At 40.7% G+C, this 288,358-nt stretch overlaps 1 protein-coding gene across 13 annotated transcripts; it reads left to right on the top strand.

Annotated features, from left to right (window-relative positions):
- Positions 1-68,985: 68,985 nt before the first annotated feature.
- On the top strand, positions 68,986-234,261 carry SMARCA2 (SWI/SNF related BAF chromatin remodeling complex subunit ATPase 2). 13 transcript variants are annotated; one of them, XM_075208824.1, is made up of 36 exons: positions 68,987-69,248; positions 96,708-96,946; positions 97,664-97,796; positions 106,089-106,469; positions 107,338-107,439; positions 108,352-108,601; positions 117,745-117,871; positions 120,224-120,397; positions 121,425-121,598; positions 122,317-122,484; positions 128,146-128,199; positions 129,473-129,603; positions 129,757-129,814; positions 130,720-130,820; positions 131,426-131,573; positions 139,483-139,646; positions 140,051-140,117; positions 141,145-141,255; positions 142,421-142,663; positions 145,482-145,595; positions 146,102-146,209; positions 147,463-147,549; positions 148,425-148,471; positions 156,524-156,690; positions 159,166-159,329; positions 161,351-161,578; positions 173,533-173,586; positions 175,718-175,855; positions 185,350-185,427; positions 190,809-191,027; positions 200,146-200,366; positions 220,157-220,262; positions 222,223-222,324; positions 227,810-227,948; positions 231,270-231,412; positions 233,253-234,261. In XM_075208824.1, the coding sequence occupies exons 2-36, from the start codon at positions 96,722-96,724 to the stop codon at positions 233,286-233,288; spliced, it is 4,962 nt and encodes a 1,653-aa protein (XP_075064925.1). In that variant the 5' UTR covers positions 68,987-69,248; positions 96,708-96,721; the 3' UTR covers positions 233,289-234,261. The 13 variants fall into 13 exon arrangements, with proteins under 13 accessions (XP_075065011.1, XP_075064925.1, XP_075064937.1 ...); XM_075208836.1 differs by having other exon boundaries at positions 97,667-97,796; XM_075208828.1 differs by lacking the exon at positions 68,987-69,248 and adding an exon at positions 72,424-72,607.
- Positions 234,262-288,358: the final 54,097 nt, after the last annotated feature.

The following is a 288,358-nucleotide window of genomic DNA, read 5'->3' on the forward strand; positions in this document are numbered from 1 at the left end:
GCTTACATCCTAAAGGGAGGGCAAACAGACAGCTGGCACAAAGGGAGTCAGAAGAGGGGAGCAAGCGCTCCCCTCTTCTGAGGAGGAGCAAGGTGATGAGAGCGAGCATGGAGAGAGTGCCCGTTTGAAGGAGCACAAGTTAGGGGACAAATGGATGGAGTATGGGAGGTCATTCTAGTGCAGGGGGGCAGCTTGGGAGAAGTCTTGAATTCTGGAGTGGGAAGAGGTGATCAGAGTAGAGGAGAGGCAATGGTCATTGGCCGATCACAGGGGTTGGGTGGGAATGTGGATGGAGATATAAGGGGCAGTAGAGTGGGAGAGAGCCTTGTAGGTGAGGCTAAGAAGTTTAAAAAGGATTCTGTAGTGGATGGGGAGCCAGTGTAGGGCAAGGCAGAGAGGGGAGGCAGAAGAGGAGCGGCGAGAAAGGAAGATAAGCCTCGCAGTCACATTGAGTATAGAACGAAAGGGGGCGAGATGAGAGCGGGGGAGGCCGGTGAGGAGAAGGTTACAGTAGTCAAGCTGGAAAATTATAAGCGTGTGTATAATAGTTTTGGTTGCTTCCTGAGATAGGAAGGGCCAGATGCGGGCAATGTTGCATAGTTGGAAGCGACAGGATTGGGCAAGTGATTGGATGTGGGGGTCAAAAGAGAGGGAGGAGTGGAAAGTGACGCCCAGGCATCGGAGTTGGGGGACAGAAGAGAGGGTGGAATTGCTAACAGTGATGGAGAGATCCAGGTGAAATAAGGACTTAGACTGAGGGAAAACAATGAGTTTGGTTTTTGCAATGTTAATTTTGAGAAAGCTTGAAGACATACAAGAGGAGATGGTAGAGAGGCAGTCAGATACACGAGAGAGGATACAGATACAGAGAAAGAGCGGTTGACGAGGTATGAGGTGAACCATGTGAGGACAGAACCATTCTGTTCAGATTTACCAACATCCTGCATAGCCTGGCTTGACCAGTCTGTCTCCATTAGCTACAAACCTGTAGTGATCTGCCCACCATGCTAAGTGCCAGTTTGGTGGACCTCGGCATGGTTGCTACACAGCCCAATCCATCCTGCTTTGTGGTGGGCTTTGGTGAATACCGGCAGTAACTTTGACACTCTGGCTGTGTTGGTCTTAGCTATTGTTGTGTCCATAACCCTGAGCCTGATACATGAAGATACATTTTAGGCTCAAGAGGTGCAATCTGTACAGTAGCAGTGCTCTTAACTTGTTCTGTGGTCAGTGGATGTTATTAAGGAAGCTGGAATTCAGGATGAGATCGCTTTTACCTACTGCATATTAGCCTGCCATGGGAGGCCAGGGAGTGTTGCAAGGGTATTTGCCCTGGCATTGTAACATGGTTTGTACCGGAGAACATTTACTCCTTTTTTTGCTTTACTGTCCTTTACTCAGGCCCTGTGTCTGTGGCAATATAGGAATATAACAGTTTCTGTGGGAATACATAAATATAACACAGTTTTTGTGGTAATGCCGGAATATAACTCTTTATGCCGATGCAGGAATATAACACAGTTTTTACTGTGAATGCACTGCAGAGTGAGCAATGATAATTACCATAGTCTACCTGGGGATAATTTTCTGAGCTATATAAATAGTATGCAGAAGCAAGGCCTGATATCAGGAATCAGCAGATTATAGGTTCCAAAGCCAGGTATCAGGAACCCAGAGACAATAAGTGGCAAACCCAGGAGACTACTTGATGCAAGGTCAGAAGCACACAGAACACAGATGCAGGAACCAGGAAATTTGTGTGTGACACTGGCAATGAGTGCAGGACAGGTGAGAGCTTATAAAGTACGTCCCTCAAAATATTAGAAGGAACAACACCTTAGTTGTGGATGGTTGGATACTTCAACAATGGATAACACATTCACAACTATGGACACTAAGGTATACAACAGAGTGGATTGGGCATTGTCCCACGTTCATGGTAGGCATTAAATATTTAATAGATAAATAGAATGAGCATTCAGGGCTATTGCAGTCCTGTTTTCTGATGATGTGTGGTATGGGTTTATGTAGGTAGCAGGATTGTCCATAGGCAGACTTATGTGCTAGCTGGGGACACCCAGTACCCCTCTGGGTTCTAAATCCCATAGGCAAAACAACTGGAAACATACAAATGTACCTTTATTTTATATATTTGTATTTGCAAAATCATGGAGGAAAAGGATACAGTTAATAACAGTCAAGGGGTTAAATGCACAAAGAGCCTACTGTACAACCCTACACTAAAGTGCTATAAATACCATTCCTCTGGAGCACTTGCAGCAAGCCACAGTGTTCACTCCTCTGCTGCAAAGCAGTGACCAAGACCGATATCTTCCTTTTTTCGCTTGGTACACAAGGTAACAAAGTCCCTGGAGGCTTAGAAGAACCAGTACTCAGCACGTTTTTGGAAAAGTCTAAAAGAGTCCTGACACTAAGTCTGCCTGTCCTTAATAGAATGTAGAGAAGGGACCAGACAATCTGGTTTTTACTGTGGTGTGGCATCGGTGGAGCTGTTTCCAAATAACAATTCATCAAAGAAGGTGCCTACTGTGCCTCCCTGGGTCCTTGGATTGCAGCAGGCACCCTGCAGAGAAAGGCTCTGGGAAGTATTGCTAAAGCTGGAAAAGAACAATGGGCACTCATTTGTTGAGCCATTAAAGATAACGCACTTAAGCCCATGTCCAATCCCTGAGTTACGCCATGACTGTATTTTTGAGCAAAATTGGTTCTCCAGCTGACCTGCACACTGACTGCTAGTGGAGTATGTCTTTAGTCTGAGCTCGGCACAACTTCTCTATGTGGCTCCAGGGGACATAGTAAGCCAAGGTGAACATAGCTCATTTAGGAAACATGTTAAAGAACCAAGCAATACCTAAGGAACCCACCTGGCAGAATTTAAAAATATACAGACCCCACACTTCAAAATATCTATACAATAAATTGAATATAATACAATATTGGGTAAGAGGGGAAGAGGGTATGTCAGACAGGCTTAACCTTTATATTCAGTATGCCTGGCACCCTGCTCTAGCCACATGTGGTCAGACAATAGGTATGACAGAACCTAGTGTTAGCTCATTCTTTAGGACAGATATCTACAATGGGAGGTTTTACCTTTGTTAGTTCAGTCTTTTAGTCACTCTTTGTGATAGTCTCAAAAGGTGGAGGTTTTAGTAGAGAAAATAAATCAAGGAATAGGAAAAGACAATATATGAAAATAAATTGCTTCTAGTTTTAGATTCTGCTAAAAGTATTACTTATGCATATTTTGAGGTTACGGCTCACCTGAAATAAGATAAAAACAAAATTAAAGTAGAATGCTTAAGTTTATTTAACAAAAATCACCAACAGAGCTATAACACTTATGAAAGGGTTAAATCAATCACTCTATAACACTTGTAACATAACACACAGGGAATACAGTACAATATGAAATTAGTCTCCTTTTAGCTTACTCTGGGGTAGTCACATCAGGCTCAATGTATTGTTAGGACTCAGCTTTTCTCCTATCACTGCAGGCATGGCAGTGGTGTTGTGCCTATGTCACCCCGCTCGCTTTGGACATCAGATTCACAAGACTCACAGGTAAGGAGGATGATGGAAGAAGATCGCAGGTCCTTGCAGTCCTTCCATGCAATCTCTGTTATTTGATCCGCAGCAGCTTTAACCCCTTGTCAGTCCTGACATCCTGCTTCCACAATTTCACCACTGAATCTCCATACTGGTCTCCGGGCATGGTCTTTTATTTTGTCTCTGGTTCCACGCTTGAGGCTTCTGGGTACAGGGAGGGAGCTAGCACTGCTAGCTACCTGATTGACAGCTCTTATTTCACAGGGGCCTGACAGGGACTGAAAGCTGCCCATCTCACTTCCAGGGGTAAATGTATCAAACAGCGATTTTTGCAAAGATTTCAAATCATCGTAAATAGCTAGAGAACATCAGTGATTTGAGCCTCCAAGTCGCCATATGTAGTAACAATCGATTTGTAGTCTCAAATAAGAAATCGCTATTTTCAAACCAAAGCTCACTTCTGATTGGTTGCAAGTTTTACATGCAAAACTCGCACAATTTTGACCTCACTAACATTATAAAAGGCAGGTTACCTCCTTATTCAAGTTGATAGGGGTTTCAGGTGCATAAAGGTAGCAGGTGACAGTGCAGGAAAGTGGTGATTTCGTGTAAAGGAGTGTGGAAAGAGAGCTTTGTGGGGGGGGGGGTCTTTTTTGCTTTAGCTGTCCTTGTTTGTCTCATTGTTTGTGTGTTTATTATTATTTTATTTTTTGGGTGATGGTTGTTTTTCTGTGTTTTCTGTATTTACCCTATGTTTTCTTTGTGAGTCTGTTTGTTGATTTGTCTTTCCCCTATGTTTTCTTTTTGCGCCTATTTGTTTTTCGGTTTGTCTTTCCCCTGTGTGTTATTTGTTTGTCAGGATGGTGAGAGGAGGGAGAGGTGGGGAGGAGAAAGAGGATCTAGGAGGTGTGAAGCAGCAAGAGGAAAAAGGAGAGCCTTCCGTTGGGAAGACAAAGTCTGGTGCAATGTGCGCTTCAGTCACGCTTGCCCATAAAAAGCAGTTGTGGTCACAATTAAGATCTAATCCACAGCTGTCTCCAACTCTTGGAGAAGAATGTGCTCTTGGGTCTTTGCTCAGAGGAGAAAGAACTCAGGTCGAACTAGGGGCCTTTCCCGATTCAGAGATTCTCTGCACCCCGATCCCCCCTGAATGTGGTCACAATTAAGTGAACAATGGTTCTTAAGGAAGCAGCCTGATCACTGACGATTTAGGTAAGGGGCACATTACAGTGTTTTCAATCGCTTATCAGGCCAAGTAAACGATAAACAACCATTCGGACCGATATCCCATTAGTGTGTACACTGAAATGGTGAACAGTTATCATTCCAAAGCACATCATATCTTTTTCATTTTTTATACCCGACTAAAAATGTTCAAGGATGGACTGATGTCGTTCCAATTTTATAGTGTGTATGCATGCACGACTGGCTGGCTGGGGGTCAAGGGGGCATTTACCTCCCGGGCTGGTCCCATAGTGGGCTACTTTGGGCTGGGTCACTGGGCCTCCTGCATTTTTTTCCCTTTAAAATGTTCCTAATTGGCTGCTGAGTCAAGTCTTGCCCGAGTTCACTAGGAAGTGGGTTGATGCCGGAGGATATACTACTCTCCCCGGAGACCTACCTGGAGTTCAGAAGTCTCCCGGACATTCCGGTGGAGTAGGCAAGTATAAATTAGCGCCTTCCAGGTTTTTTTTTTTTAGAGAGAACCAAAAGATCCAAAATTAATAGCAATGCTAATGAATGCTTGTTTAATCTTGCTACCAGCAGCTGTAAGAGCCAGAGCTTAGCTCACCTATGGAGTCAGCAGAACAATGTTTGCAAGATCACTCTTTCCCCAGGGTGGCTACAGATCTTTTATAGACACAGTTTAAGTATACATTTTATATAACATCATACACAAGGGGCCGTTATAAAATACAGGTCAAGAATCGCTACTTTCACAGTTCTGTAAGCTGCAGTGTCTGCAGTTCAATTGTCTAGTACTGTGGATGCAAAGCTGGCTCCCATATCTATCAATCCTATATACACCTATATTTTCTGTAATGAATTGCAATGCATATAGTTATTTAATGCAATTATAATTTGAATATGTTTTATGAAGCAAACACAATAAACAATGGGTACTGACATGCTGATTATTATTGGAAATATTTTTTCAGTTTGACTGCTCAGATGTTTATGATCCCTTATACTGCGGTTATGCTCTGCAAGGGGTTGAATCATTTGTGCATGTACAGCCCAGACTTTTTTTGCTTGTATGGAGGCCCCATGGGGTTTTATGATGTCAGCCCTGAGTGTAGTCATCTAATCCAGAAAACAGCAAACTTGCTATAATTGAAATAATACCAGTATGGATGCAGCGGCGCACGGAGGATTGTCGGGGGGGGGTTTCTCCCCGCCGACCCAAAAAAAAAATGCGCATGCGCAGCAGCTCCGTTTCGCCAGCGATGTCCTATACAGCAGCCGCAGCGCTGTCTAAGAAGCGTCTGCGGCGGTGCTGTATACAATACAGCACTGCCGCGGACGCTTCTTTGACAGCGCCGCGGCTGCTGTATAGGACAGTGGCCACTTAGTTAGCGCAGGGGGGGTTTCTAGAGACTCAGAAACCCCCCCTGCGTGCGCCACTGGGATGGGCAAACTAATGTCTACTATCTGTAGTGAAAAAAAATGTAGTTAGCAATGGAATATTCTTTATAATAATTATGGTTTCAAAAGTTATAGTTCACTTTTAGTGGAACCACTATACACAGAGAGGATTAACTCTGCAAGAAGATTGACAGCACTTTATCTTCCATGACATCCAGATTAAATATTGATATGCATAGCAATAGGATATGAAGTGCCTTGCTGTAAATAAGAAAGATCCTTGTACAAAATATACATTTTATCTATGCAATATATTTTTTACGATATAAATAGAACTTTTTGGGGGATCCGTGTAATTATTGGTACTTTAATGTCTGCATATTATCAGAATTTCTTTTTCTTCATTATTTTTCTGACTCTAGTGTTCGGTCCCTTGCATTCTAATGTAGATGTTATTGTTTTTACACATTGTCCACACACACAAACATTGTGTAAATCATGGAAGCATAAAATCTTCAGTTATGAATATTTCATTGTAGTGTAGTTTATATTCCTATCTCTTGTGCATTTCCCAAATATACTTGCTTTATTTATGTGGTCAGTCCAGTTAATATATCAAAGATACCTTAAATGTGAATTCACATTTCCTTTGTGAGGAATAATACTTAAAATTACTCACTAATGTAATTATTTTATTTTTGGGAAATTATCAATGCCCATATTTTTTTCTCCTTTTTAATTAAGGGTGTGCACCGGCCACTTTTAGCGTTTTGTGTTTTGAGTTTTGGGTTCTGATTAGCTTGAGGTTTTGGGTTATGATTTGTTTTGCCAAAACACTTGACGAAAGGTTTTGGTTCTGATTTAGGGTTTTGGGTTCTGATTTATTTTTAAAAAAGCATAAAAAGTGCTAAAATCCAGTTTTTTTGGTTTTTTTTTCACTTCTATGTTATTATTAACCTCAATAACATTCAATAACAATCATTTCCACTAATTTCCAGTCTATTCAGAACACCTCACAATATTGTTTTTAGTCCAAAACGTTGCACCGAGGTAGCTGGATGTCTAAGCTAAGCGACACAAGTGGGCGGCACAAACACGTGGCCCATCGTAGGTGGCTGTGTAGGCTTGAATGGCCTTTTTCTGCTCCTCAATCCTCTGCAGCATATAGAGGGGGGAGTTCTAGCGCGTCACTACCTCTTGTTTTCATTGATGACAGGGCATTTTCATTCTTTTTTTATTTGGTAGGAACAGTGAACGTAGTTTAATATCTGACACAAAGCTTTCTGGACTGCGTAGTGGAGTGGCCCCGATACCCAATTTGGTATTGGGGCCACAATACCTCCTCCAACTTGTCTGAATTCCACTGCACAGATGGCTGCTTCTACATCCTCTGCAGCATATAGAGGGTGGAGTTCTAGCGCGTCACTATCTCTTGTTTTCGTTGATGACAGGGCATTTTCATTCTTTTTTTATTTGGCAGGAACAGTGAACGTAGATTAATATCTGATACAAAGCTTTCTGGACTGCGTAGTGGAGTGGCCCCGGTACACAATACCTCCTTCAAATTGTCTGAATTCCACTGCACAGATGGCGGACACCGGATGCACGTCTAACACCAACATAGCTGTTACAGCCGCAGTTATCCGCTTTGCAATAGGGTGACTGCTGTCGTACTTTGTGCTCATGGCAAACGACTGTTGAACGGTCAACTGTTTGGTGAAAGACGTAGCGTTCTTACGACTTCCCCTCTGGGAAGATGACCGACTACCAGCAGCAACAGCAACAGTGGCAGTAGTAGGCGTACCGCTGCAGGATTCCTCAGATGAATCCCAGATTGAAGAGGACTCAGTCTGGCTGGTGACATGGCCTGCAGGACTAAATCTGATGGAGATCGTGGAGGAAGTTGACGAGGAGGGTGTTGGTGGTGTGTATACAACAGGACCAAGGGATTTAGGTGTCCCTGGACTGATGAAGGTCCTAGCCCCAGTTCCTGAACTATACACTGAACTATGAAGGTTATTCAGGTGACGTATAAGGGAGGATGTCCCTAGGTGGCCAAGATTCTTACCCCTGCTTATTTAAGCTTTACATAAGCTACATATGGCCATACATTTGTTGACCGGATTGGGATAAAAATAACTCCAGACCGAAGAGGTGGATTTTTTGGTCTTCTGACCAGGCATGACGATGGGCTTTTTCATCCTATGGACATCAACTTTTTCCCCCCCTGGTGCCTCATTTAAAACAACCACATCAGCATCCTCCTCGTCAAGTTCCTCCTCAGCGCCAGCTACATCAATAGCCTCCTCCCGGTGTACAACATTGACACCTTCATTAGCCAAATCTGTAACTGCACTGTGGGTGATCCTTCCAGCATATGCAGAGGGTATGCTGCAAATGGTGGAATGGAGCCACCTCTTCCCGTACAGTGATGGGAAGGTCAGGCTTCGCATCCACCAACACCCCTGGACTCGCCTTGGGGATTTATGATGATCTGTTTAGAAGGCAGAGTTGTTTGCTGTGTTGTTGCTGACAGCATAACTCTTTTAAATTTTTTTGAGGGGGGGGGAGGAGAAGGGCTTAGATCCTTGGGTGAAGCTGAACCACAAGTCCTGAACACGGGCCAGGGCCTAAGCCGTTCCTTGCCACTCCGTGTCGTAAATGGCATATTGGCAAGTTTACGTTTCTCCTCAGATGTTTTGAATTTCCATTTTTTGGTAATTTTAGTGAACTTTGGGTTTTTGGATTTTACATGCCCTGTACTAGGAGATTGAGCATCGGCCTTGGCCGATGCCGTTGATGGCATTTCATCATCTATGTCATGAATAGTGGCAGCAGCTTCAACATTAGGAGGAAGTGGGTCTTGATCTTTCCCTACTTTATCCTCCAAATTTTTGTACTCCATTATATGCAGCACAAGAGAGTGTACCCCTGAACACACACACTTTGGGACTGCAGAAACAGTGAACGTAGTAATTGCAGTACCTATTTTTTGGGACTGCAATAATATATTGCTCTATAATATTTTTTTATAATTTTTAAATAATTTTTTTATATTTTTTTAAAATTATTACTTTTTTTATTTTTTTTTTTATTTTTTTTTAAGATTTTGGGATAATTATCAAATTACTATGGACTTAGCAGAAAAAAATACAGGACAAAAGCACCACTGGACTCAGCAGGACAGACACTGGCCAAAGCACCACTGGAATCAGCAGGACAGAGCACTGGCCAAAGTACTACTGGACTCAGCAGGACAGAGCACCACTTGACTAAACTAATCAGCAGGACAGAGCACTGGCCAAAGTACTACTGGACTCAGCAGGACAAAGCACCACTTTACTAAAATAATCAGCAGGACAGAGCACACTTTACTAAAATAATCAGCAGGACAGAGCACACTTTACTAAAATAATCAGCAGGACAGAGCACACTTTACTAAAATAATCAGCAGGACAGAGCACACTTTACTAAAATAATCAGCAGGACAGAGCACAGTATCACTATCTCTCAACAACCTCCCTCTACACTACCCACAGGGAGAATGAAGATGGCGGCCGCGAGCGGGGCATTTATGACATCCGAGTCTCGTGAGAGCCTCGTTTTGGATTCTTTGGGCGGCCGGAAGTACCCGAACAGTGCTCGGATCCCATCAGATCCGCACTGTTCGGGTGGGCTCGGATTAGCGAAATCCGAGCCCGCTCATCTTTATTTTTAATACAGAGATAAATACTCAAATACATGTTTTCTATGCAGAGCAGATGTGAACAGAGATAGCTCCTAAAGTTCCCTCACACTGGACAAACATGTCCACGGGTGGGACAACGGGACAGAGCCTTAAAATGTGGACTGTTCCACCAAAATCAGAATAGGTGCAAATTAGGGTAAATATAATGAAATGATGTCTCATATCCCACTGCTGTAGCCAATTAATGTTTTTTAGTATTGTGATCATGTAATGACTAGACTATTAGCTTGTCTTCTTCAGTGAGCACCACCCCTTGCCCAGTTTGAATCATTGCATACCTCCCAACTGTCCCTATTTTGGCGGGACATCCCAAGAGACGACACACAATTCTGGAGGCCATTTCTCCAGAAGAATATAAATACATAAGAGACTGTACAAAGAAGGGCAACTAAAATGGTACAGGGCCTACAGCACAAAGCTTACCCGGAAAGACTAAAAGATTTTAATATCTATAGTTTGATGAAGGGAAAGGAGGAACATGGCAGAAAATTTCAAATATATCAAAGGTTTGAACCAGGTATAGGAGGGAAACATTCTTCAAAGGAAGAGAAGTATTAGAGCAATCAGGGGTGGTCAGGTAACAGGCAGAGGTCAAAATTGAGTATCAAACAGGAGCAGACAATTCACAGAAACAGGAGCACGGAAAAGCAAGCATTTAAATGCTGTAACCAGCAGAGGTTCAGTGAAGCTGACAGGTATTTAAAGAAGGAGTAGCCAATCAGAGCAGGTGCCAGATTGAGCTGCAGGTGAGAGGAGTTCAAATGATCACAATCAGGCTGAAAACAACACTGACAGAATGAAAACAGCAATTACATGCTGTTCCTAACATTATCCCCCCCCCCCCTTGACGCGGGGTTAAGGAACACCTTAATCTAGGCTTATCAGGAAACTACTGATGAAAAGCTTTCCTTAAGTCATTGACATGGAAGTCCCTAGCAGGAGTCCAAAATCTTTCTTCAAACTATAGCCTTTTCAGTGGAGCAAGTAGTGGAGTTGGCGTTGTACCCATTTGAAATCAATAATTTTCTCGATCACATAATCCGTGTGACCTTCCACTATCACTGGAGTAGGTTTACTTGACTGTGCCCTGGGAAACCTCCGGGATCTATGAGCCAACTTTAAATAAGGATGCTTGGAATATAAGGGTTATCCTCAATGAGTTGGGCAGTTCCAACTGAAAGGCAACTGGATTAATTTTCTTGATGATTTTAAATGGACCATGTATCTGGGTCCGCACTTAAAAGAAGGCTGACAGATCTTGATGGTCTTAGTGGAGAGCCATACTCTGTCCCCTTTCTTGAACCTACAAGGACTTCTGAAACGATCCTTAAATAACTTGGCTCAAGATGTTTGCTTCAATAAGAAGTTTATTTTTTTCCATATTCTCTTCAGAGAATGAGCAATTTATCCAATCTCAGGGTGGGTGGGTTATTACTTTTGGTGGTTGAATGGGTCCCCCTGCTCTCAAAAGGAAGGGTGGCAGAAGTCATCATGCAGAGGAGAAAAATTAATCTTAGCATCATGTATTATGTATACCCTGTTTATGCTCCTTCATTGCATCTCTTGTCAATCATATTTAACATTTTCAATGTCCTTTGTTGTTATTACCTGCTGTTATAAATAAAAAGTTTTTTAAAAAATAAGGACATAGAAAATGTATTTATTTATAGAATTCAAAATATATTGCAGTTTCTAGCCAAGTCTGTCTCTAACTTCTGATAGCAGGTCCCTGGCACACATCCAAGGATACGATCAGTCGGGTGGCTTAGCAGCCATCTCAGATGGCCATGATTTACTCTTGCTCCTCGGTGGAACCCGTCATTATCCCATTACCTAAGGTTTTTTATTTTTATCTAACTCGTGCTGGCAGCCACATATTCCCTGCCAGTACATCGCCAGGGTCTGCAACTTGATATCGGGTGGCTGTTCTTGTTGTGGAGCAAATTCTTTCTGTGGCTCCTGCCTGCGCTCTTCCAGTTTACCTCATCATCCAAATCTCTACTGCTTCCAACCAAGCCCATACACCCTATACCTGGTCCCAAAGCCTACCTTTTCCTTGGTCCATAGCAGAGTGTTCCATCTGATGGTGGGTGCACAGCCCTGCAGATTAACTCTCAACCTCATGTACATCTTCCCTGGAGCTGTACCCTCTCCTGAAGTAGGGTGAGTTATCCGACACATCAGCATGTTGATTACCTCCACTTCCTGCAAAGTGACAGTGGCTGCCCTAACACCTGCAGCGGCAAGCAGACAGTCACCTCAATGTGAAGGGGCTGGCTGGCTATACTTGCGTGAGTCATACCCTGGATCTCTCTGTTTCAAAACCTGCATCCCTGAGTAGTCTCATGGTCCTCTCACCCCTATCTCATGCTACAACCACAACATTTGAGAGGCGACAAACCTATGTGCCCCTGACAGGATGCGGAGCATCTATATATCCTACTAACTTGTTGCCAGGCCTAACATTATTTTACAGGAACTGGGCCAGAGTACTTCTTCATAGTGCACACTTCCTGCCAGTCCTGTGTGCTCCGATCAGAGGCCCCTGAGTTTCACTTTATATATTCAATCTATGCAACCAAACTCTTGGCAGTATGTGATGCTGTAGTGACACTGCCTGACAATGTCAGTGCTGATTTGCCATTTTGGATATGTTTGAACCTTCCAGTCATGTCTGGTCACCTGTTTATGACATGCAGTACTGCATCTGGTTAACTTTGACTATGTTTTGATATTATTATTTTTCTTTGCAACCTTTACAACCTTGAACATCCAGCTTTCCTGAACATCCTTCCAACCACTACCAGCATCTCCCTCATATCAGCAATCATGTTTAAAAAGCTTAAACCTAACAAATCTGTGCCTTCTGTCCAAGTTTTCAAACCACAAGTGGCTGTTCAAGATACTGGCACTACCAAGAATACTTAAACCTCAAAGGACGCATCTGTTTCTAATGCTGTGGACAAACCTACCTCTGTGCCACGCTAGGACCCTATTGTCCACGTGGAGCCTGATGGTCCTCTCACCATTAAGACTATACAATTAATGCTTGCTGCTTTCAAATCTGACCTATTGTTCTACATGAGCTCATCACTAAGAGAGGTTAAACTCTACACCATGACATCTGCAGTTAAAGATGGTGTTGCTTTACAGAAATCCTGGGGCATTGGGATCCAAGAGATGGCCCCTATATCCAGGGTGTGTGTCCGAAGAGATTGGTCGAAATCGGATAAAGACTAACATTGTCCTGGTGTATCTTCCTGATGTGTCTTTGGTACATTTCTCTCCTAACCTCTTGTTTAATCCAAACTAATTTTAAGTGATACTCCTCCTCTGACTGCCCGTCACTGTGGGGAGGCACAGTTCTCATAAGTGTAGGCCCATCACCGACATATTTTACTTTCAGTGATATCTCATTCGAGAGCCCTCTATTACTCCGACGTACTTCATCTTGGACTGTTTAAAGCTGTCCTCAAGTCTTGCCCTCCAGGTGTTTTGATATACTCCTTCATATATTTGTGGTTGTGTAATTCTGTTTTCTCATTTCTCTCAGGATTTTTCAGGTATTTTCCTTCTCAATGTTCAATGTTCACTTTTTTTGTTTTTCTCTTTCGCTTTTCTCCAAAAGCTCTTTTGCATTCAAAAGATTTGTAGATTTTGCAATCCTTACAGGATCGCTAGAAAATAAATTGATGACTATTGTTTTCATTTATGCTTCAAATTCTCGCCAGATACCTTTTTTTAAGAGATGCATTTTACGAAATCGATAAACACAAGAAAGGTAGCCTGATATCATAGGCCCCTTGACAGCGTTTGCAAACCTCTAGCGGAGTATGGTCTGTACGATATCTGGAGAGTCAATGCCCCAGAGCAGAGAGATTATACATATTTCTCATCCATCCATACATAATACTTATTCACATATTAATCTTATCCTTTTCCACAAACGGACATTACAAGGTACTACTCAGATCAAAATTCTCAAAGGTCTGACCATGCTCCTGGCAGTTAGCACACAATTGTCTATCCCCTAGCCCTTATTGTTTGCCAAGTATACGATCTATATGTGTTTTGTATTGTTTTTTTTAATCAAATTATACGGCTAAACCTGATTTGGTTGTTATGGACACTGTAAACATGCTGCTAAGGGGTCCAGTAATGTCTAGTTACACCACATCCTATTATGATAGGTCTGCTACCTACACTTTACACCTAGTTTTTCCTTACATGTAAGACTGTTTTGAGTTCTGTTTTTTTCAGTAAGTACTATAGGAATTTTTCTCAGTTGATGCATAATTCCTCAGGCTGCAAACAGCCAAAACATTTTATAATGTCTGCATATTGCGTCTGAATGTTCTCCATTCTCAGGTGTGATTCAACCGCCCAATGTTTTTTATTCCTTTTATCAGGTTGAGGTTCTTGCAAGCTGTAAGACCAAGATTTGCTTGGGTTGTTGTTTCTAAGACATAGAAATTCTGCTTGTTTTTCGATTCTTTTTATCATCATTTTGATATACAGCAACCTATTACTTCTCTCCCCACCTAATAGCCCTGAATGTTCTGTTTAACAAGCACATATTCTTTTTGTTTGTAAGTGTACAGAAGTATGCAATTTACTTATAAGCCAATGTCAAGTTTCACATATAGTGGAATTTACTGTATACCTACTTTTACTACACCATAATCTCAATCCTTGTTGTTTAGAATATTTTCAATTGCCCCAATTTATGTAAATTCCTAATTTTTCCCTGCATCACTCTCAGTAAATGTCTCCTCCAAATACAGCATATATTCAATGTTTCAGTTGTTTCTGTAGTTAAACTCTCACTTCTGCCCATCCTAGCAAAATGTCACTGCTTGAGTTATTCCATGTATTGTCCTTGCTTGACTATGTGACTACATTTGAACTCGGCCTGCCCTGACTTTCTGCTGTATAACTCTTCATGGTACTTGTCACCTGCATTTGTCTCCTTCTCCTCCTTACTTGTACTAGTAACCTGTACGATGAACATAAAACATAATGGTGCTAAATTCCTGGGGCTGTGATATTGTGTGGATAACGCTGCTCATGGTACAATGTTTCATTCTGTGAATACTCACAGACTGTAACTTGTCTCTTTGCATTGAACAACTTTTATTCTATCTTCATTACATTGCTGCTACCATGTCAGACATTGATAACACAACAGCAACCACAGGCAAACAAAGCAGAAAAAAGGTTAATACTAGAGTCTCAAGTGCCAAATTAGGGTTTACAGGAACAAAACAATGAAAGTGAGCTATATTTAAATATAATACAACCAGGGTCCATCACAATAAGGATGACTTAATCAAATGTCTCCCAAGTATGATATGGTTTTGCTTTTGGTTCAAATCACGGCCATGTTTGCTTATTAACTTCCACAGTGGAGGTAAAGAAAAGGAGTGTTCACACAGAGATGTTCCTTACACCTGGGTTCATAGTGATGTGGGTAGCAAAAACAATTAAACATTGGTGGTTCTATGCAAGCAATGTACATGGCTCTATTGGGGTGTATTTAAGTTTTTTTCCACAAATATAAATTTACAACTCCCATACATGAAATGCACAGCTAGCAAAAGAACATAGCAACTATATCTAGCAATGACCATGATATATTGTGCCCATAATGTCCAGTAAAGTATACATGCACTGGTAGATTTTCAGGGAAGAGTAACTGATATAAACTCTACTCAGAGAGTAGGGTGGTTGAAAACTTTAAATAATTAGAGAGTGGTAGGAAAATCCATTGAGTTTTCCCTCATCCCATCACATGTATCTATTTTTTAGTTTAATTTAAAAGTAGCTTTAACCACTATCAGTTTTACGGTCACTTGTCACAATGCTTGTAGTGATCAAAAATGACTTTAGATGTTTGTGAACAGTGTTTTCATTAAATGTTATTTTCCCTGTTTTTCTTTATTGAAATACTCTTTTGGAATAATATATTGTAATTCATGTTTGTGAATGTTTGAGATAACAATGTTGTATTGTAACTTAGCATTGAGTCATCTTTACATTTCTGAGTTTTAGGACATTATATTTCATATTCCTATTGAAACAAGCATTATTACTGTTCACTAACACCTTAAATTTCCAGTACTGTTTAAAGTGTTAACGCTTTAAATAAATGTAATAATTCTAACACTGTATTATTCTTGTACAAATATATGTTTTATCTAAACAGAATATTTAAATTGGATTCTAAAAATCAACAAGCTTATTTGCAAGATGCATACAAATAGTGGAAGAGCTCTTCAATTTTCAAAATAAACCGGACTTCAAGTGCCAAAATTCAACAAAAATAGAAAAATAGAAAAAGTGTAGATCTTTGTTATAGAATGCTCTATACCAGTTTCTGAATATCCATGATAATTGCAGAAGCTGTTGTCCACAGCAAAGATGACAGTATCAGCTTTTGACAGCAAAGTCAAGGATTGTGATATGTCTACTGTTTGAATATGAAAGATGCTTAATAGGAAACTTAGACATAGAAAGCAATTGTAGGGTTTTATCCCCATTATAAAACTATTCCTACTTGAACTTATCTTTTAAAGTGACATTGATGGAACATTTTGCAAAAGTGCTGTCACCAAAAAATAGTCCACATAGTAAGATTATATCATGATCAAGACCACAGCATGGTTGTCAATGCTTCTAAGCACAAAAATAAAGGAAAATACTTTACAAATATACCTGGACGTGCAGACATTTGACAATTATTCTGAAAGCACTGATTGTTTTATAGTTGGCACTGTCATTTTCAAATACACCACTTACCATTTGACAAAATTTATACGCGTCCCAAACTAGAAACTTTAAGCAAAAATACTGTGTATTAAAAACCATAAGCACCCATTTAAATAGGATAGGAACGCATTTCACAATGAAAATAATGTGTCCAAACGCTAATAAAAGTTATGAAATATGTTCAGAACTGTTTAGATAGCAGTTGTTATGTTCTGATATATAAGCTTGGAAATGTCAGAGAACTCCAGTCAATACCAGCATTGCAGCATTTACATAAATGTACGTAGGGTTACCAGCCTGGACCCAAATGTATCACATGATTTCAGTACGCTACATAGCAAACTGCAATCGGACCCGCAAGCAGCAGTCCGACTCGTTCGCGAGACTGCAGTGCAGGGATTTACTGGCAGTATTGATCTAAACTGCGTCTCTGGCTGGGTACAGTGAAATAAACTCTCTAATAGACTTCCTGCTAGGCGGATAGTATGAGATAAAGCAGCGTTATCCCTCGATATAAACTGAAACTCTAAGCACTAATGGAGTATGTGTCTGTATGATAAGCGCAGCTTTTTGGAACAGAAAATAAACACACAAATTGTCCTGGCGCAATGGAACAGATCTCCAACAACCAACCAATTGTCACTTGATAGAGAAAAGGCCAAAACACACCCGCTGCTGAAAAGACCCGTGGAGTCTCAAAGGATTAGATGCAGAAAGAAATAAATAAATCAGCGCTGAGTGTGATTCGGCAATCCCTCACCAATATCACATGGATTAATGATTAAAATAACATTTATTAGGCATGTACACAAAACAGACAACACATTAACCCTAAAATGACCAGCTGGTAACAATAATAACAATTAACTCTAATGAGTCAGCGTTCGGTGATAGTCCAACACGGAGTGGATAAAAAGTATATTGGCCAATATATCACTCCTAGAGAGACTCTGTGTCGAAAATGTCTCAGATGCTCAAACTCGAGCTGATAATAATCAAACGCAACCTCATGAGGTCTATGAAGCAGGTGTGCCTGTTAGATCAAAGGTAATTCTTCATAAACGAATCAACCGGATATCTATACGAGCCAATGATGGTGTAGTCAGTCAAAGCAACTGACTGAAGTTGCTCACCAAGATAGATACTGGTGATATTCAATACATGGAAATGTTGTTACAATTCATCCGATATTAAATAAACAAGTAGAATCAATATATTCTCCACTCCATCAAACCCAATCATGGGATTCCTGGAAAAGCGAATCAATCACTAAGAGTGAAAATAGCGTGACAACTTTATCCGGTAATTAGCAAACATGCAGCACGATACCATATTAAGATGAATCCCCAAGATTGATCCTGTTGGGTTGTGTAGTTACTTCACCGCCAGACAATGGAAGGTCAGATGTCTCAGTCAGTGCCGTAACTAGACATTTTAGTGCCCTGGGCGAGACAGGGCATGGGCGCCCCCCATCTAAGTGGGAGTGTCAATAGTCGTGTGGGCGTGGTCAACCTACTGTGGGGGCGTAGCTAGCACTTTATAAGTTCTAAACCGCACTGAAACCCCTCCCTCCCCATTCTTCATGGTCTGGCTTTGTAAGGATCTTTATGTAATAAGCCTCAATAGAATCAAAGTACTTTAAATACAGCTGTCACATGCTAGCTGTATAAAAAAATGAATTGTTTTTTTAAATAAAACTCACTGAAACAAATTAAAACATAATTGTAACGGTACCATCTGTATCACACTGCTACTTCAGCCCACTGTGTCCTCCATCACAGTTTTTCCTTTATCACACCGTGCCATGGAGCCATCTTTATCACATTGTGCCCCCTTATCACCATCACACTAAATTATTATATATATATATATATATACACACACACACACATACAATATAAAGAGCCTCCTAGTGTCCGCCATACTATACAGAGAGCATTCCTATGACCGCCATACAATACAGAGAGCATTCCTGTGACCTCCATTCTATACAGAGAGCATTCCTGTGACCACCATACTATACAGAGAGCATTCCTATGACCGCCATACAATACAGAGAGCATTCCTGTGACCTCCATACTATACAGAGGGCATTCCTGTGACCTCCATACTATACAGAGAGCATTCCTGTGACTGCCATACTATACAGAGAGCATTCCTATGACCACCATACTATACAGAGAGCATTCCTGTGACCTCCATACCATACAGAGAGCATTCCTGTGACCTCCATACCATACAGAGAGCATTCCTGTGACCTCCATACCATACAGAGGGCATTCCTGTGACCTCCATACTATACAGAGAGCATTCCTGTGACCGCCATACTATACAGAGAGCATTCCTATGACCACCATACTATACAGAGAGCATTCCTGTGACCTCCATACCATACAGAGAGCATTCCTGTGACCTCCATACTATACAGAGAGCATTCCTGTGACCGCCACACCATACAGAGAGCATTCCTGTGACCGCCATACCATACAGAGAGCATTTCTATGACCACCATTCTATACAGAGAGCATTTCTATGACCACCATACTATACAGAGAGCATTCCTGTGACCTCCATACCATACAGAGAGCATTCCTGTGACCTCTGTACCATACAGAGAGCATTCCTGTGACCGCCATACTATATAGAGAGCATTCCTGTGATGGAGAGGGTGCAGAGGTTACAGCTGTATTTCGGGGGTCCAGGAGTCAGAATTGACAGGTGTCAGGGATCAGAAGGAAGGGAAACATATCTGGATAGAAACAGAGGGAACTGATATGCAGAGCAAGGAAAGGTCAATGATGGGGGCTCTGTACTGTACCGAGAGTTGGGAGGAGCACTGGAGTCATAGTTATCAGGAGCAGAGGTGAGAGTGTTGGTGGAACGCAGGGCTGTCAGGAGGAGCTGGGGATGCTTGGAGGGGCAGTCCTGGAAGCAGAGAGCTGCTAACACACAGCATGTGATTTAATAGACCAGTGCTTAGGGAGAGAACAACTAATGGAGCTGACAGATCCCCCTCCCCCTCACTTACTTAAGGTCTGTTCTCAGCTCCCCGCAGTGTTGGCTCTTCTGCACTGACAGCATGGTGACATCATCAGTGATGCTGCAGTGACAGGGAGCCGGCATTTTTTTTCATAGTCCTTTCATCGACCAGTCACCACACTAGCTCCTCCCCCCTCTCACGGCATCCCCCTCCCCCGACTCGCGGCACCCGCACCCCCCCACTCCCCCGACTCGCAGGGGCGGGTGCCGCGAGTCAGGGGAGGGCCCACACGTTTTTTTTTTGTTTGTTTTTATTTATTTATTTATTTTTACTATGTAACACAGAGGGGAAAGTAGCGGGCGGCTGCTGCGCCCCCTTCGGGCTTGCGCCCGGGGCGACAGCACCGCCCGCACCACCCTAGTTACGGTTCTGGTCTCAGTAGCAGACCTCCTTGGAAGTGGAATGTTGGTCCCGATCTGTAAATGTTGGTATTATGACACATCCAAGAAAATAGCAAATTGGAGGTACCTCTGATGAAATCACCACCTGGTGATGAAACGCATCAGGTCACGTGACCAGCTGAATTGACTCACTCGAGAAGTGGCTATCGAGCGGTGTGCTGTTAGTAACGAGAGATTGGGGCATCTCCAATTTGCTATTTTCTTGGATGTGTCATAATACCAACATTTACAGATCGGGACCAACATTCCACTTCCAAGGAGGTCTGCTACTGAGACATCTGACCTTCCATTGTCTGGCGGTGAAGTAACTACACAACCCAACAGGATCAATCTTGGGGATTCATCTTAATACGGTATCGTACTGCATGTTTGCTAATTACCAGATAAAGTTGTCACGCTATTTTCACTCTTAGTGATTTATTCGCTTTTCCAGGAATCCCATGTTTGGGTTTGATGGAGTGGAGAATATATTGATTCTACTTGTTTATTTAATATCGGACGAATTGTAACAACATTTCCATGTATTGAATATCACCAGTATCTATCTTGGTGAGCAACTTCAGTCAGTTGCTTTGACTGACTACCATCATTGGCTCGTATAGATATCCGGTTGATTCGTTTATGAAGAATTACCTTTGATCTAACAGGCACACCTGCTTCATAGACCTCATGAGGTTGCGTTTGATTATTATCAGCTCGAGTTTGAGCATCTGAGACATTTTCGACACAGAGTCTCTCTAGGAGTGATATATTGGCCAATATACTTTTCATCCACTCCGTGTTGGACTATCACCTGACTTAGAGTTAATTGTTATTATTGTTACAGTCGCGTTACTGACTGTCTTTCTGCCATTTCATCTTGGATGTCTTCTCAACAACTCAAACTCAATCTTTCAAAAACTGAATTAATAATATTCCCATCCAAGAACAGAAGCGTCCTGCCTGACATTTCTATTTCTGTCGATAACATGACCATAAATCTCACCCCGCAAGCTCGTTGCCTAGGTGTAATCCTTGATTCACAACTGTCGTTTATTCCCCACATCAACTCTATATCTAAATCATGTTACATACACCTAAAGAACATTTCCAGAATACGCACATATCTGACACAAGACACCGCAAAAACATTAATTCATGCACTCATCATCTCCTGCATCGACTATTGCAATTCCCTCCTTACTGGTCTTCCCAAAGTCAGACTTGAACCTTTACAATCTATTTTGCACGCAGCGGCTAGACTGATTTTCCTTACAAACCGTTATTCCTCTGTTGAGCCACTCTGTCAGTCTCTACATTAGCTGCCTGTATTTCAACGAATCCAATATAAAATTCTTCTACTAACATACAAGGCCATCAACAAAATTGCACCGACATACATTTCCTCACTTGTCTCGAAATATCTCCCTACTCGACACCTCCGTTCTGCACAATATCTACGTCTCTCCTCCACTCTCATCACATCCTCCCATTCTCGGTTACAGGATTTTTTCCGGGCTGCACCTACTTTGTGGAATTCCCTCCCTCGCACAGTAAGACTTTCCTCTAGTCTTCAAACCTTCAAGCGTTCACTGAAAACCCACCTCTTCAGACAAGGTTATGATATTCCTCAACCATCATCTTAATTTCCCTAATTAATTTCCTTACTCTATTGCCATCCTCTACACTGCTAACGCAAGACAACAACCTTCTGACCAACATTGCAAAACACATAGCCCACTCAGTACTTTTACCTTTGCAGTCTGGCTGGTCCATTGTGCAATATGATGTAGCACATGCCCTTGTGTTTCTAACTCCCATTGTCCTATAGATTGTAAGCTTTCAAGCAGGGTTCTCTTACCTCTCTGTCTGTATGTATTACGCAGTATTGTCTTATTAATGTTTGTTCCCAATTGTAAAGCGCTACGGAATTTGCTGGCGCTATATAAATAAATGTTGTTGATGATGATGATGATGATTGTTACCAGCTGGTCATTTTAGGGTTAATGTGTTATCTGTTTTATGCACATGCCTAATAAATGTTATTTTAATCATTAACCCATGTGATATTGGTGAGGGATTGCCGAATCACACTCAGCGCTGATTTATTTATTTATTTCTGCAGCTTTTTGGGATCACCGCTGCTGGGTCTCCCTCTGAGAGAATGACGTCACAGGGGATGTCCTATGCCCCAACGTAAGTTTCACCTAACAAAAAGGCTTATATAAAAATATAAATAGAATTCAATTTGCTTTATTTCACACAGTTTGCACCAAGCACATGTGTTTTCCTTTATATTTCACCTCTTTTACCTAGATGGGTATCCATTTAATAATCCAACAAATAACCTTTTAATTGATAAAATAATAAAAGTTACGTTTTAACAATGGACTGGAGTCCTCTGACATTTCAACACTTTTTACTTTTTTTGTCGTTTAATATACTTATTGTAATGAGCATCCCCACATTGACAATGGAGTGATATTGATAGTATGTAGTGTGGATGGTCCACTCCCTGGTGCGGGATCCTTTCCTGTCTAAGTCCTGAGATAACATCAAAGTTGTAATGAATTAGGCTGAGGTAGACCACCAAGCTTTTTTGTTGCACGGACACTCCTACTGCACATGCCAAGGAACCCCTATTAAAGTAATTCTATCATTTTAAAATAAGCATTGCCCAATCAATTGTATGTGTGTCCAAAGCACATGGTGGTTTATTTTAGCAGATGTAAATAGTCAACAATTCAATACATTATTATATTATGATACAGTACAGTACAGCACAGCCAATACCAAAAGATAAGTACATACCAAATGCAATCGCTTGCGCACGCTGCGCACCCACCGGACCCGATGGACAATATTCTGTATAGAATATTGTGTCAGAGTTGACTGAGGCCCCAGTGAGATGCAACTAATATATATACAGTCAGTGTTTCATTGTGAACAATAGAGATGACGTAGATTGTTTCTATAGGTCCAGACGTTGGGTGGGTCCAGGCCAGACAGGTAATAGGTTGATTCAATCTAAGGAATCCAAAGGTGGGGGTCTTCTCTCCAGGGGGTCTGCTCCTTTTCATAGCCAGTATCATACAAAGGTTTTACTCTCTAATATCAATAACTAAAGTATGCAATGTGCGATCTCTTCGCCGACTGCACCGGACAGCTGCTGATGATTAGGGCTTCAATATGATATCAGGCATGACACCTTTCCTATTACCTAAACCTTTAATAACACTACAATGTACATATAATCAACATATACATATATATACATATATATATATATATATATATAGACTAATAATAAACCGAATACTATCTGCTCCTGAATTACAGTGTAACAGAACCAATATGAAATTATATAAATAACTAACTGTTGTAATGCGAGTGTGTGCGTGCGTATTTTACCGTGCGAACGCACCACGTCACGTAACACGTAGCGTACGCTTCGCAATATGCACGGCAAACCAATATTAAACCAATATACTTTCGTTCATCCAATTATACGACTTCAACAGTCCACCCTTTGATAGTACAATAAACTATCACCTTAAAGATGTTATAAGCAGGATCTCAGTACCACGTTTCATTGTTATGTAATACAAATCCCCCTTGGTGTATGTCCACGCTGTTTGTAGATCTAAACAAGTTATCATAAGAGAGAGTCTTAATCCTCTAAACGACATGTTCTTTTACTATAAACCGTACACTTCTGGAGCTTGGAGATAACTTTTTGTATGCCCTTCGAGGGTGCAATAAAACACTTAATACATTATTTGGAAAGGTACATGGTACAGTAGAACGTGTATCAGCTATACAGAATTCTCTACTACAGTTCTTCAAGTTTAACAGGTTCTTCTGTCCAACGCATGTCTTTAAGCTCAGAATACATTTAAACACTTCATGTTCATCAATAGCATCATCCTATGTCTATCAATAATGTCATATGCAATCTCCTTCAGCTTGCGTTAATATACACACATCTAATAATGTCACCAGTTCTTTTCATCAACACTTGTGGGCGGGCTATTGTCTGTTCGTTCTTCCCAGTCTCCCAATACCCAGATTTAACAGTGATCGGCTTGTAAAGCATTGGGAGACTTCAGACTAAGGGACCTAGGTGTCCTACTTTTTCCCCTAGTGACCTTCCACCCATAGTTCGGGTACCTCAAGAATATTTAGTGGAAAGAGAACTAATCCTACTTGATATAATCACTGAGGCATGCGTGAGCACGCCCAGCACTTTGTTTGGTCTAAAACCTTACCCTCCCAGGAATGATAATCATTCTCAAGGATGCCTGCTCGAGTCCGGATATTACTGGACTGGCATCGCTGGGTGTATCTCTTTTTTTTTTAACTATGGGGTCGCCGTACTTACGGACGTAATGCTACTTCAGACAATAGCCCCTCGCACTTTCTCCAAGCTCCAAGGTTTCCAAATTTTCCTTTACCCCTGAATTGAATAGAGTAATTGACTGGACTGATTATGCTACTAACTTCTTTCTCCCCAATACCTCCTTATCATTACCCGAACCAGTCTCTGTCACCTGCTAATAATCGAAAGAATTAACCGCCCTGAGAAGAAAATGCAATGAGAGAACACAAAACAGGAAAAACTACAACTTCATGCTGGACAACAGTCTTAGCCTTTGGCTCAGGTGCTACTAACTGCATTCGAGGCCTTCCAGTACAGACTCATGAGTGCCCTTGGACCCTTCTCTGAGTGTTGGCCCCTCTGCAGTGGGTGGTATGGGCACCAGTGTGTCTCTGCTACCCTTAAAGCCGTGAGGCTGGTAGCCTACACCTGGTACCTGTCTGGCAAATAACCTAAGCTTAAGAAATTACTGCTCCACAACTTACTCTCCTGATCCAACATCCTGACAGTTAGTGTGACCTTTCAGGAAACAGTGTTTTGGACGTTCTTGGTTACTGTCTCGCTATTTACCTTCTCTCAGGGTCTAACCTAGCCTCCCAGTTACAATCTCATCTCACGAGGGGTCAAGAACATTTCAAAAACTGACAGGTTAGGAGTCTGCCCAGGGGTGATCTCTTGGTAGCGGGAAAGGACTAGTGGCACTTCAATCAAGTTCCAACTCTTATTCTATTCAATTCATTCTACCGAGTACCACTACTTTATGTTCACACTGGTTTATGGCTAATTGAAAGTATGTGATTTGTTACCACTACTCATACATTATACATCTATTATCAATAACATGAATACCCCTATCATCTATTATAACTCTAGGACTATCAAATTGAATAACAAAAGCTTTGAGTATGATACAGTAATACATTAGACACATTTCAATACACCTCTACCCAGACATTTTTCATTGGTACACCTGTGTATACTTGAGGATCCTGCATGGTGGTAATTGGATGACGTGTATTTGTTTTACCTGGGGGAAAAACCATCAGCAGGAGGGATATGGGATGGCTCTATTGGTCTACCTTGTCCATCTCTCCAGAGTCCACCAGACTCCTCACCACATCTCTTCACCTTCCAGACAGTTTATCCCTCGGGTAACACAAATCTTCCTATATTAACCAATATGTGTATGCGTGCATGTGTGTTCATCTTTTTAAAACTAAAACAATACAACGAGAAACAAACAAAACATAGATTTGTTAGCTGTCACATAAAACCCTGCTGTCTATTTGACAGCTATGTTCTCCCTGGTGTGACAGCCCTGTATGGTTGTGCGTGTAAGTGTGGACCTTACTAGCAGCTACTTCAGTTGGTAACTGTGTCACTGTATAAAGTCCTCTATGTAGTGTCCTAATCATGTGCTGGTATTGCTATAAAACGATTTCTCAGTCACCTCAACATCGCCCTCTAGACTAGAAAAATGCTAAAGACCAATGTATATCAATCGATTTTCCCTCTGCCAACTCACATGTCATTCTCAGTACCTCATATTCAGCTACTTGACTAAGTGGGAAAGGCAAAGAGGTCTCTTTCTATAACACTTTCTTCAAATATAACAGTATCCAGTACATGCCTGTCTAACAGTGAAAATTATAAAACATGAAAATTCTACATTTTCTAGGGTTTCACATTATGTCGTATCTTGTGGTAAAAATCCTACTCCAATGTTCCACACAGAGATGCATATCTGTATGCCTATCCTCTAGCAATCTCCTGTCTCCACCCTTTGTGCATCCATAAAAAGGCACATTTTTGTACAGGAGGCACGAGCCAAAACAAAAAAACAAAACAGATATGCAATCTATAACACATGAATCGTATTTCCACAACAGAACCTTTCTGCTTAAAATCAGCAGTTTATATACACATGAAAACAAAACCCCTGACTGTTTCTGTAACTTATGTCAATCTAGTGTGTGTATCTCTGAATTTGTCTTATGTAAGATCATAAAATATGTTTTAGCCCCATTGTTGAGACTGTGTCTGATTTTATCTCTACCAGAGCAGAGAGAGAGAGAGAGAGAGAGAAAGGTGGAGAGGTAGAGAGAGAGAGAGAGAGAGAGAGAGAAAGGTGGAGAGGTAGAGAGAGAGAGACTAGCGTTTGTGTAAAGAATGAGAAATAGGAAAGCAATGAATGATGGGAATACAAAGGTTTGAATAGAAACATACATGTAGAAAGGGAGATTTTTACAACAAAATGACAGCTGGATTGGACTCTGACTCTATGGGGAAATGGCTGTATTCATTCCACTGTTCCCCTTAGTTATTTGCTAACTATGACCCCTCCCCATACTTGACTAGGGGTTCTTAACAGTGCAATCCAGTGTCGTCCGTCATTTGTTCATTAAGAACTCGGTATCTCATTGACTACATACCTTTTCAACGGACTTTTCTAACTTATAATAGAGAAATGTAAAAATGTACTCTTAGTGACTCATATTTTCTCTGAAATACATAAAACGATATTTTGCAGCAAAGTATGTACATACTTCATTGTTGGATAATGATTCTCAGCCAAACAAATTATCATGAGTCACTGCAGCCTAAAACAAAAGAGTGTTCCAATTGTCTATTGTTAATTAGTCTTTCAAGAGTAATTCTTCTATTTCTCTATCTCACCCCTTTTAAACACTTGTCTATACTTCTTTTGTGTCCCCTCTATCTGTGAAAAGAAAAACAAGATAGTTATCTTAAAACAGCAAACACAACAAACATTTCTATTCTTTGCCGTCGGCTAGTGATTTAGGAAAACAAACATGTGACAACATAAAACGAACAAACAAAATCAACAAAGATTACTTTTAAAAAAAATAAGTTTCTTTCTACATTTTGCACCTTAATGCTCACCACAGATTAACTCTAGAGTCGGCTATATTTCTCCCCCAGGGCATTGGCTGCTATGAGGTGCACAGGAAACTGTTGAGAAGTCTCCGAGACTTGTGTGCGCCGTCTCTGTGGGTGTCTATGTGATTCCCCCTTAGGTGGGCTAAGTCTCTTTTCTTCGTGTCCCATTTTCTTAGCCTTGGCTCTAATATTTTCTTTGCAATCTTTCCTCAAATGTCCCTTTTTAAGACAGTTAAAACACTTCAAAGATTTCTGTTTCTTTCGTCCCTTATAGTGGTTTTTATAATTCTGAGGTTGTGGATGTAGGTTTTCTAATGCCTGGATACTCAACATCATTAACCTATCACTCTGTGCTTTTTCCTTTTTACATATATTTTTATCATGTTCTATAGCATGCTCTCTAATATCAGTTACCGTGAGACCTCTCCAATTAGGAAAAGAGGTTTGTATCCAAGTCCTTAGATCCTCCCGGAGGTCGGCCATTAATACTGCAACAGTTACCTCCCTGTAATGTGGATTTACCATTATATCCCATATTCCTGTGTACTTAATAATGCCCGCTAGCGCCCTTGAAAAATAATCAGTTGTATTCTCATTACCTTTTTGTTTGATGTTGTATATTTTGCCCCATTCCACAGTCACTGGAAAATATACGGCCAACTCTTTGATTATACTTCTAATATTATGCTGATTGTTATCCTCAGTTAAGGGTTTATCCTTTTCCAAGCTACAACCCTCAATGAACTTCTGTATATCAGTATCGAGAGGCAGACAAGCTCTAAACAGCACTCGCCAATCTTTATTAGTAGGTTCATGTGCATTACCTAAATGTCTAATAAATTTCTGACACTTGGCCAAATCTTTTCTAGGATCAGGGAAATCAGACATAATTGTAAATAGTTCCGTCTTAGTCCATGGAGAATACACTGCTACCTGTTTCATGGGAACTACACCATCTCTGTCCGCTTTCCCATTGGGAACTGCTGTTCTGCGGATAGGATATAAGCCTACTAAATCACTCTGTTCTGACCTAGTTGCTGGAATTGCTGTTGCAGTACAATGAATGTCTTCCCCTGTGTTAACCTTTTCATTATTCTCACCACTTTCAGCAGCTGCCCCTGCTGGTGGGACCGTTCCTCTTCTTTGTCCTGAAACATTACTTTTAACATTACTTAAAACACCATACAAGTTACTAGTTACCATTTTTACATTTTTGGTATTGGCTGTACTTCCATCCCCAACCGAATTTATCGGGGGCGTGTTTGCGCTCAGTTCGCCACGCTTTGCAACGCACACTTCCGGAATGCTTGTTTCTGGTACGCTTACTTCCGCTGAACACGTGTTTTTCCTTACACTCACTTCCGCTGTGCGTTCGCTGCTCTGCCACGTGTTACCTTCCATTTGCCACAATTTTAAACAGCCATCATGTTTAATTCTCGTTTTTGTTGATTTAATCAACCTCACTTTATTTCTAACATTATTTAACACCTCTGAGTCAAGACTACCTATGTTTGGGAAAGGTTTCACACACTCCCGGGTCATCTTGACCCATTTGTCGCAGTACGCCGTAGCATACGCACCGTATTTATTATACATAACATATTTTACCGAACCAACCGGCCATTCATTAGGTAGCACAACATGAACTATCTCTAGCGTTTGCTTCGTATCCATTGTGAAAACAACCTATTTCTCAACGCTACACAAAAAGACTTTTACCTGTTCTCCTTTCAAACAGAACTTACTAGAGATTTTTTCTATTCATGGACGTTTTCAACAGGCACGTCCCCTTAAGATATCAATGCCCTTCCTAGTGTGAGTACTTTACCACTGTCAGCACCAGATATCAATTAAGAATATCAGTGGTTGCAGCGTATTTCCTCCCACATCTCCTAAGTCGCAATCACGGCTGCACTAAATCAACCATGCGGTCCGATCGCACGGCTTACGGATACTAACTATCGGTAAGCTTTGCGATTAATATTTGGGAATGCCGCGAAAACCTGTTATTTTCGCTTTGAGTATGCCATGCATACTCTGTGGTGTCTCTTTATCACCTGCTCTTATTAGAACAGAACACCACTCACACAAAGGTTTCTTTATATCCTGCTCAGCCCTAGAACAGAACCTTTGTTGTCAGGTCACCTTTTTTAACATGCCCCGTCAGACACACCTGAACTACAGCGCTATGAATTTTTAAATAGTACCACACTGCCCTCCCAATACTCAATCACGGCCTTGCCATGCGGTCGATTTGCACAGCTCAATGATTCATTATGCGGACCACAGATAACACCGCAATGCTCTGTCCCTTCTAGCAAACAATACCCTTTATCAGTGAATGTCGTGATTAGTATTGGGTGCACGTGCGAAAACCTATAGTTGCCTATTAGTTACCAGTATACTTTTGCCTTTATGTATTTATTCACATACACACACATAACCTTAGTTTTCTGTACAGAAAATAAGTTTCCCAAACAATGGCACGATCTTTTCAGAGACTTTACCAAGTGCTTACAGTATGCATATAACAACTATCAAAACTATTGTTCAACCACGTGGCAAATCTACCGGAAGTTCGCGTACGCACAGCAGGAACTACACATACGCACAGCAATGTAATACACTTTTAAAACATAAAACGACAATAAAAAGAAACATTTTTCTTTCTTGTCCCTAGATTCTAATTAGCGTTCCTTCAGTCTATGCAACAACGGACATTCGGTTTCGCAACACACAGTGAACCACAGGTATTAGACGTATTACGTACTTTCCTGCTTTATACGACGCGTCCGTCCATCCACCCTTTGTTGAGGAACCGAATATCGTAAGCGTTGCATACCTGCCGGTAACGTAATTCCTAACTCACGAGCCCCCAAATTATTAAAGTAATACTATCGTTTTAAAATAAGCATTGCCCAATCAATTGTATGTGTGTCCAAAGCACATGGTGGTTTATTTTAGCAGATGTAAATAGTCAACAATTCAATACATTATTATATTATGATACAGTACAGTACAGCACAGCCAATACCAAAAGATAAGTACATACCAAATGCAATCGCTTGCGCATGCTGCGCACCCACCGGACCCGATGGACAATATTCTGTATAGAATATTGTGTCAGAGTTGACTGAGGCCCCAGTGAGATGCAACTAATATATATACAGTCAGTGTTTCATTGTGAACAATAGAGATGACGTAGATTGTTTCTATAGGTCCAGACGTTGGGTGGGTCCAGGCCAGACAGGTAATAGGTTGATTCAATCTAAGGAATCCAAAGGTGGGGGTCTTCTCTCCAGGGGGTCTGCTCCTTTTCATAGCCAGTATCATACAAAGGTTTTACTCTCTAATATCAATAACTAAAGTATGCAATGTGCGATCTCTTCGCCGACTGCACCGGACAGCTGCTGATGATTAGGGCTTCAATATGATATCAGGCATGACACCTTTCCTATTACCTAAACCTTTAATAACACTACAATGTACATATAATCAACATATACATATATATACATATATATATATATATATATATATATATATATATAGACTAATAATAAACCGAATACTATCTGCTCCTGAATTACAGTGTAACAGAACCAATATGAAATTATATAAATAACTAACTGTTGTAATGCGAGTGTGTGCGTGCGTATTTTACCGTGCGAACGCACCACGTCACGTAACACGTGGCGTACGCTTCGCAATATGCACAGCAAACCAATATTAAACCAATATACTTTCGTTCATCCAATTATACGACTTCAACACCCCACTGTGTGTACCGACTCAAGTCAGCACGCACACAGTGGGAAAAGAAGCCAGGGGTGATGACATCATCACCCCTGGCCCACACACAGCGTCCACATGTGTGGTGAATCACCACACATGTTGCTGCTGGGGAGGCTGGGAATTTCTGGGTCTGGACTATAAAAGCTAGACCCGTGACTCCACTTGTTCTCTCTGCTGCCTGCCTGCCCCTGGACAACGAACATACACTACACTACAGAAAACATACACCACACTACACTACAGAAAAGGATAGGATATATTATAGGGATACACTACACTACAGAAAAGGATAGGATATATTATAGGGATACATTACACTACAGAAAAGGATAGGATATATTATAGGGATACATTACACTACAGAAAATATATTCTACACTACAAAAAAGGATAGGATATACTATAGGAATATACTGCACTACAGAAAATATACACACGCTACGGAAAAGGATTCTATTCTACAGGAACGTTCCGCACATTGCAGACAAAGAATTGGATCCAGGATACAAGAATTTGATAAGTATCATTGATAATAATATATATCTATAAAGCTATATGTGTTTGCAATGTTGATTTAACTATTTATATACATGTAACTGTGTAGCTATCTGTGATAGTTAAATCAATATTATATATACTAATTCTTATTAAAGATGCATATGTAAAGAAAATAGTGCAAGGATAGCGTTAGGAATAACGGTGGTGAACCTAGGTTAATTTTATATTGATATACTATGTTATGTTGAACAATGTTATGATCTATGTGCAGGGCCGGACTGGCCATCTGGCACTTCTGGCAAATTGACAGCCTGGTGGCTGGCTCCTCCCCAGGAACCAGCCACCAGATCACATGGGCAGCGCTGCGCGCTGCACTGTCGAGTCGGCCGGGCCTGAGGAGCGTGGAACAGAAGAAGAAAGAAGACAGAAACAGGAGGAGAAAAGAAGATGAAAAGGTAAGTACAGTAAAACGGTGGGGGGAGATAGCGGGTGACGGATGCCGGATGCCACACAGAAAGCAGGAAAAGGGGGAAGATAATGGTACACAAAGCAGGAAAAGGGGGAAGATAATGGCACACAAAGCAGGAAAAGAGGGAAGAGAATGGCACACAGAAAGCAGGAAAAGGGGGAAGAGAATGGCACACAGAAAGCAGGAAATGAGGGAAGAGAATGGCACACAGAAAGCAGGAAAAGAGGGAAGAGCATGGCACACAGTAAGCAGGAAAAGAGGGAAGAGAATGGCAGACAGAAGCAGGAAAAGGGGGAAGAGAATGGCACACAGAAAGCAGGAAAAGGGGGAAAAGAATGGCACACAGAAAGCATGAAAAGGGGGAAGAGAATGGCACACAGAAAGCTGGAAAAGGGGGAAGAGAATGGCAGACAGAAAGCAGGAAAAGGGGGAAGAGAATGGCACACAGAAAGCTGGAAAAGGGGGAAGAGAATGGCAGACAGAAAGCAGGAAAAGGGGGAAGAGAATGGCACACAAAGCAGGAAAAGAGGAAAGAGAATGGCACACAGAAAGCAGGAAAAGGGGGAAGAGAATGGCACACAGAAAGCAGGAAAAGGGGGAAGAGAATGGCACACAGAAAGCAGGATAAGGGGGAAGAGAATGGCACACAGAAAACAGGAAAAGGGGGAAGTTAATGGCACACAAAGCAGGAAAAGAGGGAAGAGAATGGCACATAGAAAGCAGGAAAAGGGGGAAGAGAGTGGCACACAGTAAGCTGGAAAAGAGGGAAGAGAATGGCACACAGAAAGCAGAAAAAGGGGGAAGAGAATGGCACACAGAAAGCTGGAAAAGAGGGAAGAGAATGGCACACAGAAAGCAGGAAAAGAGGGAAGAGAATGGCACACAGAAAGCATGAAAAGGGGGAAGAGAATGGCACACAGAAAGCAGGAAAAGGGGGAAGAGAATGGCACACAGAAAGCAGGAAAAGGGGGAAGAGAATGGCACACAGAAAGCAGGAAAAGGGGGAAGAGAATGGCACACAGAAAGCTGGAAAAGGGGGAAGAGAATGGCAGACAAAAAGCAGGAAAAGGGGGAAGAGAATGGCACACAGAAAGCTGGAAAAGGGGGAAGAGAATGGCAGACAGAAAGCAGGAAAAGGGGGAAGAGAATGGCACACAAAGCAGGAAAAGAGGGAAGAGAATGGCACACAGAAAGCAGGAAAAGGGGGAAGAGAATGGCACACAGAAAGCAGGAAAAGGGGGAAGAGAATGGCACACAGAAAGCAGGAAAAGGGGGAAGAGAATGGCACACAGAAAGCAGGAAAAGGGGAAAGATAATGGCACACAAAGCAGGAAAAGAGGGAAGAGAATGGCAGACAGAAGCAGGAAAAGGGGGAAGATAATGGTACACAGAAAGCAGGAAAAGGGGGAAGAGAATGGCACACAGAAAGCAGGAAAAGGGGGAAGAGAATGGCACACAGAAAGCAGGAAAAGAGGGAAGAGAATGGCACACAGAAAGCAGGAAAAGAGGGAAGAGAATGGCACACAGTAAGCAGGAAAAGAGGGAAGAGAATGGCAGACAGAAGCAGAAAAAGGGGGAAGAGAATGGCACACAGAAAGCAGGAAAAGGGGGAAAAGAATGGCACACAGAAAGCATGAAAAGGGGGAAGAGAATGGCACACAGAAAGCTGGAAAAGGGGGAAGAGAATGGCAGACAGAAAGCAGGAAAAGGGGGAAGAGAATGGCACACAGAAAGCTGGAAAAGGGGGAAGAGAATGGCACATAGAAAGCAGGAAAAGGGGGAAGAGAATGGCACACAGTAAGCTGGAAAAGAGGGAAGAGAATGGCACACAGAAAGCAGAAAAAGGGGGAAGAGAATGGCACACAGAAAGCTGGAAAAGAGGGAAGAGAATGGCACACAGAAAGCAGGAAAAGAGGGAAGATAATGGCACACAGAAAGCATGAAAAGGGGGAAGAGAATGGCACACAGAAAGCAGGAAAAGGGGGAAGAGAATGGCACACAGAAAGCAGGAAAAGGGGGAAGAGAATGGCACACAGAAAGCAGGAAAAGGGGGAAGAGAATGGCACACAGAAAGCTGGAAAAGGGGGAAGAGAATGGCAGACAGAAAGCAGGAAAAGGGGGAAGAGAATGGCACACAGAAAGCTGGAAAAGGGGGAAGAGAATGGCAGACAGAAAGCAGGAAAAGGGGGAAGAGAATGGCACACAAAGCAGGAAAAGAGGGAAGAGAATGGCACACAGAAAGCAGGAAAAGGGGGAAGAGAATGGCACACAGAAAGCAGGAAAAGGGGGAAGAGAATGGCACACAGAAAGCAGGAAAAGGGGGAAGAGAATGGCACACAGAAAGCAGGAAAAGGGGAAAGATAATGGCACACAAAGCAGGAAAAGAGGGAAGAGAATGGCAGACAGAAGCAGGAAAAGGGGGAAGATAATGGTACACAGAAAGCAGGAAAAGGGGGAAGAGAATGGCACACAGAAAGCAGGAAAAGGGGGAAGAGAATGGCACACAGAAAGCAGGAAAAGAGGGAAGAGAATGGCACACAGAAAGCAGGAAAAGATGGAAGAGAATGGCACACAGTAAGCAGGAAAAGAGGGAAGAGAATGGCAGACAGAAGCAGGAAAAGGGGGAAGAGAATGGCACACAGAAAGCAGGAAAAGGGGGAAAAGAATGGCACACAGAAAGCATGAAAAGGGGGAAGAGAATGGCACACAGAAAGCTGGAAAAGGGGGAAGAGAATGGCAGACAGAAAGCAGGAAAAGGGGGAAGAGAATGGCACACAGAAAGCTGGAAAAGGGGGAAGAGAATGGCAGACAGAAAGCAGGAAAAGGGGGAAGAGAATGGCACACAAAGCAGGAAAAGAGGAAAGAGAATGGCACACAGAAAGCAGGAAAAGGGGGAAGAGAATGGCACACAGAAAGCAGGAAAAGGGGGAAGAGAATGGCACACAGAAAGCAGGAAAAGGGGGAAGAGAATGGCACACAGAAAGCAGGAAAAGGGGGAAGCTAATGGCACACAAAGCAGGAAAAGAGGGAAGAGAATGGCACATAGAAAGCAGGAAAAGGGGGAAGAGAATGGCACACAGTAAGCTGGAAAAGAGGGAAGAGAATGGCACACAGAAAGCAGAAAAAGGGGGAAGAGAATGGCACACAGAAAGCTGGAAAAGAGGGAAGAGAATGGCACACAGAAAGCAGGAAAAGAGGGAAGAGAATGGCACACTGAAAGCATGAAAAGGGGGAAGAGAATGGCACACAGAAAGCAGGAAAAGGGGGAAGAGAATGGCACACAGAAAGCAGGAAAAGGGGGAAGAGAATGGCACACAGAAAGCAGGAAAAGGGGGAAGAGAATGGCACACAGAAAGCTGGAAAAGGGGGAAGAGAATGGCAGACAGAAAGCAGGAAAAGGGGGAAGAGAATGGCACACAGAAAGCTGGAAAAGGGGGAAGAGAATGGCAGACAGAAAGCAGGAAAAGGGGGAAGAGAATGGCACACAAAGCAGGAAAAGAGGGAAGAGAATGGCACACAGAAAGCAGGAAAAGGGGGAAGAGAATGGCACACAGAAAGCAGAAAAAGAGGGAAGAGAATGGCACACAGAAAGCAGGAAAAGGGGGAAGAGAATGGCACACATAAAGCAGGAAAAGGGGGAAGAGAATGGCACACAGAAAGCAGGAAAAGGGGGAAGAGAATGGCACACAGAAAGCAGGAAAAGGGGAAAGATAATGGCACACAAAGCAGGAAAAGAGGGAAGAGAATGGCAGACAGAAGCAGGAAAAGGGGGAAGATAATGGTACACAGAAAGCAGGAAAAGGGGGAAGAGAATGGCACACAGAAAGCAGGAAAAGGGGGAAGAGAATGGCACACAGAAAGCAGGAAAAGGGGGAAGAGAATGGCACACAGAAAGCATGAAAAGGGGGAAGAGAATGGCACACAGAAAGCAGGGGGGGGAGAAAAGTGAGGATGCCACACAGGAGGGAGGGGGGCTGTATATTCCTACTGGATATTTATATAACCTCACATTTTATGCAAATGTAATTTAGTGTTGTTAATATGTTTACTTTGTGGCATAATATGATTTGGGCCACTACTGTATGGCATAATAAGATTTGGGGCACTACTGTATGGCATAATATGATTTGGGGGCACTACTGTATGGCATAATATGATTTGGGGGCACTATTGAGGTATAATATTAACCGGGGGCAGTATTGTGGTATAAAATAATTTGGGGGCACTATTGTACGAACTGGGGCACTATTGTGGCATAATATGATTTGGGGGCTGTTAATTGAAAGTGGGGCCGTTTGGGTAAAAAATAACGTCTATTTATTAAATGTGAATGGGAATTATTTAATGGCATTGATGGTTGGGGGAAATAGGTATATTTTTTAAACGTAAATGCGATTTAATTTATTGCTGGGGTTGTTTGGAGGGAGGTATATAGGTTTATTTATTAAACGTGAATACTACAATTTTAATGCTGAGGCTGGAGGGAGGCCTAATTATAAAACATGGGTTGCATTGATTAAACACCAGGGCTGGTTGGAGGTTTCTAAATTACATGTACCCATTTTTTTTTTCCAAATAGGGCCTCCAGCATTCGAGGATCCAGACAAGCAGCAACTAAAGACACCAGCAGCCACAGGTGGTGTAAGTGACAAGAACACAGGTGGGGAAGTCCCGAATTTTGATGACTGTCTTGTTTAGTGAGATTTGATCAGACTACAAGGACAGTTGGGAGGTAAGTCCCACTTCACACTGTACTGCTTGTGAAGGCAGAGCTGCGGGCACCTAACAGTATTGCACACAGTATTGCTTGTGTATTTGTCTAACATTGTGTCTAATATGATAACCATGTTACATAATAGGGGCCCCCTGTCTTAAATAACCCAGGCCCCCCGAGCGTTAATCCAGCTCTGGTTAGCAGGAGGAATCTGATAGTTGCTCCCAGTCCCTGGACAGGACACAGCCTGCAGAGCAAGCCGAGGAGCTCTAGGTCTCACAAGATTTGGTAATCTTGTGAGACTAAGAGCTTCCCTGCTCACTCTACAGGAAGTTCCCACCCTGATGGATGTCAGCAGCATAGATAAGTACAGTGGGCTGGGGGTGTCATAATGTGCCTGGGGGGATGGCGTGATGTGGCTGGGAGGGCATGATAAATGTAATGTTTTATTATAATGTATGTATCAATGCCCCATGTTGGCCACGCCCTTTTTGGCGCCGCCGCTGCGCGACGGCTCGCAATTTTTTTCCTTCTGGACCTGAGGTGGGCCTGTGTACTTTAAATGCCAGGGCTGATTTTTAGTCCCAGTCCAGGCCTGTCTATGTGTGAACTGTGAATGCAGGGTTTTCTGTGTTAACAGTAAAGTATTTTGATTTGAATACATACATTGTAAGTATTGGTTATTTATAACGAATATACTGTATAATGTGAAGTATATTGTGAAGTACTGCTGAGATACAGTGGTTATTGGGTAAATAATTCTGTAAAGCTTAAGTTTTATTTGGTGTGGTCAAAAGACTGAGTAAGGCAACATTGTTTAAGGAAAAGTGCATAAAAGTGCGAGTTTTATAACAAGTGTATCTGAGAACAGAATAAGAGGATAGCGTGCACAAAGTAGATGTAAATACAGATCCTTTAACAATAACATTTTAAACATGAGGAAATAGACTTAAATATGAGTAAAATGTATACTGTATATTGTTAGTTCTTTAAATGGTAAAGCTAGAGACTATAGGAGCTACAATAGGCCACTAGCGGATCCAGGGGGGGTGATTGGGGCAATCATTCCTCCTAGCAAGAGCTTGCTGTCTGCGACTGCACATTGTGTGTAGGGATGAGCGCACTCGGATTTATGAAATCCGAGCCCACCCGAACGTTGCGGATCCGAGTCGGATCCGAGACAGATCCGGGTATTGGCGCCAAATTCAAAAGTGAAACTGAGGCTCTGACTCATAATCCCGTTGTCGGATCTCGCGATACTCGGATCCTATAAATTCCCCGCTAGTCGCCGCCATCTTCACTCGGGCATTGATCAGGGTAGAGGGAGGGTGTGTTAGGTGGTCCTCTGTGCTGTTTAGTTCTGTGCTGTTTAGTTCTGTGCTGTTTAGTTCTGTGCTGTTTAGTTCTGTGCTGTTTAGTGCTGTGCTGTGCTGTGCTGTGCTGTGCTGTGCTGTGTTCTGCAGTATCAGTCCAGTGGTGCTGTGTGCTGTGCTCTGTCCTTCTGAGGTCAGTGGTGCTGCTGGGTCCTGTGCTGTGTCCTGTTCAGTCCAGTGGTGCTGTGTCCTGTGCTCTGTGCTTCTAAGGGCATAGTTATTTCCCCAATATTCCCCTGTGTTTAAAAAAATAAAAAAAAGTTTTTTTAAAAAATACCAAAAACTACTTTAATTTTTTTTAATTACCACAAAATTTGCACAACCAATCCTGCAGTATAAGCCCATTGGTACTGCAATATTACCAAGTTCACACATTCAGCAGTAAAAGTCCAGTGGTACTGCAATATTACAAAGTTTACACATTCTGCAGTATCAGTCCAGTGGTGCTGTGTCCTGTGCTCTGTCCTGCTGAGTTCCGTAGTGCTGCTGGGTCCTGTGCCGTGTCCTGTTCAGTCCAGTGGTGCTGTGTCCTGTGCTCTGTGCTTCTAAGGGCATAGTTATTTCCCCATTATTCCCAAGTTTTTAAAAAATAAAAAAAAAGTAAAAAAAAATAAAAAAATTTTTAAAAAAAAAAAATATATAATAATTATAACCAAATTTGCAAAACCAATCCAGCAGTATAAGTCCATTGGTACTGCAATATTACCAAGTTCACACATTCTGCAGTATCAGTCCAGTGGTGCTGTGTCCTGTGCTCTGTCCTGCTGAGTTCCGTAGTGCTGCTGGGTCCTGTGCCGTGTCCTGTTCAGTCCAGTGGTGCTGTGTCCTGTGCTCTGTGCTTCTAAGGGCATAGTTATTTCCCCACTATTCCCAAGTTTTTTAAAAATAAAAAAAAAGTAAAAAAAAATAAAAAATTTAAAAAAAAAAAAATATATAATAATTATAACCAAATTTGCAAAACCAATCCAGCAGTATAAGTCCATTGGTACTGCAATATTACCAAGTTCACACATTCTGCAGTATCTTGTGCTACATATAATGGAGACCAAAAATTTGGAGGATAAAGTAGGGAAAGATCAAGACCCACTTCCTCCTAATGCTGAAGCTGCTGCCACTAGTCATGACATAGACGATGAAATGCCATCAACGTCGTCTTCCAAGCCCGATGCCCAATCTCGTAGTACCGGGCATGTAAAATCCAAAAAGCCCAAGTTAAGAAAAAGTAGCAAAAATCATCTGAGGAGAAACGTAAAGTTGCCAATATGCCATTTACGACACGGAGTGGCAAGGAACGGCTTAGGCCCTGGCCCGTGTTCATGACTAGTGGTTCAGCTTCACCCACGGATCTTAGCCCTCCTCCTCCTCCCCCCCCCTACAAAAAATTGAAGAGAGTTATGCTGTCAGCAACAAAACAGCAAACAACTCTGCCTTCTAAAGAGAAATTATCACAAATCCCCAAGGCGAGTCCAAGGGTGTTGGTGGTTGTCAAGCCTGACCTTCCCATCACTGTACGGGAAGAGGTGGCTCGGGAGGAGGCTATTGATGATGTAGCTGGCGCTGTGGAGGAACTTGATGATGAGGATGGTGATGTGGTTATTGTAAATGAGGCACCAGGGGGGGAAACAGCTGATGTCCATGGGATGAAAAAGCCCATCGTCATGCCTGGTCAGAAGACCAAAAAATGCACCTCTTCGGTCTGGAGTTATTTTTATCCAAATCCAGACAACCAATGTATGGCCATATGTAGCTTATGTAAAGCTCAAATAAGCAGGGGTAAGGATCTTGCCCACCTAGGAACATCCTCCCTTATACGTCACCTGAATAACCTTCATAGTTCAGTGGTTAGTTCAGGAACTGGGGCTAGGACCCTCATCGGTACAGGGACACCTAAATCCCGTGGTCCAGTTGGATACACACCAGCAACACCCTCCTCGTCAACTTCCTCCACAATCTCCATCAGATTCAGTCCTGCAGCCCAAGTCAGCAGCCAGACTGAGTCCTCCTCAATACGGGATTCATCCGAGGAATCCTGCAGCGGTACGCCTACTACTGCCACTGCTGCTGTTGCTGCTGTTAGTCGGTCATCTTCCCAGAGGGGAAGTCGTAAGACCGCTAAGTCTTTCACAAAACAATTGACCGTCCAACAGTCGTTTGCCATGACCACAAAATACGATAGTAGTCACCCTATTGCAAAGCGTATAACTGCGGCTGTAACTGCAATGTTGGTGTTAGACGTGCGCCCGGTGTCCGCCATCAGTGGAGTGGGATTTAGAGGGTTGATGGAGGTATTGTGGCTCCGGCACCAAATTTACTACCGGGGCAACTCCACTGTGCAGTCCATATTTTGGTGTATCAGATATTAAACAACGGTGACAGTTGATGCCCAATTTTTTAATTATATTGTGGCCTCGGTACCAAATTGTGTACCGGGGCCACCACACTACGCAGTCCAGATACTTGTTTGGTGGAATTCAGACCAGTTGAGGGTTTTATTATTATTATATTGTGTGGACCACTCTATCTATACCACACTACAACTCTATATACCACTCTATTTCATACTTTAATTCTATTTCATACTTTAATTCTATTTAATACTTTAATTCTATTTCATACTTTAATTCTATTTCATACTTTAATTCTATTACTAATTACCATAAAGAGGAACAAAATAAACCAATTTTACCAAAAGTATAATATGACTTAGACTTACAAACACTACACTTGAAAGATCGTGCCTTTAAATGAAAAAGTCAGTCTTCATTGCACGACTATGTGCAACAGGGACAGTTTTTTGGGTTTACAAAGTCAAACAATAACACTTTGACCCTGTCTGTCTGGGATCTCAATGACCAATTGTCTGTACCATGTTTGGAGGAGGTATTGTGGCCCCGGTATCAAATTGGGTACCGGGGCCACCCCACTATGCAGTCCAGATACTTGTTTGGTGGAATTCTGACACGTGGAGGGTTTTTTAATTATATTGTGGCCTCGGTACCAAATTGTGTACCGGGGCCACCACACTACGCAGTCAAGATAGATAGATGCGTATTGCGTATCATAGATAAAGTACATTCAGTGGTGTGGGGCAAATTGAAAAATATTTAAAATGCACTGACATTATCAAAAACAAGAGGTTGTCACACGCTAAAACTCCAACATGTATATGATGGAGAGGATGGAGGAGCAGCCGTATGTGTAGTGTAATGCAGATCTGTTGAAGGTTTTTTATATATTTTATTGTGGTGCCCAGTGCCCACTCCTCTACGCAGTCCAGGTACAATTATTGGTGCGAATCATAAAAGTTCAGGGTTTTTAATATATTGTGGTGACCCACTCCTCTACGCAGTCCAGGTACAATTATTGGTGCGAATCATAAAAGTTCAGGGTTTTTAATATATTGTGGTGACCCACTCCTCTACGCAGTCCAGGTACAATTATTGGTGCGAATCATAAAAGTTCAGGGTTTTTAATATATTGTGGTGACCCACTCCTCTACGCAGTCCAGGTACAATTATTGGTGCGAATCATAAAAGTTCAGGGTTTTTAATATATTGTGGTGACCCACTCCTCTACGCAGTCCAGGTACAATTATTGGTGCGAATCATAAAAGTTCAGGGTTTTTAATATATTGTGGTGACCCACTCCTCTACGCAGTCCAGGTACAATTATTGGTGCGAATCATAAAAGTTCAGGGTTTTTAATATATTGTGGTGACCCACTCCTCTACGCAGTCCAGGTACAATTATTGGTGCGAATCATAAAAGTTCAGGGTTTTTAATATATTGTGGTGACCCACTCCTCTACGCAGTCCAGGTACAATTATTGGTGCGAATCATAAAAGTTCAGGGTTTTTAATATATTGTGGTGACCCACTCCTCTACGCAGTCCAGGTACAATTATTGGTGCGAATCATAAAAGTTCAGGGTTTTTAATATATTGTGGTGACCCACTCCTCTACGCAGTCCAGGTACAATTATTGGTGCGAATCATAAAAGTTCAGGGTTTTTAAGATATTGTGGTGACCCACTCCTCTACGCAGTCCAGGTACAATTATTGGTGCGAATCATAAAAGTTCAGGGTTTTTAAGATATTGTGGTGACCCACTCCTCTACGCAGTCCAGGTACAATTATTGGTGCGAATCATAAAAGTTCAGGGTTTTTAATATATTGTGGTGACCCACTCCGCTACGCAGTCCAGGTACATTTATTGGTGCGATTCATAAAAGTTCGGGGTTTTTAAGATATTGTGGTGACCCACTCCTCTACGCAGTCCAGGTACATTTATTGGTGCGAATCATAAAAGTTCAGGGTTTTTAATATATATTGTGGTGACCCACTCCTCTACGCAGTCCAGGTACAATTATTGGTGCGATTCATAAAAGTTCAGGGTTTTTAATATATTGTGGTGACCCACTCCTCTACGCAGTCCAGGTACATTTATTGGTGCGAATCATAAAAGTTCAGGGTTTTTAATATATATTGTGGTGACCCACTCCTCTACGCAGTCCAGGTACATTTATTGGTGCGAATCATAAAAGTTCAGGGTTTTTAATATATATTGTGGTGACCCACTCCTCTACGCAGTCCAGAAAGATACCTTGTTGCAACGTTTTGGACTAATAACTATATTGTGAGGTGTTCAGAATACACTGTAAATTAGTGGAAATGCTTGTTATTGAATGTTATTGAGGTTAATAATAGCCTAGGAGTGAAAATAAGCCCAAAAACTTGATTTTTAAACTTTTTATGTTTTTTTCAAAAAAAATCCAAATCCAATACCTTAAATCCGAACCGAGACCTTTCGTCAAGTGTTTTGCGAGACAAATCTGAACCTCAAAAATAACGAAAATCCGGATCCAAAACACAAAACACGAGACCTCAAAAGTCGCCGGTGCACATCCCTAATTGTGTGCAGGTCCATTCGGCAGAGACAGGCAGATAGAGAGTCCTGCCTAGCTGCTCTGATTGTGTTTAAAAGTGAGAAATGTGATTTTGCTAAGCTGACGCCATCTTGTTGCCTTACAGCCATTTTGTTCTGTTATAGCTTAAAGACAGATTAGATGCACCTGTATTGTAGGAGTAATTCATTATTTGCAAGGCTATGCATATAACCTTGGACATAGCAGACAGGAGATAAGCCAACCCCCCTTCCCCTGGGGAGTATTCCTGTGTGATAATGAGAGAATATAGTAACATCTGTGTAAAGGGAGCATGAGTGGTTAAAACATTTTGGGGCATAGTTTTCTGATATACGTGATTTTTGCTATATAGATATGGACTTGTAACTAATAAAGCAGAGTTTATTGTACACTCAAACCATGCAGTGTATTTAATTCTCTCCAGCTGATGAGCTCATTACTGATAAACTGACAGTTATAGGTGAATAATCTGATTTAGATTTGACAAAAGACAATCAGAGCGGCTAGGCATTATACTGTCCCTACCTGTCTCTATCAAACAGACCTGCACACAGTGTACAGGCTTAGCGGTGAAAAAAGGGGCGGGGACTAAATCGCACCCCATAAATCGCCCCCTGTAAAACACAACTCTAGATCCGTCCCTGCAATAGGCTGTGTTGTAAGCTTTGTTATAGAGTCACAGACCATGTGGTGCAGCGTTTAAGAAGTGTTTTGTTTAGGGTAACACTTTAAGCATAGAAAGTGAAGTTGTACGGGATAGTCATAGAGTTAGATATTACTATTGTAGTAAATGTTAGTGTGCTTAAGAAGTAATGCAGTTTAAGGGTTTGAAATTAGTAATACCTTAGGAGTTTGATTGTGCCATACAATTACAATAGACCTCATGTTCCTGATGTCACGAGCCGCGGCGGTACCCACGGCCGCCGCGGCTCGCTTCCTGCGCCCCCTGGCGTCCCGGCTGTCACCTTGACGACTGGGACGTCACTTCCGCCCAGCACCCGACCGTTGCTAAGGCAACGGCTGGACGCTGCTTCAGCGCCACGTCCCGGCAATGTAGAAAGCCGGGCGCTCACATGCGCTCAGTAGGTTATATTAATTAGTTCCAGCCTGTGGGCTGAATTAGCGTGCATTAGCCTGCGTGTGTGTGTAGTTCAGGGACAAGCCCTGATTGGTCTCTCTGAGTATTTAAGGCAGTGAGGTCTGCAGCCTCACTGCCGGTTATAGCTTCTGTGTTCCAGTCTTGCTGACCTGCTCCTGCTCCCTAGTCCTGTCCTCTGGATATTCTGTTGATTCCCTGTGTATGACCCCCTGCTTGGATTATTGGACTCTGCCTGTTTTTGCTCATGACCCTGACCTTTCTTGCGTGTAACTTGGACCTTGCAACCGTGCCTGTGACCCCGACCTCTAGCATGTTTATCGATTACCCTGCTTCTCTGTGACCCTTGACCTTGGCTGTCGTTTTGACTACTCGCTGCTTTCTACCAGTCTCCTGGCCCGCCGCTGTGGTCCTGCATTACCAACCCACACTACACTTGGAGCTAAGTCCTGGGGGCATCCGAGTACCAGTGAGCGCGTCAAGCTCTAAGGGAAAGGCGGCTGCTCTAGGCGAAGATCTCCGTTATCTAGTTCTGTGGGTTGGTGATCAGGGCCAGCAGCCTAACACCTGCTAGATATGGCAGCAAAAAGATATATAGAATTGTATTAAGCGATATTAGATAGAAGTTAACAAAAATGGATGGATTGAATATCTGAGTTGTAAGAAGAATACAAAAAGTTATTTGTTAAGATAAGTTAGTTTAAGGATATGTTAGCTTAAGTGTATATATTGAAATACATTGCTTTTGACTGTGCTTATAATTGTGCAATCTTTCTTGCTGGGTCTCATCCCCTATGTGTGTAATGGCTACTAGTTACAGGAGTGCACGAAGGATTGTCAGGGGGGGGTTCCACCCCCCCCCGACCCAAAAAAACAACAAAAAAACCCAAAAAACACGAGAGCAGCTTTGACAGCGCCGCGGCTGCTGTATAGGACTGCTGTATAGGACAGTGCCGCTATGGTGGGCACTAAGTTAGCGCAGGGGGGTTTCTGGAGACTCAGAAACCCCCCTGCATGCACCACTGAGTTAAACAGATGTGTGATAAGATGGAAAGACTCCTTTACATGCACATGTACATTGAAATTAGTGAATGTTGCTGGGAAGTTTTTAGATATCCCTTCCCTGTTAGACTAAAGAAATATTAGTGGACATTGTGTGATAACTGCTGAATAAAGAGCTATAGACGGTGAACTGGCTAATACTGGTTGTAATGAGTTAAGGACCTGTTGCTGACTTTGTATTGTTAGTAAATTAGGTCTTTGAGCCAACATGTGCTTGTAACAAAGCATTGTAAGTCAGTCATTTTGGATGGTGACTTTGCAATGTAAGTTTCATTATGGTCTGCGATACATACATACAGTCACATGCACGTACACACACATGCATAATTAGCAAGAAATTAATAAGATATTGTACCTACACACAGAATGCCATCTATTAAATGTACTGTATGTAAGATTATGTTATTGAAATTATCTAGCTAAAAGATGCAATTTTGACAAATCATGTTGCAAAGGGTACAAATGCAATTTTTTGCGCATGCAGAGAAAATATTGATGCTGTTTGCATGTAGCGCACAAATACTGAGCAATTTTAGCACTGTAATTTATACCAGAGCTAGGATGCGTCTCTGTTCCTGCAGCACAACATGGGTTTGCAAAGGTGCAAAATTGCACCTTCCAGCTGAATTTACTTCTAACTTTAGACAAGGCCCTAAGGGCTAGATTTACTAAGCTGCGGGTTTGAAAAAGTGGGGATGTTGCCTATGGCAACCAATCAGATTCTAGCTTTCATTTATTTAGTACCTTCTACAAAATGACAGCTAGAATCTGATTGGTTGCTATAGGCAACATCCCCACTTTTTCAAGCCCGCAGCTTAGTAAATCTAGCCCTAAGTCTTTATTCTCTCCTAGATTGTAAGCAGCAAGTGTTTTCCTACCTCCCAGTTACTGTTCTTCATTTTAGTTGAACTTAAAGATTACAGCAGAATTTTAGGCAGATCAGATTTCAAGATGAGGCCAATTTTTTCAGAGGAGCGAAGTTCTGGGGGTAAATGTATCAAGCTGAGAGTTTTCCGGCGGGTTTGAAAAACCAATCAGATTCTAGCTATCATTTATTTAGTACATTCTACAAAATGATAGCTAGAATCTGATTGGTTTCTATAGGCAACATCTCCACTTTTCAAACCCGCCGGAAAACTCTCAGCTTGATACATTTACCCCCTGATGTCTTTAGATTTCTGGCAACTTGGTCGGATAGCGTAAGCACGCATGAACTTTCTATGTTTTCATTCCATTCAGGTTTTGACCGAACTATTGGTTTACTTTATCTACATGGTGAAAGACAGGCACGTGTATGGATTGAGTTTTTACCTTTATATATCTCTTGGTTTATGATCAAGTTTGTATTTCTTTTTGCCGCATATAATTTTTATGTTGTTTCTTTGTATCCAGTGCACTGGAAATCTTCATTGTATAATTTTTGCAATGCTTAATACAAGATTTTGACACTACATTTACTACTCCATTCTTGATACTTACTTCACATAAGGTCTGACACATAATCCACAGTGTGTCTGACTGTGGCCGACCATTCCCTTCACATTGCGCCTGGGACTCTGTTTTTTTATTCATTTTAAAATGAATCTATGTATATACATTATTGTTATTAATTGAGCTCTACATTGCTTATTAATAGGCATTATTGCTTTTATTTTTTGATGACTAATACTTTTTTTGTCTGCAGTTATATATTTGACTATATTTGGGTAGCTGTGATGAGATCACGGTGCCAGGCATGTTGCAAATAAAAGTTAAATGCTGCTCATTGGTTTCTTAACCAGCTGTTCTAAATCACTAAGCATATGGACAGTATGTAGACCATAACATATTTATATGCATCTTTACAAACAATTAAAAAGATCATTTTATCTCTATTATGATACATACTTGGATGGGTATACTTGGATGGGTGTTTGTTAGTTTCATGGAAAACTTGCTTCTATATGAAAATAACTGAATGTATGGAAATGTCTTACGGCTACCACTTGATCAAAGAATTGGGGGTAAATGTATCAAGCTGCGATTTTGCAACTCCAGCGATTTTCTCGGGAGAGTTGAAACTCGCCGATGTATGAAGCTGAGTTTTCATACAAAATCGCCAGAGTTCTGCTTCTGTCAAAATCTCTACTTGCAAAATCGCCAGAGATCAAACTCACCACTGTTTGCCACTGCAGCTATACAAGTCTCCAATGTATGAAGCTGCGAGTTAGCAAACTCAGAGTTTGCTTCTAAACACGCCAGATACAACACGCTGCTATCAGCACTGGGCTGGTTCTTTCTAGGGGGGGGCCCGCTCGTTATTTTCAGCGGACCCCACTCCCTAGGGAATCCAGCCCAGCGCTGAACAGTCTAGGGTTGGTTAGTCATTATGGCAGGGGGACCCCTGCCGCGCGTCCCCCTGCTATAGTGGGGACCCCACGCAAAATTTTTCCCCGCTTTTCACGGGACCAGCACTAGTCAGGCAGCACTAGGGTTAAGCATGAATAGGGGGGGCCTCACGCTTTTTTTTAAAAAACTTTTATCTGTTCTTTTACTTTTTACCAGGGCAGTGTAACAGTGATGTGTTGACAACTCACTGTTACAACACAGGCGAGTTTGCAAAACACAGGAGAGTTTGCTAAACTCGTCAGTGTTTACATCGCTCAAAATCGCCAGAGATGACCAGCGATTTTGAACATGAGTCTCACAATCGCAGCTTGATACATTTCCAGTTTTTTTTTTTTTTTAAAAATCGCGGGTAAACACCCGCGATTTGCTGCGATTTCAACACGCTGGCAAACTCGCAGTTTGATACATTTACCCCTTGGTATACTTCTTGCCTATGTTAATAATAGTGCTTTATACCTTGACCTCCACTAGGTGTCACCTTTCATTGATTAAGTAAAATTAAAACCGTTTAGTACCAGAAACTGGAGTGAAAGGAAACTAAATATCTGTCATTAAATAAAGGCCTGGGTCTTCTCTTGTCTGAGGCGTAATCACACCAGACAATAAAGCTTTATACAGACTCTCCTCCTTTATTATTGTATTATATGCGGTGAATATATATTATGATGAATGAATATGCAACATCTTTATAAAGACTGACAGATTACAGTTTTCAAACAACCATTGTAGGTTGGCCTGTGTGTAAGGGTGCTGAACTAAAGTGAACATTTCGGAAACATAATAAAAGTAGTATCCCTAGAATCTTATTAATATTCTCCTTTAAGAAACATATTTAAATGAAATTATTGTAAAAAATTGTCTACAAACAGAATGTAAAAAACCCACATGACTGTACAGCGTATTTAACAATAATTACACCAAGTTTGATTAGCACCCTCTGTTTTTTTGACGTGATGAATTACAGCATTGATTTATTTGCATTTGAATAGCAATATGATGTGTAGAGCCATAGATGTAAATTTTAAGAACATTTTTTTAGCATATTGGGCTTGATATACTTAAGCTTAATAGGATCTGGTATACTGGTAAAGAAGCTAAAACAACAGTGTAATATTTCAGCACACTTTCACTCAGTTAACAGTCTTGATTAAGATATTTGTAAGTATTCTTTGGAAAATGATAATGAGTAAAAGCATGGCATAAAATAATCATTTCTGAATCCCCACAGTGATTGGCACTCAAGAATCCTTATTTGTTTATTGGAACAGTAAGAACACACATGTTAGGAGGATACATGGGAAAGTGATTATGTACCACCAAAGATAGTTGATGAAAAACCCATTTAATAAATACATCAAGAAATTGCCAACATTAGGAACCAATAAAGCCAAATATATTCATAAAGTCAGAGCTTCAGAGAATATGCTTTGAGTCAATATTACCACAAACGAATGCATGGAGTTTGTGGGTTACATATAGAAGTCAAGGGGGTTTCTGTGATATATGTAAGAGTCTATGGAATTTGTGAGTTATATATAGGAGTGTTAGGTAATTCCAGACAAGATAGAGGCGGGAGAGAAGTTCAAACAACTATGAGTTTATTTGAATAAGTTGAAAATATCCAGAGAAAACAAGACAGCCACCGACGTAGTAATGGAGTGGACAAAGCGTAATCAATCTGGGTTGGAACCAAAGGGGTGGCAAGGTACAAGGGATGATCCAAAGAATAGTCAGATGCAGGCCAGAAATCAGGAAACCAAACTAGCAGCAAGGTACAAAGTGAAATCCACAGAAAGGTCAAAGAGATAGCCGGGTCAAAACACTTGAACAGGATCAGGAACAAACAGGTGCTGGAGCAGGGTGGAACCAATACTCTGGCACCCTAACCAGAGACTCCTATTTACCCCCAGAGTGTTCCCTGATAGGGGAACGGATCTGTCGGCGGTCAGGGACATGCAGAATAGGATTAATTCTACAATGGCGATCCACAAAGAGTTTGTTTCGATTGGAGGATCGGGACAATTTGTCTTGAACCTGAGACCAGATCCTGGAAAAGTCACGTACCATTCCTTGGACAGCGAGAACGGAGACACTGGAGTCCACAAAAGGTTTGCAAAAGGCTCTTTAGAATTTAGAGATGAATTGTACTCCTCGGTCAGAGATAATGTCTTGGGGACAGCCGTGGAGATGGAAGATGTTGTGGACGAAAAGAAGAGCGAGCTCAGAGGCCGAGAGTAATTTTTTAAGAGGAACGAAGTGTGCCCATTTCGAAAATAAATCCACCACCAACAAGATGGCATTGAAGCCATGACTTGATCTGGTAGATCTGTGACAAAGTCCATATAAATGCTTGTCCATGGAGATTCAGGAGCTGGAAGTGGTAGAAGAAATCGCCTAGGAGTCTTGTCTCGGGCACAAACGTCAAAGGCAACAATATACTTGTGAACATCGGAACTTAAGGAAGGTCACCAATAATTACAAGATAGAAGAGCAATAGTTTTCTTGATCCCTGTGTGGCAGGTAAATTTGGAGTCATGAGCCCATGAAAAAAGTTTGGGGCGAAGATGGATATCCACAAAGGAACGCCGAATAAACAGTGTCTTAGGCGAGGACTTGGTCACAGCTAAAACCTTGAGAGGACTGATAATGGGTTTCAGCACAGGAGGACAGGTGTCAGACGGATCAAAGGACCTTGAAAGAGTGTCGGCCAGCACGAAAGGACAGAATTAGTTGGAATCTGGAAAAGAAGAGTGGCCAATGGGCTTGCCGAGGATTCAGACACTGTGCAGACTGCAAGTAGGTAAGGTTTTTGTGATCCGTAAAAACTGTAATGGGGTGGAGGGCCCCTTTCAGGAGGTACCGCCATTCTTCCAGAGCTACCTTAATTGAGAGGAGTTCCTTATCACCGATGCTGTAATTGGCTTCACAGGGTGAATTTTTTTTTGAGAGGAATCCACAAAGAAAAGGGTGCCAGCGGAATCTTCCTGGGAAAGGACTGTTCCCCACACCAACTTCAAGATAAAAAGGTTTATGCTGGCCTGGTTGTTTCAGAATAGGAGCAATAGAGAAGGCCTCCTTCAGGATTTAAAGGCAAAGATATCCTCCTGAGGCCAGTCCCTCACCTTTTCTCCTTTGCGAGTGAGGGAGTTGATGGGTGCAATTAACGAGGAGAATTTTTTTATAAACTGTCGGTAATAATTACAGAAGCCGATGAACCGTTGAGTGGCTTTAAGCCCAGAGGGTTGAGGCCAATCAAGGATAGCTTCTACTTTCTTCAGATCCATTTGCAACCATGTACCAGAAATAAAGTAGCCAAGAAAGGGTACTTGTAATTGTTCAAATAAGCATTTCTCCAATTTACAATACAGATGGTTTTCTCTGAGAGGAATAAGGACGGTTTTGACATGTTCCCGATGCGAGGCAAGATCTTGTGAAAAGATCAGGATGTCATCAAGGTAGACAACCACGGAGGAATACAGCAGTTCTCTGAAAATTTTGTTGATAAATTCCTGAAAGACTGCCAGGGCATTGCAAAGCCCATAGCCCAAGTACTGATAGTGTCCATCCCTGATATTGAAGACTGTCTTCCATTCACCGCCTTGATGAATCTGGACCAAATTGTAAGCTCCCCTGAGATCGAGTTTCGTGAAAATTTGAGCCCCACGAATGCGATTGAAGAGCTCCGAAATGAGAGGAAGGGTTTAGTGGTTCTTGATAGTAATAGCATTCAGTTTGCGATAATCGATACAAGGTCTAAGCGATCCATCCTTTTTCTGAACAAAAAAGAAACCAGCACCAGTGGGAGACGTAGATTTTCGGATAAATACATGTTGGAGGTTTTTCGGAAATCTAGGCCGCCATAGCCTGAGTCTCAGGTAAGGAAAACAGAAACACTCTGCCTCTAGGAATCCTTTTGCCGGGAATGAGATTGATGGGACAGTCCCAAGGGCGATGAGGCGGTAGAGATTCCGCAGCAACCTTGTTGAAAACATCAAAAAATTCTGAATAGGCCTCAGTGAGGATGGGTTGAGAAGTTGAGGAAAAACAAGAAATGAAGTCCTGGCAGGAAGTACCGGAGTCAGACAACAATGCTTGCATGTGAAAACCCAGGAAATGACCTGAGCATGGTGCCAGTCGATTTGGGGTGAATTTGCCCTGAATCAAAGTAGTCCCAGAATCACCAGGTTGATGGTCTGTGGAAGAATTAGAAACCGTATCCATCCCGAGTGGAGCGCTCCTACCGACAACCTCAATGGACTGGTAATGCGATCTATGGAGCCATAGGTGACGCGGTTGCCATCTATCATGGCCAGGACCAAGGGCTGTGGCAACAGATGAGTGGAGATATGGAGCTTGGAGACCAACTCGGAGGATATGAAACTCTCGGCGGATCCAGAATCCACAAAGGCAGAAAACTGCTTGGGTCCATCCAGCCAGATTCGCCACAATACAGACAGAGACGATTTCTGATGCGTCTGTCACGTTCCTCCTGGCAGAGGTGGGATTGGCCCATCTGCATCGGTTCCTCGGACGTGGATACTGGGCACTGAAACTGAGGAGCCAGATGATTGTCAAGAGCGGTCCCTCTCCTGATTACATTCTCTGTGACGTATAGCCACTTTGATACAGAGAAAAATTAAATTAGGTGGAAGTTAGATGGAAGATCACGGGAAGCTAAATCGTGTTTACTATGTTCATTTAGCCCTTGCCAAAAGGTAGCTACGAGTGCCTCATCATTCCAGTCTAACTCAGAAGCAAGGGTCTGGAACTAAACTGCGTATTGGCCGGCAGTTAGAGATCCTTGATGAAGAGCCAGAAGTCCTGAAGCAGCAGAGAAAAGCTGGCCCGGCTCCTCAAAAACTTTCCGAAAATTTTCGATAAAACGAGAGGAATAGGCTAGGGCTTGCCCTGGTAGGGAGAGAAATTATGTACGCCAACTTGCTGTGATCTGAAACAAAATTCTCAGGAGCTAATTTGACCTGAATGGCACACTGGTTGAGAAACCCCCGGCATTTCTTAGGGTCACCGTCAAACTCTTCAGGCGAGGGAATACGTAGACCTGTAGAGGCCGATGTGCTGACGGTGGAAGCAGTAGTGGAAGAGGAAACTGATTGCTATGGCCGCTTGGCTTGTTGGCATAGACCCCTGGAGGGTGCCTAGACGGGATACAACCCCCTATAGACACTGCAATATCAGAGCTTGATTTCACTGTTGCTGATCCACTCTCTAGGCGAGATGAAGCAGAAGATCTCGAGCGGATGGTTCTCCCTGACCACTCATCTTCTTGGCCAGAGTATACGGTCATGTTCAGAGAGGAATTACTAGCTGGTATTGGTGCAGCTAAACAAGGAGGCGCGGAGTCTGACGCACCCCCAATATTCACCAGGGACCCCCGCAAGGGATTCTGGGCTTTGCTGCAAGAGGGTGCGCAGGTCGTGGTTCTCCGAGACAGCCACCAGCATAGCAACGGAGTGGACAAAGCGTAGTCAATCAATCCGGGTCGGAACCAAACAGGTGGCAAGGTATAAGGGATGATCCAAAGAATAGTTAGGTACAAAGCGAAATCCACAGAAAAGTCAGAGATAGCCGGGTCAAAACACTGGACAGGATCAGGAACAAACAGGTGCTAGAGCAGAGTGGAACCAATACTCTGGCACCGGCACTCCTATTTATCCCCCAGAGTGGTCCCTGATAGGGGAACGGATCTGATTGGTTGCTATAGGCAGCAACATTCTCTAATAGCAGGATGCATGTAAGGGCTGTGAGAGCTGCTTTGAATGTATGGATCCTGTAATTGCAGGCTTGTGGCTCAGATCAGATGGAGGAGGATCAAGTGTGCACACTGAGGGGGGATTCTGTATAGGAGAGGTAACAGTCCAAGTTTCTGGGGGGCCTGAGTCCACTGTCAATTGGTAGCAGCACGGCTTGTGAATACCTTTTCTACAAAATACTGGCTGGGCACAAGTAGGAGTGGGGCTTGGTAACCTGTCCTCCGGTGATTTTGGCGGTCTGCAGTCGATTGGAATAATATATAGTGAGAGGCTTGGACTCACTGCAATGTCAGTTGGTTGCTCCCATCAGGCCCAGCTCTTTAGAGCCACAAGTAGAGGAGGGATATTCTAAGCGGAGCGAGCAGGAAGAATTGCTCTGTGTTTTGGACTAGATGGACCTGGGTGTGGTCACTGCTGGGAGCTTTCTGCAGCCGCCTGGGTCAGACAAAGATGGTAGACCGGACAGGCGGGCTCAGCTTCTACGGGGTACAAGCCACTATCCTGCTCATTGCAGGAATCTGTGGGACCTAGAGTCACCAAATGAAGGTAAGGTTGAAGGTAGATGACTGGTCATGCCCTGTTGTGGCCTCGCTAACTGAAATAGGCCTCAGTTCGCCATGTACCTTGGATTGGACTGGATTCACCAATATAGGTATACCCCGTCAGAGGGGGAGTTCCCAGGTTCTACCAGTGACCGACCCTCCCTGTGCAGTCACTATATCTCTCAATGGAGAGTGATGAATGAAATGTATGAACGGAGCAAAACTGAGATGCTGCTGTCCACTATGGCCTCCAAGTCACACCCCATGCAAAATCGCTCCCTAATCTTTAAACTGCTCCTAATTCAGTGGAATATGCTGAATGGCATAGGCTTCTGTAATGGTTGACTAAAATTACTGGTTGGGAAAAATAAGGAAAAAACTGGCCTGAAAAAAGACAACAAAATAAAACAAAATTCAGACAACAATTTAAAGACTGTGCTGTTATCAGATTGTAAGCAGATAAAACTAATAGCTGTTTTAGGAGTAATTAGCATTTTGGCTATATATGTTAAGTATCAGTGGCAGGCACAGTAATATGTCAAAGGTGCAGAATTGGATCTTACCCAGGAAGAATTTCCCTACCGCATCTTGTCAATCTTCTCCGTCTGCTTGGTGCTGTAATAATTATATTCTGATCGATGGCTTCCCTGTAGTCTATTCAGTCATTCGCTGTGCCATTGGAACACACGTGGAATGTGGAAGATACTGAGGTGCTTACTGAGGCTGATGCTGACCAAAATGAGTGAGAGTTCCCAGCCGTTAATTTCATCTGATCTGATATGGAGTTTTTCAAGAATGTTAATGCGTAAAAGACAGGGCTTTAAATAGCGACTGCTAGTTTAATTTTTTTATTGAAAAAATTAAAATACACTTTCTGCTCAAAATTGCAATTACAAATAAATAATTATCAAGCCACAAAATGAGCCAAAATCTCCTGACTGAGGCCAAATGGATTTATGATTTAAAACACTTTTACCATTAGCTCTACATTTGGATTTCGATCTTGGCTCATTTTGTTACAAAGCCCAAAGGACCTCAATAAATACTCAATGTGTCCGTCATGAATATTAAAATCTGTTTTTCATTTGTCACCCATCCAATCCAGTAGCGGAGAATGAAGTCTGAGCCATGGGAGACCCAAGACCAGAGGATTTATGGCTTTAGGAATCCTCCTATTTGGAGAGAGAGTATCAGTTTGGAATCTAATGGAACCTTCCTCAATCCTACTGCCGTCAACAGCCGTGATGGAATCAAGATGGCGCAGTGAAACCATGGGTAAGGTAATTCACAGCAGTGCCGGAATCGATGAGGGCAGGTAGGGAAACCTGTTGATTGGCATAACGAAAAAGTACACCAATAGAAAAGTTATTGTCATAAGAAGAAAATTCATCCATAGCTAACCGGTCTCTCTGGAGCTGGTTAGGCCTTCCCGGTCTCCTGGGCACTTAGGACAATTTCGAAGGAAGTGACCTGGTTCCCCACAGTACAAGCACAGGTTATTTTTTTTTTAAAAAAGGAATCCATGCAACGACCGAGTTGCATGGATTCCTACTCAGACTTCAGCTTCAGATTTAGACTTCCTATCAGATTCTGGAACCTAGGAGCTAGGCATAGGCTAGTGCAAAGGGAATGTTCTCTCTCTCTTGATTCCTCTCCCTAAAATGGATATAAATTTGGTCGCACAGAGAGATAAGAACATCAAGGGAGATAGGAAGTTCACAACCTCCAAGTTCATACTTAATCCGATTGGATAATTCCTGCCAAAACGTGGCTACAAGTGCTAAATACTACATACAAGCGCATACTGACTGAGAGGGAGTGATGCCTGACGTAAGTGAAAAATACTAGAAGCTGCTCTAGAAATTCGACAAGGTTCATCAAAAATCTTTTTAAAATTTTCCAGGAAGGTGGAACTATTGTGCAACAAAGTGTCGTTGCGCTCCCACAATGGACAGGCCCATGCTAAGGCTTGTTCGGACAAAAGGGAGATAATTTATTCAAATTTGGTCTTTAACAGCAGTTTACATTAAAAGAGACATGAAACTTGGTTCTCCATTTGTGGTGTGTCAGGTCCATTCCTTTCCACATTTTTGTGTTCACTTTATTACTGCCTGGCTATCTCTTTTGGTTTTGAGCGGACACTGTATAACTGTCCTCTCTATACCCTTGACCCTGGTCTGTCATCATCATCATCTATTTATTTGTATAGTGCCACTAATTCCACAGCGTCTATTCTCTTGTTGTGACTCATGCATTTGGTTGCTATATCTGTCTTTGTTATGTCCATTAGTTATAACCCCTGTCTATATAACTTCCCAACCTATGGAATTTGTTCTCCCTTAGTTCCAGATCATTAATCCCCTGATGATCATTACATTTTTCTGTTGTTCATAAATGACCCATAATATATTGCAAATGCATATAGCAGGTGAATGACATTACAATTAGTCGATATAACATTCCAAATTTATGTAGTAGCGTTTCTAAGAAATTATGTAAAATAAAGTGGAATGCACATTGAAGGATTCCTACCCCTCAACTGTCCCATTCTTGGTAGGACAAACCCTGGGCTTTGTCATTCAAAGGCATGATGAATATAAATTAGAAGTGTGGACGGGGGCTGGCTGGGCTGGGGGGCATCTGTTCCAAAGTGGGCTACCTTGGGCTGGGTCACTGGGCCATCTGCATTTTTTTTCCATTAAAATAGGCTGCTGAATTGAGTTTTGCCCTTCGAGCTAAAATCTGCCAGCCCTCCCCCGAGCATGGATAAATGTGTCCTAATTTTTGCATGAACAATGAAGATAATTAGCTATCGGTGTGGAAGAAAGAAGAAAGAAGTGCAATTCATTCTGCAGGGCTGCTCAATTATTTATCATAATTGTGGTCCACTATGAATGGTGTGCCTGGCAAGACCATAATCAAGTGTTAAAGATTGAAATGGTGGTAAAAGAGTTAGTGCAGGATGGAAGTCGAGAGATGCCTTTTCAAGGATGCAATATACACCATAACTCTATCATACTAGCATATGTTAATAACTCAGCAGTCCATTTGGCATCCTGTGGTCTTCAAGCTGGGATAGTGTAGGGCTTTCATGAATAACCTGGAGACTGCATATTGTAGTTATACAATTCTTGCATTACCCTTCAAAAGAGCAGTGTCTGTGTGTTTCCATAGATTACCAATGCAGAACAGGATTCTTGTTTCTCACTTCCAGGAAGGTTTTCAGTGTTGAAACACCTTTGACAAGTGCAATGTGAGCAATGGAAATTGAAGTTTTACAGAGTGACAGAGGAGATTGTTAGGAGATAGAGTACAGGTCAATTATGTAAGGAATTTGACATTTCAAGCTAAAAGCAGCCTAAAGATTTTTTTTGCTGCTGCCAATTTGGATGCCTACTTACATCACTTCTGTCAATAGGTGAATTGGAAACTTCTTCTAGAGGATGAGTTACTGCAGTATGTTTAAAATAAATCCAAATTGCTCTTTTAAAGCTGCTTCTTTTGTCATCTTGACATTAACTTCTATAATTAGTGTCCTGACAGAATATCCAAAATATGGAAATGAAATCTTTTATTCGTAAATAGTAAAATAATGAATGAGCCTATCCGATTGAGTCCAGTATTTTCCTGTGGTCAACATATACCCCTAAGCTATTTGTATGACACTTCACTGTATTCTCTGTATTCATTAGCCAGACACCTGTCAAAGAGGAATTCCTGTTTTGTGATTGAAAAAAAGATATGAACCCTAGACCCCTCATTCAAAGAATAATATTATATGCTAGATTTCATTTAGAGACTAAGATATATGCATTGCAGATAATATTTTAATATTGATTCGGCACTGGGGCTTGGTGCGTCCTATTATGTAATGTAATAACATTTCCAATACAGGGTGTTATACATAGCTGGTACATAGTGTACTACATAAGCAATACACTATACATAGTGTAATACATAGCTAGTACATAGTACACAGCATAGTAAATAGCCAGTACATAGCCTTTACACAACGAAAATGTTTCCTTAGCAGATCCAAATAGTTTATGTCACTGTATAGCAGGAAATTAGCTTATTTCTAGCCAGTATATGATGAAAGTTGCAGCACATCATTGGTGAAGAAGCAATTAAAAATTTATAATGCAACTTATTGTCATTAGTCATTATCTATTTCACATGTTTATAAGATGATTTCATAGACAATTTGATCAAGACATTTAATGAAGTTTAGTGAATAAGACATGTTGAAAGGTACTGAACTTTTGAGTCTTTGGGCTAGATTTACTAAGCTGCGGGTTTGAAAAAGTGGGGATGTTGCCTATAGCAACCAATCAGATTCTAGCTTTCATTTATTTAGTACCTTCTACAAAATGACAGCTAGAATCTGATTGGTTGCTATAGGCAACATCCCCACTTTTTCAAACCCGCAGCTTAGTAAATCTAGCCCTTTGACTCTTTTCCTACTTGTTCAATATTTAATCACTGTTCTGTTATAAAATAGCTTAATGCTATTCTTATCCAGACATACCTAGTAGTAAAATGATGTACAATAATCAACATAAACCTTGGCACGTTAATTTTGTGAGTTGAATAGCAGATAACAATTCTATACAGAAGATATGTATTTCAATAAATCCGCAGGGAATTAATGACTTGTGTTTAGGTTGTACAACAGGGAATTATCAAACTGCAATTCTTTTTGTTGCACAGAGAGTTTAATTTTATCAATGTCAAGTAACAAGTGCAATACAAAATCAGAGCTAGAAGGTTTGTGCTATACAAGACAAAGAAATGTGTTAAGAGAAAATTAGTAATTCATAAGTCAGCCAGTATATATTATTAGCAGAGTGTATGAACCAATTGTGAAATAAAAAATAAACAATAATAAAAAATAATGGAAAAACCTGATTCTTGAAATTAATCTAAATGGGTTTGTGTCATTTTAGATGGCTGATAAATTAATTTATCTTACCACAGACTTCCCAAAATAAGCATAGCAGTATAGTTACTGTATTTAAGTACATTTGTTTCTTAATCTTCTACTCATGTTTCCTTAGCTGGGAAAAGAAAACTGAAGATTTACCTGTGTGAGAACGGATGGCATAGCTTCTGGCCAACTCATTATTTTATCTTTGGTAAGAAAAACCTTTAAACAAGGACTGTTGAGAGTACTTCAGTGGATATAGAGACACCTGTCTAGATGGTAAAAAAATAAAAAGGAAACCCTAACAAAAACAATTTAGTAAAAATATAAGGGGCCTGATTCATTAAGGCACACAAAACGAACGTAGTGATTTTTTTTAACACGTACGCACGCACATAATTCGGGCATTCCAAGCAGATCTTAAGAAACGTCTCTTGTTGAATAAGGGTCTAGGTATGCTCTGCTGTGACAGACACAATACACTGCAGAAAATGTCCAATACATATGTGGACTATAAAGTCAGAGCTGAATGCACAAAAAAATTTGATTATTGTCCCCGTACTCAAGACATTATTTACATATGCCTTCCATATACCTCTTTTCCCTTTCCCTCTCAACATTTCCTACCTCTCCACCTCCTCTGTTCCCTCACTCCTGGTATCCAAAATTTATATAATTTTTTTTTGTGTGCATTCTTTTGCGCATTTATAACTGCAGGACATATCCTGCAGTGTCTTGTGCATTAACGCAGAGCAAATCTATACCCAAATTCATAAGTGCACATATCTTCAGATACATTCGCTCTTTGTTGATTTGAGAGTACGCAGAGATGATTTATGTGCATTTTTACACAATAGGACATTGCGCTCAGAATACGTACTTTAATGAATCAGGTCCCAAGTAACGGACTACACACACACACGTGACAATATCAAGTAGATGGGATTGCCACAACCAAATATACTGGTGCAGTGTTTAAGACCCCCAATGGGGATCCCCGCAAGAGGATATGAACTTCATTTGTCACGGATCAATGTAGAAATACAGCTAAGGAGCCATGGATAGGTGAAAAAACAAACAATGTTTATTGCTAGAGAGTATGAACAGTTGATGACATTTACCAGATATACAGCAGTTGCAGGTAAATGGGAGGTGAGGAAATATTCCAGGCAGCATGCACAGGGAAATGCACAGATAAGTCCCAGGTTCACATAAGTAACAGGTCAGCAGGTTGTATGTTGAAATAGATCTCCAGCAGCATAAATCCAGGAGCACAAACAGGAGGAAGTGACCACAGAGAATAACCTCAGGATGTGACAACAGGATGGGACAACAATAACCAGCAATGACTGCTGAGAGGAACAGGTATATATAAGGGAAAAGAAAACACAACCAGGTGCATGGGATAATTGGAGAAAGTGTTAACCCCTAATGCAAACATGAAAGGCAAGATAGCAGCACCTCTGGTGATCAGAGGTACTGCTGCAAATACACACTAATAAAGTCAAAAGGCAGGAGCTGCCAAACATAGCAGTATGTACTGCAAGGGGCTTGCAGGCAGATCCTGACATCATTGAGGATCCAGATGGCGGCCCAGTGTAGTTGGTCTCTTCTTGAAAGCAGTAGAGCACTTACTGCAAGGGGCTTGCAGGCAGATCCTGACAGTACCCCCCCCCCCCCCCTAGGGCGGATTCCAGACGCCCGATTACCAAAAATGTCTAAATTCGTCGGAATCATAGTCCACAATAGGGGGCCCGGCAGAAAAGTCCTCGTCCATGGGCGGAAAGGCAAAGGAGACCATGCCAGATGGAAGCTGAAGCACTGCAGAACCTCCTTTCTTTTTACGTCCCCCCCTTTTACGGGACTTCCTCGGGATTGAGACCTGAGCCAACTGGGGGGAGCACAATGGTATCTCTTGGCCAGGAGAGATAGGTGGTATTGCTGACAATGCAGAGGCCCCGCAAGATGGCATAGCGGGAGGAGTTACAAACTTGCTGATTACTGCCTCAGAAAAGGATTGTAAGTCCGATAAGATGGGATGATCCATCTCAATAAATGGGTTTGCCCATTCCAAAGCCTCTCCCCTAAAATGGGATATTAGGAATAGTACCTGTCTCTTAGGGCTACTAACAAGGCTTGGTACGGAGGGATCTGTGAAGCAAAAAATCTCAGAAGGGCATTAAATTGGGAAGGATGCCCCTCAAAGAAAGGTGATGGTTCAGACTTGGCACCCTCGGTAACAGATGGTTCGGACTTGGCAGCAGGCCCGGACTGGGCGGCAGGCTTGGCAGCAGGCCCGGACTGGACGGCAGGCTTGGCAGCAGGCCCGGACGGGGCGGCAGGCTTGGCAGCAGGTCCGGACTGGGCGGCAGGCTTGGCAGCAGGCCCGGACTGGGCGGCAGGCTTGGCAGCAGGCCCGGACTGGGCGGCAGGCTTGGCAGCAGGCCCGGACTGGGCGGTAGGCTTGGCAGGGACAGCACTGAGAGAAGCCTCGGGGCAGACAACACTGTGAGAAGCCTCGGGGCAGACAGCACTGTAAGAAGCCTCGTGGAAGACAGCACTGTGAGAAGCCTCGGGGTAGACAGCACTGTGAGAAGCCACGGGGCAGACAGCACTGTGAGAAGACTCGGGGTAGACAGCACTGTGAGAAGCCACGGGGCAGACAGCACTGTGAGAAGCCACCGGGCAGACAGCACTGTGAGAAGCCACAGAGCAGACAGCGCTGTGAGAAGCCTCAAAGCAGACAGCACCAAGTGGTAACTCGGGCTGAACCTCATAGAGTGGCGACTCGGGCTGAACCGCATAGAGTGGCGACTCGGGCTGAACCGCATGGACAGGCAACTCGGGCTGAACCGCATGGACAGGCAACTCGGGCTGAACCGCATGGACAGGCAACTCGGGCTGAACCGCATGGACAGGCAACTCTTCTGGAGCAGACAGGAGGGACAGGACCCCCTCTGGAGCAGGCTTTAAGGGCAGCGCCCCCTCTGGAGCAGGCTTTAAGGGCAGCGCCCCCTCTGGAGCAGACTGTAGCTCAGGAAGAGAGACAGCGGCTGAAGACTCGGAACTGGAGACAGCGGCTGAAGACTTGGAACTGGAGACAGCGGCTAAAGACTCGGAACTGGAGACAGCGGCTGAAGACTCGGAACTGGAGACAGCGGCTGAAGACTCGGAACTGAACACCGTGGCAGCAGAAGCAGACTCAGGACCGGACACCATGGCAGCAGACTCGGGAACGGACACAGTGGCAGCAGACTCGGGACCAGACACAGTGGCAGCAGACTCGGGACCGGACACAGTGGCAGCAGACTCGGGACCGGACACAGTGGCAGCAGACTCGGGACCGGACACAGTGGCAGCAGACTCGGGACCGGACACAGTGGCAGCAGACTCGGGACCGGACACAGTGGCAGCAGACTCGGGACCGGACACAGTGGCACCAGACTCGGGACCGGACACAGTGGCAGGAGACTCGGGACCGGACACGGTAGTAGGAGACTCGGGACCGGACACAGTAGCAGCAGGCTCACGACCGGACACAGTGGCAGCAGGCTCACGACCGGACACAGCGACAGCAGGCTCACGACCGGACACAGTGGCAGCAGGCTCACGACCGGACACAGTGACAGCAGGCTCACGACCGGACACAGTGGCAGCAGGCTCACGACCGGACACAGTGGCAGCAGGCTCACGACCGGACACAGTGGCAGCAGGCTCACGACCGGACACAGTGGTAGCAGGCTCACGACCGGACACAGTGGCAGGAGACTCAGGACCGGACACAGTGGCAGGAGACTCAGGACTGGACACAGTGGCAGGAGACTCAGGACCGGACACAGTGGCAGGAGACTCAGGACCGGACACAGTGGCAGGAGACTCGGAGCAAGAGGCAGATAATGGCACCTCGGAGCAAGAGGCAGATGATGGCACCTCGGCACAGGAGACAGAGGCTGGCACCTCGCAACAGGAGACAGAGGCTGGCACCTCGCAACAGGAAACAGAGGCTGGCACCTCGCAACAGGAGACAGAGGCTAGCACCTCGCAACAGGAGACAGAGGCTGGCACCTCGCAACAGGAGAAAGAGGCTGGCACCTCGCAACAGGAGACAGAGGGAGTTGGTGCCTCAGGACAGGCGGCTGGAGCTGGCGCCTCAGGACAGGCGGCTGGAGCTGGCGCCTCAGGACAGGCGGCTGGAGCTGGCAGATTGGGTCTCTTCCCAGAGAACAGAAATGGTGGAGCATAAACAAATTTGGAATGCCGAGAGGAAACAACAAAGGATGGTTCAGTAAGCTGACATGGTCTACGGATGGGACAGTCCTGCAAGAAATGTGCCTTGCTGGCACAGTAGAGACACAACTTGTATGTTATCCTGCGACGCCGTTCTTCTTCGGTCAGATGGGGGCGTGGACCACCTGTGAACTGGTAATTTGTTACCCCATAGTTCTTAGAAAACAGCAAATTTGTAGAAGCACTTTTAAGAGGTGCTGTTTGCACAGGTTCATCAGCAGAGAAGGTGGATTGAGACAGATCAGCAGCTTCTGAATTAGGAGAGACAGAATCTGACAGTCTTCTGAGTGGGTCCAAAAGCAAAGTAGAAAATTTAGCCAGCTGGGAGCGTAGCAAGATAATGTCCATCTGTAAAGTTTGTAGCAGTGGCAATTCCAAGATTGGTGAAACAGACATGTTGGAGAAAACAAATGAAAAATTGATTGCAGAGAAAAGGTCCCAGAAATAAAACAAAACTTTCACCTGACCCCTAAGCTGTTTTGTGGGCTGGTTATACTGTCACGGATCAATGTAGAAATACAGCTAAGGAGCCATGGATAGGTGAAAAAACAAACAAGGTTTATTGCTGGAAAGTATGAACAGTTGATGACATAATAGCTTGCAGAATTTACCAGATATACAGCAGTTGCAGGTAAATGGGAGGTGAGGAAATATTCCAGGCAGCATGCATAGGGAAATGCACAGATAAGTTCCAGGTTCACATAAGGAACAGGTCAGCAGGTTGTATGTTGAAATAGATCTCCAGAAGCATAAATCCAGGAGCACAAACAGGAGGAAGTGACCACAGAGAATAACCTCAGGATGTGACAACAGGATGGGACAACAATAACCAGCAATGACTGCTGAGAGGAACAGGTATATATAAGGGAAAAGAAAACACAACCAGGTGCATGGGATAATTGGAGAAAGTGTTAACCCCTAATGCAAACATGAAAGGCAAGATAGCAGCACCTCTGGTGATCAGAGGTACTGCTGCAAATACACACTAATAAAGTCAAAAGGCAGGAGCTGCCAAACATAGCAGTATGTACTGCAAGGGGCTTGCAGGCAGATCCTGACATCATTGAGGATCCAGATGGCGGCCCAGTGTAGTTGGTCTCTTCTTGAAAGCAGTAGAGCACTTACTTGGTATGAGGACTGAGGACTTTGCGAAAAAATGGAGCGATGGAAATGTGAGTATAGGTGTGATGCTATCTGGGATACTGGACACAGGAGTTGAAGACACACTAATAGATGCTATACTTCCTAGTATAGTCTTTGAGTGGGAGTATCGATGTTGCACACAATTTATACTCAGGCACAGAGGAGTGCACTGAGCAGGTTCTTATAGTGGCTGGTTGATTGGTAATTCCCCGCATGTGTCATGAGTACTGGAAGTTAGTGGTAACTGAGAGAGCTGTTATGTCATCTCTAGCCTGAGGCTGAGCCCAGCTGGGTTCTGTTAAGGATTCTAATTGGGAAGGCCAGCAATCAGTGGACTGCTGAGTTTTGGAGGCAGGCCAGTGATGTCTAAGACTGCTGGCAGGCTGTTTCTTTTACTCTGCGCGTGCATGCTGCTGTCAGCATTGTCGGAACACGGCGCTGTATCAGAAAGCATCCCGACCATCTCCCTGGCAACGGTTGGGCGAGGAGGAGAAAACGAGCTGTGGCAATCTATGGCCCGTGACAGTACCCCCCCCTTGAGGAGGGGTCAAGGAACCCCGACATCTAGGTTTTTGTGGGAAACTTCCTGAAGAATTCTTTTAAGAGTTTATCAGCGTGGAGATGCCTCTGTGGTACCCAACATCGCTCTTCCAGGCCATAACCCTTCCAATGCACTAGGAATTGGATCTGACCTTGAACCTTTTTTGAGTCGAGAATATTTTCCACGATGAACTCACGATCTCCATTCACAAGAAGAGGCCGAGGCCTATTTAAAGACGGCAGATTGAACTTGGAGAAACGGCTTTTTTCAAGAGAGAGCAATGGAAGGTACTAGGAAATTTAAGGATGGTGGTAGCTTAAGTCTGAATGCCACAGCATTAATTTTCTTCTCAATAGTAAATGGTCCAATAAATCAGGGTCACAGTTTTTTACAAGGTTGCTTCAATTTAATGATCCGTGTAGACAACCAGACTCGATCCCCAACTTTCAATAGACAAGGACCATGATGACGATCAGCGAGAGATTTGGGCTTGCAGGAAGCTTGATGTAATGCAGAGTGTACCTTTTTCCAGATGGACCTTAGCCGAGATGTAAAGGCAGGAGTCCCGGAATCACCAGCAGAAATGACAGAGGAAAAAGAGTTTGCTTTCAGATGGAACCCGAGGTTACAGAAGAAAGGAGAAGTACGGGTTGCAGAATGGCAAGAATTATTATACGCAAACTCCGCCCAAGGTAAAAGAGAGGACCAGTTGTCATGAAACTTGGATAAATATATGCGCAGGAATTGCTACAGAGATTGATTGGTTCTTTCTGTCTGACCATTAGATTGTGGGTGGTAAGCAGAAGGCTGACTTTGATCCCGAGTGAATTGCAAAAGAATCTCCAAAACTGGGCTATAAACTGGGACCCTCAGTTCGAGACGATGACTTCTGGGAGACCATGAAGTTGGAAAATGTGTGAAATGAAAAATGCGACCAAGATTCTAGCATCAGGTAGCTTGGGTAATGGTACAAAGTGGGCAATTTTGCTGAAACGATCAACGACCACCCAGATGGTGTTATGACCAGAGGACCACGGAAGATCGACTATAAAGTCGGCCTGCGCTCGGCCAATGACCGTTGCCTCTCCTCCACTCTAGTCACATCCTCCGACTCCAGAATCCAAGACTTCTCCCGTGCAGCCACCCTTCAATGGAACGACCTCCCTCGCTCCATCCGTCTATCTCCCACTCTAAGCTCCTTCAAACGGGCACTCCCCTCTCTCCTCCCGGTCCTTTTCTATCTCTTATACGTCTACTGGCTCCCTTATACATCAACTGGTTCCCTTTGTACCCGGGTTTTGTTCACCCTCCCTTAGGATGTAAGCTCATTTGAGCAGGGTCCTCTTCCCTCCTGTGTCCATACCTTTTCTTCTTCTCCGTCTTTACTGCATTAGCCTGCTTGGAGCTTCTGAAGTTTTGGTATTTTTGTTTAACTTTCATTGATATTTTACCTGTATAGGCTACTGTTCGTGCAATGTACGGCGCTGCGGAACTCTTGTGGCGCCTAACAAATAAAGGATAATAATAATAATAATAATAAAAGTCCATTGAGCGATGTGTCCAGGTTTACCTGGAGTAGGTAAAGGTACCAATTGACCAGGAGGATGGTTCCTAGAGGATTTATTTTTAGCACATTCCGGGCAGGCGCAGACATAATTCACAATTGAAGACCTAGAAAATCATTCCCATCATAATGATGTTCATATTCAATATATTCCTGAATCGATTGAGATGAGATCTTGACCTATGTGTATCATCAATCACTTTACAACAAATCCTTCCTGGTGCTAGTCCAGAGGACTTTACATTAGACAGGGCACACCGGACCTGTTGCCCATTATCTGATGATCAGCAACCTCCAGGTGACGTCCTTGTCCGCTTTCATTACTGTACAGTGAGATAAACCAATGTTCCCTCTTCAACATGTACATCTTGTACCCTTTCAAGGTGAAAACTTAGAAGTCTTCTCAGATCTAGCTCCCTCCACTCTCCACAAGTGTAGGGAATTGTTCTCTGTTACAAAAGCCCTTTGTAACCACAATATACAGTAGTAAGTGGGCAATGTGGACAAAGGTGTATGTTATAGGTATATAGGTGTGGGTGGATTTTCTGCCTCATATTATAAAACATTTAAAAACATATTTTAGACCCTGTCTAAAATATGTACTTATTTTCCTCTTACATTGTCCAACTTTCAACATTACATGCTGTACAATTGTTGTGATTCATGAAGAGAGCAAAGATCCTGTGCTATGTGCAAATTATAACCTTTCATCTTTACTTAATGTTGGCTACAAATTGATTGCAAAAATCGTATCAGACTATGTAGTATTATAGTTTCCTACATGACATCTTATCATTATCTCAAAATTTCTCTATGTTTCTATTTGTAAATAACTTTATATCTAGTGCTTTTAAGATATCAAATGGTATCAGACAGGTTCGTCCACTTGCACCCTTGATTTTTGCCTTTGCCGTGCAACCTCTCACAGCACAAATCAGAGCTAACCCAGAAATCTTAATTATCCATCTTAGAAAGAACTACTACTCACCCAAAAAACTCTCCCCCAATTTTGCTTGAGGAGATCCATATATTCACCAAGTTATCTAGTTATAAAGTTAATGATTCTAAGACAGAGGTTCCTGATTTCGATCTGACTCCCATAACAAAAATATTTCTAAAATATAAATTTAATTAGCAATCTCCTAAGATAAAATATATAGGTATATATTTAACTAAATGTTATATCTTTTTTGCTAGCTTTCTCCCGCCTTGAGGGGGTTAAAAAGGTCTTACAAAATGGCACTATAGATGGCTTCCAATTTTATCTGAGCAGGAATACATCTTTGTATGAAAATAAAAACTGTATAGTTATGGCCAAAAGTTTTGAGAAAGACACAAATATTGGTTTTCACAAAGTTTGCTGCTTCAGTGTTTTTAGACCTTATTGTCAGATGTCGCTATGATATACTGAAGTAAAATGACAAGCATTTAATAAGTGTCAAAGGCTTTTATTGACAATTACATTAAGCTTTGCAAAGAGTCAACATTTGCAGTGTTGACCCTTCTTTTTGAAGACCTCTGCAATTCGCCCTGGCATGCTGTCAATCACATACTGACTAATGGCCGCCCATTCTTGCCTAATCAATGCTTGGAGTTTATCAGAATTTGTGGGTTTTTCTTTGCCCTTCCACCTCTTCAGGATTGACCACAAGTTCTCAATGGGATTAAGGTCTGGGGAGTTTCCTGGCCATGGACCCAAAATTTCAATGTTTTGATCCCCGAGCCACTTAGTTATCACTTTTGCCTTATGGCAAGGTGCTCCATCATGCTGGAAAATGCATTGTTTGTCACCAGCCTCCAACTCAGCATCAGGACCACAATATGCATCCTAAGCTTTTACATACATGTAGAATTCTCTTGTAGTAATCAACCAAACACCAAAGTAGTTCCATGTAGGTAGTCCTAATTGGTAATATGCATGGGAACAGGTTTAATATGGTCATGCATTAAGATTATCAGCAGCAGCTATGCAGTCATTTAGTATACTACTGAGCTCCTATCTATATTCTGCATGCATCTGACTGTTATCCATCATGCACTAGCCTTTTAATGTGTTATTATACAAGCAGCTGAAAACGTTCAGGTGAAGGAATAAGATATGTGGTGTAAAGTTTAGGTATGCTGCCCTCTTTTAATTATTGCATGGAAATAATGACATAGAATGTCACGAGTTCAGTTCCTCACATCAAAGACAACCTACTGCTTGCCATTCATTTGTATTGTACAAGATAATCATGACAGTGGGTCACAACAAACAAATGGCCACACATTTACAGAACAAAGCCAACCTGACCTATTAAATACTGCAGGGTCAACAGGCAACTGCTTTAACAGTGGATGAGGTATTCAGGGATTTGTCATGAGTTGTCTATAGCCACTGTGTAGTTGTTCACAGCTTCCTTTTTAAACTATGAAGGAGGTGTGGTGCTGGCACCCACTGTACGGGGGAAGTGGCAGAGAGGAGGAAAACTACAGACAGCAGGATTAAAAATAAAACCAAGAAGGAATTGGGAGGAGGAGTTGGCAGAAGGATTGAGCGGGAGGGGAAGAGGCCATGATCCGGATAATGATCTCATGGCCCGGCTGCCAACGAGAGTTGCAGCCCTTCTGAGTGACGGCGTGTCTGCAGCAGTGACAGGCAGACACGGGGTGGTCAAAAGGTGGCACTGACCAGTAACAACAACAGCAGCAACGCTATCACTCCTCCTCTGATAGTGACAGAGCACAGGGACAGTGACACATCTCACTGGAAGGACAGGAGAGAGCAGCTGCAGACTGTGCCTGGCCGGTAATGAAAGGGATTTTATATTTTCCTTTTAATGGTGGTAAACAACGTGTGTAAGGGCATGACTTCTATCACCTTTTGTTGTAATGATCCTCGGCAGTCTCTCTCTCCCACCCACCACTCTTTCTGTTGTAACATCCTCAGCTGGCTTTTTATTCGTGTTGCAGTGTGTGAACCTATTCATTTGCTAGAATCTCCCTGCTTTTTCATAGCCAGTAGGTGTTGAGTGCTGTAGTGCATATTTTTTTTTATAACTTGAGTAATTTAACCCTGTGGGTTTTGCATGCATTCACTTAAGGATTAATAGGGTGGGTGGTTTGTGGATGGCACTGTAAGATCATAAGATGTAGTGCATTGATTTCAACTTTGGTGATTGTATCTCAGATTCCCCCAGTTGCATTTTATGTGATCACGCCGTGTGTTATGTGAGCTGGAGGCAGAGTGTTTTTCAGTGTACATATTGGAGTGTGTGTTTAGGACTGGAGGGCTGTGCAGAGCTGCAGATTGCTCATGCACTCCGGAGCTGGAGAATAGGCTACGCATTATCTGGCAATGAAGTTTTTCAGGGAGGGGACAATGAACTTGGCAGATTACTTAGGCTCATTATTCTTATCTTTTTGATCACACTCAACTTGAGGACCTTTGCTGGTATAGCAAATGCTGGCTAATGTATACCTATAACTTGAATGTCTGAATAGTTACAATGTAACTATATACACAAAGGATGGATGTATTATAAACAAAGCTATACTTTAATCACATTTACATTTGGACAAATGGGCAATGAGAAAAACAAAACCGTATTTAATTTTATGTATGCCTTTTTACTATAGGATATGATTACATATACTATGTGCATATAATTGTGACTATCTATAGCATGGGGACATAAATGAATGTAAATATCCTTGTATGAAATATGAAGTGTTAGGGGGTTAGCATACAACACCACACAGTACTGCAGTCGGTTGTTTAAAAGGAGGAACACACATTTTCAACTGGTTTGGATTTGTAGTTGCTGGGTCAAATAAATGTATTCCAACCCTCTGTGAGTGAGTCATTTTCTATGTGATTTATTTCAGAGTTATCTGGTAGCAGGATGACAACAGACTCAATGCACATTCAGTATTTGATATTTACATGTTATTTGTAGTGGATGAATTACAAAATAGCTTTTTTGCCATTGACTGGAGAAATCTTTGTATTGCTTACAGTACAGTCAGCATGGGTCCAAAATCAGTCCTGACACATCACTGAAGAGCTTATTAGAGAAGTTGTTATTAACATTTTCCTAGATTAATGTACACACTTCTGTGTCATGTGTTCACCTAGCAGAAAATCAATTTTGTTTTACATTGTTTTAAGTAAAGATTATTTAGGATTTTTATGTTACTGTGTTACTGCCTCCTGACTGTAAGAATGTAAGCTAGTGTTCATGAAACACTTGAGGGCTCATCATTAGTGTGTCTTGCTAGGTCAAGGGATTATTGTTTTACCTTCTAAAACATGGTTGCTGCATTTACTGGGTGTGCAGAGAAAAGCCATGTGGATAGTGCATATACTGGCTCTGGTGGGACACAGATTAAGCTAAAAGGATGGATGCTGGGTCAGATAGATTATATTCTGTAAACATTTATAAACAAATAATTAAAATAGACAATATACTATAAATAGTTTGTGATTATAGTATCAATTTCATTATGTGGAATATCAGTGTATGAGTTATCTGTAGTAGGATGGTGACAGCCTATTGCAAGTGTTCCTTTAATATCAAACTATTTCTAATGGATACATGACAACATACTCCTTCCTATTGGCTGCAGAAAGCACAGGCTCAATGAATCACTAGCAGTCAGCATCGGTTCAAATTCTGTACTGCTAGCACATTGGGAGTACCGCTGTAATACTTGTTTTATAAAGTGATGTACCTATAAAAATATTCTGAGTGACATTTTATATAGTTGTCAACCTACCCTATTCCAACCGGGTAGAGCGAGAAGGTCACGATTTACATGTATGCTGTATTAACTTGGGCTCAGTTAATTGATGGAAAAAACTTGTTTTATAACTGTTAGTTAATTGAGTTAAGGCATGAAAGAGGTCAGTGCAAAATTCTGGAACAGAAAAATATCCTATAGACGACAGGGGTCAGATTGTTGGGGTTTCTCAATGTTCATTTTGCACATCTTGGTGCCATGTGTTCTTGTGGTGTAGATTGTTCTAACTAAAAGGGATTATGCAAGATTATATTAGTGTACAGTGTGCAAGCGAGATGTGCTCACGTCCAGATTGTAAACATGTGAACTGTGTTTCATGTTTATGCTTCATGAATATGTCTTGTTTGGCTTTACAGGGACCCATTCAAAACAATACATAGCGGTTTAAAAAGTAAATGCATTAATAATAATCTATTGTATTTACAAACAAGTAATACGACCTTCTGTAGCGTACTACAGTTAGACTTTGAGCTGTGATCCTGTATGCACCGTGTGCCTGTGTATGTGATCCTCTTCTACATGTGTGTGTAGTGTGTCCGGCCGGGCTGTCTATACACGGGGGTAGGCTGCCTGTACACCGGGGGTAGGCTGCGTGTACACCGGGGATAAGCTGCCTGTACACCGGGGATAAGCTGCCTGTACACCGGGGGTAGGCTGCCTGTACACCGGGCGTAGGCTGCATGTACACCGGGGGTAGGCTGCGTGTACACCGGGGGTAGGCTGCGTGTACACCGGGGGTAGGCTGCGTGTACACCGGGGGTAGGCTGCGTGTACACCGGGGGTAGGCTGTCTGTACACCGGGGGTAGGCTGTCTGTACACCTGGGGTAGGCTGTCTGTACACGGGGGGTAGGCTGCGTGTACACGGGGGGTAGGCTGCGTGTACACTGGGGGTAGGCTGTCTGTACACCGGGGGTAGGCTGTCTGTACACGGGGGGTAGGCTGCGTGTACACGGGGGTAGGCTGCGTGTACACTGGGGGTAGGCGGTCTGTACACCGGGGGTAGGCTGTCTGTACACGGGGGGTAGGCTGCGTGTACACGGGGGGTAGGCTGCGTGTACAGGGGGGTAGGCTGCGTGTACACGGGGGGTAGGCTGCGTGTACACGGGGGGTAGGCTGCGTGTACACCGGGGGTAGGCTGCGTGTACACCGGGGGTAGGCTGCCTGTAGGCCTGCACACACAGGCTGAATTTGTCAAGCGGAGCAGAATCAGGAAGTCAAAGGGAAAACACACAGACATGTTTGATCACGATGACATGACGGAGGGGAGGAGGAACAGGAACAGGGCCTGAAGCTCTTACCTCCTCTCACAGAACATATACACCCCCACACCGCTCATCCCCACTACACCCGGCTGTGCCGAGCAGGTAAGTAGCCTGGCTCTCTGTCTAACCACCCTTGGGGGGGTCTTGTCGTACCCTTGGCCCAGCCTCGCAGTTTCCGGATCTAGTCCCGGGCAAAGCTGGCATCGATCGGGTGTAGAAACTTTCCTGAGAGGGAGGGAATAAACATGGCTCCCCCGATTCTATTCCTTAATGTTTCTGTCTTCCTGCAGCACGGCCATGGGTGGTATAACAGGCATTCTGTAGGGGTGTATCCCCCCAGTTGTCTATGATTCTGGTCTGACACCTCCGTCCGACAAGTTTTGCCATTTATGTTGTGTACACATGTTGGAAGGGGCTGTAGGTATTGGGGAGAGGGGTTCTATGGCTGTCAGGGGACGGGCACAGAAATGCCTTAACCCCTGCCACCCCGGAGCTGAGCTAACATGGCAGCACCGCATTCCTCTACTTTCCGGCCTTTGTAGAAAAGTATAATTGACAGCAGCTGTTCATCTTACAAGTGTGTGTCTTGTATTGGTATGTGTGGGCCGAGGTGCACAGTGTAGGAGTTGGGCCCACTGCTGTTGTGGTAATTGTTAGCACATGTGTACTTACAGTTCTGCTTCCCTGGGTATCATAGTCCAACAAGAAGCTCAATAAGAGTAGTGGTCTGACTGCATATCAAGTCACATCCACATTGCTGATCATATTTTAAATATAATGCTAACATATTATGGGCTATATTACATGTAGGCATAATAACTGGTCAGACACCAGAAGCATGTTGACATTTTGGTGAAAAGACTGCTCTGTTCCCAAGAGCTTGCGCTCATAACATTTTCGACTTGCTGTATGAAGCACGATTTGGGTTTGTGACCGCTTTCTTGGTGCTTTGAAAATAATGCTTTTGATTAATACTTGTGGCTAAATGTCTTTGTAGATTAGATTACTTGCAAACTTAATATGTATTTGGGTGTTTGTATTTACAAGTTTAACCTTGTCATACTGTTTGTCTCTAAAGCGAGAAAAACATTGTATAATAGTACTATTAATAGGTTGTGTTGCTAGGTGGTTTACACCGGACAGTGACCATAATGTTATTCCAGCAAAACAAGTGATTGTTGCTGTAGGCAGACATAGAGGTTGTATCTCACAGGAGCTTGCAGTCCATTAGGAATAGAGCATGTTGATAGTGATACAGGCACATGTAACATCATGAAGCATTGTGACATGTGATACACACTTGGGCTTTGGTTGGTCTGTCTTGTTTCTATGGTGCCAGGTCAGGCAGAGCAGATTTAGGCCGGATCACTAATAAGTCCCGAATGGGCAACTGAATTGAGGGCATGTGCCATGTTTGCTTTGTTTACTTTGAAGTTAATGTTTGATTGTAAATGAATTGGTTATGAAGAGTAACTTGAATTGGCTTCTTCCCCAGACTGCATACTGCAAGTCCATACTGTGCAATATTTCAGAACTTTATTGTATTTATGGTTGTGCCACTGCCAGCGTATACGCCACAATTCCTAAACCTTTGGGATGTGTGGCAAGCTGAAGTCAACATTAATTTTTTAGGAATACTACCATATCTGTGTTGTCTGAAAGAAAAGTCCCCATAACTGAGGTAATAAATGTGCATAGCGGTAATGAAAACTAAATATATTGTATACAGTGCTGATAAAATAAGAAATACATACACATTTCAATAACTGGTTACTTACAGGTAGGTGAACATAACTAATATGGATAATTCAGCCAGTTAGAGGAAAGTTGTCCCTTCATGAACAGACCAATGTTTCTGTTTTTTTGCACTTTTTCAGTTTCATCGGGAATAGATATTTCTTTGTCCAAGTAAATGTATTGATTTATTAGAGAGATTTTTTATTTTTTTTTGCATATTGGAATAAAAATGTACATGATGAGCCCCTGTTGTCCCCCCCCCCCCAAAAAAAAAAAAAATAGTATGACATTCACTATTCCAATAAACCTATTTCTGCATAGGTGCTTCCTTGCCCTAACTTTGCTCCTCTTGGTTATTGTAATTTGGAAGCAGGATATCTGTATTGGGAAATACAGCACTTGCTTTTAATGCTGTATTTTGCTTATTGCGTGCTTTGAAACCAACTTAAATGGTTCCTGGTTAGAGCAGGTACTGAAAGCTATTACTGGCATCCTTGCTCCTGCTTGAAGGATTGAGGCTGAGGCAGGTTAGGCCGGCTGACATTTTGCCACAATGTTCATAAGTGTTTTGCCAGGATATACTAAGTCTGACAGAATATTATCAGAAAGTGGTTAAACGATAGCTAAATATCCAAATTAAAGGTAAAAATCACTGTCGCTATTACTACGAATTCAGCTTGCTTCAGAATTAAACCACAGGTCGTAAAAAATGTCTAAAAGGACGGATATTGTATGGCAAAAATCTATAATCGGTAAATACCAGTTATTTCTGTTCAAACTTTTAGTCCAATCACCCTGTGCATGAATCCACTAATATGCACAGAGCTATTTTGTTACGTAAAAAAAGATGTAACAATAAAGGGATAAGACGGGTATCATGCTCATCAGCTTTAGTTAAATGGAAACCTTTCCATCTCAGGTGTTTTATTTAGTTTGGTAATACTGCTATGTTTTAATGTTCATTAGTTGATGTACTTGTAACCCTTTCATCAGCATAGATATTTACATGAAGGCTTGGCCCACATTTAAGAGGCCATCCATGTAAAACCTAACTTGAATGCACTGTCTCTCCCTTGCTGTTTTAAGCTGCTAAGAACTTTTATTAAGCCAGAAATACCATGAAAAATCCCATATGTCCTGAAAAAAACCAATGTAAATAAAGTTATGCCCAGCTAGACCAATGCCGTTCGAAAAACTAGAAAAATGGTGGGGCCTCCTAAAGTGCAAATTTGGCAGGGGGCTCTGGTTACAAAAGGGTTAACAGATACTTTTATTAACAACAGATTTGTGTCCGTATACACCGATCGGCCAGAATATTAAAATGACTGACAAGTAAAGTGAATAACGTTGATTATCTCGTTACAATGTTACATGTCAAGGAGTGGGATATATTATGCAGCAAGTGAACAGTCAGTTCTTGAAGTTGATGTGTTGGAAGCAGGATAAATGGGCCAAATTGTGATGGGTGGACGACTGGGTCAGAGTGTCTCCAAACCGGCAGGTCCTGTAGAGTGTTCTCGATATGCAGTGGTTAGTACCTTCGAAAAGTTGTCCAAGAAAGGACAACCGGTGAACTGGTGACAGGGGTCATGGGTGCCCAAGCTTGATTGATGCGCATGGAGAGTGAAGGCTAACCCATCTAGTCCAATACTGTAGTGCAGAAGTGCTACCGTAGCATAGATTGCTGTCAGAATTAGTGCTGGCTATAATAGAAAGATATCAGAAGACACAGTGCATCGTAGGTTGCAGACCCGTCAGAATGCCAATGCTGACTCCTGTCCACAACTGAAAGCGCCTACAGTTGGCACATGAGCGCCAGAACTGGACCAAGGAACAATTTGTTAGGAACTCCAGCAGCCAATACCACAACACCCGGAGTCTGCTCCGAAAGTCTGGTGTTCATTGTTGCCCCTAGTGGTGGGGACAGACTTGGTTGCAGACAAACGGAGGGTCGTGTGATGGATACCAGCTGCGGAGAACCCAGGAATGAGGCGTAATGGCAGACAGCGAATCCAGTAAACTAGCAGAGGTCAGGGGTCACTTGCAAAGAAGAATAGTCAGAACACGCCAAAGGGTCAGGGTCACGAGCAGGTCAGCAGAATCCGAAGTACAGGCCAAAAGATCAGGGACACAGGCAAGAAGGCGAAATCCAGTAAACAGGCAATGGTCACAACAGCAATCCAGCAGAAACAGAGAGCAGGTAAGCAAGTGTACTACACAGACGCTATAACCGTCAGGGAGGCGAGGCCAATCAGAGCCCAGCTCTGATACAATCACCGCCCATCAGCTACTCCTAAATAATTGTTAATTAGCCCGCAGGCTAGCCAGGGGGGTTTTGCGCATGTGCCCGGCTTCTTCTCATTGCCGGGACGCATCGCTGAGCAGAAGTGTCCGACCGTTGCCTTGGCAACGGTCGGGTCTGGCCAGGAAGTGACGTCCCGGTTGTCAAGGTGAGGGCCGGGACGCAGGGAAGAACAGGAAGTGAGCTGCTGCGTCTGTAAGTACCGCCGCGGCTCGTGACACAATGGAAGAAGGTGGCCTGGTCTAATGAATCGCCTTTTCTTTTACATAATGCGGATGGCTTGGTGTGTGTGCGTCGTTTACCTGGGGAAAAGATGGCAGCAGTATGTGAAGAAGGCAATCCGGTGTAAGCAGTGTTTCGCTCTTAGGATTGTTCTGCTGGGAAACCTTGGGTCCTGCTATTGTATGCTGAAATACTTTAAAGTTTGGTCTAGGTGGGGAAAGTCGACTTTGACCCTGCCTGAGTGTTTCTTCCCACCATGCTAGGTCTCTGGAGCGCCCCTCCCACCTTCTTCCTGCTATGTGTTTCCTGCAAATATGTTTGGCAGACGGTGGTCACTCACCTAGTTATCTCTTATGGTCTACTGCCCCCTCCGCAACATTGAGAGAGAGCAGGTTTGAACCATTTTAGTAGTTTGGTGCATTACACCATTGATGTGTTAACATGCTTAAGGTGGTATGCCTGGTTTATTATGCTGTATTATCTGCTATATATATATATATATTGGAACTATATCTTGTTTCGCTACTTTTTTTCTTTATTGTGTTTGAAACTTTAAATGCAAATATTTGTTTTTTGTTTTTTTTTTTAATTTAAAAAAACAAACAAAAAAAAACTTGATACATTGACAAATACAATTGCAAGCATTTAGAAAGCTTAACAGCTGAAAATATTTTAGCACTTATGTTGTGTGGGCAAAGCGTGTATATGTGTGTATATATATATATATATATATATATATATATATATATATATATATATATATATATATATATATATATATATATATATATTTAAATATTTGTCAGACATCTATAGAGCCAGATGTTTTACTTTAGCCATATTCCCTAATGCCATGTAGGGCCGCACTGTCAAAGTGAAGCAAAGGGGCCTTACAGACCGCTTCTACTTCACCCTCTCTCCTCACCGTAAAATGCTGCTTAATTATTTGATACCGCTGCAGCTCCTCTAAAATAATTTGTTGGTTGTAACCACCTATTATGTCATTTTATTGTCTCTTATTGTTTCCTTTTGGATCTTCACAGAATCAGGATGGGCTTATTCCCGCTAATGTGGAAAGGACCCTAACTCCCGCAGAGAGTGGGGAAAAGTGTAGGAATACTGGCAAAATGCATGGAAGGGGGAAGAGGTGGGAGTTATTGAAAGGAGCCTGGAATACTGGGCATATGCAGTGACTGCTGGGTATAAGCCATGTTTTGGTGATGAGCGGCTGTGCATGGTGTGCATACAGCAGCTACAGGTTGTGTATGGTGGGCATGAGGCAAGTGTACTGGATAGTGGGTATATTTATGAGCGTGGGACAGAGGTGGGCATGAGCTGTTTTAAAGATGTTAATGAAATAAAGAAGATCCATTTAAACTTTTCAACTAAGAGGTTCTTGGACTGCTGGTTTTCTTACTCTTATATTGAGCTGGTGTATAGAGTTTCACAGTTGCATACACATGTGGAAATCCTGGTTATAACTCTAACTTGAATACTCATAGCTGTCTTTATCATGCCCAGCATAACTACTGTGTGCCCATAATAGCAATGCCCAGCATAACTGTCTCATGTCCACCATACTCCTCCTTTTTTTAAACAAAAATTTTGTTTTTATTTTTAACATCCATAGTTTTCATTAGAGTTTTAGAAGTATGGGGGAGAGGGGGGTACAGGAAAAAAAAAAGTGAAGAAAAGGAGGGTACAGAGTGTGGAGCAGACAAAACAGTAAACACCTAGCTACATAACAATTATCTAAGTATTTACCATCAATAGCCAATTAGGGGTCAGGAGTGAGTGTGACATTGAGGACTCAACTAGGAGCCAGGGGTATAGCAACCAGATCAGGAGTGGCGGAGCCAATCATCTCGAAGGAACGTATAAGCCTGGAACCTTCTCCCATCAGTTGTAAATACGCGCCATGATATCCATTTGACAATGGGGGAGGGTGGCGCCATAAATTATGGGGCAACTAATGTCTCCATGCGGAAACCAAAGTGAATCTTTGCAATAACTTACTGAATGGTAGGGGGAGAAGGCTGTTTCCAGAATTGTGCTATTGTCGATCTAGTAGCCACCAGAATATGACCCCAGACATAGCGGTGATATTTACGCAGTTGGTAGGGGTATAGGTTAAGGAGGGCGGTAAGTGGGGTTGTAATAAAGGCTGTGCAGGTTACCTCTGGCTCCACAGTTGTGTTAACAGAACTTGGAATGGTTAGGCCAGATCTTCTGGAGATGTATCGAACCTACCTTACCTCAGCAAAACAATTTAAATAACATTTTCACATGGTTAGTACATTTAGAAATTGTAGACAGAATGCCATATATGATTGCCCATTGGGCCGGAGAGAGAAATGTTAAGATCCGTTTCTCACTTACACTGGGAAATATGTTTGGGAATGTCAGGAAGGCAGGAAAGGTGCTGGTACCAAGAAGTGATGTCGCCTTTGTTATTACCCCTAATTCGTTTTGTATAGAGAAGTGGTGGAGGTGGGTGGATTAGACAATCCTGGCGGCAGAGGTCCATGATCCACTGCCGCAACTGCAGGTATTTAAAAAAAAGTCTTTGTACGAAATGTCAAATATATTGTGCAGCCGCGCAAAGGAGCAGAGATCCCCGTAGCCAAATAAATGCGCAAGGGAAGAGATTTCCGTGCGAGCCCAACCGGAGATATCAAAGTCAGGGAGCAGCATGGACACTGTAAGGAGGGGGATGAAGTCTATAGAAGATACACTGGTCCTGTCCCAAACTTAAGGGCATCAATAACAGGGCACACAGCATAGAGCATGTACCAGAGCATCAATGAGTGTAGTGTGGACATGAACGTCTTTGGGAGAATGTAGGGGATGGGCCTAAATAGGTACAGGAGCTTAGGGAGAAACATTATTTTAAAAGCTGCCACTCATACCCATGAAACCTTGTATGTCATCTAAGAGCTAGATAGCTTGTGGAGTCAGGCTATCAATGGAGGGTAGTTGAGATCCAAAATTGCTGAAATGTTTGAAGGGACATGAAGTATGAAATCAAGTTTTCCTTTAAATGTATTTAAATCTAGATCTCAAACGGGCCAAAGAATCTGGAGGGATGTTAAGTGGAATTGCCTCAGTCTTGGTGGTATTTAACCTGTAGTAAGACGCCTGTCTGTATTTACTCAATATGAGGTGAAGCAGATCAATCAAAGTTTCTGGGTCAGATATAAATAAAAGAACAGTGTCAGTGAATAGGCACAGACTGTGGCTGATTACCCCCCCCCCACCTTCCCCCCCCCCCCCCCTTGCATTTCAGGAGAGCTTTAATAATGTTTATAACCTCACTAGAGGTCCAGGGTGTATTCATAGCTTGAACGGTGTCAGTGTCAAGGGAATGAAGGTGTAAGTGTTGGCGGAAGTCTTGTATGTCAGTCGGGGAGGGTTGAGTGTGTGGATCATCCTTGAGATTATAAAGGCTAGTATAATATTTTACAAATTGGCAATAACCTGGGGGTTCAAGATTTTTAATCCGCCGGTCCAAGAGAGGAGGTGAATACGATCCTGGGCTGTTGTCCACGGAGCTTTCCCACTAATATACGGCCTGCTTTATTCCCCGTAATGTGAAATTTGTGACGACGCGAGAGAGACGCCATTCTCCTCTTTTTGTCATTCATCATTGATTTGCTTTTACACACAGTGATTGAGGACAAGAGGAGTTATTGCATGTAATATTATTTTTTAAATACACAGGTGAAACAGGAAGTTATATAGAAGAGATATAAGACTGATTTAACTCCCCAGCTATGGGTTGTCAAGTCTGGTGCTTGCCTGTTTACTCCATAAACCTCTTAGTTTAACATTTTTTAAATGTATCTTCATTTAATGTACATCTTGGAAAACATAAATAAGCATTGATAATAAACATCTGCTACCAAGGGCTTGTATACACAGTTAATACAAAAAAAACAAGCATAGAGAAAACCTTGTATTTTTCCCACACTTTTAACAGTGTTTAATGTGTGTTCTGAAAGCCTCCTTGCAGCATAGTACACTATGTAAAGCAGTGATGGGCAACTTGGCTTACCTTGAGGGCCGCACATGGGAAGGATGGAGAGCACACTGCACTCCCTCCTCCTCCGAGTATGCCGCGTGATCTCCCTGCATTGTGCAGAGGAAGACATGTGATGCTGAAGTTGACCGCCCCCTCTCTGCCTCATTCTCTGCTTATTACAAAGCAGAGAATAAGTTTGGGAGCAGCTGGCTGCAGAGACTCGGGTGAAGGCTCGACGGGCCGCCTGTTGCCCACCACTGGTGTAATAAAGCAAAGTTAGAGGCTTATCTCATATATGTATCTGTGTGCGTCAGCTTGTAGTCGGAATGTGCTGTAAGCTGTGTGTGGGCTGGTGAGACAGCAGAGGTGTGTTAAATATCCAACAGTGGTTGTAGCGGCACTGCAGACTATAAAAGAATCTGTTTAGGATGTGTGTGGTGCTATCGATGCCAGACTAGTCACACAATGTATAGAGAGGGATGTGTGTGGAGCTAATAGTAAGGATTGCCATTGTGTGTTGTAATAACAAGTGGATTATTTATTGTGATTAATGTAAGTGAAACCTTTTAATAAACAGAAGTATGCTTATAGAGAGTTCCCTGGGAGATCTGTTATTGAAGCACCATCCTACAGTTAATGAGCGTCCCTACAGAATGCCCCTTTTATTGTACTGAGCGCTAATACTTGTGGATGCTGAAGATAACTTGAAATTGTAAAGCAAACGCTTGTCAGAAGGTGTGCATGAGCCCTAAAATATGTAAATTAAATAATAAAGTTACACTTTAACTTTAAGACAACGACTTGTGCATTCTGGTATGCCTTTTTTTTAGCAAACTATTGGGCTACTGAGGGAGGTGAGGGGGGTGTTCAGATAAAACCATGACTATTTTGTGTTTGAAGGCATCAGTAATGTTGCTGTTCCTGCAAAACTATAAAACACCACCACTATACTGCATTAAATGCCAATTATTTATCTGAACCACACACACATGATCTATTTCTACCCCCCCTAAATGCTTTCAATAGCATAATTTACACCACATGTGATATCATTGATTTGAAGGGTCAAACATATTTTTTTGCCAGTTAGGGGTATATTTACTAAACTGCGGGTTTGAAAAAGTGGAGAAGTTGCTTATATCAACCAATTGGATTGTAGTTTTCATTTATTTAGTACAGCTAGAATCTGATTGGTTGCTATAGCAACATCTGCACCTTTTCAAACCCGCAGTTTAATAAATCTACCCCTTAGACTTCAACGTGTATAGTGTCAAATCTTCTTTAGATAGCTAAAGTATCAGTAACACTTTCAAGCTAAATGAAACTTTTGAATTATTCAGTTAAAAGTGCACTTGACAAGTCCCCATTTACCTATGTTTTCTGTTTTGATTTAGGTGGAGAACAGTTTAATTAGAATAAGCCCCAGACTGTAGTCTAATAGGAAACAATGTATTTATATAGTAATACATTAATGCCCCTTTATGTAAGTGCAAAAGTGACTGATAAGTTCTCTTATTTTATCGGGTATTTAACAATTGCGAAATTTGGAATTTGGAGCCATTTCAAAAATGTTAAATACACTAAGTCTTAAAGTGAACAACCCAAATAAAAATACATTGATATGTTTAAAGCATTCAATTAGGATGATGGTATATTAAAAATAGAAAAGGACTGTTAGTCTTAATAATAATTGTTTGGTAATCACTACAGAAAACACTAAGCAGCTCCGGAATGGTGGAGGGGTGTAGCAACACCCTTGATCTCCCCCATCCTGGCTCTTAAAAACTATGGGCTAACAGTATTAACCTACGCGTTTCATGCATTTCACTTACACTAGCCAAAAAATGTGTTATCATTTTCAAGTGCAGATTTTCAAATGAAAACCTGTGTTTAGAATCCTTTTTGTTGGTTTTGGAAAAGTGGAGTGATGCCAAAGCAAGAACCAGAAAGTATTTTTTTTTTATTGTGTTTCTAAAAAAAAAAATGCAAACATTTGCTTTTAGTACACTTTTTTGCAATTTCAATAAAACAAACAAACAAAAAACATTTTTTTTGTCCATTTTGGGTAGATTTTCTTTGTCAGGAGGCATAAGCAAATTAATGGTATTTTCAGTAAATTCAAAGTCTTATGAAAGAAAACAAACAAACAAAAAAACAAGTTATAAATTGTCTGGGTATTGCATAAACAAACTACTGATATTGGTGGTTAAATGTGAAAAGCCCAAAAAGTGCCAAAATAGGCTCAGTACAGCAGTGAGAAAAGCCTTAGCAGTGAAGGGGTTAATATTCATATGGTGTAAGCTCTCAGCAGTGTTTAAGCATCAGATGCATTCAAATGAAACATTAAGCATTCAAAATAATTGCAGCACAACCAAGTACATAAAATGCAAATGTGTATGGTCTCATTTTGTACAATGATTTTTATTTTCATATCCGTTTGCATGCTTTAAAATGTTATTTATACACATAAACCATATAGTAAATATTTTTTGGAGGGTGACTATTCTCTGAATAGTAGTTGTAAGAAACAGTAAGCTACAACGTATGTCAATTCAGTGTTGCATAACACAAATTTAAAAATAAATTTGTTTCCCATGTCCAGTTAGGTTGCTTTAGACCTAAATGGCTCAAAAATAACTGCATATATGGGATCAAAAAAGACAGCAATTTCTGATCAACATCTGAGATTCTTAAGGAATTCTTACACATTTGCCCTGTATTGCTCATGAGAATAATTGGTGTATCATTAAAGCACAAATCTGTATAGTAGATAGACACACTACTAGAGCTAATGTTACGTCTCCCAACTCTCTGTACTGGCCAACAGTCGGTTCAATTTGTTTTTGCAGCAACTTTTTTTTTTCTTCTTTTGCTTCCTCTACAAAGGTGCACTTGCTGACCACTGTAAAAGTAAAACTGTATATATTAATAAATAATATAGAAAATACTTCTATTGTGAATGTGTTCAGTTGTATGTGCACTGAGATATCTTGTTTCCATTTACTGACTTTTCCATCTTGCATACGGTGCCTATTATTCAAATTGTTGTTTAATTTGCATATTTCTGTCGTGACGATGGGTTTTAGAATGCATGCTTAATAGTTAGGTCAGCTATACTTGACATATACCAGCATATGTGGCAACTGAACTGCTGAGGTTTGTCTCCAATACTCTAATATGAATTATGGGCCTCATTTAGAGTTAGGAGCAGATCCAGCTAACATGCAGATTTACTTCCCGACAAATCGTGTTGCAGTACAATATTTTTATTCCTATTTTTGCATGCAGAGAACTTATTGGCTGCTTTTGCGTATAACGCACAAAAACTGAGCTACTTTATTTTTACACATCGATTTACAGTTCAGCTAGGATGCACCTCTCTAACAAAATGCCTTTGCTAATGTGAAAAATTGCACATTCTTCCTGGTAAATCCAGGAAAAATGTGCAATATTACTCTTAACTCTAAACAAGGCCCTATTTTTGTAGTTTTCTTTTTAAACACTTGCACTTTTTTAGCTTAATATTTTAGTTATTGTTTTCTAATAAGCACAGCAGTGCACACTTTGCTTGACAGGCCAGACAGATCCATAATCACAATGGGATTTCTATAAATATGATTAAGTAGTACTGATGTCTAGACACTGTAGGGAAGAAGAGATGTCTTCCCTGTGGACACTCATATTAATAGTTGGTGGAAGAGAAAAGTAATGTAAATGCAGATGCCAATCTACTTGCTATTGTAAGTATATTTGTGCCGTTTGTTGCCGTGGAACAGTGGGTGAACTCACTTGGGTCTGGATGTTTTAGAACGGTATGACCAGAGTGGTGTGGCACAAGACTATGGGAAATGGTGGATGAATGCATGGGCAGGATGGTAATGGTAACATATTAATTACTGATACAATGTTAAATAACATAATTGAAATTAAGTGGAATAAGATACAGAAAAGTCATTCACCCATTGACAGTATCTTTATTTTTCCCCTCACATGTCTCATTGCTCTAGTGTTCACATTGTCCCATTTTTGGAAATCGCTATTACACAACATTCTATGTTGCCCCTTTACTATACCTCATCTATTACCTATACGGTTTTGTCATTCTATTGTCCAGCCTTTAAGTTCACAGGTTTTGTGAATTGTATTTTATTCAATTTTAATTAATTAAATTAAATGTTTTAATCAATTGATTGTATTACACAATTCCTCTTAATGGAGTCCTATGACGAAATGCATTGGGGGTGCTGTCTAGATAAAGTTCTGTCTGTGTACAGGAGCCTGCTCTTCTTGACTGAACTGTATCTATTACAGTAAGGTGGCTATTTTTATGGCCTTATTGCTGTGCTATACTAGTTTTCTAGTGAGTTCTGGTATGTTTGCATTTTTAAATATTTTTATTCTAATAAAGGGTTGGGCACCTTTTGACCAATGACCGAATTACCGACAACACTTACTTGCGATCACTGAAGATCCCATCACGAGTAAATGACGTCATTCTGCGTCGCGACTCTTATGGCTGTTGTTAAAATGGTAATGGAAGCAGGCGACGGCTGCACAATAATATTTGACAAACGCTTGTACATTGTACAGCTGCCACCTGCTTCCATTACCCCCTTAACAACAGCAATAAGAGAGTCGTGTCACAGAGTGACGCCATTTACTCGTGCCGTGATATTCAGTGATCGCAATACTTGGACGTCCGTTTTACAATCTGTAGGCATTACAAGTGAGCCGAGAATGACGGCGGCGCCATTAAGTAGCCGGGGTAAGTGTTGTCTGTGTCCCGGTCATGGGGAAAGTGAGTACCACCACTAATAGAAGGTTGTAAGTCTTGCACCATAGACCCGCTCCCTGTCTTTGTTCTGTTTTATAACATAATATATCTTTATCTTCTATAAGAATACGTTTCAGAAAATGTAACTATACCTTGCAACGCAATAAGTTTAAAGTGCTAATAAAACCTGCAACACAAAGGTTATTTAACTATTATTATTATTTAACTGTTAATGATGTACCCCCTTTTGGTATCTCATTCTTGATATGATTGTTCATGGTGGGCTGAATCTTGAATATGTGATTGACTATTATTTTCACAATGGTTCTATTAGATGGTAAACATAAAACATTGTTTGAATCCCTGCATTTTCTACACTTATATTTGAGGGAGTGATTGTCAACAGCAGCATGAAATGCTGCTGCAATTCACTGTAGAGCTCCCATTAGCAAGTTGACGTAAGTGAGAAGGACCTCTTTGCTTACATTAGGATTCATTCCAAGACTTCTCTTCCCAGCCTGTTTTAGTGTTTCGCACAGTTTGCAGATGCCATCTTTTCAAATAAATGCAATCTGTTAACTGCCTTAATTTTTAGTTCTCTTTGATAAAATATTGTTTAGAAAACATAATGTTAAGTTTTCTTCCTCTTACTATTTGTTTATAGAGTTTCCACATTTTTCCTATGAAGCTATTGTCTTGCACTATGCTGTGAATTTTGTTTTAATTATTATCTACACAGAAACGGGCTAAGGCTGTATACACTACAGTATGTTCGGCCCGATATCACATTAGTGTGTACGATTATTGTTCCAAAGTACACTGTATTGTTTCATTTGATGTTTAAACCGAACTAAAAATCTCGTTCAACAATGGAACGTCGTTCCAATTCTGCAGTGTGTATGCACTCACGACCAGCAGTGTCTAGAGATCTCTATAGAGTGTTTCAGCCGATGGTTAGGACAGATGAAGATCACAGATCTGAAGGTAAAAACGTATTTAGTGTGCTTGTAAAACGTGTTTAGTGTGTACACCTGAATCGGCATGCTGTTTGAGACTTTTTTTCCCCCGTGTTTGTAAAATTGTTAATGATATCGCATCGGGAGAAATTTTCTGTAGTGTGTACCCATCCTAAGATCAGACAAATGTATTATTTATGTGTCCTAATAAGGCTGGTCAAGGGTCCATTACATTTAAATGCATTTTGATCAAATATGCTCTAACAAATGTATAATCAATAGTTGTCATGTCATGAAAACTGTTTGAAATGATATGTAACCCAATTTTCTATATCATTGACAGCTGTAGTCATATGTTATGACCACGTAAGCTGGATAGACTATATTGAAAATTACTTCATATGCTATTTCTGTAATTATTTTATCAACGGCTGAAAGTCCTAATAAGCATGCCGATTCACCCACACAATTTACCTTCAGATCTGTGATTTTTATCTCTCATAACCATCTGCTGACTCTATACACTCTACAGATATGTCTACGCTGCTGGTCGTGATTGCTTACACACTTCCACATTTGCCCGATATTGTTTCATCATTTATCGGGATTTTTAGATAGTTTAGAAAACCAAATCAAACAATACAATGTGTTTTGCATATATCATATTATATAGGGTGGAAATATGTTATATTGAAGGGGATCATCATTAAGACAATGAAAGTGGGGGCAACTTGATCAGTGCAGATTGCTGACACGTGCATGGTCAAATTGCTTACTGATCTGGTTGTTTAGCAGCTGGGCTGAACAGCTAGATTCTAGCACGTGTGGTCAGCATTATTGTGTCATTTTGAGATGTTCATGTTTTTGCTACACTATAGTCCACTCAATCATCACTCAGCTGAATTACAAAAATGCAGGTTGAGAGCGTAGTTTATTAGACCAATCAAGATATAGGGTTGCTGCTTTTCTAGTTTTATGTTGGTAATAACTCTTAATAGTTATCATTTTCCACCTATTGCTTTTGGATTAAAAATCAGGAGAGGGAACCGTATTCAACCCGATGAGTTGAGTGTGCAGTTGAACGTTTGGTTGACCAGTTGAGGATATGCTTTGTGTTGCTTAGGATCATCATCACCATTTATTTATATAGCGCCACTAATTCTGCTGCGCTGTACAGAGAACTCATTCACATCAGTCCCTGCCCCATTGGAGCTTACAGTCTAAATATCCTAACATACACAGAGACAGAGAGAGAGAGACTAGGGTCAATTTGATAGCAGTCAATTAACCTGTTAGTATATTTTTGGAGTGTGGGAGGAAACCAGAGCACCTGGAGTAAACCCACGCAAACACAGGGAGAACATACAAATTCCACACAGATAAGGCCATGGTCGGGTTTTGAACTCATGATCCCAGTGCTGTGAAGCAGAAGTGCTAACCACTTAGCGTGAGATTCTCATGGAAACCCAGCATCAAAAATTGCTAATTTAATTTTGAAAAATAAATAAATAGGTGATTATTCTTCTTAGTAGTGCTCACAAATGACCCATGCCATTCAGGGAGATATCTTTTCTCTTTTGACACTTAGGGGGGAATTCAATTTCCCCTGAAGTACCGCCACGTAAAAACTATTACAGAAATATTAACCCGGCTTTCAGGGAGCTGCGAGCAAAAGGCTGGCATTAAAACTACTGTAATAACGGTATTTACGCGCACTGTTACCGTAATAACAGTAATAGTGCGCAGGCAGTAACGCGGCCAATTGAATTCCCCCCTCAAGCTTTTGGAAGCCCTGAAACTTAGAATGATTCATGACAAAAGCCATGGGGGTGATGAAGTATCTCTCGAATAGCAAAGGACCTGGGCATCAACCCTACTGCTCAGCTTAAGGGAAGTTTGTGTTTATCAATGGTTGTTTAGTATATCTGGAAATACATATTAATGTGCAGTAATGGACTCTAAGTTAAAGCACCTGCTGTTTTCCAGCAAGGCACTGTTACAGTACTATTCTTTTTTGGAAAATCACATGGCAAAGAATAATATAATAAAATGGGTTTGTTTTATTTGTACATTTTTATACAAGGCAATAGCATTAGGGTGATATATCTGTCATATTCACCAATTGAAGAAATGCCATTGACGTCAGTGAGAAATGTCTGTATAATGCATGATGGGTCATGCTGTGATTTGAATAGCTCTGTATGCGATGCACACATGCAGACGTTAGGCCTGGCTCAGCAGAGTAACATTGTCACTGCCTGAAACAGACTGATAGAACACTTCCTCACTTCATGTTTTGTTCCCTACGTGTGGCAAAGAGAATTATATTAAGGCTGTTCTTTATAATAAAATAAACCCAATGCATATTATTTTTTACTTCCATCAATCTTAAGGCGGATACAACATTGTGTAAATGTTGTGATATTTATTATTTAATATTATTGTGAAATATGTGGAAGTGTGGACTTTATGTGTTGCAGCTTATTCTGATAAGATTTTATATAGCCTATAGTATTTTATTTTTTAAAACCTAACGGTTGCTACTCAGAAATGATAGCTAGCTAATTCAATTAGATTTCCACTAGCCAACTGTCGCTATTTCCAATAGCAACCTCGCTGGCAAAATGAGCATGAAGTCTGTTCTCTTTTAAGTGTTTTTTTTGGGGATATTTTGTAGAAAATGTAATTCAATTGACATTCTCTGTTTATTTTGTTACAAATGGTGTATATAGATTCATTTAAAACACATAATGCATTAGAATAATATATTTGCTGTTACATTAAAGAGGTCCTGTCATGTTTCGGCTAAAGAACATTTTACATAGTGCCTTTTTTACTATGTATACCCTAAAATGAACAGAGCGCCCCGATGCTTCCTCTGCCAGGGGAGATCATTATATATTTCTGAACACTATGTAAATGGGTGCGGAGATGGACTCAAGTGTGTTCGCAGGAGGCGAGCCTGAATCTGTCTCCAGAGTTGGCATTTGCATATAGCGCATAAAGAGCATTAGAGCACTCTTTCTTTTTGAGGATATACATCGTGCACAAGGCACAATGTAAAAGTCCATTGGCTGAACATGAAACGGACATGATGGGTCATATATTTTTTTCTTTTAAGTGTTTACCAGAAAAATCCAATAAAATTAAGTTTTTGTAACAGTCTTGTTAATGTTATTTTTTCATGGCACTATGACAAAATCATTTTGCATTTGACTGCAGCTGGCCTTTCCAGAGTCTGCAATTATTTGTGGCTCTACATATGGCAACTTAAGTTGAAATGTGTTTATAAATGCCAAATACTGTTTATATGATAACAAATATTGTACAGTTAAAAATGGAACCTATTGTAACCAATGGACTCATACCCACTTGTGATATTACTTGTGTTCACGGGCGTTGCGGTTTTCTGAATGCTGTTCCATTCATTATGTGCTAAACACATTAATCTTCATTGACCTCCCGAATGCGAGTTCACAACAATGCTTTAACGTTCTGACATGCAGTTTCAGTTGTATTTTCAAATTCCAGTGGATATAGGGCCTAAGAATGCTGACACACTGTGGCCTTTGTTTTTAACTAGTGGTACGTGAACCTCAAGGGGTTACTTTGGATTCATGCTCTGGTCATACACTACTATCCCCATTCCTTACATACAAAGGGAATTGCTACACAGATTACAAGCATGATAATGGCTTTGCTGACATGCCTGTCTAACAGAGCAAGTGGATAGGAATTTCTTAAAAGGGAGAAACACAGTATGTTATTTATATATAATGTACAGAAAAGTTGATAAAGATGTGCTTCGATATTTATTGTTCAGTATTTGAACTCATATACATTATAATAACCATTTACATTTTTTAATGATGTATGCCCTATAAACTTATAATGTTGTACAAATGGGGCCTCATATAGTGTTAGACTTTAGTGTCCATATTTGTGCATAAATCGTCATCATCATAATAACCATTTATTTATATAGCGCCACTGATTCCGCAGCGCTGTACAGAGAACTTATTCACATTAGTCCCTGCCCCATTGGATCTTACAGTCTAAATTCTCGAACATATACTCACATACAGAGAGAGACTAGGGTCAGTTTTTATAGCAGCCAATTAACCTACCAGTATGTTTTTGGAGTGTGGGAGGAAACCGGAGCACCCAGAGGAAACCCACGCAAACACAGGGAGAACATACAAACTCCTCACGGATAAGGCCATATAGTCATGCTTACCAAAATGCATCTGTATCTAGATTTGAGCAAGTCTTGTGACTGCAGAGGCAAAACAGAGGCAGACAAGCATAAGCTGAGAACAGTGAGGGTGTATACATGCAAGTGTTGCACACTTTATCATCATCATCATCAATTTATATAGCGCCACTAATTCCACTACGCTGTACAGAGAGCTCACTCACATCAGTTCTTGCCCCATTGGAGCTCACAGTCGAAATTCCCTAACATAGAGAGAGAGAGAAATTAAGGTAAATTTCATAGCAGCCAGTTAACCTACTAGTATGTTTTAGGCATGTGGGAGGAAACCGGGGCACCCGGAGGATACCCACGCAAACACAGGGAGAACATACAAACTCCACACAGATAAGGCCACGGTCAGGAATCAAACTCATGACACCAGTGCTGTGAGACAGAAGTGCTAACCACTAAGCCACCTGTCTGCCCACACTTCTTACAAACCTTATTTTTTTGTTATTGTAGGCCTGATATAAATATAGGTGATGATAATGATAACACCAGCAGCACTATGTAGCAAGTTCTGATTGGGTTGAACTCTCCAGCTGATACTGGAATACTTCATTCATTATCATTGCGGCCTTATTATGTCAAATCACAGTGGTAATTTGTCATTTTCATTTGAAATACTGCAGGAAATCTGATTTGATTTATAAAGGTGTAATCGACAGATGTGTGTGGGGGTGCTCATATCACAACATTTCATAGAAAAAATGCAATTTTCACATTTATTAATAATCTGGTCAAGACACTATACTCTTGTGTATATGACACTTCATTATATTGTGTACGAATAGGGTAATGCAACTTACTAACAATATCAAGCCGCATCTTTACGCTGTTGTTGAGTGTAAGTATACACATTTGTTCCTCTGATGCAGAAATACTGCTGTGATTTGAGTTAGGTGTATCTTTGGATACATAAGTATGCATTTTATTTTTCAACAAGATTTTTACACTTAAGTTCAGGGAGCAAAATACATCCAACTCTAAGTGAGGCCCACGTTGGCAGCTACATTGTCTTTTTAATAATGTTTTTTTTCCAGCAGTTTCATAGGAAAAGTTATCAGACAGGCATTGTAACGACAGAATCATTATAATCATAATAGTTTGATGCAGCACAGAGGTAATTTCCTTACAGAAGTCAACAATGTTGTGGTTGAGTCGGTGCTTTTCTTATTTCACAAGGTATTCTTTTAGGTTTAGATGTGCTGCAACACAATATGTTGAATATTAGTATTACAAGTTACTACCATGTGACTTAGATTTAAATATTAAGTTAAAAAAATTGGTAGCAAGGCACTTTATGGTTTGTTGTGGGCAGTGAACATATATGTTCTTATTTATAATGGTAAATATGAATTAAAGGGACCATATTGCGCGCTTAGTTAAAGTAACTATGACTTTTCACCATAGATAGCTGTCAGCAGTACCCTTGGCCCTAGTGGCACTTTTAAAATGGAACTTGTCGGGAACAGAGAGAACTTAGTTATTTTATAAGGGTTAACCCATCACATAATTGTAGGGAATAAGACCTAAATCATAGCTGCAGTGTAAATATGGTATAAACAATTAACATGCATCATTGTTTTCGGCAGTGTCAATTGATGCATGTTAATTGTTTAACACATCTAAGCTGTCTCGTTCCGGCCGGAGCGTATTGTGGACCTATCCATATTAAATTGATATATCTTTCCTTTACAAGCGCCCAGAACCTGACTATTTTTATACGTATCTTAAATTCTAACATACACACTCACACAGACAGACAAAGAGGGAGATAGACAGACAGGGAGAGACTAGGGTCAATTTTTGATAGCAGCCAATTAACCTAGCAGTATGTTTTTGGAGTGTGGGAGGAAACCGGAGCACCCGGAAGAAACCCACGCAAACACAGGGAGAACATACAAACTCCACACAGATAAGGCCATGGTTGGGAATCGAACTCATGACCCCAGTGCTGTGAGGCAGAAGTGCTAACCACTAGGCCACTGTGAATCCATTGAAAAGTTGAGCTACTAAAGTGTAAAATGTGAAGCCAGAGAGTCTGTGTGGCAGTGTATTCAGTGGCTCTGCACATCCCAGTGATAGAAGATAGCAGTGTCACCTGTTGCAGCTTGAAAGGGCCCCTGCTGTGAGCTGTATCCTGATACAAGTTAGTTTTTGGACACCTGAATAGACTTTGTGGGGCCGATCACAGCTGGACGTCCTTGCAGCCAAAGGCAGCATTTGAAGGCTGCCTATACAGGTATATAGAAATATGAACTTCAAAGAAAAATGTCTTCATAGTTCATATTTTGGGAAATCTGGGTGCCACTTCATACTGAGGGGCATAATTCACAACATGGTTGTGAATTACATTTACTGACGGTATCTGGGAACAGCTATAATCACGTCTTTGGGAATGGTATGTCACATTGTCATAATTTCATCATGTTTGGTATTTAAATGTGCAGGAGATTATGACTGGTTTATTGAAGGGGAAGTTATGTCTCTGGGATATATCTGTGAACAATTACCCAAAGATCAAAACTTTGGGAATATTTGTGAGCAAACTATAGTGACACCCAGGGGACATTCCTGAACCCCTATTAGCATTAACACTGCCCCTGTGAAGACAGTCCCATTTCATTTTGCTTAAGAAACCTGCTTTGGAAAGGGGCAAATTGTCAGTCTTTTGGGAAATTCAATCCACATTGATAAGGTGATTATCTTCGTAGCCAATTTCCCATGGCACAGATTATACAACTCATGTTAGTGATATTCTGAGTGTAACCCCTTTTATTTTAAACTGCTTTGCTTGTGTATGTTATGTCAATTGTTTATTAATTTGTTTTTTTTATCTGAATGCCCTGTACTATTTGTATATTAAATCTATAAATTTAGTAAGTGGCGTCCTTGATACTCTAATGAATCCATTAGCCTGTTAAGAAGAATATAGCTTGACCAAGTTAACCCTTTGAATGCCCGTGTGTGATTTGCTGTTGCATTTGCCTAACAAGCCTAGTGTATGCTTGCATTTACATCTGTGTAACAGTCTGGAGGTGTGAAGAGTTAACCCTTTGTTTGCTGGTGTGGGCCTTGCTAGCCTGTGGGTAGCCAGAAGCCTTGTGGGACAGTATATTGGGGTCCTATTGCCCGTATTCAAGAGGTGGTGGAAAACCTGAAGTGTGTGGGGGCGTGAGAGCGCTGTTGTGGGGCAATTCAATTATAGGATTAAAAAAACTTTTTTAATCCTATAATACAATATTTATATATAATCAGACAGCTCTGCATACCCTGCAGGCTCACCAGAAATGGAGTCTTTTGTCTACAAATAAAAACACTACATAACATTGCTGGTGGCCAGTATCTGAGGCTATTTTACTATTAAATATTATAAATAGGCTTTACAAGCCCTACCGTGCTCCAGGGAAGCGCGCCATTGAAGTAATGCCGGGAGATATACACAAGGGAGGAGCTGCTGCGACCGCGCGTGCGCAGCAGCTCCATTTCGCCGACGGGGAGATGTTCAGCAGCCGCGGCGCTGTCAAAGAAGCGTCCGCGGCTGCTGTACAGGAAAAAATATTTGGTATGTTTAAAACAGGCAGTTTGACTGAATCGCCTGGCGTGTCAGTCAAACTGCCTCCGCGTGTCACCAGTGACACGCGTGTCATAGGTTAGCCATCACGGCACTAGTCCCTAGAGGAAGGTGTCTGTCTTATATATACTTGTTACAGGAAAATATATTTTATTTTTGTACTCTTGTAGAACTGAGGTTCAATTAGGTGTTGCTTTTCTGTAGCATTAGTTAATATAATGCATTCCTTTGCTAGGAAAACTGAAATCTCTTTATATTCTTCTTTTACACTGTATTTTCCAGCACATAGCAGGCAGTTCAGTTTCTAACCTACAAAGCAACTGTGGGACAGTGCCATAACTGTGTCTAGTACTTAAGCATGCGTATGGTAGACAGTCTTATCTGCTTTTACACTCTGCAAGCAAACCTATTGGGATATGCATCCATTCTGAGCTGCCTAGACCTTAAGTGATGTCATACTACACTGCAATGTCCTGTGACCTCCCTCTTGGCTACGCCTCCAAACTGTTGCATTGAGGGAGGATTATTACACAGATATAACATTGATGAGAGAGCTTTGGGAGGTGGGAAGTGGCTTGTGCAAACTGAGTGCATGATTAGCAGCACCTGTTATAGAAGAAAATGCACCATGATTATGCTTCAATCTCTTAATATTTATATTTAGCAAACACAAGTGAAAAATAAGATTAATGTGTATCTAAATTTAAATTACAGATAATATATGTTACCTGACTAGACAAGTATCTTCTTACAGAGGTTTTCCATGCAAACCTTTTTTTTTTGCTGCCCTAGACCTGACTTACTTGCCGACTCCTATTTCAACCTCCTCCACAGCATTTTATACTGGTTCGCTCCACATCCTCATTGCATTAAGTACGGTACCAGTATAACTTCCATATATATCAAGATATCAAGATAAGGGGTGGTTAAAAAATAAAACAAACCTCTTTCATTGGCTTAATAGGGCAGTGGTGACTATGGAAGGTCAATTTTATATGGAAATATTTGGAGATGGAGCACTCACTGGTCACATTTACAATTGGATAACAGAGATGGAAGGACTACAGTTCGACTGTACCTTCCAGGCCTGTCTGTTTAAGGGACTATTTAGGCATAGTACCCTATTTAACCTGCTCAGGATTCTTTTAATTTATTATTATAATTTTATTTTGTAGTAGAATATTTTTTTTTCTTTCAATTTTTGTACCTGTTGATTATATATACTTGCTTTGAAAAGAGACACAAGCATAATTTCAGGTGGGAAATAAATATTTCCAGCACTTAATCCCACTGTGATATGTGTTTTAGCTATTCCTTCCTATGGGAATCATATACTTTAAGTTAACCACCACGGAACACAAATGGGGAAGCACGTTGGAAATATGTTACTCCAATTGATTTTGTTCATTTGATGCAAATATAAAGAATTTAACGATATGTTACAGAACATCATAGGTAATTCTGAAGGGACATAATGTATACTGTATATTACCCATTCAATGAGACAGACTCTACCTACTTCAACATTTAAACAGTTAAGTTTGTGTGTCTGGATCTCGGGAAGTGAGGATTGGATACACAACATTCATTTACTCAGGGTAAGAGAGAAACAACATTTACAGGAAGGTACTTTGGAGCCATATTTTCTATTTCTGCCCCTACCTTTTTGCAGTGGATCGCAAGTATCCCATACTTGAACCCACAAACAATCTGCTAGTCTGGACCCCTTCATTCCAGTAAATAGAAATCTTAATGCTACAGCATACAGTGACATTCTAGATAATTGTGTCCTTTCAAATTTGTGGCAACAGTTTAGGGAAGGCCCTTTCCTGTTTCAATTTAACAATGTCCACGTGGTGAAAGTGCCGTCCATCAAAAAAATGGATTCCAGAGTTTAGTGTGGAAGAACTTGACAGGCCTAGAGCCCATCGAAAACCTTTGGATAAATTGGAACGCAGTCATGTTCCAAAGTCTAGTGACAAATCTTCCCAGAAGAGTGGAGGCTGTTATAGCGACAGGGGAGACAAACTCCATATTAATGTCCATGGCATTAGAATGAGATGTTCAACAAGCACATATAGATATGATGTTCGGATGTCCACATGCTTTTGGCCTTGTAGTGTCTTTAATATTTTAAAATAACTCAATGGAGTATAGTTCAGGATATTTAGAGTTGTGGTTTATAGAAATTTCACATGGAAATAAATGCTTTTGGTGTAGCTTTACAGTATTGCTTCTAAAAAGGGTACAAATACAAATTCACAACTTTGGACCATACAAAGTGCCAATAACTTAAAAAAACCTAGTTGTGATTTCTAATTTTAATGTATATAGTATTGTTTTATTGCTCTTTCTTAGGCACGGAATATTTGATGTCTACGCCAACGGATCCGGGTGCAATGCCTCACCCGGGGCCTTCCCCAGGTCCTGGGCCTTCGCCAGGGCCTATTCTAGGTCCCAGCCCAGGACCAGGGCCTTCTCCAGGGTCAGTACACAGCATGATGGGTCCAAGCCCTGGACCACCTAGTGTCTCCCACCAGCTGTCTAGCATGGGTCCATCAGATTACCCACCGGAGAATATGCATCAAATGCATAAGGTAAGAGTGGTTACTGCATGCAGAAATAACCCAGTATTAAGAGTAGGATTAAACACTATAGGGATAGACTCGTAGGCTTCCAACATGTACCATGTTTTGCTGCTCTGTAGTAGGTCAATAAATAAAGTTGTGGTTTTTTTTAGATCACCATTTTCAAAGTTCCTTTTTACCAGTAAATGTGTTAACCTCTTCATTAATATAAGTTTGTTATCGTAATAAATATATCAAACATGTTTTCAGTATCTACTCTGAAAAGTTTGTTCTTAGCTCTTAATACTCCTTATAGTTCAAGTTTGCACATTTTAATGAAAGACTTTCCTACTGCAATTACACATTTTGTGACTAATACAGTCTATAACATGCCACTGGACTACACATTTTGTGGTTATTCTAATTGTAGGGCTTTTGGGTGTAAACCTGTTCTGGGTGTCATCTCGGACCAGAAATGGCATGTCAATGTACACGGGATTACGCACCAAAAATGGTCTAGGCTGCATACATTGTCTTAGGCATATGGGCTAACAAAAGGTTAATGTGCGTATTTGCCTGTGGGAAATAGCAGTGTTATCAATTGAAACACATTTTGTCTTTATTACTGTAGTGCAAATTTATATTTATGCAACACAGTATATTAAAAAAGAAAAAAAAAGCATTGTACCTCTGTTAAGATTTTCCAAAATAAAGCTTGCTTTGTGATAAGTAATATTCTCTTTACAGCAGCCCATGGAGAGCATGCATGACAAAGGAATGTCTGAAGACATGCACTGTTCTACTATGAAAAGTTCAAACATGAGACCTCCACATGCTGGTATGGGTCCTCCTCAAAGCCCCATGGATCAGCACAGTCAAGGTATTTGCTTTCACTTGGATTTGTAGTTCTAGCTTTAGCAAATTTGTTTTAATTACATGATACATAAATACACGTTTACCCCAGTGCTTTGATTATAGTGTTTATATTAAATAAATAACTATAGTGCTCTTTATTGCAGCTTGAACCAATTCCTTAATAAAATGACTAAGTAAGAGTGCATTGTAAATCATGGCTGCATTGGCAGAATTTCAAAATGTAAATTCATTGTATCTTAAGCTCTACAATCGCATCATAATGTAATTTTGTTTGGAGAATACCCTCAGTTAAAGTAATTATTTTTACCGGAGCTAAAAAAAATGCTGTAAAAAAACCAAACCTTGGTTGTACATCTGAGTTGTATGTTCCATAACACCAAAAAAGTTATATTTTGCTCCTCTTCTGAGTAAACATATGTCTTGCTTCTCTTTTATCTGTTGGCATTAAAAATAATTTGAGCTCATTAATGAAAACTGCTGCATTGGAAAATTGCTGTAACTCATGGCAACCAATCAGATTCTAACATATTTCTACTGCAGTTTTGAACATAAAAGCAAATTCCTGACTGGCTGCTGTGAGTGACAATACTTTTTCCATGCACACCAGTTTCCCTGATTGTATCCCCCCTATAAATCATTGCAGGAAGAAACTGCTTTGTCTAATTTCCCCAGTAAAATACTCTTTCTTGCCTCTGGAAATCCAAACGCCAAAATGATTTTGTTAATCCATGATAATGACATAATTTGCTAAAATAGGTACAGAGGTGCCCTTATGGGAGGGGGGGTCATCTGTTGCCCAGAAACCCCTCTCTGTGCTGAGAATGAGAATGACTATACAGCCTCTTTGTGAAGTAGACGCTGTGCAGAAGCTCCGGTACTTGCACTCTGCAGAAGGGAAGGTGGGAGGATAAGGCAGGAGAACAGTCCAATCTGATGCTGAGTGTCTCCTCTATGTTATCAGAAAGTTCCCAGCATACAGCTGTGGGAGGAAGTAAATCTCGAGTTGCCTAAACCACAGGGAAAAGAGTGTGTGTGCTGGCAATGTGTCTGTCCTGTCAGTCTCCCATTCCTGCCAATGTGTCTTCTGTGTTAGTCTGCCTGTTGTAAGGGGTTGTTTTGTTCCTGTTGGCGGATGAATACTGATTGGATAAGTAGAGTGGGATATATCTTGTGAGTACACCAATAGAATTCACTAAACTATACTGTGGTTTGTAGAGACAATTCCTTGCAGTTATCCTTTTGATATAATAATGATTCCATAATGTTTAATATACTCCTACATTCCCTTAGGCAGTAATTCTCCTGAATATTAAGTACTACCTTTTATATAGCTTAGTGAATAATGTATGTGAACTTGGAGAAGAAGAGATCAGAAATACACATCAACTTTTTTTTTTATTTCATGCACACTTTCTGTACTAGTAGTGTTTTTATATTTCACTGGGTTTTAACTAATATTTTACTGTAATAAACACATTTTAAAGAAAAATAATAAACTTTATTCTAATATTGGTTTATCTTAAGCAGTGCATAACACAACTAACTTATTTTCTCATCTTGTGCTGAAATATAAAAATTTAGTTCCAATGATGGGAGCTCCCGAAATATTTAATTTAGATGATTATTTCCCTAGAATAGAAGATATATTGTAGGAGGTTTGCTTGGGTGATTACACATGATTTTAGCTGCTGCAGTTATTGCTCTGCATCTTGAAGCTTGTTCTACCAGTCCTGTCAATAAACCCTGCACAAGCTATGTTGCATTTATGATGCAGTGTGGAAGTCCACAACCAATATGTCAGTTATGTGTAAGTTGTAAATAGCAACGAATATTGACGGTGACTGTAAATTTTGTAAGTTTACAGTATTTTCTCTGAGGGCTCAAACACTTTACACTCTTAAGACAATAGCATTTTACCTGTAGTCCAGTCAGCTGCATCAACCACACAGTGATCTCAGCAAGAACTTCTATTTATATGGTAAATGAATCTTACCTAGTGTTCTACTTACTGCAGCACACTAAGTATATAAAAGACACACTGTGGCAGATGCAACAAACTTCACCACGGTTGAAATGCTATTGTAGAGTAAGTAAAATCCATTTTACCCTTTTAAATATAATATTGGTCTCAATCTGGTTATTACATAAGATTATGTGACTAAGCAACACTTTGGGACTCAATTGTACAATTTAACTGCAGAAAAATGTCTGTTTCTGGCTTGTTTCGTCAGTTTTTTCTTTGCTTTGTTCCGAAAGCACGCATTCACCCCCCAATAGGAATCCTGCGTCCACCCAACCGGATGTAAGTGGTGCCAGAGAATATAATGTCAGTGATGTTTTCCTTCTCCTAAAACTGTGTACTCCACAATGTAGAAGGGAAGAGAAGTGTCATTTTAATTGGAGCTATTCATAGTAAATTAGGTTTCACTTTATTTTTTTTCGTCATGTGTTAGAGTGAGCTACTGGCCACCAGTTTCATGTCCTGTGAATGACCATGTTTTATGTGGGAGAGCAAGCTGTCTGATTACCAGATTTATGTCCTGTGTACAGGAATTGTTTATGTAAGGTAGAATGTTGATGGATGATAGTTTTTATGTCATGGTTATGATAGTGTTTTATGTGATGGTTGCTGAGCCAGTGAAATGGTGCTTTTACCACACTGTTACTTAGAGAAATAGTTGATGTCCATACATGTTTATGTATATGTGTGTATATAGGTATGCATGTGTATAATATATAGGTTTATATTTTCATCTCCCAACCGTCATTTTTGCCCTCCTAAAATGTAAATTTTAAGTTTGCTTTTAATTGCAGTTTTCATTTATTGCAATCTTTTTGTAAGCAATGTATTGACACAAGATGTAATATTGTGAAATCAGCACCTTCATCAATACTATGCATCAAACTTTGCTAACTGAATATCTAGAACACTGTAACCCTTCATCTAACCCTTCATCAGTAATTTTATATAACACTATATAACATTGCTTCAGTACAGTTACCTATACACAGAACACAATGCATTCCATTTGGCTCACACAGTATCTAACAGCACACTCACACCACTATTAAGTAAGCAATATATTGCAGGCCATTGTTAGCATGGCTGTAAGCACAGAAAATGCCTAATCACAATCCATTATTGCCAAGCTGTGGACCCTCGCCACACACTTATGACATCAATGCACCATTCTTTCCAGGGTGACAGTGAGTGTCTGTCTTTCTTAGCAGGTGACTGAGCTCCACAGCACACCTACCCTCACAAGCAATGGCCCGCAGAATATCTAGCCAGGAATAATAATTCAGCGCAGGAATTGCATTTTCCACAAGTACAAATTGCCTTACTTGTCAGTGTGTTGGCCTTGTGAGACTATGCAATAACCTTCTGTTTTTGGCTAGCGGTGCCTCCTCCTTCCACCCTCCCAACCTTCCTATGGTCCGGACTACAGCTCCTAAAGTGTTGGGAAGCATGCAGCTTCAGTCAGTGTAGTAGGAAGATGTACTGCCTTGCAAATGAACAGAATTGGCTTGCCATGAGGAGGCAATGGGCTCTTATTTTGCTACCTGTATATATATAAAGAAACAATACCAATCCTACAGGCTACCCAGCACTTACCAATAACATAATATTTTTGTAATACAAATCCCAATGATACAGCGGTTTCACTGTTAAATGTAAATCTTTTACAGACTCAACTTTGGCATTCATGGAATGTTTAGGAAAGTTTTTAATTCAAGGATTGAAAGTTTTAAGAACATAATGTATATGTTCTTAAAACTTTCAATTAAAACTTTCAATTACCCTCAAAACTTTTGAGGGAAATTGCAGATAGGAGGTTGCAGTAGTTGAGGCATGAGAGAATGAATAAGAGTTTGCTTGTGTCTTGGGTAAGAAAACTGTATAGTCTAGCAATATTTACTTAGTGGAGACTGGAGGACTGTGAGTGAGATGTGCGGAAAAAAGCTGATGGCTGAGTAGAGTATAATACCAATGCAGCTTGCTTAGGAGACTGAGGAAATTGTGGCATTGGCGGTGAAGGACATTTTGAGGAGATGAGGTGATACGAGGAGGAGAGAAGGTAAGCTGTGTTTTGGACATGTTAAAATATGGGACATCCATGAGGAGACAGTTGGTTACATGAAAAATAATACAGAAGAGGAGAGGTCAGATGAGGAGAGGTAGATTTGGGTGTCATCAGTGTAGAGGGGGTGTACTGGGGGGCGAATGAGCAAATAATTCACCAAGAGAAGAGGTGTACAGTCAGAAGAGCAGAGGGCCTTGTGGGTCCACAACAGATTGTAGTAGTGGAGGGGAGGAGATAGAGACACAGGAGAAACTGTTGAATAGGTGGGAGATGAAGCAGGATAGTACTTTGTCATTAAGGCCAATGGAGTGAAAATTGTGCTGGAGAAGAGGGAAGTCAACCATGTCAAAGGCAGCAGAGAAGTCCAGAGGAATGAGTATAGGCAAGTGATACTTGTAGCAGAATATGCAATGTATCTTTACTCTACTATTGTTAAAATAATTTACTTTTACACCACACTTGATACAGTCACACCCTAATAAAAATGACTATCATTAAAGCTCCTCAGTACATACATAGATTCTCAGTGTAATTAGCATTGCTGATTAATAAGTACATCTTAACATTGCAAATGACCTAAGGACTGTCCTGTTTCAGGTACAGGGTGCTTCAATGTTTAAAAGCACAATAGAGGATTCTATGCATTCTTTTATAAGCACCACGTGGTAGAGTAATAGTGTAACATGGTAATGTAATTCTACAAGCCCCAGATGTTCTAGGAGAGATGGAGCTGTCAGATTTCTCTTGTTTCTTCCTGCAAGTCGGTGCTGTAACCATTTTTTCTAGGTAGCATAGTGGTTTGCTTTTGTGCATTGTAGTAAGAGTATTTAGTGTACTGAAAGCATAAATTATTGTGGAGAGCCTGATAATCATTTGATGGACCATAAATGTACACAGAGCAAACTGTATGTGTGTTGTGTTGTGTGTGTGTGTGTGTGTGTGTGTGTGTGTGTGTGTGTGTGTGTGTATGTGTGCAAGTATATATGTTTTCTGTGTATGTTAAGGAATTTAGACTAAGCTCCAATGGGGCAAGGACTGATGTGAATGAGTTCTCTGTACAGCGCTGTAGAATCAGTGGCGCTATATAAATAATTGGTGATGATGATGATGATGATGATGTTATTTTACAACAAATGCCTTTTTTTGTTTGTTTTCTTTCCCCCTGTCCTATGTACTTTTTTGTTGTCCTAGGCAATTCTTCAGCAAATACAGACAGCTTTTCTTTCTGAATGTTTGCTTTAATTATATGAGTATAAAAGACTTGGGGTCACTGACGGAATCCTCCCATCTAATCAAGAGAGATTGTGGTTTATATGTTTAGCATACATGTAGCAGAATATATAATGTATATTTCCTCAACTATTGTATATATGTAGGAATTTTATTTCATTTAACACTTGATGCAATCCCATACTAAAATAGAGGACTACCATAAAGGCTTCTCAGTGTATATGCCATTCATCTCGTCAAATGCTGGAAAGAATTCACTTTAGCATATGTAAAATTTAAGAACTACAACTGAGGATTAATATAATTCGGGGCATGTGATTAGAGCAGGCTGCTCTACTGCAAGGACAGGTTGAATGGAGATCAATGAGTCTTCAAGAAAATCTAATTTGGTATATGAGAAACTCCAGTGCAAGCACAAATGAGCATAATCTAGCCCTATTTCCAGACTCTGAGCATTGCGGGTCCCGGGATTTTTAATAGCTTCCCTGGAATTTGGTCCAAAAAATTATGTGCAGGGCAACTTGCTCTGAATTGAATTCCCTCCTGAGAATTTATCTGACTGGGTCTCAAAATGGTCACACAATTGAAGGAGTTTACCTGCTATCATTCTTGACAAGCTCTTCTGCATAGGTTTTAACATCTAAGTTAAATTCTAAAGCTACATACTACACACTCCCTGTATACCCCATCAAGCTTCATACTTGATACTAACTAAAGAGCACCAGAGGCTCATCAAATGCACTCTCCAAACTAGTCCTTTTAAACCCCATAGCTAGCTTTTTTTAAAAAAAAATAATTTTATTGACTTTTTTCAAAGTAAAACGGTACAACATATGTTGCAATAATACAACATATAACAGTGAGACTGAGCTTTTTTTAAATGAGTTTTTATAAATGGGACATTCTGGTAAATGTGGCCATGCTGAGTGTAGAGAACAAAATGAACCTGTCACCTACACACAGTGGAGGCATCCATTTTCTGGGCTGAGCTAACATTTATGATAATGTAACCTACTCACTAAGGACCTCATGAATAGTCAGGCTTTATTTTACTGATGTGTTTGGTTCCTAGCAAAATAAATGTTTGCACTCATGTTTAGCCTATGACATAGATGGCTCTATTGTGTGTAGGTGACATTTCCACTTTAAGAGTACTTACTAACAGCCAACAAAAATGTGAATTATATAAAGACCACCTTTGTGATAACTGCAGTGTTAATAATTGCAGAAAACTGCAGGTCTTACTTAGAACTGACAGCTGATTTATCATACTGTTACAACTTTCGTAAACATTGAGCAGTATGTTCCAGAAAACATTATTGTAAACCGTTGGGAAGTATGTTGGCTCTTTATAAACATTAATAAATAATAAAGTTCTTAAAATCTTTACCCTAAAATACCTAGTAAATATTTACCCAAATATGTAACTCTGTCAGCTACTTCTCTAGAGACCTAGGTCCTGATGCTGAGTTAGCCGCAAATTGGGCATAATTTTACGCTTCAAAAAGATACCCGTAGACACACATTCTGAGTTGTAGGCATCTCAGGATGCGTCCAGCTCTGCTAATCTAATATCTAATATATAAAAGCCTAGCGGCGTGTGTTAGTGTGTGTGTGTGTGTGTGTGTGGAAAAAACTACCGGGTGACAGAGTGCTCAAGCTGCAGCGCCACCTGCTGGGCGGAGTTATATACTACACTGACCTACTAAATTCTTAGCATTATCTAATATATAAAAGCCTAGCGGCGTGTGTGTGTGGCGATGAAGATGATGAAAACCTTTTTAACACCTTAAGTAGCTTGATTTGACTAGAATGCATGAGTATCATGCACGGGTTAACTTGTATAGTATATAGAGCAAGTTTACATTAGGCTTACCATCGGTATACATTCAGACACATACTCATACACACAATACTCATACATAGGCACAAAAAATGTTTAATATTTGTTTTAATAGCCAAAAACACATTCACGATTAGGCTTTATTTGTTACAGTAGATATGATATAATCCTTATCATGTATGAATGAAAGTAGCAAAAAAATAATTTGTAAAATACGCCCACAAAATCCTATAATACACTGTCAATGAAGAGAACACCTTTCAGTTTCAGAGATGAATTTGAATTTGTAATCAGCCAGTCAGAAGCTGCTAGCTACTACAGGTGACCATCATCATAAGTCTGTATTTGCACCCTGCTACATTTGTGTGAACATGTCATTACCTTCCTCGACCTACGATAGAACAACTCTTCCCCTCCCTCATCCAGTCGTGAGGAGATACAATGTGAGATGCATGCAACTCTGCATGCACTCATATGTGTGCGTTGTGTGGTCATATTCAGTGCAAATTTATTTTTAATCTACACTACGTAAATGAGCATACGTCCAACTCAGCATCAGGCCTCTAATGCATTCAGCATCAGTATGTTCCCTGAATGTATCCTATAATTCACCCTGAGTGCAGGTTATATGTTCATTACTGCCTTTATCATAGTTTACTATTACAATTGAGATTGAATTTCTGTAATTCATATTGGGGCAACTATTTTTGTTTTTTTCTCTTCTGTTTTTGTTAATATGTTACGTAAGGGAGTCTTGGTTTATTTTGGTCAATAAAATTATCTACATAGTAATATATATGTTATATAAGTATTTCTTCATATCCATTGCTTAAATATCTGACACATGAGAAATGGTTTTATTCCTGTCATTCATATTGCAGCCACTTATATCAAACAAGTCACAGAATTTCCTAACTTTCGTATACAGCCGTTTATAATAGTCTTGTTGATTAGATGGAATGTGATATTAATCAACACCAAAAATGAAAGTCACACTATTTCTTAAATACAGCATGGAAGTCTTATTGTATCTAGCAGTATATTTTTTGCCGTTTGTTCCTGTAAGAAACTAGTAAAAATAGAATTTCTATTTGTTTAAAGACCACTAAAATTGTGTGTTCCTTCTATGTTGCTTTAGGGTATATGTCTCCTCATCCTTCCCCCTTGGGGGCTCCTGAACATGTAGCTAGTCCAATGTCAGGTGGAGGCCCAACACCTCCACAGCTACCACCAGCTCAACCTGGACTCATGATGCAAAGTGACCAACAAGTTATAAGCCAGCCCAGTCGTGGTCCCTCCGCATTTAGCCAGATTCAGCTTCATCAACTCCGGGCTCAGATATTGGCCTACAAAATGCTAGCGAGAGGACAGCCATTGTCTGAAAATCTGCAACTTGCTGTACAAGGAAAGAGAACACTACCTGCAATCCCGCAACAGCAACAACAGCAGCAGCAACCACCACAAGCACAGCAGCAACCACCTCCACAACAATCCCCTTCTAATTACAGCAGACCGCCAAGTAAGTGAAGAACCTTCACTTTGCTGATAACCACATTAATATATTAGTATGTAAACCTATGCACTCTTCATATGTAGCCATAATCTTGTTATGTAATTTAATGGGTGAATTAGTATAACAGTATTACAATTGTTACATGTTGTGATTGTACAGATAAAGCAACTTTAGGTCACATTATGTTGTACAACAGTGTTTTCATGTCGCAGCTAATCCCTGTTCACTTCAGTGGAAAAGTGTTTTATAGTTCTCTGATTAGTGAACCGAGTTCAATGTTGTAATGCAGCCTGCTTCATCTGTACAAAATTTTTTTAGTTGACGTAAAAAACAGAATGCTATAGTATAGCTTTACTAATATACTCTGTTGTGTGATTACATTACTAATATGTCCCACAGATTGTAAGCTTGTGGGCAGGGCGGTCTTTCCTCTCTGTCTGTATGTATTACCCAGTATTGTTTTATTACTGTTGTAAAGTGCTACGGAATATGCTGGCACTATATAAATAAATAATAATGATGAGTCTCATAACTTATCAAGCCATTTTGCAGTGCTGAGTTACACTTTTCTGTGCAAGGACGTAGTTAAGACACTTCTTAAAGAGAAAATATAGCCTAGGCATGGTCTCAGGTAATTGAGCACAAATCTGCTTATCTGCAAAATATTGTGATACGTAAAGAAGAAGAGCTATTTACCAATTGAAAATAATATTTCACTTGAAAAGTCCCTTTTATATTAAAATAATAAATAACTTTTTTTTTATCACCTGTTCTTTAGAGAGGAACAATATTTTTGTTTTTAGTATTGTGGTAGTTTGGTAAGTAGTTAAATATATTCTTCAGTTTGGTTTACATTCATGTTTCTTGTTTAAAGGTTTGGGAATGCACCCCATGGCTGTTCCTCCTACTGGGACAGGACCAGCACCTGGAATGGCTGGACATGCTGCCAGCATGGCTCTAAAGCCCTGGGCAGAAGGTAGGGCCAAGAGTGACCCATCATAGACTACACAGGACAGAAATTTAGGCGTGCTTTGGGTTATTTCTTTTTACCAACAGCAAAAATCTTTTTTTCAAATATATGAATTATTTGAATATATATTTGCAAATGGCTTCACAGGGTTCGTTCTGTATTATAGATACTTATACCTTCTGCTATTACTGTAAAGTCACCTATCTGCAATTATTCCTGATATTTTACATGTTTTTCTCGGCATAGATCCACATTTGCTGACCCACATCCATATCACTTTAACAGAAGAATATTTTGAGATGGTCCTACATACCCACATATACAGTGTTTGTGTGGTAAACAAATGAAACCTGGAAAAAAAAAGAGAGAGAGAAAAAAAAGTTATGATCAGTATGTCCGATGTTGATTGTGTTTACTACATGAAACATACTGCGAGTGCTTTGTATACTCATGTAAATGTTTTCAACAACTGCCAACAACACAGTGTATAGGTGTGTATGTACCCTGAGATGTTTAAGACCATACCTGACTTAATACTATAGTATATCCTTCTCCATCTTAGGGGGCAACACAATTTTCAGAGATATGAAGCCAATCACATTTCTAGGTACTATGGTATCCAGCATCAGGTATTTTCCTGCACCCCTGTATGGGGTGTGAGGCAAAAGCCACAATGTTCCATTGCTGCGGAGCGCCCTCCGCGACCGTTCTGGAGGCACTCCGCGGCACGCTACAGAGAACTGGATTAGCCTCTAAAAGTGTCTTGCTTTTCTTTCACAGTCTTCGCTTTATGCTTCAAGCTCAAAACAGTCTTCTGCCATTTGAAAATATTTGCAAATTTCATGTCGTTAAAGTCTTTCTATTCTAGTTGATTTGGGCACTCCAACATTTCTTTTTGTTGTTCAATGTTCTTATCAGGGCAAAGTTCAGATCTTAATGTACCAAGTACTCCTCAGAAACTTGCTGTACCGCCCTCAAGTGGAAGGCCGTCCCCTGCACCGCCCACAGCTCCTCCATCAGTTGCTCTGCCAGGTCCATCTGTTCCCCAACCTACCCCTGGACAGCCTACACCGATTGTTCACCTACAGCAGAAACAGAACCGCATCAGCCCTATTCAGAAGCCGCAGGGCTTAGACCCTGTTGAAATACTTCAAGAAAGAGAATATAGGTAAACATTTATTTTATATTTTAATCACTTTACATTGCCAAATGTTTACTACTTAATAGCTAAGCATTGATACACTTCATACACTTTAATGTGGCTCCACAGACATTTAGCATAAGAAATTGCAGGAGTTTTTGACTATTTTTTGCTTGGAGAAATTTAAATACAATTGCATTTGATGATATTGAGAAATGGGAACCTTTATTTGCATAACATAGATTTAAAATTGTCAGGAAGGAGTTCAGTAAATCCATACAAAAGAGTGACCACTTTTGTGTTTCTTTATCATAAGTCACTCTGATCACCTGTAACAAAACACATGGAGTTGTTAGTTTTTCATTAGGTTGGGTTTTGATTTAAGTTGCTTTTAAAGATTTACAGTTGTGACTAGGTATGAGTACCTTGGTAGCCACAGTCACATGACCTGTGTAGTGAACAGAGAGACTTCCAAACTGACTGGCTAAGATTGAGGTTATGTTATACTCCAGGGAATAATCAGAAACTAAATGAGACCCTTTTTGCATTGGCAGCCATGTAAATCTCCTCCTCAGAATGATTTTGAGGGCGCACTGTGTTCTCAGAATCTGCTAGAGAAATCATGTTAAAACTTCTTCATGTTTAAAAAATTGCAAAACTTGTTATTTAGAAAAAAAATAGTAGTATTTGTAGCATAAACAAGACATTAAAGAGTCATTTGACGTTTATTCTCTTAATTTTACACAATATTTTATAAATGTTTTTCATGGGTAAATAATGATTTGCTTACGTTGAGATTTCTGTTAACTTGAAAAAATAAATGATTAAGGGCTTAATAAAAAGTGTTTAGGCTGTTTTGATGGCATACATAATGTCATATATCTGACATATAATATTGTTACTGATAAGGTGACTATGTTTATTTTGGTCAGTTGCTAATTAACAATTCATAGCATGCATGAGTTTTTTTTTTACTGGTATTAATCCTAGCTTGGCTTTAAACATTGTTGAGCAGTATTGTATAATTTTATATTGCTGTTGGAAACTAAGCTAATCAAATATGATCACTTAATCCTTAGTGACCTTTTTAAAGGCCATCATTCATATGCGCTTGGCAGTAAGGGCAGTGCTGAAATCTAAATGTGTCCCCACTTGTCAACCAGCCATTATGGAATCATTTTTCTAGTGGAGAATTAGTGTTTGAAAAGTGAATAACAACGTGTGCTTTGGGGGTTTTCATTTAAAACACTTGCATAATTTTGTATTGCCAACTGGTGTATGAGGAATTGTGTGCTTCTGTATTATAAATTATATAATACAGGCCGAACAGAAATACAGACTTCCAATATGGTGTTCTCTGCATGTCAAATAGATATGATGCCATTGTTAAAAAATCAAATACAATTTTGTAACTTTTCTTAATTATAGTGACATATAGACCAGACAGCTTGGGTAGACATGATTGGCAAGGCTGTCCACACATGATCCATTTTGCTTGTTTGACCTGAATGCGATCATCATGTTCACTTTACAGTTCGGTCACACACTCTCATTCATGGATATGCCAGCTAACCGGATTGCTTTTGATAAGTTTATTATTGGGCATTGCACTGGTTTTTGCTTCATACATGCTGGGAAAACTGTTCAGTAGGTGGACCTTGCCAGCTATGCCCACAGTGACGCCAGCTTAACTGATCTTATCATACAGGATGGAGTATTAAGTAATGATTGTTTCACACGCCTGACGCATAATGTAGTTTTGTTTAATTAGTTTGCCATGTTTTTACAATGTATATACAGTTTCTATTCCCTTAAAAATATTCTATTGGGGGGATTCAGTTAGCAAAATATATGCGCAAAGTGTCTCCAGAACAGACGTGGAGATGCATCGCTCTTATTTTTTTTTTTTAGTGAGATATCCAGGAATTTTTGCTCACGCCCCGTAAACTACCGGTAAAAATGCGCAGCCACAGTGTTCTCAGGATCATTGCAGCGAATCGAATCTCCCCCTATGACTAGTTTTAGTTCTAACCGCTATTTCTGCTGCTGTTATTTAAGTCGTTCATGAACACCGCTTAACCTAACCTAATGCTTGTTATCCAGTGAGGTGATTGGTTTGCATCCAACAGTAGTCTGTTTGTAAGTTAGCATGGCTCTTAATTTGTGTGACAGAACAGAGCGCCATGTATCATACACTTCCAAAATCCAGAAGCAGCAGTGAGGTTTGAAATACTTTGCATTCATTAATAAGAACAGTGCACCCGCGAGTGTAATATATAATTTTCCAGATCTAAATCTTAGGCTCCTTGGCTCATACATCAGATACATTTGCAGGTGAAGGCACCATTAAATCATGCATTCTCCAAATGACACGCAGGGTCTGTGTAGTCTAAGCCCAAGAAATGCAATGTGAGTGCATTCAAATACCAAATAAGTGTGTGTTAAACTTGTGAAAAAGCTAGAAAAGGGATATTGGCTGTTTTATATAGAACAGTAACAATTCTATAAATATAAGCCATTCTGTTTCATTGGCCAAAATAGATTCTACTAATACCAGTCCAAATAAAATAAAAATTGCAGTATAATCATTTGTCTGCATATTTTTTTATTTTTGTTTATTTTATGCTCTCCATAGATATGAGGAAACAAAAATATAACTGTTAAGATCAACTGCGTTTCCTGTAATAGACAGTGAGATATTGTTGGTATATATTTTTTGAATCCTGTTACAAAGACAAATTATTAGACAATCTCAAGACAAACCAACAGTTATTGGTTTTTGGATCAATTCTATTGATATGATATAGTTTCCCAATGCGTACAAATGACATGTTTAAGATACACCTATTTTAGCACTTCTACATAAAAAATAGGGCTTCCGTACGATCGTAGTGTTGGTAAAGTCACTTTGTTTTTATGGAAGCATCTTATATTCAGGAACATAGTTTTCGAAGAGAATTAGTTTGTATGTATGGGGATGTTCTTATTAAGTTAGTGAGAGGTCTTGAGGGCTGCAGAACTTATGATTGATTGAAACACAAGCTTGGTGTTATGTAGGGAGAACTAAACAGATAAGTCTTACTGCCTGGGGGGATATTTCTTTATGGATATTAGATGAAGTGTATTGGTGGGAGGCTGTACACTTTTAAAACGTGCTAGGATACAGTCTACCACTGTAGACAGTCAGGGTGAAGTCTAAGTGCTCAGGAAGAAAAGTTAATATAACCTCTGCAAGGTATCAAGTTAAATATATGACATATTTCTGCACAATTACTGTTTATTTCCTAAATGTAACATTGAAAACATTAATATATTTAATATAGCATGTGCAAAAATGTGAACACCTTGTTCGTCTGTAATGAGAGAGCTGTGATTTCTTACAAAGGAAGTTATATTAATGATATTTGTGGCCAGCTAAGAGTCTTTCTTAAGGAAATGTTCTCACTCTTTGTTATACAACTCTTCTAACTCAGAAATACACTTAGGTCTTCTTGCATTACACTGCATATTTGCAAACTCCTCACATATTTTCAATAATGAGTCTGGGGACTGTCCAGGCCATTCAAAAAATATTTTGTTCCTTTTTCTACTTTATAGCTTATTTTGCGATAAGTTTTGGATCATTGTCTTATGCACATATCCTGTATAGCAAGCCTACTGTAAACCTAATACAGCTAAAACAAATATGCACCGAACTATGGGGCATATTCAATTAGGTGCGGCCATCACGGCTACGCACCAGAACAGCTCGCAAAGGTAATCCACGGTACCGCAACACAGTGGATTTTCGTTCACACCCCATAGAGTTGCGAATGGAAATCTGCAATGTTGCTGTACCGTATTGACACACTTACATGCGTAGCCTGGACCTAATTGAATATGCCCCTATAAGTCAAAATGTCCAATATTTAAGCCCAGATGGTTCAGTTCATATAAGTGATAATTGTGTCTTGCAGTCTGCAGGTCATCCCGCCAAGTCAGCTAAAACGCTGAATCGGCCTGAGACCCATTAATACACTGCCGCATATAGTGAAATGTCAGCACTCACAGTGAAGTTTGCTAAATGGGGAGACAGAAACTCCCAATATATCAAGTACTTTTATGAAGAAAAAAAATAAAAAAAAGAATTCTAAAACAAATATAGTTTATTTTGAGGCAATATTCTTCTTCGCAGCCTTCAGTTTACAAGTGATAAAAATGTGGGTAGATATAAATAGGTCATCTGGTTAACATAATAAATGAACAGATTAAATTGACATGTTAAAACATATAACAATATAAAATACCATTCATACCATATCACTCAGAAAAAAAAGTGGTAGTTATAATTGTCAATACCAAGAGGGATCAAAGTATTAAGATTATAAATCCTAAAAGTCTACTTTTTCATAAGAGGAAATGTCTTTGTCCGCCTCTGTAATTAAGGTGCACCTGTTCCACGGCTAAGCGCTTTAGGAAAGTATGATCACTATTATTTTAAAGGGCCAGTATATTTCATGTGTGTTTTAGATTTGGTATTATTATAATCTTGGCAACCTAATTATTTTACCAACATACTGTACACATCACAGACAAAACAATACATTTACAACATATGTGAATGAGCATGTCTGAGCTCCATAAGTTTTGTTTGTTCTTGTTTTACAAACTCCATTGCCATATTAAGACAAAACGCACACGTCACAATTTTTACACCTATGCCATTTACTGTATTAGAGATATTCTAAATGTTTAGATTGTTATTTGATTATTTGATGTATAGATGTAGCTACCAATTATAGATTATTACTTAATTTCCGCACAAATGAATAAGTGTAGCCGTAATAAATCAACAAGCCACAATATTTTTGTGTCTGCATATGATAGATATGTTAAAGCCCAAAATTCAAATCCGAACCAGAACAAATGAAGGTAGAATACATTGTTCAGTGCTGTACTGCTCTGTTAAAAAACAACAACTATTTTTACCTTCCCACTTCATTACAGACAGTGACATCTCCTCTTACATGTTTAGGACAATGTACTGGTGAGATCTGATACAGAGGAATAGTTGCTGTGACATCACTGGTCCCAATGTAATGACCACATTTCTGTACAGCAAGTCTGCCTGGCGGTTAGTCACTGCCTGTCTAGGGAAGCCCCTCCCTCCTAACATGGCAACCTGCTACAGAGAGAGTAAGAGAGAGCATGGTGAACATATGTATTGTACACTCCAGTTATTTTGTGTGTATCACTCAGATCAGTAATAAACAGCCTTTAAAACGCAAGTAAAGCCACAATTTGGCTTCAATATTTATCAAAGACCTTTTAAAATAACCCCCTTTCCCAAACTGTAAGAGGAATGGAGGATCCCCGAGAAAAACAACTGCACGGAGCTGCTCTGACCGTGAGCACACTAATTTTGTTAATGGCAGCATCAATCGCAACTCAAATGGTCTCTGTAGTGTTTTCCAAATACCTATAATAAATTAAATATTTCATAGTACATTGTACCATATACATACCTCTTTAAAAATGATATCATTCACTCTCAACTCATGTGGCCGAATGTTGGTTCCCAACCTTAAGGCGGTATTCTCAGATAGACATTCATGTTTAACTAAGTTGCTCCTTTTCCTTAAACGCTATTTCAGAGTGCAGTTCCGGCCTCCTAATGTGAAGGGGCTGCTCAGTTAAACATTAATGTTTAACCAGGGATGCTCTTTTAGTTTGGATCCTATGCCAACCCCCGCCACCCCCTTTATTTTCCTAAACCTAGTCTTATTGTTAGATAAAATATCTTAATTTTATTGTCGCTCATTTGTATGGCATTACAAAATGTTAATTCATGGTGATAGAGCATTGACAAGCAGAGAATTAGAGACCGACTCAAATGTGTGGGAGTGAACAATTAAAAAGTTGGATAATAACCAGCAGTTGCTTCCCTGCGGTGAGACGTGTATCATTGTCTTTTGTGTTGGCGGTGGGTCTAATGATAGCACTGACCCCCTAGGGAGTGATTATGTGTAATGATCTTTAAGGGGCACAAGCCCACATAACGGCAACATGCTAATAATTGCTTTGACCAGCTCCCCTGCACAGACAGCATACAGACATCCATTTACTTACGCTGTTTGTACAAACTGAGCTTTCCCTTGATGTTTTCTACCAATCTCTTTGGCACCCAAGGGTATATTTCTTCGATCTTTTACTATTATTGCATTTAATAAAGAGGAAGAAAGCCCCCTCCCTTCTTTGAAGAAGGAAGAAGATAAGAAGCTTGCCTCATCTAAAAAGATTACAATGAGCAGCTCCTGCTGTGCTGTTTGCACTGATGCTGTAGTGCTTCTATGCATGCATCGAAAAATGCTAGCTTACCATTAATGGAAACAAAATGAATGCAAACACAAAAGGCTTGCTGTTGCTGAGTTTTGATGCCTAGCTACAATTGTACAATCCTAATAGACTGTCAGGCAAGTTTTTTTTTTTTGTTTTTTTTTCAATTTTTTTTTTGTGAGAGAGTCTGAAATAATATCTTCAGGCTCTGACCCCCATGTGTGGTTAAAATAAATGATTCCCCACTTAATTGCTAGCATCTCTGTCAGCAGATGGCAAGTGTGCTATGTACATCACACAGAATGTATATGTGTACCGTTTATTAGGATAACCATAATGATGAGCCTCTACATTGCTGCAGTTCACAGAGCCAATTACGATGCTAATTAGTCTGTACTTTTATATGCTGCAGTGGAAAAGGACAAGAACTCAGAATCTGACTTTAATCAATTGATATTTAAATATAGTACATCTATTTTGCCCTTTAGTGAAATGTCATTTCCTTTATCAAAGAGATATAAAGGTAGGTTTGTGGTAATGTCCCCCACTCCAGTGTTATAGTGACATACACATTCCAGTGTCATCTTACCAGTGTGTTCTAATTCCTTACGGAGCACTGTTGTTTTACTTATTGTTTAATTAGAGAGTGTTGACAAACAACAAATATCTAAGAGTAGATTTACTAACAATTCTTTAACAGAAAGTGGAGGTGTTGCTTATAACAGCCAATACATTTCTATCTCTCTTATCCTACTAGATAAATGTTAGCTTGCTATGGGCAACAACTCCACGTTTCCCTTTGGAGGTATTAGTAATTCTATCCCATAATGTGCTTTTGAATATGATGTTCTTCATGCAGGCCAAGATGTTTTTCCTCCTTAAGGCCCAATGCGCATGGGTGTTTAAAAACCAGCGCCTTTTCAAAGCACAATCTTGAATTTTGTCCTTGGTTTTAACAAAGTGTTCAGAGCATGTTCTCAACAACTCTCTAAGGGATAGTATATGATTTGCACACCGTTTGTGCGACAGTGATCATTGTTTTGAGTTTTTCATTAAAAAAATATAAACCAAAACAATGAACAGTTACCATATGTAAGAGCTGCAAAGAGTTCACTTAAGAATTGAAATGAAAGGACTTTACAGGAAATCAAGCATATCATTTTCTGGTTGATTAAAAAAAACCCAATATATAAACTATTGCCAACCAAAGAATTGGGGACGGTTACAACACAGTGGGTTAACATGTTGTGGGGGTGTTAGTTTTCATACATTAAATAAATGTAATGTCCTGTTAAAAGCACTCTAAAGCGAGAATACTGACCTTGTCCACCACTACCGCCAGTGTGCTACCATATCTGCTAGTGACTTACAAGGAGGCTATATTTGGAAGAGCTAGCCCGATCTTATCATGGCTGAGCTGGAGAATGTACAAACAGAGTACAGTTGGCACAGATAAGCGAAGGGGTGAAATCCCTTGCGATGAGCTGCCGAACATCACCTCGATGACCGGCTGCGCTAATTTCTGGGTACTACCCAGACATCACAGACTTTTCTGTGCACCACTATGTGGTGGGCGTAAAAATCTGTGAAGTTACATCGCCACAGAGTGCGTTCCGGATGCCTGCGTGTTGAAAGTAATAAATATACAAAATAATTATTAGCTGTTCGTTAAAGTACAATTTTGCTAGGCTTGTAACATGGTGGCCTTATTATAGCATAAAGATGTGTTCTTGTTGTGTTAGGGCAGGGACTCTGCTGTAGTTCTAGTGTGATCACCTTTTTACCTTTCTCTATAAATACAGCAAAAATAAGATAGACAGATTGTCTCCTAAGGAAATTTGAGGCTTTAAAACACCCCAAATCACAAGGATGTAATTCTGCATCACTGCAGGAGACTCATTTTCTCTCCTCCAGAGTACAAAAAATTGAATTAGAATTAGGTCAGTCAGGTTTTTCACAGAGATTGAACTGTAAATCAAGATGGGTTACTATTGCAGCATGAAACAGACTTACATTACAGGCTGGAAATCTTTTTCAGGTCCTGAGAAGAGGTTTATGAATCCTGCAGGCGATATGAGCCTACAGAGGAAACCAATGCATTGTCATATATGACTCTGCTGATTCATTAATCTGTAATTATTATACTATATTTCTATGTATACATTCAGTAAACAAATGCTTTTTAATTATTCATATGGCATGCCAAGACACATCAGCAGTAAATATGGCTGTAATCGCTAACTACAAAGTGCTGCATTTGCAAATTGCTGTGTAGTTGGTGGTTTGGGATTCTGCCTGTTGGCACATATAATGCTTTTCAAATTAGTTATTTGGGTAGTGAGTTGCTTTTTTTCTCATTTGTCATGCATTTTCGTGTCTCGTTATTATCCTAAAATACAAGTGGAATTAAAGGGACAGTATGGCAAACTAGCAGTTCTTGTTTACAAAAAATTAAAAAAATTAATTGAGCAAAAAAAAAAACAAAAACACCTTGGCCATGTCTTTTGTATGCTCACAAAACTCCTAAATGATTTCGTCAAGGTAATACAAAAAGCTTGATGTACCACTGGTATCATTTTGACTTTCATTTATGTATATGACTATTTAATGCATATTGCTTTATGAAGAAGGATATTTTTTAAAAGCTTAACCATATCAATATGTGAGTGAAACTCCTGTGATATAATAATTTTTTAATAGAAATGTAAAGAGGATAATGTTGTTAATATTGTACATTTGTTCAATTTCATCTTAAAAATGTGCAAGTTTTTGTGGTGCTGAAAGGATGTCTTCTGGTATGTAGTACAAAGAGTCACTCTTTCTATATTGTAATAATTTGGTGTCTGTGCCTTCAGACTTCAGGCCCGTATTGCTCATAGGATACAGGAACTGGAAAACTTGCCTGGCTCCCTACCACCGGATTTGAGAACCAAAGCTACTGTGGAGCTAAAGGCTCTTAGACTTCTAAACTTCCAGCGCCAGGTAACATAAACCTGATTGCTTATGTAGATATTGATTATTTGCTGAACTGTTCTAGGTACCCTAACCCAATTTTTTTATTTTCCATCTGTAATTGACTTATGTAAATATAACTATTTTAATGTTCTATATATTTATAGTAATGGAAGTATCAATACTATGATTTTATTCTTTGTTACCCCTTTGCATATTGTAAATCCTGAAAAGTTGTAATTCTGAAATCCATATAAAGGAAGCCCCTAACTCCTCAAGGCCTGAAGACCGAGCACAAAAGTGTGTCTCTCACATACATTCTTTTGTATTAGGCACATCAAGCAATCTTTGTAATTTGTCCAATGAGTTGAACAGAGTTCCATGGTATCCAAGATTTTAACAACTTAGAAATTTGTTAATTTTATAATGACAATGTGCAACTCAGACTCCCTGACTTTTTAAAATGGCAAATGGTTAATCCAGAGGGATTACTGCAAGCACAAGTGTTTTTTAATCTATTGTCGCTTTGGAGCACCTGATGGTGCCAAGGTGAGCAAAAATGTATCAGGGCGTTACAATCCTTGGACAGCATGGGTTCTGTCTTTGGTAGTTCCAGTAGTCTGGCTATTTTTATCTCACTGACCGTATCACAATGAATGACCAGGGGAGAACCAGTGGTATTTATTATCATAGCTCTCCCACTGTTTTTGTTTTTTCTTTTGGTATTGGACGGCTGTAGAGCAGTTGTGCCAATTGTACAACTTGTTCATTAATGCTTATGTTCATCAAGTTCTATAAGATGAATATTGCTGCTGAGGCTGAGTTAGTTCATAAGGTCTTGCAGATATTGGTAGAATAATCAGACGACTGAGGTAATTGAATATTGAATTTCTGGTTAGTCCACACTTTTGTCCTTTTAGGTCTGTACCCATGGTCACTATCGCCATATGTTGTTTAGGAAGAAAATAAAATATTTTCTATAAATTAGAGGCTCTTTGAATTCTTGGGATCTATGACCCGAGAGACCCCACACAAGTTTTAAACAATGTTATACTGACTTGTTTGGATGAGGAAAAAATGATAATCTCTGCTGTGCTAAATTACATTACATAAAACTAAATGTGTGTGGTCTAAAGTGTAGGATAGTAATCCTACATCTGCTGTGTCTGTGTGGAAATGTGGGCCTTGCATTAGCTGGGAGCATGTCATTTCTTGACGCCCATGAATGAGCCCTTGCCTAAGAATCTGTGCTCTACATGGAAAGCAACTGGGTTTAAACAGGTTTCTTTATGAAAAATGATGCACAGTTGCTATAAATTGTTCTTCTTTTCAGTAGAGATCTAGTGGTCGATTTTTATCAAAGTGCAAATGTTATTTTGAGTAACCCACTCAGGATTAGCTTGATGCTGCATTCACCTATGTATCAAGCACTGTAAAGACCTCTTTCACTTTTTAGTGACAAGCTTTTTTAACCTGTTTGATTTTCGGTCCCAATGCAACAAAATTCATTATAAGACCAATATTAGTTGCCTGGTTACCAATCTTCTAAAACATGTAACAAGCCTTTTAATGCTACTGTAATGTGGTAAAATTTCTTTCAAAGGGCCCTTGCTTTTAATGGGGTTCTTTGACCACTGATTCCGCTTTCAAATTCCAGCTCAATATAAAACTATAATAAATTGGAACCACTATTGCCCCTTCACCTCTAGTTCCGCTCTGATTTCTTTCATGGACTTTTTATTGCTTCTTTCTTTACTCAGTGGTTGCATGTCTGAAGGAGTCCTGTTCAATAATTCAGTGTTCTCTCCATATTATATTTATCTCTGTTATGGTTGAGGTGTAACTCAATTATTAAGATATTAAGTCCTTTATGGAAAGTTTAGGTTCTGCCTTGTCATTAATAAGTGAAATTAAAATCGATGTTTACGTTGTAACACCCAGAGAATCAATTTAAGATAATGGGGACTTTTCCACACTGTTCTAAATAAACCTTATCTTAGTCATATTAGAGGCTATTATGCCTTTATGTAGTATACCTGTGTAATCCTTACTGGGTTTAATATCCTTCTTAAGTCATTTTGCTGTGACTTAAAATCCAGCATGGTGCTTTTCCAACAGGTTGTGCCACTGATTGGAAGGTTATATCCACTCACCACTGACCAATATTGACTGCTGCTTGGGGATTCTGAACATTAAGGTGGTGTCCTGGTATTCTAATGTGGATAGAGAGATAGTGAGATAGTGCAGGTTTTAGCACTCGCAATGTGAATTTAAGATCTAAGCTTGTCCATTTATTTAGGACAATGTAAAATGTGATATTATTGCCCTTTACTTTTTGCAGACTGCAATATTGAAATGTTTTAACTTTTTTTTGTTGCTCAGCTGAGACAGGAAGTCGTGGCATGCATGCGCCGTGACACTACGCTTGAGACTGCCCTGAATTCCAAGGCATACAAGAGAAGCAAAAGACAGACTCTGCGTGAGGCCCGCATGACCGAGAAACTCGAAAAACAGCAGAAAATTGAGCAAGAAAGAAAACGCAGACAAAAGCACCAGGTATAGAAAATATAGCTAATATTTCCCTTGAATTTTAAAAGTTGGTCCTTGGGAAGCTGAATAGTTTATTCACAAAATATAAGGAGAACTACATAGATGCAAAACATTTAAGCTCTGTATGTCAACATTAATACCCACTTTTTGACGACACATTTGGAAGATGGCGGAAACATTAAAATTTGATGACTACAGCCATGTGTATTTATTTTGAGGAAATGGCGTTCTCACATCCTCATTTTGTATATCCTACTCTTCATTGATAACAGAACAGGATAAAAGCTCTTGAAAATGGCCATAGAAAAAATGACTCTACTGTCTACAAGCACGCATGGCTCAATGGATAAGAACAATGAAACTGAGCGATACAATATAAACCTTGGATTGACAACCTGTATTGGCTCTTTGTATGTTTAAGCAAGTCAGTGTTCCTTGGACACTGAAAATTAGACTTTGCCTGGAGCCTCCACCTTTCACGCAATATGCAATTTGTATATAAAATGAACAGAATACAGTGGAGCCAGCTTAAAGAAAACTTTGTTATGGTCACTGTTGGCTCCTTTATTTGTGAGAGCTTGCACCAATGTGGCTATTGTATCATTTATTAGGACCATAGAACTTTAATATGTTCGCTTATGTAAGTTTGTTTTATATACGGGGGTGGTGAGCTGTATTATGTTATGTACTTTAGAATTGGATTACAAAAATTGAAATGTACATTTTAGAACCTTTTTATTTACAATGCCGTTCAATCATTTCAGTTTCCATTTATACTCTTAATACACCTGTACTAGTCATACACATAATTCTGTTTCCCGCAGTTCAGAAGTCATTCAACTAAAGGTTCCTTATTAAGAGCTATTTATAAGATACTACCTACCTGTGCCAATGACATGAAATTTTAATTTTTGAAATATGACCAACAGTGATAGGAATTAATTTAATCTTGAGCTAGTGTACTAAGTAAGTAATGTTCCATCTTCTTCTGTAAATTGGAGAAAAGTAATTTTTTTGTGTGTTTTTACTACAGGAATATCTTAACAGTATATTGCAACATGCTAAAGATTTTAAAGAATACCACCGATCTGTCACTGGCAAAATCCAAAAACTTTCTAAAGCGGTTGCAACATGGCATGCAAACACCGAGCGGGAACAAAAGAAGGAAACTGAGCGCATTGAGAAGGAAAGAATGAGAAGATTGATGGTAAGTGCAGCAAATGTTACACTGTAACAACAGCATAGTGTTGTAAATATAAAACATAAGTCGGTGTACTTCATTTTTATTTTGGTGTTGACAGTGAATGGGGAGCAGTTAAAATATTAACATATCTAAAAGGTTTCTGTTTAATTAATACATATAGCATTGTGTGTAATGTTTATCTTTTAAAACGTAATTAAATTTCATTTTAATTTATTTGGTGATTGTGTTTCCTGAAACTGGCCTCTTCAGCATGACAACAATTTTGCACTGTAGTGAATACCAAGATAGTAATGACCTGAAATACGTTAATAATTACACTGTGCAGCTGATGGTTTACATGCTGTTGTGCTTTTGAGCACCACAAACCTTTTTGACATATCACCAGTCCTTCATATTGCACAAATTAAATAATGTGTGCACTTTTAACCAGCTGAATACTGGTCCTGGGTGGAAGTATAAAAATATAAAAAAAAAGATGAAAATTATTTCAAACTGCACCAATTTTAATACACAGTTGTTCTTTATGCAGGTGCTGGAACACGGAACTAAATATTAATTACACACTTTACTTAAGGTATCCCGATCAAAATAAAAAAATTATTGGTCTCCAAAATGTTTCTAAAACTATATGTACATGTCTGTTCTCTCTCCTAAATGTTGGCTAGATTGACTTTTGTAAGTTTGGTGCATTCATAAAATCTTCACACTTGTCTTCTAACAGGCAGAAGATGAGGAAGGCTACCGTAAACTTATTGACCAGAAAAAAGATCGCCGTCTGGCCTACCTGCTCCAACAAACTGATGAGTATGTTGCTAACCTGACCAGTTTGGTGTGGGAGCACAAGCAAGCACAGGCTGCCAAGGAGAAAAAGAAGAAGAGGAGAAAGAAGGTAAGGAAACATGTAAGAGAGTAAGAAGGTTTTAGAAACCATACATTAATCACCAGGTAATCAATGTCAAAATATCTCCAATTGGAAGTCTTGTGGTGGATGGTTTATCTGAAGTCAGACATTGAGGAAAAAAAAAGGCAAATGACTTTTCTCTCGAGTCGTTTCTTGCAGGTGTATAGAGATAGATTGGTTGATCACTGTAGAGCAAACTAGAAAATTAGCTGCCTTTTTGCTGGACTCTGCCAACCTTTTACTTGTGAACATCTCTCTATGCACCTGCAAGCTGAGACACTACATGCCGCTCCAGAGGACTATTTATTAGCATGAATGTCTGCCACTACTGAGACACTTGCTCATTTTTCCTGTTGAGCTACATACAAGCCGGGAATCTGCAAGACCACAGACTGGACAAATTCGGAGTATGGAAACTACTTTTAACATGTGTCAGTTATGGCTATTTTTTTTACAATTCCTTGATAGTATATACATGCTGTTCTGTTCTATAAATACCATAACTACTTTTAAAGGGCTTTTTCCCAGAGATAAATGTTTTATTTGTGGCTATAGAATGTGTTTATCTACAGTGTTGCAATTGTTAATGTGTGCGTTTCAGTTCTTGCATGGGTCAACTAAAACTACTTTAGTATATAATTGGCTGTAATGTTGGGGTTTCTTTTCCTGTACTTTTATTCATTTATGTGCATTTAGATATATTTTTATAGGTATCTCCAGTTATAGGAGAGTACTGTTTTCAGTACTTTTCTTCCCTATTTTTGCATTTATAGGAATATTAGGGAGGCTGAAAAATAAACCTAGCTAAAACTGATGCTAGACTTTAGATGACCTACACTTGACTACCTACTGCACAGATGAGCCTTGCTAAAATAAAACCATTGGCAAGCTGTTATAGTTATAAAGATAGTTCATGGCTGAGAAGATTCTAGCCATCCATCTATTCTGGTAGTCTGCTCTTTTTTATGTGGTAGAGGGTTTTGTGTTTTGTGTGATGGGAAGGATGTAGATAGAAAGATAGATATATCTATATTCTTTTAATAAAGGACAAATGTAATATTTTGATAAAAGCTTATAATGTATTATTTTCTACACAGTTATTTTCAACTGCTAAGTTTGAGCTATTATTTTAAATATTTCTGAAAAAAATGTTCCTTTATTTACTCTTGTTCTTAAAATCATTTTGTTTACCTCAGTTCTGGTAGGTTGTTTTTCTAGTGCACTTGAAGCCTGAGATCTGAAGTATGTTACAGTCATTTCCCACAAATGTTCCCATTAGTAGCGTTTTAAATGTCCGTATCCATGCAACCACAGCTGCACTCCTTGTTTGCCCTCATCAGCTTTACTTTTTCTTTATTTATTTTTATATTCCTGTCCAAATTACAATCGTACCTCCACTACCTATTTTTCGTCCAGTTTTTGAACATTTATCTATATTTACTGCATTTTTTTTTACATGACAATAACTTTTTCTTTTCCTGTTAAACTATTTTTTAAACATTTTATATTCCCCATCTCTTAAAAGTCAAAGAAATTATTTCCTCTAAAATGAGCATGATAGCCCATTGTAATGCATATTTCTGAGAAGTCTCATTTACTCAAAGCTACCTTAACAACAGTTATTAAGCCAGAGCCCCTTGGGGCTTATAATCAGCGTTTATTAGGTGTCACAGATTCCATAGTGTCGTTCAATCGTCTTACAGATATGACCTACTTGAATACAATAAATATAACAATATACAATTAAGCATAACAACACATACATGGTTGGTCATCATCTGGCTAATACAGATAGGAGGTACAAGTCCATGTGTATGAGTGAACAGGATTCAACTTAAGACCAAATGTCAGGGTCCTACAAGGGAAATAGACTTAAGATAGGGTGGAGAGGACACTGTTCGCGAGAGTTTACATTATAGAGGGAGTGTGCAAATAGTATGTGAGTGCACTTAGGGGACAGAGGAAGTAGAGGGAATGGATAAAGAGGGGGGATAAGGAAGGCAAGCATGAAGACATGAGTTTTAAGGGAGCATTTTAAGGTTGTGGGAGAGTCTGATAGGATGAGGCAAGAGTTACAAAGTGCTGGAGAAGTCTTGGAGATGGGATTGGGAGGAGGTAATGAGCGAAGAAGAGTTAAAGGTCAGAGACAGAGCAGAATGGTTGTGCTGGTATGTATCTGGTGACAAGATCAGAGATGTATGTGGAGGTCTTGAGGGTGAGCAGCATCAGCTTAATTCCAGAAGCAATGGAGAACTAGCAAAGAGATTTCTAGTCATGGCCAAAAGTTTTGCGAATGACACAAATATTATTTTTCACAAAGTCTGCTGGCTCAGTTTTTATAATGCCAATTTGCATATACTCCAGAATGTCATGAAGAGTGATCAGATGAATTGCAATTAATTTCAAAGTCCCTCTTTGCCATGACAATGAACTTTATCCCAAAAACATTTCCACTGCATTTCAGCCCTGCCACAAAAGGACCAGCTGACATCAGGTCAGTGATTCTCTCGTTAACACAGATGAGAGTGTGGATGAGGACAAGGCTAGAGATCACTTTCATGCTGATTGGGTTAGAATAACAGACTGGAAGCTTTAAAAGGAGGGTGGTGCTTCAAATCCTTGTTCTTCTGTTAACCATGGTTACCTGCAAGGAAACACGTGCAGTCATCATTGTTTTACAGAAAAAGGGCTTCACAGGCAAGAATATTGCTGCTGTAAGATTGCACCTAAATCAACCATTTATCGGATTATCAAGAACATCAAGGAGAGAGGTTCAATACTAGTGAAGAAGGCTTCAGGGCGCCCTAGAACATTCAGAAAGCGCCAGGATCGTCTCCTAAGGTTGATTCAGTTGCGGGATCGGGGCACCACCAGTGCAGAACTTGCTCGGGAATGGCAGCAGGCAGGTGTGAGTGCATCTGCACGCATGGTAAGGCGAAGACTTTTAGAGGGTGACCTGGTGTCAAGAAGGCCAGCAAAGAAGCCACTTCTCTCCAGGACAAACATCCGGGACAAACTGATATTCTGCAAAAGGTACAGGGATTGGACTGCTGAGGACTGGGGTAAAGTCCTTTTTTCTGATGAATCCCCTTTCAGATTGTTTGGGGCATCTGGAAAAACGCTTGTCTGGAGAAGGAAAGTTGAGCACTACCATCAGTCTTGTGTCATGCCAACAGTAGAGCATTCTGAGACCATTCATGTGCTTCTCAGCCAAGGGAGTGGGCTCACTCACAATTTTGCCTAAGAAAACAGCCATGAAACAAGAATGGTACCAAAGCATCCAAGAGCAACTTCTCCCAACCATCCAAGAACAGTTTGGTGACGAACAATTCTTTTTCCAGCATGATGGAGCATCTTGCCATAAGGCAAAATTGATACCTAAGTGGCTCGAGGATCAAAACATCGAAATTTTGGGTCCATGACCAGGAAACTCCCCAGACCTTAATCCCATTGAGAACTTGTGGTCAATTCTCAAGAGACGAGTGGACATACAAAAACCTACAAATTCTGACAAACTCCAAGCATTGATTAGGCAAGAATGGGCGGCCATCAGTCAGTATGTGGCCCAGAAGTTGATTGACAGTATGAAAAGAAGGGTCAACACTGCAAGTATTGACTCTTTGCATAAACTTAATGTAATTGTCAATAAAAGCCTTTGACACTTATGAAATGCTTGTGATTTTACTTCAGTATACCATAGCAACATCTGACAAAAAGGTCTAAAAACACTGAAGTAACAAACTTTGTGAAAACCAATACTCGTGTCATTCTCAATTTTTGGCCATGACTGTACAGAGAGGGGCGTGTTTGTAAGGAGGAAAGGTGGGTGAGGGGGAAGGCCAGCGAGGAGGAAGTTACAGTAGTCAGAAAGATAGGCGAGTGGACCAAGATTTTAGTTACTTCCTGGGAGAGGAAGCAGTGTATTTTGGCAATATTGTGGAATAAGAGGAGACCAAAGACTGTGAGAGAGTTTGGGTGTAAATAGTGAAGCTAAAGGCTGAGTCATGGATGACACAGGCAGCAAGAGTGGTGAATGGAAGAGGGTGATGTCTACTGTAAGGGAGATTTGGAGATTGGGACATGTTACGTTTCAGGAAGCGTTGAGTCGTCTAGGTAGAGATTGCAGAGAGGCAGTTGAAGAAATGGGATAGGAAAGCTGAGAGGTAAGTGGAGGGAAGGGAGACTTGGGTGTTGTCTGCGTATAAGGGGTAGTGGAGGCCGAAGGTACGTGTTTGCTGAGAGAGAAGGTGTAAATAGAGAGGAGCAGAGGGCCAAGAACAGAGCATTGGGAAACACTGATAAGACCGAGATGGAGAGGAGGGGACTACTCCAGGCAGCCATTCTCTGTGGTTCATCTCACATCCCAGGGGCTTTGTGACACTATGGAGGGGGGGGGTTAGCAGGAGGACCAGTCAGAAGGTGCAGTCATTGTGGCTGAAACTTTTGATTGGTCCACCCACTTTAAAACCATCATTCAAATCCATTTTAAAGTGGTAAACATAGCTAAAATAATGCTCTGTCACTTATATGGTAATGCAAATTTAAAGGTCATTTAAACCCAAAATTTAAAATTACATTTGAAGCTGAAAGCTAAACTAATGAACTTGTCTTTCTGTACAAGAATATCAGAAAAGCACTGTTTATCATTAGCATGTTGCTTACTGTGCACTGAGAGATCATTCACATGATCATTAGGCTGTGTTTACATTTGCAAATCCCAAAGTGATGTAAGTGTTATTACTGAATTGCCTTGCTGTAATTTTTCTGGCGATGCACTCTGAACTGTGTTTTATTTTGCGGGCAATCTGGAGATGACATTTAGACCAGTTTTTTTTGTTGTCGTTGTTTCTTTTCTATAATTCTATTAAGATCAAATATTGTCCGTTTAAATAAAATGGTTTTGTTACTAATGAATGTAAGGGAAGTATATTTTAAATGGGTTGGGTACTAAAAGCCGACTACAGAAAAGCAGACAACAATATGCCCTACATAAAAACAGCGATAGACTGCTTACCAACAGTCTGTTCCTGGCGACTAGTTGGAAAACAGACTTCAAACAAATGCGGCGCATCAACAGCCCGTCCGCCCAAAATCACATCACTATAGAGAGCAACACTGTCATTGGTCGTATTAAGGTGCTCACTTGCGGAGGCACAGGCTGTACAATGTAGAATGGTTTGTAACAAAAGAAAACATGGTATAGCCGGTGCCTCCTTAAATTGATTTAAATTGCACTCATGGTTTACAATTACACATTTTTAATATAAAAGTTTTAATTACTTTCAGCATGTCCAGCACCTTGGCCTAGCTTTATGTCTCAAATAAGGCAGTCCCCGGTTGGAAAGAGGTTAGCTTGTGGAACTCTTGAAAGTCATTATAAAATACAAATGAACAACCTTCATATGTATGAGCAGATGTTGGATCTTAAAATATCTGCGTTTTCTATTTTTGCTGTGGGAGTGGCTGTGGAAAGTGTTTTGTGTCATTTTATTCCCATTTAAGTGTTACTTTCCATTTAATTGTTTAATAATATTGATGCATAACTACATATATTCTATTTAAGGTCATTTTCTTTGTGTACTGTTCATGCTCATTGTACTTGGGCATTTTAAAATAATCTAATTGCATTTTAATGTTTGTTTGTTACAGAAGTTGGAAGAAACTGTGGAGGCGATGGTATCTGGCCTCGGTCCTGAAGGAGAGGTAAGGTAGTCCTTAACATTACAAGTTACTTCAAAGAAAGAAATTGCAGCCAACAATAGATGTTATTCAGTGTATAATAGTAATTTCATAATAAGTTTAAAACATTTTATTTTCCATTTTATGAACTGAAAAAAATAAATCGGAGAGTTCAGTAAAATAATAGAAAATTGGAATTTTTAAGTGAAGCGTCATTTGTAAGTAATGATAAGAAGAATTGACATAACAATATAGGAGGATTCGGAGAGGTCTAATGCTAATTTAAATAGAATAAATTATGTTTTTCACTTCATGTTACAGTATTTGGAACAGAAAGGACAGTTGTTCCATATAATTGGTGTAATAAGTGTTCGTTGTTAGCATTATTCATCACAAACATGTTTGTAGTTAGTAATAAATCTAAGTATTCTAAATATCAAATTGCAGTGATATACACTATGTTGAGTATTAATGGTTAAAAAGGCCAGTCCCCTGAAGCCGGAGGGGCTCTGTGCCCCTGCTGCTGCCTGAGATGGTAGGGACTGAAAATACACAAGTGGGGTAGGACACACTGTGTGCATAGAGTATGGCACTTTAGAACTGATCACCGTAACATTTCTGGTGACACTATATTTTCTTTACCTTAGCCTTTTGGCCATGGAGAGGACAATTTTTACAAATTCGTCCAAAAGGCTGTAGCCTTATGGCTCCTATTTATTGCACTGAGCAATGGCACTTTTTTGTCACGCCATTTTTGTGCTTTTTCACGTTTGTTGTGATGAAAGATAGTACACTTATGCGCCTCCATTCTCCCCGTATCTGATAGACTGAAGACACTTTCCCCCTGTGAAGCCTTTTTCCTCCAGGGGATGGGGAGCAATGGGCCTAAAGTACCAACCCCTGTGCACTGTGTACTCACTTAGCATTAGGAGATGGAGGCACCACACCTCTGGCTTGAATAATAATAATAATAAAAATAGCTACCACTTGGATATTTTAAAATTCCTTTCCTTTCTACAGCTCCGGCAAAATAAAAATGCATTAAAGAAAGGAAAAAATTGATAATATCTTTTACACTTTCATTATTGAAGGAATCAATTTGGGAAAAAACGCATACAGGATAAATGTTGATGTAGATGTTACTGCAGAACCTTAGTGGGTTCTCTTCACTGCATTCAGTTAATGTGCATGTATGTTGTTCATGTATTTGCACAAATATATTAGTTTGGGGCATATTCTGAATATTGCTTTCATTAAAAAAAGAAATCTCATTTTGATTTATTTTTTCTTCATTTAGCTAATAGATGATAGCAGTCAGATGAGCGATCTACCTGTAAAGGTTATTCATACTGAAACAGGGAAAGTACTGCTTGCTCCAGAGGCACCAAAAGCCAGTCAGCTTGAGACATGGCTGGAGATGAATCCAGGGTGAGTTGCTGTTTTAGAGTCTCTTCATGCATGTTTTCTATTCTTCTTTTCCATTCTTTCCCATTCAGCCTTGTTAGCGTTATAAACGAAATGCAAACATCTAAAAATAGCAATTATTTTAATTATTCTGTGTTTTTTCTCCGCCTTCCTAAGATATGAAGTAGCTCCTAGATCTGACAGTGAAGAAAGTAGCTCGGAGTATGAGGAGGAGGTATGTGTGTCATATAAATTGTGCTTATAGATGGCACCGTTTGAATATTCCTCATGTAGTACAAGAATAAGCATACACTCCACTGTAGATTGTAAGGGATTTTGTAGGTCCATAACCTGCAATAATAAAATCCTGCAAACCTGTTACTTTTAAATTAACACAAAGCTACTCTGTAACCTTGTAAAGTCAATTTTTTTTTAAATGTTTCACCAGGTAATCCTTTATCCCATGTGTTTTATGCACACACCATTTTGAAATATTAGATCACGTGTTGTATATGAGTTGACATGTTTGGGGTTTTCATGACATATTTATCTAACATAAACCCCATGTTTTAATTGATTTATGTGGAATAGTAAGAGTTTCCAATTGTTATGGTTCCCCATTAGGGCTCATACACATTGAAGAAAAACACTAGATATAGTGTAGACAAAACCTTGTGTTATACGTCTGTGTTATATGCATGTTCATTTAATGTGGAAGTGGGCTATGTATTTAGTGCATTGAGTAATCATAATTAACACAAATCAAGTGATTGCCAGAAAGTGTCTGTGTCCATTTGCTTACTTTGTGTTTTCGGGCAGTGGGGTAAGTCTCTAATACCTGGGATTTTGCTTAAACATATGGACAGTTGGCAACTATGTCAATATATTGGCAACTACAGTAGTCAGTGTACATGAAAGGGAATGGGTGGTGTGTGGGGAGGGGGGAGAATCAGTATTTATTTCATGTATAGTTACTATATCTAGTCTAATATATAGTTGTATCTAAGAGTTTTGTGCAGGTGTTTTTTTGTGGTTTTTTTTTTTTTTTTACTATTTGTGTTGCTAACTTTCAAGGGTTAATGTAATAGACCAAAGAATTATACAACATTACTATTTTAACCATGGATTGTTTTTCTATAGGACGACGATGATGAATCTAGCAGATTGGAAGCAGATGAAAAGAAACGCTTGGATCTGAACACTGAGGACCTTGCACAACACAGTGCTAAGCATATCATTGAGTATGCCCCTGGTTATACTTTGGGAATTCTCATCACTTTATCTTTGCCAGCTGTTCCTTTTTCCAGAAAATTACATTGTAGTTAAAGTAATGCACAACAAATTTGCTCCAAAGGAGAACAAGTTACAATGTGTACATTTGCAAAGTTTGTTAGATCCTACAATAATTTTAAAGCTCATGATCTACTATAAAAGCAACAGGAAGAGAAATATCACTTTTTAGGTCTTGTGCACAAACCACTTTTTAACCTATCTGTGACATAGGGCACACCTAGTGAATAAAGGATAAAGAAAAGTAGATATAATTAATAGACCTGCCAAGCCCATGAAGCATGTGTATGTATATATAACTGTGCCTGTAGTTGTGAGAATGTTTTTGTAGCAGAGAACCCTGGTTTATAAAATGGTGCATTAATTTGATCTAATTTGATTAATCTGATCAGCTGAATATTTCATAACAAATTACACTTTAAACCAGGGTAGAGGTTTACGATTTAGACCCTTTGAATCTTGCCTTTTCGGATATAGGTATATATTTATTTATTTATTTTTCTTTTCTTTTGTTTTGCTTTTTTTAAAACACCTGTGAAATCAATTTGTACCTTAGGACAGCAAAGCAGGATGTGGATGATGAGTATGGTATGCAGGCAGATGCCCGCCAGTCTCAGTCCTACTATGGAGTAGCTCATGCAGTCACAGAAAGGGTGGAGAAGCAATCCTCTCTTCTTGTTAACGGTAGCCTTAAACATTACCAGGTACGTTTTTATTCTGTATCTTCTATATGTATGTCCTTTTTTTATTATTTTCATTTATTTATGTGGTAATCATGAATATAGACCAATGATCTTGTTAAGCTGAGCATATATATAAAAAATATAGTTTAAGGGCAGATTGATTAACTAGTAGAAAAATGGAAATGACGTATAGCCCAATTACATCAAATTCACTCCCCTTAAATCCACACCTACTTTCTCACCTTAATCTGTATGTCTCCCACCAAAACTTTTTATCAATTCAAGTTTCTTCCTGGAAGATGTGCATAATGATCTGGACTGTATTGGATAGAGTGGGATCACATGACTTTATGGTTGCTTCGGCCATCCTTTCAAATTCCACAATTCTCTACAGTGCACAGTTTTGAGAACTCGACACACTTTTTAGAAAGAGATGCTGGTTCTGGAAACCTCAATAGAGTGGCAGATTTAGTGACACCATATATTTTTAGATTTTTTTTATTTTATCAGATTAATACCACTTTCATACTGCCGCCCCGGCAATATCCCGGGTTTTTCAAGCCGGGTTTTTGCCGGGGCTCGGAGCGTCCCAGCTCGGAAACACCATTCATACTGCACCTCGGACCCGGGAATTTCCCGGGTTGACCCCATTCATACTACACAAGTCTGTGCCCTGGCAATTTGTGGGAGTCATCACCAGAGCAGTTTTCATTGGCTGAAAAATGGTGATGTCATTGAAAGGTGACTGTTTTTTTTTTCTTCCACGGGCTCCCACCGATGACATCATCCTCCAGAGACAGGCAGACAGCCAATCCGCTTGTTTTCTGTGCAACCCGGGTTGACCCGGGAATTACCCCTCGATAAATCCCGGGTTGAAGACCCGGGTTTTTAGACCTGGGATTTTTTACTTGTACCATTCATACTACACCAAGACCCGGGTCGTTTGAGCTCGCCCCGGCAAAAACCCGGGATTTTGGTGCAGTATGAATGGGGTATTAGTTTTTATGTTTACATTTTTTAATGTAAATATTTATTTAAAATTATATTTAATTTTATATTTACATTTTGCATCTAGCAGGTAATTTCATTAATCTCTTTGCCCACCTACTCAACCAATACTTCTCATACCCATAGAAGTCACCGTTCTATTGGTTATACAACTTTCCAATAACTTAGTTCAACAATTTCTACATTCTTCTATTCTGATCTGACAGTTTCACATCTTACTCATATCCCAGCAACAGCCCATGATCAAGTGGCTCCAGCTACTCCTCCTCAGTGTTGCTCATGACCTCGGCATCTCTTATTAACCCACCCACATCAACTCTTCTGACCACCAAACCCATGATCTTGCCAATAGACAATAAACCCTACCTCTCATGCTCTCTGCCCAAGTTTTATCCTTGGCTCAGAACTGACCTGTTTCCCACATTCTATCTGTATCCAAAACCTATGCTATGCATTTAAGAAACATCTTTAGAATATGCACATATCTCACTCAAACTGCCAAAACATTGAATTCATGTTTTTGTAATCTCTCACTTTGATTTTTGAAATTTCCTTCTTATTGGTCTTTTCCTAATCAGACTTTCACCCCTACCATTAATATTGAACAAATCTGCTAGACAAATTTTCCCATTACAGACTAGATGAACCAATATGCAAGTTGTGGCATTTAACCTCGTGTATCAAGCTACTATTGCCCTATAGATTGTAAGCCTGCAACCAGGCAATTGTACAGTGCTATGGAATATGTTGGCACTATGTAAATAAATGTTAATAATAAAACTGTATTTACGTTTTTGGTAATAAGATTGTACACCTGTGTAAAGTAACTTTTAAAGTATATTTATCCCACATCCATTGGTGGACACCAGGAACTTTGGGATATAGTGTAAGAGATCTAGGTGTTCGGGCACTTTAAGAACTTAACAGTTGTCGATAACTACTTCCACACTATGACCCTCTCCTGTTAGGCCTCAGTTTAGTGCCCCAGCGTGACAGGACATGTTTTTTGGGGCCGCTGGGCAACCATTTTTATTACTTTTGTATTTGTTTTTAGTTTATTTACTTTGAGGCTTTTGCCACATAAGATGGACGGAGCCATATTGTTCAGTTATGCGCTGCTAGGAGGGAGGGATCAGAGTTGCTGAGGGGGTGCTTCCATTGCCGCCCCCACCGCTTCTAGCGCTGGACTCTTCTGGAAGAGGAGCTGGCCACAGTCACCGCAGGCTGTGCTTGGTATTCCTTAACAACAAATGCAGGAATGCAGCCATCGCCTCACCATGCAACAGAAGAGCGGCAGTTGGTAAGTATATTCCCGGCCTCATAAGACCCTCACCTACAGCTCTGGGAGTGGGGGTCTTAGGAAACCAGGAATGGCACCAGGGACGGCTGTCTCAGGTGGGGGATACAATTATAGTGTAAGTCCCTGCTAGTTACTGAAATGGTGGAGGGGACTGTGTTTCTGGACGGCTTCCAATCCTGTGCTGGGCCCCAAGGGGGCGGGCTTGGGAGGTTTTCCTTCCCTGCACTTCCTCGTTAGTGGTCTCTCACTCCTCATGTGCAGATGCCAGAACAGCAGACATTTTAAAGCTCAAACAATCCCCTTCTCTGTCCTTCCATCTGTATTAGCTGTGGGGTTAGTTTTCTCAGTGGTTAGTCCCTCAGATTTGTTGGGCTCTGGGACTGTATTGCAGGCTCACTTTACTGTCCCTGATTATGTGATACTTCTCTTTTTTTCTTGTGTGTTTTTTCTCCTGTCTGAGTCTGTCATGTCCAATACATGGAGATCCTCGAAGGGGGACTTCTATGACGAAGTTTACCTGTGCCGGATGCAACAATAAATTCCAATTCTGCAAAAACCAGGCTTCAACACTTTGTGCGTAGTCTGCCAGTTTGTGGATTGAGGGACATGGTGGACGCAACCCTAGACACGGGTTTGATAATGGCACGGATATCTACCTCTGTGGTCTTGGCCTGTTGGACTCTCTGCCTTAAGTTTGGAGTTTGACAACATTGTTACTCAGATAACAAAATGAAAAAGTGCTTTCCTTCCTGGTAGTGCTCCAAAGCCTAGGGTTTTACTTATTTCGTTCCTCTGGCTGGTCGCAGAGTCAGCACTCCAGAGGACAGTCATCTTCCCCCAGGCCTGGTCTGCTAGGCGTCTAGCAACTAGGTCTGCTGACATGCAGTCCGCTGTGGTGGGAGCCTGGTTTCTCCTCTTCCAGATTCAGTGGTTTCGGACCACCTCGGTTGCCTGGGTGAGGGGAATCATGGACAGAGGGAAACATTCTTCAAAGGAAAAGAAATATTAGAACATGAGAACATGCACTGAAACTATAGGGAAGTAGGTGCAGAAGAAATTTGAGGAAAAACTACTTCACAGAAAGGGTAGTGAATAAGTGGAATAGCCTCCCATCAGAGGTGGCAGAGGTTAATACTGTAGTGCAATTTAAACATGCTTGGGACAGACATAAGGATATCCTTACAAAAATAAAAGACCTAATAGGATTTGAGATTACCATAGGTTAATAGAAAAAAATTGGGCAGACTCGATGGGTCAAGCGGTTCTTATCTGCTGTCAAATTCTATGTTTCTATGTTGTATGTAGATCTACTCAGGTATTCCACCAGACGGTTCTTCTCCATAGGGCACCCCGCAGGTTGCACAGAGCATCGGGCTCTGCGAGAGGCCTTCCCCCTCCCTGATTTCTAAGGGGTGGTTATACTGGTGGTTATACTGGTTTGGAGTTTTATTCCAATCTGTTTCTGGTTCCAAAGCCTGTTGAATCATTAATGCCGATCCTGAACCTTAAATCTTTGATCACCCAGCTGCAGGTGCCCAAATTCAAGATGGAGTCCTTCAATTATGTAATTCACAGCATGGAACAGGGCGAGTTCATGGTGTCTCGGAACAGCAAACCTGAGAAAGGATTGATGACCCTCTCAAACGGGAACATGTAAATACGTGTCCCAGATGTCCAATCGGACCATTATCAGTTCAGGGCTCTTCCTTTTGGTCTCACACGGCCCCAGAGGTCTTCACCAAGATCATGGCAGTCATAGCGGAACTGTTGCGGTCCAAGGGGGTCATTCTCGGCCCCTTACTATTCTCGCTTTACACTTCCTCCCTCGGGGCTCTCATCTCCTCCTACGGTCTTCAGTATCACCTCTATGCTGACGACATTCAGCTCTACGTATCTTCTCCTGATCTCTCTCCCACTCTCCTCTCTCGTGTATCCGACTGCCTCTTTGCCATCTCCTCCTGGATGTCCTCGGGCTTTCTCAAAATTAATATCTCAAAAACTGAACTCATTGTCTTCCCTCCCCCCACAACCTCTCTATCGTTGTTAATAACACAACCATCTCCTCTGTCACCCAGCTCCGTTGCCTGAGTGTCACCCTTGACTCCTCTCTCTCCTTCACCCCCCACGTTCAATCTCTTGCCCAAACCTGCCGCTTCCAGCTGCGCAACATCGCCTGCATCCGGATCCTTCCTCTCACAAGATGCCACCCAAACTATCATCAACGCACTCATCATCTCCCGCCTCGACTACTGTAACCTTCTCACTGGCCTCCCCCTCTCCCACCTCGCCCCCCTTCGTTCTGTTTTCAACGCGGCTGCTCGACTCATCTTTCTCTCACAACGCTCCTCCTCTGCCTCCCCTCTGCCATGCCTTACACTGGCTCCCCTTCCCCTACAGGATCCTTTTCAAACTCCTCACCACCACTTACAAAGCTCTCTCCCAGTCTACTGCCCCCTATATCTCTAACCTCCTCACCATTCACACCCCTGCCCGCTCCCTGCGCTCGGCCAATGACCGTCGCCTCTCCTCCACTCTGATTACCTCTTCCCACTCCAGAATCCAAGACTTCTCCCGAGCTGCTCACCTGCACTGGAACGACCTCCCTCGCTCCATCCGTCTCTCACCCAGTCTGTGCTCCTTCAAACGGGCACTTAAAACTCACCTGTTCCTCAAAGCCTACGAATCATCCACTTAACCCCTAACCTTCTTGCTCCTTCGCCAACCTCCTTCTCTCGTTCTCCCCTCTCTCCCCTAGCCCCGCCTTTCTCTCCCTTACTTTAATGGCTCCCTCTTGTGCCTGTTTGTTCACCCTCCCTTAGGATGTGAGCTCGTATGAGCAGGGCCCCTCTCCCCTCCTGTCTCCATACCTGTTCTTCTGCTCCGTCTTTACCCATATGTCTGCCCGGAGTTTCTGAAGTATTGGTACTTTGTGTTTATTGTTCTGTACTATGTCACCCTGTATAGTCTACTGTTTGTACTGTGTACGGCGCTGCGGAAACCTTGTGGTCGCCTAACAAATAAATGATGATAATAATAATCCCTTACATCTTCTCAAGGTGGATTCACCATTGGGGTTTCTGTCCCTTGTCCAGGTGATGGGGCAGACTCTATTTGAAGAAGGCCATATTGTCTCCATCCCAACGGATGATCTTTTTGTGTCTTTTCTTCGACATCTGCATACAGCGGGTGTTTTTGCCACCGGTCAAGATTCAGGCCTTGTTGAGGATGGTAAGGTCTATAATGACTGTCAGACAGATTTCTGTACATTTCTGCCTGAAGGCTGTGGGCAAGATGGTACAACTGTTGAAGTGGTCCAGTTTGCTCAGTTTAGTGCAAGGTAGTTTCAGCAGGAACTTTTCTCAAAGTGGAACAGATCTCACCTGAACCTTTTCAGTCAGGTGTTTCGTCTTTCCTCTCATATGCGTCAGTCGCTCCTTTGGTGGCTGCAGAAGAACAGTATCTGCAGGGGTCGCCAATTCTCAATCTGGGATTGGACCTTGGTGAGAATGAATGCCAGCGTTTGGGGTTGGGGAGCTGTATGTCTTCACGACTGCTTTCAGTCTTTGGACTCTGGAGGTATCCAAGCCTCCGATCTAGGTAATGGGACTGCGAGCAGTGTTCCACTCTATTGTCAGTGCTGAACATTTCATGCAGGACAGGGTGGTGAAGATACAGTCGGACAATGCCACAGTGGTGGCATATCCCAATAACCAGAGCAGCATCAGGAGTCCTTTAACCATGAAAGAGACACAAATGATCTTTTAATGAGCCAAAAACACGCTCGGACCTTTGTGGCAGTTTTGATCTCAGGGGTTAAAAATTGGGAACCAACTCCCTGAGCTTGCAGACTCTTTGTCCCAGTGAATTGTCTCTTCATTCAGAGGTATTTCGCAAGTTAGCAGTCAGGTTGACATAATGGCTTCTCTGTTGAACCGCAAGGTCGAGCTCTTCTGTTCCAGGGCAAGAGATCATTGGGCAGTCTTAGTAGATGCTCTGTGCGTTTCCACCAGGTTTACCTCCCTCCGGAAGCAATGCGTCCGCGAGGGTCTTGAAGAAGGTGAAGAGCGAAGGCATTCTGGTCATTCTGATGGTACCAGATTGGCCTTAAACCTGTTAAACCAATGATCTCTCCATGGGGTCAGTTGTGCTGCTCCACCCAGACCCATTAAGTCAAGGCTCCGCACGATTTGTCCAAAAATGACCACTGGGTCTGGAGGACGTAAATTGCCTTGTGTGAAAGGACGGGGTTCCTTACCTATTCTTTTCAGTTGTTCAGGTTGCTTATGTTCTTACAGGATGGGTTGAATGCTAGTTTACGCCTTAGCTATCTTGAGGTTCAGGTGTCTGCTCTTTCTGTTTTCTTTTAAAGAAGACTTGCTTTGATGCCTGAAGTGCAGGGGGTGCTTAATGTACAGCCTTCATATTACTCCAGTGGCTATTTTGGATTTAAACTTTGTGCTGAATGCTTTGCAGCATTCCCATTTTGAATCCTTGAACTCTATAGACTTGAAATTCCTTACGTGGAAGACTTCCTTTTGGCCATTTCTACAGCTAGAAGAGTTTTAGAGTTGGCAGCCTTGTCCAGCATGTCTCCTTCTCGTTTTTCATAAGGATAGGGCAGTTCTTCGGACCAAGCCTTTCTTTCTAAAGTGGTGTCCTGGGTTCATGTTAATCAGGATATTGTCACCCTGGCTCTGACCAGGTGTTGGTCTTCAGAGGACGAGGCTTCTCTTCGTTCTCTGGTTGCGGTCAGAGCTCTGCTTACTTTTGTGCATAGGACCCAAGACATGAACAAGACTTTGGATCTTTTGGTCCGTTATAATTCACACAAATGCACTGACCAACCTCTTAACTTACTGTTGCTCGGTGGATTACGGCTGTAATCCGTCAGGCTTATGGCGGGGCAGGACAGCCTGTTCCTGCGAATCTTCAAGCTCATCCCACCAGCAAGGTGTGTGCTTCCTGCAAGGCATGGCATGGTGCCTTGACTGAGCAGCTATATCGGGTATCTACCTGGCCCACTGTTCACACCTTTACCCCGTTATACATGTTCAATGTGTTTGCATCCAGGTATGCCAATTTTGGAAAAAGGTGCTTCTAGCTGCTTCTTCTGAGAAACTCCCGCTTGTGGTGGCAGCTATGGGACGTTTTTTCCCCGGTGTTCCCCAATGGATGCGGGACAAAATAGGATTTTTATACTTGCATAAAATCCATTTTTCTTAGTCCATTGGGAGACATCGGGCGCCCACTCTCCTTTTGTGTAACTTGTTTAGTTTTGTCTTGTTTGGGAGGATATTGTTGTTCCCTCTTTTTTTTTTTTTTTTTTTTTCTCACTCTCTCCCCCTATTTGTCTCCTTTTCTGTGGTGCTTGGTTAAACATAAACTGAGGCCTAACAGGAGAGGGGTATAGAGGGGGAGGACCTATGGACAACTGTAAAGTTCCTGCATGCCTGGATCCCCCTTACACTATACCCCAATGTACCCAGTGTCCCACAATAGACTAAGAGAAATGTAAGTAAGTATAAAAATTCAGTTTTTTTTCTTGCCACACATATCCGTAGAAAGACATTCTTGTCCAATGTGCTTTTGCAGAATTTTATCTGTTTTGCTTTGCAATTTCAGATCCAGGGCTTGGAATGGATGGTTTCTCTATATAACAACAACTTAAATGGAATTCTTGCTGATGAAATGGGGCTTGGAAAGACAATTCAGACTATTGCACTCATAACCTATCTCATGGAGCACAAAAGACTTAATGGCCCCTATCTTATTATTGTTCCACTATCGTAAGTAGAACATTTGTTTCCCTTACTAGAGCTTTCACTACTGCATTGATATATGCTTTTGGCTGCAGTATTTGTTCATATGTTTTATTAAATATTTATTGCAAAAAAAGCAAAAGTTATCTCTAAGAAATATATGTTCTATAGATGTTTACACACATTAGCACATTAGCTCTACTATATTTTTGTTGTAATCAAATAATGAAGCAGATGACAATCTTGTGATGTGTTAAAATTTCAATTGTGATAATTGCAGAGCACCAGCATCTGGTGATCATTTGAACTCCAGGGTCGTATTAGATGTATTTATTTTTTTAAAAAAAATCTTACATTTTCCCTTTTTTTTTTTTTTTTTTTTTTTTTTTTTTTAATTCTGTTTTTAAATAATTTTGTTTGTTGTTCCCTAGGACATTATCCAACTGGCAGTATGAGTTTGATAAATGGGCCCCATCCGTGGTGAAAATCGCTTACAAGGTTTGCTGTGTTTATTTACAGAATTAGAAATCTAGTTGTCTCCATAGCTTTTTCTTTTCATGTTCTCCTCCCAAGACCCTGCAGAACATTACTGTGTGTGCTGCAGCACGAGCTAATCATACTAAAGAGACTGCAATAAAGACTAATTACTTTCAGATGTAAAAAGCTGCACAAAATTGTTCATCATCACATCTAATATATTTGATGAGAGCAATAATAGTTCTTCCTCTTGCATGCCGTTTTGTGTGTTTGGCTGATTGGATCTATATTTGGAAAAGCCAACCTGCTTCCCTGAAATGTCACAGCTAAGCACCTTTGAGAAGGGTGACAACGTTTGTACCATTTTACTACGTTTTATAGCTTATGGCCTGGTTACAAGGCTGTGAGACAGTTGTAGAGCTGCATTTTTGAGTCTGCAAAGAAAAAATCTCCTGCAATTTATGTAAAAGATACAGTGGCCCAAAATGTTGTAAATATTTTTTATCATTTGTTATAAAATGACATTGAAAAATGTGTTTTCAAGCAATTCTTTTTCGGAGGCTCTTTTTTAATGTACATTCATATTTGTTTCTATTTAAATAAAGTTTTGTACATTTCATGCTCGGGACACCCAAAGTATTGACTTTAAGGGAGGTATTCAATTGTTAGCGTTAACGGAAAAAAACGAGCGCTCAAAAAATATTACCGTTTATACGGTAATATTGCGCGAGAAAAGCGTTAATACGGTAGTTTACTCGTGGAATTTCAGCTCGCCGCTCCCTGAGTAATTACCGTATTAACGCTAAGATTTTTTTGAGCGCTCGTTTTTTTACGTTAACGCTAACAATTGAATACCCCCCAAAGAGTTGCCAGGTGAACCATGTTTTCAGAAGTCACAAAAGATGATTGTGTTATTAAACAAAGTATATTTTGCCTCAATTGTTTCCACATACTGTCTTTAAATCATTGTTTAGTAAATCTAGCTGTTGTTACATTGTGTTACCAGATGGTCAATAGTGCTGTCTCCTGCCTTGTCTCATCATTTTAGGGAACGCCTGCTATGAGACGCTCTTTGGTCCCACAGCTCCGCTCTGGAAAATTTAATGTCCTCTTGACAACCTACGAGTACATTATAAAAGACAAGCACATCCTTGCAAAGGTACTTTATCTTGTTCTCCATTTTTATTTATGCCATACTTGTTTAACACATAATTGAGAAGAAGCCATAATATGCTTTTTAGTTAGATTTAGGTTTGTTGTTTTTGCACCATCATTTGGATCATGATCAGATTGTGCTATTGCTTATGATCTTTTATTAATGCCTGTGGTATCAAAAGTCTGCAGTGCAGGCAGTGAAGGCTTACCATTGCAAGCCAGGAATATTTAGTTCTCCTTCATAAATATACTTTCTTCAGCCAGCAGTCTGTTTTCACATAGTCAGATCCGATGTATTTCACATTGGTAATTTCTGGTCTAGTTTATCCCAACATGTGATCAGTGGAAGCTGTTTCTACTCTAAGCAAGAATAGCTGGCAGATGGAAATGAAAGTATTCTGTATCTCCTGACTGCTCTCTTTCCTGATGTCGTTTACAGTTTGCCCACTACCACCTTATTTTTGGTTAGGTCTGCTCTGGGTTATAATCCCATTAAAGTATAAATCAGTGTTCAGGAGGATTTTCTGATGCATTAAAATGATTTTATTTGAAGTTGTTGGCAAGTACGCAGATAGTCTGGCAAACAACTGCCTCCTGGGAAAGCCGTGTGGGTAGCTGTCCAAATTATTCATATGCGAACGCTTCGTGCAACTTGCAGATAAAGTATATTTATTGTTACTAAAGTAAGTCTGTTCTTCTCACACAGTTTGTACATTTTTCTCTCTAGATAATTAAGAACATACAATATAGTGCACTGCTGCTTGAGTCACATTGCTTCTAATACTGACTCACCATTGCTTTATTTGACAAACATTTGGCAAAAAAAACCAGTTTCAGCAGCTGTTTTTGTAAAAAAGAAAACATTTAGTTGTGTGTAATGAATTATTGAAATGTAGTGTGGTAAAAATACTATATAAGTTATTAACTAATATAAATTTCTGGACACTGCTGAATATTTATTATAGATCTTTCACGGGTAACTGTGGAAAAGGACGCATAGCAACCAATACGATTTTGACGGTCACATTTACAGTAGAGATTAGAAAGTGGAAGCAAACATCTGGTTACTATAGGTTGCAACACTATTTTTTCAGTTGCCTGTGGAACAGTTTTCATAAATGTATTAAAATGCAATGGTGTATCTAAATCTACCTGTGCCATGTTTATAGATACGATGGAAGTACATGATTGTGGATGAAGGGCATCGGATGAAAAATCACCATTGCAAGTTAACTCAAGTACTGAACACACATTATGTGGCTCCAAGACGTATACTGCTAACAGGAACTCCGCTCCAGAACAAATTGCCGGAGCTTTGGGCTTTGCTGAATTTTCTTTTGCCTACCATCTTCAAAAGCTGCAGCACATTTGAGCAATGGTTCAATGCTCCATTTGCCATGACTGGAGAGAGGGTAATGCACTTTGTTTTAATGACCCTGGTAGATTATTTGCAGGGAACCAGGAAATAAAAAATGCAATTTACACTATGAAAGCTAGAATTATGCGATTGAGTTAAAATCTTTGCTGTACAAAAACACATTTTTGGAGACTTTAGCATGCATATTAAATTTATCATGATTACATAGACCCAAGATATTATATTACAAAATCAGATGCCATCAGCTCTCACATTGCTGTATGTGGCATATATAGAGTTTTTAGTGATATTAATTCAGAGGATTCCAAAATCATGTTATGTTCCCCTTTTTTACCATTCCTTTAATTGTGAAACCTTTTTTTCTTTATAAACTACACTTAATAGACTTAATGGATATTTTACAATTAGTAGTCTCCATCCAGAAGGCATGTCTTATGCAGTCCTTTTTGCAAGCCGCAGCGGGATTTTGAAGCCGCAGCATGAAAATCTAGTCGTCCTAGGTATTTTGGAACTGCTGATATGGGGCAGATTATATGGTGATGGCTGGTTGTTTTCATAGAATTACATGGAATTGTTCTCCCTTAAGAGAAAATATTCTTCACCTGCAGGTACCATTAGATACACTGGAAGGGAGTTTATCAAACCAGCTAAACAAAAATTGGGACGGACTTTTAAACTAGCTGTGGGGTTCGGGTCTTGGCATTTACATTGCGCAACTTACAGAGCAGACATGTTACGTTATTATCAAATACTAACAATACTTCACTCATTGTTTACCACAGTGCATATTTACAGTGTTAAGTGGTAGTTAATATTCATGTTGCTGGCTGTTCTGAGAATATTTTTTTACCCATAAAACTATTGCTGGTTTCTATTTAGGGTGTTTTATACTTGAAGTATATAGGCATAGTTTGTTGGAAGCTATTTTTTATTTTGTTGTGTTGTTTGATGGCGGCAGAGAGGCAGCACGGTGGCTTAGTGATTAGCACTTCTGCCTCACAGCACTGGGGTCATGAGTTCGATTCCCGACCATGGCCTTATCTGTGTGGAGTTAGTATGTTCTCCCCGTGTTTGCGTGGGTTTCCTCCGGGCTCCGGTTTTCTCCCACAATCTAAGAACATACTAGTAGGTTAATTGGCTGCTATCAAATTCACCCTAGTCTGTCTGTGTGTGTGTTTGTTAGGGGATTTAGACTGTAAGCTCTATTGGGGCAGGGACAGATGTGAGTGCGTTCTCTGGGCAGCGCTGCGGAATTAGTGGCGCTATATAAATAAATGATAATGAGAATAGATTTTACTTAAACTATTGAGATACTTGAAAGAGCTTCATATATGGGCAATTCTGCTTTGCACTTTCTTGCCATAGTTAAGTAGTGGCTATCTTTCATAGATCACATTCACTGCCAAAAATATCTGCATAAAGTAATGTTCTACAATCTGCTCTCCTTGGATTTAAAAAAAAAAAAAAAAAAAAGTCAACTGAACGCATTGGCAAAAACATAAAATGTATTTAAAGATGAAGTACTAAGAGAAAACTTTGATTGATGAGATGGTATGGTACACTTTTCTAAAATATTTTCAGTAATGTGTGGAGCTTCTCTATAAACATGTATGTGAGTTGCTTTGTTTTAAATGGCTTTATCAAGTATTCCTCAAGTATTGCTGTCATATATTACATTTCAAATGTTACTGCTCTCTAAAGACAAACACCTTCTATACTATTTCTAACTAGGTTCAATGTTTCATTGAAGATTATTGGTTATAATTATTTTTTATTTATAAAAAGTGTGTATTGTAAAGGCAGTCCAGATTTATATTTCCTAGTATAATGCACTCTTTGCTGGTAGGTCACGTATTGTATATGTTTACATGTATGCTTTCTTGAAGCCAATGTGTCCTAGAATGTATATATGTTTATCATACAAGTGTGGGGAATATTGAGGTCAAGATTAAGGGGCTCATACAGAATTGGATGTAAGTACAACACGGAAGTGAAAAATGTGCTTTTCCATACTGCGCATTGGCTACATCTGAGTTATGTTTCCCTGATATAGTATCGCTAACCCAGGCAGGCATAACCTAGTGTTGGAATTGGCAATTTCAGGAGGATCCTATACTTTTTTATTCCCCTTACTTTCCCTAGGCTGGTATGGCTTTTTTTTTTTTTTTAAATTTGTCTTAAGGCCTGTAGAATATAATAACAATGTACGCATTTTGTGTACTATGCAGAGTCGCGCGTTCCTTAAGATACTGGTGGCTCTGAATACAGAGTAAAGTACCTATTTTAAAAGTTTAAATTGCGTTCTTTTAAAATACGTACTTTACTCTGTATTCAGAGTAAATTGCATTCAACTCTATATAAGGCCCTAAATGGTAAGTATAGAACACCGGTAGTAAAATAAACACAAGACAGGAATGAAGAAATAAATAATGTATATTACAGGCCATGAATGCACGTCAAGCGACGTATTGACGGGACCACAATAAAACTTGCTTAAATATGTAAACTACATAGAATTTACCATAGGAAAAGAGGAACCTCTTTGCAGCAATACCATATCTAATTAATGCCATACCCCTCAACATTGTTTCAGAAGACCACGGAGAAGAAAGCCGCAATGTCCAAACAAAGCAGATGTGGTCATACCATGTCAGTGGGTGTGGTCTCTTCACATTAGTCCTCTCTACCCCTGTAGTAAAACATTTTTCACACGCCCCCACCCTCAGTTTTAACGCATTTCACCCCTTCTTTTAAGATTTTTACTATAGAATGGGCATGGCAATTTTATTTTATGCAAAAGTAGCCCCTAGATTTTAACCCCAGTAATTGAATAATTTTGTTTGTGCTGCTAGGTGGATTTAAATGAAGAAGAAACTATACTGATTATCCGCCGTTTACATAAAGTGTTGCGTCCCTTCTTGTTGAGACGGTTGAAGAAGGAAGTGGAGTCCCAGTTGCCAGAAAAGGTCTGTGATGCTATTTATGTTACAGCGATTGTGTCTTGTTCTATTCACGGACTATAACAAGCAAGGCTGTAATGGACTTACTAAGGGCCAAGTCTCACAGGGGATTTGTTGCAAAACAAAGGTTTTGATACCATATTAATCAATATGAAATGATACTATCATTGTTTTAATACTTCAAGAACCATTTTGGGGGTTTTTCTTAGCAATTACATAGTCTGGTAAAAAAAAAACTACTACGATCAAAACACATACATACATACATACATACATACATACATACATACATACATGTCTTATTATATTTTCATACTATTTTATCACTGTTGTTGATGTCTTCAGTTTGTAGGGACATTTTATAGTTGCAGCACCACAATGCCAGTTCCATATGTGATCTGTTTGTTTATTATGATTCATGCTAAAAACAACATATAGTTATTTCATATATTTATTTGCGTTCCACTGTTATATTTATTGTTTGCAAACGTTTTCCTTTCAAATTATTTCAGGTTGAATATGTAATTAAATGTGATATGTCAGCACTCCAAAAGGTTCTATACCGCCACATGCAAGCTAAAGGGATTCTCCTTACTGATGGCTCAGAAAAAGATAAGAAGGTTAGTAGTATGCTATATCTGGAATGGTTATGTGAGAAACGCATTTCCAGCAGTTGCACAGCACACATGTATGGGTGTGTTGGGGGCTTTGTACATGCTTGTGTACATTTGTAGTGATGATTTTATTGCAATCATAATTGGTATCCCACTACATTTTAAATACAGTCTCGCAAATCTGAATAAAATAATAAAAATAATATATAATAGTATAATCGGCATCGTACTTTGAGGGGCTTGTGCTAAAAACAAAGGCAAAGATAGCATTGCCCAAACGTGCTTACAATTTAAGAGGTGTGGGATACGCTCGATACATGTTCACGGATACAGCCACTGTACTAATTCTTGGCTCTAGGTAGTTGGAGAACATAAGCACCGCACTCGTTCCTGGCTCTGGGCAGTCGATTGCCAACTGCCAGGAACTGGCGCTTTGCCTGAGGTCATCGTAGACACAGCACCAACCCCAGGCAGCCAGCACCACAATCACAATTCCCCAGTTCTGGACAGTTGGCGACCACATGCACCACTCCTGGTATACATGAATAAATAAAATAACAAGATTTGAAATATAACACATATTAAATCCATTAATGCTACACAATCAGGATGGAAGACAATTATTCATATGTTTTTGTGCTCTTCTATAAATCAACTGAATTAATTCATCCGTTTATGTGACCCAGCAGGGTTCTGGATTCATAAATATACACAAATTTGAAATTGCCTTTATTATGAACATGTAGTGGAAATATTTGGGTAATTATCTGTAGTTCTTTTATCTAGATTCTTGGCATCTACTCTTAATGTTGACAGATGTGGGGATGTATTACTGTCTGACTTCCCCCTCCCCATGCACAAAGTGGGATATGTTTCTAGAAATAGACGCTGGATGAAAACATTGTAAAACATAAAGAATTAATTAGTATTGAGGAGCAAAAGGGCATTTGGTTAAAAATTGGCGTTTGATAAATTTCTAACCATTTTTATAATGTTGCACATCCACTCCATCTGACAGGTCTTGTCTGTTTTATAAATAAGCCCTCTCCCGATACACTTGGTACAGATGTTCTAGGAAACTTTGAACTTCCATTAATCTGTATTTGGGTTTAGAGAATGCAAAGGTAGGTAATCTTGTTATGTATAGTAAGGAGAAATTGGCTTGTTACTTCTCTCAAAGCCTTGATTTATGAACGGTTACAATGGTATAAATTATGCTGGTAAATTATATCAGTACAGTTGTTTGTATTATCTCACAGGGAAAAGGTGGAGCAAAAACACTCATGAATACCATCATGCAGCTAAGAAAGATATGCAACCACCCTTACATATTCCAGCATATCGAGGTAAGTACAGCTGCTGTATTCTGTTACCACTCTTCCAGTTGCCATTCATTTACAAGTAGCTAATCATCACTTGATGCTAGTGAATAAACTGTGGAATTCACTTAAAACAACCAGATAAATGGTTGAGACATATAATGAGATGAGCCCACAAATGCGACAGTATCGCCAGCACTATTATTTGCCCTATAAAAAACATTTTTCTTCTGTGTAAAGTGCTAGAGCTTACTGAAATGCAATGTAAACATTTCAGATTTCAGTGCAGTTGTTTCCAAATGTTCAATTGTGACTGTTCAATCAGCAGTGTTATGTTGAGGATGTCCATGTTCATTTGTCAGTTCATATGTGCACTCCAAATTATAGCCATATGGTTTACTTCTAGGATAAGGGCAATTACATTGGGCCTGAGTCATTAAGGAAAGTAAGGAAAACAAAGGAGTAAATGTTCTGTAGGACAAACCATGTTACAATGCAAGGGGTGCGATGAGTTTATTATTTTGCATGTAAGGAAAATACTGGCTGTTTTTTTTATTTAGCACACAAATACTTAGCTTTAATTTTAAACTGAAAGTTAAAGTTGATCTAGGACATGTCGTATCCCAACTATATACATTTTAAATGTACCTCCCCTCTAATGCAACATGGTTTTGCCCAAGCAGATGGAAAGTTACTCATTTTTTATGCTGTGCTCTCCTTAATGATTTAGGCCCATTATGTTTATGTATATTGCGTTTGATTTGCTTTTAAATTATTTCCCCTGTAAATGCTGTTTAGATTACTAAAGATAAACTTTTGCCCTTCAAACCCTGTATATGCACACAAATAAAACAAGTATTATCAACACATATTGCACACAAAATATTATTATTTTTTTGCAGGAATCATTTGCTGAACATCTGGGATATGCTAATGGAGTCATCAACGGGTAACTCATTTTAACATTTTGCATCTGCTGGCAGATTTATATAATTGAAAGTCTTCCAGGCCTAAGAGTTCTTGTTTTTAAGAGAAAATGACTGACAGAATTTTCTTCTGTATTATTAAAATCATAGTTTTATGAAATATTAAATTTAAAAAAAGTACTCTTAACCAGAATCTTGTCTGATAACTAATGTAAGGATTAATCACATACTTGCATTAATTATTTTAGAATTTAAAGAGAGAGTATTTGTTAATTGTATTTTTAACATTTTTACTATGATATTGGCCTTGATTCACAGATAGTTCCAGACTAGCTAGTGTCATAGGAAAAGTACCTGTCAATTGTTTTGATTTAAATGTAAAAACAGTGTGTTTGCTTCTGAATGTTCTCATAACAATTGTATTAATTTGCTAGGCTGAAGTGTATTCTCTATTTGAGCATGCTTAAAACAACAAATGTTGCAAATATAAGAAAGAGAAAAAGAAGTACTCTGTGTTGAGTAATTTTAAGATAGAGCAAGCCATCTATTTATCTTTTATTCTTTGCTTTCTTTAATACAAGGATTGTTCTGATTACTTACAGTGACACTGGATGGTGGTGTTTTTCCACCATACACTATTCTTTCAATGCCTTGAATGTACTTATGCCCAATTTTCAAACCTTTTTGTGTAAATAACACCAAAATCAACAACATGCACTACATTACTAAAAGCATGTGGACACCTGAACATCAATTCTCATTCCAAATCCAAGGTGCATAGGGACATTTTCATGGTGAAACAGGAAAGGGCCTTCCCCCAACTACTGCCATCAAGTTCAGTTTTCTAGAATGTCACTGTATGTCATTGAATGTATGCATTGTATGTCATTGTATGCTAATATTTCCCTTCAGTGGATTAAAAGGGCCCAGACCAAACCATGAAAACAGCCATCAGCCCATTATTACTCCTCCACTAAACTGGTAGGAAGTTATCTCCTGACATCCGCCAAACCCAGATTCGCCCAGTCAGATTGCCAGATAGTGAAGCGTGATTAATCACTCCAAGGAATGCATTTCTATTGGTCCAGAAACCAATGGCAGTGTGCTTTACACCATTCCAGTTGGCATTTGGCATTGCGCATAGTGATCTGCATCTTGTGTGACTGCTTGACCATGGAAACCCAAACCATGATTCTACCGACAAAAAGTTCTTGTGCTGAGGTTGTTTCCAGAGGCCGTTTGGAACTCGGTAGTGAGTATTGCAACCGAGGACTGACTATTTTTATCCTCTACACGCTTCGGCACTTGTTGGTACCGTTTTGTGAGCTTTTGTGGCCTACCACTTTGTGGCTGAGCTGTTGTTCCTAGATGTTTCACAATAACAACATTTTTGTAATATTACAGTAAAATCCCTTTTTCGAAGTCCATTGGGGAAGACTGCTAGATATAGACACTTTAAATTAAAACTTGCGAGTGTATTTCCACCCCTACTATAGCCCTCCCACAGGAAGGAGTATCCAGTTTATGTATAACAAAGCTCGAAAGAGGGCCGAATATAGTGTAACAAAAGGAGGCATTTAGCTGGCAATATGCAGAGAAAGCAGGGAAGTAGAGTAAAACATTGGCACAGTTATGTACCTAGGTGGAGATTAAACCAGGTAAAAACATATGTGTAGTTTAAAATTTGGTTTACTTACATGATTTAAAGGCTGCTTCCTCTCAGGGTGGGTCTGATAGTCTAAACAGAGCCAGGGATGGGCGTTTCTTTTTAAAGAGAAGGTGGGTGTGTCACCTGTCCATCAAGCTAGGCCTGTGGGAGGAGTGTCGGGTATAAAACCCTGCTTGTTTCATTGTTCAGGGAGATCAACGCTGGGCTAGCTGGCTGATCTGGACAGAGAGCTGGACTATGTATAGTAAGGGTTGAGGGTCTCCATAATTGCTGTGCAAGTATACGGTGTCAAATTATTATTACCATCCTGACAATAAAGAACCATAAAAAGGAAGAAGTGGTACGCGTGTGCTTCTGCAGTAGCGGGCTCTTGCCACAAGTGGTGTCAGGAGTGGGATGCTCTGGGAAGTAAGTTTCCGCTACCCAACCCGCGCAGACGTCAACATGGAGGAAGTACTGAGAATCCTCGTGAATGTGGCCGCTGCGCAGCAACAGCAGCAAGCTCAGATGCTACAAGTCGCCGAAGCACAGGTGGAAAACACAAGGCTCTTAAGAGAAGAGTTTAGCCAGGTGTGGCATGACCAATATGAACCACCTGGTCCTGTTCTCCAGAAAATGTCACCAGCTGATGACATAGAAGCATATCTGGTGTCTTTCGAGAGACTTGCAAAAAGGGCAAAATGGCCTCCTAAAGATTGGGCTGAGAGACTGGCGCCATATCTGATTGGTGAAGATCAGCGAGCTTATATGGATCTAGATAAGGAACGGTCCTCTGATTATCTGTGTCTAAAGTCTGAGATATTTGCTCGAATTGGGGTTTCCAGGCCAGACCGAGCCCAGCGCTATCACCAATGGCGCTATGATAAAGAAAAACCGGTCAGAGCGCAAGTGGCTGAGCTTTCTAAAATTTTAAAGAAATGGCTGCAGCCTGAGAAGAATTCGCCTTCTCGGATTATTGAAGTTCTGGCGATAAATTACTGCATCCGGGGGCTGAACCGCGATTTGCAAAGGTGGGTTCTGCAATCAGACCCACAAACTTATGAAGAGCTTGCCACCGTGGTAGAAAGGTTTTGTGCGCTACAGCAAATGACTAAAGAACCTACATTTGTGCCAAAGCCGCTGCCACGCCAAAAGCCAGGTTTGACAATCCTTGCCACAGGGCTCAATGGCAAAACTGCTTCGGACAGAGGGCCAGGTGCAAAGCTGTCTAATCTGAAGTGTTTTGAATGTGGTGAGCCAGGCCACTTTAAGGCAGAGTGTCCTAAACTACAGGAACCCATGGACTGTTCTGTAGCACATATTGGACCTGCATTTCCAAGCTGTTTTACCATGAGTCCCACATCAGGAAGTCCTTGTTTGTTCCGGGTGACTGTGCTAATCAACCAAAACCTTGTTCTGGCCTTGGTTGACTCGGGGAGTGAACTCTCATTGGTTTCCAGCTCTGCTTTACCCGAAACCATAACTTCTTGGTTGCCCAAAGTGAAAGTTCTTTGCGTACATGGCACAACAGAGGAGTATGAAAGAACAATACTACCAGTCACACTCAAAGACAAAACTGTTATGGTGGTAGCTGCCATAGCACCTAAACTCCCATATCCACTCATTTTGGGGCGAGACTTCCCACTGTTTAATGATGTCCTCGGTGAGCGGATTCGGCCGGACATGCCGGCAACTGATGCAACGGTCGGAAGCCCGGTCTTAAAGGTACCCCCTAAGAATCCACAACATCTGGACATTAATCTTTGGGAACCGCCAAACCGGAATGCCATCCTGGGAGTCACAGCAGGAGTTCCACAAAAGCATCCAACTGTGGGGAAACATGGACAGTCCAAACTAGCATTGGTCGGTGATGTCGCAGATGAGCCCACCCCGTCTGTCAGTGAGGATACGGACTGGTCCGCAATACCAATTTTGTTTCCTTTGCAGGACGTTGCTCGAGACCAACTTAATGATGCCACTTTGGAACATGCCTTTAAAAGTGTGACTGAGGTAAATGGGGTAGCGAAAGCCGCCCAGCCTGCAGAAGGTATACCATATTTTATTGTTAAAAATAATTTCCTGTATAGAGTTGCTAATGTACAGGGGGAAAAAGTAGAACAATTAATGGTTCCTCAGGTCCATGTAACCCTAGTGTTAAAAGCAGCACATACACATGTCTGTGGGGGACACCTAGGGGAGGCTAAAACACGGGAACGAGTTCTGCTTAGGTTTTACTGGCCCGATGTACACATGGCAGTGAAAAAGTATTGCCGGTCCTGTCCCATTTGTCAGAGAACCTGTCCCAAACCCATGAACAGGGCACCTCTCATTCCAATACCAATAGTACAAGTTCCCTTTGAACGGATAGCTATGGACCTTGTGGGGCCCCTGGAAAAATCTGCACGTGGGCACCAACATATACTAGTGGTGCTTGACTATGCAACCAGGTATCCAGAGGCAATTCCCCTACGAAACATAAAGTCCAGCACCATAGCTAAAGAACTTGTATTGATGTTTACACGCTTGGGAATACCCAAAGAAATTCTAAAAGACCAGGGTACTCCATTCATGTCTAAACTAATGAAGGACATGTGCCAGTTGCTTGGGGTTGCGGCGCTTCACACCTCTGTATACCATCCACAAACAGATGGCTTGGTGGAACGCTTTAACCGGACATTAAAGCACATGCTCAGGAAAGCAGTAGCTCAAGAGAAAAAAGATTGGGACACTCTTATTCCCTATTTGATGTTTGCCATCCGTGAGGTACCTCAAGCTTCAACAGGGTTTAGTCCCTTTGAGTTATTGTTTGGGAGACAGCCCAGGGGTATCTTGGATATGTTAAAAGAAGGGTGGGAGCAGCAAGGTCCCAGGGAGCCAAATCTGGTACAATTTGTGTCCCAAATGTAAGAGAGGCTAGGAAAGATAAGGCCCATTGTGCAGCAACATGTAAAAGAGGCTCAGGAACGACAGAAGAAAAGTTATGACAAAAGTGCTGCTGTTCGATCTTTCAAGCCTGGGGACAAGGTCCTAGTCCTGGTTCCTACCCAGGAAAGCAAACTTTTCGCCCATTGGCAGGGTCCATATGAAGTTCTAGAGGCTGTCGGTCCTGTCAATTACAGAGTCCACCAGGTAGGTAGGAGAAGGGAGGAGCAAATATATCATGTGAACCTCCTTAAACCCTGGCATGATGAGGAAACCTCTAATCAGGTAGTGAGTACTGCCATTGAAAAGTCTGAAGTGCCCATAGAGCCAGCCTTGTCCATTCAGCAGAGACAACAGACTGAAGAAATGATTCGCCGGAACAGGGATGTCTTCTCTTCCATTCCTGGGCGCACTACCTTAATCGAACACGACATTGTCACTGCGCCAGGGGTCATTGTCAAGCAGAAGCCATACCGTATTCCAGAGGCCAGACTGGTGGACGTGAGAAAGGAGGTCGAGAAGATGCTCCAGTTTGATGTAATTGAAGAGTCCACTAGTGAATGGAATAGTCCCATTGTGCTTGTCCCGAAACCCAATGGGACAATTAGGTTCTGCAATGACTTTAGGCGCCTAAACAGTATGTCGCAGTTTGATGCCTATCCGATGCCACGTGTGGATGAACTAGTGGAAAATATTGCTGGTAGCAATTATTTACCAAACCTTGATCTAACAAAGGGTTATTGGCAAGTTCCCCTGACGAGTGTTAGAGCTTGGGTTTCTTTCCTGCAGAGAGCCTTTCCTGGTCTTCCATTATGACAAGGCGGTGCTTCGGATTGTCGCTTCCTTTCAACGGAAAGTAGTTTCAGGATTTCACATCAATCAGGAAATAGTGGTTTCAGTGTTCCAGGATGCTTCCGCAGGTTCTTCCTTAGAATATTTAGATGTGGTCAGGGCATTACGTATTTATGTCCAAAGAAGTTCGGATTCCCAAAGAAGAGGCTGGCCAGCTTCCAAGCAAACCATTGCTAGATGGCAGCTCGGTGGCTCAGTGGTTAGCACTTCTGCCTCACAGCGCTGGGGTCATGAGTTCAATTCCCGACCATGGCCTTATCTGTGTGGAGTTTGTATGTTCTCCCTGTGTTTGCGTGGGCTTCCTCCGGGTGCTCCGGTTTCCTCCCACACTCCAAAAACATACTAGTAGGTTAATTGGCTGCTATCAAATTGACTTTAGTGTCTCACTCTGTCTGTCTGTGTGTGAGTGTGTGTCTATGTTAGGGGATTTAGACTGTAAGCCCCAATGGGGCAGGGACTGATGTGAATGAGTTCTCTCTACAGCGCTGCGGAATCAGTGGCGCTATATAAATAAATGGTGTGATGGTGATGATGATGGCTTACCTTTAAAATAAAACAGGCGTTTCTTAAGGCTAACCGGACTGTGCTTTCACACTGCACACTCCACCAGGTCTGTGGGAGGTTCCTGGGCTGTGCGTAAAGGAGCCTCTGCTGATCAGCTATGCCGAGCAGCCACATTGTCCTTGGTCCACACGTTCACCAAATTGTATCAGTTCGCATTCTCTGATGCTAGCTTCAGCAGTAACGTGCAACGAGCTGGGCTTCCAGGACGGTCCCTCCCTTAGGGGGGCTGATTTGGTACGTTCCCATGGTAGCAGTGTCCCCAGATAGGATGAAGGAGAAATGAGGATTTTTATACTTACGATAAATCCATTTCTCTGATTCCATCTGTGGGATACTGCGTTCCCTCCCTTCTGTTCTTCTGCTATTTGCTACTTGGTTTGTTCGACTCCCTTTCCTTGAGGGCTTTAGAATTACACTGACTAGCTACAGGGGGGGGTTGCAGAGGGGAGGAGTCTGTCAGCAGCAACAGTTTAACTAGTTAAGTGCTAACTCCACACTCCCCAGCTACAACCCCATGGTAGCAGTGTCCCCCAGATGGAATCTGAGAAAGGAATTTTAGCGTAAGTATAAAAATCCTCATCCTCATATATATATAGCACGAGACTCTGCCCACAGAAAAATATAGACAAACTTGTCATTTGTGCAGGATATCTTATTCAAAATAACTGTATTTAAGCATCAACAAGGGCCTAGTGATTTATATCTCTCTATAAATTCCAACAGCCTCTGCAAATAACTGTATTTATACAAATCTATTGAAAGATGGATAGAAATGCAATGTTATCTACCAAAATTGCCACAGAGAATGGCAGGCTCACACATGCACTTTCAGGACAAGAAAAACCTGTACTGTAATGGAGGGGCACAGCAGTGTTCCCTTCAGCTACACTGTATGAAAATGGCGTTTCTGCCAATAATGGCGCCAGGAAGCAGGATCCAGAGCCTCCTCTTCCTATGCTTAGTTATGGTGGAACATAAGTCTGTGATCAGGTAGACTCTGTTCCGTTTTGTGCCCTCTTGTGTGTGCCACAGCTGGAATCTCTGGTTCAACGGAGATCTTGCTGTGGCTGCTGAAATATTCCCCTTCTGTCTGGCTGTGCTCGTTGCCTAAGGGGAGGGAACACACCCGCAGCAGCTGTCAGTGTTTGCTGTCGGTCGCGGCTGTCACACTTCTCAGTAAAAAAAACAGAATGAACTGAAGTAGGCAGCTTTGCTGGTGACGAGATAGCTGTCAAGGCTACTCACCACAGCTCACCCGGTGTGGAGAAGGCCGCAGACTTTCCACTCCCTGGGAGGCATCCCTGAACGCAGTCTGATATTCCCCCTTTAAGAAAAATAAAAGAAATTTAATAAATTCAGGTAAGAAATTAAATCTAGGGCAGGAGCCCTGACAAACATGCCCAACTCCTGAGGGCACTAAAACTAAACTGGATACCCCTTCCTGTGGGAGAGGTGTAGTAGGGGTGGAGCTACACTCACAGGTTGTTTTTTTTTTTGTTAAAGTGCCTTGAGTCCTTAAACCACCTACTATACCCCCATGTCTAGCAGTGTCCTCCAATAGGACTTAAGAGTAAACGGCACTCACAGTTGACTGGGGCATCACTAGCAGGGTAGAAATTTGACGAACTGTTTTGTTGGAAATGTGGCATCATATGACCAATTCACACTGAAGGTCATTGAGCTCTTCATTGTACTGCTAATGTTTGATTATGGATATTATATGGCTGTATGCTTGATTTTATGCACCTGTTGGCAATGGATGTGGCTGAAATGGGGTGTCCATACACATTCATATACACATAATTTTTGACATGTAGTGTACTTCTATTGAGGACTGAAGGCAAGAAAAACTACTACCAATTTTACCTTATTTATTTAATTTTAATAATACTGTAAATAAAAATATATTAATTCTGTGCACATAGGAAAGTGGGTGTCAATATACAAACTTAAAAAAGTCACCAAGATCTATCAACCTGTGATATTATAATGTGTATCTGTGTTTTGTTCCTATTCTCATATTTTCTTTACTCTGAAATAGACTGGTTTAACATGCAAAAACTTAAACCACTTTGTTTATGTTTTCCAGGCCTGATCTCTATAGAGCTTCAGGAAAGTTTGAGTTACTGGATCGGATCCTACCAAAGTTACGAGCTACAAATCACAGAGTTCTGCTCTTCTGTCAGATGACCTCACTCATGACCATCATGGAAGACTACTTTGCTTTCCGAAGCTTCCTCTACCTGCGTCTTGATGGTTTGTGTTTTCTTATTGTCATCAGATTAAAGACCATATTGATTCATAGTGTAACCTATTTCAATTGTTTAAATAATCAACAGTCATTTGCCATCAAAAGTCAATTCTTAAACAGAACATATGATAACATTGGAGGTATTAGAAATTGTATATACCCTCAATGTTACCTCTATCCCAGGGGTGGGCAAACCTGTCCTCAAGGGCCATATCCAGTTCATGTTTTTAGGATTTCAGTATACATTTTTCTTTTCTTGTAGCATGGCTTTCAAATGTCATGTGTAACTCCGATAACATGTTATCTTTGAAAGATTTGTATATTTTAATCTGCGAGACATTAATTTTTTTGACATTATATTTAGGCTTTCTTTACTAGATAATTATTTGTTATCAGTCATACAACATATATGATAGTAGCAGAATATAAACTTCAAATTAGATGTGTAACAGTAATGTTTCCAGTCTATATCACCACTTTCTAAGAAGCTTAAAACATATGCAACATCACACAGTATAGCATATGTGCAACATTTCAGGTGTATAACCCCCTCTCCCCATTCCCCGATATTTATGTAGTTATATAGTTCTTATAAAAAATGTTAGATTTGGGATTGGAAACTATGTATAATGTTTTCACTGTTGTTATAAATAAAAGATTAAAAAGCAAAGCCGGAAATGTTAGTTCCACATATTTCGATACTAGTTTTACCTGCACACAGCTTTTAAAGGCCAGTAGTCCCCAGGAAATAGCAGCTTTTAGACGCCTAGGGAATCACCTGACACAAGTTGGATATGGAAATATATATTAGTATATATACAGACAACAGTGACAAATACATAGGCTGATCAGCCAAAAAATAGATGAATACAACTTGTCCCACGTTATAATGTAAAATAAATAAATACAAAAATTCACAAAACAATTGATACAACTCAAAATCTGATGGCAGGATTGGAAAGATCTTTTTGTATAAACAATGTGCAAATTATAAAGTCAGAGCTTGCCAAATAGGACCCTAGGGTGCACCATCATATTTATAAACATACACATAGACTTTTTTTTTAAAATCTATGGTCGCAAAATTACGTTTTTATTTGCGTATCTTAAAATATGTGCAACTCGTAATACAGTATAAGATGCAGCCATGTCAACGCTACGCTCCGTCATACAGATGTATTCTTTTAGTGTAGTAAAAAAAGTCATTTTTTGAAATAAAACAGAAATTCAAAACCGTTTGCCCCAACCACTTAACATACTAAAAGTTAAAGTGCTATAGCCTGGCATGGTTCCTGCTAAAGTAGGGCATGAGGAAGCCCTGCAAAAGGGACATCCGCTGTGTGGTGTCCATTTTCATTATGTGAAACCAACCCCAGCACGAGACTGACATTTCTAGGAAAATAAACATGATTCCCCGCACCCAAGGGGAAACTAAGGAATAAGCATTGGGACTTATCCGGGCACCCCTTGAATAATTACACTATTAGGGAACTAAATGTCCCAGCAAGTATTTGCAGTTGTAGAACTCCAAGTGCAGTATCTCCACGGCTGGCAGGAGCTTGTGGAACTACAAGGAGGCAACAAGCATGAGGTCGCCAGGGCCAGGTGGAACATGCAGTTCCACAATAGTACCTAAGTGGGGAGGAAAAAGGGACACAGATTTTCAAAACTTCTAATTAAAATAGAAAAAACCCTCTGACATGGGCTTACTCTGCCACCCAGTCAGTGAGGGGGGATGGGAATTGGTATTTCAGATTTATCTTGGAGGTTTACTGACCACTTCTAAAGGAGTTACTCGCGCCCGGACTCTCACAGACTATAATTATCACCTGAGCACTACTGCGCGGACTTCAGTTGTAGGAGTGTGTCACTGCTACCACCAGGCCTCTGCGAGGTGTATTGAGAGATGCAGACAAGTCTAAGTAGGCCACATCTCCAGGGTACATTTTACACTTACATCTTCATGCTCAAAATGTTCTGAACGTACATGTGCATGCCCACAATCCATCTCTTGTAACTGCAAGTGAGTTTCAACTCTTAAGTATGCATGAAATTTTATGTACATGTACACTGTAACAAATTTTAATTTTTAAATGGTGTAGTTGAATTAACGTAGAACTCTAAATGAGGCCCAAAGTGTCCTTTGATAGTTAATGGAATTCCTCTTTCGGGATGATGCACCACCGACAATTCTCAGACAATTCTGCTGTACTGTATGATGCTGTACATGTTTTAATAAAGGGTCTACTTAATGATTTTTTGCTGGTGCCAGTAATCAGACTTTCTTGCTAAGTTACTTGGTTGCTGGCAACTCTTGGTGTCTGGATACCTTGGCACAGTGACTCGATTGCTGTGAAAAATTGGAAGCACTCCTTCTTTTTTTTTTTTTTTTATTCCTCCTTAGTTAAGGACGTATGCAAATAGCTGCATGTATTATACATGCATTACAAACACTAATATGGACTTTGCTGTCTTCTAAGGTACAACCAAGTCAGAAGACCGTGCTGCGTTGTTGAAAAAGTTTAATGAAGAAGGATCACCGTACTTTATCTTCTTGCTGAGTACCAGGGCTGGAGGGTTAGGCTTGAACCTCCAAGCTGCAGACACAGTCGTTATTTTTGATAGTGACTGGAATCCTCATCAGGTGATTTTTTTTTAAATTAATTTAAAACTATTGTCTTCAGAAATGGTGTCACATGTACTGATAGAAATAATTTAATCTTAAGTTGGGATATGACATAAAATAACAATAATAATGTATGCATCATTTCTAGCAGAACTTTAATTTGCTGATAAACAGTGGGTATTTCCCATAATTTCTCTTTTACGACAAAAGTCAAACCAGCATCAAGCTGTGTTCTGTGCTGAATTTCCACAATACTTCATCATCATTTATTTATATAGCGCCAACATATTCCGTAACGCTTTACAATTGGGGACAAACATAGTAAGCTAATAAACAAACTGGGTAAAACAGACAAAGGGTAGAGAAGGCCCTGCTCGCAACTTACAATCTATTGGACAATGGGAGTTTGACACATGAGGTTAAGTCTACATTTGCAGTCGGCCCAGCCAGACTGCAACAGTAAAAGTGACTCATACGCTAAATGATCCTGTCACACAACAATGTTGTTCAAGGGGTAGTTGTATAACGGGTGGTAATAGGGTAATGTAGTGAGGTTAAGAGGGTGGTTGAGGCATATTATAAGCTTGTCTGAAGAGGTGGGTTTTCAGAGAACGCTTGAAAGCTTGTAGGCTAGAGGAGAGTCTTATTGTGCGAGGGAGAGAATTCCATAGATTGGGTGCAGCCCGAAAACAGTCCTGTAACTGGGAATGGGAGGATGTAATGAGTGTGGATGAGAGACGCAGATCTTGTGCAGAACGGTGTTTCCATATTGTTATAGTACCGTCTGCCAATTACTTGTGAAAAAAACAAGGATCGTATAAAGTTACTTTATACTCCTGGCTACCAAAATGTTCAAATATAATTGATGTTACGTAGAAGATGAATTCATCATTGAATGATATATTGCATTTTAATACACCTTTCATTTAAAATATCTATTTTAAGAACACTGCTCGAGCCCCCAAGGAGAAAAAGGCTAGTTGACTTGAAAGTCTTTTTATTATTATTATTTAACTTGAGCAACTGTGCTCCTAAAAATAAAATAGTGCAAATGTGCTATAAACATAAGTGTCCAATCAGACCGGCAGTAGTTCTATTATCCCCACTGACTATGCCGACAAACTTTTCAACGACAGAAAAATAGCGATTAGTGTGACAGTGACGAGCTGAAAATATGGACTTGCCTAAATATTACTGACAGCCACGGTTTCAGGCAGCTTTATTTCTCTCCACAGCAAAAATGCGACTTTTACAAACATCTACATTAAGAAGTTATGTCACTTAAAAATGGCCCTACTGAAAACGCCACTTTTAAAACGGAAATGGCTGCGCCCAACGCCTGTATAATTTAATTCAGACGCTGGATCCGGCCATTGCCTCTTTAAAAGTGGCGTTTTCAGTAGGACCATTACAAATGACGTAACTTCTTAGTGTAGATGTTTGCACAAGTCGCATTTTTACTGTGGAGAGAAATAAAGCTGCCGGAAACAATGGCTGTCAGTAATATGGTAAGTCCATATTTTCAGCTCGTCGCTGTCACACTCATCGCTATTTTTTTTTCCATTGAAAACTTTGTCTGCATAGTAAGTGGCGATAAATCCTACCACACCCAATCAAACATTAGTGTTGGTCAGTCTACCTCAGGTTAGATTGATAAATGAAAATATGAGATTACTTACTATGGCTTTCAGCACATCTGTTCTATTTGCACAAAGAGTATTAAATATCCCTGCATAGATGCAGGCAGTTATTAATTAAGAATGTATTTCAATAATGTCAATTATGTCTTGGCTGTCCCTGGTAAGAACACTCTGTATGGACATCACAGAACACCGTATCCCATACCAGAGCCAAATTATTTTTCTATTACAAGAAATAAAATATGCTGTTTTTTCTGAAACTGCAATAACCTCATAGTTAAACTAGTTTATGTTGCATGTGAAATTAATTGGTATGATTACACAGATGACCAAACTTTTTTGTAGATTGGTAATATATTTAAGAAGATTCACACTGTTGATTTTAATTCCTGTGCGCAGGACTTGCAAGCACAAGACAGAGCACACAGGATTGGACAGCAGAACGAAGTACGCGTGTTGCGTCTGTGTACTGTGAATAGTGTGGAGGAGAAGATTCTAGCAGCTGCCAAATACAAGCTGAACGTTGATCAAAAAGTTATTCAGGCCGGCATGTTTGATCAGAAATCTTCAAGCCATGAACGGAGAGCATTTCTGCAGGCTATTCTGGAACACGAAGAGCAAAATGAGGTACTTTTTTCTCCTTAAACCTTTGCAATATAATTAGAAAAGGGAACCATCCATTGAGTTATTTATATAGAACAAGAGAATACTTATTGTACAGCAATAAGAGAAAACTGGAGAAATAGCAAGAGGCAGGGATTCATTGCTCTCTATGCTGAATCTCATATGCTGTCCACACAGACAGCAGATATATACATGTGTCAGAGGTTTATTGCAAGGACATGGGGCAGACACCATTTTCCTGTGGTTACCTCTTGGCACATATTGCATTATCTGTGCGGGCAGAAAATGCTCCATGGCATAGTGATCTATTTCCCTGACTGTTTTGTTGCGTTGAATTCCGTGTTTAATGCAGCAAGAGATAGCACTTGAATGGACTCATTCTAATTTTGTGTATAGTTATATTTTCGGTTTGGTTTGTTTACTTTAAAGAACTTTTAGTCCTTACTTAATCTACAAAGCAGCCTTCCCTAAGAATTACTTGGCTGTAAAGCTTGGTCACATGCCGCTGCCAGCCATTTTCTATTCCCGATGATTGTTCCTGTTTCTAATGTTGTCCTTGATTGCAGTGCCAGTCACCGTTAAGAAAGATCATATATCGCATCATATCATACTGATTGGCAGTGGAAGACCATTACCTTTAATACCATGCTTACTGTCAATCAGTAGTATGAGAGGGATGAGACTGGTCCGTTAAGCACCTTTTAAGGCACAATAAAAGATTACAGCTATAACAGGAGCCACAAAGATTTTAACCAGACTGAGACTTCTTTTGTACATTCAGTTTTATGAAAGAAAACTTGATTGGCTTACAGCAGTTCCTATATAATTCATGTAACACACACACACACAAACATTCATGCTGGGCTCATACTAGTTGAATCTTCTCTGTCTTCTAATAAGGAGTGATTGTGACTCATTGTTGCTGTGGGTTTATATGTTTCCCTAGTATGTAAGGACCTAACCACACTTTAAAAATATTTTAACGCCGCAATCAACTATCGTTGTTGCCAATTTTTTATTTTAATCTAGACATACATCATGTTTATGGTAAGGTTTAATTGAGCAAAAATAAGATCACTGCTCAGTCATTTTGTCTGAGTCATCTGTGTGGATATGGAACATTGCTGTATGTATATGTTCGGGTATGTACTCATGGACAACATGACATTATTCTGCTTTGCGTTGCCCTGCACTATGTTCAGCAGAAAGGGAACCTCAAAATAGTGAAATATTGATCACTATGAGGAATGGTGTGTCTATAATCACTAGACGCACCCTAATGAAAATTGTCAGATTTTTAAGGTTAATTAAGCGTCCCAGTGAGTATCAGCGGAACATTCCTTGGCAATCACTGGAATGTGTAAGCAGTGCAGGGCAGAACACTGCACGCGGATGTGTAACGGCCTGTGAGCATAAATCATTGTTTAACTTTGGGAATAAGAAATATCTGGAAGAAGGAGAATGTGACGTTTGAATGTTGTTTTGCAACATCTATTTCTTATTTTTATTGGGAGATGGTAGCACCATTGAATGATGAGCAGCATTCATTCAGAGAGCTTATCAATATCGCTAATATTTATCATGTTCAATACTTGCGTTATTCAATCTCTTTATTGCAAAAAAAATATCACAGCACAAAATAAATAATTAAAATAATAGCTGAAACGCTACATGCTTGTGTGACAGGGTAGGTTTCCTTTTGTTCCATGTGTCGGTCTTAGCGCTTCTGAACACAGACCTTTTCTGGCTGGAAAAGTTGAGTGTGTGTTGCTGCTGCATAACAACTTAGCACAGCCATGTTTATATGTTCTATTGCAAGAAAAAGATGGATTCATAATTCATGTAACACACACACACACAAACATTCATGCTGGGCTCATACTAGTTGAATCTTCTCTGTCTTCTAATAAGGAGTGATTGTGACTCATTGTTGCTGTGGGTTTATATGTTTCCCTAAATGAGATCACTTAAATGTAAGTTGAACATCCCCTTGAAGCTGCATTGCCACTTAGAATAAGGTGGTAGTACAAGGCCCCCCACCCCAGCCAAAGATTTTTCCTGGGGCTCTGTCAATTCAGTTACAGAACTGGCAAAGTTACTACTTTTAAGTTGTGGAGGAGGCTGAGTGTGATTGGGAAGACCAATGGAGGAGCCCTAGAAAAAAACACTGCACAGAGTTCTGGCTAGGGGTGGCGGGGCCTAGTGCACACCATCATTTACAAGGTGGTAATGCAGCTTTAAATGGCAGGACCTTTGGGGGTAAATGTAGCAATCTGTGAGTTTCCAGCGGGTTTGAAAAGTGGAGATGTTGTCTATAGCAACCAATCAGATTCTGGCTATCATTTTGTAGAATGTGCTAAATAAATGATAACTAGAATCTGGTTGCTATAGGCAACATCTCCACTTTTAAAACCTGCCGGAAATTCACAGGTTGATACATTTACCCCTTGTGCATAAAAAGCAATATATTCTCCATGATCACAACATTACCGATTAAGACCTAGGGGTATATTTATCAATTGGCGTTATGAAAAAATGAAGATTCTCAGCAGCTTGCCGTGATTATTTAAAACTGTAATTGTATTAAAGGCAAAGCCCACTGGGAAATCACAGAAAATTGGAGGTTTTACATAACTGCCAATTGGTTAATTTGCCACCTGGAATCTTTGCATACAGTACTCCTTGTTACCTGTATTTTTAGGTTTAATGGTATTTCAGTATGCTTCTGTTGATACTACTGTCACCTTTTTATGAGAAAACTTATATTTGTAAAGGCAAACAGGAAAATATCTTAAATTCTGATATATTTCTTTAAACGTTACAAATATATGAATGTTAGGCTCTAATACAAAAATAATTTTGAGCAATAAATTAAGAAGCTTTTCTACAGAGCATTTTCAACTACCATTGCAAGCAATATGACATATGTCCCATTGTAGATCTGTATGTCAGCGTGTATCGATTCCAAATATAAACTTTTCTTTTTAGAACTGAAGTTGTCATCTTTAAAACATCAATAAGTGAACTTTTCTAATGAGACTCAATGCACCATTAATATAACCAAGAGATTTAGCATGTTTTTGTAAGGTAATAACAACACATACCTTACTCTATAGACACTGATAGATGAAATCGCATGGACCTGAGACTGAACTGACTCTTTGTGGCTCTTTCTATTTATTCAGTTAGTTTTAGGTATTGTTTTATTTATTTTGTGTGTGATTATGTACCTTTTTATGTATTTGAACACCTTTTGAAAGCAAGGCCTGGAGTGACCAATTTATCTTAAAGTATGCATATTGCAATAAGTCCATTTGTCACATGCTGTACTTTGCCTTGAATTGCTGTAGCTTACTATGAAAGTAGTAATTATTTAATGTAAAACATAAAGTTACCTGTGGGTGATGGATCACCTTTTTCCTTACGTGTGACCTACACATTGTGTCACTAACATACTTCAAAATTGGCCATATATGATAAGGTGATAAGAATAACTAGCCTTTTTTTTATCATAATCTGTATCTGTGGCGTTAAAGGAAAGCAGAAACTTGTCCGTTTAGTTACATGGAGTGGCCTTCGTTCAGAAAAATAGAAACCGTATCATAGTCAAGTGTATTTGTAGTTGGTGAGTACTCATTTCTTCTTTCCCTGGAAGATGCTCAGTAGATCTCACTTTGTAGCTTGAGTTTTGGAGACCTTTGAGACAGTGGCGTGACATGAAAAATTGAGTGTGAAGGGGATGCGCGCTCTCAGAGGTACAAGAGCAGCAAAACCAAGGATATCCCTCCCTAGTATTTGCAATATGGTAGAAGTTGGTATGCGCTCAATTGTACCAATGGAATAAGATGGAAAACCTAATGAATATATTCAAATAGGAAAAGAAGGGGATGTTATGTAGAAGTAATGATATGTAAGTTGATAAAAGAAGGGGAGACTTGCATATCATTATTTCTACATAACAACATCCCCCCTAATTTCCTATTTGAATATATTCATTAGGTTTTCCATCTTATTCAAATGGTACAATTGAGCGCATACCAGCTTCTACCATAGTGGAGTGAAATGATCATTTTCATTGTCGGAGACCAATTTATTAAGTTACTTTTGTTCAAGACAGAATATAAACGTATCAGCAATAGCCATATATAAACCAAATGATGTCTAAATTCAGAAAATAAATGTTAGATAAAAAAATAACTCTTTAAACCTAATGAAAAGAAATGTGTTTTTCCTCCATGATAAATAAAATGCTCTAGAGGACATGATTTCTCATTCACAACCTGACCATTATCAGCATCTACTGGGAGAACGATCATATATTGTTTCAAGGACTGCCTTCATTTCAAGTTACAAATATTGTAAAATGCATTGATTTGCCTCCACATACCTATGTGTATTGTACTTCAACCTGCATTGTGCAACCAACTTTAAGCAAAATCTCATGGAAAGTATTATTTTTCGCCACTTCCAAGATGGTGTAAGCTTCTGATTGTATAGCTCCATTTAATATCATGTAATATCAGGACTGATTGATATATTTCTTTAAATATCTCAAACAACAAAATGGACTTTTAATTTTGCAGGCATTGCCTGCTTATAGGGGCATCCTTGTACCTTTCTCGTAGTTGTGAGAAACGGCCTTGATTTTCCCAGACATACCGAACTTTCTCTACAAACTGATCAATTACATTTCTGCATAATTCAATAGAAATATTTGTACTTTCCGCAAATAGAATTTTTTGGGGGGGCTGTCTTGCTCCATTTGTGGAACAGTTGCATTGCACCTTTTATCCATAAATGATGAAGCAACTATTTTGTTTCCTTTTTAAAGAATTGTCCCTCTAGTAAAAATATTTTATCTGCAAAAAAAATCTTGCACTAGATCAACACTACTTTTGTGTGAAGTTTAGATGTGATAGGTTATTTTATGCATACAGTGAATGTAATCATTATGGTCATATTTTCCTGTAATGGTACATATGATTTTTTTCCTTCTTGGTATAAGATGTAGTGTACCCAGTAGATAATCTTTTATTTTCACTTAACTTGGAAGTATATAGCTCGTTCTATCCAAAGGAGCTCCTGTGTAAGTATGTTTGCATTTATTCATGGTTGGGAACTGCTGTCCTATGCACTACACTGAGAAAACTTTTTAGCATCAGTCATCTACTTCAATGGAGTAGTGTGAGATAAGTTTTGCTAACATGAGACTACCATTATTCTATTCCAGTGACTGCTTCTCAAAGCTTTTTTTCATAAAGCCGCATACATTATCAGCAAAAACCATGTGAGACTGCAGCTCTGAGGTCCTATCCATATATAATACCCTATTTTATTCCAGTGAAAATATATATGGGACAACGATTTATGAATTTATTAATTGATAAACTGTATGTTCTCCTCGACATGGAATTACAGCCCACAATAAACAAGCTATCAATGCATGAATAGGGCTGGGTACACACTACAGTGTTTTCAGCCAGTTAACAGGCCAAACACCCGATAAACAACTGTCCGGCCAGAAATCGCATTAGTGTTTTATACTTGCATGATGAACGATAGTTGTTTCAAAGTTTCAATCGTCTTTTCACTTGATTGGTTGGTAGAAATAAAAATCTCGTTCTAAATACCTTTAGATCCTGCAGTGTCTATGCACTGAAACGACTGTCTGCCAAGAGAGAGAGTAGGAACCTGTCACTGTGTTTGTGTTGTTAAATGTAGAGAGCGCTCCAGGCGGAATAATTTTGTCCTTTCGTTCTGAGACTGAATATTTTGTTTTAGTCACAGAAGATAATGAAATTTATAATGACATTGTGGAAAAGTCAAAGTTTATTTTGTAGAAAAATTGGAAATAACTCCCTAGGTGCAAAAAAGTACATGTATAGTGCTTATATACAGATGACACAGTAGGCTAATATAGAATATATATATATATATATATATATATATATACATACACAAATCAATGCCATGGAATGTATGTGTATGTGTGTATATAATATAATATAATATATATATATATATATATATATATATATATATATATATATATATATATATACATACATATACACAATGTTCTATATTGGCCTACTGTCATCTGTATATTAGCACTATACATGTACTTCCTTGCACCTAGGGAGTTTTTCTATGTTAACTAAGGGTTGAGTTTTCCCTCCCAATTTTTGACTCCCAGTGGCTGTAATCACTACAGTCTTACTATGACTAGGGAGCGCTGATCTCTAACCCCAATTATTTACCTAAAATTTATTATGTGTGTAAATCTGTGACAGGAATGACAGACTATACTGCCTCTTGGACCAGATGAGCACAGATCTGAAGGTAAATTGTGTATACACCAGAATCGTCAGGCTGATTGGAACGTCAGTCGTTTGTAAAATCATTAGTGATAACAAATTGGTTGAAAGTTTTTGTAGTGTGTATCCCACCCTAAACATATAAACTTCTTTCTCTTGCTAATGAGATGAGATCGGTTTAAAGATACCTGAAATACTGTAGTACTAGCGCATTGGTAAAAGTATTTAGTGGGAAAGGCAGGTTATGCTTGAAATATGGCAATAACTAGGCTCAAATTGTCCTGGATCAATATATCCTTTGTCTGCCTAAATATGCAAAATAGAAAAAGTTACAATGCCTTTTAAAACCAGGACAAAATTTAACTTTTAAGAACCAGTTTTATCGTCTTATAACTTCAATAATTATTTTGGCCCTGGATTTTCATTTAGCTATGAAATGGATTTTTAGATACTTGATACAGAAATGGAAAGCAGCTGTAGCTCTGTGGAACTTTTTCTTATGTTTTTTTTTTTTTTTGGCTAAGCAACTGGATGGATGTCCAATGACCCCACATAAGGTAAAATTTTGGTGATTGTCCAACTGCATTTCTGTCAGTCCCAATCAATATTTGAGAAGGTAATCATGGGGGTGAGCTCCTATATATGTCAAAAGGTTTTTTGATTAATGTTAGTAACCTGCCATTATTGACTAGTCCGTACTGGTGCCGTTTGGCCAAACCAGGCAATGAATGACTAATGGTAAATTGCGCACAAACATGATGCCCCCACTTGTAGAATAATAGTCGCTGCTACCACCAGCACCTGGAACCGCTTGTTTCTGAGTGATGGGTGTGACTGCTACTTCAACTCTTTGCTGGTTTCTCTGTCTGCTTTCTCCTTAGTGCTTACTTTGGATCAGGACTGCTAGGTAGCAGATAGAGCATTGACTCAATGCTGGGTTTAACACAGGACAGCCGTTGGGTGGATTCAATTGCTAAGTCTTATCTGTAGGTCACAGTATTACAGCATGTAAGGGCATCTCACAGGAAGAGACCATCTTTAGTAGTAGTGATATTTATTTCTTAGAAATGGCTCTTAAAAGATCTGTTACTCACACACCAACGCTTAAATATAGTGAGTATGTCATACCTGTACACGGTTTGTTTGTTTTTTTTTTTCTTTTTGCTGTACAGCGTTACAAACACATGCTGGCAGGGGATAATCCAGATCCCTGTTTCTTTAATAAAACCATGGTTGGGCAGCACATACTTTTAAATTAAAGACTGGTGGTACAGCTCCTTATGGGTTAAAGCATAGTGTAGCCCAGTGCACATACCTGAAAAGTTTGTGAGCAAAAATTTCCGGCGGGATATCGTCGCATCAAGCGACACTTTGCTTTGAATTGAATCTCCCCCTAAAATTTTAATAGAACACCGCTCAACCTGTTTTTTGTGTGTTATTGGTAAAATTGTAATGTATCATAAGTGCATTGACAAAGCATAACTAAAACATGTTTAGCTTTCATGCATTTTACCCATGGTTCCAGCACATATGTGTAAAAAAGGCCTAATATTCAATTTATTATTGACAGATATAGAGATATATATATATATATATATATATATATATATATATACACACACACACACAGGGCGATTCAAAAGTCCCAGTACACCCTTTTATTTCAAAAACTCTACAGGAAATTGGGAAACCTGAATACTCCAGTAAGGTATGGGTGACGTGGTCTATCTTTTACGGTATGTACCAAACATGGCCATCTTGAAATCGGCCCAATTCCTGTAGAGTTTTTGAAATAAAAGGGTGTACTGCGACTTTTGAATCACCCTGTGTGTGTGTATGTATGTATGTATGTATGTATGTATATATATATATATATATATATATATATATATGTATGTATATATATATATATATATATATATATATATATATATATATATATATGAAATATTTTATCTGGAAGAAATACGTTCAGATAGATATCTATGTGTATTTTGTACACAATAGCAGTGAATTGACATCCGTAGGAATCTATGTATGACACATGTAACTAGTAAGAAAATAGTTAAGCAAGAATGCTACATAACAGTCATCCAGATATTTTCTATAATCAATTAATTCATTTGAAAACTTTTTATCTTCATGATACAAGGAGAACATGAAAAATGTGCCCCCACAAAGTGTCACGCCAACGTATTCAGTCACACCCTTTTCTTAAATCGCACCTGCATCAATAGATTGTTGCGCAGCCCACGGTGACACTCTCAATAGAACTGCACTTGACCAGTATGAAATGCAACACCCATTTGACCATTATACAGCTAAGCACCCATTTAAGTAGTATACAGAGCCGCATAAAGTTTTCCAGTACACACTGCACACCTATAAATTGATTAGTGCTTTTTATTTATTTATCCATTTGCATTGGATGATAATCATTTTCAGATTTACAGTGTATATATAGTAATAATAAGTAGATGTAGTTGCTTACTTAAATATGTATTTGTGTGTGAGTGTTTGTCTTCACAAAGCTGTGTTTATTATGTATAAATTGGTATCTGACAAGTGAAAATATCCGTTCTGATGCCGTACTTGCATTGTCAGTTGTCACCTGCAGTTGCCTTGGTAACCACTTCTAGTATGTTCTGCCATTCTATAGCTGTGAGGGGGTTTAGCCCGCTGATGACCGATAATGTAACAGAAGTGAGATTACAGTGGTTCTGACTGGCACTACCCCAGGTCATTCATTATTGTGGCGAAAGATGTAAATCGAAATCAAGCAAATTCATTATTCCTGGAGCTGTTGATGTGTGTGTGACAGGGGCAAAATATAAAGTGTCAAAACCAGTTTAGACCTCCACTGACATATTAACAAAAATAGTAGCCTAATGACACTTTAATTATGCTATACTTAATGAGCTTAAAATTGCACTGGACTAGTCCGCCATCTAAAATGTATCTATCTTTGTAAAATACAATACAGTGCAGCCAACAATATAACTAGTATTTGGTGCATCTCCCATTTTACAGTACCTGACACAGTACCCATTTGATCAGCGTACAGTATCTACAGTTTAGATGCCCAGTCCTACTTCTCAACCACTCTGGACTCTGGTTAGCTGGCATCAATACTGAGGAGTTTTCTCCTGTGCCCGAACTGTTTTTTTCTTTCTATGCACCATATACATTATTGTTTTATATTTGACTCTGTTCAATAAGGAATGAGGTACAAAATTCATGGGAACACATTGATTTCTTGTTTTTGGTTGGTTTAATTTAATAGATTTATATGGCTTTATTGCAAGACATGAAAACTCATAAGCCTATATTGCTGTGTATACAACATTGGAAACGTTTTGTGGGCAATGCTGTAAACAAGTAAATGCCTGAATGTTTACTTTTTATACACTGCTCCTAAAGCCTAACCATATCCTTTTAATATTTTAATATATATTCATATCCCCCACCATGAACAGAATTCAATGCCACATAATTTGAGGCAAGTTCTGCAGTAGGTTGAGTTGATTTTCTTTGATAGATTAATATTCAGGGATGGTAAAGTACCACAACCAAATGCAAGTATTTGTTACTGCAGAAACAAGACGTGGTTTTCTGTTTTCTTACTGTGCAAAATTTTCTGGATGCTATGCAAGTTTCATCAGTATTCAGCTTGTAGCAGTATAAAACTATTTTCTCCCAAACTGAGAATATTTTGCCTTGTTTATGATTCATAGTAATATCTATATTGCAAGATTAACTTTGGGAGTTATACCCCTCCCTTCATATGTGCTGTATACTTTAAAACAAAGGATCAGAAAGGTTTTACTGTGACACCCTGAGTACACTTCTTACACGGGCCAGGGACTCTGCTACAGGAGATGCCTTGACATTAATAAGTGAGCTTACCCCAAAATAGCTATACTGTGCCCAAAATTCTCCTACTTATGTTGACACATAGGGGGGTATTCAATTGTTGCCGTTAACGCTCTCAAACGAGCGCTCTAAAAATATTAGCGTTAATACGGTAATTACTCGCTAAATTTCATCTCGCAGCTCCCTGAGCTGCGAGATGAAATTCAGCGAGTAAACTACCGTATTAATGGTATTTACGCGCATATTACCGTATAAACTGTAATATTTTTCGAGCGCTCGTTTTTTTTTGTTTTAGCGCGTTAAAAGCAACAATTGAATACCCCCCATAGTGATTTATATATTTGTTTACAGCGCCAGACTATCTTCGCATACACTGTCCTAACAGCAGTTTCTTAAATTCACTTGTACACATATTTCATTAATTTAAAGAAGTACACATTAGTTTCACTAACTTTGTTCATAATAACAAAAAATGAAAGGCCGATATGACCAAAAATGATTAGTATAACAAATATCCTTAAGACATAAAGGACCATACACTATGTTTGTACTATACATTTGTTTAAACATGCAAACACTTTTGAATATTGAATGGAATTTCGTTTTTATAATACTCATGCAGTATTTCCCAACAGCACCATGCTATTGGTGCGGAACACAAACAAATAAGTAGCTCTATATTTACATTTTTAATAATTTAGCAACTTAATTTACTTTTAGGAAAAGTTTGAAATCTTGCATGCTTTTTTTTGTTTTTTACATTACTTAACTTACTTATAACTTGTAACTGAGTCAAATAGCGGGAGAAAACCTGTCTGATCTATGGGTGAAAAATACAATGTATTGTAATACGATACATTGTCACGAGAAGTCTATGCACTATGTAAAATGTGTGCAGTTTAAAGATTTCAGTGCATATAACAATTTAAATATTGACTTTTAAATAAGCTGTTACTTTAAATAGAAAATAATTAATACAAGTTGTTAGTAAACAAGAAACATAGAAGTGGAGATCAATATATTATCAGCTAATTAGACTTATGTGGTAGTTGCTCTTCAAAATTGCCTAGCCGCATAGGTGCCTGAATATTTATTTGTCAAGAAACGCAAAGGAAAGATGAATTGAAATTGCATGTGTTAATCATGGAATTCGTATTGCACATTCTTGTTTAGGCACTAACCTTTTATTAGTTCCACAATTTTTGAAAATGTATAACATATCATTCATTAAAGAAGTACTTCACCTACACTAATATCTCTAACAGTAACTTTTTCCTCCCTTCAACAAGCAGAATCATGCAGTTCCCATGCCTTGGCTCTTGTAGTTCCCAATATGCTCATCACTATCCTTGCGTTAACAGCCACTGCATATGGCACTCTGTGTGGTGAGCCGTCCATTCAAAAGCAGTCTACACTCAGTATAGTGTGTTTAATAGGTGTAAACTACTGACAAATATCAGTGGCTGTTAGCACAAGAAGAGATGGATGGGTATGTGTGGTAACATTATATATGGTTACGGTACTTCTCTGGTAGTTAGAGGGAGTGGGAGTACCTGTTAGTTGGAGTCCTTCTTTAATTTATTGGATTTATTTTTTTTCATGACAACTTTCACCTAATACCAAATATGAGGTCATTAGCAGAAATAAATTTCTGAACTATAAATCGTTGCTTGTTTATGCTCGTATGGATGTATTTAGCAGTGAGGCTATTACATTATGATTCAAACATTACTCATGTCTAATATAGTGTTGTACTGATTGACCTAGAGCCAAAAGAAAGATGAACTTTCAGGAGATAATTCCCAAGAAGGTGCCAGCCAGGTTGGTGGTTTTAATGGCTTGTTTCAGTGGTTGGTCTCTTGCATGTGGTGCTTGTCATCCATACATACTTTGTTCTTTTATTTGCATATTGTGTTATGGGGTGGGGGCAATGCCGGGTAATGTTATACGTCATTTTGCAAAGTGTGCTGACGTAATTAACTCTAGTAGCAGCAGCAGCTTCTTTTTTACGTTTTTTTACTGTTTCATTGTATCGTTTCTGTACATGTTTTCATTTTTAGTATAATTTAGTTTTTCTCTTAGTCATTTTGCTAAAATTGCCTGCTTATTATTTTTCTAAAATATCTGCTGTGATAAATTAATGACATTAAATAATGAAAATGTGTTTTACCTGTTATATACTAAGAGTATATTGTGCTCTTCAGTGTTGGAGAATTAAGAATATGTTTAAATGATATATATATATATAATGTGTGTGTATAGAGTAGGTTGCTGGACTTTTAGGGCTCGCTTAGAACAAGAAATCTAATGCCATTGCTGTGGAAAAAGACATCACTGAAGTTTTGTGCTGCACTGTTGAAGTAGACAGTCGTCTCAAACTTGCCATCAGGCTTTTAGTGTACCATTGCATAGAATGCAGTAAAAAATACTGGCTAATGTCTCACACATTTTATGGTCACAACAATGAAAAGCTTTAAAACACTGGATACATTAGTGTATTTATTTCCTACCCAGAAATGTAATGTAATCGCTTCATTCTTTTTACTGTAATGTAAAGGTAAGTAGTTATTAGCATTCTCATGTCTGAAATGTGTTGTTGCAGAAGTTTTCAGTAAATATTCTCAAGTGGTTCCTGAGAACCAGAGAGTGTTTGTAATATCCAGCATAGAGACCTATAGACATGACACCTTCTAGTCTAGTTTGTGAAGATTCCTGGTCAATGTTTAGCTCTTTTTTTTTTTACATGGCCAGCTGGCTTGTTTGACCGGAGGTAGTCTTGTATGTCAGCCTGGCACACCAGCAAACCTAGTGGGCTCACTTAGGCAAGTTGGTTAAAAGAACAAACATAATTTATTTATAACACTCCGAAATCACAACTCTTCTATGAAAAAATGAACAGGGTGGAGGCTTTATGTCAAACGATCCAATAGGTGAACCACAACAGGAACCATAACCCCCTACTAGAATACGCTTGGTGGTGGGGTGATGTCTTCCTTTTCTGGTTCCCATATTGGTCTGGCTTCAGTAGGTCAGGCTTCAGATAACTTTGGTAGCGGATGACAGTTAGTGTTAGTCGCACATTAGCTCAGCACTGTGCCTTGCCTTCTACTTTTTCTTATTCTCATAAATATAAAGCATAGAATATTTGTGGATACTGTTGGTATATGGAACAGTAGCACTGAGGAATGATTTCACACCTAAAGCAAGGGTGTTTTAGGATCTACCAAACTCTCAGCTCATTTCATCTGCTGGACCCACAGAGCTCAACTGTCATTGCTGGTCCCCTTCACCATCTAAACCGCCACCAGCTAGGTCCTGCACTGCTTACTCCTATACCACCCATACCTCCACCAACTACACTCCACACCATTTAGGCCTCTGCTCCATCTATTGAAAAATTATCATGTGTGTCCCCCATCCCCTCTAGATTGTAAGCTTGCAAAGGCAGGGTCATCTCTACCTTGTGTGTCATGTCTGTTCCTCATTCGTATTGTAATTAATCATGTTCCATAATCTCTAAATGCATAACTTGAGTGCGCCCAAGCTGACAGCCCAATATTTGTCTCACATCTGTCTTGTCCCATTTCATAAGTAAATTACCCCTTATGCTCCTTCGGGCATGACCTGAGTGCCCAAGAAGGCTGTTTTCCCCTATGCTTGCCCTGTACCTAATCTACATTGTTACTATATGTCTTCATCTTATGTTTTCATATCATACGTTCTTATACATTTATTGTATTATGTTTTCTTTATATGTCAAGTGCAAAGTGCTATGAGTCATAATTGTGAGAAAATCGCTATATAAATAAAGTAGTTATTATGATTATTGCTGTTGTTATATCTGTTTGGCTGCTGGGTCCCACTGACTTCAGCTGCCATTGCTGTTGCCATCTCCACTTGGCTTCTGGTCCCACTGAGCTCATCTGTCATTGCTGTTTCCATATCTGTTCAGCTGCCTACTGAGCTCAACTGTGATTGCTGTTGCCATCTCTGTGTGGCTGGTGGATCCACTGAGCACAACTGTCAGCATCCTGGACCACGTGTCAAAGCTGCAGAGACTGCCTGCTCTAATAACCCCAGCCAGGGGGCGGTAAAGTAGCCTCTACCTCCTCCATTGCCCTGCAAAACGTGGATAAATTGTTCCCCCCCCCCCATCCCACCACTCATTTACCTGGCCAAATCACATTCATTCACATCTCCACATCTCTCGCATCACTCCACCATGCACTTACTCAGTTTACCTTCTCTTTTTCTCCTACTCATTTTCACCACACATCTCTTCAAGCTCCTCGACTTTCTCCAGCATCCTATTTCTCCTTCCCGTATTATAATTTTCCCATCGCTACTTCCCTCCTCGATAGTCTGCACCCATTATCTGTTTTGTTTCCTGCACCCACCACACTCGCCAGCCTACATAGTCAGAAACAAACCTCAAACAAACCCACTAATTGTTCTTGCATGTACTCTTTCTCACTCTGCTTCTTCTCATGGCTGCTGACATCTCATTCAACACTGAGCCTCATGCAATCTCCATTATCTGCTCATGGTCCTCGTTCCAACCCAAGACTTTTCATCCACCTTGTATTTCCAATCCCTCCAACCTTGCCCACATGTCTTCACTACTCCTCCCCTTTTCCTGTGCACTTTGAATGATAAATCTGTTTCTAGCAAGCTCACATCTATTCATTTAAAAATCCCTTAACCCTCCTCTGACACTACACTCCCTGCACTCTTTCCCACTGGGGACTCTCCCTCAGCCACACTCCCAGACCTGGAAATAGACAAGGTGGTGAAGTAGGCATTTTACTTTCTCCATACTGCACTGGAACCTTCCCTCTCTTTCCCTTTTTGAAGTCCACACTATCAATTCTCTCCCCTACGTCTTTATATCGCTGTCATTTATCGCCTCCAAGGTCCAGATTCCCAACTCGATAACTACTTTGCTGTCTGACTCACGTATTTCCTATCTTGGGACATGCCTACTCTCATACTTCGTAGTTTTGACATTCCCATTGACAACCCCATTGTACCATTTTGCTGCCACAAAAATTTCCTGTTACAACACTGCCCTTTCACTTGCCAAACAAACATTCTTCACCTCTCTAATATCCAAACAGTCTTCTAACCCCCATCGCTTCTTTGCCACCTTAAACTTGCCTCTGTGCCTACCTGCACCTCCCCCTCCCCTTTCTCCCTCCTGATTTTGTCACCTACTTCAAAGACAAATTTGAATCTGTATTCATCTCATCATCTCATCATCTCACTCTACGTCTTGCACCATAAACCCTACTCCTCTGCTCCCTCTCCCCCACTGCATGTTCACTTCTAGCTCACCTCTTAAACCTATCTCTCTCCACTGACACATTTCAATCTTCCTTTACACAGGTGTCATTAATCCTAAATAACTATATATTAACCCAGCTTCTCTCTCGAGCTAAGACCCTATTTCTCTCCTCCCCTTTGCAATTTGTTAACAACTGCATATCTTATTTTCTCTCCTCTCACTCCATTCTCGCCTCTGCAATCCCGCTCCTACCCCCAACATTCCACTGAGATTGCGCTGGCAAAAGTGATCAATGATCAACGTACAGTAGAGCCTAAGGGTTAATTACTTTTCACTATTCATCCTCCTGGATCTCTCTGCTGATCTTGATTCTGTTAATCACCCTCTTCTCCTACACACCCTTCACTATATTGGCCTTCATGACACAGTTTCCCTGCCTCTGGCACTTATTTCCTCCACTTTTTCCTCCACTGCTCATTAACCTCCAGTACCACTTCTATACTGACAACACCCAAATCTAACACTCTTCCACTGACCTCTCCCATTATGTAGTATCTTGTGTAACCAACTGTCCCAAAGCTATCCTCTACTTTAACACGCCAAAAGAGAGCTTATCTCCATTCCTCCCACCTCCACTTAAGTTTCCGCCATCATCAATAACACCACAATTTCCTCAGTTTCCCCAACCCGCTATGGAGTTGTCATGCTTGACTTCGTTCTCTGCTATATTCCTTACATCCAGGCTCTCTCCAAATCCTGTCACCTCCACCATAAAAATATTGCCCCCTACAATTGCTTGCTGTGTCCTCCAGAATCCAATTCAAATTTACTCTTCTCTCCAAAGCCCTCAACAACTCCATTCCTTCATACATCTCAAATGTCATCTCAAAATACTGTTCATTGATATACTTCTGGCCTGCACTTTGCCTCATCTCTGGTACCACCTCTCCCACTTACAAGACTTCTCACATGTCACTACCCACTTATGGAATTCGCTGCCACGCCCGATCAGACTCTCCCACAGCCTTCAGATGTTTAAACACTATTTGAAAACCCATCTCTTTATTACAGCTTGCCCTACTCCCACCTAAAACACCCACACGACTGTTCCAGTCTCCACTCTGAGCTACACACGTTCCTCTTGTTTCAGCTTTGCCCTCTTCCAATTAGTCCAAGGCCCAACTTCCAAAATGTAAATTTGTCATTCGTATTTTATTTCTGTATAACACAGGTACATACATTGTCTGGGTACTATGAACACATACTGAATTAAGATGTCTCTGAAACTGATAATACAAAATATAGATATAAGACACTTACTTGGTTAGGCTGATGTCAAAGGAACTTGGTAAATGATTTTGGAGATGTGTGTAAAAGATTTAGACAGCTTGTGAGTTCAGAGCAAACCCTCTAGAGAGATTAAATCATTTGTGTTCCCAAATAGATATTTGGTTTTACATAGGTCAAAAGGAGGTATTTTTATTACTGGGATGCTTATTGGGGGATAAGTTGCCAACTTTCATAACAGTATTTTGGGGCTGCTGCCAGGATAGTAGCTGTATTTACATGGTTTAGGGAAAACCACAATGATCGATGGGCAACTTGAAGTGCCAAGTAATACAGGCACCCATTTGAACAGACTAGATCCTCTTTGAATCTCTGAGTCTGCAGTGTTTTCAGGTAAATTCAATTAATTGAGCCTGGCTAAAAAAATTACCACTTTATCCAAAGCATTAAAATAAGTGTCACATAAGATACGGAAGAAAATCTGAGTTTTGGATTTAAGGGGTACCAAGGCCCAAACTTTTAAGTTTGGCTTCCATAATAAGCAGCAAGTGGGACAAAGAAAAGTGGCTTTTAAATTCTCTGTAGGTTTCAATATACCTAGTCACTGGAAGTAGATGACATCATATCCCTATTTGATCACTAATATTGACCAAATCCCCAAACTTATTTTAATAGGCATGCCATGGATGGACGAAAGTTGATAAAATCATCCAAAGTATCACTGACGTAGAGGCAGAGCTCATTTTTAGGAAAGGGTAAAGAGGACTTTTTTTCTTTTTTAACCAGTTCCCCTTACAGTCAGATATGTACTTGGGACAAGGTCCTGCTTTGTTTTTCATAGGATTTGCATTGTGCGGGTGATTTTAACAGATTGTGAGATACTTTTCAGGTGTGTTAAAAAATGCAAATTGTGATTGTTTAGTTCATTAGTTTGACTTGTGTGACGCTACGCATTTCAGAAATATTGTACATTTTAGTGATGGAATGTGTCATATGTACGTTACGTTATCAATGAAGTACAGTATCAATGCCACTGTTGCCTGCATCAGAGCCCTGCTCAGACATGGAATTCAAATTTATGGCTATTTATTCCAGTCGTGTGCATGTTCCATGATAATGATATTTTGCTGAATGTTGGGTTCTAACCAAAACAAACACGTTGGGCCTGATTCATCTTTGGATGTAAGTCCCATTGAGTGCCTTATCTTTGCGAGAAACTGCTCTGCGCATGTTCAAGTGACACTTCGAACTGTCTACGATTTGGAGGGCGGAATAGGGAAGGGGTACACCACATACAATAAGGGCTCACCAAGATCGTCTTATTCTAGCTCTGAGCAAATCTGAGGTACGCGTTTTACAGTTTTTTCATTTTCACCAGATACAGGGCAGGTGTAAGTGTCGATTGATAGGGATGACTGGTGCATAGGCATGTCGGAATATGTGTTTGCAAGTAGCAGAAGCTGTAAAAATGCATTTTATATACAGTACGCATTCAGAACACCCTGATTTATGAATTTCTAGTAAAAATATAAAGTTTTTATAAATGTATTTTTATTAATGATTATAGTATTGAGTTGTTACTTTATTATTATTTTTTATCATGCGTTGTGATAGGACTTTATTGCACATATGCATTGTGCACATCCTATACTGTGTTCTGTCTGTCTGCATTCAGCAAGTACTATATAGCCAGAGTGTACTTCTGCCCATATTCAAATAGAAAGATTTTTGTGTTTTGAATAGGGGCGTACGTGCGTGCAATTTACGTCCGATTTTAAAAAATGCAAATTGCGTTCCAAGATGAATCAGGTCTGTAATCTGCAATTTTATATCAATGGTTCCGGGATGCCTCTCAACTGAGCTATAGTTTTATTCTGAGAGATTCCAGCTGCTTGACTGGGTGGCTTTAAGGCTTAAGAACACAGTTCTCGAACTAAAATATCTCATCCAGTCTTTGTGATTGTGGTGTGTGTGTGTGTGTGTGTGTGTGTGTGTGACATTATCATTGCTTAGCAGAATTAAGAAAGACCTATTCATAGTGTTTTAAAGCATGCCAGGTTGTTCACGTCGGTACAACCAAAGGGTCTGGCACTATAGAATATAAACCCAACTAGTTTTTGACATGGATCGTGCTTTCTTTGTGGTTCAGTTTGTTTTATATAGCTTGTTCAATAAAGCGCATGTTTTATGAATCAATGGCCATAGATTGAACAGATTTTGCCACAGGATTTCTAAATTACCAGTGCTGATATTGGGATTCTCTCAAGAGCCACAGATGGGAGCTTTTTCTTTAGACCAGTTACTAAATTTGGCTCTTGTCAAGTTAAAGTAAATATACAGGATCGTAATGTACTAGTGCTCTCATTGACATATATACTTGTATGTGAGTGCTGCTCTGCTTAAGGCTACCGTGACAGGTGCCTGATTGTGCCACTTGTCTGAAACAGAGATGCTTCATGGTGGAAGAAACATAACGTTTACATCTTGTACTAACAAAGACAAGCCTGCAAATGCATGAAACCATGTTCACTTCTATGGAATGATCCCAGTCCTTTAATCTTCTGAGATCTAGTAAACGAGCAGATACACATTATTTTTATTGAAAGAAGTATAATGGTAATAAAATAATGGTAAATAACAGCATCCAATGTTAGTCCTAACTTTTGGGTTAATCCTTTATCAGCTGAGTAGTGACGGGAACAAAAGTGGACACCGTGGAACTTATATAGTTTGTCTCCTCCTTCCTTTATTGTCTTTTTTATGTCTCTTCAAAGCTGAGTGAAACAGTAGCAAGTGCAGTGAGTTTTTTTTATTATTATTATTATTATTTCTGTGTATGTTTCCGAGTAGATCCAACCGGAATCACTCCTTATGGGTATACCCACAGGGGTAGGGTGGCTCTTTGTATCACTCTTTACTACCATTCGGTACTAAATGAGGGGAAAGCTGGTGCCCTGTCCAAAAGGAAATTTTAAAAAAGGCATGCAGCCACCACATCAACAAGCAACATGATCTGAGTTCCTGGCGTAATTTCTGGGTCAGCGTTTGCACACAGAGCACGGAATTTGAGAAGTATATCACAGAGTACAAGTATACAGCTGCAACATAAATCTGGAAACCAAGCCCATAAAACACCCATTTTAGGTAAAGCCCTAGTTAGGTGTATTTTAATCATGGAAATAAATTAATTCATTTATTTCTTATTCACTCTGAGAGATTGTAGGAAGGAAGAAGACTTCTAAAACATAATCCCATTTGTGGAGTATGTGATAAGGACTTGCCTAATGATTAAGAAGCTTTATGTATGAACTGTGTTACTCACAGAGAAAATGAAATGCAAACCCCAGAATAATATATAAGGATTTGATTAACCAGACCAGGGGGTGAATGTATCAAGCTGAGAGTTTTCCAGCGAGTTTAAAAAGTGGAGATGTTGCCTATAGCAACCAATCAGATTCTAGCTGTCATTTTGTAGAATGTACTAAATAAATGACAACTAGTCTTATTGGTTTTTCAAACCCGCTGGAAAACTCTCAACTTGATACATTTACCCCCAGGTCTCAGATATGTATAGACTTGTATAGTATACGAGAGCTTTCTTCATGTGGGTCTGTAGATGATGGATATTCTTATTAAACATATTAATAAGACTATGCGAATACAGGATATGCCAGTCCCATCTACCTTACATGATGCCATTTTTTTATAGACGGAAAGGTAGAATGTTCATAATACACCGGGTGATTAGTGAACTCCTAGATCATGATTGTTTTAAAAGACTGGATATGTTTGCATGCCCTTCAAGAAACTGAAACCACTAAATGGTACCTAAAGTTGATGCTGCAGTAGCCTGTCTTTTGGCAAAGCTGCTATTCCTTTAGAAGACGATGGTCCATTAAGAGACAAATAGGAAAATGGAGTAATGTTTTAAAAAGCTTCATATCTCATCAGGGACGAGAAGACCAGGGCTTTGGTCTTCTGGATAATCTGTATAGGGATGTTTAAGAAGTAAGTAGACAACACTTGTTGAAGCATTTGGAAATCATGAAAGTAGCAATTGATTATCATTTCCTCTGTGAGACATCATTGGATATGATCGCATTTTCTGCCCGAAGTGTAGCCTCTACAGTGGGTAAGGTAAATTCTTTTTCCAATGGATTGTAGAAGACCATTTTATGCTTCTTCTTCAAGACAACATTTCAATGAGGCCCATACCTATAGTACTGGTAAACAGTATGCTAGACAGTATGTGACAAAAACATCCTGGCAACCCTTTATAGGAAAGGAAGGAAGAAGACAAGAAAATTCACAATTACTAGCCAACATAAACTCCTGCAACTATGGTGGATGGTAGGGTTCCGAGGTATGCGGAGAGTTTCTGCTCAGAGAGGCAACGCCTTTTACTTTTGACCCTCTCTGATAGAAAAGCAACAAGGAGGATTTTGAACAGTTCTCGATCTGAGAAAACTCACTCATTTTGTTATAGAAGGCATTTCCGTATGGAGTCTGTAAACTATTGTCAATGCAATAGAAGAAATACATTTCCTTACATCAATCGATATGTAGCTTGCTTATTTGCACATCCCATTTGTACTACAACACAATCCGAGATCTTATACCAAGGTACTGATGGTTTTTATGGCTGGTCTCAAATTTTAGTTTGGCCTTATCTGAATGATATACTGGTAATGGGGAAATCGGAACGCAGCAAATGGGAAAAAAAAAACACTACAAGACCATGGTTGGAACATAAATACAGTCGAATCACATTTTGACCACTCGGCAGTTGCAATTTTTGGGAATGAAATAAACAAACCGCCTCAATGTCAGAGGAAAGACTTGTGAAGAGTCAATATCTGACTTATTAAAAATTGTTGTTGGCACTCGATTTTGATAAGGTATTGTCGCAGATCATTAGGGTTTTTCCTCAACCATACTCTTCAACTAGGCATTCCCAATCAGTGGGATAACAGTCCAGAATCTCTGGATTACACTGTAAGACGTACACAGAGCACCAAGTAGTCTTTTGACTGATGGCAATACACAGAAAGGGGAGTATCCCTCTTACAATCAGAATGGACTGTGTTAATAAAAGATTCAAGCTCCAAAGGTTAGAGTACTTATCTGGACACAGAAGTAGTACAAGGTTCATGCCTTCAAAAGGAAAAGAAACTGCATGTAAACATTCTGGAAACAAAGGCAGTGTGGCGTGCAATAAAACATTTTTTGTACACTTGTAACACAAACATCTCAATATCTTCATGGCAGTGGCATTTATAAACAGAGAAGGAAGCACCAGAGCAAACCATGATGACAGAGCTGTCAGTATTCATACCATGGGCAGGAAACATTAAGGTCTCTTTCTGTTCTTTATGTAGCAGGCAAGAGCAACAAGCTGGCAGGTTATCTTAGCATCAAATCCACCCAGGGGAGTAGGCATCATTACACAAGGAGTTACAACAGTTTGTGAAGAAGTTTATATAGATCTGATGACGACAAGTCAAAATCCCAAGATTGAACGATTTTACTCCTGTCATAATGACCCCAGAGCAGAATAATTCTATGGTCTGACGAGACCTTGGAAGTAGAAGTAATAGTGGTTCTTCCATTCTGGTCTCTCTGGTCATGGTTCGCAGTATTGTGGGAGATTTTCCTAGAATAACCGAGGCCTCTACCACTTTAGCCAGTTCTTTGGCATCAAGGACCTGTTATTCACCCAAATCCAGGCTCAGGCTTCAGCAAATCTATGCAAAACAGCAGGTTGGATATCGCTTTATACTTTCCAGACATTATCTTCTGAATGTCGTAGCTCGGGCTGTGCTCAGTTTTTGTAAGGAAAATTCTTCAAGCAATTGATCATTAAAACATTTTATATGCATGGATATATCAATGTCGGCTTGTTTTCATTTGGACGCACTCTGTGTTATTGCTAGGGTACATCTTATTTGTTGGGGCAGCCATGGAATCTGCAGAGGAAATAGGTAAATTATACTACACAATAATTTAATTTCCTTAAAGAACTCCATGGCAGCCCACATATTCCCTCCCATGTTATTTGGTTATATGTTTTTCAGAGACGGCTTAAGAAGTTACTCAAAGACAACAAAGGAAGGAGAAGTTACCTATATACCTTCTGTGGTTGTCAACAATTTGTTCCTGTCTCCCATCAGCTTATTAAGGATTAACCCATTCATTAGGGCTTACTATGGAATTCCTCTAGGAAATTAAATTATTGGTGAGTATAATTTTCCTATTTATCAATTTACCCTTTACTGTTTGCAGTCTGCACGTTCTCTTCCAGTCTAGCAGGTCTTCATGTATGGCTTCATAGCTGTACTTGTCACCGGACACTCTTATTACGGACAATTCACATCTTTTTGAACACAGGTTACTTTTGTTTTAAATTGTTTCTCTTTTGGTCCTGTTGAATGGATAAATTACTCATCAAATCCTAGAAGTCTCTTATTGGCTAATACATATAATATAGCAACTACCTTGCATGATTAAGGGCTTCGTAGTGTTTCTAGCTTAGGTGATTAGCTGCTGTAGTCAGTGAAGTTTGATTGTTTACTGGAAGTCGGCAAAAGTGTGTTTTGTAAGAATGAATGAAGAGCCACCACTTTTTAGGACAAGTAGATGTTCCTTTATTTTAAATATTGTTAGATATGCAACCATACGTCAATCTGCTTGCTACCATGCTGTGTACATGATGGATACATTATTGTGGATTATGTTCTGAAGTGGAATAGTTAATACATATATTTTTGTTATCTCATTTCTGGATTTGTTTTTCTTTCTTTTGGCTACATGAGACAAAAGGAATATGCTTATTCTCTTATATACTATGACTTCAATCCATAAACAGTAACACCAGCACCTGATGATCATGAGTATATTGCAATGTTTTATGTAATCCTGTGTCATTAGAAATATATATTTTATATAGTTCGGGGGCAGGTTGACCTGAACTAGTTTCCTTCACCTCACTCTTTTTGTGTGTTATGCCCTGTCAGGAGGAAGACGAAGTCCCCGATGATGAGACCCTGAACCAAATGATTGCACGTCATGAAGAAGAGTTTGACCTTTTTATGGTAAGCTATTTGAAAACTGTACTTCTTTTTTGACCTGTGGTTGTGTGGTGGGCTTTGGTTGTCCCACTTCAATTAGAAATTTTTAAGGTAAAAAAACATCATTCAAATCTTTAAAGCCATTGTGAACCTTGTATCCATTACTGGTTAAGTTGTTGATGTGTTTTCATTTTGTTTGACTTTTTTTTTTTTAATCCACATATAATTAAGGGTTATTTGTGTAAAATTTGCTAATATTTCTGTCACAGAATAAATTACTTTAATTTGTATCCCATATCCCAAATGTAATTTTCCTTTGATTGCTCTGACTTGCTCTGTCCTACTACATAAAACTTGACACTTGATATGAAAAGATAAATTGAGTACTACACACTGGATAAATGGGACATACAGCAACAACATTCAAACAATCAAAGATCAGTAGCAATGGTACACCCAGTTGCCACTTATTTGACAGGTTGCATGGTTCACAAAGAAAATTGATAACATTTTTTAGAGCCTAAAGGACATTAGGTTGTTAGTTTTACACAGTCCTTTTCCAGCAGGTTATAGTCTGACACTAAAAACAAAGTTTTTGTTCCACCAGTACCTGTTACTTCTATAGGTACCGTACCGTTAAAATAGGGAGTTTCTCAAACCTCTCCTCACACGTTCTCCCATGAGGCCATATCTTGTAAAGGTTTTCTTAAATTTGACCAAGTGAATGAATATAATTGACTGAGCCAGTAACCTTCCTATACTATCTTGCTCATGAGTAATTAAAATATGACCCTGTCGGGAGGACTTAGAGAATGTATCCAAATAATCAAAAAAAAGCAGGCATAAAAAGAAGAATGGAAAACCCTGATATAGGAGATATTTGCATTATTCAGGAGAGCTCAGAAGCTTTGCATTAAATTTTATTCTTACATTGCTTTTAATTGCTGCAGTGAGAGATTTGCACAAACCCTCACATGACATGGGGCAATAGCTCGTGGTAAATTGAAATGCAATTGCAGGCCCTCCTTTGCATTGTCCATAGCGAGTCATTCTGCATTTTAATATCTCTATTCAAATTCATTCTCTATTGTAATTTTAAATGCATTCTGATTTACAGAATGTATCAAATTTCCTTTTGCAATACATTATGCATGAATGCAATAAATGTTTATGCTTGTGTGCATTTGTTACATTTTCAAATGATTTCTTATGATAATCCAAGGGAAACCACTGTATAATACATTACATATCATAGTATTTCTAGATCTTTGAAGCAATACAGATGATAATAGAATTCAACTATCTATCTAAATGTTTGCTTGTGCTTTTAATTAAAAGGGTTTGCATTCATCGGCCTTCACATGACTGTAATTTATTGATATACATGTGCCTTCTGCAATTTACACTAAATAAATTTCTTTACACTTCCAACATCCCCAAAGTGCATTTTAGCCCTGTATTTATACCATCCGGTAGCTTTTTAAGTATTTTTTTGTCCTGAGAAATTATGCTTTCTAGATATTGTTGTTTCCAGAGCAGAGCACTCATAATAAGCTACGTAGTTTTTTTTAGAGTAACAACAATGACAAAAAAAGTTAAAATAGAATAAATACTGGCTAGAATGCACAGAAAAAGCATATGGAAAAAAATAATAATTTGATAAACATTTCTGAAGGGCAGGGAGGTCAGGCGTCACACCAGTAGGATGAGGGAGTGCAATGTGCTCTTCCTCCTTCTTCTGTGCAGCCCCTTTGAAGGCTGGACAGTGCACATTACCTATCACTGTCAAAATAAATCATATAATATTGGTGTTGTTACTTACAATTAATACAGGGCATCACCATGATTAAGTGCTTTTTTATCTCTCTAGAATCCAATAAAATTAAAAACTATAAAAGTTTGTTGTTCAATATTATTTATTTAGATATTTGGTCTGGACTGAAGGTTTGCTAACATATGATCTTGTGACCCCATCCCTTGCCATACATTATTATATACAGAATGTAACTGGAATGCTATGTATGGATGAAATAGTGTTGAGTAGGATAATGGAAATGCTTGAAAATGTGGAAAGATGAAAATTCATAGTCTCAGAACAACATACTGCAGAATTCATGCAGTGAGCGACACAGCCAGTCTGTAGTTAAATTTGCATTCATTATGAGCTGTTCAAACCTGAATACCCCCAGAATGCCAGTTCCAGATAATAAATAGCATTTTCAACTGTTAAGTTCTTTGGGTCTTGAGTAGAGTACATGCATTTGATATCACAATAACTGAAGAAAGTAGACATATAAGCAGACATAGACAGAAATATTCAAGCATATTTTTATATTTTCTCTTGCATCCTAGTGGTGGACACTGGAAACACTGGGGTATAGAGTGCGATAACAGGAGCTTGGGCACTTTCAAATTTGCCTCCATAAAATCAAGCTCATCCAGAAGACTGCTATAAACCTCCATATTTCTGGGAGCTAGTTTTTATGACTGCCTATGGCCAATTTTACTTTAATCTGCATCCTGCAGCCACGACTGGGGTTGTCAGTGGGAACTCCCTTGACTCGCATCCCCACACTAGGCATAATATGGTGTTGGGGGACCATTTTATTGCTGGGGAGGGGTTCTATCCCTATGGAGCGCCTCCTCTTTGGTAGGACTTCCTTCTTAGAGGTGCAAGCCCACCAAAAAATGGACAGGCCAGTAGCTCTGGGAGTATTGGGTCAGGTGGCTGTTTGTGACTGGAATTCGTTGTCTCTTTTGCTTTGAATTTCTTATCTGTTATGCAGTCAACTTTAAGCTCATCATTGTGCATTGCAGCTGTCCTCTCCCATCTCCCCTCATCTTTACAATTATAGGGGAGTATGTCCAGGGCCAAGCCTCCAAAGGGGACATTATTTATAGTATTTACCTTTTCCAGATGCAACTCTAGACTGTCTAGTGGCCAGTTGGGTGATGACACTTTAGGAGCAGTGTGAGGTGGAGGTCCAGCAGCCGCTTAAGCTGGCGGGGAGGGGGGGGGGGGGGCATACTTAAATGGTTGAACTTACCTGGGCAAGGTCTTTGGCCTAGTGCAATGCAGAGCTTTTACAACTGTCCACTTTCTCCCAGGGGTTGAGCGGAAACCTGCCCTCCTCAGCCAGCTCAGGGAGAGCTTGGGAACAGATCTCCCTTTTCGATAAAGCACAGCTAGGAGTATTTGGGCTCTGCAACGGAATCATTAGACAAGCCAACTTGAGCAGAAGGCATGAAGAGGTTGGTGAAGGGACTTATTCTCGCCTACTAATTACTCGGCTTCCTTAAAAAGGGTGATGGAATCTGCCTCTGCAGAAAAAAAACACGGAAGCCTCTCTCTCCTGCTGCTATTCAGTCTTGGGAGGTTTCAGACTTTAGGGAGTTCTTCCTAGAAAAAGATGAGTTGACCAAAGACTTTTATCCTGGGATTTTCTTTTGTCCTGACGAGTAATCCAACAGGAAACAATAACTTTTCAGAACAGCAGGGAAACTGGGATTTTAGTAAATTTGAGGTTTCACAGGTAGAAAAAACAGACTGTTTCTTTCCTCTCTTCCTCTCAGTTGGAAGACCTTTTATGCAAAGGGTTGATTGAGTCTGAATGTAGGTTTAGGTTTTCCGCAGGTTGCTTTTTATTGTCTCCATTACTAAGATACTTTGAGATATGAAGCTCTGCCTTAGGTAGATGCTCCCATAACTCGCCTGTCTAGGACCACCACCATTCCAATATGCTACCTTAAGGGATAGCAAGGATATAAAAATAGAGGCTACTCTTCAGTCTGTTTACATGGCAGGAGGGGCTTTCCTTCGACCCATCATAGCTCTGGCTTGGGTCATTCGGACAGTGTAGAGGTGGTCAGAACCATTGGCGGATAGTCTGCAATCTGGCAGACCCTGAGCAGATTTGCTCACTCTGGTGGAGCATAGCAAGGAGGCTTCTGAATATCTGGGAGAAGCCGCTACTGATGCTGGGCTCATTGGGGCATGGATTTCAGCCTCAGCACTCAGTGCCAACTTGCTTTGGGCTTGGGAGGGTAAAGATTTCCTCTCTCCCTGATCATACTCTCTGATCTAGGGGCCCTAGATTTCGCTCTTTCCACTCCTCGGGAAAGACTTGTAGTCAGAGCTCCAGATAACAAACCTCCACTCTTTGTGGAGATCATAAGAGAGGTAAGCAGGCTTAGGCAGCTTCCATTTCGAACTTTTGGATTCTGTGGAGTTAAAACTACTTACCTGGAATACTTCATGTTGGCTATCTCCACAGCTAGGAGAGTTTCAGACCTGGAGGCTATGTCTTAAGTGTCCTTTCCTTATTTTTCATGAAGACTGGACTGTCCTTTGGACTAAGCCTTCTTTTGTGATTCCCATATTCCATATGAATCCAGACATGTGATTCCTACTTTAGATCAGAGTAGGTCCCCAGATGAAGAGTGATCTCTTCACTTTCTGCACATGATCAGGCTTTAAGGACGTGTGAAGTGTGCAGTATAGTAGATCTCTAGGATGCCCATTGGTGAAGCTGGCCAGCCTTTAAGCAGATCATTGCTGGGTGGATTACTTTGGTAATTTGCCAGGCTTACATTGGGGTCAGGCAAGCCGTCTCCAAAAATTAGTTTGCACATTCCACCCACCAGGTTGGTGAATGCTTCCTGGGTGATGCGGCAAGGGGCCTTGGCTGTGCAGCTGTGTCGGGTGGCTATCTGGTCTTCAATACACATTTTCACTAAGTTCTGCCAATGCTACATTTTTGCTTCGAACGATGCTAGCTTTGGCCTAAATGTTTTCCAGAGTGCCCCATTTAGGATGAAAGAGAGAATAGAATTTTTGTTAAATCCTTTATCAGAGTCCAATAGGGAATACAGGATGCCCACCATTTACGCTTTTTTTGTTTTTTTTTTGTTTTTACTATTCTCCTTATTAAGGTTTACGTTCCGGTTGTTTTGTTGGAACCTTGTTCTCTCCACTGCCACTTGTTCTGTACTTCTGGTTCATTCTTTGGGGATTTGTTCTAAAAATACTGAAGTTCTCAGGGAACTTCCGAGATATAGAGATGTAGAAGCTTGGGTTTTTGGAGACAAAAGTACCCAAACTCTTGTCACCTTACTGTATGTCCCAGTATTTCCATAGTGCCCCATTGGGCTTGGAGAAAATGATTTAATGGAAGTACAAAATCTAATTATTGCCAATGTCACCAACCTGAAGGGAACCTTCTAAAATAGATTGGTAGGAATGAATTATAATAAAAAAAAAAAAAAAATTAAATTGTCACTGTTATGTAAGTACCTCTCATCATAATGGCATATCTTGGCTAAAAGTAGACCATTTAAAGTATATTTTTGTAGTATTGCAAAACTCGTTTTATAGATTTACCCACTTACTGTTGTTTGCTCCATAGCGTATGGATCTAGATCGGCGTAGAGAGGATGCTCGAAATCCTAATCGCAAGCCACGTTTGATGGAAGAGGATGATCTTCCTTCCTGGATCATCAAAGATGATGCTGAAGTTGAAAGACTCACTTGTGAAGAGGAAGAGGAGAAAATATTTGGCAGAGGATCACGCCACCGTAGGGATGTGGATTACAGCGATGCTCTTACAGACAAACAGTGGCTAAGAGTAAGTTTGTGTGTATGTCTTTTAATCTACATTGATTATACTGCAGTATGGAGTCTAGGCCTATCAGATCACTGTGGCTTACAAAAAGTATAGAGAATAGTTTTGGTAATGGATGTACTAATATATATTAATTGAATTTGACAGACATAGATGACCTTTTCCTATTTTACTGTATGCATTTTTTCAGCTGTACTATTTTTTTCTAGGTATTTCACTTTCAAAATAAATGCATAAAATTGTGAAGAGGAAATATACACAGTTTAGTACATTTACTGTACAGAAAAGGTACTAGAAAAAATACAGGATTTTATGTCCATCTCATGCTATGGACTACAGCACCTTTTTCATAACATTTATAACTACAGGTTCCTTTACATGAATAGACTATTCAGGAGGTTATGTGGTTGCCAAGGAGTGACCTGTGATATTAGCAATTGAGGACAGGACTGCATGTGATGGTGGCAGTGTTATAGTGGAGAGGGAAATGGAGGTGAACTGAAAGCCACAGACTGAGCATTAAATATAAGAAGGAGTAGGATCCCCAACAGCAAAAAGCAATGATGTGGACTACTGACGTAGAAGATTGTGGCCAAACATTTGCCTACAACTGTATGTTGTGCTTAGTATAAAAAAAACATGAACTTGTCCGTAAATGCAGGGCCTTGCTCTTCCAGAAGCAGGAAGAAGAGCTGTGTTTCTTCTCCATGAATATGCTGATTGCGCATTGTACACTAAAGAAAGTAGTGTAATCGGCATGCTCAAGCAGTGCTGTCCGTTCCTACTGGACATAACTGGCATTTTCATTTTGAATACATGTACATTAGAAATGTTGTACATATCGGAGGCCCCGTCTGATATTTGATGTTCTGTCTAGCAGTGAGTGCCTCTTACTCAGATGTTTAGTTGTGTGCCTTTTGGCCAGTGAGATGTGCCTTCTTTAATCACTGCATGGTGAACACAGGTTAAACAGATGTTAAAATGGGGCTCATTGCGAATTCTGTAAAATGGATCATTGGAGCTTGCTGTCATTTCTTGTTATGGGTTACTGATCACAAATGGAGCCAGTTTATACTGACCGTATGCTGAACACATCAGACTAAAGTCACATAATGTAATACATGTCTGAGTCTCAGAGTACGTCAAGTTGCAAGCTGAAAATGTTGCCCATTTTTGAAGTGTCTGCTGTAATTCAGTGGTGGGGTGTGCCTTAAGCAAACTGGCTTGTAATATTTTCGACATTGCTAAAAGCAATAGATTGTGTACAAATATTATTAAATTTGACTCTCGGTGTTTGTTGCGTGTTTGACAATTTTCAAAGAATGGGAGAGCAGCCCAGACAAATCTGTTAGACAAAATATTGGCTCGGGCGTTTAAAACAATTAAAGAGAAGGAGACGCCAATGAATAGCTTGATGCTAATTGTCATTTTGAAACACTCTTACTAATCACTTCAGTGCATTTTGCAAAAATGTGTATTATTTTAGCATGGTCTTAAAACACTGGAGTATAAATATATGAACAAATCTAGATTACAATTATTGTGTATTTTTAAGTTAAATGTCTTCTAAGTGAATCTGTTATAACCCATTTGATTTTTAAAATAAGTTATTTGAATTAAAATGTATATTCTGTATAAATTGCAATTTGTAATCGTATTTTCCCAAGTAAACTAATTTTCTCCATTAGCATAAGATATTTTGTAAAAACTAGTAATCACCCAAAATTATTTCTAAACAAAGGACCTGTATCATTTGATCAGTGATTCATGCAAAAAATCTTATACATACTTGCCCATTCTACAAGAACATCCGGGAGACTCCAGAATTTCGGATAGGTCTCCTGAACGAGCCGGGAATTCTCCTACACCCTGCCCACTTCCTAGTGGGCAGGATGAAACTCATTTTGCTCCGCCCCCACAGCAAAATGACACTTTTGTGTCTTGGGGCAGGGCCAAAATTATGCAAAACCCCACACCCCTCCAACCTCAGGCATCACCTCCCCTACGGGATCTAATGGAGGGAAGAGCAAAAAAGTTGGCAAGTATGATCTTGCGTATTCCAGTTGTCATATATGTTAAGAGTTGCCAATAACTTTCCCAGGAGCTTATCCAAACCGGAGATGATTGAGTATAGTTGTGCTACTAATTTCTATTAGCAAAATTGAAAAAAATAGTGAACAGCAGCTTTATTAATGCACAATAATATTTTTTTCAATATGGCCATTACTTAATATCTGAATATGAAAAAATAGATTAAACAGAGTTTAATGCTGTCAGACTACTAAAGCCAGTTATGTTGTGTGTCTTAAGGGTAAACTTACTAAAACTTCTAAAAATGAAAAGTGGAGCTATAGTCCATAGCAACCAATGAGATTCGAGTTATCATTTATCTAGAATATTCCGTTTTAGAAGTTTTAGTAAATATAGCCCTTGGTGGTTTTTTTAAAACTCTGTTTAATATATTCTTTGCTTTTCAGATACTAAAAAAAATTACCACAGTGAAATAATATTATTTTGCTGTAATAAAGCTGGCATTAGTGTTTTGTGATAATTGTCCTTTTAAAGCTGCATTACCAGCTATTACTAATATGCTCCTTCCCCTCATGGCTTGTGATTATTCCTCCCGCTCAGCTAGCCCCAGTTTTTGACTGGATTAGGAGAAGAACCGGCGTAGCCCCAGGAAAACCGCTGCATGAAGCAGCCCCTGGGACTATGGCTAGGGTAAGGAGAAGGTTAGTAAAATGTACCTAGTAGAGTGTAGTACAGCTTAAAATAGCAAATGTAGTATTGCTTCACAAAAGGACAAGACCACCATTAATATTCACACTTCGCTTAAATCCTTATCCTTATGTATTTCCTAGCTATTGGCGTTAGAAGTTTATTTGTGTAGAATATTATTATAAACCGATATTTCTGTTTCAATCTCACCAGATATTGAGGGCATTTCCACCCCCAGCATATGTAATCAATCAGATGGCATATTTTTGAGGTACCAATATCAAGTTCATTATTGCTAATCAAAAATATTATGTATCCATAATAAAAAATGTGGCATTTATTTTAAGGCGAATTCAAAGGTTTTAATAATTTACATCAAAATGACCTTTTGATTTGCCTTAGATTTGTCAATCATCTGCTGCCATTTACTGATATCATTATCACAACACGCAAAAACAACACAAAAACTAACTCCTTTGCCCAGTGCACTGGAACGCTCTCTTGAATCAAAATCCCTAGATCATAACGGTCATTTATTACATATGACTGCCATCCTTCATCATCATCATTTATTTATTCCGCAGCGCTGTACAGAGAACATGCTCACATCATTCCCTGCCCCATTGGAGCTTACAATCTAAATCCCCTAACACACACACACACACACACAGACTAGGGTGAATTTGATAGCAATTAAACTACTAGTATTGTGGGAGGAAACCGGAGCACCCGGAGGAAACCCACGCAAACACGGGGAGAATATGCAAATCCCACACATATAAGGCCATGGTGGGGAATTAAACTTATGACCTCAGTGTTGTGAGGCAGAAGTGCTAACCACTAAGCCACCGTGTGACTTGTGACTTGGAAGTGTTATTGTATAGGGTTACACACAATTCCAGAACTCAATCTTCCTCTCACCTATCGCACAGGTTACATATTTAGCTGAATTGCCCCCAAGTAGCTCTCACACAACCACACCCACTTAAATTTGCCACCACCTATTGAATGAGGCCTATAGGACCCCAATATACTGCCTCACACTGGCACACAATGAGCACTGCTTGTTACACACAGTTAGAAAAGCACACACCAGCAACCAAAGGGTTAACACTTATTCCCTCAAGGCTCTATGACACAAATGTACATGCAGGCACACACGCAGCTTGGTATACAGATTTATCCATTCAATTGTTAGACAAACACTCTTAGAGAATGTATCTAATAACAAAGTTTCTCTTCATTATTTACCAAGGTTGTCATAGACAACCATTTCAACTGGTGGGGAACATGATATATTGATGATGTCCTCTGCCACATTGTTTAAAACACTGAGCCATTAGCTATGTCATAGTATAAAGTAAGGAAAGGGACAGAACTACAATTTTGGAATCTACTAATGTCTATGTATGAATTGAAGAAGAACCATCTGTAGGTCAACATGTGCTAAAACCTGTTCCACAGAAACCTCACCCAAATGCCAGCTACTTATTGCACATAGACCCCCCTGACCCATACAAGTTAACAGTCCTCTTGAATCTTCCTGCGCTTTCACATTGCTCTCTTAATTATAAGAGGTCAAAAAATACAGCGGTCAGCTCTGTTGTCAGCAGTTAGCGACCGGTGTGCAGATACTTTGGATGCACGTACAGGGGGCACTGAACCTTAGAGGATGCATTGAAAATTTGGCTGAAGCAAAATTATTTTAAAGAAATGGAAGAATTTTGTCAAACGTTTACAGGACTCTGTATATCCTTACTCCTTATTGTCATTTTTTTATTCAACAAATGACAGTGTCTTCTAATAACACAGCCATATACAGGGGAGGGCTGGCAAATTTTTGCCCGGGCGCGGGCAAGACTCGACTCGGCAGCCTATTGGGAACATTTTAAAGGAAAAAAATTGCAGGTGACCCAGCCCAAGTAGGGGACCAGCCAAGGGGGCAGGTGCCCCCCTGACCCCCAGCTCATCCTGCCCCAGGCCATGTAGTATATTTTTAAACTCTGTTAATTACAATATGGTTAACAAAACTGATTTAAACATACGTTTACCTGATACAGGTGAAAACACCTGTATAGCATTTTGTATGGCTACTATGCTGGTTAGGAGTCTGTGGTGATGTTAATTTTCACTATTACACTCACAAATTCAATCATCCATAGCAGATATGTTATCATGGGATGGAGGTATTCAGTTATGTACCTATACATTTTAAATGTTACCCTCTTAGATGTTGACCTGTTTGGTAGTTTGTCATTGTCCAGGTCAGAATGGATGTTTCAGTGATAAGACTATGACAGATATCTTATGCTGGCTGCCAGAACACTAGAATGCCATGATGCTAAACATCATGGAGGAGATTAACACTATTGATTGTAGTGCTGTGTAAGTGATGTACAATGTGATCACCTCTACCTTTTATGTAACAAACATATCAATGATTAGAAAAGTTGCATACATTGTCCATATCATTGTAAAATTAATATAATAATTTAGCTAAATCTTAATTCTTTTCTGTATTTGCATGAGGACATCATGTTAATTGCCTGCAAAGCAGGCAGATCATTGGAGATATTGGACTTCTAACACCTAAAGATTATATCTATTATGGCTTTCAAACTTACAAGACTATGGGCAGGTAAAGGAAGCTTTGATTTGCGCAATCACACTAGATGATTAATGTCTAGCACATTAATTTTTTTTCATAGATGTCTTATACCTTCAGTAAGAAGAAAAATCTGTATTGCAAGGTTGCTCTTGCTCTTTATGCAGAGGTTAATATGCATGAGTAGACAAGCAGACTGCATTCCATATTTGGTTCAGCTCTCGGGCTGTTATGGGTTAAGCTTTTTTTCCTTTCAGTCCTTGTGCCTCCCTTTCCATTCACCTCACTAAACTGAGAAGCCGATCAGCAGGAGAGGCGTCACCGTGCGGAATAAGGTCTCACTGCAGCACGTCACCAATCAGAAATGTGGGATTTGTCTTTGTGATTTATAATTACCGTGCTGAAGATTTGGACGGGCATTCTCTGTTGTCTTTTTGTTTTGTTTCATGGCACCCTTAATCACTGAAAGTCTAGCCTTGTATAGTAAGTTGTTTTTTGGAGTCCAGTTGTCTGTATTGTATACATAAATTATCTTTAAAAGCATTGTATTATGCAGCGAGGCTGCAGCCGTTTCCATTTTTTCTGATTCTTTAGCGTACAAAGAAAGCTTGCATTTTACTTTAAAGGGACAATATTGTACAACCAGTTAAGTGTCTATTGCACATCCTTAGAGTAATTGATGACAATTACATTTTCTATGGCCCGGTCTGATTTATTTGCAAGATTTTATTTTTTTTAGGCAAGATTGGATACTGAACTAGGTGTATGTGACTGCCTATTACACACCTGGCATTCCTGTTAAATGCTACAAACGCCCCCAAAAAAGAAACAAAAATGCTTACGTGACTAGGTTCTGTTTTTCATATAACTATATTCCTAGCAGAAGTTCTCAGATATATTTAAGCGTTAGTGCGAAAATGGTATATCATTATATATATTATACTTGTATTTTATACACACTTTACATTTCCAAAGATGTATTTAATACAACGGCAACTTTTCTAGCTGAGAACAATTATGTACATTGCGTGTGTACTTCTTTATATGTGCAAAGGTTACGGGAAAAAAATAGATTTTATTGAACAATGTAGAATATGCAAAGTATAACACAATGTCATTTTGCTTGCCACATACATCTTTTAATAGATCTAAATATTTTCCTTGGTTTTTATTTTAAATTGACTTGTCTGGTTTGCTCTCCAGTCCCGTATTTATTTCATCATAAAATTAATAGTCAAAAGGGATGATTGCCCTCAATGATAATCTCATTCTTGTGTCTGGAATAATAAGGGCAAATATGATAAGTAGTTGTCAATATTAAAGCAGGACTGTTGGAAGAAGGCTTTAGGCCCTGTGGTCGGTAGAATGAAACAGCAGATTTGAGTATCACAATCTCCCTCGTATTACATTTTCCGTAAAATAAAATTACTTGTATATGAAAACATAGCCTTTCCCCTGCTCCCTCTTTTTTTTTTTTTTTTTTTCCTGATCAGCTGATGAAGAGACTAGCAGCTCGCTGCTTTGCTGGCTTGTTAATTTTGTCCCCACTAACAGTGATTTCCGATAGCCGGCCTGCTGATAGTGGTAAGGTAAATATCCTTTTTTATTGTCGTCTCGAAGATTCAGTACAACTTATATAACAGGCATGTGTAGGTGTGTTGCACGTCAAAAGCTGGTGTTCATCGTGTTTCTCTGTTCATCTGAGTGCTTAAGGAAAGCGATAGCATTAACTGTTGACTGTCTTGTATGCTGCATTTTAGATGGGAATTTAAAGCTGTCAGACATACATGGATGGCATGCTAGATATTCTGTATCATAATTGTTTGCTAGCTGAAGTATGAAGGGTAATGCTGTTTTAGCCACATATAAATGATAGGCTTTTTTATCGGATTCATTTTCTTTTTTTGCTGTAACTCGTCAGATTTTTGTGCGTCCTTTATGGTTATTGTGTCTGAACGCTACAAGCATGATGGAAATTGGCTTTTGATTATTACGGCCTAGTCTGGAGCTGTCCCTCAGGATTTTCTGCTCATGTTTGTTCTGTGGGTTTAGACATTGTAAGGATCCGTAGGAAACGGATCTGTGAATCCCTTTGGTTTATTCACATGCCAGGTTGAACATTTTTTTTTTTCTTTTCTTTTTTTTTTTTTTCTTTTCTGCTCAGGAATTTTTTATTTTTCTCTATTTTTGTGTCCAATAATTTACAAAGGGATTTGTAAAGGAAATATATATATTGGGCGTGAACTGTGTTTATTCTTTATTCTTTATGCTTGATTCTTGATTGTTCTACTCCCATGATTGTAAATATTGGCTATGTTTGGTACTGTGGAAAATTGAAGGTAATTGCCATTTGATTAGATTTCTTTTCAGCTGCTGTCAAAGACTGATAAACATTTGAATGCAGACAACAATATTTAGATACACAACAAGGCTGTATCTAAATACTGCTATTACAGATGTACTAGTACTTCAGAATTTCTTTTTTTAAACAAAATGATTTTCCTATTGGTTACTGTGTTTTATTATATTCAATAAAATATTCAAAGCAAACTTTTATTTAGAATGACAATTTGAGCTAATTTGGAAATATGTCTAAAATGTAAGTAATGTAAATTATGTGTTTTTGAATTCGGTTATAATTTTCACAAATATCTGTACTTCATTGAGCTAGTTTTGTTTCTATTTGTATAAATATGATACCATATCGCTAGGATATATAATATATAGAATTGTTGCGTACCAGGTGACAAGCCACATTGACTCTGGTATTTGAAGTCCAAGGTTTTGAAAGTTTGTGGCAGGCACATTACTAATCATTCTTTTTTTTTTTATTTATTTAATTGACCCACAGACCATATATTTGTTTTGCTTTTTTTAACTAAATAGTAGGTTGATTGTCTTTGTTATGAATGGTAGCAAGGCTTCCATGTTGTGTGTATAAAACAGGTAGTACATATACTGTATTTCCCTATATCTGACCAGATTGGAAATTTGAATTTCCTAATATTGCATGGAAACACAGGGTTTATAATAGGTTGTTAATAGTGATATGTGACACTAGAAGCAGATATTTTTCTGTGACATCCCATTAACAATCTCTTAAAAATGACCTCTTGATGCATTCGTTTAGTGAATGTAGATCATTAATCCATGCTTTAGCTTGTTGAGTGCAGTAGTATCTTTCAGTGCCCATGAAGAATATTGACCAGTCAGACTTCACGTATTCATTATTTTCTCAAACTGATATTTACTGATATTTTTTTTAACCTGTATCTCAATAGAAATTCACAGAAAAAGTGAGATTAGTTTTCATGTAACTTTTGCTGCTCATGACAATTAAGCATATAATGACTTGTATGGACTTGACTAATTTCATTTAATTAGAGGAGAGCCTGTGTTATTTATTTGTTTTCTTATTCAAATATGGTTATACACTGGACATCGTCTTTCTCTTATTGACATCAGTGCTGCACTTTTTCAAGCCTTTTGTCTCTGTCTGATAAGATTTACTGCAGTCCTTTCAGAAACTCCCAGGCTGTGATGCCTGAAAAACTCACGTTTCTAGTTGTAGGTCTCCCACCTTTCTAGTAGTTGCCAAGGGTTGTCCAGAGGTCCTCTTTCCCTGTGGGCAATTCAACATTTAAAAATTCAATGTGAATAGATGACATTGGAATTATATATTTGAACTGAAAAGTACAGATAAAATGTTTTATTGTGAGTTTTGCAGCTGCAGTGGCATGCATTCTATTGTGGGAACATAGTGCACATTTTTAATAAGGAAAGTATTTCTGCCTCTAGGCTATCGAGGACGGAAATTTGGAGGAAATGGAAGAGGAAGTACGGCTGAAGAAGCGCAAGCGACGAAGAAACGTGGACAAAGATTCTGTAAAAGATGATGGGGAAAAGAGAGAAAAAAAGAGAAGGGGGCGACCTCCAGCTGAAAAATTGTCTCCAAACCCACCAAAGTTGACCAAGCAGATGAATGCTATAGTTGATACTGTAATAAACTATAAAGACAGGTAAGTTTTTATTTTCTCATTTTGTCTTTGTTAATTTCAAATCAACTTTGGGTGCTTATTATTGTTACTACGTACAGTAGCTACTGTTTGTTACACATTGGTGAACATATGTATGCTTTGTTCTTTCCATCTGTATACTTCTGAATGCAGATAAAACCAGCAGCTAGGTTTATCTGAACTTTTAAATGGGTTTTCATAAAATGGACAGAGTAGCTGGTCAGAGTAGCTGTTCAGTGCTAGACCTTTTTCTGGGAAAACCGAGAGCACTGAGAGTTTGAGGTTGAGTTGGGGGAGAGGAGACAAGTGAGAAGACTTCTGCTGGGACGGAGGTTGTCCAATGAATGCAGCACTGGATTACACAGAAGATGTGGCCATTCAGTCAGGTGCTTCAATAACTACACATATCCTGTCCTAATAGTCTGAATTCACGGACAGTTAGTGCTAAAATCAAAATCCCTGACCTGCTCTTATGTAATGGAAAGGATTATTTTTCGTTGACAAGAATTAACAGTTGAACTAAACATTGCTCAGACATAGATATATTATTGTTTTAGTGACCAAAATTCCGCCACTAAATTTGTTTCCCTCTCGCACTCAGAATTTGTTCAGTACACAGTCTATTTAATATAAATGCTCATGCATGTTTGGTTGCAGCTTATCCATACCTCTCGGCATGCAAGTCCCTGTCAGCGGGACAAGAGGCATGACCATGTCGCTATGGGGGTGTGGCCAGACCCCCAAAGGGCTGTTTCGTGCGATTTTATCGCGTGATCTCCATTCCTCCAACATTCCTACATTTAGAACCCTGAAATCGGGACAGTTGGGCGGTATGGCTTATCCTGTAATAAAGTTCCCATAAAAGAGCAACATAAGCAAAATGACATTCACCAGCTAGGCACCTAAGCAATGCTGCAAATTACATTTAACGACATTTCTGAAAAGATTGTGTCATTTTTGCAGTAATGGTCAAATATGTGTTTATACAATGTAACCTACATAAAATACAATACAATGTGCAATATAAATATTGAGCAGTCACAAAGAAACCACACCAGTATAGAGTGATACAAAAACTGCTGGGCAAAAGTTATAGACCACTTTATTCTAAGCTACATCATATGAAGGTTGTTTCAGAGAAAAAAATTAGATCAATTAAAAAATGAGAACTCATCCGGTGTATGCAATAATTGCCATAAAGTAGAGAAGTCAATTCCCCCACGATGAGCCGCCATCATAGTGATGTCCGGCTCGCTCATTTCTGGATGCTGCAGTGCCCGAAGATCACATCTGTTTCTACACACCTCAATGGGGTGCCAAGAAAGGTCTGTGATGTTACATCAACACGGAGTGCCTTCATGACCATTCCAGATGCACGTCACCAGGAATTGAATTACCCTGAATGAATTGATGATGATGCACTTTGTTGAATATTAAATCAGGTATACTGTTATTCTAAAAGAATTCATATGAAATATATATGACTTTCAATTTGTTAAATAGTTATAAAAACCCCATAATTTTAGCAGATTCTTAAACATTAGTACGGTTGTCACATCATTTGTAGACCTTCATAGCTCACAAGTTCCAACAATTACAATTTGGCCAAGCATAATCTTCCACATCACTCTGTAACTGGTTAAAAGTCTAGCACAGGCCTAGACAAAATTACAATCCACAGCCAATTGTCAAGAGAGCCGCAGGTTGTTCAGACCTGTTATAGCAGATAACGCCATATTAATAAAGGTGGAAATTGTAATAAACTCAAACCATATAAAAAAAACTTGATTGGTAAATCCAGACGGCTCTTTAAATACAGGATCCTTTAACATTATAATTAGATGTCAGGAAAATAAAAACATTGAAGTCCATATTTTATCTAGAACATGGCTTATTCAACAGCCCTGGAAGTGTTTGCAGCTTGTATAGATCATGGTATTTTTGGCAAAATTTTCTGCTGAAACATTCAGAGGCAGACACCATGGTAACATTATAAATATAGCGCAGCGCACAGCACAAGAAAAGCAAAACCAGGAAGAATGTAATTAAAAAAAATATTACGCTGCTGCTCTGTGTGATATTTCTCTCTCTTTGTGGGCTTTGCAAACGTCATTAACTCAGGGATTCCAACTTTCAAATGACTTTAGTTTCTTGACCTCCTAGAACTTTTACTAAATGCACTGCATCCTCTCTCTAGTCTGTACATTTTACCCATACATTTATATAATCAGTCAGACTTTATTTACCTGGAACATGGCACATTTGTGCACAACCATGGCTAAACATTTCTGCCTGATGATACAAATAGTAAACTGTTCAAGGGGCACATAAATAAGATTTCTGAAAGAGAAAATCCCTTTTTAAACTTGAGTCAGAATAAATATTGCTATGGCTTACAGAGTAATTTTTCCTGTTTTTATAACTGTCACCACATTAGCTAATGGCCCATCTATTTTACCCATTTAGCTTATTTTATTCTATGCTTTGTACAAATTTCTGTTTTGTAGTAAGTATGTTTGTTTAAATTCTTTTATTAGATCATATCAGATATGTGTAAATTTTATTATTCAGTCTGGTCTTTTTTCTGTCAATATACCATGATTGCAAAAGCCCTTAGCCATGGGATGCCCTGTAGCCAGAGACAGTAGTTGATGGTCAAAAGAATGTGAGATTTTGGTATTATTTACATTTTGACCTAAAATATCATTGTTAGCCATAGCATATACAGTAATGGCAACTATTATTGTAATAATTAACCCCTGCCTCTTAGTTACAGGACCACGGATGTCCGTAGGTCACCCCTCTCAGCATCCATAACGGTCCATTTTTCAGGGTTTGAAATCCTGGAGAAGTTTACTTGAATTTATTGCTTAGTGCATTGCTTTCATAACGGCAACTGTCCACTAAAATTATTTATATAGTAATTGTCTGGGTGGGAGACTTCTGCTGTCACCTGTATATGACTCACAGAGTTTGCTGGTCTACTTAAGACTCCAAGCTACACCTCCTGGACCCCATGCAGAGGGACTAGGATGGGCTTGAAAAGAATGCAGCACCTCATAGGATAGTTTGGCTGTTCAATGATTTCCACTATACATACCTTTTTTAGTTCTTTAGAAAGAAGTGCTTGTTTTTAAAGGAATAGCAGGAAAAGGGTCTACCACAGTAAAATTAAGCCAGCAGAAAAGAATTGAGGAGAGTAGGTAAATGTCCCTGAGTGGACACAAAATTAAACATTCTGCCCATTTTCTCGTATTGCAAAGTAGCAAAGAAGTGTCACAATAACATTAGAGTGAACACAAGCTCTGTAGACCTTAGATTTGGTGTGCTATTTAAGAGGCCATAGAGAAATGTTTTAATTGCTAGAAATAAAATTGAATTGCAGTAAAGGGTATAAAAATAAAAAAATGTGATGGCATAACATAAACCATTTACTCTGTTATTCACTGGACCTAATTTCCAAAGTGCAAAACAGCTTAAGGGCAGTGCAGTAACTTAGTTTTTCGTATGTGTGCTCTAGATTTCCAGTAAAGCACATTTCTGTGTGGAGCAAGCCGGATTTGCAGAGGAGCAGATGTTTGCACCAGCTGATGACAGTAGTTGGGTTGAGTGAGGCGTTCCCTGCTAAATACTGAATATAAAAGTGCTCCTCAATTTGCGAAGCAGTGCAAAAAATCAGAATTAATTTTATGTAACAAGATTTTTGCAGTGAGGTGGATGGAGAAAGCACATTATTAGAGTCCTTGCACTCCATAAAGGCACTTGATTTTTGTGTAGCTGTGAACTGGCAGAGATCTTTTCTGGTTTGGTCTACTCTACTTTTAATGGGACACATTTTGCACCTTTTGATTGCACTTTGGCAGAGAAGAACCTTTTGCCCAATGTGAAACAAAGCTTCAAACACACAAAAGTTCCACGTTATAAAGTCAGAATGATTAATGATTGATTTAAGCTAGACCAAGCAGTATTTTAGAAAAAAAAAAACCAGAACACCATTTATTATGAGTTGTAAATGAAGTGCAGTATGTCTTTGAATGAGGTCTGCAACCTTTTGTATTTTAAAGTCCACCAGACTGCTATTTAACCTCCGTCACAGCAATGTTGGGACCCAAGACTTCCTTCTGGCCCACAAAATGTTTACTGATACTGTGTTTTTTGTGCAGCACGTCATATTTTTGGTGATGTGGCAGTCAGATTATTCCTGACAGAATTTTCAACAGGCAGCAGTCACTTCTATTGGTAAGCTGTGTCATACAAGCATCGTATTTCATGAACAGAGGCACGTAGCTAGACTGGCTGGACCGCAACAATGTCACCCTAGGAACTGGTTAAGTCTCTGCAAGTGCCAAATGGAATTTGAGTGGCAATGTAGTATTGTCCAATGTGATCAATAAAAAAAATGATAAATACAGGAAATCGTGAATTTTGGAGGATGCCAATATGGGGTTCTACTGTGTGCAAATATAGAGAGAGATATAGAGAGATATCGAGACGGAGAGAGATATCGAGAGGGAGAGGGAGAGAGATAGAGATATATGAGCAGCCTGAATTATTTGTGGCATGGATTCAACAAACTGCCTGACAGATTTCTTCGAAATTCTGGTCCATGTTGACGTGATAGCCTCAGATTTGTCAGCTGCACATTCATGCTGCCAATCTCACGTTCCTCACATCTCAGAGGTTCACTATTGGATTCCGATTTGGTGATTGTTGTGGTCATTGGAGTACACTGAACTCATTGTCATGTTTGTGGGACCAGCTTGGGATGACATGTGCTTTGTGACATGGCGCATTCTCCTGCTAGAAGTAGACATTAGAACAGTGTTCCCAAAGCCAGTCCTCAGGTTACCCCTAACAGGGTTTTCCAGGTCACAAGGGAAATAATTATACCACCTGTCTATCTGTTACAATGTGTCAGTCAGTAATGAGTACACCTGTGCTCCAAGAAAGAGATATGGAAAACATGCACTCTTAGCGGTACCTGAGGACTGGGTTTGGGAAAAACTGCATTCGAAGATGAATAGGCTGTGGCCGTAAAGGGATGCACATGGTCAGCAACAATACTTTTGTGTTTGGGATTTAAACAATGCTTAATTGGTATTAAGGGGCCTAATGTATGCCAATAAATCATTCCCCACACCATTACACCACCACAAGCCTGCACAGTTGACACAAGACAAGATGGATCCATGTGTTCATGTTGTTTAAGCCAAACTGTGGCCCCAGTTCTTCAACTGTCCAGTTTTGGTGAGCAAGTGCCTACTGTAGCCCGAGTTTCCTGTTCTTAACTGACAGGATTGGAACCCTGTTTGGTCTTCTGCTGCTGTAGCCATCCGCTTCAAGGTTCATCGTGTTGCATACTCATTTAAGTTACTGGAGCTTTTCTGTCAACTTGAACCAGTCTGGCCATTCTTCTCTAACCTCTCTCATTAAAAAGGTATTTTCATACACATTACTGCTGTTCACTGGATGTCTTTTTGTTTTTCACACCATTCTCTGTAAACTTTAGAGACTCTGTGCCTGATTCATTAAGGAAAGGAAAGAAAGAAAAAAAAAGGAGTAACTTTGCACCTTGGCAAAACCATGCTGCATTGGAGGGGGAGTTCAATTTAAAATGTGGGGACAGATTTATAGTTTGTGTACGGCATGTCCTAGATCAACTTTAAATTTCAGAGTAAAAATAAAGTTGTCAAGTATTTGTGTTCTATATGAAAAAACAGCCAGTATTTTCCTTATGTGTAAAATAATAAACTAATTTGCACCCCTTGCATTGCAATATGGTTTTGTTAAGCAAATTTAATCTTGTTCTTGCTTTGCGCTCCTTAATGAATCGGGTCCTTTGTGTGAAAATCCCAGGACATCAGCAGTTTCTGAGATACTCAAACCAACCTGTCTGATCCCAATAATCCTTCCACGATTGAAGTCACTTAGATAACATGTCTTTCCTATTCTGGTGCGTTGTTTGGTCTGATCAACAGCTGAACTTCTTGACTATATCATCATGGTATATATACACCTGCTTCATGTTTTTGTACATAATTTGTTTGTATTATGATCCTCTCAATGTATAACACTGTGTAATATGTTGTTACTCTATCAATATACAAGTTATAATAATAATAATGGAGCAGGAGAGACTAGACTTCCATCTACTGGTGGTCATGTAAACTGACAACACATGAAAACAAACTTTATATAGGTAGATTGATACATTTGCGAAAGAGTGTAGCAAAAAAACTCTTTGGGGCATTTTCAATTAGGATTCGCACCTGCGATTCCTCATGGGTTCCGGTACCGCAACAAGCACAGGAAATAGATTGAACGGTGGAAGCACAGGTAATTTGTTGAACACTGATTCTAAAGCTTGCTAAATAGAATTCTCTGACATATCTTTGTGGGCTCTTTAGGCATAGACAGGGGATTACTTATTTTAAGCTAGTTTATCTTTTTCATATTGCATCACTTACCTTTGTTAACAACTCATTAAGAGTCTTATTTACAGTTAGTAAATATAGGTGAAGGCTGAAGAATTACACCTAGGTAAACCATGATGTGATGTAAGGAATATACATTTAGTGTATGTTTTTTTTTTGCATGCATGGAAAATACTGTCTGCTTTTGCAAGTAGCACACACACTGGGCAGCTTTATTTTCTACAATTTAGAGTTGAGCTCAGATAACTGTATACCTGTCCGCACATCTTAAATTTGGCCCCCACCCTGCAAACCAACATGGTGCTAAATTGAAAATAGTAGCTGAATTTATTCTTAGCTCTAAACAAGACCCTAAGTGACCTGCTTCCTTCTTCAACTATTTTATTCTAGATCTAGTTCTGTAGTTAGGTTGCACTGTTCCTGTCACAATGACAAATGAAGAAAAACTACCATTATATTCAACATTTAAAACTTGGAGTCTAGCACAGTTTCTGTAACTGTAAAATACTGTGGCAGCCTAATTTTTATATACAGTAGTATATAATTAATCTAAGATATTATTCATTTATTTATATAGAGCTGACCTATTACACAGCCTTGCACAAATGAGCTTACAATCTAATTGTACTGAAAACTATTTTTCTGTGAAGAAGGTCTTGGGAAAAATTGCATAGCAATATAAGAAAGCAGTGCAATCTTTTACAGTACACCCATAGCAACTAAACTATAGACACAAATATGTTAAGTGAATTTAGCATTCGACAATTGCTGCACAGGTATTGTTCATCTATCATCCTCATATTTAAATATAGTCCAGTGCTTTACATGTAATTCTATGACAAAGGCCACATTTCTGATTTAACTACATGTTCGAAGACCTATTGTTATTCAAAATATGTCAGCAGTTAGTTTGGAGCTTTCAAGGAAGCTGGGCTACAAAAAAGCTTGGAAGTCTGTATCTGGCCTACAGAACACCAATTGAACAACCAATAATATGGGCCAGGCTATTTTGATTTTGTTTTAATTTTTAAATATGTTTTATTAAGAACATAGAAACCTGGATATAGTGTGGGAAAGCACAGTAGGTAGTTTGGCAAACGGCTTTGAAACCTAGGGGCGCTTGTGATACCACTTACATGGTTTCCTATATGGTTGAGGGCACATTAATACAGGGTCTAAATATGGTACACAAATAGCTAATAAGTCTTCAAAATATCATGGACCACATTCACAAATGATTTACATTTGTCTTAATTTATTATCTAATTATCAAAAAAATGTAAATATGCTGCACAATTCTTTTGTGAGTTTGGATATAGTAACTCCAGATGTAACGTGAAAACCTTCTAGCAATAATGATATTAAGTTGGTAATAATCCTAGAATGAAATACATGAAGTTTATATCTAAAGACTAATCATCTACTTAACTCCATTTTCACAAATGTTTGGCGTTAAATCTGTTGGTAACGTTAGCCACTCACATTTTGAATGTTTGTATTTATAAGGTTAGGCCATTTATATGAAAACTAATGCTATTACCACATTTTTGAAGTCCCAGTTTTGTCAATTTAGCCATATCATTATTATTATTGTAGATTTGTAAGGTGCAACAGTGCTCCGCAGTGCCGTACAGTTGTGAAAACGGGGATTTCTAGAAAGTTGGTAACATGCATTTTGCTTGCTGTAGGCGGTTTATCATTGTATCTGTAAGCTCCATCTATGTAGTTTTGCCATATGTTATAGTGCAGTCAATCCAAGCAGAAACATTTTCTCAGAAAGCTATTCCTGAGTAGACAAAAATGTGTTCCTTATGTAATGATGATAATTCATATTTGTAATATGTGATAAAGATTGGATACTACTTTATTCATCATGGTCAGCTAGCATCTAGCATACATATGTGGACATACATTTTACTTGTGGTGAGAACTTTGTAAAATTTTAGATGTACCTAATGTGGATATGAAGGCTGGTTTTGAAAATATAAATACAGAATACAGAGCTGAACTCCTCTATACACGTGTTCTGTTACTGGTTGTTCTGCTTTGTGAACTCTCTGGAATTATGAGTGAATATAAAAGTGAACCATAACACAGAAACTTTAGCTATACGTTTTACTGTTGTTTTAACATTGAACTACAACCTACATTCACAAAAAATGAGCTTCTTAGTCTGTACCCAGTGTCGCAGCAATAGGGTTTCTGGGATCTGTCTCGGGACCCCTGGGGCTACCTGTGGCAGGAGTGTAGTGGAAACTGGGAGGCCGAATCTATGAGCCTTGCTCATAGAGCTTGCTCTAATCCCGTATACTGGAAGTTAGGAGGAGCAATGCTGGCCTGGACTCCGTACTGAAATAAATGCCTGGAATCTGGAGCTGATGGACTGGAACCTGTACAAAGGAACAGGGGGGATCTGAACCCACGACCAGAGACTCAGTACCTCCAAGAACTCAGAGACTCAGGCAAATATAGTACCACAACTGGGACTGGGAAGACTCAGAACTCAGGCAGAGGATATACATGGGTGGTAACCTCCTGAACAGACTAAGCTTGGAACTGGCCCTGGACAACTCAGAACCTGGATTAGGCCTGGAACTGGAAGTCTGTACCACGAGACACAGAAATGGCTCGAGAAGGTGGATGACTCAGAACAACCTACTACCCCATATAGCCAGTAGGAGAGACAGTAATAGATTGATGAGAGGAGGATCCACACAGAAGATAACAGCTGGAATCTGTACACTGATAAAATGAAGGTGAATCTACACGAGGAATAAATAACCAAAGTATTTATTTCAACAGGCAGAATGAAGCTAAATTCACACAAGGGGTAATGGTTTGCATCTCATATAACAGCATACACAATGAAGCTGAACTCGCTTAGAGACTTAATGGTAGAAATTCATAGAACAGCAAATAGGGTGAAGCTGAAATCACACAAAGGATGATGGTTGAGATCTGTATAAAGCAGACAGGATTGAAGCAGCAACCAACAGTAACAAAGGGCGTCTGAAACCAGGAACTAGGAAAGTGTTGCAATTTGCTAAATGTAGGAGGAGACTCTTATAGTCTGCAGAGGAAGCCAATTGGTGTATGAGATCGGGGGGTAAATGTATCAATATGCGGGTTCTTCAACACCCGCGTGTTCAGCCTCTTCCGCGATTAAATTTCAAGCGGCGCTGCATTGTAAAGGGTTAACTTCCCTTTACAATGCAGCGCCGCTTGAAATTTAATCGCGGAAGAGGCTGAACACGCGGGTGTTGAAGAACCCACATATTGATACATTTACCCCCAGGTGTTCAGACTCGGCAGAATGTTTAGGAAATGTCTCACCAAAGATGGCAGCCTCCAGTACTGCAGACAGAAGTCACGCTTGTCACCGGATAGAATGCTGCATTCGACCAGGAGGGAGATGTACGGTGATTGGTACTGCCGAGTGGTGTAAACAGGACTAAGACTCTGATTTGTGACTCGCAGAGCTATTAAAACAGTGTATTACTGAACATGTAGCGATACATTTCAGTTATTGACAGCTTCTCATGTACTGACTTATCAATAATCTGTGTTTAAGACACCATAATTATATTACAGACCACAATCTTCTATGCCACTTATCGTTTTGTTGCATGTATATCATATCACTGAGTGCACCATTAATCTGTTTTTGGTTTCACACCACGTTAAACTGAATTGTGGTTAGTAGTCTGACCACTTTTCATTTTATTTATTTATTTTTTTGCCCCAAAAACATATGATGGCCACCAATGTGCTTATGTAGAGTTGGACGTATTTGCAGTTCGACTGTACACAGGAAAAGACAAAGTCATGTTCAGTTGGATGCATGTAGGAGTATATGCATTTGTACATCACTAGCATTGACAACAGGTGTGCTTCAGGAGTAACAAATGTATATTCTTAGACCCCCTCAAGAGTATAGAGAAAGCGGAAGAGATGAGGCATTACCCCCTTTTTATACAACATAATAATGTAATATAATGACGTGTTATATGCACAAGAGAGAATAGTGTCTAGACAGTTAATAAATATGAAAGTTGCAATGCAATGTTCCCCAGTTAAGGGAACTCACAGAAAAGTGACCTTAAGTTTATTTAACAATATGATCTGAAAGCCTATTAAATAAATCTTGAGAACAACAAAAATATAGCTACATATTAAGCTGAAGTTACAATTCATCACAAAGACAACATTGTTATATGTGCACTACATAGGGCTGTATTGAGAGCAGATTTATGTATATAATGAGTAAGTGCATTTCCTTAACCTTTATCTGGAAAAATAAAATTTTCTGAAACCTAAAAATGAATGTAATACAATATAAATTCAGTTTATAAAATGTGTTTCTATATGACCCCATACCATTGTAAAATATAGCAAAATGTTTTCTGAAGGTAAATTGAATTAATACCAGGTCACTAGAGATGCTCAGGCTGAGTTCTCCGAGAACCAAGCCCACCCAAACTTCCATATCCGAGTACAAAACTGAGCTGGCTCAATACTTTCTCGCGCCCTTGGAATTGAAAACAAGGCAAAACGTCATTGTTACTTTGTCGGATCTCGCGAGTTTTGGATTCTATAAGTACCACCTTCCACGGCGATCCAGCACCATTTCACAGAGAGACACAGAAGGGGTAGCACGGTTCTTGGCAGTCTCTAGTGCAGTTGGGCAGTGTCCTAGCTATAAAAGAAAGAGGAGGGGTAGAAGTGTTCTCTAAAGTCTCCAGTGACCTTCTACTAAGTTATAGCTCACACAGAAACATTTCTCCATTGCTAATTGTCATTGCTGAAATAGAAATAATAGTGCTGGCTGTCTTGTTCTAACCCTGCAATCACATTTTACTGTGTTATCAAAATGGATTTACAGTAGTACACAGAAGACTAGGAGCAACAAGCAGCTGCTGGCACCAGTCATGATAGTAATCCCTCTACGTCATCTGCTAAAGCCAATGTTAAAGTGCATAGTGTTTTTAAGTCAAGGAAAAAAAAATGTAAAAAAAACACCTTTTACCTTGGTAAAGAAAAAAAAAAACTAATTACAAAGTAATCTGCAGAAAAAAATAAAATTGGCAACATGCCATTCTACACACGCAGTGGCAAGGAAAGAACAAGGCCTTCGCCTTTCTCTATGAGTGCTAGCTCTGCAACTGTTACTGAGGCATCTTCTTGTAAGCTCAGTCGTGACCAAGCAAGACCATGTCATTCTGACTCCAAAAGTGGTGTCCAAATTCTTTTACGTGTAAAAGCCGAGCTGGAAGAAAGCAGTAAACCATTAGAGGAAAATGTATGTTCAGATTCTGAAATGACACAAATCCCTGAGGAGAAGCTATCCACGAGTGCTATGTGTAAGCCTGACCTTTCTGATAGTGTACCCATAAAGAACGCCCCTTTCAGCATGTCTGTAGATTTACAAATGAGCAGCCCAAGTGTAGCCGGTGATACACAAATTGAGGATGCCACTTTGGAATAGCAACAAGATGAGGGGGATATTTGTGTAGCTGACGAGGGCGCAAATGAGGATGATGTTGTTTCTGTAAGTCCTGCACAAGTGGAAGCAGTTCTTGCACGTGATAAGAAGGCGGCCATTGTCATGCCTGGGCATAAGACCAAAAGATCCACCTCTTATGTGTGGAATTATTTCTACCCAAATCCTGACAACAGTTGTCTAGTCATTTGTAGCGTTTGTAAAGCCACAGTGGGTAGAGGTAGGGACTTTATCCATCTAGGAACCTCATCCATGTTACGCCATTTGAAGCGAGTTCATGGCAAGCTGTTGGGAAAATCGGAAACTTATGCTAAAAATATAACAGCAAGCAGTCCAGCATCAGCTAGGTCCCTACTCTCAGCTAGAACCTGACACCTGCAATCTACACCCACAACACGTTCCTCATCAATTTCCTCCTTAGCGATCAGAGTTAGTCATGCATCCAGGTTGCTAAGGCTAGATGACTCCTCCACTATCCTGGATTCCTCAGAAGAATTCTTGAGCTTTGGTCCCGCTGCTGCTGCTGCTGCTGGGGGTTGGATCTTCATCCCAGAAGCAGACAAAGAAGAAGACTACTAGTAATTTACAACAATTAACTTTTAAACAATCATTTGCAAGAAGAAGAAGCACTTATGAAAGCTGTCACGCAGTCGCAAAGTGGATCACAGACGCCATGGCGACTATGCTAGTATTGGATCTGTGTCCAATATCCACTATTAATGCAGCTCATTTGAGACAGTTACTTGAGGTGTTGTGTCCCTGTTACCAAATTCCATCATGACACCATTTTACTAGAAAAACTATTCCTCACCTCTACCAGAAGGTTTGTAAAAATGTAATTATTGGGCTGCAAAATGCCATTCTACCCACTGTACACTTAACCACAGATATGTGGACAAGTGGAAGTGGCCAAACCAAAGATTATATGATTGTGACAGCCCACTGGGTTGGTGATTCGCCTTCACCAGCAGGAACAGCAGCAGCATGTACCCAAGTACGTCACATTTGTCAGAGGCAGGCTACTACGCCTTCACTAATAGGCATACAGTTGACAATCTGTTGCAGAAACTAAGGGATTTCATTGCAACATGGCTTGGACTATCCTCAGGATATGTCATTTCTGATAGTGCAACCAATATTGTGAGAGCATTACAGCTGGGTAAATTCAATCACATTCTCTGTTTTGCTCTCACAATAAACTTGGTGGTGCAGATCTTTTTAAAAAATGACAGGGATGTGCAGGAGATGCAGTCTGTGGACTGTAAAATATCTGGACATTTCCGGCATTCGGCAACAGCATGTAGGAGGTTACAGCAGCTACAAGAGCAATTTAATTTGGCCTGCCACCAACTGAAGCAAGAGGTGGTGACAAGGTGGAATTCCACCCTGTATATGCTTCGGAGGATGGAGGAACAGCGAAAAGCTATCCACGCTTACTCCACAAGCCATGACATTAAGAAAAGGGGGGGGGGGATATTTTAGTCAAGCGCAGTAGAGAATACTTTCCGTGTTGTGCAAGGTGCTGAAACCATTCGAAGTAGTCACCTGTTGAGTGAGTTCAGACTCTGATAGCTTGAGTCAAGTGATTCCCTTAATCAGACTTTTGGAAAAGCAGCTTGAGAAACTGAAGGAGGAGATCTAAACAAAGCAATTTTGCTAAGTATATCGGACTTGTAGATCAAGTACTTTATTCGCTTCACTAGGATCCAAGAGCCATCAAGATCTGGAAATCGGATCATTACATTTTGGCGACTGTGCTTAATCCTAGGTTTAACAGCTATGTTAACAGCTCTTTGTTTCCAACTGACCCAGATCTCAAGAGATGCAAGGAGTTCCTGTTGAGCAAGATGAAAGCTCAAGTGTTACCTGACAGGACATTGTCTCCTCCTTCAGTTTCTCAATCAACTGCTGCTTGGAAAAAACTTAGCTTTCCCAAGAGACCCAGGGATGATGCAGATGACTCAGCACAACATTTTTTTTACTCCTTTTTTTTTTGCTGTGCATGCCTTAACGAATCAGGCTACTATGTTTATAGGCAGCTTTTCACTTTATACAATGTAAACCAGCTGAAGTCTGTTCGAAGACAGATTTGATGGTACATGCTTGCTTATGTTAATAGTACAGTATCCTTTTTGTGTCTTTTTTTTTTTTTTCTTCATTTCCCCTCTACTACATTGCTTCCATTAATGCAAATCTGAAACCATATTTTTTTGTTTCTTGAAAGAATGTAGAACATATTACCCAAGGGAGCAAATTAATATGATATCCAGACTTCTATGGGATTTAAAAAAAATCATAAAATGGTAAATATAAGGTATGGCCATTTGTGATTTTATGTAGACCCTGCAATAGTGGTTAAACTAATTTATTTGTACCCTCTATTATTTATGGTGTTCTAGAAAAAATGGTCTCAGAAGCTGAACCCCCATTATACAAATTAGAGCTTTCCAGATCACCTAAAATAAAACAAAATAGTGTTGATTTTTTTGTTAAAATGGATTTACCATAATATTGTGTGGTTGATATTTCCCCCTTTATGTTTTTTTTTTTCTTGTGGTACTCACCATGCAGGAGATATTTTATATATGATAATAAGGATTTAATATGAAATGATGAAGCAGTGTGAATATCCTGCTTTTATGGCATCAATAAAGTCATTTTGTCTATTTCTATAGAGCTGCACATGTATGTGAGTTGCAGAATATGGAACTGGTTCAGAACAATGGGCATTGTTGAATTGCAGCGAGTTGCGGTGCAGTTATGCACCTTACTATGCACAATATGTAAACAAAGCTAAACAGTATTTGTGCTGGCAGGGGATGAAGTTGCTCATATATGAAACTCTTTCTTATGTTACGTGGTGAAGCAGGTCCTTTAAGCTACACACAACCTCCGCTCCGCTTCCTTTATGAGAGTAGCATAAGGCTCAGTCCTAGGTCATCTGCTATTCTCTATCTACACCACTTCTCCTGGAAAACTAATAAGCACCTTTTGGATTTCAGTATCATCTCTATGCAGATATTTATCTATCCTTTCCTGATTTTTCACCATCTGTGTTGTCTCGCGTTACTGACTGTCTTTCTGCCATTTCATCTTGGATGTCTTCTCGCCAAATCAAACTCAATCTTTCAAAAACTTTCTGTCTGACATTTCTATTTCTGTTGACAACATAACCATAAATGCCACCCGCAAGCTCTCTGCCTAGGTGTAATCCTGGAATCGCAACTATCCTTTGTTCCCCCACATCAACTCTCTATTTACATCATGCTGCATAATTCTAAAAAACATTAATTTATGCACTCATCATCTCCCGCATCGACTGTCGTAATTCCCTCCTTACTGGTCTTCCCAAAATCAGACTTGAACCCCTACAATCTATTTTGCACGCAGTGGCTAGCTTGATTTTCCTTGCAAATGGTTTTACATCTGCTGAGTCACTCTGTCAGTCTCTACATTGGCTGCCTGATTTTCAAAGAAACCAATATAAAATTCTTCTACTAACATACAAGGCCATCAACAAAATTGCACCGACATACATCTCCTCACTTTTCTCAAAATATCTCCCAACTCGACACCTCCGTTCTGCACAAGATCTACGTCTCTCTTCCACTCTCATCAGTTCCTCCCATTCTCGGTTACAGGACTTTTTTTGGGCTGCATCCACTTTATGGAATTCACTCCCTCGCATCACAAGACTTTCCTCAAACCTTCAAGCGTTCTCTGAAAAAACACCTATTCAGACAAGCTTATAGTATTCCTCTACCACCCTCTTTTTCTATTACCACCCTCCACACAGCTAACACAAGACAGCAACCATCTGACCAACATAGTTGTGTGACTGGGCATAAAACCCACTAAATACTTTGTAACCTTTGCATTCTAGCTGGACAAATATTCAATATGATGTAGCACTTACCCTTGTATATGAAACCATTGTCCCATAGATAAGGTAAGTTTGCGAGCAGGGCCCTCTTACTTCTCTGTCTGTATGTATTACCCAGTATTGTTTTATTACTGTTTGTTCCCCATTGTAAAGCGCTACAGAATCTGCTGGCGCTATATAAATAAATGATGATACACAGAGTGACCAGAAGCTTACATCATGAAGATGCAAGTAGGCAGGCACAAATTTAGTGCATTTTAGAAGAGAAATTTAAAATATTTGTCATGTGAAATCGAAAGGCAGTTGGAAGTTATAGAAAGATGAATAATGGTAAAATGAGCAGTATATGGAGAGACAACAAAATTATTTTATTTACAGATTTTGTAGTCCAAATGTGATGGTGGATGTGCTAAGCAGTAGTGACATTTTCACCTGTGGAAATCCAAGACAGCAGTAATACGCAGACTAGATGCTAAGATGGATCATAGACTGGTCAATGTTGTTATGAACATCTGTGTGTGCTGACCCATAATATTAGACACAGATGTACTCCACCGCTTAAGTCTTGCTTTTTATGTATGATGTTGTATGTAGCAGATCCTTGAGAGAATGGAGCAAGAGATCTCACAAAATGAGACCAATTGTTCAACAAGGCTCTTGTAGAAACTCAGTGGACTTGAATAAACAATGAATCAAAATCAAAACAAATGTACAAAAATGTGCTTGAAATGTCTTTCGCTAACATTAACTACTGGATAATATCCTATATTGATATGTCATTTTAGGCACTTTACACAAGGACTACATCACAAGTTTTCTTCCTTTCTTCTACTAGACAACAATAAAACTGTGTGTTCTCTGTCTCATATGCAGAATTATATAGTGTTCATACAGGAGGCAAGGATGGAATTTTTTACGCAAACAAATGATTGCCAGTATACTAGTCAGAACATCATGTACAGCTGGCATAAGTGCTTGTATAACCAGTATGGTGGTCTCCAGAAGAAATTGTGTTGCAAATTAAGCTTTTGTTCCACTCTGCATGTTATCAAACAATCTATGGTCAGGTGTCTGTTATGATTAACCTTGTCTAAGCTGCAACATTTTGGAACTCGCATTTTTCCTTTGTTAATGTTCTATATCTGTTAACTTTGAACTGACAAATATAAATCGCATGCAATCCCCTTGCTTTCCCAGTCACCTAATTTATTCATCCTGTAATTATATGAGTGATGGTGCTACCTTGATTGCTTCCCAAGGTTAAACAAGAGAGCTGAAATATGAAGAGATTAATAATCAAGGCAAACAGGATGTTGTCTTCAGTTAGTAGAATCACACACAAATCCATCTATAAATATTTTGTCACATACAATACTGTGCAAAAGTGGAAAACATGCTGCAAAGTAAGAATGCATTAAAAAAATGAAGTGTTAATAGTTTATTTTTATCAATGAACAAAATGCAAAGTGAATGAACAGAAGACAAATTTAAATCAAATCAATATTTGGTGTGACAACTCTTTGCCTTCAAAAGGGCATCCATTCTTCTAGGTACACTTGCACACAGTTTATGAAGGAACTCGGCAGGGAGGTTGTTCCAAACATCTTGTAGGACTAACCACAGATCTTCTGTGGATGTAGTAGGCTTGCTCAGATCCTTCCGTCTCTTCATGAAATCAGACAGACTCAATGATGACATCAGGGCTCTGTGGGGGTTATTTACGGAAAGCAAATGCAATTCTCACTGTTGTGCATGGTTACAGAGTGCATGCATTTGTCCAAATTGTTTGAATTGTATGATGAGATTGAGAGCCATACATGATGGAGGGGGAAATTGTATCTAAACAATATCTGTGATATATAAATATATAATTTCACTGTTTTCTTTATGATTTTGTGTTCTTAATATATGACCTGTTTAGTAAGCCCATCTGTATTAAGCACTGCCTCCTGGGTTCTTCATAGAGTATTAACCCAGTGTCTATTATAATTTAAGAATGCTCTGTTAAATAGCAATCTACTCTCTATGAAATATATTTTTAGATGTAATAGACGGATCGTATTTTCATTGTCGGGGCACATTAAATGGTAGAGTTGGTTATATGGACACTAAACCTAAAATAGTTATGATAATAATTTTATTTTTATATAGTTACCCAAACATTCCAATACCTTTACAGAACTTCATATGGTTGCCATTATAATTATTATGCAGCTGTTTGTATGCCACTTTTAGTTCTGCTTATCAGAATTCTGAACAGTAAAGTAAGTCTGCTATAAAAAAAAAAAACATCTAAACTGTTTTATCTCAAATATATTCAACTATTACAAATTTCTAAATATTGTTCAAATATATTTGTAAATGTAATTAGTATGTCCTTTATATGAGCAAGACTTTTCAATGTATGCAAAATGGAGTCATCCTTCCTTGTATTTTTTGGGAATATAAACATGACATATTGACTCATTGAATGTTGCATAGACAAAGCAATCTGAGTGCTGCCTGGCCAGAAGTGTCATCGTTGAACATTCTCCTGCCACAAACACGTATAGCTATTGTTGTGGTCTCCTCTCTCTCTCTCTCTCTCTCTCTCTCTCTCTCTCTCTCTCTCTCTCTGCGGCAGGCATCTCCTGTTGCCTAGAAACCATAGTAGTGTGTGTGCTGTTTAGGCAAGCTAAGAACACAGCATTGTAGATGGAAATTATCATATGCAGCCATTTAATACTATGCTAGCCAGAGCTGCATTCACAACGTATTTTATCTTGTCTTCTTCAAAACAAAGACTTGTCAAATAAGTTTGGGTGTTCAGGAAATGAGTTATTGGATTCAGAGAAGCAATACGAACAGCATTTCTTCATTGTAAAGATCATAAAATATTCCTATATTTAGTTACTCTTGCACCATGTTTTGGAAGGTGAAACCTTTTCTTCTCTTTTTTTTTTTTTTTTTCAATATCATAATGGGATTTTTATGCATGTAATTGTTTATGAAATATTATTTTTTTAAGTGCAATTGTGTTTAAGTGGAACTATTGTTTTAGGTAGATTGTTATTGTTATCAGTAGATGGCCAAATGCTTTTCTGAACCTCTTAGAATTGACTACATCATGTAATAGTATTTGTTCATTTTGTTTTACATTTGCTCATCTGCTCTATCCACCAGTAGGTGGCCTCTTCTGCACAGAAATGACACCATCATGAATATTTGTGTTCCTTTTATAAAAAGCATCAAATAATAAAACCACAGATTTGTACATCAGGCTTATTTATAGATTCCACATGGTGATTGCAAACAGAAGAAAAAATGCCATTGCTATGTATTTTTCTAATAATGGTCCATATATAAAATAATAAAATATATGGGGCATCTTAGATGTTAAACCCTTGCGGGCATTGCCCTCTCCACATATTATCTCTTATTGTCTGTCTCAAGTAATTGTTATGGTCCTTATTCAGAATTCTCTGGAAGTATACACCGCTGCTTTTCTAAACACAATATAAGAACAATTAGTAGGATTAGTCGAAAGAGTTGAACGTGCTTTTGATGAGGGCGGAAGAAAGTATAATTACTCTACTTTTCCACATTCTTGCTCTGCTCCCTGCCTTGCTAAGAAAGCCATGTGTGCTGCTCCAGTGTCTCCACAGAGGTCAGTGATCTCTATGTGAGCTTCCACTTTCCTCCCATTCAGCTCTTCTCACATGTGAATCAAGGGGAGACTAGTAATTCATGTGCACAAAGGTTCTGCAAACTATACCTAATGTTTCTGCACTACATGTAAGTAGCTATCATCTTGGTTTCTTCATTACAGATGAAGCATCATTTATAGACTAATAAAAAAAAACCTATGGACAAATAATTATGAAAATTTACAGAATTTTACTGCATTGCCAAGTTTTCCAGCGCGCTACACAGTGCATTTGTAGGAATGTGAATATAACCTGATTTCAATATCTGAAAATTGTTTCCTTTTTAACAGCTCTGGCCGGCAGCTAAGTGAGGTTTTCATACAACTCCCTTCTAGGAAAGAATTACCAGAGTATTATGAATTAATTCGCAAACCTGTTGACTTCAAAAAAATAAAGGTATGTCTCATTGTGATTTAAGAAATGTTACCACTGAAGGTTCCCATAAAAGCTGTGATTTGAATGACTAATTAGGCAGTTTGTGACCTAATTTATGGTCACTAATAAAAGTAATTGCTATCAAATTGTCTTGCTATCTTATAAGGACAATAGGTGAGGTTACGAAACTGCGTTTGAACCACTTTTGCTTACTTGTGATAGATCTACATGTGCAATTATGTCAGCTTATTACTGAATGTATTGTTATAATGTTTAATCGTGTATCAATTCCAGTGCCCTTGGTTTTGTTTGGTAGTAATTTTGGTATAGCCCTTATATATTTCCTTAGGCAGATATTCATATAGGTATACTAACCCTACTTCGTAACAGACTCGTACTCCAGCGAGTGACTGCACGTGGAACAGCTGTAATTCAGATGTCTTGACTCTGCTGTCATGTCTTATGCTGCTTTATCACAAATAATTTGTTGCAGTGATGTAACATGTCAAGTGAGCTGCGATCCTTCTATCACTTTTGTTTGGAATCTTGTTATCTTCAATGGACACGCAGGCACTAAGCTTCCATAGAGCATTTTTTTTTTACTGATTTTACAAACGGCACAAATAAACAACTTTTATGGCTACATGAGTTTAACTTATTGGTTGAACCATATTGTATACAACCAAAAACCAATTTATTTTAATAATGTTTGGTACTTCGGTGTAGCACACTAGCATAAGTTACATAGAGTATTATGAATAAAAATAAACTTTAATACTATATTTTGCCTTTAAACAATGGTAAATCAAAGACCAAAGGTTAACTATGATGGCCTACCCAGTTCCGATCCCTACATCAGGGTATGTTTTTTTTGTGTACCTGCATCCATAAGTCTATCTGAGCTCAAAGTAAAACATATGTGTTATAGGAAAGTGTAAAAGGATTGTGGCCGAGTAATGCACTTCAGTCCTAGGGATAAATTTATCAAATTGCTGGTATGAAAAGTGGAGATGTTGCCTATAGCAACCAATCAGATTCTAGCTATTATTTATTTACTACATTCTACAAAATGATAACTAGCATCTGTTTGGTTGCTAAAGGCAACATCTCCACTATTCAAACCCGCTGAAAACTCACAGCTTCATATATTTACCCCCTAGTCTTGGACTTTTTTGGAACAGCTGTAAATTGGAAAAGTTGGCATAAAGCTAACTTAAGGAACAAGTCTCCTTAGAGCTTCTAATGGGAAATATTTTCTGTGCTTAATTTATTTTTATTTTCCGCACCCAGCTGCCCCCAGTATATCACTTTATATTGAGCTGTAGATGTTAAGGGAGCTAAAATATGGGAACTCCATCAAACACTATAAGTATAACCGCTAATAGTTAGAACCTAAAGACAGTGGAACAGAGAAAAAAGATGTGTCTTAAATTTCTCCAAAGATGCTAAGCAGTTTCTCTCTCTGAGCAGCTATAGTGCCCTCGTTGTATACTTCCTGCTACAATCGTTTTTGTACTTCGCTGTTTTCTTTGGGTGGATTTTGAAGCATTTACAACAAGAATCTGCCGTCTGCAACACATGTTTGTTACACCTATGTTTTTCTTTTTACCATTAGTTTACCATTTTCTATAGTATTGTCGCTGTATCTATTTTTTACCTTTTAGTCGTAATCCTCTGTGGGAGTAACAAGTGTTGTAATCTGACCACAAGTAGCTGAATCTATTCTAACATAAAAGGGGATATTTGTAAAAGGTGAGGTGTCATCTAAATGCTTCAAACCACTGCCTACATTATTTATTATGATATTATACTTGAATGCCAAGATATTACTCAGTGCTGTACAGTTATCAGGGGAATTTTGATACAGATTGTATACAATGATGAAAGTGGATGTTGCTCTAACCAAACCAGTTTGCAGTTTGATTTTATTACACAATCTTATTGTCGCTTGATTTTCCTTTTACTTTTTTTCAATTAATAGGAAAGAATTCGCAATCATAAATACAGAAGTATAAGTGACCTAGAGAAGGATGTCATGTTGTTGTGCCACAATGCACAGACATTCAACTTGGAAGGATCACAGGTTAGTATTGTTATGTCTGTTGCTCATATTGGAACAATAGATGGATGTGAATTTGCTGCTTAGAATGTGCTCTTAAGGAACATGTTATTACATGTATTACATGATGATATTAACATACAAACATTGAAAATGTGTACAGGTCTTGTGGATATTGTAGTGTTTTCTGTTGAAATATATATCTCAAATAATTAACCATCTACAGAGCTGCATCTCTTGCTGAGCTATAAACCCTACTGTCTTTAATCTTTGACTAATGCTGGCCACATATGATCAGACCTTGTCATTTATGTGCCGAGCAAAAGGATCCTTTTCCAGTTTGGCCAATTAAATTGGACAGCTCTCTGACCATGTAGATAACCACCTATTCATAGGCCTAGATCACTCCTCTCTGTCAACGAGACTTTTTATGCATGCCCAAAAAAGATTCAGGCAATTTTCAATTGGATTGTTCTCAGGCATACCATTTATTTTGAGGCACTTGACGCTATCTAGACAATTTGCCATTATTATTCTAATATACTGCTTGTTCAAAGCTCATTTATATCATCTTCATGGGTCAAATTTGTATGTTTCAATGTCTTAATTGTATTTTGAAATTTTCACAGCTTTCTAAATAGCTTTATATATTAAATGCTATGCTATCTATAATTTTTCTAGATATCACAAAATAAATATGATAAAAAATACATTTCTCTTTCATCCATCTGGGGGACACTCCTTAACCATGGGGGGGAGGAGTCTGGCACCCAAAGAGTTAACTTTTTTCAGCTGACAGCATATCACCCCCGCCAATTCCCACATACCTCAGTTTGAATTGGGTGCCCTTGGAAGAAGATTGCACCTGAAGAGCTCCAAGAGAGACAGTGAACAGGGTTCACTGATATAGGTTTTTTCCTTTTCTTTTGCAGTTTTTTTTCTTTTGACAGTGGCGAGAGGCAGTGCACGAGTCAGCTCCGTGCAAACGGAGCTGACTCGTGGGAGAAGCGCCTGTCGGGGGGGGGGGGGGGGGGGGCGGCCGGCCGCCCCGCCCCGCTGACAGAGAGGTAAGAAGCGCTTCTCACAGCGGGAAGCAGCCGGCAAGAGACTCTCCCCGCTGATGCAGGACGGGCGCTGCCATTAGGCAGAGAGCGCCTTTACTGCTGAGGTTCCCCGGAAGCCAGCTGGAGTATACCAAGTTCCTCCTCCCATGGGGATGGCAGTGAATTCTTGAGGATGGCGCGCTTTGAATAGCACTAGCGGGGAACACATTCTAACAGGTTTTCCCCTAATATAAGAGAAAGGGCAAAACGCTGTTAAAGTAAACAACACAGAAGAAGAGCCAGTGGAAGGGGAATGTGTTTGAGGAACACCGCTTCCCCCCCTGCTGAGTGAGCATGTGGAAGATCCCTTTTTTACGCCAAAGTTCAAAAGGAGGACAGATGCAACAGTCATTTGGAGAGAAGTGCACTGTTGACACATATCTTCCACGCTAAGTATCACTTTGTTTCTTCTGTGTATGCATGTGTTTTATAAGACTTAGAGGTGTTGAGAGAACTGTGTTTAAGGAAAACTATAAAGTTCTCCAAACCTGTCTTATTTAATCAGAAATACTATGATATGTTAAATAACCTAGTCTGTATTTTCTGATAAAGGTTGTGGAAGTGTTTGGGCGTGCCAAACATATTGTCTGTTCCAAATGTAATGCTAAATGGGCCCAGGTGCTGCAGCCTTTCAGCTTGACTAATTATACCTTATACTCTCTATATAGAAGAAAAGGAACAGAAATACTATCTTTTGACTGGTTCATAGATAAATATGTACCTGTATTTTGCGGTGTGGTAGCAAAATGTGAGAAAGATAAAGCAACAGGATTTCACCTAAGTAGAATGGGGAAATCGCTGTTAGCAGAGACACAGAAGGAGATTCCAGTGGTAGGGGAATGTGTTGAGAAGCACCTCTTCCCCTCCCCCGCTGAGTGAGCACGTGGAAGATCCCTTTTTGGCGCCAAGCTTTAAAGGAGGACAGTTGCAGCAGTCATTTGAAGAGAAGTGCACTGTTGACACATATCTTCCCCGCTGAGTATCACTTTTATTTCTTCTATGTGTATGTGTGTGCATGTGTAGACATGTATATTATAAGACAATGATGTGTTGAGAGAACTGTTTATGAGAAAACTATAAAGTTCTCCAAGCCTGTCTTATTTAAATCAGAAATACTATGATATGTTAATATAACCTAATCTGTATTTTCTGATAAATTGGAGAAGTGTTTGTGAATTTTGAAAAGTGATTTAGTTTTTCTTATCTTGTGATCGCAGATAAAAGCAAAACACGTACCAAACATAATGTCTGTTCAAAATGTAATATTAAACTAACAAGTGAACGGCTGGATCAGGGGGGGCTCTCACAGGAGCCACAGTGCAGGCTGCACCAGCAGCCTATAGACACCTCCACCATAACGGTAGATCCTCCTGAGTGGGCTGCTTAACACAGGGAGTTAATACCCTTGTAAATCTGTTATCTAAACCAGTTGAGGTCCCAGCTACATCTGTGGTTTCTCAGGGTATAACAGTAGGAATGACAAATGAGTCATTTTCCCCAGGGGTCGGTGTATTTCCCTCCCGGGGGTTTCCCAGATGGGAGAGGTGGGTTGGTCAGCGGTGGCTAAAAGCCTGGACCGGCTTACCCATCTACTGGAGAACCCCAGACACAAGCGTAGTGTTAAAAGACGTAGACAAACAGCTAAAGCGCTGTGGTCAGTGTCAAACTCTAAGAGTTCCTGAGAGGAGGAGGGGGAATTGTTGGACGATTCAGATGTGTCCATTATAGAGTCAGAAGGAAACTCTAGGCACCAGGGTATGGACGATCTGGTAAGAGCAGTTCGTCAGACCCTGGGGTTTGCTGAAGTAGAGGAGACGAAGTCCTTGGACCGCTCCCTCTTTAAGAAGGCTTCTAAGCAGGTGGTCAGGTTCCCTCCCTCAGTTGAGTTGAGGGATATTGTAGAGGCCTCTTGGAAATATCCAGATAAAAGGTTCTCTATGCCAAGGAAGTTTGGCGTATTGTATCCCCTTCAGGAGGAGGATATGACCCGTTGGGAACAGGTGGCAAAGGTAGATACACCTGTGGCGAGATTGGTTCGTCAGACTACACTACCTGTACCAGGGTCAGCGACCTTACAGGACGCGACTGACAAGAAATTAGAATCCCTGCTGAAGTCGATCTTCTCGGCCGCCGGTATTAGCCTCAGGCCAGCATTGTCCTCTACCTGGGTAGCTAGGGCCATGGAAGTCTGGGCAGGGCAGTTAGTCTGCCTTGCAGGATTCAGATTAATGCCTCTGGCAATGCAGCTAAGGGAGGCAGCAGGCTATGCATATGAAGCGGCCCATAATTCGGCCTCCATAGCTTTGTCTATTTCAGCTACAGCTGAAGTAGCTAGAAGGGCGTTATGGTTAAGGGCTTGGAATGTGGATTCAGAGTCTAAACGATCATTAGAATCCATCCCGTATACGGGTGGGATGTTATTTGGTCCAGAATTAGACTCTTGGATTTTACAGGCTTCAGGGGGCAAGAAGACGTCCTTGCCTGTAAATACTCCAAGACCTAGGGCTAGGCCTAGGTTTAGTTCTTTTAGACAGCCTCCTTACAGGGGTGGGTCTGGCAGAGGCAAGACTACCAGTCCAGGGGCTGTGGAATCCAGGAGACATTCCCGTAGGGGAAGGTCATCCTTTGCCGCTGTGGCGCGGAGAGCTTCTTCCGCCAAGCTGCCGTATAGACCAGCAGCATGACTACCACCCACCTCTGGTTCCAGAGGGTGGGGTGGGAGGACGGCTGCTTTGGTTTGCCCGGCAGCAGACAGGGTCCTCGGTAGACGAGTAGGTCCAGAATATCGTGATAGAATTCATGGGACCAGCTCACCTCAGGTTTTGAAAAAAATTACCTTGCTGGCTTCTGTCAAATCAGAAAGAGCTCAGGGCTGTCGATTTGCTTCGTTCAGACGAAGCTATACAGGCTTAGAATGTCCAGTAAGGGAAAAAGTTTTAGTCACACCCATTCAGGGTGCTAAGGCTAGACGGGTTTTTCAGTCTATGACCGAACTTCTGGAGTCTGAAAGGGTCACAGAGAATCCCTTGTCTAAGAATGAGTTTCTTGAAACTAGTGAGGGACTTGGTACGTAGCAGAAGGTTGTCTTCACAGGACAAGTTGAGGTCCTAGATGGAGTGGACAGGCAGGATCCTGTCAGAGAAGAGGCTGTCAGTAGCCAGGTCTTTGAAGCTGCTGGGAAAGATGGTGACATCTTTCGCGACCTTACCCTGGGCAGGGTCCCACCCCAGAGGAGCATTCCCATGTTCGAGGTACCAGTGGAGGAGGTAGGTCCTCACCTGGTGGTTGCTGGACAAGAACCGAACAAAAGACAGGGAAGTCCCAGAGTTCTGCGCAACAACAAGGGATCCACTGGTAAGGGACGTCCTAGCAAGGCCTTGGGGCTGCAGGTAAAACCTGCCCTACAGGGTCCCGTAGAGAGAGGACCCTCAGACTCCTGGAACAAAGACAAATATTTGCACGTAGTGAGGGCATTACGTATATATGTTAAGAGATCTGCAAAGATACGTAAGACAGAGTCTCTATTTGTGTTGTTTGACTTTTCCAAACGGGGATGGCCAGCATCTAAGCAAACTATTGCCAGATGGCTTACCCTGACTATTAGGGAGGCTTATGTCCGTATTAATCTCCCTGTGCCGAAACGTATTGTTGCCCATTCTACCCGGTCGTTTGGGGCGTCTTGGGCGGCTCGTAATGGAGCCACGGCGGACCAGCTGTGCAGAGCAGCCACCTGGTCCTCGGTCCATACCTTTACGAAATTCTACCAATTTAATATATTTGCGTCTGGGGACGCCTCCTTTGGCCGTAGTGTTCTGCGTGCAAGGAGATCAGAGCGGTCCCACCCTTCAGAGGGATTGCTTTTGTAAGTCCCCATGGTTAAGGAGTGTCCCCCAGATGGATGAAAGAGAAAACGGGATTTATACTTACGATAAATCTTTTTCTCTGAGTCCATCTGGGGGACACTCCGATCCCCCCCCGTCTTTTCGTTGTTTTGTCTCCACTCCCCCCTCTGTTGAGTGGTGTGTCTTTGTTGATTTGGCCTATCTTCCTAATGGCTTTTGTAATCAAACTGAGGTATGTGGGAATTGGCGGGGTGATATGCTGTCAGCTGAAAAAAGTTAACTCTTTGGGTGCCAGACTCGTCCCCCCGACTCAACCCCATGGTTAAGGAGTGTCCCCCAGATGGACTCAGAGAAAAAGATTTATCGTAAGTATAAATCCCGTTTTTGATTCGGGATTATATTCCTGCCCTGTGAAATACAGGTGGCTGTTTTCAGAGGTTGATAAAACTCACTGGAAGATACAGAAAAGCATTTTTTTTTTTATAGATTTGCCTCTATTGAGTGTGTATTAGTAGCAAAAAGTTGTGATTTTAAGCACATTTACCTACTCTGCCTTTTGTCTAGATATATGAGGATTCCATTGTTCTACAATCAGTCTTTAAGAGCGCAAGACAAAAGATTGCTAAGGAAGATGAGAGTGAAGAAGACAGCATTGATGATGATGATGATGATGAGGAGGATGAAGATGAATCAGAATCTGAGTGTAAGTCCATATTTAAAAGGACCTACCACATCTTCAGCTTTGTAAGATATTCACCTTTAGTAGCCCCCTTTCCGAGAACTTGTTATGCTCCACAGTACTCAGTTGCCCCCCAGACCTTAGGCTCAGGTAGTAGCCGTTGTTGATCTAGCACCTGCCTGGTGGAGAGGACAGAACACAGTAGGAGGTAATGAGCAACCTGGATATATTAGCAGACTCTGAGCCAGATAGGCAAAGGTTAATGTGGAGTAGTCTAGCACTTGTCTGATGACGTAGACAACTCACCGTAACAGGTAGTTAGCAGCCAGAATGTATTTGCAGAGCTCAAAGTCAGTCAGGCAGGGAGTAGAGAAGACCACAGAATCCTTGAAACAAGCCAGAGGTCAGGGCAGGTAAAAGTATGAGAGCATATCCGTTTAACAAACTCAGGAGGGGAGAAGACAACAATTTCTATAAACAATCCGGGTCAAACAATGGTAGCAGAACAGGTCAGGTTACAAGGCACACTAGGTAAAACAGAAAGCATTGGTATGCTGCCAGGAAGAGGTTTATAAAGACTGCACCAATCAAATCTGCAGGATGATTAGCTGTATGAGTGTGGTAGATTATTGCACACCTGAGGCTGCCAGACTGAGAGCTGAATGAAGCTTGCAACTATTTGTCTAGCAGCCAACTGAATCTGTGAGCTGCAAGAATGATCCTACACATAGTAGTAGCACTAATTGCACAAGTGATAGATCCAACAAACAGGAGAGCTCCTATTTCTTAACATTCTCATACATGATTACATGTTGTAGGCTTTGATATATACTGCTTTCTGGGCTAAAACTAGTTTTATTGCATTTCCTGACATGATTGTTTGTTCATAACTAAGGACATAGTAACATGCTTATTACTGTGCACTCGGTGCATGCTGTTATATGGCTGTAAAATATAGTCTATAGTCTGTATTGCTGTTTTGTCTGAGTAGCTGGGTCATTCACCTTGAAGATATTCATGTCCTCTTTTAACCTGTTGAAAACATGGCACATATACCACTGTTGCACTTATTTAGAACTCTAGTGCTATTTGAATAAATGTAAACAATAAAGACCAATTAACTGTTTGCTTTCAGCGGTAGAAAAATGACAAATCTAGTTGCTATGAGTTAAGGCACATGCTATAAACAGAGCACTAATGTGTTTATCCAAGGTCATATGTAATAGATTCAAAGATGGTACTTTGGCACTCCCAAACAAAGCAATGTCATATACTTTCTGGTTTGACACAATAATGAGAGTGCCATTTTTTCCATGGTTTGTTTGTAGTGTAAAAAGTTTATCCTGCCTTCAAGGACTTATATTATCTATTTCTGTAGAAACACAGCTGCAATAAACTGAACATTGGGGAAATAACTTTGTATTAAGTATAATAGTAGTTCTTGTGCAACAGGTTCTTTCACAGAAACTGTACTCAACATTCAAGTGCAACATCTTGTTTACGTAAAGGACCACAAACCCTAAATCACATTTTGTTTATATAAAAGCACTAATAATCATTTTTAAAATGATTTATGTAAAAGCTTCAGAAGCTTTTACAATCAGAATTTTGTATGTGTTTTAATGTTTAAAAGAAGGAAGTCCTTAGGCATTAGATTTAATCATCATCATCTATATAGCACCACTAATTCCGCAGCGCTGTACAGAGAATTCACTCACGTCATGACATCATACATCTGGCAGTGTCACCCCACATCAGGGCTGCCATCAGAAATTGTAGGGCCCAGTACAAATAAAAACAGGTAGCTACCCCCCACACACACACGCACATATTGCCATTCATGTCTCCCTGTGCCCACGTGCTTTACACACGTCCCCCTGTGCCCACATGCTTTACACACGTCCCCCTGTGCCCACGTGCTTTACACACACACACGTCCCCCTCTGTCCACATGCTTTACACACACACACGTCCCCCTCTGTCCACATGCTTTACACACATACGTCCCCCTCTGTCCACGTGCACACACACACACACACACGTACCCTTCTGCCCACGTGCTGTACACACACGTCCCCTCTGCCCACGTGCATTACACACACACACATGTCCCCTCTGACCATGTGCTTTACACACACACGTCCCCTCTGCCCACGTGCTTTACACACACACACATTCCCTCTGCCCACGTGCTTTACACACACACATACACGTCCCCTCTGCCCACGTGCTTTACACACACACTTACACGTCCCCTCTGCCCACGTGCTTTACACACACACATACACGTCCCCTCTGCCCACGTGCTTTACACACACACATACACGTCCCCTCTGCCCACGTGCTTTACACACACACACATACACATTCCCTCTGCCCACGTGCTTTACACATACACGTTCCCTCTGCCCACGTGCTTTACACACACACATACACGTCCCCTCTGCCCACGTGCTTTACACACATACACGTCCCCTCTGCCCACGTGCTTTACACACACACATACACGTCCCCTCTGCCCACGTGCTTTACACACACACGTCCCCTCTGCCCACGTGCTTTACACACACACACGTCCCCTCTGCCCACGTGCTTTACACACACACACACACACGTCCCCTCTGCCCACGTGCTTTACACACACACACGTCCCCTCTGCCCACGTGCTTTACACACACACACGTCCCCTCTGCCCACGTGCTTTACACACACACACGTCTCCTCTTCCCACGTGCTTTACACACATACACGTCTCCTCTTCCCACATGCTTTACACACACACGTCCCCTCTGCCCACGTGCTTTACACACACACACACACGTCCCCTCTGCCCACGTGCTTTACACACACACACGTCCCAAACAAATGACTATTGAAAAGTTAAAAACAGAACCTGCTTCTGCCCTTACAACTCCCTGAGCCTTTTAAAGAATACATATTAGCTCTCTATCTTTGGAAGAACGAGACAAATCTATTTCAAACTAAGTTTATTATATTTTTAAATGTTTTACTAGTAGAAAACCCAGTAGATCCTAGAAAAAAAATAATTACAAAATGAATCCCCACAAAACATGGAAATTAGATAGGCCGACTGTCTGTCTTTTGTTCAACAATGGGCCTACTTTTCATCACCCTCAGTATCTCAACTCCTGGTGCTACATGTTTGCTGTCTCGCTATACAGTGAGACTTTTTGGAAATGAAAATGTCTAGGTTTTTTCCTAGGCCCGCTAAAGATATCCCATTTTCAGTACATATTTTTAGCTCCCTGTCATAAATTTTAATTTAAATATAATCAATTTCCATCACCCATTTATGTGAATTAATGCGATAACTATCTGTTTTAGCAAAATCTGTGAAGGTGAAAATCAAGTTGAATAAGAAGGATGACAAGAACCGAGACAAGGGGAAGGGAAAGAAACGACAGAGTCGTGGTAAAGCCAAGCCAGTTGTCAGCGACTATGACAGTGATGAAGATCAAGAAGATAATGTGAGTTCTGAAAGCAGCTTACACAAACATTCCAGCCCCCAAACGAACCTTTACAGAGGACCATTTTCATTTGCTAGTTCATATACCAATCAGCCACAACATTAAAATCACTGGCAAGTGAAGTGGATAGCATTGATCATAGACAGTTAATGCTGTCTATGATAGAAAAGTGTCAGAACACACAGTGATTGCAGCTTGCTGCGTAGCCACAGACCGGTCTGAGTGCTCATGCTCACTCCTGTCCACCGCCGAAAGCGCCTACAATGGGCATATGAAGACCAGAACTGGATCATGGAGTAGTGGAAGAAGGTGGCCTGGTCTAATGAATCACATTTTCTTTTACATCATGTGGACAGCTAGCTGCATATGTGCATCATATACCTGGAGAAGAGATGGCACCAGGGTGCCATATGCAGAAGGCAAGCTGGCGGAGGCAGTGTAATGCTCTGGGCAATGTTCTGCTGGGAAACTTTGGGTCCTGGCTTTCACGTGCATTGTTAAAGACTAAGGCAACTGTATTCCCTAATGGCAGTAGCCTCTTTTAGCAGGATAATGTGCGCTGCCACACTGCAAAAATTGTTCAGGATTGGTTTGAGGAATATGACATGAGTTCAAGGTGTTAATTTGGCCTCCAAATTCACTAGATATCAATCCGATTGATCATTTCTGGGATGTGCTGGAAAGGGTGGGGTACGTAATTATGAATGGAAATATTCCGACAACCGTGAAATAGACAATAAAATGCTGAACGGGGTTATACCGGCATATAAAAAATACAGACAAACCTAAAAAGTGACATCTCTGATTTCCGACATCCCTTGGATAAATTGCGACACCACATATACAGAGTATAAAAAGAAATTACATTGCTTATTAATTGCAGACATACTGCAGGCAGTATGACTGGCGACGCTTCAAACCACGACATTTACATTCGCGACATTAAGAGGGCAATGAGAGGTCCCGCTGGCTGTCTAATGTAGATGCCTTACTAAAAAAATAGTACAAAACAGCGTGAGGGTGCTTGGTATAAACACTATTAACCTTGCCAGCGCTATGGTTAATAGTGTTTATAGGGGGGGCTACCATTTTTATTTTCATATTTTTTAGTAAGGCGTCTACATCAGACAGCCAGCGGGTCCTTTCATTTCCACCTCAATGTCGAGAATGTAGATGTCATGGTTTGAAGTGTCGCCAGTCATACTGCCTGTATTTTGTGGTATCGCGATTTATGCAAGGGATGTCGGAAATCAGGGATGGCACTTTTTAGGTATGTCTGTATTTTTCATATTTCCGTATAATCCCGTTCGCTATTCTATTGTCTATGCCACTGTTGTGGGAATGATTGATATCGGAAATTTGACTACCTTCGGCTGATAAAACAAGTCCGAGCCTTGGAGGCCCCACCTCGCAGCTTACAGTACTTAAAGGATCTGCTGCTAAAGTCTTGGTGCCAGATGCTAACGGATACCTTCAGAGGTCTTGTGTAGTCCATGCCTTGACGGGTCAGAGCTGTTTTGACGGCATGGGGAGATAAGATTAGGCAGGTGGTTTTAATGTTGTGGCTGATCGGTGTATATTGTATGTCATGCAGACCAAAATTTAAGACCAACAAAGTTTTGCACAGGCTGGTTGCTCAGTTAACATTCTGTCATGCAGGCTAGAAGACAAACACAATAGTGTATTATGAGGGGGTGGGCCAAACTTGATGCGGTCACGAATAAATGAATATGACACCGTATCATACAAATGTAACAGCTTATTTTTTAAAACGGAAATATAATGTGAAGAATAAAAAAATATTCTCTTTGTTAATGTACATTTTTGCATCTTTCCCTAGGATCAGTCCGAAGTAAGTGGAAGTGATGACGAGTGACTTTCATGAAACTTGTTTTTTGGACAGAGTTCTTCATTTTCTAGTTTCAACCCATCCAATGATTTTTTTCTAATAAAGAAAAATTACACAATGGGGTTGGTTCCGTACTCATCATCTAGAAGTAACATTAGACTAGTGCCAGACATACATGATCTCATCGTGTAAAAAAAAAAAAAAAAAGTTTAATAAACGTTTTTGTAACATATTGTGACCAAAATGGGCCTCCAATATGAAGCAAGTCACTCATTTTTTGATGGAAAACTGTGGATCAGTAGTATATTTCTGTGGGTCGACTTTCACCTGGAAATGGTTTCCCTGTGCCTGGTTTCCTATACTATGGTGCGGCTATCATCAGCACAAAGCTGATAACATAATATTTTGTAGACGTGAACTGGGACAAACCGATAGAAGTATCTGGCTATTTTATTTTTCGTCAGGCAATTTAGAGGTTTTTTTTATGTTGCTGTGGTTCAGTTTTGTTTGTTTTTTTTAAAATATAATTTTGGTACATATATGCAACTTTCAAATACTGATTAACTCTTTTGGCGCTGGAAGGGCCTGCAGTCTATTGCTTTGCATGCTATGGCTCAGCTGCCTCACAAAGTGTTAATATGCAGTAATTGTTTTCATATTTTTTTACCCTTCCTCCCTCCCATTATTTTCCAAGGTAAAGCTCTTTGAACACAAAGATCTACATTAACTATATGGCTAAAGTATTTTTTTTTTCTATTACAATTTCTATTTGTTATGAAGAAGTTTAGGTAAACCTGTTATTAATTGTTGCAAACTATATATATTATAATGGAATGCTTATTTCTCCCTGCTCTTTTTTTGTCTTCAAATTGACCTTTGTTACCAATGTGGATAATCAGCTTTTCCCTAAAGTGTACTTAATCTTTGCTTTCTTTGCACAATGTCTTTGGTTGCAATTCATAAGCCTGAGGCAAATAAAATCCCAGCAATTTTGAGAAAACCGTGTTATTGTGTTTTCCTAACTAGGAGAAAATGATTTCTGTTCCAATTATTCACACTGAATTAGTAGTAAGAGAGATCAAAGACTCCCACCCAGGTTAATGAGCAGAGATGGGGACAGAAATGAAGGAGGGCAAATGTTGATGGCTTTGAATTGTCCTTGGAAACTGTCACTATTGCCATACTCACGCTGGCCACCCACACTAATCCTCCTCACTATATAACTAGATCTTTGTTGGATTTGGCCATGCACCGGTTCTAAGGGGCCACATTAATTCGGTCGGCAGATTATTGCAAAGAAATAACAATCTTAGTCGCCCAAAGGATTTCAATCATTCTTTGGCCATCTTTGGTGGTCGGTGGAACCCTACACAGATGGCAATTTCAAGTCTACTTCTTCTGTTGGCCAACTAAAGCGTCATATGTGTGGCCAGCTGTAGCGGCCCTGTAATAGTGATGTGATTGTAGACTTCAGTTTTACACAGCCTCGCGCTGTTTGCCCATTCATTATGTGCTTTACCAATCACTTCTACTTTGTGGACAAAGGAAATTGCAAAATGAAAGCTCCTTAAAAGTGTGGATTACTTCAGTAGTGAAATATATACCTTGGTCAAAAAAGGCTTTAGTACTGTACTACACATACCTTGTATAATATACTGTATTTCTATATATCGTGCAGTTGTCCAATAAAACATGAAATTGCTAGCTACAAAAAGAGGTTTTTGAACGAAAAGCACATTGAAATCTTCACAAGTACATATATGTAGAACTTTCTGTATTTTTAGAGAACGTATTTGCACTTTGAATGTGTTTCAGGAAAGCAATTTTTCTTAGCAATGGCCACTCGCTCAAAAAGCATGGGGTCACTGCAGCTATTAATGTATGAAGTATGTATCATGCAGGCTCTTAATATTCCCAGTATAACAGCCTACACAAGGCATGCCAATTGCCCTCGCACATACAGTAATACGAGGTGCATTTGTCTTATCTGTCGAAAAGCAAAACTTTTAAAATGAGTATACTTTATGGAGAAGTGGCTGTTTATATCACAAAGGATATTTGTCACTGCAAAATAGCACAAGGGCTGGGATTTATTTATTTTTTTTTTTTAATCACCATTTTAAAAATCCTTTTCAGTCATATGAAATGTAATGTTTAAGGATGAAGAAACAGGACATTTCAATTACTAATTGTACTTTTTTTTTTATTTCATTCGGGAAAATGTTTCATTGCATGTACATGTTAGTCATAAACATGGCTGCCAGCCTCATTCGATAGTACCCTGTATTGTTAAGTCTACGATTGCACTGCAGAGAAAGCCAGAACTGCAGCTACGATTAATTTTTAAAAGGAAAAATTAAGCTTTGAAACTGTTGTATGTTTATGAGGTCAGGCAAATGACAACTCCCCTTGTTAATTGGTTATTTCAATGTATAATTCAATTGTCACAGAATGTTGTTATGAAATCCTAAATGTTTTATATTATGTTAAAAAATAATGATTAATGTTATTTTATAAAGATTGTTCTTAAAACCAAAGCATTATATCTGTTGTAAAAATAGAAAGAAAAGCTCCTGTCTATAAATTTTACCAAGTGGATTTCATCTGGTCATGAATGAAAGCAAAGAATTTCAGTGTAATTCTCCTAATTGAACATTTCTCTGAATGTGCCATGTTTTGTCTGGAAAGGATTGTAAGATATCATAATATGACATGTACATTAACCTCTTGAGACTCTCATACATAGTGTGACATCAATCTGCAAGTAAGTGCTGGCAGACATAGTCACTGCTATGGTTGGTAGCATGAAAGGATTTAGAACTCACAATTTTATCCTCTTTTACTACATACATAGATTCCACAGCTACAAGCATATTTATGAAGGGTTTTTAAAATGACTAACAAGTTGGGCATATTAACTATTTCATATAGAGGTTGGTTGGTCAGTAGCCTTGCGTTACTTAACATTACTTTTACTGTTAACATTTAGATGCCCGTATTGGCTACATATTGATTGGCTACATTAGTCCCTCCCATTTCAAACTAGTCTCCATGGACACACATGGGTGTTTGCTAAAACAAAATGCTGCTGTTAACATTGTAATGCTGTGATTTGATACAAGTTGTTCTCATTGCACCCCCTTTATTTCTTGCAGGTCTCATGTCACTTCAAAAAGTGATTGCAATAGTATCAAAAACACCATATTATGCTAAAAGATGTATAAATGAACATAGTGCAAATAGCTCAAAAGTGCTGTAATCCTTAGTTAGCAGATCAGCCTAGTGAACCTCAGACTATGAAAGACCAATAACCCTGGTATTTCCACCACAATATATGTCTTTTTATCTTCATATTTCATTTTATTTATAAAACTATGCATGAAGCCGAAATGCTTTCTGATGTTTCATTGTAAAAGCAGAGTATAGCAAAAATACATGTTTGTGTAAGATGTACTGCAAAGTACCCACCATGATGTTGTTCAGGAGTGATCAAGGCCACAGCTATTACAGACTGGTTTAAAGGCCTCATAGAGCAGTACCAGTATAGCACTCATTTATCACAAACTGAGCTTAAGCTTACTAAAAATCGATTAATAGTCTAAATGGACAAAAAACAGTTTGCAGTTTGTTTTTTTTTAAACCATACCTAAAATATGCACTTTGCTTGATTTAGGCATATGCACGCAAATGAGTATGGCGCATGTAAATAAAGCATTAATAGATAAAAAATATTGTATACATACAGGTATGAAGGTGCAATTTAGGAAGGGAATTTGAATGGGGACAAGGGGGTGGGCTTGGTTTAAGTAAATTTTAAGTTGCAAATGGATCTGTAGCCAAATATATGGAATGGATTGGTATGTGTGAAGGAATATGCAGTTTGTACTATCAGATGCCAGTACTTAATCAATTTCTAATTTCAAGGCTAATAGTTCCTTAAATGAATGTTCCAGGGATGATTCCTTAGTAGAAGTGTCTTTTGTGCTCAGGTGCTTCTTGGTTTTAAAGGTCTTTCTGTTCCTGTCAATTTGTTAATCCACATAGTTTATTAGATAGAGAAAGGAAAAAGGAGAAAAAGATACCTAGTGTAATACATAGTGTGCAATTGTGATATTATATACTGGGAGCACTTACACAGATGCAGCTTGTTGTTTTACAATCAGCGAGGGTGGATGTCAGCTGGAGCTCTTGTTAGCTGTGGTTCCTACTCTCAATGGGCAGGGGGAGCCAGGAAAAGGGGGGTACGGTAATAAGTGTAGCACAATCGGTTAAGTTTTAATAGGTGTGAATATTTACACAATTCCAGTTGCCAACTCACAGAGCAAAATTACAAGGCCCAGCCCTGAAGTAGACAATTACAGCCATAGCAGAACAGTAGACCACTATAAGGCAAAGCTATAAAAAGAAAAAAGAAATCCACACAGTGACAGATATTTATAGTGGAGTGTTAATGGTGGAATCCTTTTTTTTTTTTTTTTAACTACAAAGTTTATACATACCTGACATAATTCACAATTGGAAATCAAGACAAGTTAGATCAAGCAGCACAAACCATACCCTGGTCCACCCATTTCGTACCCATTTCTAATGATGCCTCACCTCTTTTCTGACCTCAGTGGTGTTAGGTGATATGGAGTTACTAAGCTTGCTTGCAAAGCTCCATATCCAGTAGAGTACCCGTTGTTTGTCACCACTTCCATATAATACTTTTGTCTCCCAAGAGCCCTGTCCGTGTTACTCTTGTGGCAGTACTTGCCAGAGGTCTTAAAATGCAGGCAAAGAGGAGGCAGACACAACTCGTCTAGTTTGCTTGTAACCAACATAGAGAGAGATCCTAAAAGTGTTTCTAATATATGCACAAATTAACAAAGAAAATTGTGCTTCTTAAATGTAGATGCAACTAAACAAGCCACTGACATTTTCTAGTGAAAAAGGAAGTTGTTCATTTTATTAAACAGGGTAAGCTTAACAATTCTCCCTTGGCTTCATTGCCGTTTATTGGGATTGGCGCCACTCTGCAAATGCAGTCTAAGGACAAGATTTAATAAAGGGCGGTGTCAGGATAAGAGCATAAATCTGATATGATGAAATAGAATATTGAATGTCAGGGCCCAAATAAATTACTGCATTGATACATAAATGAACCTGATTTTCACCTCGGATAGATGTTTGACCAAATATTTTTAAAAAGGAAACCATTAGCCCAGTAGGAGGTAATTAGGTTGAGCAAACCCTTTTGTGAGGAGACCTGCTTAAGATATGCAGATCACAGACATTCATTGTTTTTGATCATGTATTCCACTTCCTTAGAAATCCCCCCCACCCCCACCCCCCCGACAAACCTCCGTGCGCCCCTGACTTGTGTATGTTATCTCAATCTATTAATTGTTTATTAATTATTTTTTATATCTGAATGCCCTCTACTTTTCTATATTAAATCTATAATTTAATATGTTGCCTCCTTGATACTCTTAACGAATCCATTAGCCTGTTAAGAAGAATATAGCTCGACCAAGTTAACCCTTTGAATGTCAGTGTGTGATTTGTTGATAAATTTGATTAACAAGCTTATTGTGTGCTTGCATTTACATTTGTTTAACAGTCTGGAGGTGTGAAGAGTTAACCCTTTGTTCGCTGGTGTGGGTCTTGCTAGTCTGTGAGCAGCTAGAAGCCTTGGGTGCCAGTGTGGGAGAGTATATTGGGGTCCTATTGCCTGTATTCAATAGGTGGTGGAAAACCTGAAGTGTGTGATATGTGAGCGCTGTTTGGGGGCGATTCAGTAGGTCTATAACCTGCGTGATAGGTGGAGAGAGACTGCAGGCTGGAATTGTGTGAGACCCCATACAGCAAACACCCAAAGTCACGGCAGCTGGGGGCGTGTTCGTGACAAATTGGTGGCATAGTGTTGGGATTATTTAATTTCTTAGAGTGTTAAGTGCATGGTTTAAGCAATTAACCCTTGCACTTATAAACTATTTGTAGCATTGCGAGGAATACAATAGTTTTACAAGGACAAAACGCAGGGCCTATTATTGTTTTTGAAGACATACGTGCAAAACAGTTCCCTTCCCTCTCTCTGTTTTTTTCTTTTCTATCTTTTATTTTGCAAAGTAACTGAGGAGATGGCTGCGACATATAAACCCATGACAAAGGAGGCGCTGATTTCACAATGAGAGGATGGAGGAATTCCCACTAGTGGCAAAAGCAAGGAGCAATTGATTGAAGCTCTCGTGCAGAGATCAGCACCAAATCGTAGATGTGTTCTAGGAAGGGCGCAGCCAGGATTCAGGAGCGGATCTGACTGTGGATATTGCTCAAAACAGTGGATTGTTAATTTCGGATGATTCTAATAGTTCATGTGTTGACACTGTTAAGGACGTTTATTTGCAAAGTGCCCTAAATTATTTGGGCCCAGCGGACATTACAACTAAAATGCAACTTGTACAGCAGTTCAGGAGAAGGAAGCTGCAGAACGCCAGTGCCAGATTGCTATGGAGGCAGCGGAGCGCCAAGCAGAAAGAGAAGCTGACGAGCAAGAGGCAGAGAGGAGATACCAACTGGAGCTTGCCAAGCTCCAACGCCAGCCAGAAGCCAGAGAGGCTGGTATCAGCAGACCCGTCCAGAGAATTTCCGTGTATTGGAAAAAGATGGGGTTTGAATGGTTTTTAGCAAGGATTTGAAAAGACGTGCCGACAGTATGGACTGCACAAAGATCAATGGGCGCAGTATTTAGCCCCTGGTTTGTGAGGGAAAGCATTAGAGGCCTTTGCAGATCTTGCACCTGAGATGGATGGAGATTATGAGGCAATCATAAGTGCCCTGTTGCAGCGTTTTAATATCATGCCAGAGGGGCACAGGCAGAAATTCCGAGATTTAAAACACAGTGCCTCTGACACTTATTCAGGACTTGTGGCCCAACTGTCTGCTTCTTTCAAACAGTGGATTGAAAAATGTAATGATCCAGGAGTAGTTTCTCACTTTGTGCCTAGCTGATGTGAAGGAATGGATAGTGGATCGGGACCCTGAATCATCTGCGTAAGCAGCTAGACTGGCTGACAAGTACACTGTCACCCGGGCACCTGCAGCTAAAAGAGGGAGTTTTGCGCCAGGGCAATCTGCCTGGAAAGGGGGACGGCCAGGAGGATCAACGCCACCCCCCTCAACACCATCACCCACTGTTTCTTCATTTTTTGGGAGGGTTGGGTTAAAGCCTGTTTTGGGAGACACCTGCCGATGTTTTGTGTGCAACCAGGTGGGGCACATCAGTACTGCCTGTCCAGAAAAGAACACTTCACCCTCCTCTGGGGGGTACCTTCCCTGCAATCTACTCCAGCTGTCCTGTGTGTTGCTGGACCCCAAGGGGGCCAGAAGGACAACCTGCAAACAGTCACTGTGGGTGACTAGGTAACTGTGGGGTTAAGAGACACTGGTACCGATGTTACGCTAGTGCGTTCAGAACTGGTAGGGTTAGAGGACTTCATTCCAGGAAAGTGTATTGTGGTGCAAAGGGTGGGTGGAATTCACCTTACTGTGCCTGTGGCCAAGGTTTACCTTGATTGGGCTGCTGGAAGAGGTCTAAGACTTGTAGGGGTATCGGATAATATGCCTGCAAATGTGTTAGTGGGGACAGATTTAGGAAAGTTGCTGTCTCAGTATGTCTCTAATGATGATGTTGATGCCACACCTGTTACTGTGTCAGAATTTGCCAAAAGTAACCACATTTTTTCCTAGGTACCAGGATGTGACAGGGAAAGGGAATGTCATATTATATCTGATGTGTGTAATGATGCTAATGTCACACCTGTTACTGTGATAGAATCTACTGAGAGGACCCATGGATTTTCCCAGGTGACCGGGAAAGAGAATGTCTTATTGTATCTGATGCGTATAATTATGATAATGCCAAAAATAGTATTGCGTTAGAATCTAAAACTGTTTTTACACAGACATCTTGAGGTAGAAAATATGCTTGCTAGAAATGGGACAGATGACCATGTGATTAATTCTGTTGTGTTAGAGAAAGGCAATGTTTCTACTAGAGATGGTCACTGACCCCCGTGTTTTGGTTTTGGATTCGGTTTTGGATCTGGATTACCGTCGTGTTTTGGTTTTGGTTTTGGTTTTGCAAAACCGCCATTGCGTGTTTTGGTTTTGGTTTTGGTTTTGTTTGGTTTTGTTTTGCAATTTGTTATAAAAATTACATTTATTGGTGCTAAAATAACATAATTTAGGTATTATTTTGTAGCTACATTATTATTAACCTCAGTAACACTAATTTCCAGTCATTTTTTATTCAATTTTGAACACCTCCTATGTCACAATATGATTTTCATACACTTGAAAAGAAAAATTGCTGCAGTTCTTGCCAGTGATAACAAAAAGGCCATTGTCATGCCTGGGCATAAGACCAAAAATCCACCTCTTAAGTGTGGAATTATTTTTACACGAATCCTGGCAAGAGTTGTCTATCCATTTGTAACATTTTGAAAGCCACACTCAGTAGAGGTAGGGACCTTAACCATCTGGGATCCTCATCCATGTTTCGTCATTTTTCAGCAAGTTATTGGCAAACTGTTGGGAAAATCAGAAACTTTGGTTAAAAAAAAATTAACAACAAGCATTCCAGCATAATCTACCTCCCTTCTCTCATCTACATCCCAGCACCTGCAATCTTCCCCCCCAACAATTGGCAAGTAAACAATCCTCTGCAAGAGGAAGCAAGAATGAAACCTGTCACCCAGTCGCAAAGCGGATCACAGACGCCCTGGGTACTATGCTAGCGTTAGATCTGTGTCCAATGTCCACTATTAATACAGTTGGTTTAAGACATTTAATTGAGGTGTTATGTCCCTGTTAGCAAATGTCATCACTATACCATTTTACTAGAAAAGCTTATTCTCTCCTGTACCGGAAAGTTCCTAAAAATGTCATTATTGGGTGACAAAATGGTATTCTACCCACTGTACACTTAACCACAGATATGTGTACAAGCGTAACTGGGCAAACAAAAGATTATATGACTGTGAAAGCCCACTGGGTTGGTCTTTCGCCTTCCCCAGCATGGACAGCAGCAGCATGTACCCAGGTACATCACATTTTTGAGAAGTAGGCTACTCTGTGTATCAGCAGCTTCACTAAGAGGCATACAGCTGACAAACTGTTCCAAAAACTAAGGGATGTCATTGAAAGATGGCTAATCCTGCTTGGAGTCTCCTGAGGATATGTCATTTCTGATTACGACCCCAATATTGGTCCAGCATTACAGCGGGGCTGAATTCCATCACATTTCCTGTTTTGCACACACTATCAACTTGGTGTTACAGAACTTTTGAAAAATGACATGCAGGAGATGCTGTTTGTGTCCATAAACATTTAGGGTCAATTTGTGGTTTCTGCAACAGCATGTAGGAGAATACAGCAGCTGCAAGAAGACTAGCATTTGAGGGGAATATACTTTAGTCCAGCGAAGTAGTTACCTGTGAAGAAAGTGCAGACACGGTTAGCTTGAGTCAAGTGATTGCCTTAATAATAGATTTTGAAAAGGTGCTACATAAAATTATAGTGTGCAATAAAACAAAGTAAATGTGCTAACTATATTTTAATTGTAGATGAAATACTTAATTTTCTTTGCAAGGATCCCACACTTATCAACATCTTGTTGGGACGTCTTCTCCTTCAGTTTCTCTGGCAACTGCTTGTAGTAAAAGAAATTGCTTTCCCAAGACACCCAGTGGTGATGCAGATGAGTCCGCTAAACATTTTGATATTTGCTGTGCTGTAAAAGAATTGCCCAAAAACCGTGACAGCTCTGCCCTAAAATCAACTAGTCATTCCCATTGGAAGGCCATTATCAGCAATTACATCATACTACACAGACTTCTATGATATTGGGATATTGGGATGAATTAGTATTGTTGGAGGAAGATTATCACTAAACCCTGCCACCTCTCCAGTTTCGCAATGAGCTATGGTACAATAAAATGTAACTGCAGATTTAGACCAAGACTGTCAGCCCTATTATTTCTATTTCAGCAATTACAATTAGCAATGGAGCAATGGAGCTCTTCTCTTTGGGTGTTACCTATATAACGCAGCACAATTTGCCTGCAAATTCTACAGACAAGCCTGCTTGTCTTCCTCTCCATCAATGACTCTTAGCAATTGAGCACTCGTCTTTGGGTGTATATTACACCCAAACATTATTAGTGAAAATTATGAAAAATACAGTTTAATCCCTGATAGGCCCTCCACCATCCTTTGCATGTTAATAGTAGGATTGATTGGAATTATGGTCAAGGTCACACATTTTTTTGACAAATCCTTCAAACCAGCCCAGATGTCAAACTGTTGTGGTCTGCCCCCTGCGTCATCCCTGCTTGTGTTTGGAAAGTGCATATTGGTGCCAGAACCTCACATGCCAGAACTGCTCCCACTGGTGCCACACTGCTGCAGGACTTACACAATCAACCGCATCCTCATCGTCGGATACCCAAATCTCCCCCACATCCTCTTCTAAAGACAAAGTGTCATCCTCACTTGGTGTATCACCGGCTACACTCGGGCTGTTCAGGCACACATCAGCAGAACTGCTGAAAGGGCCCTTCTTTATGGGTAGACTAACAGAATGGTCACGATTAGACATCCCACTGTTGGATGGACTCTCCACAGGGATTGTTGTCATTTGTGAATCAGAGCAAATATTCTCCTGTAATGCCTCACTGTTATCTTGCAGCTCGGCTTTGACGCGTAACAGTAGTTGTGCACCAATTGTAGGCTGGGTAACTTTTTGGGATCTGCCACTAATAGCCAAAGGTGAAGGCCTCATTCTCTCTTTGCCACTGCGTGTGTAGAATGGCATGCTTGCAATTTTTTTTTTATCGTCACTTAACTTTTGCTCAGTTACACTTCTTTTTCGCTTCAATACAGTAAATTTTTTTTTGGTTTTTGTTTTTTGCACTAATTTGAAAACACTCTGTTGTTTGACATCGCCTTGGCCAGATGACGTACTGGGAACACTAACATCAGGACTGGTGACAGAACCTGGTTGCTCATTTAGATCATATGTGGACTGCTTTGAATCCATTCTGAGCGCAAACCACTGGGGAGTGCTAAAAATTATTTAGTAGATTCTGCTGACAGTTATGACTTTTGACAGCCAGAAATATTAATGCACAATTAGGGAGGACACCCCAAAAACACTGAGGAGTGCTAAAAATTATTTAGTAGATACTGCTGACAGATATGACTTTTGACAGCCAGAAATATTAATGCACAATTAGGGAGGACACCCCAAAAACACTGAGGAGTGCTAAAAATTATTTAGTAGATACTGCTGACAGATATGACTTTTGACAGCCAGAAATATTAATGCACAATTAGGGAGGACACCCCAAAAACACTGAGGAGTGCTAAAAATTATTTAGTAGATACTGCTGACAGATATGACTTTTGACAGCCAGAAATATTAATGCACAATTATGGGGGACACCCCAAAAGCGCTGGGGAGTGCCAAATATGAAGAAAAAATAATAAACCTCTATCCTCCTCTCCTCACTAGCGATTTTGGTTAGAGCAATTGCAAGAACAATATTGTATTCTCTGTCCCTGCTCTAATTAGCCTATGACTACACCCTGCTCTCTCCCTCTGTCAAATGGCGATGGATTGCTGTGGAGGCGTGTATTTATAAAGTTGAAGTATCGCGAGAACCGAGTCCCGAGATCCGACGACATCACAATGACGTTCGGCCTCGATTTGGATTCGGAATGGGCGGGAGAGTACCGAGCTGCTCAGCTCGGTACTCGGATACCCAAAGTTCGGGTGGGTTCGGTTCTCGGAGAACCGGACCCGCCCATCTCTAGTTTCTACCCAGGTAATATTCTCAGAAGATAGGGTAAAGGTTAAAGGGAGGGAGGGCAGAATGAAACTGTGTGTTCTGTGTCTAAACCAGCCGTACCCAGGGGTGTTGAGAATGTGGGGGAGACACATAGACCCGACCAACGGGGAATAGTGAGTGACAACAGTCCTTACATTGTTGCTGTGACCTGTAGTTCAAATGTTCACCACTCAGATCTCCATCTGACTTCTGAACATTCACCTGAATTTTCCATAGAGACAGGGGAGTCAGTTGGTAGCTCACTCTCTACTAGTCAGCCATCTAACGGCTTACAGGAGGTAGATGAGGGGCCCAAACTCCCTGTTACTCTGCACCCCCAGATATGAGTCCAAATGGGAGGGGAGTGTCCTGTCCTGTAGCCCCCCGGATGATAATTACTTAATGTGTCTCAATGACAGAGAATTTTGTAACTGGGAAGCAGGGCAGAATGGAAGTAGGTATTCTGCTGTGCCAGAATTAAGGGGTTCCCACTTAGATGTGTTTCTGGGGGAGGGAGGCGTTCTCCTAGACAGCCCCCACAAGGAGACTCAGTCAGTGAGCAACACAGAGAGTGTAGCTGAGGGGCCTAGCAACCCTGCTGCTGTATGTCCCCACCTAGAAGTGCAGTGTCGGGAATCCCAGGCCACTTTTCACCTAAGCTTTAACTTAGAGGACATGAGGATTAGAGATAAAGTGCACACAGGGTTGATAGGGTTGGTGCATAAGAACATGACGCAGGCCCAGGCAAGCCAGAAGCAGTGGTATGACCCCACTGCCAGGGAGAGAGTTTACAAAGTGGGTCAGAAGGTGTAGGTACTAACCCCTCAGACCCAGCATAAACTCCAGGCTGCATTAAAGGGCCCATATCTTATTCATCGCCTAAATGAGGTCCACTATGTAGTCACTATAGGCCTTGCCAGGAAGATACAAAGGGTTTTTCATGGTAATCTGTTGAAGGCTCATAATGACTGGGATGCATGTGCCCTGTCAGTCTGTAGTTTGCCAGATGAGGGGAAAAAGGACTTGCCAGTGGAGCTAGTCGCTTCAGCGCAAGGAATAGGACCCCTTAAGAATACAGGGGTTAGCTCACAGCTATGGAAGAATCGAGACGTCCAGCCAAATCAGGTATTTATACCCTTCTTAATCCATCCCACCGGAGACCCTAGTGAGAGCCAGCTAGTTTAGGGGAGATTTAGTAGGTCTATAACCTGTATGATAGGTGGAGAGAGACTGCGGGCTAGAATCGTGTGTCACCTCTTACAGCAAACGCCAAAGGTCACGGCAGCTTTTAGCATGTTCGTGACATGCGGTTTGGTGAAATTGCCAATTCGACAAATTTATCGGTGGGAGTTACTACAGGCCAAACCGCCATTAAAATAGCTAGAATTTTCATTTTACCAAACCATCTGTAATTGTAGATCAAACCAATAGGAGGAAGAATAATACTTATTGCATTATCTAAAAGTTAATTAATAATCTTAATGATTCATTATGCAGCAGTGGAAGATTATTTTTGTACCTCTGCAAATTTGCCTTTTACATGTAAGTCTCTATGCAGCAACAGGAGCTGCAATGATACAGTGTCTGTTTTGGATATTTGTATTTTGTTTCCATTATTTCTCATAGTGTTGGATACATGAGGTGGAAAAGGTGTCTCCCTTTTCAGATGAAGAAATATAGGAGTGCTACCATGGGTCAGTAGTTTTCATACAGAACATTACTTTCTCCAGCTTCAAGACTGTAGAAGAAATCTTTTAATTCCTTGAAAGCCTGAAATCAGAAATGCCTGTTAGAAGAAGAAGCTTGACTTTTAGGGGTATATTTACTAAACTACGGGTTTGAAAAAGTGGAGATGTTGCCTATAGCAACCAATCAGATTCTAGCTGTGATTTTGTAGAATGCACTAAATAAAAGCTAGAATCTGATTGGTTGCTTTAGGCAACATCTCCACTTTTCCAAACCCTCAGTTTAGTAAATCTAGCCCTTAGAGTCACTGAGGGATCATTAAGTCTCTTAATGTTTCAGCAGAAACCTAGTACTAGACAGCGGCAGCATAAATGGCCGCCTGTGGTCCGCACAGCCGCAGTATATTTCCTATTAATATAGGTAGTAGTTGACTCATTGGTGGCAATAATGAATCATTTTGGGAGGCCGGCTGAGAAGAATCTGTGGCTCGGTCGCATATATGTATTGCCTCAATGATCATGTGACAAATGAAGAGCAAGTCTTCCCCTGCTCATATCATAAAGGACAGCATTCATTCATATCTCCATTCTAGAGCGCAGGGATCTCCTTCACTTTTCTTTGCCAGGGGTCCTGGAAAACCTACGACCGCCTCTGTTAGAGCTCATTTACTAATATTGCATTAGGTATTCAATTTGCAATGCACCACAGCAACCAATCTGATGCAAGCTTTCATTGTCTAACTTGCACTTGGCATATAAAAACTAGTTTCTGGTTAGTTGCTGTTGTTAAATACAAATGTTGCATCTAAATACAATGTTAATAAATTAACCCATTTGAGTTAAATTTACAAAGGTAGCTACGGCAGATAAAAGGGAAGCAATTGACCATTTTGTTTATCAAACAATTCACAAATATTCCTTGCATTTTATCAGACGTTTTTAAGTCATCTTAAAAAGTGTGGCCACATAGTCACCAGAATAACAGGCTTTACTTAACCTTGTGTTAAAATGTACTTTAACAGAAGTCACTAATCATAAAAATTTCTTTCTTTTTTTTTTTTTGAAGTTTGTTTATCATTACATTTTGGTTTTTTTAAAAAAAGACAAATTTTATAGCAAAATAGTATTTTTTTTAACCGATGTTAAACACCATACAAATGTACCCTATGTAAATTAAGCTAATCGCTGTAATAGATTATGGCAACCTCGAAAGAAGTGGGACCAACATACTACTCTGTAGTTATACATGACATTTTGTAATATGTTAACAATAATATAAATTCACTTTTATCTATATAGATAAACATTTAGGGCCTGATTTAACTCTGAACCAACCTTGCAGGCGAGTTGCGGTTTAAATAAGAGCACAGAACTTGATCATAGTTTCAACCATATTCAAATCCATGCAGATCTCAAGTGCATTTCAATTTGAATCTTGGTGTAAGTGCCCTCTGCTTTGTCTGTTAACATATGGCGAGTATCTTTCAGGCAGAGTGCAGTATACGCACAAGCATTTGTGGAATATAAGGTCACACGCATACAAAAAAATGTATATTAGAAAATAAATGAACAACTAAGCAGTATGATCATTAATAAAAATATGGTTGGTTTAAAAAATATTTTTGTAAAAAAAATTAAATACATAAATCAAAACTTTTCTTATTGAATACTGTACATGCAATGTTTTTTTATGGTCTATATTACTTGCATACACATGTTCTGAGCTAGCTAGTGGCACACATATGTGTACTTCTCTAAACAAAGCCAGTCATCACTATCAGTTGGCACTTACACCTGCCCTCTAGCCGGTGCAAATGATACATCTGAAACCAAGCATACTTTAGAGAAACCCAGGACTTAAATCTGTCCAATCTGCGTCAGCACACCCTTACTGTTCATTTCCTATGTCTGTCCACCCCTTTCCACCCCCATTCCACCCTTCAAGTCTTAGGCAGTTGTAAGTGTCATCTGCATTCGGACAATTGCATTCACTGGCATAAGTTCTGTTTCTGAGCATGCGCAGGGCTATTTCAGGCAAGATAAGGTACTCAAACAAACACGTCCAAATATCAGTCAGGCCCTTATTGTTATCACAGGATATCTTTTTCAGCAATAATATGTTTCCCCTCAAGAAGTAGCTAAGAGGAACTGGTGACTATTGTAGTTAGCCACACTAACTCCATTTTGTAAAGCTTTAACATATAATTTATGTAAATTACTTGTATAGAAATAACTATACAGGTATTAGCACAGAGAGGCTCCCTGTACATTCTGTCATCTTGTCTGCTACAAACAACGGTTAAATATACCATTTGTTATACTATTGTTAATTTTGTTTTTAAATAAGCCTTTATCCTTTGTGTATTTTTTTATTTTATTTCTTACCAAAAAAAGAAATAAGGAAAGGGGGAAATAGTAGAAGGAATCAATGGGGACACTGGGAGGTCTGTGTAGAGCTTGTATCCCATTTACTCCAGTAATGAAATGATTAGTTCTTTTCAGTGGTTTAAAGTTATGCATATGCTATTGTTTCCAGAGACACCTTAGCTATATGTTGATTTAGTGTCCCGATTAAATCAACTGAAATTATTCAAAGGCTAAAGCAACGTACTTCACACATGTATTGTAAAATGACCTACCAATTATGGCAACATTTAAAATAAATGTTGGTCATGTTATATCAGTAAGTGTAATGAGGAGGGAATTAATCTTTCTCCAGGTCATGTGTGTAAATGGACCTTGTATGCTGTGTACCAGGAAGATTTGCAATTGGTGATTTACCTCTCCATTTTTTTTCTTGTCCCCTCACAAAGTGATGTTGCAGGATAAAATATATATTCTAAAGAAAAGCAATCCTAACTTTAAATACTTCTGTCTCTAAAAACTGTATCTAACCTTAACCCCAACTAGCATAACAAGAAGGGTTAAAATTCAAAAAGTGTTTTAGATTTCTTCAGATAATTTGAAGCAAATTTTAATAAAGAGCTGCTACAAAGCCACCACACGGTGTCCCCAGGAAGTTAGACAACCACAATCTTGTACAGGTAAAAAAATATCTTATAGTGGACCCACAGCATGCACAATTGCTACATTAAACCTCAGGCACACTATTATGTATACCCACAAATTCAGTTTTTCATACTTTTTTTAATCAAATACCAGGCAGTCAGATTTCCTTTAATGCAGTAACTCCTTCTCCCCTCCTACCGAGCTTTATCAAAGTGTACTTTGTGAAAGAATACTTTTGCAGCTTTGTATTTTGCTTTGTTGTATGATAGTCCAACATAAAGAGAATTCAGATAATAATGTGAAATGGGGGGGGGGGGGGGGGGGGGGGGGGTTATTGATATGAAGGTGTTTAGGTCCTTAAAAATGTTGCTCCTTTTAGTAATTTTGGACTGTTACCTTTGTGGAATATTAATCTCCCTCTCTCTCCCCCTCTCTCTCCCCCTCTCTCTCCCCCTCTCTCCCCCTCTCTCTCTCCCCCTCCCTCTCTCCCCCTCTCTTCTCCCCCTCCCTCTCTCCCCCTCCCTCTCTCCCCCTCCCTCTCTCCCCCTCTCTCTCTCCCCCTCTCTCTCTCCCCCTCTCTCTCTCCCCCTCTCTCTCTCCCCCTCTCTCTCTCCCCCTATCTCTCTCCCCCTCTCTCTCTCCCCCTCTCTCTCTCCCCCTCTCTCTCTCCCTCTCTCTCTCTCCCTCTCTCTCCCTCCCTCTCTCTCCCTCCCAAATCTACATAGCTTTTCCAATAAGAAGGACCATTGATTTTCTTCTTCCCATTTTCCTCAATATTAAAATTGTGTCAGTCTGCATAGCAAACCTACCAAAATATTGCTTTAAGCAATTCCATTATTATAATTTATTTTTTAGAAAACAGACATATTACACAATGCTATACATTAAGGGGGTTATAATAAAATTATTACATACCGTGACACAAACAGAAGGTAAAGATGCTCCTGTCCAAATAAGCTTACAATCTAAGAAGAGGGGGTGCAGTTGATACATAAGGTAGAGGTCATGGGGAAAGTGTATGTGCCAGTAAGGCAGAATCATGAACAGCCACCAGTAATAAAGCAGTCATTTGGAACTGTCATTTCTTTGCAGCTACGGGTGGTGTCATGGGTTTGAATGAGGAGAGGCAGTGTCACATGCCAGACCCTTTCTGCAGCGGCACCAGAACTGATCCTCTGTGCCGTCAAATCTGATGTCTCCACTACCCCATTTTGCTAGCAAGAAGGCCCTGTGGCTAGTAGTATATTTATTACTGTGTTCACATGACCGATCTGTTGCAACTGAATGATGCCAAAGTGTTAGTCTTAGTGCCACCATGTACCTTGGAGCTTATATTTGGCTCCCTAGATTTCCCTGGGTTTTGGCAATGTTGATATCAGCATTGTTGGGGATCTCTTCAGCATCTCCTGCAGCTGGATTGGCTGGTCAGTCCTGCATACACAAACCACATTAGACTCCATACCTCAGCGGTGGGTAGTGTCAAGCTGATCTGACCTACCGGATCCCATTATTACTGTGTGTTCCTGACACATTATAAGGTGGAGAGAGGAAAGATGATCTAGTCATTGTGGGAATTTTGACATAGTCAATTGTTGGTAACCATGGCTGTCCTGTAATTTATTTTCTGGTTCTGAAAAATATTTTCACAATCGTCTTGCACAGGCACTCATAGGTATCATAGATAAGAACTCTTTCTGCGTCTGATCCATCTTAAATTCAGTGACAAATGGCAAATGATTGTGCTGCATGGTCAACCTTGTTGAATTATTTCCATTGTTAAACCATGATTACATTATAATTTGATTGCTTAACACAGTAATTTTCGGTTGTCTCACAATTGTTGCCAGATATAACAAATCAATTACCTGATTATCTTATAAGCTGTCATACTCAAGCAGTTCTGGTCAGCTATATATTTGTCCATTTTCTTCCACACAAATCTTATCAACACCTGAGATGACCTCCCACACCCAGCTAGGAGATGGGAAGTATTGGCAGTCCGGTAGGCGGCATATCGCCGGCACACTTTAGCAAGCAATTTTTCCCCCCAAATGTTGGCGATCATCTGCTCAGTAATCAGACCTCCCCAGGTCTCAAGAGGGGCAGCCCTGACTGACACTACATTCAATATGGCTGATGCAGGCAGCTAACAGCAAACCCAATGCTGTATGATGCTCTACCAGTGTGGCTGCGGTACTCTGCTTAGTGTTGTGTTGTGAGATTATCACATTTCAAGTGACCACATAGACCACGCCCCCACACTGACAGGGCAGCTTACAGCATCAGATTTGCTGTTCGCTGCCTGTCAGGAAGACAGAAATGCTGGAGTCTGGAGAGAAGAGGAGCAGAAGACAGCCAGGTAAGTGCGGTTTGTTAAGTATCAGGGAGGGAGGTGACTTAGGGGAGAGGGAGTGATTAAATGGCAACTGCTTGATGGTTGGGGGATGGGGGGTGATGAATTGGCTAGGGGGGTTAATGAATTGGTGGGGGGGTTAATGAATTGGCTAGGGAGGTGATAAATTGGCTGGGGCGTTAGGGGTGGCAAGTAGTGTATTAGCATAGGGCAGATGGAACCCTTAATTAGGCCCTGTATACACCCCCACTTCAACCACTAGTTATACCTTTTATATAAGGTGGTATATAAGCATATTTGTGCTCTTTGTTGTTCTCTGCCAAATTATATCATATCAAGTAATATACCTTTTTAATTTAAATACCAGAATATTTTTGGAGGCAAAAATTAATTTTCATCAGATATGATATATCAGATCTGTAGAAAACTTCAGCTGAAATTGTCTCTTTCCTAAGATATTTCTTATACCTTTTTAATCATACAGTATGTTATGTATGCTACTACTGGATTAAACAGCTCTTTAAAAATGTAGTTTCATGTAATGGAGTTGAACAGTTTTTGTCTTCTCATTGACCTATTTAAAGGCTGTCTCTTTATTACATTGTTGTAACAATATTGAAAGTAGTTTTTCTATATTTAGACAACTGAAATTCTTTACAGGTCAACATATTCTCATTTAAAACCAGAACATCAATCTAGAGAGGTCTGTAACAATATTTGTATTTTGGAGGCCCACACAATATTTTAGTCGCCACATGTGAACTCTTTTTGCTTCTACAATAATTGCATTTTATCAGGTCAGCGAATCAACCCCTATTGAGTTCTCCTGGTGAAAGCCATGAAGGTTAATTAGAAGAGAGGATACACTAGAAACCATTATTGCTTTATATTAGAAAGCAACCCACAAGACAATCCTCTCTCCATGCAGTAGAAACATGTATAGTTGTACTGTATTCAAATAAGTTGGATGCCATTGAGACAATCATATAAGTATGTTAGAAACAGCATATGACTGGATATAACCTACTAAATAAACCTGTTTATTGTGATTTTGAGAATTATTTCCATATTTACAAGAACAAGCAGGAACTGAAGACATTTGCAGTAGAGGCCTGGCAGAGCATCACCAGGGATGAAACCCAGCGTCTGGTGATGTCTATGCGTTCCAGACTTCAGGCTGTAATTGACTGCAAAGGATTTGCAACAAAGTATTAAAAAGTGAAAGTTTGATGTAGGATTGTTTAGTTTGTCCCATTACTTTTGGTCCCTTAAAAAGTGGGAGGCACATATAGAAACCGTTGTAATTCCTACACCGTTCACCTGATTTGGATGTAAATACCCTCAAATTAAAGCTGAAAGTCTGCAGTTAAAGCACATCTTGTTAGTTTCATTTTAAATCCATTGTGGTGGTGTATAGAGCCCAAAATATGAGAATTGTGTTGATGTCCCAATATATGGACTTGACTGTACATACATATGTTTATACAATTGTACATGTGAGGAAAGATCATAGAAGCCCAACTACAAATGTATAATTATACTTGTGTCATTTTCACAAGTAGGCTCTATAGCAAGAGTTTGGGCCTGACAATATTGGTCCAAAATATGAGAATTGTGTCAATGTTCCAATATTTATGAACTTGACGGTATTTATACGTTTATTTATATGACAATATTGAGAACGTGTGAGGTGAGGGGAAAATCTTCACTGTCCTGAACTTACAATCAAAATAGTGATATTACACATATAAAAGCCCAGTGCAAAGTTGTCCGATGCCCTAGGCAAATCTTAAGTTTATCGACCATCCTCCCCCCAAAAATTCTCACTTCCCAGACCCTCACACGCTTGATATTTCTAAACTAAAAAATAATAACTTGCCTCCTCCTGGCTGGCTGGTAAGGCTGCTGTCCAGGTTTTACTGCTGCCCAGGAGCACACACAGGATATCTAGAGGGAAGAATCCACATGTTCGATATCAAAACAAAAAAAATAACATCACTCACCTGTTGCACACTGACATGTTCCCGACTTTTCTCACACATGCCCATCTGCCCACTAGCTCTTCTCACATATGCCATCCCTTGCCTATCAGCTTTTGTCACATATGCTAGCTGCTTAACAGCTTCACTCACATGCGCCCCTGCCCACCAGCTTATCTCTCCCATACACCACTGCCCTAAGCGCCCTAGTCAGCTTTTTGCCCACCAGCTTTTCTGTAAAATGTCTCCCGTCCACCTGCTTTTCTCAAACATTCCTCCCTGCCAAAAATCTTTCCAAAAAGAATTTGTGCTGCTGGGGGGGAATTCGCTGGGGCTTCTAGAGTAGCCCCAGCATGGTGCGTCACGGCAGTGCTTCATTATGTTCGCATTTTCTGTAGCCTCCAATCTCCCCCTCCCCCTGTCTTTTGTAACATCCTAGCTCCCCCCATCTTCTCTAGTATCCCCCCCTTGTTTTCTGTAACATGCTCTCTTCTCCCCCCCCCTTGTTTTCAGTAGCATGCTCTCTTCTCCCCCCTTTCTTCTTTAGCCCTCTCTCTTCCCTCCCCCCTTTCTTCTTTAGCCCTCTCTCTTCCCTCCCCCCTTTCTTCTTTAGCCCTCTCTCTTCCCTCCCCCCTACTTCTTTAGCCGTCTCTCTTCCCTCCCCCCTTCTTCTGTAGCCTCCTCTCTTCCCTCCCCCTTCTTCTGTAGCCTCCTTTCTTCCCCCCTTCTTCTGTAGCCTCCCCCTTCTTCTGTAGCATCCTCTCCCCACCCTTCTTCTGTAGCATCCTCTCTTCTCCCACTCCTTCTGTAGCAGCCTCTCTTCTCCTCCCACTCCTTCTGTAGCAGCCTCTCTTCTCCTCCCACCCTCTTCTGTAGCAGCCTCTCTTCTCCTCCCACCCTCTTCTGTAGCAGCCTCTCTTCTCCTCCCCCCTCTTCTGTAGAAGCCTCTCTTCTCCACCCTTCTTCTGTAGCATCCTCTCATCTCCCCCTTCTTCTGTAGCCTCCTCTCATCTCCCCCTTCTTCTGTAGCCTCCTCTCTTCCCTCCTCCCTTCTTCTGTAGCCTCCTCTCTTCCCTCCCCCTTCTTCTGTAGCCTCCTCTCTTCCCTCCCCCCTTCTTCTGTAGCCTCCTCTCATCCCCTCCTTCTGTAGCCTCCTCTCATCCCTTCCTTCTTCTGTAGCATCCTTTCTTCTTCCCCCTTCTTCTGTAGCATCCTCTCTTCTTCTTCCCCCATCTTCTGTAGCATCCTCTCTTCTCCCTTCCCCCATCTTCTGTAGCATCCTCTCTTCTCCCTCCCCCCATCTTCTGTAGCATCCTCTCTTCTCCCTCCCCCCCATCTTCTGTAGCATCCTCTCTTCTCCCTCCCCCCATCTTCTGTAGCATCCTCTCTTCTCCCCCCCATCTTCTGTAGCATCCTCTCTTCTCCCTCCCCCCCATCTTCTGTAGCATCCTCTCTTCTCCCTCCCCCCCCATCTTCTGTAGCATCCTCTCTTCTCCCTCCCCCCCCCATCTTCTGTAGCATCCTCTCTTCTCCCTCCCCCCATCTTCTGTAGCATCCTCTCTTCTCCCTCCCCCCCCATCTTCTGTAGCATCCTCTCTTCTCCCTCCCCCCCATCTTCTGTAGCATCCTCTCTTCTCCCTCCCCCCCATCTTCTGTAGCATCCTCTCTTCTCCCCACCTTCTCCTTTAGCATCCTCTCTTTTACCCACCTTCTCCTTTAGCATCCTCTCTTCTACCCACCTTCTCCTTTAGCATCCTCTCTTCTACCCACCTTCTCCTTTAGCATCCTCTCTTCTACCCACCTTCTTCTGTCGCATCCTCTCTTCTACCCACCTTCTTCTGTCGCATCCTCTCTCCACCCCACCTTCTTCTGTCGCATCCTCTCCACCCCTGCTCATTTGCCCATTTTCAGTAGCATGCTTTCTTCTCCTTCCCCGCCCCTGTTTTCAGTAGCATGCTCTCTCCCCCTCCCTGTTTTCAGTAGCAATATCTCTTCTCCACAGTGCCACTCTCCAGATGCCGACGCCCTAGACAGCTGCCTAAATTTGCCTAATGCTGGCACCAGCCCTGCACATATAGCAACCAAAGGCAAAAGGCCAATAACAACCAAACAGATTCTAGTTATCATTTATTTAGTACATTCTACAAAATGACAGCTAGAATCTGATTGGTTGTTATAGGCAACATCTCCATTTTTTCAAACCCGCAGTTTAGTAAATATGCCCCATGTCTTGTAAGCAAAGCATCCAATCCATTTTTAAATTCTGTGAGTGAGTTTGCCTTCACCAGCTCACTTGGTAAGAAATTTTACAAAATGACTTTTTAGCGTAAACAATCCTTTCCAATGCTTATGGTGAAACCTTCTTTCTTCCACGTGCAACTGATGACCCCTTATCCCCTGTATGTTTAATGGTACATAAAGCTAATTGGAGAAACCTTTGTATTGTTCAGAATTTTGGAATGTAATTTAATAAACATTAAAGGTTTAAACTAGTAAACACAAATTAAAATCATACTAATGATTTAAGAGGCAGGATTACAGTCTTATTTTTAAATTTGATAGTGTCAGATTTTAATTCAAGTGGAGAAATGGAGTTCCAGAGTGTTATGGACTCCCAGGTTAAAAAACACAGAATAGTTGTACTTGAAAACAAATTGTCTTTATTACAAACAATGATCACACAGGTATAACTAGGTGCAGTCAATGGTTAAACAGCTATCATAAGTCCATACATACAAACTTCATACATAGTTGAAGAAAACTGTTTATGGTCTCCATCAAAGAAAACTGGAGGAGGGTCTTAACATTCAGAAGATGCCTCTGGAAAACAGTCTCAGATGAGTCCCCCAATGGGACAGCAGGACAGTAAATATTAAGCTTGGATGGAGTAGATAACTCAGATTCCAACTGAGTACATCTTTCTGGGGGCTCGGGCTGAGCAGACATTGCAGAAGTCCTGGACAGGGCACACTGGACAGATGGCCTGGGCTTGGCACACAATTCAGAAGGCTCGGGTTGAGCTTGCTTGGCAGAAGGCCTGGACTGGACATCACGGTGAGGCAACTCAGACCGAACGGTGCCATGAGGCACTGCTGGCTGAACAGTCTGGAGGGGCCATCTCTGGAGCAGGCTGGGAAAGTAACCCCAACTTGAATTTGTAATTTTGGTCCAGAGAAACTTTCAGGTAACCCGGAGGAGATTTGTGTCTAATCAGAAGGCACTGCACCAGGAAATGCTCTAAACTGGCACAGTAGAGGCATAGATGGTTGACCCTTCTGTGCGTGCGAAAATTTGTTGCTCCAGAACTGTTATATAAGCAGTAACTATACGGCACGGAAACAGGAAACTGTTTAAGAACCTCTAGTAGCAATGTAGAAACTTGTGATATTTGAGAGTGAAGTCAGTTCGTATGTTATGGATTTTCAGTATGAAAACCACAGAGTGTAGTTGTACTTGAAAACAAAGTGTCTTTATTACAAACAAGGATCACACAGGTATAACTAGGTGCAGTCAATGGTTAAACAGCTATCATAAATCTATAGAAATATCAGGTAGCAATTGCAGAGCTCAATTAGATAAATAACTGAAAATCAGGATACCACATTTAACATTGAAACCGAAGATGCTGAATACCAGGATACAATGAGTGAAGTGTATAACCAGGCATACATGACAGCAGTATAACCAGGTTTAGCTGGAAAGTTGGAAATGTTGGATATCAGGCATGACAAATTATCTGCAGGCACATGTTTGTCATGAGAAACAGGTTAGCTGGGTAGCAGGAGCAGGAAAGACCGGTGTCCAGGAACCAGTAATAACATGAAGTGCAGGCATGAGGAGACTGGATTACCAGGTTAGCCAGGAGGCACTAGACACTGGATGATTCACGGGAGAATCAGGCAAGCCAGGGGTCATAAGTCAAAAGATCACCAATAAACCAGGGAGTAAGCACTAGAGTAGTTACAAAATGTAACAAAGCAGAAGTCAAAGCCAGGGAGAAAGTCAGGATCCAAACAGGAGTATCACAGAAACCAGTAACGAAGACAAAGGCAAGCGAACTGGTACTAGTCTGTGGATCTTAATCTTAAAAAAAAATCCAACCATAGGTGATCACAATCCAGCTCAGATGAGGGCTTAACCCCTTGCAGGCAAGGAGAAACTATCTAGGTATAACAGGAACACCTCTGGTAGCACAGGGGTACTACAGGCTAAATTCAAAATAAGGACCTAACACAGAGGTCAGGTTCAGTCAAAAGAATGTTTTGTTTCTATTGTTTATTTTGCTTTTGTAAGCATACAGTACTAGAATACTGTTAATCCACCCCTGCATTTTATCCCTTTTACTATGTATCAGTAGCAAGTTGGCTTTTTTCTCTAAATTCCTCATACATAAATGCCAAACAAATTTCTGAGACCAGAGCCCTTGTACGTCCACTGAAAAACAAGCCATAATACCTTGGACAGTCAGTGAAGAAATGAACACTTAGGGGCTTATTCAATTAGTATTTGCACCCACAATTACGCGTGGCTGAACATATAAAATGTCATTAAGGTACTGCAACATCCCGGATTTCCCAGTATTGCAACGATGGGACCCGTGCAGCCGCGAATCATAATTTAATATGCCCCTAAAGATTTATATAGTGTTTTCAATTAAGGACAGTAGTACAGGAAACGGGAAAAAAAATATATGTTTGTGTCCACATAAAGGACAGTTGGAAAATATACTGTATATTAATGTAGTTACTACGACTTTTAAAAAGGAATCCTTTTCGGTTTTCCAATATAGTTTGAGTTAAATAATTGCCAAAACTTCTAAAGGAATATATATTTCCTAGCTAGAGAATAAACATTTAGAGCACTTTACAGATATCTAGATAATCCTGGCATGGGTGAATCAGATACAATGTATATTTACTAGATGTAATTTTGTCATATAAAAATCACAATTGTTTGGCAAACTGTCAGGAAAAAGTGTCTGTGTCTCAGTCATTCAGTTGTGACCTCATGTGCCATGGGTAATAGCAGAGATGTGTAGAAACAATAGCCATCCTTTAACAGTCTGAGTGAAACCAAGGGGGATTTACAAAGATTTCTTTAATTCATCCGTGAAGTGAAAAATGCCTTTGCAAATATACAAAGACATCCCTGTCACCCTCAAATCTAACTATCCAACCGTATCATATATTGCCACTAACGAGAGCTGACCAGCAAGTATCTGAAGCATCTATAAAATGGCTATTTAAGCACGGCAGTCATTATTAAATGGGTCCTTTATTCTCTAATATAATAGCTAGGAAAACAAGTCTATTGACCATTGTATCACAACCAATGAAAACATTAATTAACCCCAAATAATAGAAAGGGACTAATTAATTTAAATTGTATAGAATTGTACAGAACTTTAATTTAAAATGTATTTTTGTGCTGCTCTAATTTAAATATGAATTCTTTCAATTATTTCAATCCAAGACTTTATCTGCTCCTCATAATGGATATGTTTTAAACTAGGACCACTGTACAACTGTGCGACTATAAGACAGCATGTTGCATTTTGTTTTATTAGAAAATGAGTAATTAATGAAAATAAAAAGTCACAAGATTTCTAAATGTGACAGCAATGGCGAAATATAGTTAGAAAAGGACATCTTTAGTTGAAATGAACAAATCTCACAAAAGTGCTGCAACCCACAGCAATCGTACAGATAATTGAGTTCAACTCTTGGTACAGAGAATGTTGACATTTGTATCCAATATTTAAATAAGCATTTAAATATGCAATACACTAAATATAAGATGAAGAAATAAAAAAGAGCATATTTATCACTCACAAATACATCTTCAGAAGTTCCCATTCCATTGCTTTTCGACACAATATGTAAAACTTAGAGGAGTGCAAATAGTTGTCTTTAGCGCTCAGTAATTCCACGGTTTCAAATGCATCAGCTTTTTATTACAATATAGTTCAGGCACTTTTCTCTTGATGGTTTACAAATCCAATGTGAGAAAACCAGTGCCTATATGTTGCAGCACAGAGATCCATTGATCCTTATGCAATGTTGTGAATGCTGTCCACATGGATACATGCACTGACATAAAAGGCATGGAGGTGTCCACAGGAAAATTCTGTCTGCATCACTTTTTTGTGATTTTCTTTATTTCCAGCAAGCAGCTTGGTGACTATGCTGATGTGAAAACTGATATTAGGGTAAATGTATATCTCTAAATTTTCCATAGATTTTATTATTTCAAAATTTACACATCTCTGACCAGTTCCCTCTGCATCATGTCAACAGAAAAGACACAACTCACACAGACTCTGTGCAAACAGCATGACGACACATTTCCCCTCCAATATTAAATGAAGCGTACCAGAATGAAAAAGTAAAGTGGAAGGGCTATATGGACAAGCTGGCTGATTAAGTAACAAATTTGTATCTTACAGTTCTCTTTAGAATTTTTTTTTTGGGTCACTCTATCCAACAACATTCTAAAAAAGTGTATTTTTTTTCTCAATTCACGCATTAACAGACACAGTGGTGAATACTGGGGTAAATCTGTATTTCTCCATCCTATATGGGTTTCTCTATTTCACAGTTTCTTGCTCCCCACTATTAGAACACAACTCTGTGGCTAGTGCAATATTAAAAATGTTATTTTATATAATGCAAAGTTTTTCTTGCTCTCTCCTTTTGGTATGAACAAGAGTATATATAAGGGGTATAGAAAGAAGATGATAATTGGTGTAGGTGTGGCACATATTTGTATAGGTATGGAACATGTTGATATATAAAGGTGTGGCACATGTTGGTATAGGTGTGACACATGTTGTGGGTGTGGTACATGTTGGTATAGGTGTGACACATGGTGTGGGTGTGGCACATGTTGGTATAGGTGTGACACATGGTGTGGGTGTGGCACATGTTGGTATAGGTGTGACACATGGTGTGGGTGTGACACATGTTGTGGGTGTGGCACATGTTGGTGTAGTGGTGGCACATGTTGATATGGGTGTGGCGAATGTTGGTATAGGTGTGGCACACTTACACATGGGGGTTGCAGATGGATCATTCCTTATTTCTTCACAATATACTACTTAAGTTTTGTTAAATATTGATTGAGGTTTTAAAAGAATGTCTGGAAGTAAGAGAGTGTGAAATTAAGACTCTGAAAGAGAGTGTTTTCTACAGAGACAACAAGTGACAGTCATGGCAAAGCATCTTGAAAAATCTAAAATATTGAAAGAGGCTTCGCTGAAAGGAGAGCACACAAGTCTTATCAGAGTATAGAAAGAGCTCGAATTTGCTGTTATGGACCGAAAACTTGTAGTTCAGCAAGAAATGGACACCAAGAGAATGTACAAAAGGACATGAGAACGAAACAGAACACACACAGGAGATAGTGGGCCATCAAACTCATATTCAAAGAAACAAGACTCTTTAATTGAATCCTTACAAGTGAGACTTGTGGCATATGAATGAGAGAAATATAATTGGACTGTAAAATATAGAGAATGTGATGGAAAAAAGGGTTGCAAAATTTAGTTAGGGTCTCTAGAGTGCTTTGAGGAAAAACAGAAATCCTTCACTTGTTACAAACTCACGCTGAGAGGGTAAAAGAGATAGATGCAGAGATAAAAAAAATGTAGCAAGAGACCCTCTCAATAGTACAAAAAGGACAAGAAACAGTTCTCAGTGTTTTCAAAAGCTCTACAAAAGAAGCAGAGGTTGGAACAATTACTCAGGGAAGAGAAAACTCTTATTCCCAAATATACAGAAGAACATTATTGGGCAGAAGTGGAGGCTTTTGCTAGAGATATTAATGCTTTAAACTAATGTTTAATTATAAAGACTCAACAAGTAACTGCGATGAGACAGAGATGAAAAGCTCAAATTATGAGACACTATGAAGCCCAAGTCCAATAGCTCAAACAGAAACATACACAAATTGTTGAGAACCTCTCTGCGCAGCTGGAACAGGCATAACTGGTGAAAGAGAACTTAGAACCAGGCTATGGAGAGTAAACATAATGAGCTAGCCAGTGAGGTGAAGGATACTTTAGAGAACAAGATGGTGGCTCACAGCCTGGGCTTATTTTTCTCAAGAAACTGTTACAGAGACATGTTTGGTTCCCCAAAAATTCTGTATTTGCAGATGATTCTGATGCTGAGTTATCAGCTGGGGAGAGTCAGCAAAAGATACGAATAAAATTTTTTCTAATGAAACAGACTAAGCTGGAGGTCAAGAAAGCCCAGGAGAAGAATAGCTATGGGCACAACAATGTGTGTAATTAGAATACACAATAAAATGTAAGAAGATTGACCATGGTTGCTTTTGTTGACAAATAAAATGTCTAACTTGTAAATGAAAGAGGTTGATAATCTGTTTACCTCTGGTCATGGATGTAGCATAGAGGTGGCAGTTACCATAAATAAAGAAGCTGCTGGGGAAAGCACAAAAAAAGGGAACCAAACCAGAGAAATCATGCATAGGAAAACGAAACAAGAAGGTTTCTGTTAGGAACCCCTCCAGCCGGCACAACACAACCCGGAGTCTACTCTGCCAGTCAGGTGTTCACTGGAGCCCCTGATGGTGGGGACAGACTGGGCCGCAGACTGACAGAGGGTCGTGAAGTGTGTACCGGCTGGGGAGAACCCAGGCAAGAAGAGTCAGGTCCACGCAGAGGTCAAAGGCCGGCAGCAGGTAACAGTAATGATGAACAAGCTGAGGTCAGAGGTCACAGGCAAAGTAGCAGAACGGGTAAACAAGCCAAGGATCAGGGTCACAGGAAACACAAGCGAAGTCCAATACGAAGCCAAGGGTCATACACGGGAAGTCAAACGTAGATACAGGATACAGGGACTGGAACAAGCAGGTCAGCAGACTGGAGCACAGAAGCTATAACCGGCAATGAGGCAGCAGACCTCATTGCCTTAAGTACAGACACAGACCAATCAGCAGTTGAACACACTCCTGCAGGCTAATTTACTAGTATCCAGCAGGGCCAATCAGGGCTTGCCCCTGACCTACACAGTTGCAGGCTAATGCCTGTTAATAAGCCTAATCAGCCCACAGGCTGCCTGCTATGCGCATGCGCCCGGCTACCAGCACCGCCGGGACGCAGCGCTAGTGTACTAGCGTCTGGCCGTTGCCCTGGTAACGGCCGGACAGGAAGAGGAAATGACGTCCCGGTCGTCAAGGTGACGGCTGGGGCGCATGAGAAGCGAGCCGCGGCAGCTGTGAGTACCGCCGCGGCTCGTGACAGTACCCCCCCCTGGAGGAGGGGTCAAGGGACCCCGACACCCAGGTTTTCTTGGAAATTTCCTGAAGAATTCCTTCAATTGTTTGGGAGCATGGAGTTGTCTCCGCGGAACCCAAGAGCGTTCTTCTAACCCGCGGTTCCTCCACTGTACCAAAAAGTGCACCTGTCCTTGCACTTTTTTGGAATCCAAGATTTTCTGAACACTGTACCTCTGTGGCTTGCCTGAAGACTGGGCTTGAGCTGGATAAAGAACTGGTTTTAACAGAGAACAATGAAATGTGTTTGGAATTCTTAACGAGCCCGGAATTTTTAACCTAAATGCAACAGAGTTCACCTGCTTGATGATGGGAAACGGCCCGATGAATTTAGGGCCCAACTTCTTGCAAGGTTGCTTCAGCCTGATATTTTTTGTAGACAGCCAGACTTTCTGGCCAACCTTAAGAGCAGGGGGTACGGTGTCGGTCCGAATTTTTTTTTGCAACAAGTGAGGCTTGTTTTAAAGATGAATGTACTTTCTTCCAGACAACTCTGAGATCCCTGGCAGTGGAACGGATCTCCTGAATACCAACGGACTGGAGTGAATACAAAGAGTTAGATCTGGGGTGGAAACCATAATTGCAAAAGAACAGAGAGGTTTTCGTGGATGAGTGACAGGAGTTGTTACAGGCAAATTCTGCCCAGGGCAACAAGGAGGACCAGTTGTCATGGAACTCCGATATGTAGCATCGCAAGAACTTCTCCAAGGACTGGTTAACCCTTTCAGTCTGCCCATTTGACTGAGGGTGGTATGCAGATGATAAACTGACCTTGATTCCCAGGAGGGTACAGAATGATCTCCAGGACTGCGCTATGAACTGGGAACCCCGATCGGAGACGATGTCTGTAGGGAGTCCATGGAGGCGGAAAATGTGTTGAATGAACAAGATTGCCAAATCTCGAGCAGTAGGAAGCCTAGTGAGTGGAATGAAATGCGCCATCTTGCTGAACCGGTCTACCACGACCCAAATGGTATTGTGTCCCGCAGAGGGTGGCAGATCGACTATAAAGTCCATGGACAGATGTGTCCAAGGTTTACCAGGGGCGGCCAACGGAACTAACTGACCTACCGGGCGAGTCCTGGGAACTTTGTTCCTGGCACAAACTTCACAGGACCGGACGTGACTCTTGACGTCAGCAGACAGAGACGGCCACCATACAGTACGGGAAAGGATTTCCAGTGTTTTGTAGACTCCAGGATGCCCAGCAGTCCGACTGTTGTGTGCCTCAGCAAGGACTGTCTTCCTTAGATGAACTGGGACAAACAAACATCCTGCCGGAGTGTTATCAGGAGCCAACCTCTGGAACCTTTGTAAGGTACAGCTCAAATCTTGAGTTAATCCGGCATGAATCATAGACACAGGAACAATAGGCTCTGGGCAGGTGCCCGGAGCATGATGTGCCAGGAAACTTCTAGACAGGGCGTCCGCTTGAATATTTTTGGAACCAGGACGATAGGTGATAATAAAGTTGAACCGAGTGAAGAACAGCAAACACCGAGCCTGTCGGGGGTTCAGACGTTTGGCTGACTGTATATACTGTAAGTTTTTATGATCCGTTATAACGGAGATCTGGTGTGCAGCGCTTTCCAACCAGTGCCGCCATTCCTCAAAGGCCCATTTAATTGCCAGCAATTCTCGGTTTCCCACGTCATAGTTGGTTTCCGCTGATGAGAACTGACGGGAAAAAAAGGCACATGGATGTAAGCGGTGGGTCTGGGGATCTTTTTGTGACAAGACGGCCCCAGCACCGACGTCAGACGCATCTACCTCAAGAACAAACGGTACCCTAGGATCCGGATGTCTGAGAACCTGAGCAGACACAAAAGCTTTCTTCAGGGTTTTGAATGCATTTATTGCCTGTTGTGACCAAACAGTTGGATCACCTCCTTTGCGGGTCAAGGTGACGATAGGAGCCACGATATCAGCAAAGCCGCCAATAAACCTCCTGTAGTAATTGGCGAATCCCAGGAATCTCTGGACCGCCTTGAGGTTATTCGGTTGTATCCAATCCAGAATTGCTTGGACCTTGGTTGGGTCCATGGAGAAACCTTCTGAGGAGATTAGATAACCGAGGAAGGATACCTTCTGGACCTCAAACTCGCATTTCTCGAGTTTAGCGTAGAGGTGATGTTCCCGTAATTTCTGTAGGATTTGTCTGACATGACCCTGGTGCACAGACAACGATTTTGAATATATGAGGATGTCATCTAAGTAAACAACAACAAAGTGTCCCAGGAACTCACGTAACACCTCATTAATCAAGTCCTGAAATACGGCAGGAGCATTACTAAGGCCAAACGGCATGACCAGGTATTCGTAATGGCCCGAGAGCGTGTTGAAAGCCGTCTTCCACTCATCACCTGCTCTAATACGTATGAGATTATAGGCCCCACGAAGATCAATTTTTGTGAAGATAGTGGCTCCTCTTAATTGATCAAAAAGAACGGAGATGAGGGGAAGGGGGTAGGTGTTCTTAACTGTAATAAGGTTCAGCCCTCGATAATCGATACAGGGTCTGAGTCCACCGTCCTTCTTGGGTACAAAGAAACACCCCGCTCCTACTGGGGACTTGGATGGCCTGATGAAGCCCTTCTCCAAGTTTTCGTCAATATACTCCTGCATGGATTTGGTCTCTGGACCAGAGAGAGGATACAAGCGTCCCTTGGGTAATTTAGAGCCCGGAATGAGCTCAATGGCACAGTCGAAATTGCGGTGCGGTGGTAGTGTGTCAGCAGCCTTTTTGGAGAAAACATCCCAATAGTCATGATACTGAGAAGGGAGCTGCTCCGGAATAGACTGAATAATACGTAGAGGTAGTGTCAAGCAAGACTGTGTACAATGGGGGCTCCACTGGACAATTTCTCCTTTTGCTCAATCCATGACGGGGTTATGGCAGAATTGCCAAGGGTGGCCCAGAATTAAAGGAACCGAAGGACATTCGATAAGACGTAAGACTATGGATTCCGAATGGAGAGCGCCAATGTTCAACTGTAATGGTGGGGTCTCCCAAGTAATCTTGCCGCCTGGCAACGGACTACCATCTAAGCCACATACCGTAATGGCAGATTGGAGTTTAATCCGCGGAATACCAGCAGAGCGGGCAAACTCGATGTCAAGGAAGTTGCCAGCAGCCCCACTGTCAATGAAGGCTGATAGTTTCGTAGAACGAGCACTGAACGTGAGCTGTGCAGGGACCAATAGTGCATTTTTCTGGGAGACAATTTGTAGACCTAAGTGAACTCTCCCCTCGTTCCTTAGGCATGCTCGTTTCCCGACTTGTTTGGGCAAGAACGGGAGAAGTGGCCTCTTGCGCCACAATATAAACATAAGCCTTGTGACCGTCTCCTGTCTCTCTCCTCAGAGGAAAGACGGTATGCTCCCAATTGCATTGGTTCCTCACCATCCTGGGAGATAGGAACGAAGGCGGATGGAGGTGATGACGTTTCCTTTTCAGTTTTCCGCTCTTTATATCTCCTGTCAATTTTAATGGAGAGGTGCATCAGATCCTCCAGAGAGCTAGGAGACGGGTATTGCACCAGCGAATCTTTAATCTGTTCAGATAGGCCGACACGGAACTGACTACGTAAGGCAGGGTCGTTCCATCCACTGTCAGGTGACCATCTACGGAATTCCGCGCAGTATTCTTCTGCCGACCGTCTGCCTTGTTTCAAGGACCGTAGGTGAGCTTCCGCGGAGGCCACTCGATCCGGGTCATCATACAGTAAACCCAATGCCTCAAAGAAGGAGTCTACGGACTGCATGGCCGGACTGGTCTGTGGCAAAGAAAACCCCCAGGACTGGGGGTCACCCTGTAGAAGGGAAATAATAATCCCAACTCGTTGCTGCTCTGAACCGGAGGAGCGGGGTCTCATCCGAAAATAGAGCTTGCAGCTCTCCCTGAAGTTCCGAAACAAGGTTCTATTTCCGGAGAACCGATCCGGTAAATTCATTTTGGGCTCACAGATGGGATCTGGAGGAGATTGTGAAGCTTTTGTGGCTTCTTCTTGAACAGACATACGCTCAGCCAATCCCTGCATCATCTGATACAAAGACTCAACATGGCCTGCTAGGGTTTGTGCCGGAGACGGTGTGGATCCACTTGCATCCATCCTAATCTTGTCTCCGTGAGTGGGCCGGTTATAATGTTAGGAACCCCTCCAGCCGGCACAACACAACCCGGAGTCTACTCTGCCAGTCAGGTGTTCACTGGAGCCCCTGATGGTGGGGACAGACTGGGCCGCAGACTGACAGAGGGTCGTGAAGTGTGTACCGGCTGGGGAGAACCCAGGCAAGAAGAGTCAGGTCCACGCAGAGGTCAAAGGCCGGCAGCAGGTAACAGTAATGATTAACAAGCTGAGGTCAGAGGTCACAGGCAAAGTAGCAGAACGGGTAAACAAGCCAAGGATCAGGGTCACAGGAAACACAAGCGAAGTCCAATACGAAGCCAAGGGTCATACACGGAAAGTCAAACGTAGATACAGGATACAGGGACTGGAACAAGCAGGTCAGCAGACTGGAGCACAGAAGCTATAACCGGCAATGAGGCAGCAGACCTCATTGCCTTAAGTACAGACACAGACCAATCAGCAGTTGAACACACTCCTGCAGGCTAATTTACTAGTATCCAGCAGGGCCAATCAGGGCTTGCCCCTGACCTACACAGTTGCAGGCTAATGCCTGTTAATAAGCCTAATCAGCCCACAGGCTGCCTGCTATGCGCATGCGCCCGGCTACCAGCACCGCCGGGACGCAGCGCTAGTGTACTAGCGTCTGGCCGTTGCCCTGGTAACGGCCGGACAGGAAGAGGAAATGACGTCCCGGTCGTCAAGGTGACGGCCGGGACGCTGGGGCGCATGAGAAGCGAGCCGCGGCGGCTGTGAGTACCGCCGCGGCTCGTGACAGTTTCACAACCTGATTGATAATTCAGGAAGAAGAATGCAAAAAAGACCAAGGAATAAATGTATTAAGTGCTGATTTATGCAAGTTGCTGAAATCTGCGTTTTTGCAGTGAAAATTTAAAGCGGCAACGGCTTTAGAGGCATTGTTTTGCCTTTAAAGCCATTTCCACTTTAAATTGTCACTGCAAACATACCGATTTATGGCGATTTGCAGAAATCGGCACTGAATACATTTACACCAAAAGTTTGGTCGAAATGCTGAACAGTTGCATATTGCAGGCGTAAGAAAATTTCTCTCACCTTCAATTTAAAAAAAATATTGGCTTGGTCTGCAAATATATTCAGGGCCCCCAAACAGACAATATATGCATAAAATCTGAACTTATCCAAATCATGTTGCTTTCTCTAATTGCTACCAACGTTTACGATCTGCCTCTGTCTGCAGTTCATCATCTCCCCTGTGGATGATGCCTTGTCTGTGCCAGATCCTGCATTTAAGGGATTAACCAGTCATCATTAGTTCTGAATCCTGATCATCTGTGTCTGGCTTTTAAAAGACTGCCTTTTCCAACAGACTGGTGCCAGTTCAATTGTCTCTGCTGCTGAGTAACTCCTGTGATCTGGTTCTGATTTATCTCCTGGTATCTGACTCCTGTTTGTCTCATCATATCGCACTTTTTCAAGTGACCCTGACTACAGCTTTGATTGACTGTGCTCCTGTTTATCCGCTAAACTGTTGTAGACCTTCTGGATTCTGACCTAACTTGTCTGACTTTCCTCTAGTCTGATTCTTCCCTGGATTATCCAGTTTCTCCTGCTACCACAGCTAAAACTGGAGTTTCCAGTATCTTGTACGTACAGCTATCCTATTGTGCCTGCTCTTCAGTAACTTGGGCTTCTCAGCTAAACCTGGAAATTACGGTATTCTGTACCTGCAGCTTGTCACTCACCGGACCGTGAGTGCCTCTTCCCGGACATTTAGGAACCGTGGTCGTCCTCCATCCTGAGGGTCTGCGCATGCGCAGCCCTTTCCTATACTTTAGTGTATGTCCCTTTAACTCAATTGGCAGATCAGGCAACACTCCCTATATTAAGCACCTGTGGTCAACACCACGTTGCCTGATCTTGGAGTCTCATTCCCCATGAGCCTCTAAAGGTGTTCCTGTGTTTCCTCGTGTATTCAGCGCTGCTGATTCCTGTGGTTTCCAAACCACTTCTACCTCTGTGGTTTCCTAACCACTTCTCCTACTGTGGTTCCCATACCACTTCTACCATCAACTGTATCATCGTGACTGTTTGCTGATTCCTATCCGCTGCCTCCGTGCACTGCAGTCTCCTGTACCACTTCAACGCTATTGTATTCCATGGTGACTGTTTGCTGGTTCCTATCCGCTGCCTCCGTGCACTGCAGTCCCCTATACCATTTCAACGCTATTATATTCCATGGTGACTGTTTGCTGATTCCTATCCGCTGCCTCCGTGCACTACAGTCTCCTATACCACTTCAACGCTATTATATTCCATAGTGACTGTTTGCTGATTCCTATCCGCTGCCTCCGTGCACTACAGCCTTCTCTCCTTATCCACTCACCTGTTCATCATCAAGTCTGTGAGCTGATTCCTAGCTGCTGCCTCCGTGCACTACAGCCTCCAGCTGGCAACTCGCCTGTGTTCATCATCAAGTCTGTGAGCTGATTCCTAGCTGCTGCCTCCGTGCACTACAGCCTCCAGCCGGCAACTCGCCTGTGTTCATCATCGTGACCGTGAGCTGATTCCTATCCGCTGCCTCCGTGCACTACAGCCTCCAGCTGGCAACTCGCCTGTGTTCATCATCGTGACTGCTAGCTGATTTCTATCCGCTGCTCCTGTGCACCTCAGCGTCATCTCATCTCTCCCGTGGGTTCGCAGAGTCCTGCTGCCGCTGCCAGTCCTATCGTCCATCTACTGCTGATCCGCTCTCCACGCCTTCCTGGTTCCCCTGGTTGCTACCCTCCTGTCAGCATTGGATTCGTGTCCCTGTTGGTCTACTTACCTGTGCGCTGCACCTACTAGACTCCTGCTTCTTACATCCAGGGACTTCTCATCCTGTCGGCCTCCTGCCGCCCAGGTATCACTGCACTCCTGTCTGACTGCCTTCTGAACCACGGTATGCATACTTCTCATTGACTGTGCTGGTGTATTGCATATCTTGCTGGACTGTGTTGGTTCTCCTCTGGAGTTTGCAAACCGCTGAGTCTTTTGCCATCATTGACTGTGTTACCTTGTGCTGGATTACTTCAGAGACTTCCTACAGTTGCAGACCTGTTCAGTCATTTATATATATTGTGCATATTACTGTGGATCGTGTTTAATGTGCCCGTGTACATCCTGTGTTGCAGTCTCTCCCCGTACACCTCCTCACATATATTTTCAGTGGTACAACTTGCTGAAGGCAGACCACTGATTCCTGTTCCAGTATCACCTGTTCCATTCCTCTCACATAGCAGTGGTACAACTTGCTACCGCAGACCACTGACTTTCCGGATACCTCCACTTGGATTCCATTCCTTCACTCAGACAGCGGTACCACTTGCTATCCGCAGACCGCTGACTCTCATCACCTCCTCGTTTCTGTTGGACATTCCTCCTCACTATAGCAGTGGTACAACTTGCTAACGCAGACCACTGACTACCTCCACTTGCCCATACAGTTCCTCGTGTATTATCACCTCCATATTACCAGTGCTGCTAGTCATAGACTTTCCTGAGCATCTCATCATCTACTATTGCCTGTTCCGTGATCACCCTGCTACCAGAGTACACTATTACCATCTATATTGCTCTGGTAAGCTTACCACCTGGTGATCCCTGGGTAAAGACTCCTAGTGCCCGTGACACAGCTATGCTATTGTGCATGGCCTCCAGCAACTCCTGCTTCTCAGCTAAACCTGGTATCCTTTATCTGCAGGTCTCCACTTGTCTCTATTATTCAGTGACTCTTGTTTCACAGCTAAACCTGGTAATCCTAGTATTCTGCACCTGCAGTTATACATTTCTTCCTGTCATTTCTAAGGTACTAGTAGTTTTTCTATTGACTGCATTTATTTGTGTGATCTGTGAGTAAACTAAAGACACTCTGTTTCATTCACAACTTATATTTGTAGAACATTAAGCAACAAACAGAACACTTTTTATTTAGGTGCGATCCAGTGATGACACTCCGGTTTGTGCTGCACTAATGATGCTGTACTCCATAGTAACGCTATGGCAGTGTTAAAAGTGAACAACACAATTGGCATACCTAATAAAAAGAGGGTTTATACTTACGATAAATCGATTTCTCTGATTCCCACTGGGAGACACTGCTTAACCATGTAGTTGAGTAGGGTAGGGAGGAGTTAGGCACCAAAATAGTTAATTTTCAAGCTGCCGACATGCCCCGCCCCCTGCCAACCCCCACAGGAGCTGTTTTATTAAAAAGCCCCAAGAAGATAGGCCAATCAACCCAGAACACACAAAAGAAAGCAGAAGGGAGGGTTCGCAATGTCCCCCAGATGGAATCAGAGAAATCGATTTATCGTAACTATAAATCCTCTTTTCTCTTTCATCCAACTGGGGGACACTGCTTAACCATGGGGACCTACTAAAGCATCCCGCTTGAAGGGTGGGACCGCTCTGATAGCCCAGCACGTGGAGCACTACGTCCAAATGAGGCGTCCAAACACACAAATACATTGAATTGGTAAAATTTTGTGAAACTATGGACCAAGGACCAGGTGGCTGCTCTACATAACTGATCCACTGAGGCCCCATTCCGTGCAGCCCAAAACGCCCCAACAGAACGGGTAGAATGGGCAACAATACTCTCTGGCACAGGTCGGTTAGCACTGACATAAGCTTGCTTAATCGTCAGTGTAAGCCACCTAGCAATAGATTGTTTAGACGCTGGCCATCCACGTCTAGAAAAATCAAACAAGATAAATAAATAATTTGTCCTACGAATCTTTGCAGTTCTCTTGACATAAATTCATAGAGCCCTAACCACATCCAAAAGTCTCATGTTCCCTGTTACAGATCCCTGAGGATCCTCCGTGAACACATGAACCACTATTTCCTGGTTTACATGAAAACCAGACACCACCTTAGGAAGAAATGATGGAATTGTCCTTAGGACTGCTCTATCATCATGAAAGACCAGATAAGCTTCACGACGAGGCAAAGCCCCCAGCTCAGACACCCTCCCAGCTGAGGCAATAGCAAGAAGGAAAACCACCTTCCAAGTTAAAAACTGTAACTCTGCCGACTGTAACGGTTCAACCGGAGGCTCCTGCAGCATATTAAGGAGCAAATTAAGATCCCAAGGATTCGTTAGAGGAACATAGGGAGATTGTATAAGAAGAACTCCCTATAAGAAAGTCTTAACATCCGGAATCTCAGTCAACCGTCTGTGAAAATACACAGACAGTGCTGACACCTGTACCTTTTAAGGATCCTAATCGAAGACCTCCATCCAAACTATCTTGTAGAAAATCAAGAAACCTAGCAAGAAGAAAAGACTCTGAACTGCAGTCCTTATTCCTACACCATCTTATGTATGTACGCCAGATGCGGTGGTAAATTCGAGCCGAAGCTGACTTCCTTGATGCACTTGATAAGGGCATCAATTACCCTGGAAGAAAACCCTTTGGATTTACACAGACTGGCTTCAAAAGCCATGCTGTTAAATTCAGCTGGGCTAGATCCTGATGCAAGAATGGTCCCTGAATCAGCAGATCTTTCTGAAGGGGTAACCGAAAACCCAGGCCCCCTGCCATAATAAGAACTTCTTGATACCAGACTCTTCGTGGCCAAGCTGGTGCCCCCAGAATTACTGGCCGACCTCCCCGCTTCACTCTCCGAAGGACCCTGGGAATCATTGATATGGGAGGAAACAGGTAACCTAACTTGAAGTCCCATGGCATTGTCAACACATCCACCGCTACTGCTAGTGGATCTCTTACTCTTGCGCAAAACTCTGGAACCTTCCTGTTGACGCTCAACGCCATCAGATCTCGATCCGGAAGTCCCCACCTACCAATGACTGAAAAACTTCCGGATGAAAAGCCCACTCTTCCGGCAGAATTTCGTGCCGACTTAGATAATCCGCCTGCCAGTTCTGAATTCCTGGATAAAAACTGCTGGCAGCGAGGGCACGTATCTTTCGGCCCAAGCAAAGATCTGAAATGTCACCTTCATTGCTCCTGCACTTTTGGTGCCTCCTTGTCTGTTTATGTACGACACTGCCGTGGCATTGTCGGACTGAATGCGAACCAGCCTTCCCTGCAAAACTCTCTGTGCTCCATGCATTGCCTTCCACATGGCCATCAGTTCCAGCACATTTATGTGCAGAAAAGACTCCTTTACTGACCACAGTCCCTGCAGTCTCAGGTGAAGGACCACTGCCCCCCACCCTCTTAGACTGGCGTCCGTGGATACTAGGATCCAAGACCATGGACCTAAAGTGTTACGAGTCGCCGTGGCTCGTCTCCTGGTCCTGCTAGCGTCCCGGCCGTCACCTTGACGACCGGGACGTCACTTCCGCTTCCTGGTCGGCCGTTGCCAAGGCAACGGGCCGACGCTGATAATATAGCGCTGCGTCCCGGCGGTACTAGTGGCCGGGCGCATGCGCGTAATTTAACACAGCCTGTGGGCTGATTAATGCAATTATCATGGGGGCTGTGTGAGACTCAGAGCTAGGCTCTGATTGGTGGCTTGTGGTATTTAGGGCAGTGAGGTCTGCTGCCTCACTGCCGGTTATAGCGTTCTGTCCTCAGTTCTGCTGCCTGCTTGTGCTATCCATTTTGGTTCCTGCTACCTTGGATTTGACTACCCGTGTTTTGACCCCTGCTTGTTATTGGACCTGTGACCCTTCTCTTCTGACCTTGACCTTTTGCCTGGAATTCGGATTTTGCTTCTCTGCCTGTGAGTTTGACCCTTCGCTTGCCCTTGGATACTGCATCTGTGCCTGTGACCTTTTGACCTAGGATTCTTCTTATACTACTGTCCACCAATCACTCCACTCCTGGGAACTCCTTTAAGTTGGTATACGTTTCTCGACCCTCGGTCGGCCCGCAGCCCAGTCTGTCCCCACCACTAGAGGCTCCAGCGAACACCTGGCCTTCTGAGTAGTTCCCGAGTTTCACTGTACTGACTTGGGAGTTCCTAACAAAAAGACCTGCCTTTCATCAGATTATCTCTCACCAGCCACCATCTGAGGGACTGTCTCACCTCTGGTGATAATATCATCCACTGATGATCTAACTTCAGATGAGACCCTGTCCATTTCTTCAACATGTCCCAGTGGAAACATCTCGAGTGAATCCTGCCATAAGGGAGAGTCTTGAAAGATGCCACCATCTTTCCTAACAGCTTAATACACAGGAGAACCGATGGCCTCCTGCAGGACAGAACCTTGTTTGTCCACTCTTGCAAGGACCTTATCTTGGCCTCAGGAAGAAAAACTCTCAGGCATGCCGTGTCCATTATTAGTCCCAGAAATGACATCTTTTGGCAAGGTATCATTTGTGACTTTGGTCGGTTCAAGAGCCAACCATGCCTCTCCAGAACCTGAACAGTAAGCTGAAGGCGTTCCAACAACTGCTCTGCCACAGCATTGATTAGCAAATCGTCCAGATATTGTACTATTTGTACCCCTCTGGTATGGAGAAGGGCCACCATTACCGCCATAATCTTCATAAACACCCTTGGGGCTGTTGCAAGACCAAATGAAAGAGCCCTGAAATAGTGAGCTGAACCCACCGTGAATCTGAGAAGAGGCTGATGCCCTTCCCAGATTGGAACATGGAGGTAGGTGTCCTTGATGTTGACGCCATGAACTGACCCGCCTCCAGACCGTTGATGACCGATCTCAGGGATTCAATTCGAAATGAGAATACCTTCAGGTGAAGATTTAGCTGTTTGAGGTTCAGCACTAGCCTGAATGAACCGTTTGGCTTCTTGACCAAAAAGAGGTTGGAGTAAATCCCCTGCCTCTTTTGATCCTCTGGCACCTATACAATAACTTTCTGTGAAAGAAGCATGTTGACACAATTTGCCTGTCTTTTGTTATAAAAAGTTATAAAAAAAACCTGTGAGGAGCTGGCCCCACAAAGTCTATCATGTAACCTCTTTCTATGATTCCCTGAATCCATTTGTCCCCTGATGATTCTGACCACTGGTGTCTGAACACTAGCAGACATCCCCCCACCCCCCCCCCCCTCACCGCTAACAAAGGGGGGTGGGAGTCATGCTGCCGATTTATCCGGAAGCTTGGAGGAAGGGCGTCCCGAAGAGGAGGAAGAGGCTGACCTTCCTCAAAGAGATTGTCTCCTACCTCCAGAAAATCTAGATCTGACCGTCTGACCTCTGCCAAACACGCCCCCATGAAAGGGCTGTCTGAAGGAACTAAACCTCGGAGTTCCTCGGTCTGCTACAGCTGTAGCCGAAATAGTAGATATGGATGTCGAATTCTGGGCCGCTTCATACACATGCCGCTTTCTTCAGGTGCATAGCCAAAGGAGCTCCGAATCCTGCAAAGCGGATGCCAACTGCTCAGCCCATGCTTCCATCACCCTGGCAACCTAAGCCGTTGAAAATGCGGGTCTGAAGTTTGTACCAGCAGCTGTAAAGACCGTCTTCAAAAAAGTTTCCAACTTACGGTCAGTCGGATCCTGCAAAGAAGCTGTTCCTGCTACCGTCAGTGTAGTCTAGCGGACCAACCTGGCCACAGGAGTATCTACTCTTGCTACCTGCTCCCAGCATACCATATCTTACTCTTGCAGAGGATATAATGACCCATACTTCTTAGGCAACATTAATAAAGCAAATTTATTTTCCCTAACAAACTGTACTGTGAGTGAATTATTTTTATTTTAAGTTAAGAGGGATAAGTAATAATAATCATTATCCCATTATGTGAGAAAAATAGTAAATAATTTTTATGTCTAGGATTTTCCAGCAAATGGTTTAACCGATCCAAACCTTTAACCACTGGAGACCATCCAGGGTCCCCCGAAGGGGGTGATACCTGAGATGCCAGGGGAGGAGATTGCCCTACTGCCAAGGGCAAAGAACCTATCATCTCCCTAGAACCGCCTGAACTAATGGAGCCTACCGTTCCAGAGATATAGGGTAACACCGCAGCTACCGCTGGAATCTCAGGTGGCTTAGATAATAGCTTAACCAGGTTACCAACCCCTGTGTCAAAGCAGACACCCACTCAGGAGGATCTGCAACCTGAAGGTAACTGTCCTTAGGCTGCACCACAACAGGTACCGCGGCGCAATCAGCACAAAGCACCCCTGGGAACAGATGTTCACCAGCTAAATTAGACTTACATTTGGAACAGGCAAAATACTTGGCACGTGTTGCTTTACTTTTCTCAGGCATTTTTAGCAGAAAATAAAGTTGCCGCACAGAAAAAAGACTAGGCACATACATACAAAATATTTACACAGAAATACTAACTAATCTATGAACAAGTCAAAATATAGTATTTCTGTCACAGAAAAAGCAATAATCTCTTATAAATATTATCTTCTTTCCCCAAATTGTGTGCCCAAATACTATTCTTCCCTATCTATCTATCTATCTCTCTCTCTCTCTCTCTCTCTCTCTATATATATATATATATATATATATATATATATATATATATATATATATATTATAGAGAGAGAGAGAGCAGAGCCGGATTAACAATAGGGCTAAAGGGGCTACAGCCCAGGGGCCTCGGGCAGCTGGGGAGCCCGCCGGCTTTCATCAGGTCGGGGGCGTCCCCATCCCCGGCTCCGACTGTCACCTGTTCAAGGAAAATGGCAGACAGCTAACAACAAATGTTATGCTGTTAGCTGCCTTCTGTCACTGTAGGACTTATGCGGAGTGCAGTAATCTCCTTACTGAGGAGATCTCGTGAGAGTGAGACTATGACTCAGTCTCACTCTCACGAGATCTCCTCAGTAAGGAGATTACTGCGTGCCGTGTAAGTCCCACAGGGAGTGGAACAAGGAAAGGAGGTGAGCTCACGGGGGGGGGGGGGCCTCATGGCTGGGGGGGCCTCAGGGGGGGGACCCTCACAGTACCCTTAGCCCAGGGGTCTCCCTTCCCTTAATCTGGCCCTGATAGAGAGAGAGAGAGAGAGAGAGTATAATATATACTTAGCAGAGAGAAGCCTGTCAGCAGTTGCAAGTTTCCTTAGAATGGCTGCTGTCTCTTCCCCTCAGCTCGTTTTGGCACCAGAGGGACTTTCCACTTCTCCATCAGTAGGGGGGTGGGGTTCCATATTTAGCTCCCCCTTTGCCATGCTCTGTATTAGCATGTCTGCAATTTCTACTTCTTTTATAAGGAGAGTCGCCTCTTATGCCTGCTATAGTGCCCCTTTCACGCAGTGCTTACACTGCCCGGCCAACTCCAAGTTCCCCCTCCTCTTTCACAGAAAGGGAACTTGCTACGCTCCACTCCGTGCCTCAGCCTCCAAACATGGCCCCCGGTGACTTACAGGAGAGCCGGCGCTCTCTGCCAGTGGCATTGCCAGTCTCCTGTGCATTGTGACAGTGGTTTGTAAAGACCGCTTGTCACACTGTGAGAAGCCCTCACAGTTCCTTTGAAGCTGTCAGCGTGAGCCGCTCGGCTCCTCGCTGGCAGCTGCTTCTCACTGCGAGTGTGCTCTGTATTACAGAGCACACTCGTTAGTACTCTAAGTAACTAAAAAAAACATTTTCAAATACAATAAAACCTATAACAGTGAATTAAAAATTCACTGTTCTGCAGCTCTGTATCTTCAGCCCAACTCCTTGGGCACCAACATTAAACTGAGTTCCTGTGGGTGTTGGCAGGGCGAGGGGCCTGTCGGCAGCTTGAAAATTAACTATTTAGGTGCCAAACTCCTCCCTACCCTACTCAACCCCAAGGTTAAGCACTGTCCCCCAGATGGATGAAAGAGAAAGGTGCTTCATAGGGCCATAAGTCTAAATGCTCCATCTCCATAAAGTCATGTTGCCAATTTGATTTGTATGCAGAGAAAAATCCAAGCTTAGAGCTGAAATATACATCCTTCCTTTTAAAAAAAATTGTGTGTATTCTTAGATAAAAAAAAATGTATAGCAACATTATGATTCAGTTAAGGAAGAGAACAAGGAAGAAGGAAGAGGTGCAATACTATTCATTCATTTGATAGAATCTGCTATTAAAAACAATGTACTTGGAAATACAATGATACATTTTCTATTGGTTACCATAGTTTCCTATTCGGAAAATTAAACTGGGAAAACATTTGATCTAGTGCATGAACTTTACAAACTTCATTTGGTACCAGCTACCTCCAAAGCTGCAATTATGTAAGATGACAGAGTGTGTTCTATCTTGCCGTAGGCTACAGCTCTTTAATGTTTCAATGCTGAACTGACACTTTCAGCTATACAGCATTTGATCAAAGCCTTCAACATTTAATGGAAAAACATAGGATTAGTAATACATAATGATGTGAATCTACTAGAAAAAATGTAGTGCTGGTAACTTTATATCTCCACGGTTTAACTTGTATAATATGGTACATTATACCTGACAACACGTGTGATTTATTGTATGAGAGAAGCATGTATGTTGAACATTAGTAATGTGCATATAGGTTCTACTTGTGTATTTTTCTCACTTGTAAATGATGACATTATCCATAGCATAAACATTTGTATACGACATACTCTACAAGCTGTACATGCGACCTTGAAATATTGGTTATCAGCTGAATGGAATGATAGAGGGTGGTCCTAACTGGACACTGCCTAGTATGAAAAGGCATGTAGCCATGTTCAACCATGGTGTTGCATTTGTCTTTAAATTTAATTTAACAAATGACCCTCTATAGCGAGATTCACAAATGCTGCAGATGACTTTGGGACATTTGGAGATAGTAACTCTAAATTTAACGTAAAAATAATCTAGCATTATTTTTTTTCTAGCTAAAATAACAAACAGACACCCCATTTATACATTTTGTAGGTAAATATAGCAGTTATTTGAATTTAGACTTTTTTGATTATGGTGTTAAGGCTTTTTTTATTATTTATTTTAAAAAGAAAGTGGTGGAATTAGCACAGAGCTGGATTAAATCTCTGGGGGCCCCAGGGCACTTAAAACAGGGGGATACCATGGTCCAATATGGCAATCCTTTTAGACAGATACACAGGCAATACTGTGAGTACTACTGTTAGGTGTATGCAGCTCTCTCCTTGACGAGCACAGCAGATGGACCAAATCCTGTCAAAGCAGGACAGTCCCCCAAATTCAGGACTATCCCACCTAAAATGGTCCTGCTGTCTCCTACCTCTTCTTGCCACTTACACTACCTGCAGTTGCTGGTGTCTTTAGCTCAGTTGCTGCTTCTATAGATCCTGGAATGTTGGGGCCCGATTTGAAAAATAGACAGGTACATAAAATGTTGAAAGCTCCAGCCAGCCCTGAATTTAAATATATAGCACCCACTTTTAATAATTAGGCTTCCATCCCTGCAACCATCCTCAACATTAAATTAATAGTATTCACATTTGATAAGACTTTTTTCCCTTCCCTTCAACCAGTCCTGACATTAAATTATTAGTATTCACATTTAATAAATAGCCCTCCTTCTACCCAATCACAGCCCCACATTCAATTAATAGCCTCAAAACCAACCAAGCATTGAATTAAATGTCCCATCACCCTACTTTTAAAATAAAAGGCCCCACCATCAATCCACAAATAAATTAATCGCAATCACCATTAAAGAATTAGAACCCACCTACATGCCCTCATTAAATTAATAGCCCATACTCTTCTGTCTGCCTCTGGGACAGCATGCCTGTCATGTGGTGCATATCTCATGTGAGTCATTGTCAGTGAGGAAGATAGGAGAAGACAGGCATGCACAGGTGGAGGCAGTGGCCACACACATAGGGGAAGGGAGGGAGGAACAGATAATATGATCCGCGGCTGCATGACATAAGCTGGCCTGTCTCAGAGGAGGGACCAGCCACCAGGAACCATACAGTGCCCCTCTGGTATTCCTTGAGTCAGTATGGACAGGAGTGCCTGGTCTGGGGGGTCCATGAGATAGGGGGCCGGAGCATGTGTCCCCACTTAAACTGTGAATCTACATGTTTTTGAACCAATTGCTCTTTTGTGCAAATGGTTCTACATCTCATAAAGCAATAGAGCCATGTATGAGCTTCTAGAAGATATATTAGTGATTTGAAAAATCTGAGCCGATGGCCGCTCAAGTCTATTTTGTCTCATGTCCTTTTCATCATCTGCTTTTTGTCCTATGTGCATCTTGCTGACCTATATGAACCATGCTTCATAGCTTTTCCAGTACCTGTCCCAATCTTTCCCCCATGACTGCTTTAACATCTTCTCAAGCCTGCCCCAGTGTTTCCCTATTGCCACTCACTTCAAGACAATAGCTAAATCAATCAATGTTTCATTCAATACCAGCTCAATCTGTGCTACATATATTGGAAGCCTTTCATACTCTCACAGGAACACACACCACATTGAAACTTAAAAGGCCCCAATGTTGGCAGTAGAGGGCGTGTTGTACTGCTTTGTGAAGATAGCTTCTATGTTTACCATGGTTCCACTAGGTAGCATGCATGGCTAGCAGCTCAGATTGCAGTGTGACAATGTGCATTGGAAGATTGTAGTCTATGAACAGTGGTAACCAACCATGGCAAACCTTCTTTTCACCCTGTGAGGGGCATATTACTATGTGTCACCAGTAGGAATATAATGACTTAAGTATCCCTGTTTCTTCTCTTATTTTTCATCCATTTGAATAGAGCTAAAGCCTTCCTGTTAATAATTCTTCATTGATGAGTTGCTATAAGCAATTGTGAGTTGAAGATTCCCTACAAGTCAACCACTAATATCCAGATCATTGAGAGTTTGGACATGGATGATAGCTTGAGCCTGAGAGATGTGTCTAAGTCTTCCAGCTGTAGTCTTCAAAGATATATGCAGAGCCCATTGCAGGAACTGAATGTGGTCATTTTGTTCCAGACTATAGACATTGGGTTCTTTAGTATGTAAATACTTAAAAAATAATGATTCAGCATTCCTCAACCATAGATCTTTCAGAGATAACCTGATGCTCTTCAGCCCTACACACCCACTTACTGTTTCAGTAAAGCATTTGCAAACTAAAAGTAATAGTGACTAAAGATAAAGATTGTAGTTACCTATTCTAAATATAACTAAATCGTCAACATCTGATAGGTCAGTGATGGGCAACCCGATACTCTAAAGAGGCTGCACAGGCAACCCTTTAACCTTCAAAAGGGTCACACATTAATATTAATTCCAGCAACAAGTTAAAACAATACATTTGACGGAAAAAAGACACATATCCATACTAACATATCAGAGGGCATTTTAAACAAGTGTTACAAATGATCAGAATAAAGCAGGAAGGAGCTGGGTCTGCAGGTGAAGGCTCGGAAGGCTGCCTCCACATCACTTCCGTAGGTCATACCTAGTTCATCATCATCTATTTATATAGGGCCACTACTTCTGCAGTACTGTACAGAGAATTCACATCAGTCCCTGCCCCATTGGAGCTTACAGTCTAAATTCCCTAACATACACACACAGACCGAGAGAGACTAAGGTCAATTTGATAGCAGCCAATTAACTTACAGTCACCAGGGCCGCTGAGAGGGGCGGGGGAGCGGGTACTAATTACCTGGGCCCGGGCATGCCAGGAGGCCCGGCCCGGGCCCTCACTGTTCACTTTTTTTTTCCTTTTTTTTTTTTTTTCCTTTTGTTTTCTTTTACCTTTTTTTTTGAGCGGGGGGCCGGCACGGCCCGGCCCGGCGGTTCGGGGCTCCGCCCTGTGTTGGTGGGGGGAGCAGGGTGCTCTCCCCTCAGGTATGCTGGAAGGCAGGGGGGGATTTAGGCCGATGCACCTGGAGGCCGCCCGATGTATTTATGTTTCATTCATTTTTTTTACAACCAGCGGGAGGCGGGCTTGCGATTGCTGGTGTTTTAAGTGCGGCCTGTGACAGGCCAGCCGGACATGCAGGGTGGCGGTCCCGGCTGTGAAGGTCCCTGCAGCCAATCGCGGGGCTGCTTAGGCTGTGACTGTGACACCCAGACAGATGTCTTCTGTGCCACCGGGAATCCAGATCCACAAATCTCAGTGCAGCGTGCAAGACTGGTAAGAGAAACAGGGGTCTGCCATTAATGGGTTGATTAAAATAAAGTTTCAGTATTAACTGCAATGCCTGTATTAATCTTAAATATTCTTAATAAGGAGTCCAATACTTATATCTTGGCTTCAAGGCTCCACAAGTTATATAAAGGGCAGCACAGTGGCCTAGTGGTTAGCACATCTGCCTCACAGCACTGGGGTCATGAGTTCAATTCCCAACCATGGCCTTATCTGTGTGGAGTTTGTATGTTCTCCCTGTGTTTGCGTGGGTTTCCTCTGGGTGCTCCGGTTTCCTCCCGCACTCCAAAAACATACTGGTAGGTTAATTGGCTGAAATCAAATTGACCCTAGTCTCTCCCTCTCTATCTGTGTGTGAGTGTGTGTCTATAGTAGGGAATTTAGACTGTAAGCTCCAATGGGGCAGGGACTGATGTGAATGAGTTCTCTGTACAGCACTGCGGAATTGGTGGCGCTATATAAATAAATGATGATGATAACTTGTGGAGCTTTGAAGATATGACTATTGGACTCTTTATTAAGAACATATAAGATTAATACAGGCATTGCAGTTAATACTGCAATTTTATTATACACAATTTTCACAGCTGTTTTACAAAAGCACATTTGTTTGTATGTAATTTTTTTCACTGGTGTCCCTGTAATCAGGGAGGATACATAATTTTAAATGAGTTCATAACGAAGAATTATTTTCTTTTATAGTATTACACATCCCAGAGTGCCCCTCAAAAATATACTCCAGTTTCTCCTTTTCTTGTGTATGAACAACTAAATATATATGGGAACATCTCCCAGAAAATGTACTCGAAAAAATACTATGTGGACAGATTCAATTTAAAATAAATTTCCAGGGATGTTTTGCAGAACGCACACGGAGCCTGAAAGGACAATTTTGCTGTAAGCATAAGGATCACAGTGATGGAGAAGGGGGTGCAGATGGCACAGTGATGGAGAGCGGGGGCAGCGTGGCACAGTGATAAAAGAGATTGTGGGCAGCATGGCACAGTGATAAAAGAGGGAGGGCAGCATGGCACAGTGATGAAGGAGAGTGGGGTCAGGGTGGCACAGTGTGATGAAATCGGGCACAGTGTGGTGAAGTCGGGACTATAAGGGGGGCTCCATGAAGTTGTTGTACCGGGGCCCTGAATTCCTCTTGGCAGCCCAGACTGTCACGAGCTGCGGCAGTACTTACAGCTGCCGCGACTCACTTCCTGGTCTCTCCTGCGTCCCGGCGGTCACCTTGACAACCGGGATGTCACTTCCAGCCAGGACCCGTTGCCAAGGCAACGGTCGCATGCTTCAGCTCAGCGCCGCATCCCGGCAACAAGCCGGGTGCGTGCACAAAGCACCCCTTGCTAGCCTGCGGGCTAAATAGCAATTATGATGAGCAGCTGCTGGGCGGTGATTGTGTCAGAGCTAGGCTCTGATTGGCCACATGAAGTATTTAAGGCAGGGAGGGCTTAGCCTCCCTGCCGGTTATAGCTTCTGTGTAGTGCACTTGTGCTGACCTGCTCTCTGTTTCTGTCGGATTGCTGTTGTGACAATTTGCCTGATTACTGGATTTCGCCTTCTTGCCTGTGTCTCTGATCTCTTGGCCTGTACCTCGGATTCTGCTAACCTGCTCGTGACCCTGACCCTTTGGTGTGTTTCTGCCTATTCCTCTCTGCAAGTGACCCCTGACCTCGGCTAGTTCTCTTGATTTGCTCTCTGCCATTACTCTTCATTCCTGGGTTCTCCGCAGCCGGTACACATCTCGCGACTCTTCGTTTGTCTGCAGCCAAGTCTGTCCAGAACACTAGGGGCAACAGTGAACACCAGACTTTCGGAGCAGACTCCGGGTTTTGTGGCATTGGCTGCTGGAGTTCCTAACACCTACTAGTATGTTTTTGGAGTGTGGGAGAAAACCAGAGCACCAGCAGGAAAGCCACGCAAAGACAGGGAGAACATACAAACTCCACACAGATAAGGCCATGGTCAGAAATCGAACTCAAGATACCCAGTGCTGTGAGGTAGAAGTGCTAACCACTAAGCCACCATGCTGCCCATAGTTGAAGCCCCATTGAATCATCCCAAGATCACTGTCACTATTTCTAGGCGTCCTTGTTATGTAGGAGGATGACATATAATGTAGTATGTTTGAAAGATATCAAGCAAGAACCACTCCCTCTCCAGTGTAACATTGCATAGTGAAGCAACTCTTGCCATGTTACCGTGAACTATAGACAATGTGGATGCTTAATAGTATCTGTGTTTGTATTTAACTATACAGTACACTATCAATAATGATGTTGTCTTTATTACATTTCATTACATTATTATATTCTGCAAAAAGGCAAATGTATTCTATTTCATGTGTGCATCTTTTCCTGCTAATCTTCAGGGCACAAATATTTCCAACTCTACAGTCATGGGCAAAAGTTTTGAGAATTACACAAATAATATGTTTCACAAAGTCTGCTGCCTCAGTTTTTGTGATGGAAATTTGCAAATACTCCAGAATGTCATGAAGAGTGATCAGATGAACTGCAATTAATTTCAAAGTCCCTCTTTGCCATGACAATGAACTTTATCCCAAAAACAACATTTCCACTGCATTTCAGCCCTGCCATAAAAGGACCAGCTGGCATCAGGTCAGTGATTCTCTTGTTAACACAGGTGAGGGTGTTGACGAGGACAAGGCTGGAGATCACTCTGTCATGCTGATTGAATTAGAATAACAGACTGGAAGCTTTAAAAGGAGGGTGGTGCTTGAAATCATAGTTCTTTCTCTGTTAACCATGGTTACCTGCAAGAAAACACGTGCAGTCATCATTGCTTTGCACAAAAAGGGCTTCACAGGCAAGGTTATTGCTGCTATTAAGATTGCACCTAAATCAACCATTTATCGGATCATCAAGAACTTCAAGGAGAGAGGCTCAATAGTTGTGATGAAGGCTTCATAGTGCCCGAGAACATCCGGCAAGCACCAGGACCGTCTCCTAAAATGGATTCAGCTGCAGGATCGGGGCACCACCAGTGCAGAGCTTACACAGAAATGGCAGCAGGCAGGTGTGAGTGCATCTGCACGCACAGTGAGGCAAAGACTTTTGGAGGATGGCCTGTAAAGAAGCCACTTCTCTCCAGGAAAAACATCAGGAACAGACTGATATTCTGCAAAAGGTACAGGGGTTGGACTGCTGAGGACTGGGGTGAAGTCATTTTCTCTGATGAATCCCCTTTCAGATTGTTTGGGGCATCTGAAAAAACACTTGTCCGAATAAGGAAAGGTGAGCACTACCATCAGTCCTGTGGAAAGCCAACAGTAAAGCGTCCTGAGACCATTCATGTGTGGGGTTGCTTCTCAGCCAAGGGGGTGGGCTCATTCACAATTTTGCCTAAGAACACAGCCATGAATAAAGAATGGTACCAAAACATCCTCCAAGAGCAACTTCTCCCAACCATCCAAGAACAGTTTGGTGAGGAACAATGCCTTTTCCAGCATGATGGAACACCTTTCCATAAGGCAAAAGTGATAACTAAGTGGCTTGGGGATCAAAACATCGAAATTTTGGGTCCATGGCCAGGAAACTCCCCAGACCTTAATCCCATTGCGAATTTGTGGTCAATCCTCAAGGTAGGTGGACAAACAAAAACCCACAAATTCTGACAAATTCCAAGCATTGATTAGGCAAGAATGGGCGGCCATCAGTCAGCATGTGGCCCAGAAGTTTATTGACAGCATGCCAGGGCAAATTGCAGAGGTAAGTGGTGCGCTCCTCCCAGGAATAATGTATGGTGACTGCCAATAAAATTGGGAATGTGAGAAGAGGGGTTTCCAACCCTCCCATCTAGCTGTACAAGGTGCCTGAGTGTGTAATATATCTTAAAGCAAAAGCATTAATCAGAGTTAATGTAAACTCCTCTATGTTTATAGAAACAATGTATGACATAATAAACAAACCTCAGTGCACTGAGAGTAAAGAAATGACATATAGCATAACATGCAATATGCTCAAATAACATGTGCTTAGCACTGTTCAAATAGCTAGATGCATGAAGGTAAATGCTGTTCAATGAAAAAATGTAGTAAGGTGACTTGCTAGGTTCTAAATGCAGATAGAACAGTCACAAACCAGAGCCAAGAACAAGAGTCTTGATCATTGTATCACAGATAGGTAGTTGCTCCCCCTGAAGTGAGTAACAGATGGCCCGTGTATATACAAATTCAGGGCTCAGAGAATGAAGTTCTCTATATCCTGCTGTAAAGCAGCGTGCTTTATATAAAATCTTCAGTCACGAATAAGTCTCAATGCTATAAAAGTAATTCTATCATTTTCCAATAAGCATTGTCTAAGCGATTTCTTGTGTTTCCAAAGCACAAACAATTTATTTAGCAGATGCAAAATTGTTAGCAATTTAATACATAATTATAATACAGTACAGCCGATACCAAAGATACATCAATACCGCTGCGCCCGCCTGCGCTAGCTGTGCTCCGCTGGTACCAGCTACAGTACTTCACTCCAGAATACTGTGGTCAGAGAATGATTGGGCTAGTACCAGCAAAGCTGTATTATATACATTCAGTGTTACAGAGAAAACAATGCAGATGATGTTGCTTGCTTCTATTGGTCCAGGTTTCAGGGAGGTCCAGTGTACTGCAGGTCATAGGCCAGTTCAAACCAAAATATCCAAAAGTGAGGGTCAACTCTCCAGGGGATGCACTCCGATTTTCCCGCCAAGAATCCATTTTCAACTAGTCTATTTGCATTTTACAGTCAGTATCACTTTAAACATTTATTCCCTAACATCACTGCCTAGAGTATACAATGTGCGACCTGTTCGGCGAATGAACCGGACAACTGCTGACGAATAGGGGATTAAAATGATGCTAAACATGACATATTTCCTGTAACCTGAACCTTAAATATCACTAGAGTGTTCATATAACCTTAATATATATATAACTATAACCTAAATACCATCTGCTCATAAATCACTGTGGACTGGAACCATTATAAATATGAAATATATAAATAAATGAATGCGAGAGTGCGAGTGTATGTGTGCGGAATTTTATTGTGCGATTGCGCCGTGCCACATCTTACGTGCATATTGATCGCAATCGCAAGGTAAAACAATATACTTTCGTTATTCCAATTATACGACTTCGACAATGCCCAATCGCATATATAGAACAGCATTTACCTTTGTGCATCTAGCTATTTGAACAATACTAAATGCATGTTATTTGAGCATATTGCATGGTATGTTATATGCCATTTCTTTGTGTTTTTGTTTCAAGATACATTACATGCTCAGGCTCCTTGGGAATCCGGAGGTTTACCTCTGGTATATCTTGTACAGCTACCTTGGATTTTATATAAAGCATGCTGCTTTATAGCAGGATATAGTGAACACTGTCCCACATCGCAGACTGTTAAATAAACTAGATAGCTTGAGATTGTATTCTAAGATGATTGAATGGATAAGGTCTTGGTTGCAGGATAGAAAGCAGATAGTTGCAGTAAATGGAGTACATTTACATCAAGGAAAGGTTACCAGTGGAGTGCCCCGGGGACTTTCTTGGTGACATTGCAAATGGTATTGAAAGTAAAGTATGCCTTTTTCAGATAACGCAAAGATATGCAACAGGGTAGACACTCCAGGAAGGGTAAAACAAATGATCGATAATATAGGTATACTAGAGGAATGGTCAAGAGAGCCGTAGCTACAGTTTAATGCCAAAAAATGCAAAATCATGCACTTGGGTCTCAAAAACCCAAAGGCTAAATATAGTATTAAT

Source organism: Mixophyes fleayi, chromosome 1 (assembly GCF_038048845.1).
Source record: "Mixophyes fleayi isolate aMixFle1 chromosome 1, aMixFle1.hap1, whole genome shotgun sequence".
NCBI lineage: Eukaryota > Metazoa > Chordata > Amphibia > Anura > Limnodynastidae > Mixophyes > Mixophyes fleayi.

Excerpts from the sequence above, each read along its gene's own strand:
- SMARCA2 (XM_075208824.1), top strand. The coding sequence starts at position 96,722 with ATGTCTACGCCAACGGATCCGGGTGCAATGCCTCACCCGGGGCCTTCC. Across the intron at positions 142,664-145,481 it reads TTGCCATGACTGGAGAGAGG|GTGGATTTAAATGAAGAAGA; the intron begins GTAATGCACTTT and ends TTGTGCTGCTAG. Across the intron at positions 159,330-161,350 it reads GTGACTGGAATCCTCATCAG|GACTTGCAAGCACAAGACAG; the intron begins GTGATTTTTTTT and ends TCCTGTGCGCAG.